The 265,257-nt window shown below is 37.1% G+C and overlaps 12 protein-coding genes and 2 long non-coding RNA genes across 23 annotated transcripts; 6 read left to right on the top strand and 8 right to left on the bottom strand.

Moving 5' to 3' along the window:
• Positions 1-23,266: 23,266 nt before the first annotated feature.
• On the bottom strand, positions 23,267-24,584 carry LOC117564336 (uncharacterized). Its single transcript, XR_007954644.1, has 3 exons — positions 24,389-24,584; positions 24,190-24,323; positions 23,267-23,935 (listed from the first exon to the last, which is right to left on the bottom strand). It is a non-coding gene; the product is annotated as an uncharacterized LOC117564336 (long non-coding RNA).
• Positions 24,585-25,437: 853 nt separating this feature from the next.
• Positions 25,438-28,142, bottom strand: LOC117565201 (cell division cycle 7-related protein kinase). The gene has a single exon (XM_034244205.2). It carries the CDS (start codon positions 27,883-27,885, stop codon positions 25,630-25,632), a length of 2,256 nt encoding a protein of 751 aa, XP_034100096.1. The 5' UTR covers positions 27,886-28,142; the 3' UTR covers positions 25,438-25,629.
• Positions 28,143-36,982: 8,840 nt separating this feature from the next.
• On the bottom strand, positions 36,983-37,967 carry LOC117564978 (transmembrane emp24 domain-containing protein 1). Its single transcript, XM_034243924.2, has one exon. The coding sequence runs from the start codon at positions 37,893-37,895 to the stop codon at positions 37,206-37,208; it is 690 nt and encodes a 229-aa protein (XP_034099815.1). The 5' UTR covers positions 37,896-37,967; the 3' UTR covers positions 36,983-37,205.
• Positions 37,968-51,779: 13,812 nt separating this feature from the next.
• On the top strand, positions 51,780-147,173 carry LOC127565277 (uncharacterized). 2 transcript variants are annotated; one of them, XR_007954646.1, is made up of 6 exons: positions 51,780-52,273; positions 56,608-57,095; positions 57,160-57,709; positions 87,595-87,691; positions 140,715-140,789; positions 146,935-147,173. It is a non-coding gene; the product is annotated as an uncharacterized LOC127565277 (long non-coding RNA). The 2 variants fall into 2 exon arrangements; XR_007954645.1 differs by having other exon boundaries at positions 51,781-52,273; positions 56,608-57,709.
• LOC117565555 (aminoacylase-1-like) lies at positions 116,600-119,358 on the bottom strand. Its single transcript, XM_034244722.2, has 7 exons — positions 119,109-119,358; positions 118,862-118,962; positions 118,459-118,803; positions 117,466-117,612; positions 117,123-117,406; positions 116,929-117,065; positions 116,600-116,863 (listed from the first exon to the last, which is right to left on the bottom strand). Exons 2-7 carry the CDS (start codon positions 118,950-118,952, stop codon positions 116,653-116,655), a joined length of 1,215 nt encoding a protein of 404 aa, XP_034100613.1. The 5' UTR covers positions 118,953-118,962; positions 119,109-119,358; the 3' UTR covers positions 116,600-116,652.
• A 28-nt stretch (positions 147,174-147,201) lies between the features above and the next one.
• Positions 147,202-207,555, top strand: LOC117565553 (uncharacterized). Of its 4 annotated transcripts, XM_034244718.2 has the most exons (10): positions 147,202-148,294; positions 155,477-156,755; positions 158,778-158,876; positions 159,138-159,264; positions 159,351-159,447; positions 168,533-168,665; positions 174,674-174,894; positions 202,695-202,956; positions 204,429-204,504; positions 206,945-207,555. In XM_034244718.2, the coding sequence occupies exons 1-10, from the start codon at positions 147,581-147,583 to the stop codon at positions 207,171-207,173; spliced, it is 3,237 nt and encodes a 1,078-aa protein (XP_034100609.1). In that variant the 5' UTR covers positions 147,202-147,580; the 3' UTR covers positions 207,174-207,555. The 4 variants fall into 4 exon arrangements, with proteins under 4 accessions (XP_034100609.1, XP_051859058.1, XP_051859057.1 ...); XM_052003098.1 differs by lacking the exons at positions 202,695-202,956; positions 204,429-204,504; positions 206,945-207,555 and adding exons at positions 176,782-176,814; positions 176,875-176,927; XM_052003097.1 differs by lacking the exons at positions 202,695-202,956; positions 204,429-204,504; positions 206,945-207,555 and adding an exon at positions 176,875-177,245.
• LOC117565556 (uncharacterized) lies at positions 149,295-150,200 on the top strand. Its single transcript, XM_034244724.2, has one exon. The coding sequence runs from the start codon at positions 149,488-149,490 to the stop codon at positions 150,040-150,042; it is 555 nt and encodes a 184-aa protein (XP_034100615.1). The 5' UTR covers positions 149,295-149,487; the 3' UTR covers positions 150,043-150,200.
• On the top strand, positions 177,929-181,963 carry LOC117565554 (receptor-type tyrosine-protein phosphatase kappa). 3 transcript variants are annotated; one of them, XM_052003101.1, is made up of 2 exons: positions 177,930-178,264; positions 178,587-181,963. In XM_052003101.1, exon 2 carries the CDS (start codon positions 178,719-178,721, stop codon positions 180,819-180,821), a length of 2,103 nt encoding a protein of 700 aa, XP_051859061.1. In that variant the 5' UTR covers positions 177,930-178,264; positions 178,587-178,718; the 3' UTR covers positions 180,822-181,963. The 3 variants fall into 3 exon arrangements, with proteins under 3 accessions (XP_034100611.2, XP_051859061.1, XP_051859060.1); XM_052003100.1 differs by having other exon boundaries at positions 178,584-181,963; XM_034244720.2 differs by having other exon boundaries at positions 177,929-181,963.
• Positions 207,556-209,456: 1,901 nt separating the features above from the next.
• Positions 209,457-211,057, top strand: LOC117565262 (2-oxoglutarate and iron-dependent oxygenase JMJD4 homolog). The gene is made up of 2 exons (XM_034244285.2): positions 209,457-210,196; positions 210,255-211,057. Exons 1-2 carry the CDS (start codon positions 209,556-209,558, stop codon positions 210,925-210,927), a joined length of 1,314 nt encoding a protein of 437 aa, XP_034100176.1. The 5' UTR covers positions 209,457-209,555; the 3' UTR covers positions 210,928-211,057.
• On the bottom strand, positions 211,014-212,236 carry LOC117565263 (uncharacterized). 2 transcript variants are annotated; one of them, XM_034244286.2, is made up of 4 exons: positions 211,973-212,236; positions 211,684-211,910; positions 211,452-211,628; positions 211,014-211,399 (listed from the first exon to the last, which is right to left on the bottom strand). In XM_034244286.2, exons 1-4 carry the CDS (start codon positions 212,177-212,179, stop codon positions 211,147-211,149), a joined length of 864 nt encoding a protein of 287 aa, XP_034100177.2. In that variant the 5' UTR covers positions 212,180-212,236; the 3' UTR covers positions 211,014-211,146. The 2 variants fall into 2 exon arrangements, with proteins under 2 accessions (XP_034100177.2, XP_051858511.1); XM_052002551.1 differs by having other exon boundaries at positions 211,046-211,399; positions 211,684-211,914; positions 211,973-212,053.
• A 1,379-nt stretch (positions 212,237-213,615) lies between these two features.
• LOC117565188 (uncharacterized) lies at positions 213,616-217,834 on the bottom strand. Of its 3 annotated transcripts, none has more exons than XM_034244191.2 (4): positions 214,781-215,078; positions 214,496-214,722; positions 214,266-214,442; positions 213,616-214,207 (listed from the first exon to the last, which is right to left on the bottom strand). In XM_034244191.2, the coding sequence occupies exons 1-4, from the start codon at positions 214,982-214,984 to the stop codon at positions 213,955-213,957; spliced, it is 861 nt and encodes a 286-aa protein (XP_034100082.1). In that variant the 5' UTR covers positions 214,985-215,078; the 3' UTR covers positions 213,616-213,954. The 3 variants fall into 3 exon arrangements, with proteins under 3 accessions (XP_034100082.1, XP_051858529.1, XP_034100081.1); XM_052002569.1 differs by lacking the exons at positions 214,266-214,442; positions 214,496-214,722; positions 214,781-215,078 and adding exons at positions 217,099-217,275; positions 217,346-217,572; positions 217,631-217,834 and having other exon boundaries at positions 213,619-214,207; XM_034244190.2 differs by lacking the exons at positions 213,616-214,207; positions 214,266-214,442; positions 214,496-214,722; positions 214,781-215,078 and adding exons at positions 216,706-217,033; positions 217,099-217,275; positions 217,346-217,572; positions 217,631-217,834.
• Positions 217,835-217,982: 148 nt separating this feature from the next.
• Positions 217,983-219,412, bottom strand: LOC117565187 (uncharacterized). The gene is made up of 3 exons (XM_052002568.1): positions 218,796-219,412; positions 218,326-218,732; positions 217,983-218,257 (listed from the first exon to the last, which is right to left on the bottom strand). The coding sequence occupies exons 1-3, from the start codon at positions 219,000-219,002 to the stop codon at positions 217,993-217,995; spliced, it is 879 nt and encodes a 292-aa protein (XP_051858528.1). The 5' UTR covers positions 219,003-219,412; the 3' UTR covers positions 217,983-217,992.
• A 292-nt stretch (positions 219,413-219,704) lies between these two features.
• LOC117564091 (MDS1 and EVI1 complex locus protein EVI1-A) lies at positions 219,705-240,852 on the bottom strand. The gene is made up of 2 exons (XM_034242728.2): positions 240,741-240,852; positions 219,705-222,039 (listed from the first exon to the last, which is right to left on the bottom strand). Exon 2 carries the CDS (start codon positions 221,828-221,830, stop codon positions 220,049-220,051), a length of 1,782 nt encoding a protein of 593 aa, XP_034098619.1. The 5' UTR covers positions 221,831-222,039; positions 240,741-240,852; the 3' UTR covers positions 219,705-220,048.
• Positions 240,853-253,148: 12,296 nt separating this feature from the next.
• Positions 253,149-253,636, top strand: LOC117564093 (uncharacterized). The gene has a single exon (XM_034242729.2). It carries the CDS (start codon positions 253,255-253,257, stop codon positions 253,555-253,557), a length of 303 nt encoding a protein of 100 aa, XP_034098620.1. The 5' UTR covers positions 253,149-253,254; the 3' UTR covers positions 253,558-253,636.
• The last annotated feature ends 11,621 nt before the right edge of the window (positions 253,637-265,257 follow it).

The following is a 265,257-nucleotide window of genomic DNA, read 5'->3' as shown; positions in this document are numbered from 1 at the left end:
ATCTAAATTGAATATTTTGTGGACATTTATATGAAATTATCTTTCATTTAACTAGAATAACAATTTATAAAAATATTAAAAACTTTCATACTTCAATTTCATTTTACTTTACATATAAAAACCCATAAATATTTGTTGGAAACTGCGTAACAAAAGTTACAATTCAATATATGAATATCGATTAAAGATATATCTGAAATAATATCAACTTTAAAGTTAAGAAAGTCGATTCCACGCGAATTCTTCGGGAGTTTTTTAGTGATGTTATCTAACAGTGAGTGACAAAAATAAAGAAACTTAAAACTAAAGTACTTAAGTGTTAATATTATAATAATATTAATTGCAAAATTTGGTAAAAAAAAAGATTAATTATTTGAAATGTGGAATGTTTGATTAAAATAGGTTTACATAAAAAAAAAGTTATATAAATAGCGAAAATATGATTTCTCCCTGCATTAATTTCATTAGTTTTTCCGTAATATTAATAAGTTCTAATTTCAATTAATTCTATTTTTTATATATGCTCATTTAATTGAAGTTTCATTAAACTTATATGGCAGAGTAATCACTAGTCGTTTTAAATTCTTGTGTTGATATGATATATTACACTATTCTGTTACAGGTCACTACTTTCTGCTGACAGAGTTCAAAATACCCTGCCATGCTTCCAAGTGGAGGCAGGGTATGCAGTGCTGAAAAATGGTGCAAGTTGCTGTCTACTTAAAAGCAGTATTGGACGCTTGACTTTTGGGCATTGTTAGCGTTGATGCGACGTGCAGCAGCAGCAGCAGCAGCAAACAAGCGTGCAACGTGCAGTGTGGAGCATGGAGAGCGTGCAACATGTTGCGGTTGGCTGGGTCCAATTGGGACTCGAGTGAGCATAAATTCAAATGTGCCGCACGCTGAGTAGAGGGACTCGCACTTATGACGTTAAGAGTGTGTGAGTAAAAGTACACACACATGTGTGTAAGTGTGTGTGTGTGAGTCATTCACATAGAGTATATCGCACAGTATTCGCAAAACTATTCGCACTCGGAGCGTGGCAACAAATTGAGATTTATGTGCGAAAGGCTAGTGCAAAAAGTTGCGCAACCTCAGCCAATTGTATGTGCCACACTCTGTGTGTGTGTGTGTGTGACGCTTGGTGACCATTGTGGTGGTGGCGGTGTGGGAATATGGTAAATGGCAAATGGGTTTTATGCGGAGCGAACTAAAAACAACAGCAACTGGCAAAGTTCACAAAGTTGTCGCCGCTGCAACATTAGCTAGCACAGTCTCCAAGTCCTGCCTTCATCGTCGTCGTTGTCGTCGTCGTCCTGCTGCGTTGCAATCTCAACTTGTGGTTTTTGGCATATGTTGCAAAACTTTCCATAGCCAAAAGGTTAAGGGCGCTGGGGATTAAGCTGTTTGTTTGTTTACTGCATGCTTCTCTTTTGCGTTTGCTTGCACTTTTTGGCAGTTAACAACTAACTTAAGTGCCTGCGAAAGATGCAAAATAAATGTTTGCGTTCAAACATTCAAAATTAAAAGCGACAGGCGAACATGTTGTCAACGTCGCGCAACATGCTTGTAATGTCAATCTTACATGTTGACAAGTTGCGAAGATGAGCAGCATGTTGTTGTGGTGAATACTTGAAGCAACATACTGCCAAGCCGATCGAACATGCTCCCAAAATGATCAACATGTTGCTGAAGAGTAGATGGGAATGGATCAACATGTTGCTGTAATGGATAAAATGTTGCAAAGTTGATCAACATGCGGACAAGTCCATCAGCATGTTGCTTATTAGTTGTTCACAATAGCAACATGCTGATGGACCGGGCAGTATGTTGATCAAGTTAGCAACATTTTATCCATGACAGCAACATGTTGATCGACATGGCAGCATGTTGATCCAAGTTATTCAGCATGTTGTAGAGATTAATATGTATACGTAAATTGTTGCTGTACTTAGTAAGCGTGGATCAACATGCTGCTAAGATCAACATGTTTCTGTTGTCAATGAGCAGAGATAAATATGTTGCCAAGATCAACATACTGCTAAGACAAACAACATGTTGCTGTACAATAAATAGGAATGGATCAACGTCCAGTCAACACGATCAAATTGCAGACAAGTTGATAATAAGATCTAGATACTATTGTGGTGAATACTTGAGTATGTAGTAAAAAAAGTATGTATCAATAAATGTATTTTCAAGTTGCTTGCCCCAAATACTGTTAAGAAGAATAACATGTTGCTATTGAACCAAACAACATGTATCTTCAAGCGGCATGGATCAACATATTGCTGATCAACTACAGCGTGCTGTTAAACTTAACAGCGTATGTTGCGCTCTCTCCCTCAGCGCTCTTGTTCCATTTCCCACTTTGTTCCTCTAAGCATTACCAATTGGTAACAGCATCTAACAGTGCGCTGTTAACGCTTTCTGCCTGCCTGCCTTGCCGTCTGCTCCATTTGTGGACTGTACCTTTTGTACCTGTTGTTCGTTTTGTTGGCTTTTTCAATGCTCGTTGCGCGCGCTTTTGACGCACACACACACACTCACACACAGACACAGACACTATGTTCATGCAGCACTGTATTCATTTGTATCTCTTGTATCTGTATCTGTATCTCTAGTTGTAGATGTATCTGTAGCTTTTGTTTTGTTTGTTTGTTTGCTGACTGCGCCGCCTCACGTTTTTCTTTCAGCTACAGTCACAGCTTCTTCTTTTGAAAAAAAGTCCAAAGCGAGCAACGGTCAATGCTTAACCAAAAAAAACAAAAAAAAAAAGACAGAAGAAAAAAAACCAAACGAAACACAAAAGTAAATAAATAAAAGAAAATGGACAAAAAGGCAACAGAAACCGAGGCAAACTGAAACGAATTCAACCAAGAGAAGCAGCAGCAACTACAGCAGCAGCATCTCTTTTTATTTATTTACTGTGTTTACTGCGTTTACTCTCCTTTTCTGCTGCTACGTGCAGCTCCCTCGGAAGCTTCCCCTGCCCCCCACACACACACACACACATAGTCAGAGTCTGGCAACGCGACGTTTGTTGGCCGTTTGTTGGCTGGCTCCACGCTAGATTAGATACAGATACACAAATTCGAATTCAATTGCTTTGCTTTGCTTGAGCTTCGATTCTTTTTCGTTTTCTCTTCGCTTGGTTCCCCAACTTCTCCCCCATCTCTGTTCTTTCTAATCGCCTCTCTTCCCTCTTGGCTAGATTTAGTTTTTATGTGCCGGAACTCGACGTTTTAACCCAAAAAAATGTGTGTGTGTTACAGTTGCGTTTTGCTTTGGCCAAAAAGGTCAAATCATTTTTATGGCCAACTTTAACTGGCATTGTCTATTTGTAGTTGAAGCTTCAGCTGTTGTTTCGTGTGTGTTTCTTGACCTGGCCCATTACCAATTTGCCAGCGGTAGCCAGCGGCTAATACGCGTTTAAGTACTGCACTAAAACAACGACGACTACATGTTGCATTATAATTATATCTAGCAACGCTTGCAACGCGACTTCAACTTACAAACGTCGAGTGGAAAAGAAGACCTGAGGCGCCCAAAAAACAAAAAATTGAAAAGAATATAAACTCTAGCATGTTGATTCAAGGCTAAGGACAGAGCCAAAGCAGGCAGCGAGTGTGTGGCATGGGTTGCAGAGTCCAGACCCCGACACAGGCTCAACTACTTAACCTTTTGGCAAGAGGCAAAGCCAGTCTAGAGAGCTTAGAGCTTGAGAGTCCCCAGATAGCCGCAGACGTCAGACGACAGACGACTGACATTAACCCGGCAACGCAAGAAGCAGCAACCAAAAGCACTCTGCAACAGTCTCTGTCTCTGTTTCTGCCTCAGTTTCCCTCCTCTCTCAACTTCGTCAACGCCCACGAGCAGCGTTTGAAGTGAAGTTTTGCCTTGGCTTCCACACAGCATGTAAAATACTTGAAAATTTAAAATGTATCATATTCCTGGCACACCTACACACACGCATACACCCACACCCACACAGGCACACACACACCCGCTTACAATTAAAGATGAAACCAAAGTGAATGCAACCCACATGCAACTTGCAACCAGTTGCAGGCAGGCAGCAGCAAGCACCGAGCACCGTGCAGCAGCAACATTTTGCGCCTCAAGGCAACGTTCTCATCTCCTGCGCTCGTTTTTATCATCATGCATTTTAATGCGCCTTTGAAATGTGAAGTGCAAGTGGAGAAGAAGTGGAAAATAACTAAAGTGTCGCCTTGCCTCTGCCTGCGTCGCTGTTGCTGTTGCTGTTGCCACAGTCTCAACATGTCTGTTGCTAATGTATGTGTGTTGAGCCCCGTTGTCTTTTGGCTTTTGTCTCTAAAATATTATAAAACATAACAATAAGTAGACGGCAAATGTGAAGTTTACTTTGCACAGTCGTCGAGTCGAGGCAGTCAGACCTTCTCCTCCCCCGTTTTTGCCTTCTGTGTTGCCAAGCTGCAAAGCCGGTTTGTGTCGTCACTAAAAAAGTCATGCTACGACTTGCTCTGGCTGCTGCTGTTGTTGCTGCTGTGAGCCATGGTCATCATGAGGAACAGGTTTCCATGCCTAAGACATCGTCTACTGTTGCAAGACGCACCCAGTTTGGCTGCAGCAGCAGCTCTCCTCTCTCCTCTTGCCTCCTTCATTTGTTTTAAGTCTTCGCTTTCAATGCTTTTGGCCTGCTTCGTTTTCTGTTTCTGTTTCTGTTTTGTCTGTCCGTTGTCCGTTTATGCTTTACTTATGCTCTTGGCCACATATTGTATGGTTTTAGCTTAACACTTTATTCTATTTGATGCTGGCTGCCCGCTGCCTCCTCTCTCCTACACCCGCATCTATGCAAGTGCGGGCAACATGTAGCGCAACATGTTGCTGGCAACATTCTTAAGCTCCTTATTATTTACTTAATTGTATTTGGCTACGGCAAAGACTTGAAATTGGAACAGCTTGCCATTGCCTGGGTTGTTGTTGTTGTGATTGCTGTTGTTGCTTTGGTTGTTGTTGTTGTTGTTGTGGCTGCTGCTGCAGTACGTGACTCAGTTTGGCTCTTGTGACTCTTGGCGTGTCTGTCAGTTGGCATAACGTTTCGTTGACAACGTCATTACTGTTCTCAATTTCACATATCGCATGGCCAACTATCACACACACACAGGCACACACACACAGGCACACCCAGGCAAACACACACTCACACACACAACACTGAGACCGCGTTGAAGGTGTGCTTTGAGCTGCCTTCAATTTTTGCAGCACAAGAAAAGCAGACAAAACGTGCCCAGCGTCATCGTTTCCTCTTTTACTTTGCTACCTTTTGCATCCTTCTGCCTCATTCTGCCTCCCCACTCTCTCTCGTTAATGTGTCGAAAATGTTACAAGCAGAAACTTGCGGCATGTAAGAAAAACCAAAGCAGCAGCAACAACGAACAACGAACAACGAGCAACGACGAGTTGCAGCTGGCAACCGCAACAGACTTTGCAGTCAGCTTTGAGCTTTACGGGCAACTTTTGATGTTCTCAAGACATAATTCTAAGAAATTTTGACACTTTTGACATTTAGTAGTTTTGTCTATGTTACACAAAACTTTACCCACTGCTGCTCCTGCTGCTGCTGATGATGATGTTCAATGTTTGCCCATTGTCTTGGCCATGGCCAACAGTCGCGTTGCACGTTTGGCTGCAAAAACCGTGGCATCAATTAAAAGTTGCCGACCTACAGGGGTCTGTGTCATGTGCAGGACTATAAATGGAAAATTGGAAAATTGAAAACTCAATGGTCAAGCGTCTACTCAATTTCCACACACAATGCTCTGAATCTCTACGACATCAACCAAATACTCCTGGGGCCAAGTTTCAAGCATAAATGTAGTTGAGTGAGAGTGTTGAAAAGTATTAAGTAAAGTCAACAAATATTTGCAGCTTTACTAAATGTGATTAAGGCCAAAAAATGACAGCTTAGTAAAATAAATTCAATATTGTGGATAACAAGCAATAAATTCCTGTAAATATTTTACAAAATTATATGAAATTATTTTGTGCAATGAATTTGTGATTTAATCATTGTTCGAACATGTATACTTTGATATTTAATCAGTTGAAAATATAATAAAACTCTATTTCTCTTCGTAATAAACATTGAAACAAAGTTGTGTGTTGGTAGGTTAAACCTAGATCAAATCAGTTAAATAATTGCAAATTATTCACTCATTTTGGTAGAGATTAAATTCCGAAAGGTATCTTGGAAAATTTGAATGTTTGTATAAAAGATGCAAACTTGTTGGTTACCTAATACGCGGCCTCAAAGAAATTTTAAATTATTCACATTTTTGTAGAGATTGTGTTAAATTCATTGACATTTGAAATTATTCTCTCATTTGAGTAGAGATTAAATTTCGCTAGGTGGAAGTATTTTGCCTTGTTTGTTTCTAATTGCAACAGCTTTAATTATCAATTAAGCAATTTTCAATTGCGTCTTGAATTACAGTTATTAATTATAAGCTTTACAGCACTTTAAGCTTTATGGAATTTGCATTCAAAGTTATGTTTTCAGATTGAATTTTGGGTTTCCTAAAATCATGAAAATAAATAAAATGTTTACCTGTTGAAGTTGCAGCTGTAATGAAAGAAAATAAAACAATTTAATTAGTAACTAATGCATTAGAATAATGAATATGCAATTAAATAACATTTCGTTATGAACATTAGCATTGTTTTTTGTTTATCAGTAAACTTGTAATTCTTGTTATAAATATATATATAACTTATTTATTCTTGAATGAAATATATGTATGTTAAATTGGGTGAGTCTTAATTAAATTTGAAATATTTAAAAGTGTTTTTAAATGTTAATAAAGATGCAGTTAGCTGACTCAACAAAGATATTTCTATTAGCTTCTTCTGCATCTCGTTGTTAAGTAAGTATAAAAATGTAAAGAAACCAGCTAAGAGCAAAAGTCTCGAGCAGAATTATCACACTCAACGCAGTCAAGTCTGGACAAGTTTAATTCAACTTCCATTAGTTTCTTGGTTGCAACTTGAAAGTGCTACTTGAATTCGAGCCAAAGTTATAGACGCGAATTTGAATTGATTTTTTCTTTTCGTTTGCCATCTTTATGCTGCTTATCGCAGCTGACGCGTCTCAAGAGCAATTAAGACGATGAAAAAAGCCATTGAGAGCAGCCGCAAAAACCATAAGCGATTGTGGTTTGACTGCTGACCCACTGATAACCAAAATTGAGTGGCTCAAGGAGCCGCGTTATTGGCCATTAGTTGGCCCATTTTTTTGTTTGGTTGGTTTGCTTACGCGCGATTTAACTAAATATCTGTTTGACGATTTACATCTGTTTCGATATGATATGTTTTGGGTGCTGAGTTGAATTCGCAATGCAGCTTAAAGATTACAAGGATGTGTGAGGAGGAGAAGTGGAGGAGAGCGAAGTGTAATAAGGACAATAACAAATGCGAGGGTTGCTCGACTTGACACATTGAAAGCTGCTGACAATAATCTATTGCAATTTATTAGATGAGCGCAACCAGCAAATGTCTTAAATGCCAAAAAGCAAAAGGGATTACATAGTGACAAACTACCAGCCACGCCTTACAATGCTCCCAACGCCCCTTTATGAGTGTGTGTGGAAAAAGTGTTGATGTATTTGGCAACTGTTGCTGATTATTTATTTGCGCTTTTAGTACTAAGCCGGAGGAGGAAAAGGAGAAGGAGAAGCAAACGCAGAGAAGGAAAGTGAAAGAAGCAATTGCTTCAGATAAAATGTTTCAATGCTGCGATTTTGAGATACGAAAAAGAGAGAGCAAACAGAGCAAAAGTTTCTATCCTTGTGCGACTTTGACAAGGGTGGACAATGGCGATTAGCGCACGGCACTAATGGGACGCCCCACACACACACACACACACCCTGACACACACACACACACACACACACACACTGAGACACCGAGCCATGTGTTTGCTGAAAGGATCTGGGCAGGACAAGTGCATGCAACCAAAGATGTGGCAGAGATTGGACATGGTTTGTGGATTGTGCTAGAGCTGGGGCAATTGCTACTGACTTGCCACTTGTCTTTATTAGTTTTCGCACTCTCTCTCTCTCTCTCTCGGCGCTGTCAGAGTCAGAGAGCTAGAGATGGGAGTGAGGGAGGGAAGTTGTTTGCTTACCCGCTTATGTTATTAGCCAATGCCATGTTTGCTTCTCTCGTCGAGTGTGAAAATTGTATTTTCTCTACTTGCTGCCAGTTGAGGCGAAAATGCTTGCCACAACTTGTTGATGATGCAACAACGTGCAATGCTGCTTATCAACTGTCACCTTTGGCTAGGCTGAGTTCAGTGAACCGACGATTATCGACGGCATAAAAGAAAATCCTAACGCGCATTTACATAAATCCATATCAAAGCCGAAAGACTGCCTGCAGTTTCTTGGGCTAAGTAGCCATAAAAATTCGACAATAGAGATACACCCAGAAATTATATCTAGAAAATCTTTAACTGCATTTCAAAAAGAAACGAACCTCACAGCGACAATGTCATTGAACACCAACTTCCAACCAAGATCTTCAGCGCATCCTCAGTCTGAGTCTCAGGTAATCAGGTAATCAAAACAAGGCGACCTCCTCCTGTCTGCATCTTGAAAAAGGTCCAAGACGCTGCCTGGAAAATGTCGTTTGTTGTCACGCTTCAAGAACTAAAATTGCTTTTTTTTCGTTTTCTCTGTTTTTGTTTTTGGTTGCAACAACGCTGCACTAACAGCAGCCGCCTTTTAGCCAGGTTATTGACTTTGATTTTGATATTGGTTTCAACAATGCCTCGACTCTCAACTATCGAGACCCTCTCGACCCGTTTTTGGTTTTGTTGTTGTTGTCGTTGACGTTGCTCTTTGTGTTGTTTAGAAAAATGTCAGAGGCATAAATTAAAATTCAATAAAAATGTCACAGCAACATTTTTCGGGTTTGCCTCTGAAGTACCAAATGACCATTTTGTTTTGGCCAAGGCAATTACTGTATTTTGATTTAAAGTGCTATCGATAAGGAGTGAGATGGAAAGAGAGCTGTAGATATACCACTGCATACAATTTATTGATATCAAGTACAAGCTGGGATTAAAATACATTTTTGTGTTTAGCAAATAAATGGTGCCAAAATGCTGTTGAAGTTATTTATATAAGAAATATATGGATTTATACCTGCTACTGATAGCATAGAAGGGTATTAGAAGGAAATGAATGTAACTGACAGAAGGAGACATCTCTGACCCTATAAAGTATATGCATAGAGTCTACATACTACGGATCTTAGTTGGTATATTTTGCACTCTGTGATATATTTTGAATGTGATACTATATTAATATAACTAAATATATTTAGCTTTTATTCAAAGTTGGTAGCGGGTATCTTACAGTCGAGCACACTCAACTGTAGGTTTGTTACTTGTTAGTTTAGAATATTCTAGAGACAAAAACACGAAACTAATAAAATCAAATTGCACTTCAATATCAACTCTTAACTCTTTAATTTTTTTTTAAATTTAAAAAGTATACTTTTAGCTATATCTAAAGCTTATTTACAAATACAATTTCTATCTGCAATTGCCATTCAAATAATTGCCGATTTAATCTCTTTTCAATGCGCTTTCGAAGCTTTAACAAATCGTTTAAGTAATTTACATTTTCATTTACAAATCCAAAGTACGTTTATTTTGTTGTTAATGTGAATGTAGCAGTAGGTGTTAGGCAAGGGATAATGCTTTCAATTAGAAAACTTTCAGCTTTGTTTTTTCCTTTTTTTTCGCATCCGATACCAAAGTGAAATTGTATTTGATGGGTTAAAGTTGTGAGAGATGCCTTGAGGGCGCCAACAAGCAGCAAGTGGACCAAAAAGATGCTGACTCATGGCTGGCCATTACCCAGACCAAGTAGATACTCAATTTACTGCACCCTCTTCTCAATTGAGCTGTAGCCCACACACACGCACACACAGACACTAGACAATTAGCCAACTTTTGCAGCCATGCATTAATTCGAAAACATCTACGACAACAACAGCAACAAGGAGCAAGAACAACAGCAATATGCGAAATGAAAATGAAAATGAAAAGTGTCCCCAACACAGCAAACATAACAATTTAAATGAGCAGCCAACTAGGTTTACTGTTTCGCCCTTCTGTCTCTTTTTTTTTTGAGAGAGAAAGAGGATAAATACGGAGTACAAGCTGGCAGCTGAAGTAACAATAAATTAATTAAAACTTTTTAGCCAATTCAATTTGTGTCGTTGTCTCCGACATTTGTTTTGCTCTTATTGTCCGTTCTTCATTTCATTTCGTTTTCGTTCACCTCCTGCTTTTTCTTCTTCACTGTTCTGTTTTGTCCCTTTCAATTATAAATGCACATAAATTGTTGCGCGCTCGAGACTGGCCCACATGACCGCGCCACGCCCACTTCCCACTGCCCACTGCAGTCGGTGGCCTCAAAAGCTCGACTTGATGACACTTGAATTTCAAATAATCCGAGCAGTTAACGTTAGCCATGGTCCAAAAATAAAAGAGAGGAAAAAAACAACAAAAGCAGTCACAACAACAACGACACGAAAAACCACACAGATTCCAAATGCAATAAAAGTTTGTCTTGCGGGCTTCGAATACCTCGCACAGAATCGAAGTTCTATGTTATGTGGATCGTCCAGATGAGTAAAGAGTGATTTTATATATCGAAAATGTATATATCGTTGGTCGTTAAAATTTAATGAATTGTGAATCTAGCGAAGCAATGTTGAAAATCCTTTTTTTCATAAATTAATATTTTAATTTTAATAAATTACTAATCTAGGAAAACAAACAATATATTAATATTTTAATTTTGAATTTTAAGCCCATATATTTTAAGACGCATTATAATTAATTAATTAATATATTACACATCAATAAAATTATTGTCAAACCTTTGAATCTATTAAAATTCTTTTGAGGATTTATTTTTCCTTTTTGGAAATTTTGATTTTTTAAAATTAAACTTTCAATAGTTAAGAATCTTTGTGAAGCATTTTAGGTATGAAATGTTGTTATCAAATTTAATAAATGGTCAATTTATTTAAACGCTTTTTGTGATTTCTTTATCTTTTTAATAAATAACGATTTTTTGAATAATACTTAGTTAGAAAGAACTCGCATTATGTATTATTAATTACACATAAAAAGCATTCTTATCAAACTTAAATTTTACCCACATCGCCTTTTATTTTTTTATATTTTTGTATTTGTTGAGTATCGAATTTTCAGTTGTTAACAATACATTAATTACGAATATTTTCTTATAAAGAAATATTACATTTTCAACACTCAACCAATTTCTCTTTAGAAGCTGCTTTGCAATAAATTTTTCTATTACATATAAAGTTATGTAAGATCTTCCAATATTCCTATTCAATACTCACAGTATTTCCAAGTCGACTCTCTTCTTTTCACGCAGTTGTTTTAGCTTGTTTAAAACTTGGATTTGTATCTAACAGATTGTCACACAGTTGCTGTCATAGAGCAAAGATTGAACAACAATTCGCATAAATAATTAAACGATGTACTTCTCTATCAGACGTATTGCATAATCAAATTTAATTCAAACCACAATTCAAATTGAATTTTTCTGAAACATTTAAATGTTATATGTCCATTGTCTTCCCATCTGTCTGTCTGGCTAACTGACTGTGAATAACCAAATTAAATTCCCAGCAGAGTAGAGTTTGGATTTGATTTCATTCAGAACCTACGAAAAAATTTGCTGCATCAGCATTGAAAAATTTAAAAGTCCCCCACCAAAAAAATAAAGAAAAACACACACAAACAAGGAAAAAGAAAAGCAAACAATCAATTATAAAACTCAGATTGTAAGAAAAACGTTAAAAAACACAAATGGGGAAGTACTAAATGTATATAGAGGTTCACACCTATAGAGTAAGAAATAAGACACAACTCATGAAAATTAATGAAATTAAGCATTTTCCAAAAGTTTTTTCCACTTTTTTTTGTTTGAACTGAACGAACATAACTGAAAAAGTGAATCAAGTGAATCGGCACTACTTGGATGTGCATTCAATTAGAAGAAATATGTGTGGACGTTGAGAAGAAGAAGAACATGTTGGCAAAATGATGTGTGGGAAAATACACAACACAGCAAGCAGACACAAATCAAAGAAAATTGTGCCACACACACACTCACACAATTCCGACTACTTATTTCCTATTGCTTTACCTATGCCACTTGTTTTCCAACTATTTTAATATGGAAATTGATATGGTTTATACGGACACGGACACGGAGACGGACAAACAAACGACGGAGAGACTCACATATGAAGCTAAAACTGAAGCTAGCTTCCTCAGCCAACGGGGCGCGCGCTTATTTATGCATGAAGATGACTTTACATTCCATTGCAAAGGCAACACTTTTACGGTTGTCAGTCCCAACCCGTCTCCGTCCCCATCCACAGACCCTTTCCTGACCGTTCCTCCTCTCGTCTATCTATCTAGTTTGTTACGGGCTGCTGGACAGCCCTTAAGAGTAAGACTTGTCGATGGGAAAAGAGAAAAACGTTAGAGGGGAAACAAGAAAGGGGACTGAGAAAATGGAAAATACCCTGTTAAATATATGTAATAATCAAAGAAACTAATATTATTAAAAAGAAAATATATTAAAAATATTTTATACTAGTTTTTATATGATATATGAATAAAATTAATACTTAATATATATATTTTCACTAAATTTAAAAAACATGAAAGGAACCTTATTCATTACTTCAAAGTTTACTCCTAAAGTTAATATTTATGAAAATAAACGTTAAATCCCAAAAAAGTAAATTCTTTAAAAAAATTGCACATGAACTAAAATTTTATTGAAATTTTGAAATATAATTACTTTAAAAATATGTATTATGAACGTTATTTTAAATAATATACAAACATACTTTAAAGTTTACTTTAAAAATAAGTATTACTAACGTTATTTTAAACAATATACAAACATACTTTAAAGATTGATCAAACAATTTGAACTAATTTGAATATTTTATGAAAATACATCACAAACTTCAAGCATATGCATTATTAAAAGTGATTGCTCATAAACTAAAATTTTATTGAAATGTGCTATACCCAATTGGCATATTTGTATTATGGGGTATATAAATATTTGACTAGCTTGTTTGTCTTTTCACTGTGTATGCATATATTTTTGTATATGTTTGTCTGTTTATATCTTTGGGAGCGTCTTGACCTTTTTGTGGTCAAAGTGCACACAAGCATGAATCCCAACTCTATCGTTTGCCTCTTTGACTTTACCTTTACCATGACTACCATGACTACTCTGACTACTCTGACTATGACTATTACTATTACTTTTACCTGTCTATGTTGTAGCTGTATCTGTTTACTCTTGCACTTGGCTCTCTGTTATAACAGGTTTCCTTCATCTTCAATTCGGGTTGCTCAATTTGTTGTGTTCTTTGCTGCATTTTCGACTCTTGTGATAGATGAGTTTAGTTTTCTTTTTCTTCTGTATTTCTTCTTTTCTTATTTTTTTGTTTATGACTGCCATAAATATTGATTAATATATAGTTTTACATTCGTTGGAATGGGAAGGGGAAAAATGCACTGGGGCAGCTGTCTGTGGCTTCATCAAAACAACTTCATTGCTGCAATTGGCTCACTGTGTGTTTCTTGAATCTAATATCCTTCGTGTCGATGCCTTAGATGTGTTGACCTTTCGACATGGGGGATGTTCCAGTATTTACCCATTTACAGGTGTTTCTACATTTCACACGCTTAAGCCAACATACACTATTGAGGGTCTTCATTTCGGCCTATTTATTGCCTTTCTTAGGACTTCCTTTTTTTGTCTGCCGATCTTACACAATGAACATTGAACTCTTCATTACACCCCGCAATGATCACCAGCACAACGAAGGGACTTCGATGTGTATTAAGCCACTTTGCGAGTTACATTTTTGAGGTTTTCATTAATAGTTTTGCGTTGGGTTTCCTAATCTTCTTCTTGAAACCTTTTTGGGTCGAACAGCGTTTGCTGTTAAGCTTCTGGCATAACTCACACTCGACATTCGAGTGCATTTTAATGTTCTTCCTTTGTTTGCTCATTAAATTTCTGAGCTGTAGTTTATTATAAGGATAGTTTCATGTCTAGGGGGGAAGGGGAGTGTGCACTCGAGCATGCACAGCACTTCAAGAGTAATTTAAAATGGTGTGTGTGTTGATGAAGTCGAATATTAAATATAGTTTACGGTTCCGTCATAAAATAAAATAATTATAATTGCTTGAAATATATGGGTGGCTTAATTGAGAACTGTCGGGAAAATATTATAAATATGTTACTCAGCGAAAAATTCATCTTTTGTGTAGAAAATTTTACAACTGTTATGAAATGCGTTAACATTTATTTTTTTTTAAATCTTGTCCAAGCTTCAGCCAGCTTCACTATTTTATTCTATGGTTGCTTAATTGAGAGTGAGAAGAGTAAAGAAAATGTTATAAATAATCAACGGACGATTCATCTTTTATGCAACCAACTTGACAAGCACAGTGTTCAATATATTATAAATATAATTAATAATATATATAAATATAAAATGCTTTAGAATTATTTATAATTTAAGTACAACTTCTAATCTGCTTTCGCAACTTATTTCATTTTCTGATAGCTAAACTATCTGTGAGAATTATGTAGAAAGAATAGACAGCAAAAAATAAATTTATATACAATTCACTTGACAAGCATGAAACTCAAATGCTTTTAAATTATTTAGAAATCATGTCCAACTTTCAGTTAGCATGATTTCCCAAACTATTTCGTTCTTTAGTAGCTTAATTGATAGTGAAAAGTGTCGAGAAAATATTATAAATAGTCGCGAGCTTAAGTATTTGCAAGAGTTATTTTAAATATAATATAAATAAAATATAATATGTAAACAAATATAAAATGTGATAAAATTATATCGATATCTATTTTAAATTTAAGTCAGGTTAACTTGTATATAAAAATTTTCAAACTATTTAATTCTCTGGTAGCTAAATTGAGATTGAGAATTGTCAAGAAAGTATTACAAATACTTGATAAACATAATATTAAACATAATATAAATTTAATATATGATGGACATATATAAAACTAAAATGATTAAATTAAATTATTAGAAACCATGTCCAAATATTAATATACTAATATATATAACTAATATAATGTTAAATATGATACAAATATATAAAATAAGATATATGTATGTATATGTATATATATTTTGAGCATTCAGTCAACCGACTTCCATGTAAATTTCTTAAATCATTTTAGTAGTACCTTAATTGAGAGAACTGCCAAGAAAATGTATAAATAGTTAGCCCTAATTTTATGCTGTCAACTTGACAAGCATAATATTAAACATGACCAATTATAAAATAGGTTCACATTATTTTACAATCATGTTCAAGTTGCAGTCAACTTGTGAGTAATAATAAATTACTCAAGCTCGTGGACAATTGGCTTGCTCCACTGTTAATTAATGGCAGACTTGCTCGCAGCTGTCTGTTCATCGATTAGCGGCATGTTCGCGACTTGATCCTTGCCACAGAGCGCGGCCCGAGGACATTTCAGTTAAACATCATTTGAATTTCAACTGCTATTTGAACTGCTAATTTCAAGCAGCAAGCATATAATTAGTCTGACTCTCTCTCTCTCTCTCTCTCTGTCTCTCTTTCTCTGTACATTATCCTCCCTGGACACGCCCCCTCGCCTAGGCCATGATAAATGAATGTGAGCGGCATTTGCCTTGTTGGCAGCTGCAATCCGGCAGCAGAGACCAAAATTCCAGAGTGCAGCCCGCTGCAACTCAATTAAATTGGACGGCATTGGCAGCGGTGTCGTAAATATCCGCTGTTGCATAATTTTCCAACCCCCCAACCTCCACCCACCCACGCACACAGTGCTGGCAGAAGTCAGGCGTTTTATAAAATATATTAAGCTTGGCATAATAATTCACGCTGGGCACAGGAGCTCGCCTCGACTCTCTCTTGGCTCTTGGACCGTTGCGAAAACTAATTAAAATGGAATGGCCACTGCCAATTAATGTGACTATAAGGTGGCAACAATATGTGGGAAAGTCCTGTGTCCTGTATGGAGGCAGAGGAAGAGGCACACACACCCACACTCACGCTGACGTCAGAGACTATGTACATGAAATGCTCATAATAAATAGTGCGACAGTCTGCCGAATATGGCTCCACTATTTGGGCTCCACTCTTGGCGATGTGTTTCACCTGAGTCCTGACTGGCTAATTTACATGTCGCCCTAATTAAAGTCCGGCCGAAAAAAGAAGCTTTATGACTTTTGTGTCGGCCACAAAAGAGGCGTTTTGGATTTCAATAGCACCATTCGGCATATTCACATCCGTTGGGCATTGCTGCTGCACTTGCCCGACTCTAATTAATTGTCTCTCGACCAGCAACCAAAAACGACACCAGCAGACAGAGATACACAGAGATAGAGAGAGAGAGAGAGAGAGAAGGCGATGTGTAGTTGAAGATAGCCAGACAAAAACACAGACACACTGACCCTAATTACGTGTAACGAGTTCATAAATGCGAACCACACGCACCTGTGGCCCACACACACCTGAGAGAGAGAGAGAGAGAGAGATGGAGAGAAGGGTGCAGCGTGTTAGCCGGGCCATAAGGAAGCACTGTACATTATGCCACTTGCGGCAAGGATGCGTCAAAGTGACAGAAATTATATTTTGGCGCCTTTGTATGGCTCACAAAAAGTGCGTGTTGTTGTTGGCTAATTAAAATTAGAAAAGCCAAAAGAATGTCAACAAGGTGTGATCGACTAAAATGATGCCATGCAAATTATAATCTTATAAAATATACTCAACAATGAGATTTATATTTTATTTCCTGTCTCGTCATAGCCAACAGCATGAATTCATATTTTACAGGGCATAAACTTGCTTTGTCATTATGTGTACGTGTGTGTGTGTGTGTATACACATACACAGTGACAGTGACGTGTCGCCAGCTATTGTGATTTAACAGACGCTCCTGCTACCTCGGGTTGTTGTCCTTTTTGGGTTTGTCCAGTTCAGTTAATTAATCTTGCTGTTTGTCCTGTTTGTCACTTGCAGCTCTGGATTACTTTTAATGTTGTTACTGCCACTGTTGTTGTCAATGTTTTGCTGCTGCTTCTGCTGCTGTTGTTGTTTTTGTTGTTGTTGCTGCTGCCACTATCTCCTGCCTCTTGTTGTTTAATAACAGCTGACGTCATACTGCTTCGCACCCAACACTGACCTCATTTCGAGTCTGTCGAATTAAGCATACAGCAACAGAGGTTTTCGCCTAAAGAACTTTGTGAACTTGCATGGCATTTAATAAGGTTGGGTTATCATCTAAATTATAGTCTAAATAATCATCCACTTAGTGTCTGATTTTCGGTAGTGAAATTTCGTTTGCATTTTGTTTACACAGAAATTCTAATAAGTTTCACTAATCAGCATTTAAGTTGAGTTGCCATTCATTAATTTAGTATAATCATTCATATTTTTACAATATAACATAAGCGCAAATCATATTATTAAATAGTTTGATAATTAATCTGAAAGCATCTTTTGCTTTTTTATATTATGTAGGGGCATTTCTTCGAATATTTTTGTGAAATAAATGTTACAATATTTAAAATTTTCAGCTAAGCTTATTATTGTACAATATTATAACAATAATTTGTAGTTATTTTTCAAGGAAACAAGTGAGAAAGCTATAGTGTGCTTGACTTTGAGATACCCTCTACTCATTTTCACTTAGACCATATTTGAAAAATATGCCATAAATATACCACAAAATGCTAAAATATACTAAAATCTATTTGTGGCTTATTGACATTATACTACATTGAAAATATACCATACAGTAGAAAATTTATCAGTTTTTCAGCTAAAATAAAAAAGACCCGATAGCATTAGACGTTTTTAACCAAACAAAAGTAAATAGTTCTTTAATAACCTTTAAAACTTTGATCTGATTGCAATGATCTGGAATCATAAATACTGTTATGTTCCAAAAATCGTGGTTCTAGCTTCAATTTATGCTTGTTATTTGATTTTTATAGGGAAGCGAAAAATAGGTACAGAATACAAATAAAAATTAAAAGTTTTACAATGTATAAAATAAAATTATGAATTCATTTTACAGCAATTTAATCTTTAAAAAAGTATTCAACAATTTTATTGTTACATTGAAAACCCATTCTCTAATCAAAACATAGAAACTTAAATAAATATCGAATATAGATTCTTCCGAATTCATTTGGCATCTATTTGAATATTTGGATAATTTACAATTAGATTGCTGTAAAAGATCTTAGTTTTAAATCTATAGATTTGTTAAAATTACCGGATAGTGTGAAAACGTTGTCATTCAAGCCAAGTAAATGTTGTTGTTCTCTGTTGCTGATGGCTTAACCGTGGCCCAGCAAGTGTTCTTGCCACTGTTGCTGCACATGCTTTTACACATCAAAGTCACAAATACAAAAAACTGAGAAAAAACTAGCGGCAAAAAATGAAAATGGCCAACGTTTCCATTTCATTGCAGCTGTTGGCAATGTTCTCGTTGTTCTTGTTCATGCTTCTGTTGTTGTTGTTATTTTTGTTGTTGTTGCTTTCAACAACAATCACCAAATCTGCCAGCGGAGCGCTTCACCACCTCCGCGCTATCGCAGCTATTGGCAGTGAGTGTGTGTGTGTGTGTGTGTGTGTGAGTGTGTGTGTGTGTGTTGCAGGTGGCAAAGCATAAAACTTCATCATTGTCGCCTTGGCTCACGTGCTCATGTGATGATGTTGCTACTGCTGACTATGATGACTACGCTGATCATCATGATGATGATGGTGATGAGGATGATGGCTATGATACCACAAAAACAGCAGCAGCAGCAGTAGCAACAAAAGCAATATATCATGAGTCCAGCTTTTAGCAAGCTTTTCATAATCAGTGATGCATTGCCAACAGCTCGCAGCTGACAATGTCGACACAACAACGACGACGATGCAGGAAAAGCGCGAAAAATGACTGCAATGTTGCCAGCATGACGTTGCTGTAGTTGTTGCTATTGTTGCTGCTGCTGCTGTTGACATAAATCCATATTTTGTACAGCAAATTTCACAATTGGCCACAACAACAGCATGAACACAAGACAAGGGACAGGCAGATAGCAGGCAGATCAGGTGGAAAGTGAGGAAATTGCTAAAAATTTCCAATTAACGTTTAAGTTCAAGAAGTGCATTGCAATGACAGGCAGCAAAACAATCCACAGCACAAATAGACAACAACAACAACAGCAGCAGCAGCAAAACACAGAGCAAGAGCTCCTAGTGTCATTGCACAAAAGTCGCATAAATCCCATTTGATGCAACAGCGCGTCACGTGAAAGATGACAAAATATTTTGCAGCCGTTTGTGCAACCAACTGTGTATGTGTGGGTGTACATGTGTGTCTGTGTGTGTGTGTGTGGATAGTAGAGTGTATGTGCTTGGTTGGTCCATCATTCTTCATTTACTGACCCGACACCAATAACGTTGTCAGCAGCTGGCGCTGGCATCAGCATCAGCAGCATCATCATCAGGTTCATCATCGTTATTATCATCGTTGTCCCCACATCATCATTATCCTACTCATCGATGAATGCTTTTGCCATCGTTGTTGCTGGTGCTCCTTTTGTTGCTCTCGCCGTGGCCAGGGTGCTGGTGATGAGCGTGCAAAGATAACCATGACGCATTAACTTGCCTTAACATGGGGCCAGGCCAACGCATGTGGATGGCAAACAAAACGCGACAGGCGGGCAAAAACAAACAGACAAACAAAACGACGGCAAAAGACACAACGCGACAGTCAGATAGATGAACAGTTAGACAGCGCAACAGACAGAGAGATGAACAGACAGACTAAGAGAGGGAAAGATAGAGTAGAGAGAGATATGAAAGCATGAGCAATGGATAAGTCAACAGTTCAGCGATGTTTTTGGGGTCAGGACATTGCACCGCATGAGCACTTTAAAAGGCTTTTGAATCACAATTGAAGTGTTGCACAACTTGCAGTTGTGGGGAACGCCAAGTCGTGTTGGATAGTTCTCTGATGACACTTTAAGCTAATCGATGACGACTTATGAGCAATCGATTGTAGTTTGAAAAGTTAAGTGGGTTAAGTTGCAGCTTGGACCTCAAGACTCTTGATTGTTGTGGAGAATAATTGAATACTAGAATACTTAAAGAATGTAGATATTTAGACTCCATTTAGGATCATCATAGATAGAAAAACTTAAATAATTATAGATGGAATAATTGATAAATTAGTGATCTATTGGAATTACATATGACATTGATGAAATTATTTAAGTTTATTGATTTTTCTCTACTTTAAAATAAAATAATTGTATAAGTTAGAATATCTAGTAAACTACATAAAAAAATCAATTAGTATTACATATTGAAACATGATGGTTTCCTTTAAAATAAAATACTTGCAAAAATAATAATATCTAATAAAATAAATTTATGATTTATTTATGTATTGAAGAATGCAAATTAAATAATAATAATAAGTTAATGTAGTATTGTTTCCTTTATAAGCTGTAGAAATACTTGAACTCGTATTTTAAGCAATTGGTACAACTTCAACTTGACTGTGCAAAACAGTTCAAAACAAGTGATAGGTTAAACTTATAGTAAGTTCTAAAAGTATTGTATAACTAAAATGAAATGAATCTTTTAATTAAAGTGCCTTTTACAATTGATGACACTTTAATTATTTCATATGAATTCGTAAACCTTTTTGACTTTAACCCGAAAGTCTTTAAAAAACAAAGTATTGCCTACATTAGAGCGCAACTCATTACTTAATTACTGCTATCTGCGAGTAAGCGTCTAACAAAACCTCAAAAAAGAGATCCGAGCAAAACCAAAACCACAAACAACAAAAAAAAAGAAAACGTAAAAATAAATGAGGTAGCCATAGACTGAGGTTACAATAAGCCGCACACACCTGTGGCCAGACTAATCTATCATGTGCCATAAAGCGGCATCCAACGGCGTCGTTGGCCATTTTGAAGCCACAGTCAGCAGCGGAAAGGCGGTAGAGATGACGGTGGCACAGTGCCTGTAGCATGAAGGATACATTTATACATATAACACGAGAGGTGGCCACAGTTTTTTGTTACTTTGCTCGGCTGCCTGATAAGCCGCATTGTGTCCGGTGAGCTGCGCACGCGGCTTTTGTGGCTGTGACGATGCCACAGTATGTGCGAGCAGTGTGTGTGTGTGTGTGTGAGAAATGTTTATGACTCCACGGGGAGCTCGAGAGTCCAGTGAGCACAGATGCTGTGAAAGAATATGAAACTGCTGCTATAAGATGGGAATGGGCAACTGAGACTAAGCCTCAAACGAACTGCTGAAAGCCTTTTGGGCGTGCACACTGTAAGCGTTTGGAAGCGTAGCGTGTGAGTGAGCTGGCGAGTGTTAAAATCCCCGCAAATGGAATTCAGGTGGCGTCTACTTTATTTACGTCACATTGCAAAGATAACATGTTGCACAATGTTAAGCGTATGTTAGACGTCATCACAAATGTTAAAAGTGAAGAGCTTTAAAAGTCTGATTCTTCATCAGCTTTAAACAGGGACTAAAATCAGAATCATTAGCATAAAATTATTATAAACTTATTGTAATTTGTATAACTTTTAGTTTTAGAAAAAATTACCAAATTATATATACAGAAGTTTTATTCAATCTCTGAATAAAAATCTATTATTAATTTGATTCAAATTATCATTTTACTGAAATAATAAATTGAAATACATCATAAAACAATGATTATGGGTTTGTACAAAAGAAGAAACGAACAAGTAAGAAAGTTACAGTCGAGTGTGCTCGACTGTGAGATACCCGCTACCCATTTTTAATAAAGGCAAAATATTGCGGTATCATTTTCAAAATATACCGAAAATACTAAAAAAAATACTAAAAATATACCAAATGGTATATTTGGTATATCGATATAGTACACCATTCAAAATATACCATAAACGGCACAATGTGCCAGATTGTCGGCCAAAGCAACTCAGACCCCTAGTAAGTAGGCGTTTTTCCCATACAAAAGTATTTCCTAAATAACTTCGACAATTTTTATCTGATCGCAACCAAATTTTCAGGAATCATAACTACTATAGTAATTATTGTATATACCAAAATTCGTAGCTCTAGCTTTAAAATTACACTTGTTATTCGATTTTTTTGATTTGCGGGGGCGGAAGTGGGCGTGGCAAAAATTTGAAACAAACTTGATCTGCGTGCAAACATAACAAATGCTGTCGAAAAAAAATTATAGCTCTATCTCTTATAGTCTCTGAGATCCAGTGTTTCATACGGACAGACGGACAGACGGACAGACACACAGACACACAGACACACAGACGGACAGACGGACATGGCTAGATCGTCTCGGCTATTGATGCTGATCAAGAATATATATACTTTATAGGGTCGGAGATGCCTCCTTCTACCTGTTACATACATTTCCTGCCGGCACAAAGTTATAATACCCTTCTACCCTATGGGTAGCGGGTATAAAAAGCTGCTTACTACCAGCAGCGAAAAGTATGCAATATTATTTAATTTCAATATTCCGATGCATCCTTAAAAGTATGCCATAGTTTTATTCGTTAATCGACAAGCAGCTTAACATAATAACATGTTAAAGTATGCAATAATTTTTAATGTGACAGACATTCGAAATTGAACTGATGTAAATATGTAAATATGATACATATGACTCATATGATATATATCTGATTCAGATGTGTTTAATAGAGCCTTGGATTCCTCTGACCCACTGCTTTCAACTATAAATCTAAAAGGACGCTAAAAAGCCTACTAAGAGATGTTGTAGCTCCTGATATTGAGCTTCCAATAATGATAATCAGATAGAATGCGGAGATAATGAATTCAAAATTTTCGGGCAGAGTTCCTTGTAGAAAGAACTTTATGAAGAATAAATTATTAACTGGGCATCAAGGTAGGGAGTTACAAAATAATTAATTAATTTTGCAGAGATCCAAATCAAATGCGAACTTGCTAAATATATATTTATTAAATAAATTTAACCCAATTTTATTAAATAGAATATTATAATTATTTATTAGTTTTGCAAAAAGAATCAAAAAACAAATAGAAATTTCCGAAACGAATTGAAGAAGACGCAAAAAAGGATGCGCATAAAAACTCGGTAAATTACAACGTTGTTAAAATTTGAGGAAGCAAAAAAAATGTTCTCGTAAAATATTCTAATAAATAATCGTTTAGCAAAACGATTCGTCGAGTTGCTGTTCGCCTTCTGCTGTTTAACAAATCTTTGATCTCTGTCACGCTGCAGTTCATACGAGTGTTTGTCCTTTAGAAGCGTTTGCGATTGCCAAGCTCCTTTCTCCTTGAGCAGTGTATCCAGCTTCCTCTGCATTGTCTGCTTGAAGGTCACCAGTTCCACCAGCGGAATCAAAGCGGAAAATAAGGCGCAAATTAAAGATTTTGTAAGCCAATATTCATCTTCTGCAGAAGCTAAATGTTGGCTTACAATATCTTTAATTTTCGCCTCATTTTCTGTTTCAAGTTCGCCCTTGCTTATTCAGCTCACCAACTTCTTTGTGGTGTTCCTCCTTCAGGTTTTCCAATTGTGCTTGAAACTCTTCCAATTTTTGCTTGCCAAGTTCTTATCTTTTCTGCGCCAATTTCAGCTTACTTTCGGCATATTTTTGTTTGTTTTTTCTGTGACTTTTCACAATATTTTCATGTTTATCCAAATCATTTCTATCCACTTTACGTCATTTTTGGCAGCAATTAGTAATAGATCGCCTGGAATATCGCCAAGATTTGTATAGTTATTTGTTGCTAAACTCGTTATGAAAGCTAAAAAGTTTTAAACAATCATTTTACGAGCTAGTAATAATGTCACTCTAAGCAACCCATATTTTACTTTCTTTAGCTCTTTCTGTCTTTCAAAAGTGTCATCGGTGCTATTAAAAATTATGTGCGAATTGACTACAACATAACTTGGAAGTGAAGAAAAAAAAATTATTTTGATTTTGTGCTTTTTTGGGTTAACGCACTTTCAAAACATCCCGCATCGTCACCGTTGACTTTGATATCGTCCTCATCTTTTATCCGACAGACAGACGGACATGGCTATATCGCCTCGGCACTGATCAAGAATATATGTATACTCTTTATAGCGTCATCTACACTATGTAGTTGATGGTGATGATGCATCAATCTATGCATACTATTTACTTTTAATTCGCTGCTTACCGTTGCTAATTTTTTAGGAACACGTTATTTTGGTTAAAATTTTAAATGTTATGCGTAATTTGTTAGTATAAAATAAATAAAAGTAAAAGCGCGTTTAAAGTGCAAAGGTAACATAAATATAATTGTAAAAAATATTAATGTTAAAATTATTCTAGCGATGTTACCGGCACAAAATATTGTTTTCGAATGAATGTGGAAAGTTTGCTTCAGCTTACTGAAAGGAGTCTCATGTTTGACACTAAATTCAAAGGTAAAATGATTGCAAGTTGAAGCTGAAATTTGTGATAGAGTAAACTGAAATTAGACTCAAGTCACTCTGATACTCTTTCATCTCTTACTCGATGCATATTTCTCTCATGTTCGATAATGTAACGGCGCCTGTAGCGGATATGATTTAAATGCGTCCTAAAAGTATCCAATTTATATTAGTAGCTAAAGTTCTTCGAATAAAGATCGTAAAAGTATGCCATTATTTTTTCTTAGTTAAAGTTCTGTAACAGAACGGTAGTGTAAATATATAAATATGATACATATGAGTATGAAGTTTGGTCTGAATGAGTTCTCCCTAAAATGTGTTTTTATGGTACTTTATTGCTGTCCAGGTTCAACTACTTAATAAATAAAAAAAAAATTGTAAATTAATCTCTAGTCAACTACATACACCACACAAAAACATTTAAAAAGTCACAACATTCCAGTGCAATAGATGAAAGACCTTTGGGTCAATATTTTGCTGGAACTGTCAACACGATTTACTTTTCGACTTGAATTTTGGCCCCAAGATTGCACACAAAATCGGCCATAGCCAAGTCGGCCAATTGTGCATTGAGTCATGCACGATGACAACAACAAATATTTGGCTGTCAATAAATGCAAAATTGATAAGAAAACGAAGAAAAATGTGAACAGCCAAGGGGATGAAAGGGGAAAAACCAATTGGGAAATTGATGTTTGTAAAATATTGTCATAAATATGATAAATCCACAATGAAATTGATTGGCTAAAGGCAAGATTAGAAGACGAGAAAATTCATGACGTCTTATTTTATGGCAAATTTTTTATCAGACAAAAGTAAACAGAAAATAATAATCGAAGGTAAAAGAACAAAGCCACCAAATACTCTATTTATATGTATGTAAATGGTATGTTGATGCAAAATTTGAAGAGTTTTGCACTTTACAATAGAATTTTTTGCATTTTTTGGTTGCACACTAGACGATAAACCAATTGTTGTACTAAACTCAAACATTTCCAGCTGTTGTTGCTGCTGCTGCTGCTGCTGCAGCTACTTGTGTTGCGGTAGTAGCTGAGGCTGTGACACCTGTGCGGCTGGCCAACTCCGACAGATTGGTTGACTTGGTGCCATTCGGATAGCAGACATATGGCGTCAATGTGCGTGATCCGGCGGATGGCAGCGAGTCCCGTGAACGCTGCTGCTGCTGTTGTTGCTGTTGCTGCTGCCTCTGCTGTTGCAGCTGATGCAATGGCACTCCGCTGGCAATGCGATGATGTTCACCGAAGAACGGATGCTTCAGGGCCTCCTCGGCTGTGATGCGTTTCTGTGGATTCACCTCGAGTAGACGACTCAACAGATCGTAGGCATGATGCGGAAACATATCCAGTTCGTTGTATGTCTCAAGCGCATGACAACTGTGCTTGCAAATGCAATTGAAAGTCGACTGTTCGCAAAGGCGACACAATTCGGTGCTGCCATCGGAGCGACGATGGCGTCGCTGCATTTCCGGTGAGAGGAAATGATTGGCATAGCGGAAGCGCATGCAAACGCGTCGCAAATCGAGGGCCGTCACCTTTTGGGTGATCAACACCAAGCGATCGAGCATAAAAGCGGTTTTGCGCACCTGCAAATCCCCGAAGAGATTCATAATCTCCGAGAGGGCGGCACAATCGTTGGGCGCCTTGAAAAATGGATGCAACGAGGACAGCATTGAGAGCATTATCACACCGGCGGCCCAAACATCAACGGCCGTCGTCTGGTATGGATAACGCAGCAGCACCTCAGGCGGTCGATAGCCTGGTGTGCCTGCCCTGGATGCATGCATCTCCTTTCTGCTGCTATTCGTCGATACCACATAGTTATTGGGATCCACATTACTGTTCATATACCGCAGTCGATTGATCAGCCGCTGCGTGTCCGCCTTCTGGGCAGCCAGCTCCCTTTTGGTGGGCTCCGTCAGCAGCAATGTGGACGCCGTCGACGTCATCGACGACTCACCGAAAGCCGCTGTGCCACCGCCTGCGGCACGTATGCGACGCTCTGCATCTGCCTCGTCCTGCAGACTGTTGCCCTCGCGTTGCATCAACTGCTGTTGCGCCGCATCCATGTCACGCATCAGCGCAGCAGCGCCACTCAAATCGGAGGCTTGTATCAGGCTGCCATCGTCGGCCAGTCGTTGAGCTAAACCAAAATCACAGAGGAGAAATTTACCAGTGCGACGATTATACAAAATATTGCTCGGCTTCACATCCCGATGAATGACTTTGAATTTGTGGACATGCTGTAGAGCAACCAGAAGATTGCGCAAATAATCCTTGATCTCGAGCAAGCTTAAATTGCGATAGATGTCGTGAAAGCGATCGTGACTCATAAACGGCATCACAAAGGCGACATTATCGTTGTAGCGTATGCAGCAATTGATGCCAATCACATTGTGATCGCCGCCCATGCGAAACATGCATTCCAATTCCCGCAGTATGCGCTCCGGATGATTGGTCGGATTGTGATGCTTGATGGCAAATCGACGACGTTGCGCCTCAGGCAGTTGACGCTCGCGTTGCAAGGTGCCCAGCAGCACGGTGCTAAAGGTGCCGCTGCCAATGCGACAATGCACATCAAAGATTTTGCTAATTTCCGGTATCGATGTCTGCAACTCTTGCAACGCCTCCGTGTTTTTGTCGTGCCCCTGCAACGCGGTCAGCTCCTTGAATTTGATCGTATTGCGTCGCGCCAGACGATTGAGTTTATCGGCTAAATCGTGATTGACACGCTGCACTTGACTCAGCAGCGGCACAATGGGCTGAGCTTGTGGTTGCTGCTGTTGTGCCTGTTGCTGCCCAGTTTGTGGCACACAATAACGATTAAAGCCAGCTACATTTGTGCTTCTGCCGCCCTCGTTGCGTTCACGCTCTCGATGTGCTCCTGGGTCCTTGAGCGTCACCTGACGCAGTCCAAAATGTTGGCTTGATTTGTTCAGACTCCGGTTATTCGTGTGACTTGTGGTGGCTCCCACAGCTGTTTCCATTCCCACTCCCACTCCAGTTGTTGCAGTTGCCACATTTGAGATCGAACCGTGCTTTAACTTGCTCTCCATTGCCACAAGCTTGGCTTGCAGTGGATTCGATAGCGATTTTGTTGACTGATTGTTATTAAAGAGATACGATGCATGTGTATGACTATGATGCTGTTGCTGTTGTTTTTGTTGGTGATGTGAATGCTGCAACTTCTTGTCCATCTTATCAAAGAAGAATTTTGTTAACATTTGCTCGTTCCATCTACAGCGTCTTGCGTCTTTTTCCCACCCCTGAGCTGAGGAGGGATTCAATTGTACTAATTTTTTGACGAGAACGGCAATAAATCGATTTTTTGTTTTTTTTTTTTTTTTTGTGGATGGGTTTAGATAAGCAACTTGGCGCTTACCACCAAAAAAAACAAAAACACGTTAATTTCGTACTGAATTTGTGTGTTCAATTTTGTGCTAGAAAATGTAGTTTTTTTTTAAATGGTCAAGGAATTGATTCAGAAAACAAATACTACACTTTAATGTTTTTGACAAGAAATACAGAGAAATACATATGAAATTTATCTAAAATCTATCGCAAAGACAAAGGTTATGCTAAATTTTTTAATCATATTTACATTTAACAATAATTTTCAGAGTTTAAAAGTCAAAAAATTACAGCTTAAATTACAACTTTCATTCTCAGTCGATCAATGCTTAAAAGTTTTGAATGTTCATTACAGGAGACTGAACTTTTATCATTTTCGATAAAAACAAAAAACGTGCTAAGATCAAGAAAAACTTCTTGGATCTAACAAAAATGATGTCAAAATTGAAACTAAAAGATAAATTCTTAAATCAAAAAACCTACAATTAAAAATTATATTGTTTTTTCTAAAACAAAAAATATGATAATTAAACATAGAAACTTAAATCTCAAGTTAAGCTCTATCGTTGCTTAACAATATGTATAAATATTGATTTTAAATTTTGGCTTTTTATTTTCATAATCTATAACTTAAAACTTAACTTCAAAAAAATTATTATAAACCATCAATAAATTAAAGCATATTCAGTCAAGGAATTAATTCCATATCTGATCAATTGATAAATTCTCAAGGGTTTTTTCCACAATTCTCTTGCCGCATATCTCAGTTGCCATAGCTCTGTTTTTCCTCGACATCTCTATGTCCGTTCTGTGTCGGTGTTCTTTATCAATATAGTCCCTGACCATTCCTCACTGTACAATATTTAAGCACTTTTACGACAACTGTTCGCATTCTGTCATTTGAGAAGAGTCCACATACAAAAAGAAAGAGAGATGGAGAGATGTGCCATCAAAATGGGCAACGATTGCGGCAGCTGATGCTAGTTTTGTGCTGTGAATGACGCCATATCGCGGCAACTTTTGCATGCAATTTACCGTTACAGAGAGTCGACACTTAAACTGTCGCCAGTTCCCTGAAAAGTTCCTCACTTCCTTTCCTCTCGTTGTTTCCCTTGGTGTCCATGTCAACATCAGATGCCAGCCCACTTGTTATTCACTTGATGCTCAAACTTTCAGAGCGGCAACAGCTGCCGTTTTGTATGCCACGCCCCCATGCATCGTCGCCGCCCTTTGCCGCCCAGGGACTATGTAGTTTCCCTTTGCCACGTTTTTTTGCCGTGTGCCGTTTATTAGTTTTCTTGATTATTTTGTTTTCTTTATTCCAGCCAAGTTTGCGCAATGAATATATTAAAATATCGTTTCAATAAAGAAACTGTTTGATAAAAGGTGACAGGGCAAAAGCCATTGGCAAGCTTATTAAATTTCTATTAATCAAAATGTCCAAAAAGCACTTTTTCCCGCACTTAATGTGAATTCAATGAAAGTTTGAAGTGCAAATTGCAAAACTGAAGGGAATTACGACTTCATTTTGTTGCCTTGTTTATGCCTTAACACTGACTTCCACCAAGTGCTCGAGAAGCTTCAGCTTCAGATTCAACTTCAGCTTCAGTTTCGACTTCAAGTCAAGTTTCTGCTTGAAAACAATTGTCGATTGCGCTTGGCTGCGTTTTCCAAAGAGACCATAGAGCACAATCCCGGCAAAGAGGAACACTTGACTGCGACTTTTGACTGCCACTTCCGAGGCGACTGCTCGACTTGGCCGCAACCCGAAAAAGGCAAACTTCATCAAAGTCTTTTGACCAAATTTCCTTGGCGTCCTCTCAGCAACTACAACAACAACAACAACGAAGTTGCGCGCGAACTAGTAAACAGAAAGTTTTTGGGCCAATTGTGAATTGGATTTGTACAACAGACACTGGGCGCTATAATAGACACGCCCTCGAAAACTGCACAAATTGAGAAACAGCAACTTAGAAATACAATTAAGCCGAAAACGAATTAGCCAAGCGCTGACCTACGAAAAACAAATGGCAAGTGTGGGCGGACTGTCTGAAAGTTGAAGTTTTCTCAAGCTGAAGTTTCGTGATTGTTTTGTGGCTTTATATATGTGGGAATATACAATTAAATGCAGTCATTAACAATTTGTGCTCTATGTTTTAATTAGTTTAAATAGACAAAAGTTTAGATAAGATAAGAGATAAGTGTGTGCAACATATTTATATAGATATAAGATATTTTTATTTTGGCAGTATTTTCGAACGCACTGAACTTTGATTTAAATAACTTAGATTTTAAAGATACAAGCTACCTACAGAATAGAAGGGTATTATAACTGTATGTCTGCGAGAAATCAATGTAACAGACTGTAGGCATAACCGACCCCATAAAATCTGTCTGTCCGTCTGAAACACTGGATCCGAGAGACTATTAGAGATAGACTATTAGAAATAGAAAAAATTGGAATACCATGCGTAATTTTGAAACTAGATTTTTGTACAAACAATAAAAGCTGCAGTATTTAAGATTCCTGTAAATTTGGTTGCGATTAGATAAATTTGTAAAATCTTTTTAAGAAATATGGGTAAAAGCGCTTAATTACTGCAAGTCTTAATTGTTTTTGCTAATAATCTGGTATATTTTACACTATATGGTACAATTTGAAAGTACTGATTTATTGTTTTTGTGAAATATTAATTTAGTATATTTTTTTAAATGATTACGCATTTATTCTTAATGGGTAGCGGGTATTTCACAGACGAGTCTTTCTTGTCTTTTGCGTTAGTTATTATATTACTTTACAGGAATGTCTAAGGACACTTATAAACACTAACATAATTTTGGTAATTTTTGTTTATTGTTATGTAACATTAGATTGACATGAAAAAGGACGAAGGCATACTTTTAGGATATACGATTTAAACTAGATGATTTATATAATAGGCAAAGTCTGTCAATAACTTGCACTATTCCTTTGTAAACTTCATTGGAAACTTGTTCCATTAATGTTTAAGTTTCTGCAAATACTTATTAATGAACATGAGTTGAAGTCAAGTTTTCATGATGATTATATTCAAAAGGTACTATCCACAATTAACTCCAATAAACACTACATACAATGCTTGTGTCTTTTCTGCATGCAGTCTTAATTTGTCGGGAAGTCCTCTTTAAAGCACAACTGAGCCACTTTTTTACTTTCTCTCCGTGGATATTTGACTGACCAAAAAAGTCGGTCAGCCTTTGTCCACCCAACATTACACTTGTCAATCACAATCTGCATTTTGTGTGGCGTTCTTTGGCAGTTTCTTCTACTTTCTCTGTTTCTTTACCTTAAGCCAACACATCCTGCGCTCAGCCATGTGTGGCTGCCACATTCGACTCGTTGCATGTTGATTGTTTTGCCATTTTGTGGTTGCCTGCGAGTAACCAAACCTGCCACGTCAGGGGTGGACAGCAAAGTCGAAGTGGGGAGATTGTGTTATTGTTGGTTGCGGTGTCCATTGCCTTGACCGCAGGCAAAACCAAAAGAGGAGAGGAGATTTGACCACGCGACGTTTACGTGCTCGGTGCATTAAAGACTCAAGGATATTTGCTAAACTGGCTCTGTGGACAATTCATGCCTTTGGCTAAGCACTTTGTAGTCAGCCCGTCCGTCAGTGTCTCATTCGCTGGGCTTCTTTTGCCGCTGTCTTTCATTTCCTGTGCACACCTTTAATTGTAGCGAGACTTTACAGCGGCTTCCAGGGATAATCTCGTACAAATCGCTCTCAAATTTGCTGCTCACACACACACACACACACACACAGACACACATTAAACAAGCCACACAAATGCGCGGCGAAAGGAAACTTTATTTTATCGCCAAACGAAGCAACTTTTAAGCGGCACAATGGCAGGACATTGGCAGCCATAAAGCACCGAGATAAACAGATTTATTGTACTTAAGTACGCACAAGGACGAAGGACAACGGACATCGCATTACACTCCCGACTGGTAGCTTTCGTGTTTATAGATTTTCGACGACACTAAGCGGCCTCAATTAGCGGCAGGATGCGGGTGTGCAACGGAAATTAGGCGAATAAAAGGCTAGACAAGGACACAGCAACGACTACGACTAAGTCTAGAATCAAGGACCCAAAAGCTGCACTAAGCCAACACAACTTTTCGGGAGACTGCACTACAAGTTGTCGCGTTCCACAGTCGTTTACTCCCTCCAGCACATTGTGGCAAGGATAACGGCGGCAGTGGCGTCGCCACTAAGACGAAATTAACCGCAAATGAAGACAACGTCGAGTTGAGTTTGAGTATTTACCTCCTTCAAATGGCACTCATCGAAGTTCCTTGACTCGCGGGACAGGTGAAAAGTTCATTTTGCCTTTTGCTCGCGCATTCGAATTGCCCCCTGGCGGGAATGCGGAGAGTACAGCAAGAAAGTCGCGACGACACTCTGTGCAAGTGGTGGCCATGGGCAACCGCAATGCGCTTAGCTTTCCACAGTTACTTGGCTTGGCTTGGTCTCCCCTTCCAAAATACCATAGTACTATAAGTATAGCTAGTGCACCCTTCGCCAATGTGGCCTTGGTTAAGCTTGTCGCTCGGTTGGTGCTTAAGCAAAGCAAGTCTTTATGGCTTTATTTGTTGTAAGCACTGTTTTGTGGCTTATTAAATTGGTATACCATCCGGTTTGATTGGATTTGCAGCTGGCATTCACTTTCTATCCTTGTTTTTCAGTTTGCTCCTCTTTTCGTTGTATTCAATTTAGCCGAGATGATTGAGATCTTAGTCAGGTCATGTTTTAATATTAAACATTTACTAAAATAGCGCATTTTTAGTTCCCTTCAAAAATAATTTATAAAAAAAAGAATAATAAAAACTTAATTAGAATTTCGATTAAAATAAAATTAAATAAAACTTAATAAAATAAAATACAATAAAATAAAATATAATAAAATATAATAAAATAAAATAAAATAAAATAATATAAAATAAAATAAAATAAAATTAAAATCAGATAAAATAAAATAAAATAAAATAAAAGAAAATAAAACTAAATGAAATAAATAAAATAAAACTAAAATATAGCATAAGTTTTCATATTCCATTTGTTTAAAAGCCTATAAACGTATTAAAAGCAAGTTAGAAGCTTACGAATATGCCAACACTATACTTTAAAAATACTAAAGTATACCATAGACTATATTTGGTATATTAATATACAATAGAGTGTAAAATATACTAGATTGTCAGTCAATGTCTCTTTGCCATAGAAAAGTATTTCTTAAATTACTTGTACAATTTTTATCTGATCGCAACCAATTTTTCAGTTACAGTTATTATAGTATTTCTCTTATCTAGCTTTAAAATTACTCTTGTTATTCAATTTTTGATGATTTACAGAGAAGTGAACCTGGCAAAAGTTTGAAACAAACATAACAAGTGTAGTCGAAAAAACATTACAACTCTATCTCTTACATATAATGTAATGTAAGAAGCATTAAAAAGGAAGAATACTTGATTTTTTTAAATTCTTTAATGCTTTATTTTTAATTCTTTAAAGAAGTTTTCGAGTACTGTTTCCAAGCCTGAAAGTATTTGTTCCAAAATTCTTAATTATCTATCTTAAACATATGTTATTTTAAGCATCGCTGCAGGGCATCGTTACTTCGACTTGTCCTGCCACTTTTTAATTATTAAAATGTGTCAATTTGTAGTAGCCAAAGCAGCGCCTCGACTGCGAGTTGTAAACGCAATATCTATCTTAACCCGCAAGTTGCCACCGCGCATAAACTTAATCTGCTGGAATTCGCAAGCACAACCTTTGAGCAACCTTTTGCAAACCATTTAATGGCCGCAACGACGACAACTTTGCCACACTTCACTGGGCAGCAGTGGCAATAACAACGACAACGACAGCAGCAATAACAACAACCATCTTACTGAAAAGTTGTCCAGCGAATCGAAGCTGCAGCAGTTGTTGTTGTTGTTGTTGTTGTTGCTGTTGCTGTTGCTGCTGTCACTGTTTGGCATTGCTTTTAAGCTTAGTTAAGAAGTACTTTGAAGCGCTTTGGCCAAAGCTGCGCTAAATGTCCTTGCAACAGGAGCCACCGCAACCGCACAGCTATGAACCAAAAATTGTTGCTTAATTACGCTTTCTCTACGTATGTACATGTGTGTGTGTGATGTTGCTGCTGTTGCAAATTGCTTATTTATTTGCATTGTTTGAATGCAAAACTTTGCGAGTCCGATTCTAATAACATAACAACTGCATAGTCCACGTTGTTTCAAGTCAGTTCTCAAGTCTGATCTCCGAGCATTTGATTGGAATTTATATTAAGCAGTTCATGCATGCAACTTGGTGTAATAAATTTGTTGCTGCTCAACAGCTTGGATTTGGCTTTTAAATACACTATTCATTTAGAGTGTAACACGTTGCACAACTTGTTGGGAAGAATATTGGAATAGATACTGGTTGGAAAAACACATTTGACAATATTTTAAGTGGCACATTATATATCTCTACAAAAAAACTATTGCCTAAATTTTGTATTTATTAAATAAACATTTTTTCTTTGAAGGAATAAATAAAATAAAAACTATTGCATAAATTTGTGCCTATTAAATAAAATATAATTAAAAACTTTTCGTTGAGGGAATTTTAGAAAATTTTAAAATAATTGTAATACATTTTTTTCCAACATAATTGAATAGATTGCATTGTAATTATTGATAACACAAATGTGTATTCAATGCTTATTGATCTATGTATTCCTACATAAAAGTGATACTACTTTCATAGACATATTTTTATCACCACAACAGCTACAACAACAACTTACAATTAACACACCTTGGAATTGAAATCAACATTTCTTCTACAAAGTGAGCTGCATCAGAAGTATTCAATTACTTTTGGCAAGAGTATCAACTTCTCGCCATCGCCCAATGCGATAGAATGCCACATTTTTGGGCGCCTGACTGACATCTTGTCGTTTGTCACTTGGAAATTCAATGAATATTTTCTGTAGCATGTGGAAAGTACAACATACAGTATACCAACAACAACAAAAATGCAAGAAAAAACGGAAAAAAGGCAAAAGAAATCGACAGAGAAATTTACAATTGGCTGCAGTGAGCGCACATGAGATTCGAATCGAAGTGAAAGTGGGAAGGGGAAAGGGGGAAAACCCGTAACTGGAAAACAAGAAAACAGTCACAGGGGAAAATGCAATGCAAAATTCATTTTTAACTCGAGTTGCAGTATATTTTTGCTTGCCAATAGCGCTGACAACCTTCCTGGAAAATGTCGAAGTTGCAAGTAGCTTCGTGTGTTGCTGTTGCAACTTTCTGTGGCCACGTCTTGCTCTTAAATTCTTAATTGCAAGTTTTGTGTGTCCTCTCTCTCTCTCTGTTGCTGAGCCTCTATTTGTGTGGAAAATCTTTACACAAATATCAATAACAATAAATTGTACATTTATTTTGAGGGCAGCAAAATGGGCGACGGCAAACAAAATAATAAATTCCTTTGGCCCAAGTGAAAAACAATTTGCCTTATAGAATATTTTTCAGTAAAGGAAACAACAATTTGTCTTGCTTAATCTCAGTTCATTAATTTAAAGTGCTACTTGTGTGTGTGTGTGTGTGCGGAGTGCAGAAAGAACTTTTTTGGGGCCAAATAATTTTCGAACAGGCTTTTGGTCAGTTGTGCTAGAGAGGAGAGAACTGCATAATACATTTATGCATTTAAAAATCACGTGCTTAACATAGAAAAAAGCTCAACAAATGAATGAATAAATCTTGAATTTCGACAAAATATTTTTGTGTGTTAATTGTAAAGCAATAGCATGTCCTTTTAATTGTCACGTACCCATCTCTAGCAGATGTTGAATGGAATCTCTCAGCCTCTCTCTCTAAGCATTGTTGGCATGTCAAAACATTTTTGGGTCTTGCGGCTTTTAGCTGTGAAGTGAACAGAGGACGAGAGCAATAAGAATCGAGAGCAAGAGGACATTGTCTTGCTACAAATTTCATTCCATTTGGCTTAGCATTTCGCAATCATTGGCGAAGGAGTCAGGCCAGGCATCTTTTTCTGCCAGGATTAGGGTCAAGTGTAGTGGCAACTTTGACCACACACTTTCGGACTCGACTCGATTTTAATAATTCATGAGACATTTCTGTGGCTGACCTTCACAATTTTCGGCTTAATTTTCATTGTTTAGCGCCCACCGCCAACCAGCTGTCAGTTGTCAGTGTAGTAGCTAAAAGTGGAGCGTAGGTGCTGCTTTTGTCAAAGACTTGACACTGATTTTATGTTGCTGCGACACAAGCTGTGTTCGTTCATCGCAAATGAACTCTGACTGATTAAGAGCAAGTAGCCAAGAGAGAATCATATATGGGCAGTTAAAATTGTTGAGCGTAAAGTTTTTAATGAGAAAAGGTCAGTTCGTTATTCATTACGTGACCAAATAAATAAATGCATAAATGCCTAAAATGGTAAATTTTCAAAAAATTATTACGAAAGTTATTTAAGAAATAATTTTATATTAATAAAGGCAGCTGTAGTCGGATCTTGGTTTATTTGGTAGACAATCTGGTATTTTTGTTTGTGGTAGTATATGGATATACTAAATTATTTTATATGGAAACAATGGCTGTTGCAGTCGGGTTGTTTTGGTATATTTTGAATGAATGAATACTAAATATATATTTTGGTATATTTTAGTATTTTCGGTATATTAATTTTACCTCTTTTAAGAATATATAATATATTTTAAATGCATTAGTACATATATATACTAAATATGAATGATTACTAATTATAGATTTTGGTATATTTTAGTATTTTCAGTATATTAATGTTGTCTCTTTTAAGAATATACAATATATGTATTTTAAATGTAATAGTATATATATGTACGCTAAATATAGCCGTTGGTATATTTTAGTGTTTTTCGGTATATTAATTTGGCCTATTTAAGGAATACTACCGCACAATTTTGCTTTTATTATAAATTCGTAGCGAGTATCTCATTTGACTGTGAGAGACTCTCGATTGCAGCTTTTTCACATGTTTATGAATTAAATTTTATTCCAAAATGTCTAGAATCTATTATCAGTCTTGATTTTTGTTTATTAAATTCTCAATGAGAAACATTCAATGTACTAATTTACATTCTTTATTATCCCATTAATATGCATTTAAATCTTTTTCCAAAACTTGTAGAATCTGCCGTCAGTATTGAAGATGCTGCGCAGCATGAACACCTGCAGCATACCAACAATAATCATGGCTATAAACTGAGCAGCAGACCAATTATTGACCAATGTGAAATTCGATTCGGCCACCTTGCGATCCTTGGCCTCCAACGTGCGAATGTAATCCTGACTCTGACGCGAACGCATCAAGTTCACCGTAATCTTAGTCACATAGTCATCAATGTGCGAATATGTGCGATCGAATTGATAGTCAGTGTTCATCTCTTTGATGGTCTTTTGACGCTCCAGTTCTTCATGATTGGCGGCCAATATCTCCAGGTTGAACACGACTATCTTTTGGTTAAACGAACTGATGGTATTGTCAAAGCACAACTTGTAAATGCCCGTCTCATTGGCCACCAGTTGATATTTGCCCTGGCCTTGTTTGTGATCCGTGATGAGGAGACGACGCAATGGATCCATTAAATTGCAATTGATGTGCGCTTCGCCTTGTCCGCCATAGATCACCTGATACTCAAGCATGATATGCTCTGTGGCAGCCACAGCCTGATGATAGCATTCCATGCGACCCGCCTCCGCAAATATGGTTAAACGATGACGCGATATTTCTGCCTGGCCACCCGCTGCCATCAGCATCAATAGCAATAGCAGCATTCCAACGATTTGGAGCATTTTGTTTGTTCAAAATTGTAAAGGGAAATCGTTTCAGTGATTGTCAATTCACACACAGAACCCCCAAGCAGTGCCTACTACATACATATCCATTTATCTATCTACCTATCTACATATGTACGGCAGCAATCGAGCGGCACACTTGATAGCCGCACAGTGGCTGCTGTCAGTTTGCGAGCCATACATTAAATACCATAATGTTGCAGCAACCCTGCTTGCAACACTGTCTGCTTGCAACGCTGCTTCCAACTAAAAGCAACTGCATCAAAAGGAATATGAATTGAGGTCGATGTGTAAATATTTGTCAACGGTAATGGAAATTTATGCTGCCGCGACTGCCACCGCTGCCGCTGTTGCTGTTGCTGCTGCCACCGCGTCTGTGGCAGCCTCATGTCTCGTGTGAGTGGGCGTGGCACGCAAAGCCAACCAGACAACCAGGCAAACGGGTGTAAGCTTTCATTTTTTAAAACTGTTGGCGACGCTGCCTGCAGTTTAGTCACAAAAAATGCACACAACGGAGTAAGCACAGTGGTTGAAGCTGGAGCAAATTACTATAGAGATTACGAAAAGAAAATTTTATAAATTTTATTTACGGTAAGAAAATTTTGCCATCAATTTCTACAATTTTTCTATTTCTTTTGTCTTAACTGTGCTTCAAAGTTCCAAAATGTACTAAAATATACCTATATTGGTATATTGAAATAGTATCACATTTAAAATATACCATAGCGTCCAAAATATACCAAATTCTGAGCCAAAACAACTAAGACCCAAATTAAGTATCAAGCTATAAAAGTATTTCTTCAAAATTTATTAAAAATTTTTAGCTAATCGCGACAAAATATTCTGGAATCAGAAATACTATAGATTTTAATGAATGAATACTTATTCAAAGTCACCAAAGACATTTGAATATAAAAATTTTAAAAGAAAATTAAGAAGAAAGAATTTTTGTTAAACTTCTGTTAACCTGTTGTTAATTTCAATAATTTTGCTATAAGCTAAGCTCAACTGTGCGCAGCGGGTACAAAAAGGAGTTGCCCAAAGAAACTTTACAAATAGACGCGTACATGCAAACACACACCTCTACACCTGCACCTCACACCCACTGACTCACACACACACACACACACATATATACACAGACGTATGCACTCACATACATTTTTATGAGCACGTGTGCAATGGTTTTTCCTGCTCCTTTTTTATAGTTTTGATTTTTTTTTGTTCGTTTGTTGGCTGCGCATAAAAATTGCAACCGCAGCGCTGCACTTCAGTTGGGTTATTTACTTAAAAAAAGAAAACAAAAAAATAATGATAAAAAAAAGAGCGTTGCCCCTTCGCCCGCTAGAAAAAAAGGGCACAAACTTGCCTTCGGCTGAAATACGCAGTCGATGCATGAAAGCTGCAAATAACAACAACAGGAAGAGGAACAGAGGGACTGTGAGGGGAGGAAATGGGAAAAAAAGTGTTTGTTGGGGTCTAGGTGGAAACTCGGTTGGCAGTTTTGCAGGTGGCAAGTTGATGTGGGGCACGCAAAGGGGCAAGCAAGCTGCTGCTGCTCCTCCTGCAACAGGAGGGCGCCAAGTTTGCCACATGCCACGCAATGTTCTAGGTGTAGACACCACCTATGCATCTGTGTGTGTGTGCGTGTGTGTGTGTTACTTTAGTTGATTGTTTGCCTGCGGCACGACAGGTGCAAGAGCAGCAACAGCAGCGGAGCGACGTTTCCCGTCTCCGGGGGAGGATAGAACGGGGCTGAGGTCTGTCAGCAAGCCAGCCAATTTATTCTTATGAAATTATGAAAATTGATTGCTGAGCTGCAAATGATTTTATTGAGAGATTATCACCCGGAAATGTATATATAATATATATTATATAGAGAGGCAGAGAGTGTGTAGCCTGTAATCGAGTTTGGGGAACGGTGGAGCGAAGCAGAGACAGAGAAAGTGATTGCGACAGGTTTGAGCGAAGTTTGAAGAGCAATCATATTTTCGTGAAGGTTGAGATTAAAGCTGACGAAAAGAAGGAGAAAAAGGACAAAATAGTTAGCAATGTCTAATATTATCTATGTTAAAGTAGATAAAGCAAAAGTAAAATACTAAAACAAAAAAATACCAAATTCATATACAGAAAAATTTTAAAATATACCAATGTCTATTTCAAAATATTTGGACTTATATAGATATACAAAAATATACGAAAAAATACTACAAATATTACCCCCTGGCATATTTGGTTGAGCTTAACAAATTTACAAACTATTAATTTGTTTCAGCACTAATTAAGCACTAACTAAAAAAAATAGTTAAAATTTCTTTTATCGCATTACCAACACAATTATATTTAAAGACGGCATTTAAATGTCTTCAAGGTGACCCCCAATAAAAACACAAAAGTAGTTAAAAAATGGAGCCAAGTATTACCATGTCGAGCGTTTGTGAAATTTCCTTTTCATAACTCAAGGTTTCCTTAGTCCTTGCCACTAAACTAGCCTTTTTGACCACGCCCACGGAGTAATGCAGCTGGCGGTGATAATTAACAACTGCATCAGGTTCACATTGTTTACTCAGCGGCAGAAACGACGCAGTGTTAATTACTCCCCGGAGGAAGAGAGAAACACAACGAAAGCATGAGAGAGAGAGTGGGAATTGTGATGCCGTGGACGTTGCCAGCTTTTGTTGGCGTGTCTGTGTCAGTTGGCGATCTGGGCTCTGCTTTGCCGTGTTGCAGCAGCGGCAGCGGCAAATGCTGCAGGTTCCTGTGCATGTTCGTGGCATGCTGACATAGTGGCTCACTTAGCTGCGAGCTGGAGACAGCGAAAATGACAAGGCGCGTGAAAGTTGCAAATTAAAGCGCCACCTGTGGACAGTTGGGCCCCCTTGTGTATATACGGGTATGCGAGTGTGTGTGAGAGTGTTTACCAGAGTGATAATAACAAAATGGCGCTTGACGCTGCCGGCAATTATGGCTGCCATCGAGAGGTTGTCACGCCCCGCCACTCGAAGGCAATGGCAAAAAACGATGAAAAAAACCAAAACAAAAAAAAAAAAGATATTTTCTTGGGCATTTAACGCCCAACAAGCATTTCACGGCAGTTACTCGTAAGTGGCATTTTAAAGCTGGCAATGGGCGATCGTTTATCACAGCATCGTTTATCGCAAGGACAACGACAAGGCAGACTACAACAAGGCTTGTAGTCCTTGGTAGTCGCAACGATGCTGCTCGTTGTTAATTTCATTACCAGGCGGACGCACTGCAAATGCTGCACAATCGTAAAAATACATTTAATTGCAGTCAGGCAGCAAATGAAATGCGTGCAAACTGGCCAAAGTCATGGACACAACACAAGAGGATAAGAGAGAAGAGCGGTAAAAAGGAGGCAGGTGCACGCAAACCATTAAAAGGCAGTGTCCATTTTAACGATCAAATTATTGCTGCAATATTATAGGGAAGAAGATGAACCAACAACATACAAGACAGAGAGAGAGAGGGAGAGAGAGAAAGAAAAGTCAGTCAGTATGTTGCTTGCACAGTTTCCCATTTTCCAGTTCCCTGTTGCCAGTTGCTGAGGTCGACCCAGAGACCGATAATGCGACATCCGCGGCGGGTGGTCAGCTTGTGTGTCCTGCCTGTATCCTGCTGCTCGAAGCCCGTTTGATGCATTAATATGGCGCCAGCTGTCGTCGCATTTACTCAGCGCTCCAGCGTAATGAGCAAGAAACGCAGCAACGGCCAAGCTGCTTTTAAAGTACAAGTAAATCTGCCTTAAACAGCATTCGCGGTTTGAGCGAAAATACAGCTTCTCGGCTCAAGCATTTATTATAATAACAATAAACGAATTCTTTTCATAGCCACAGCAAGCGAAACCATTATCAATCAATATAAAAGTCTGAAAGCGGATCTTAAAATATTTACAAATATTTATTAAATTTCAATAGCTTGTTTGTAAATTAAACTTCATAACTGAAGTACAAAGGAGCTCGCAAAGGTTCTTATTTGCCATGAATATCTGCATGCTGAATGCAGTGAATGAAACACGTTCAGATTGCTGGCAAAAAGATGCCAAGTCTGTGGCTTTCTATATGCAGCTTGCGGCTTTTCATTTTCATTCAAATATGGCTTGCTCTTTATGGTAGAGTGCTTTGAGTCGTGACTGGCTTATGATATTAATTTTGCAAAGACAGAAAAGTAAGGAGAAAAGTGACTTGCCGAGTCACTTACAAAGCTGTCGATTTAGAAAAAAAGGGGAATTATTGTAGGAAATAAGAACAGATTTTGTAAATGCTGACAAATTTTAACTTCTACTTATTAAGCTCAATTAAAGTTGACAGTAGATTATAAACACATTTCTATACACTCAATTTCTAATTTCGAATATTAGAAAAGGGCATTTTTCGTGTTGAAAAATTCTTTTTTTTACAATTCAATGCAATGAAAACTGAATACGTATACGTAATACACACACCGTACTAACACATATTTATTTCTACCTATTTAGTTCGATTGAAATTCTAGGCAGATTACGCACACATTACTATTTGTCTAGTTTAATCATTCATTTATTTCTGTACCTCAAATTCCACGCTCTAATTTCAAATATTACGTTTACGTACTAAACCTCTACTCGTAAGACATTTTCGTGGTGACAAATTCTATTCTTCAATTCAAATTAAATGCGAAATTCACACACATTAAATCATCATACATTTATTTCTCTTGCTCTCTAATTTTGAATATAACGTATACGTAATTTTCTATTTATTGAAACTAAACGCAGATTACACATACATTACTATTCATTTGGTTTAATCATTTATTTCTCCACCTTATAGTCTTCTCTCTAATTTCAAATATTACGTATACGTAATGGACGCTCAGTAGTAAGACAATTTCCGTGCTGATGCAATCGGCGTAGCAGCTTTGTGCCAAACGCTACTCATAATTAAGCTGTTACTAACTTGAAAGGTTGCCACAATCCAGCTGAAATGTGTAATCAGCTTAGCGATGTGTCAAATATTGCATGCGGCAAGGGATTATTTCTGCTTGTGTCATAGTTCATACGGTCAAAGTGAGTTTAGAGGGAGTTCATGTGTGTTGAAAACTGATATGCTAAAGAGCTACTTGTTGTTGTTGTTGGTGTCGTTGTTGGTTAGCCCTATTTCAAATAAGCAACTACTTTGAGTGAGGACAGTCAAGGCCTGGCAAATGAAAGGCCACAGGATACCAATCAAAATAATTTTGATATTTGGTTAACCGAAAACTTCTTGGCAAATGTCTTAAGCTCACTCACTGCCTAGAATTTAATGTCTGTCGTATGTTGGTTACCTTTTCTGCACCTGGCACGACAAATATTGCTCAAGTTATTTTGTTGACCTAAGAGAAAAGACATTATCATCATTACGAATGCAAGTTGTGTGTGTGTGTTTCGTACCCAAAACCGAAACCCTGTTTAATTATGTATGACAACTGGCATATAGAGACATACGACTACTGTTGGGGTAATTCGCACAAACTTTAACACTCATGCGTTTCCGTTAGGCAGCGCCCTCCGCCCTCCGCCCTTCTCTTGAGCAACATTTTCTTTTATTTTCGGTAGCATCTTAATTGCAAAATGGCACACAATGCCAGGACGCTGGACAGTGTGAACTGTGGCGGACAGGTTTCACAAGACAGCCAACAGCTGCTTTTGCTTGCTCGCCTCGTCTTCGGTCGCCATTGCGAAGCCATTAAGGCTGGTCAGGCACTCCCTTTCTCCTCCAACTCCTCCTCCTCCTACTCCACCTCCTTGTAGTGCAGAGAGTGGGGCAACAATCAAGCGAACAAATTGGGTTACTGCTCAACTGTCTGGTTAATGGCTACAATGACACAATTAATTGCATGTCGGCTGGCCAGCTGGCTCTCAAGTCAGTTCCTCCCTTTTGTACTCTGTTCACCCTCTTTTAGAGGGCGGTTGTGGCTTCTCTGGCTGCCAACTTGAATTAATTTTTTGTACAAAAATTTAATATGCTTAATATATATTAGTAATTAGAAATGCCCAGAAATTGCCGACAGCAGTCGATAAATTGTAACTCAAATACAATGAAATTGGCTCAATGGAAATATGAAATTTTGTCAAGGAGCTTATACATATAATGATGACAAATTAGTTGAATTTATTGAGCATAAATACTATAACTGTCGTTTGAAATTCAATTGAATTTATTCGATAAAACGTCTTTGTATTCAAATGTGATGAATATATTATTGGCTTTAAAGTTAAAGCTTGGCAAAATTTTGTTTATTGAATTATCTATACTACTTTGACAAAATATAATAGTTATATTTGAAAATTATTTGAGATGGTGAATTATGAATTATACTGTTAATTTTCTTTGAGTAAAGAATTCATATGATTTTCTTATAGTAATGCTATGTGAACTATTCTATTAAATTTACACATGGCAAATATTTCTAGAATTGTAATTAAACTTAAAATTGTTGTGTTAATAAATTAACATTATAATCATTTTCTTATCCCCTATTCATATCAATAGGTGGTTTATAATTGTAATACTATAGTTAGCTAAGGCAGTTGAATGGCGTCCGAATGTCCAGTCCAGCTTGGTTCTGGGTCAAAAGCATATTTCGTTGCATTGTATGAGCATTTCTGTATTGGCCATGACCATTACAATGGTTAAAGCCAGATGATGCAGAGCGTAACGCTTTAAACTACAAAAAGCTTTTTGCTATCGTTCTGTTTCTCTCTGTCTTCCCCTCTCTTTTCCCACAATCACATTGTCGTTTGGAACTTTGACTTTAGCGCAAAAGGGAACTCATAACAATGAAACTTTTGCACACTTTACAATTATGCCAGTGTGTGAGTGTGTGTGTGTGATTGTGTGTGCATAGCTATTGGTATTTCACACTCACACACGCACACACACTCACATGCTCGCCCATACTCGTATAGACCTGCAGGTTTTTTGCAAATTAACCCACATTTGCCGGTACTTTCTTCAGTTTGCCGGTTCACTGCTCTATGTAAAAGTGAAAATTTTTCATTTGCTCTAATGGAAAATGCGTTGCACATTTTCTTTGCGAAACTTTTCATGTAAAGGTCTCCACGTTTATCGTTTTGCCAGCACTTTTTTTGTTTCACAAATTGCCAAAGTTTTGTTTAGTTTTCATTGTGCTTTAATGAGATTTGCCATCTACGCCATTTCAAACTATCAATGGGAATTTTATGCTGCTGACAAGGTTCTTCGAATGAGGCTTTCACGCCACATAAGCATTTGCTTATAAATTAAGAAATGACAAATTGTTGGAAAAATTCTTAAGAGTCATGTTGTGTATGCCAAAGTGCAGGAAAGATTGTTTGAAGCTAGACAAGTGACGTATTTATTATCTTTAAGCAAAGTGCATTTCGTTGTTAGCCAATTTAATATTCGCATAAATTGTCGTATGCAAATTCACAATTTTTTTTTTTTGTAGTATTTCTTGTGCATGCAAAATGCATCAAAGTCACATTACCTGCTGTTGGCCATATTTTAACATTAATATGCGAACTGCACTGGTTCATGCAATTTGCATGTGGCCAGGCCAACAAATTGGCCCACTTCGTGAAGCGCCATGGCCAAAGCCAACGACGCTTTCGTCAATGATGTGGAGGGAAAAGGGAGGAGTAGTGAGGTTTGTTAGGCTCATTAAAATACTACCGTGCAAAAGAGTGGAAAACAAAAGCCGAGGCAGCGACGCCTTCACTTCCGCTTCCGCTTCATGCGTCGACGCTGCGTTAATGTTCCAGCTTATATACAATATACATACTATACACGTCGAAAGCCCGAAAATGGTCAGAGGCGTGGCCAAGTGGAGTGGCTGCTAATGCTGGCGTCAAAGGCAAACGCTACTTACAAATTGTGCAGCCACAACAACAAACTACGGAAGGCAAAAAAAAAAAAATTAGCTGCAACAACAACAACTTGCTGACCACAAGCAAAGCCAGTTCAGCGAAGCGGACGACTGAGCGCGCTAAGCAAATTACAATAGCAATAAAAAATTCGCGGCCATTGTGTGTGTGCGAAAAATAAACGAAGAAAATTGCGTTGAAAAAAAGCGACAGAGCTGAAGTGAAGCGAAGGGAGCGATAATGACAGAGAAATGCTTTGTCGCACTTATTAAAAATGTCTGCGAAAGTTGAAACTACTAAAATTTGTGTTCAATTTAATATAATTGGCTTTAATTAAAAGTTGTAGCAAAGTTTGTATCGCATGCATAACTTTAGTCTTCGTTGATTTTAAGAAATCTTAATAATGTGAAAAGAAAGTTGATTGAGAGTTTGAATTTTATGCTTATATGTAGTAATTTGATACAGCTCCAACATCTAGTTATTTTTGCATAGAGAGCTTCGAAAAGATTTATGCAGAATTTAAAAGAGTCTAACATTGCATAACCTTTAACATTTAAGTGGGTATTAAGGCAAAAAAAACATTACTGACTTATTATATGTAACATATAACATAAACAACTCCTTTTGATTATTTTACATTATTTTAAATATAGTTTGATCTAACTAAAATTTGTAGACAAGATTCACAAGGCTTGCATTATCCTAGTTTTTTTAATAGTTATGATTTTTATAAATCGTAATAACGTAATTATGTCATTCTATGGTATTAGTTTTAGTGAAGCATCCATAAAGCTAGAAAGTAATTTAACAATTCATTTAAAACTTTAATAATTATGAAGCTCTATTAATATTTTCATAAATAACTCAACTCGATATTAAATGTATCCTAAAAGTAACCTATCAACTCACTTAATTATTGTTAAATATTTTTGCTTTGAATATTTTGAAAATATTTCCAATTATAACTCAACACGATAGCTATTAAGTTTAAACAAACTTCTCACTGCATTTCCCATAGTGTAACTATTGCAAATAATGCCCCGGCTTAAAGTCACCCATGCTGACAATCTCAGCGTTCGCTTGCAAATCCAAGCAAGCTGTTGACAAAGTACGTATACGCAGCGTTGCGTCTTTGGTGCGCCTAATGAAACGTGTTGCCAAAGCCAAATTGTGCAGCATACTTAGCAGGCAGCTCGGGCTTTTTATGTCACTTCGGCAGCTGGGGAGCTATTTAGCGCACATTTAAGCCAAACACCCGGGACACCGAGTCACAGACAGCTCGCTACATCGTTTTGCCTCCCACGCTAAAAGGACAATGTCGAAGTCGAACTAAGATGGCAGTGTGGCAACGACGACAACGACAGCTACAACGGCAACAAGGAAACGAGGATGTAGCCCAGTGACAATAATTTAATTTAATGTGTTTGCATGCAACGATGGCAGCGACAAAAGGCAGCAAAACGATGCGACGAGCGAGGAGATGGAAGGGCAGGACACAAGCTGGCATCGAAAACTCGCGTCGTCGCGCACAAAGATAACTCACAATTTGTGGCCGTTGCGTGCGCGTTGCTTCGCATCTTGCATCTTGCAATGCAACCGACGTCAGAAATTTATGGCGCTTCCGTACGCCGTTCGTCGTTCGCTGGTAGCCACGCAAAGGGCGCGATACTCGGGGGGAATTTATGTTGAAATTATTAGTGTAAACATTTTGTATTTAATTAATATGGTGCAACCAGAGCGGCTAGCAACAACACACACAGAGAGAACGAGAGAGAGAGCAAGCGTCCGGCAACCGTGTTGACAATGCAGCCCACAAAAGTATGCAATTAAATTTTTCTGTTGCGATAGTCAATTTTTTATAGTTTACTTTGCTTTCGGGTTGCCCGCGTAATGCGATAATAATGATGTGTGTTATTTATGGCCTCGGCAGCAGCATAAATGCAATGACTGAGAAAAGCTGTGCTAAATTATGAATGGCGATGCAATTGGAGAACAATGCAAGAACATGTATTGCACAAAAGCTCACAATAAATTGTGCGAATAAAAGTATTACAAATAAAACAAATAGTTACTAGCGAGGTTATAAAATATATTTAAGTCTGTACTCTAAAAAATCCTTCAATTAATCAAAGTCGCACCTTAACAAAACTAAAAAAAATAATAATAATAAAAATGTACATACTGTGAAATGTACTGTTTAATAGAGGGTAGAGTGTTGAATTATCAGCGGGCTATCTGTAAGGCTGCAGACAAAGGAAGACTTTGATTTTCATAGTACAATAAGAGCTCAATCCAAAAGTGCAGTTAAAAAACAAATGCTACTGAACCACAGGCGATTCTATGAACAAATAACAGGACTAGTCGCATACATGAATGAAAACAGGTAATAAAGCTTCGGCAGAGTATGCTGGTCCGTGAGATACCCTAAAGGGTCATTTTCATTAAAGGCAAAACAGTTCGGTTTATTCTTAAAATGTAGAAAAATAATATACCCAAAAACATGAAAAATATAGCGCAATCTATTTTTGTTTAAAATGTTACCATAGAATACAAAATATAAGAGATTGTCAACCAAATCAACCGTTTTGAACAATAGGAAGTATTTGCCCAGAATGTTTTTCACAATAGAGTGTTGAATTGTCAGCGGGTAAGCGTATGAGAATTCAACCCGTATTGAAAAGGAGAACAACAATAAGAGCTCAATCAAAGAATTTGTCATTGGCATATTGAAATCCAACGACAGTTAAAAATCAAATCAACTGCACCACAGGCGATGCAATGGGTGAATAATAGAAGTTTTTATCTACATGAATAAATACAAGGAAGAAAGCCACAGAGTGGGCTCGTCTGTGAGATACTCGCTGTCCATTTTCTATTCGGAGTTACCAAAACAATATTCCAACTGCTGAAGCAGTTTTTTCTGTAGAAAATATTTGCACAGAATGTTTTCTACGGAAAAGTGTTAGATTGTCAGCGGGGAACTGTATGAGGCTTCAACCCGTATTGAAAAGGAAGACTTGTATCTTCATAAAACAATACGAGCTCAAAATCCAACTACAGTCAGAAAACAAATTCAAGTGCACCACAGGTGACACTACGTACTTGTAATATAAGCATTTCCATAATAAAAATAAACAAAACATGAATAAAAATTACATTCTTACGGAGTTCAGATTGCCTTTCAATAAAATTCATAAAATTTCCAATAATTTTCATTCGATTCTTATAAGGACATTATCAATGACAAGGAAAGCACTTACAGGTAAATATTGTCTTAATGGGACGACCATTTGTAGTACTTCTGATGGGTGGTACTTATGTGTATCATAAATTGTCTGCAGCATTTCTAGACATCATAATACAAAGTGTAATAAATATGCGACAAGGCGACTGCAAACAGAGACACAAAAATAGAAATCAAAATAAGCTTCAACAACAATAAAACGCAGTGCTAAACCTGCTGTTGCTGTTGTTGTTGCTGCTATTGTAAATTGAAAGTAAGGACAGGCTGAAGCTGAATCTAAAGCGGCACCAAATGCCAAGTAATGAGCGTAAAAATGACAGAGAAAATAAAACCACAGAATGCCAGTGAGAATGAGATAGCGAGAGACTAAGAGAGCGAGAGAGATGGTGGATAATGGGGATGAGAGGTGCCAGGCTGACCGTAAATCTTTTTTGTAGCGCTTTCAAGGTGAAATAACAATTTAAGTTTACGAGTACAACGGCGACCAAATTGAAGATAATAAGTAAAACAAAACAAAACAGAAAAAATAAATCAAGACTGTGGCCAGCCCACACATACACACACACACACGCACTCAGATAAAGCGTGACAGCATGACAATACACATACACATACATATAAACTCACTACGACAAAAAAGAAAGAAAAATCTATGATATATGACAGAGCTGTGCGTCAGTTGCCAGGACAACTGGAGATGTGTGTGTTCCCTTGTCTCCTTTCTCGCTCTCTTTTTTTTTGTTTTTGTTTTACTGTTCGCATTTTATTCCTCATTGCACGCAGCTCACAGGTGGGGAAGGAAGATGGCCATTATGAGTTCTTCAGCTTCATATATCATGCTTTAATAATCTGCAGAGTGTTCCACTGAATTCTCTTATGTCTCCATTTACGTGCAGTTAATACACATATGAGCACTATTTTAATTTTTTTATTTGGAATGCAACAAAAACTGTTTTGCGAATTAATTGGTGAAATTGGTGGAGAATGTTTTTGAACACACAAAGCTTTGCTTAATCATATCATAATACTTTTTTTTTAACTTAACTTTTTTTTGCAAGTGAAAAAAATGGAAAATTGTGAAGAGTAAATGCAAAAAAAAACTAAATTGAGAATTGATTGAGGAATCTTGTCGCATTTGTAGTAGAAGGCGTTTTTGGGAACGTAAAACTTTGAGCAATCATATTCCAGCATTAAATCAGATTACCATAATAAAAGTATTACATTTTCCTTGTTTTTGGTTTTTGGTAAAATTCAAACTTGTGAAAAGACAATGCAAAAATAAAACCCCAAAATAGAGCATTGTCGAATTTTGTGGAGTTTGTAGTAGAAAGCGTTTTTGGGAACACGAAATTTACGCACTCATTTCCCAGCGATTAGATCAACAATTATTTATGCAAGCTTTACATATTTTCACATTTTGTCATTGCTCATATTCTGAGAAACATTGTCACAGCTAATGAGCATTGAAATTATCCACGAAATTTATCAAAATGATACGCTACATTTCATGACAGGGTTTGAGTAGACACCTGAATATATACATATGCGAATGCGAATGTGGATGTGGATGGATTGCGAGTGGCATGTGGCATGGCAACATGTGCTGCCACTTAATGGCCACACAACACACAGTCCGAAAAGAAGCTGCCTGCCACTTTGACTGAGTGCTTGGACTCCAGCTCTACTCTTGATTCGTTTGATTCCCTTGTGCTGATAGTACGAAAGCTTTACTAGCTTTACATTCACTTTGAGTTGCCAGTTTCGTACAAATCACAATTCGATTGCCTCTACGTGTCAATCACAGGACATGGGGCTGCAGCATTTAAGCAGAGTTTCCCTGGCATTATACAATCATTTGTGATCGCCTCGCCACTCCCCTCTACTCCATCCCCATCTGAGCGGCAAACAAGGTAGTTAATGGTGCCGGAGCTCAGCACGTTGATTTTGCCATGGACTTATATCACTTTCGGCCACTGCTGTTACTGTCACATCAGTTTAATTAGCGTGGCCTGCCAGTCAGCCAAGTGGACAAATTTGGTTGCCTACCAAACGCTGACCATTTAGCTGATAAATGTAAGTCTCGCCTCCTCTCTCTGCATCTCTGTGTTGTGTGTGCATTGATTGCCATTTCTAGCTGATTGTCTGCTGCAAGGTATTTTGTGATTAGTCCTTGGCCTCAGCCATTGACAGGCGCACAAATTGCTTGCCTCATCTCTGCAAATTCGAAGTGAAGCTAAAAATACTTTCACGAGACCACCTGTTAAATAATGTGCATGAGAACTGCAAACACACACACATTCAAAGCAATACAAATGAAGCTTAAAACTGCACAGCTGTGCACAGTCACAACAAACGGGGGATTTTTTTGTGTGTGTGTGTGTTGATAAAAAAGCCTAAGCAAGCGAATAAAAATAAATCGACAAGCAGCACGCAAATTGGGCTTGCGAGAAAGCTTCGAAAGCTCGCTCTCTCAGCAGAGTGCTGAATGTGGACTGTAAGCTTTGCAAACACTCTTAAGCTCAGGATATGCTCTTTGGGAAATAAGCTTTCACTGGCCGAAAGCTCTCTCAGGGATGCTGTAATGTGCAAAAGAGACACGCAGCAGCTATCAACGGCATCGGCGTTGCTTGCATCCTTCGTGTCCTGTTTGGCCAGCTTTTGGTTCGGCAGCCGATGCCGTAAAAGCCGTAGTAGTATTATATTGTAGTAGGTTCTGTGGCCGATGATGCCGATGTATGCGCTGGCAAGGTAAACGGCGATTCAGTCAAGCTCCAGCATCCGTTCAAGCAGGGAGCACATTGCACGCGTTTCGTTCCCATCGAGAGAGAGACACACACACATATGTATACTTAGCGCGTCGACTGACTCTGTGTGTGTCTGTGTTTTCCCCTTTAATTGTACGTCTTCATACGCGCGCGTGTCTCTGTGTGTGTGTGTGTGTACGTGCGTGCGTGTGCGTGCGAAGCGTGGCGTGAGTGTTCATTGGTGTGTGTAAATTTTTGGGCAAAAGCGAAAGAAAGCAAACAGAAACACAGAGCCCCAGTGACAGGTTCAGGTTACGCGAACGCCTTGCGAACCGGTTAAACTTAAAGTTATTCCTGCAAACTCCTTTTCGAGCTGCCGTAGGACATCGCAAAACTTTACGCTTAACTCGCGTAAACAAAATTAAACGTGCAAAGAATTTCGGTCAAAGTAACGTAACGTCGAAAGAATAAAGCTTAAACTCAACACTTGCTACACAAAAATGTAAGCCTGCAGAAAAAAAAACAAACAAAAATAAATAAATCTTGAAATAAAGAACTGTAAACTCTATGAAATGAAAATGAAAATGAAAAGGAAGCCACTTCAAGTTTTTGATAAACTTGCAATTTCGTACAAAACAAATTTTTATCCAATTGCCATCAATAAATTGCCGAAAAACCATAATATTGTTTTGGGCCAGAAATATATATTGTATATTTTCGTAATAAATATTGGCAACATATCAAATGGCAAGGTTCTTTTACTTTTGGCCTACTGCGCACAGTTTGGCAAAACGAAACAAACAAAATCCAGCTAAATCCAATTCGACCAATAAATCACTTGAGCCAAACTTGTGAGCAAATTGTAAACTGTAAACTGTGAACTCAAGAGCCGAAATTGACATAGAAATGCCACCCGGCGTATGAGTAATGTTTACAAGCAAGCAGTTGCAAGGCAAATAAATGTACACAAATAGGATTATTGTACAAATAACAAGTTGAACAAAATTTTGATATCTGAAATAATAATAATAATTGATAATCACAAAACAAAAGAAAATCAAAAGAAATAATAACCAGTTATTAAACCAATATTATTTTAATTCCATTTGTGTTTGAAATTCGAAATAAACGAAAACCAAAAGAGAATGAAATACTTGTGTAAATTAAATTGAATATGCTGTTGAATGTAGGCGTTCGTATGCTTTGTATTTTGTGGCCATTAGTCTAAAATGTCGCCAGATTTTCATAAATAAATCAAATCAAATGGAAAAGCATCCTCCACTTTCCTTGTTTTCTAATCACAACACATTCACAAAGCAATCTGAGTGAAGTGATATATACAGCTGTAGTCCGGCCCACACATAAAATATCCATTGCAATAAAAAACGAAAAGTTAAATCAAAGCGTGGCCGGAATTAACTGACAGACTGAATAGTCCAACAAACTGACTGACTGACTGACTGACGACTTAGACTTCGTGGCGATGGCTACCGTTTTTCCATTGTTCAATTTGAAATTTCTGTGCTCATCAACTTAAATTGTGAAAATTAATCAAGTTGAAAAGGTTGCCCTGTGGCCATTTTTGTTAGCAATTCCGCACAAGGGCCCGACAAAACAAAACTGAAACTGAAATGTATGGAGTGTCTTTTGTTTTGCTTGGCTTGGCTGAGCCTCACTTGGCTTCGCTATGCCACGGCCCAGGTCGAGACAAGTCAACATGCAAGCCCAGAATGATGGAGTGTGGGAACCTTTCACGAGGTCCTCCTCGTGGTCCTGCCTCAAAAAAAGGAAGCCAGCAACCTTTTGCTTTGCATTCAAGCGGAAATTAAAGCGTCGTAGCACAATGAAAGAGACCAAAAGATAAAGAGAGAATGTGAGAAGACGATGTGCCTCACACACGAGGCTCCAAAAAAAAAAAAAAATTGAAATTGTGTCCTTAGGCCTGAGGTTGACAACAACAACAACTGCAAACCAAACAGAAAAAAAAGGTCATCAACAACACGTGCGATGCGTGTCCTTAAAGCGTTTTCATTGAGTTTCACTTTTTTGTTGTTAGTAAATATCTCTCTCTCTCTCTCTTAGTTTTCTTTGCAATTCCTTTGCTGCTCTTTTTTTTTTTGTTGGGTATATTCTGAGGTCAAAGGTTGAGTGACAGTTTCATGATGCCGCGAATGGAAACCCTTTTTAATTAATGCACAGTGCTCTCCACATTTCCCACCTCGCACAATCTCGCACCTCATTAAAATCTGTGTGTGTGTCGGTGTGTGTATTTCGCTTTCGAAAATGAAAACATAAAAGAGTTTATGATTTTCATAATTTCGTATTTTGACTACGACTCGACAGATTTATAATTAATTTAATTAGCACCCGTTTCGCACCGTGAGCAAAGCGCAGAGCACAGCAACGTGGGCTAATAAAATGTGTCCACATTAAACTAATTAGCCAGGCTCATAAAGCGAAACGCGGAGTCGTCCTGATTTTTCTTTGAGGTCGCAAATGATTTTATTGAAACACACTTCAGTTTGAAGCGTTTTTACCATCAAGAGCATTACAAATAAATTGAAAATAGCAATTAACCGAAAGGCAGATGCATTTCATTGATATCTTACTATCAATTTAATTATAAAAAGATAGTGAAAGTGATTGGCACACAACAATATGTAAGCTCTTTAATTGAGAGTTCTCTTAATTCGCAATTGTTAAGCTTATCTTTTGAATAAAAATTATTTTAATTATGTTAAAAATAGGAATTAAATAGGAATTGAGAACATTCAGCATAAAAACTGTTTAACAAGTTTAAATTTAATTTTGACTAATTTTATAAAAAAAATCGATAAATATACAAAACAATAAAAAAGCTTAGGCAAACTTATAAAACAAATATATTAATACATTATAAATAAATAAAAATTGGCGATACAGCATAAACCCTGTTTTAGTTTATCACAAATTTTACAAACAAAATAATTGCTTTGTAAAATAAACCAATAATAAACAATAAATATAAATTGATGAAAGCGGAACTTTTTTACTATATCAAAAGTTTTGCAAATAAATAAATTGCTTCGCAAAATTGACAATGTAAATGGATAAGATAATTTGTAACACAAATTAACTTTAATATTAAAAGTAAATGCTTTTAATATACAAGAAATTTAATGAACACATAAAAAAATTGCTAATACAAATCAACTATAATATGAAAAATAAATATAAATTGATGATACAGCATAAAAACTTTCTACTATATTCCAAATTATGCAAATAAGCACTTCGCAAAATTGACAATGAATTTATACCACAAATCAATTTATATATTAACAATAAATTCTTCTAGTATATAACAATTTTAATAAATACATAAATAAATCGTTTTGCAATATAGACAATTAAAATAAGCAAATATATAAATGTTGAGTGTAGATAATTTTAGTTGATGTTCAGTAACTCAAATGGAAATGAGTGAAAAAATGAAAAGCAACTCAAATCTTCAAGAAATTTTAATGTGCTTCACGATTATAATTTTTGTTTAACCAAAATGTTTGTAACAATTCTCTGTGCTCGATGCTCACACCACATTTGTGACAAAATTCGAGTGGAAAGTGGATAAAAACCATCAAAAGTAAATGAAGCATAAATGCCAGAAACACACCATATTCCTAGCTGGGGGTCTCTCTCTACCCCCTGAACAGAAAAGTGATTTCTATTTATTTTTTTTAACAGAAATTTTGTACATTTTTAAGGGGGAGAATTGAAGAAAATGGCCCCTGGTGTATATTGGCCATGCGGAAGTTGTGGCTAAATAGGATTTTTTTTCACGAATTAGAAACACGATGCGGCACTTGGAGAGCAAAAAAAAAATAAATAAATAAATATAATAAAAATAAGTAAAAATGGAGAAAAAAAATAACCGGAAGGAATTACATCAACCTCAGACGCGAAAAGGAAATTAAATATTTTATAGTCTGCGGCAAGCGACGAATATACAATTATAATTTCATGCAGGGGGCCTCCAAAAATTCTTCGAATGAAATCAACGGAAAAAAATGGAGAGAAATTCATACTTTTTGTTGCTCATTTTGTGATACATATATATAATGTGTATTGGTGTGTGTGCTTCTGAAAGTGCGGTGTGCTGTTAATGCTGTGGTGTTGCATTTTGGGGTATTACGAAAACAGGCTAAGAGCAAGGGCAAGGGCCACACGTTAAGAGGATCTCGCGGTTGGGTGTAGGGGAAAATAAGGAAATAAGGGGGAAAAATAAGAAATAAGAATACAAAATAAATTAAAAACAGTTACTGGAATATACACAAATACGGCAGGCATAAAAATTAAGTGAGAGCAAGCGCAAAATGCGACATGCTAAAAGCGACGAATTAAATTTAAAAGGAAATGAGATTGCCATAAGCTGATTTCCATTTGCCAGAAATGCTTCGCTTACTCGCATTTGTGGTATCTTTTCTGGTTATAGTCGCAGATGTGCATTGAAAAGAAGCTACAAAGCTTCATTTTGAACAATTTTCAAGCTGGCGAATTTAGCAAAACAACAAATTCCATTTGATCAGCGTGTGACAATATTTTGAATATACAATTCTTAATATGTAAAAATTATTTAGAGTTCCTTTCATATTTCATTGCATTCGCAATGATTCCAAATAATCGCAATAAAAGTTGGAGTAAAAAAATGTTATAAATTCACATATTGACATTTATATTGTAAATCGAATGGCGATACACAAAAAAATTCTTACTAATAAAAACTTTTTCTGCTTTTCTTTTGCTCACTTTGACACAAATACACACACACACACCTCACACACACACACACACTCGCAGGTCTACAGTAGCAAGCAGCAACAGAAAATCAACGAAATTGTCGTCACTCTAATCAAGTGGAAATTTGATTAAAGAAGAGAAAAGCGAATTTAATAAATTTGAAAAACTCAATAGCCGAAAAACGAACGGCAGGAAAGAGAGAAAGAAAAGCTGCTGCTCTACACAAAAAAACGAAAACGAAGAAGAAAAATTAAGTGCGAGTATATCAAAAGGTAACAGCAAAGGAAATCAACACGCACGCACATGAGCGAACCTGTTGTATGTTGTAGTTGCTGCTGCTTTTGCAACGAAAACGTAGCAAACATTAAAAGTCAGCGAAGTGTGAAACTCCAAAACGAGAGGAGAAAAGCGAAAAAGGTTTGCCAAAACGAATACAAAACAAGACAGAGCTGAACATAAACCAATAATAATACTCCGACGCATTATATAAAAGGAGTAACGAAGTGAATAAAATGCTTAAAACCCCGAAATAGAAACCACAAAACGAAGTAACTAAAATTACACTCTACGATTATTATTTAGTACAAAAACTAAAGCAACAACTGATTGCAGCTGACGAGAACTTGCCACACGGGGCAAGGACATTCCATACATACTTCTGGGTGCTGTGCTTGCTTCGACCAAAGCACGAAATTAAGTGCAGATTATCAGAAGATTATATTTTAATAGCATTTCAAGCTGTTGCCTTTCACGGCGAACACAATCCACAGAAGAAGGACAGCGACAGGACTTCAACACGGCAAACGGAAACGGACACCGAAAAAAAAAAATAACTGAAAGGGAGACTACAATAGCGCAACAAAAATACATTATAACCATGTGCTAGTGTCCAAGTGTGTGTGTGTGTGTGAGTGAGTTTCCACAAGTGCGGCTTATTACACAGGCCTCCGACCATTCGAGGAATTTTTTGTTGGCCAGCAACTAAAGCGAAACATAAACGCGTTTAGAAATTAAAATAAAGCAAGCAAACGTTGTGTGTGCTGTGTGTTGTGCTGTGTATCTTAGGCAAGTGTTGTAACTGTGTGTGCTTGTGTAAAAGCATAATATATAATTAAAACATTAAGCATACGTCGTGTGGCCGAAAGAGGAGAAAAGGCAACAGGTAAGTCGACCATTTTTATGATATATGCCAGTAAATAATTTAAGTGGAGCTTACTTGACCGCAACAACTATTTTTGCTTGGTTAGAATTCCTAAAATGAATAATGGAATTCTGAGAAATCGACTTAGAAATTATGTGATCTCAAAAAATATATTAGAAATTTATTTCTAAAACTTTTAATGTATAAAAAGAGTTAAAACAATTTCTGTAAATTAAGTTATATTTCTGCCCAAACTTAGTGTGCTACACATTTAACTAAGCGTTGTCCCTTAACGCTCTTGCAGCGCTTTCAAAAGTCATCACAATAAGCGCTCCGAGTGCTGACTGTTAATTAATGCCAACCGAGCATCCGCTGCAGCATATTTAAAAACGCATTAGCTTTCGGCTTTAGAGCCGCAACCAACACCAACCAAAAAGCAGAAGCCCCAAAAACCGAATCCGAGTGTCATAATTTCATCTTTTTTCACCCTGCCTCTCTCTCTTCCCTTTGTTGCTCTGTTTTTAGGGCAGCAACAACATTTGTGCAGAAGCTTAAAAACATTAGCGTAATGCATATAAAACGAAAAGGCACATAAGAATTATATCCATATATGCGAAAAGAAATGTTGTAATTACTTCAAATGCTGCAATGCTCTCTCTCTTTTTTTTTACATCATTTTTGAAAGGACTCGCATGTGTTGCTAATTTCAGTTTTTTTTTACTCTGCAGTCTTTTTTTTGCACAAACAAAGAGATGATGGCAACACTTGCTGAGACATTAAAATGAAACTTTTGTGCGTTGTGAGACTAGCAGATAGGTGCAGAATGAGAGAGAGAGAGGAGCACATCCCACCTGCATCATCAGCATCCCCAACATCCTCAGCATTCTCAACATCCTGGACATCCTTAGTGGATGTTGCTGTTGCTGTTTGTTGTTTTAATGGTATTTGCCTGCCTCTGCCTGGCTGTTGGAATCTGTCACCAAGCTACGTGACAATACATAGATGTGTGTCGGTGTATCAGTGTGTTGGTGTGTGCGTGTGTGCGTGGGTGTCCTGGTGTGTGACTGCGGTAGACCGCTACTTTGCTGGCTGACCTAAGCCAGGTTGTTCGCATCGCATCGTCGGGCCCAGTCGGGCGCAACTTGCCTGACAAAACTTTAACGCAAAAATTTCATTTAAAAGTTTTCGCTGTCGTTTCGACTCGCAACTCGGAAGTGGACCGACTTCCACACTGCACTCTCCTTCTCTTTCTCTTGGTGTCTCGGCTAGTCTAACCTGGGTCACCTTTAGACGCACGCCAGCTGCTTAAAACTTTTACCTTCCTCTTCCTCGAATAGCCATCAGTTTCTTGGGGACAACTTTCACAAATGGACATTGACGTTGTATGGCTTTGGTTATTTTATTTATTTTTTCGTTCCTTTTGTGCATCATAAACATTCACGCAATTTGAAAGATCCATGGCATCAGGCCATGGCCTGGATTCTCAGTGGCAGTCGCGACTGGAGTCTGACTTTGACTCTGACTCTGGGCACTCCATTAGCATTAGCAAGTTGTCATGGCATCAGGCTGGATTTATGCAACAATTTAATATCTTTCTTGGATTCCGTTTGTCAACAATTTCACCCAAAATTCTGACCATTTCTTTGCACAGAAGACAACAATAAGTTGGCTGGAATATTTCTAGGTTGAGTTTCGCAGTTATGCCACAGGAATTTATCGCTTTAAAGCACATTACACGCAAAGTGCAAAATAGTTTTGCTGCAAACTCATATAAGTTTATTAATATTCAACGAAACTAATTTGTTCATCTCTGAAGAACTTTGCTTGGTTAGCTTTAAAACTATTTCTAAACACTTTCAATGAAATTATTTGAAACAGAAATCGAAAATTAACGAAATTGCTAAGAAATAAATAACAACTTTTTAAAACCTTTGTTTTACTTATTTCAAATAAATATATCATGCAAATTGAGGAAATAAAACCAACAAAAATAAATCAATGTTTATTGAACTTTTGAAATACTTAGAAAACATTTCTGAACTCAAGCTATAAAAAATCAATGTTTATTGATAAGCAAACAATTTTTATTTATTTATTTTTTTTTAATTTCTCATAAGTTTTTAACGATAGCATTCTTTAAAAGAAACTTCACTTTCGTGCAAATTAAATTGGCTTTTCGTTGCACTGCAAAGAAAAAAGAAAAATTATTCTTGGAGCAAATGATGGAAATGTTTTTCATATTCCACGAATTTTCTGTTTATTTTTCTGTTTCTGTTTCGTGTTTTGCAGCTGTCGTTCTTATTCAATGCTTTTGTTATTCTTTGTAATTATTATGTTTTGAGCAATTAAAGCAATTTTAATGCATAAATTAAAAACAGGAAACCAATATTAAAATATGAGTATTTATTTAGCATGTCATTTAAACAAATAAACATTAATTTTTTTAAGAATTGCATAACGCTAAGACATTCATAGGATTCGTAATATAAATTCATTCATTTATATAATGCATTTGTCAGTTTATGTTTTTTAATATCAATTTACTAATGTTTTTTGTCAGCTAGTAAATTTATTTTAAACTTAAGCAATTTCGTTACGAAGGGAAAATAAAAACAAAGTGTAAAAAGTGAATCGCGCACAATTTGTTCATTCTTTATCGACTGGGAAACTGGGAATATGCGAGGCGTCTTCTATATAAGTGGGGACCAGCATCGAGCATCTAACATAGTATCCAGCAGGGCAGCAAATTGTAACAGGCAAACACACGCGCGCACTCCCCATGATGTTTTAAAGCACTGGAAAAAGGCATCCTCATTGGGTAGTAAACACTTATTAGATGTCACACAGCCCAGGGCGAAGCTGAAGACTCCCAAAGCAGGGCAGTTTGAAGCTCTCTCACTCTCTTTCTCTGACTGCGTCAGCAATGGAGCGTGCTGCTAAGGAGTATTCAACTAATAAAAATGTCAAAACGCATGAAGTTGATGACAAGTAACGCAGAATGACAGCAGTGCCAGAGTCGACAGGACGACAGAGGACGAAGACGAAGACGAGGACGATGATCAGGAACACGTTGCCATTGCGTAGGTTGTAGGTGTAGGTTGCTGGTTGCCCCTTAATGTGAGACACAATTTGCCACACCTGCTGTGTGAGTGCTGAAAGCTCTCACTGGCTGCTCTCTCTCTATGTGAGTTACGAGCTTACTTACGAATGTGGAAGTGCGTGTCCTGGACTGCATTTTCTTCTCCATCTTCTCTCGTTCTATCTATGATTCCCATTCCTATGACATTTCCCATTCCTTTGCACAATTTCAGCTAAACTTTCACAATTAAAACTTGGCAATTTTCCTGCGTGCGCACGCACGCACGCATCGTTTCAATTCTGTTTGTTGGATTGGATTAAGTGGATTTATCATATCAGACGACCAGCCAAAAGTTGGTCTAAAAATATATATATATATATGTGTATTAAACATATTTGCTTGGCTTTTAATTACGCCATTTTTCAGTGCGATCACGTACGTCTAACATCGTCGTGGTAAAAAAGTTTTATTCCTTTTGCTTTTGCTACGTGTCCTGCACAAAGCATTTTCAATAAACGTCCTGCTGCTGCTGTCGTCTGCCTGAGGGAATTGATAAACTTTTACACTTGGCCTTGGCCAGTCAAAGGTTAAGCCATAGACTTCTATAGCTAAAATACACACACACACACACAGACAAGCATATAATATGTATTTAAAATATTATCACATTTCACTTTACAATTTCATTTTGAAGCCGAAACACACACAAACACTTTCTACTATTGTATTTCACTTTGACATCGCCTTGGGCTAAAGTTTCCAATTCAACGCGCTGCACAAAAACAAAAATAACTTGTATAATAATAATTTACTAAATAGGTAAATGCGACAATGTGGCGACTCTTAAAGTATACTTCACAGAACAAAGAGCAAGCTTTTTCTTTGAATTAAATTGAGAAAAAATAGTTTAAAGAACTTCTCTTATTCTTAAGCACTTTCTCTAATTATAGTTAATGCTATTCAAGTATATTTAACATTATTTTGATTGTCTGATTTTGTGTAATGAATACAAATAATTATTTGGGACAATTATTCACTGGCATGCTCAGATTCTTGACATAGTTTATGCACCCTAAATTGTAACTGTTACGTGACACGTTTGCAGTATATACCAAGAAATTAAGGAAGCCTACATTCGTGCACAACAACAACTTGGTACACCCATAGATAGATACAGCATACAATCATACTCATACATACTGGCACACGTGGCGTATGAGCCATATTAAGTATACGCCTACAAGACACACGCTGTGGCACTGGTTTTCTGCCTTGTCTGCCAGCTCTGTGTCTGTTATTTAAACAAAACAATTAAAATGATTTTCCAAGCGCGTTCTCAACAACAACAAGAACACGAAGACAACAGCAAAGGCAAAGGCAGAGGCAAAAAAAAGTAAACGAGCAGAGAAGAGAAAGAGGCAACAACAGTCGTCAGCACAGCATGAGCACTTCATGTGTTGTTTTGCCCTTGTTGCTATATTGTTGTGTGTGTTGTTTATTTAGACGCAGGCATGTATACATAACATTTACAACAGCAACAGCAACAGCAAAAGCGACAGCAGCAAACTGGCTCGACAACAAAAACAACAAACAAATTGAATGAACACGCGCCCCGAAAACGTTTAATAAACACAAAAGCAGCATCAGCAACAGCAGCAACAGCAGCAGAAATGACGCCAGGCTCAACACGCCGACTCCCGACTGCCTTTGAAACTTAATGAAATGTAATGATGAGAGACGGTATAGAAACGACGAGGGGGAGAGACGGGGAGGGGACACGCATAAAAAAGGAATGAGGTTGCCGACGCCTAGCCAGCAGTCAGGCATAGACATCGCAATTTTGATGTAAAATGGAAACGAAACTAACAATGCTAAAACTACTGAGCACACAACAACAACATCAGAAATAGTTAAGGGATATTTACGAATTTTGAGAATGGAAAACGAAATGGAAGCAAACAAAACAACACACAAGAAGCATCGCTCTCTGCATGTTGTGTAATACAATAGCAAACAACTTGAGCAAATTAAAGCAAGAGCAAGAAATGTTTTGTGCTGTGGGAAAGTGTGACTTTGGAATACTCTAAGAAAGAGAATAGTTCAAGGATTACAAAAATTATTATACTTAAAAATAAAACATAACAATATGTTGTGTAAAAAATTCTTCTTTTATTTTCCATCCATAAAAGTACAAGAAAAATTTGTTTTATAAAAATAAAACAAAAAAATATGTGGTGTAAAAAATTCTTCTTTTATTTTCCATCCACAAAAAACCACAACAACATTTTATTGTATAAAGTGCATTCTTATATTATTATTATCTACAATCAGAAAGAAAATGTTTACAGAATTATAAAATTGTGACTTCGGAATACTCTAAGAAAGAGAATAGTTCAAGGATTATAATAAATTATTATACTTATAAATAAAACAAAAAAATATGTTGTGTAAAAAATTCTTCTTTTATTTTTAAAAACCACAACAAATATTTGATTTATAAAGTGTATTATTATATATATTATATTATTATCTAAGAGAGAAAGGAATTTTTAGAGAATTATAAAAGTTATATTATATATACATAAAAATAAGTCATTAGTAAATACTATTTTTAAAAAAATACATTCGTATATTATTTTGAATGTTTAATTTATTTTGTTGTTCATATTTTACTATATGTATTTATTTATTTTTGATATATAATTTATTCATTTCATTTTTCATACCTCTAAAATGCATGACATACCTTCTAAGATTTTCACTATGATCTCTAATTCGTCTATGAAAATGCCACCCCAACTAAAACCAGCAATGTTTAACCTTTAACAAGCACTCTAAAAAGACAGACTCAGACTCGGTTGCTGTCTATTCATTTTGTGGTTAAGCAATTAATCCTTTGCCGCCTCACAGCGCTCAGAATCCAAAGCACACGAAAATTTCACACACACTTATTCCATGCCAAAGGCAAAAGTTTAAATTTGGTCGCTGTTGGATGATGGCTGTGGGGGGAAATGCTGGTCTGTTGCTCTGAATGAAGTGGCATTTAGTTAAGCAATTTAATGCGTGCACAATTAAGTCAACAACAGGCAACTCTCGACTCCACCGTCTAAAACTTTTCTGCTAGTTAACTTTTTTTTTTAATTTTGCACTAATTTGCATATATAACAGTTTTTCAGTTTTTTTTTCTCTTTCTGGTTTCGTTTGTAAATATGTCTAAAATGAGTTAGAGCTTGGGTAGATTTGAGGCTAGCACAAAAAGTTGCCACAGTTAATGTCAATTGCAGCCACTCAACTGCACTTGTCCTACTTGTAATTGTTGTTCTTGTCGCTGACATCAATTGCCAGAGAGAGAAAGAGAGAGAGGGGAAAAGTTGTAAATGCTTCTCGCAGGCTTCCCATGTGTGCATCACATTAATCTGTGCGCATTTTTCCCCTTCGTACCGAAACAACAGCGAAATCATGTTAAACTCCAACATCAGCAGGAAAAAATACATCGTAATTAACGTTAAGTGCTGATTTGAGGGATCTGCGTATGCGCGATTTTTTTTTTTGCTCTTCAATACGGCAACTGCATTTGAATAGAGTTAATATTGATAGCGTATTGAGGCTTTTAGATACATTTGCCTGATGATGTCTGATAATGTATGTGTATCTTTTGCATGCGAAGTGGTTTAATGCAACGCTCTGCAATTTGTTCAAGGGCTTTTTGGATTATGCAGTAAATGAAAAAAAAAGAGAAAAAAAAAACGCAACATATTTTCCATTTATGAAATCATATTTTATGGATTTTGCTTTCCGTTTCGATTCGATTTATTTATTTGATTTAAAAAATTTGCATGTTTTTATCGCATTTGATTATTAATTCGCTGACGTTGTTTGATCTAGAAATATGGCATATTTATGTAATTTATTTGTGTCAACAATTTCTATGCAATTGTAATCCGATTTATCACAACATTTTATGCTGTTAACTGTTGCATTTGTTGCAACTATCTTTAAATTGTCGAGTGACACACATTTTGAGGTGGAATCGCGCAGTTGAACCAAAATGCTCTCTACATACATTTTACTTAAATGCCAGCCATATACAATCGTTGTTTGTCTTGCTGTCTGACAGTGCCAACCGCTCTCTCTCTTTCTCTGTCTCTCTGCACAGTGAAATTACGTGACACATTTAAAAGAAAGCAGAACTAATGTCAGACCCAGGGAATTACATGTGCGGGGGAGAGGAGGAGGGGATAAAAATGCCAGCCCAAACACTTTAGATGTCATTGTACCGCATTTAGATTGAGTTGCTCTCAGCAGCCAAAACATAACACGCAAGAGGAAACCTCGTTTCGTTTCGTTTCGTTTCGTTTTCTCCATCCTGGACCTGCTGAATCATCCACACCACTCAACCACTGTGCTTCGCTTCAATCTACACACACACACACACACACACACACACATCTTGTTCTCCTCTCTCTTGGTCATATGCTGCTTGCCTTCGCCTGAGTTGTTAGTGTCACTTAAGCTCGAGTCTTTGGCACTCACACATACAGATGGAGAAGAAGATTTCTGGCTGGGATTCCATGGCTGTGGCTCTGGCTGTGCACTTCTAAATAATTGTCTATGTAAAGTTATACAACATATGAGTATTCTCTTACCAGATTTTTACTCTCCCTCCCTCCTTAGCTGGCTGCTTGTGGCGCCTCTCATGCGTTATGCATAATTTGAGTGCCAGTCAGCGGAGAGTTCTTCAAATAAACATACATTTATGTATAAGTACAGGAGAGAGAGCCGAGCATATACAAATTTAACAGAAGGCCTCATAAAATATTTATAAGCCATGGCCAAATATTTAATTGTCAAACACTCACTTACTCACTCAGACACTCAGTCAAGCAGTCAAGCAGTCAGTCACAGACAGGTTTTATTGAAGCCATGTTTGCTGGCAAAATTCATTTGCAAATATTGATATCCAGTGACCTGTCTCTCTCTTCTCTAACATCGGTAGTCGTTATGCGTGTCAACAATATTATCAATTAAATTTATGACCAACACTAGGCATAGCCAACGATTTGTTTGCACAATTGGGGTCCACATCATCAAATGCAGTCGCTTGTTGCTGTTCATACCGATTACGTAACTGCCTCCTTCACTCACACACACGCTCGCAGTGCTGCAGAATTTTGCAAATTTAATAGTTTAATCGCTCGGAAATCAACAAGCAAATAAGCTCTTAATGCATGCACATACACACACATGCATGTTGATCTAACAAATGAAACACAAATTGTGCATTTCCGACCTGACGCTCTCCCCCGCCTTCCATCCTTCCATCCCTCTCACTTTCGGTGTTTCAGCAACTAACGCCATCATAACTGATTAGCGTTTGAAATTGTTATCAATTTGCAATTAGGCAGCGGTGCCCAGCTGCTTGTCTGTTGCACAAAAAGCTCTTGTGGTTTTGTTTTCCCGCTGCGGTTTTCACCCATTTCACAGCTCTCTCAGTTTGTTGTCATGTGACTGACAGCCAACGAGATGTTCATATCCCTTGCTTTAGTATTTTGAAATATCCACACAGAAAGAAAAAAGTGCTGAAATGAGATTAAAATCTTGAATTAAGATTATAAATGTACGGTTTACTCTTAAATCAAAATCAAACTCAAAATTCTACAACAATTCTAGAATGCCCAATCATGAAATTGAAGATTATAATCTTAAAATTGAACCAAGAAGTCAACATTTTAAATCAAACAATCTTAAATTTAGATTATTTAAAATAAAACAAAAAAAATTGTTTGCGAGTGTTTTGTTTTCATATACATCGATTTAAGGATTCCCAATCTTCTTTTCAGTGTACAATAAAACAATGTTGAATCAAGATTTTAATCTTTGAAAATCATAAAATGCCAATTTAGCATACAAATCTTGATTAAACATTTTTCAATCTATTAATCTTTTTTAAGGTTTTTTTTTTAAAGATCGAAATCAAGATTTGCAATCAACTTTTCAATCTTATTTTTTCCTGAGTGTGTTCGCATCTTTAAAATTATTTTCAAATATTTTTCACTAATGCATATCAGTTTATTAAAAAGAATGCATACCCCAATTAAAAGACATTTTGTTGATATAAGAAAAAAGTTGATAAAGCGCTTTTTCGACTCAATTCTGAGGGGCATACTTGAAAACTTATGCAATGATGCATTGCATACAAATACAATAACTGGAGAAAGATAAAAAAGCTGATAATAAAATCAGACAAATAAGCAAATCAAAATGATGCCACTGTGGCAGCAGCAGCAGCAAAAAAATGGAATAAGAATCCAAGTGAAATCAAATTGAAATTGAAACTAGACAAAGCGAAGTGCATGACAGAGAAAGCAGAAAAAACGATGGAGAAGGGGAAGGAGCAGGAGAAGAAGCAGAAGCAGAAGCAGGCACAGAAGTGCTGTTGTCATTGTAGCTGTGAGAGAAGTCAGTGTTATACAATATTATCATGCTCATATAATTTGCACACACACACATAAACAAGTAGACAGAGAGATATATTAATACTTGTATAAGCATGCGATAAAGCTCGAGTAACAAAGCTGACTGGCTGTCTCCATATCTATATACATCGAGCCAAGTCTGAGATGAGACCATGAGGATAAGGCTAACGAGTGTGAGAGTACGCTGCCGTATCAAAAGTTATTCGACATGTGCAGCTGAAGCTCAAGTTGGAGTTAGAGACGTAGCCGAAGCCGAAGGATTCAAGGATTATCAAAGTATTAGACTCGAAACTGAACTGGTTGAGATGAGATGAAGCCGTGCTAAAGGCTGAAGATGTAACCAGGATGAGTACAAGGAGTAGTTGTAGCTTTTGACTGTAACTTTGCGCCACTTTATGACGCCCGTTGTCTTTGCCAAATGCCTTGGGGGCTCATATGAGTTGGACCGAGGACCGAGGCTCGGCAAGTTGGCGCGTCATAAAAGCTCTAGGACGACTTTGCCAGCCAAAAAGGAAACGCACATGCATAACTGAAAGACAAAAGGCGCAAAAGACAAAAGATGGGCAGAAAGCAAGAAAAAAAAAGAACGCAAAAAGCGAACACAACGAAAAGAGGGGCAAAACTACAAGCCACGACACTTGAGCAATGACAACGTTTGTTGATAACAAGACTAGCAAGTAAAGACCTCTCCTCTATCTCACTCTAACTCTCTCTCTCTCTCACTTTTGCTGTCTAGCCACAGGAAGTGCTTGGGCGTGTTGCTTGATAAGGAAACTGGCGAAAAGGGCCAGCGAGTGGCCAAGAACTCGTCGCAACTCTGCGACATGTAAGAATTATTATCTGCTCGTGCACTTTCGAGTGGTCCCAAAGCGCTAGCCTGGCACTCGTTCCCAGGCACAATGAATAATGTCCTTGGTGCGCAATGCGGAAATGCAGCAGCACAAGTAGCACAAGTAGCTTCTGCAACTGCAACTCCAACGCTCTGCTGTTGCTGCCGCAGCTGCAACCAAAGGCGCAGACGTAAATAAAATAAAGCCATAAAGGAAATATGCTTTCAGTGAACGTTTCAATTGACATCAAATTTTATAACCTGTCGTTTCGCTGCTGCTACTGTTTTTTCTTTCACTCAGCTAGCAAATAAACAAACAAAAAAAATACGAGCACTAGAAAAACGAATCCTTTAAATAACATGCTCATATAAAAACAAAATTGTTGCGAGCAAAAAAAAAAAAACAAAAACGGAGTTCGAACAAAATAAAGTTTTCATCTTCGGCTTTGGCCAATTGCCAACCATTGGAGGAAGTTTTGGAATTTAGAGAGTTCTAAAAAGTTGCCATAAACGTCAGTCACGCATTGATTTCTATAAGTGCAACCATTAGAGCTGGTATTTGTAACGATATTTTGCTTGCCTTTGGACGTTTTGGTTTCAAATATGTTTTGCGTTTTGGTATTTGGTATTCGGTATTTGTTATTTGGCATTTGTTTGGCCTGTGGCCAAAAATTTTCCACCTCCACGTATACGCTGCGTATGCGTTATATATATATATATATATATGTATGTGTGTGTGTGGGTGAATCTCCAATTTCACTGACAATGCCACGTGTGCTCTTCGTTAGCCCAAAAATGGAACTTGAAACGTGCTAATTTCAATGTTACACATAATTATAATTTGATGAGTTCGCTTAATTGAATCCGAAGTTGATAAGGGCCAATGATAAAGGTCAGACACATACGAAAAGATAAAGTACACGATATAAAGTGAACTATGTCGTTTATATACATTTTAAATGCTTACACAATGTTAACAAAATAATGAAGTAAACTCGATTTCATTGAATGAAGCTAAAAGAAAAAGTAAATAGTTACAAATTATTATTAAAAAACATGAATTTCAATAATTGAGAATTTGTTTTTTTGTTAGTAAACTCTTGCGCATATTGATTGATGTTGTAAATTTCTAATTAATGTTCATGCTCAAACAAATCGATATAAATTCCGCGTAATATGAATATTTTATTTATTCGCGTATTATATTTATATTTTATCTGCATTGGCCTTTCGGCTATTTGATGTCAATTCATTAGAACTACAGTAGAACTGATGTTCTGAATGATTTCCGTAAACATTCGCAAACAAATAATGAAGCAAACGGAAAATTGGAATTCACAACAACAACAAAAAAAAAGTTTGGCGACAAAAAACTCGTAGATTATTGTTTATTTTTTTTTGCTGTCGTATTTTATGTCTCACTTTAAGCAGCAGCGGAAATAGTACAAAAAAAATACAAGAAACAAAAAATGCCAAAGGAGCAGAGCACGATTTTTTAACGTGTTAATGTCGAGGCAACTGCTAACAAGTAGACAAACAAAGCGAAAGGCAGTCGAATAGAGGAGAGAAGCAGAAACAGAAGAACAAATGATGACTGGGATTGAGAAATGAAATGAAATCAACGCCATTATTATTTTTGTGCCCCGCCCATTTGTGTTGTTGCCCGCCTCGCTTTTGCTTTCATTTTCGACAGCTTCTTCGACGCCTTTGGATTTTTGCGTTTCTCGGAAATGAAATTTAATTGCCAAAAATAAGAAGAAAAATACAAAATGAGACGGAGGCGGAGACGGAGACGGAAAACAATGACAGGCAAAGGCAACATTTAATTCATTTGCATTGCTCTCCCATGGCTGTCATCATCAAATGAATAAATAAAATGAGAATGTATATCATCTGGCAATGGTTTATGTTGGGGCGGAGGGTGCGGGAGTTGGTAATTGGACTGAGATTTCACAATGTTAAGATGCAAAGTACATGGCAAGTGCGTGGGCAGTTGAAATTGAGTTGAATTACACGTGGGTTAAGCATGCAAGAGGCATAAAAAATGCTCTCAATGAATGCGAATCAGAAAAGCAATGCTGATGAAAAAACATGTATACATATATGCATATATACATATATACATATTCATGGCAAGTCTTGAAGGCATGAAGTAACTATTTTAATTACAGCTTAAACATGTGGAAAATTGTATACATATTTTAAATTCTCACAAGCTGAATATTAAGTCGATAAAAAACATATTTATATTATCTTTATCATAAAATTGCCTCTAGCGTAGATTGACTAAAGGCGCTTATTGCAGACATCAAATTGAAAATGCTTTTGCGAACTACCTGAGGGCTTGAAGACAGACATATGTACATAATTTCATTCATTTCTCGGAAATGGAAACACAAAATTTCAGTTTATGCTTTAAGCTTTCGGTGGAAAAACGAGATGAACTCAGTGATGCGGATTTTCTTTATTTGAACTATTTTGTTATTTCTGAGCCAGGTGATTATGCTCGCTGATTATTTGCTTTGCTTCGCTTTAGCTTACCTCAAAGTATGCCACAAATGAGGCCATGCCCTCCCGCCCATTCTCTTCGCTCCTCGCTCTTCGCACGCACTGCACTGCACTCAACTTTTCACTTTCAATTTGCGTGGCTCTGTGGGTCATAAAGCCAGGCGTTTATGGCCAACACGCGTGGCTGGCGCAACCAAAACTTTCATAATTCATAAGGCTCAGCCTCGTCCTGTGACAAGAGGCGGGGAGTTGGGGGGCAGCAATACACAAAAGCAACACTTGGATTTGCAGTTGGCAAACAGAAAATTATGCTTTAATAGCTTAATAAGTGGGCCAGTGGTCGAGAGCATTCAGCATTTGAATATTGACCACAACTTGGAGGCGGGATGGGGTCTCCACAAACGGTTTGTGAAATGTGCCACATGTGTCCCTGTGTCCATCCATATGGCCATCCATTTTGCCGCAGCTTTCACTGATGGCCGACCAATGAAGCGCGCCGTTTGCGTCATCATCAACAAAATCCGGCCAGAACTCGCTTTTTATTTGACTTCACTTTTTTTATGACATTTAAGGGGCATGGAGTCATGGTGGACTGGTGGTTGCCACAGGTCAGGATGGGCGGCCAGCAGATTTATATAATAATCATAAAAGCTGAAGAACATGAGCATTGCGGAAATGCTGCGATTTATTTGTATTTGTAGAGTGTTGTTTGTGTGTGTCTGTACTCGTATTTGCTTTCATTTCTTCGCTTTGTGCTTTTATTTTTTATTTTCCGCCAATTGATTTGACTGTCGCTCGTCCGTGAGTCAATGAGGAGTAGGGGCGAGGGAGAGGGAGGGACGTGCTAGTTGATGTCTGGGAGGTATTGTTTGTTGTTGTGAGAGGATGGCGGGCATAAAACTGAAACACTCGCAGCTGCAGTGCATGACTTGCGATGCTGCGCCACATTTTATGATATTTTTTTATGACCCAAACACACACATCACACTCACACACACACACACGCACGAGATAAATGATAATGGAAGTACGCGGCAATGGAGGAGAAAGTGCTATCAAATCAGGAAATTGTTGCAATTAAAGAGCAAATAATGAGCGAACATTCAATGAATTAGCCAAGGGACTTCAACAGCAGCTGGCGCAAGTCTCTGAGCTATGAGAATCACGTAGAGCGGTCACAGATTTATGTGTAGTACATGAGAATCGCAGAGAGAGGCGTATGCATGGACTACAAAGTAGAAGAGTAGAAGAGTTAGGCTAAAAGGAAAGTGTAAGCTGCTTAAGCAATGTATTTTTTCAAATTGTATATTCTCAAGCCTGAAGCAGGCTCTGCAACAGTGTTTAGTCGTAGCTTGTTGTACATATTATTCAGATTGTGTTGAAATATCGAACAATTCGATTCTCGGAATTTTTCGGTTTAATTTTTGTCGCAAAATGTCCTCAAAGTGAGTAAAGCTCATACTTTTTCCATATAATTCTAACCATGCAGTGAAGTATTTATTTTGTTAGAGTAAAAAACTGGTTCAACGACAAACTTGAGGTAACTCGCATATCGTGTCATTACGGTAAGAATCACGTGGAGAAGACTCTCAATAAATTGAAAACCACCAAAGCGTTGATAACTTTACGTTATGGAAGACTATTTCATGGTCGTGAGAATCCTGACAAGTTTGTCGACTTTATGTGCAGATGCCTTTAATAACAAATCAAATCAAAAGTGTGACAAAATATAGATCCGGATGAGAGAGGGGAGTATAAACTATGTGTAAAATTTGTCACTTTGAACGAAGCTCATGTAAAATTTTCCTACATTAAGTGCAATTTTTAATTTGTTTTGCTCACTCTACGAATGTTTTAAAATATATTTTTTTTTGAATTGTACCTGAATTATCAAAATATAGCAACACACACATACTTATTCATGCAATATAGTTTCACTTATGGGCTTTCATATCTCAATTAATGACTTTGGCCAGGATTCTCGCTTAGCTTGCTGTCCTGGCAACGAATCAACCGCAAAAAAATGGATTAAATGAAATTTTCCGCAAAGCAACCAAGTGAAACATTTGACAGTCGAATAGGAAAAAAGTGAAACACGCGCTGGAAAATTGCCCCCAAAAAAAAAGACTATAATTTTAATGCCAGGCAGGGAAAAGACTATGATGAGTGTCACAGAAGGAAAAAACCGTCAAATTTTTTACAAAGATAATTTAATTTTTTTTTGTACTCTTAATAAAAATGATTTTGCGCTTGTGTTGCAGCGTTTTCATTGGCGTTTGCCCACGCTTCTGTGTATCTGTTGTGAAAACCCTTTGGGCTATGCTAAGTAGCACCAGTAGTAGCAGCTGCTGGGAGAGAGCTTCATGCCTCATGCCACACTGTCTCATACTGGAGAACTGTCAATTACATTTGCGGACGCCAAACGCGTCTCCACATCCACATCAGCCACCCATATCAAATTTATTTTCATGTGCATGCATGCGAAATGCTCGCCTTCTCTTCAATTTCATCTTGTTATACCCTATAATCGATGGCATATTAATGCTTACTTCTGGATGCGACATTTTCGTTTATTCTAATTGAAATTTTATATTGAAAGTAATTAGTTTTAAACATCTAACATTGGACAAATGTTGAAAAGTATATCAACAAATCTAATTTAAATTTAACTTGTTAGACGTTGTTTACTATACTTTTGTACAGGGTATTCTATAGCTGCCAGCATGTCGAATGCAATGATATTTTTTTCTTTTTCTTTTGGCAGTTGATTAACATTTAAATTTGCTTTCGGACAATTCGAGACAGGGTCGAGTGTAGCTCAGCTATTCGCTGCATTTGACAGTTGTGTATGTGCATGTATGTGTGTGTGTGTGTGTGTGTGTGTGGCTTGTGGCACCAAAAATTTTCTTCTTTTCTCTACTCGAGCGTAGAGTGTTTCGTCCTGGTTCTGGTTTCGGTTCTGAGCCTTGGGTTCAGTGTTTATGACACACAATAATCAATTGTTTCTAGCTATGTGCCTTGGCTTACTTAAATCGAGTGGCAGTTGATGTGCTTGTGTGCGTGTGTGTGTATGTAAGTGTATTTCTGCTGGAAAGTGAAGCACTTTTTGTTATTGATAGCCTGTTATTGCTGCAGAAAATTGTTTATTGTTTATTGAAATAAAATAATATAGAATCGTCTCAGCATTCCATCGATGCAATTTGCATCTGTGTTGATTGCTGAAATTAAGTGCTGCTCTCTCTCTCTCTCTCTCACTCTCAAATCACAAGCAGACTGACAAAAATTACATAGAAATGTGATATTGACTTTTCGTAAAGCTAACAAATTGATTATCATATTTATGCTATTAAAATATTTGAATTCTCAAATTGAAGTCTTTTGTAATGAAATGCGAAAAATGTAATTTGAATATTCTATTCGCTTTGCATATTTCATAACTTGAATAAGAATACGGAAATCTCTCTCTAATAACAATTTAATTTAGACTTAATTTGACGAATAAACTTTATATTATATTTCGATAGCTGCACAGCTTTTTCCTCTGCTCTGCAGTTGTTCTATAATCCCAACACCTTGTGCACTCCTAATCTGAGCTTAAGTTCTTCAGTTTCCAGTTGCGTTTGGCTATCAAGTGCAGCTCAGAAACGCAAATCGAATGCAAATTCCAGATGATATTTTAAACAAAATCGGATTTGTCTGATGGCTCTTTGGCTCTTTGGCTCGTTCGCACTAACGACATGTCAATTCAATTTGAAAATAATAAAGTAAGAAAAATATCTATTCAACGATTTGATGCTGTTCGCCTGTTGATTATGATTCTTATGATTCCATACACTTGACTCCCTCGGTTGACTCTGACTCTGACTCTGACTTTGATTATGATTACGATTATGATTATGATTATGACTTTAGCAGCGGGTACGTCGTTGCCCTGTGTCGTGTTTTGATGTCCTTACCAGACATTGAACCGCATTAAACTATGCATAAATACACATTGCGACGACGGTTGAGAGCAAAAGGCGACGACGACGACGACGTCACATATGCCGCCCCCAAAGGCACTTGAGGCGTGGCTGGGAGAAGCGAGAAGCGAGGTACATACACGATGTTGAGGGGGGGTTGGGCTTGGCAAATGCAATTTGATGCAGACATTACGACTACATGACGATTTTATCGTCGAGTGTTGTGCACACGCACATACATAAACACATCTATCTACATATGGCTTACAGCTGCCGGGACTCTTCAGACAGCCGTAGATAACACACACACACACACTAGCACACACTAACACACACTATTGCAGACATAGCATTATTGCAACTGCACTGCTTTGGTGCACTCTTCGCCCTCTGCTTCGATGATGCTCTTAAATATTTGCATAAAAAACTACGTTTGCTTATATTGTGGAATATGGTAAATGGTCTAGAAGTTTGCCTCGCTTCTGCTCAGTTCAGTTCAGCTCAGCTCAGTTGTGTGTAGTTTCTGTCGCCATTAACACTAGTAGCACTAGCAACAAAATCACCACACAACAACAACTACAAGAACAAAATCCACGCCATAATCAACACGTACTTAAGTCTGCCCCTTGGGCGGAGACAGAGAACTAGACAAGTGAAAGACAGAGAGAGGGGTAGAGGGAATAGTTTCTGCTCAACAACTCTGACAGAGATTTAAGTGAGAAGAGAGAAGCACTCAGACCAGAAGCTGCTTTGCGTGCTCAGATGCATTTAAAAAGCCAAGTTATAGATTACTCTCTAAGCAACAGATTAAAATTTCAGCTTAGTTGCAGTTTTCTGCTGCTATTTGCGCAATACTTTCACCATTTATGAGGTTTGCATTTTACAAATTGATTTTTAGTTTAGATGCGCAGACAAAGATTAGCATTTGAAATTATGTTTCAAAAGATTGAGCTGTGACTTGTTTGCTAATATAGCTTTTACTTTTTATACCCGATACCCAGTGTCTAAAGGGTATTATAACTTTGTGCAATTATCGCAAACAAAAGAAAATAGAAATATAGAAGAAATACTTTTGTATGGGCAAAAACGTCTAATTACTACAAGTCTAAGTTTCTTTGGCTAACAATCTGGTATATTATACCAAATCATATTAATGGTATGTATATTATAATAAATTTAAAAATTAAATTTTTAATGGAGTACTATAAATATATCAAATATAGCCCTTGGTATATTTGAGTATTATTGCGGTACATTAATTTGGTATAATTTTTCTTTTTAGTATAGTATATAGTGGTATATTTTAATATATCAAATACAGCACTTGGTATATTTGAATTTTTATGCGGTATGTTAATTTGGTATATTATAAAATACAGCACAGTTTTTATTTCTTTTTTGTCTACTTTGAATTAATATATCAAATATAGCACTCGGTATATTTGAGTATTAGTGCGGTATATTAATTTGGTATATTTTTTCTTTTTGTCTATGGTATATTTTGAATGGAATACTATTAATATTATATATCAAATACAGCACTTGGTATATTTGAGTTTTTATGCGGTATATTAATTTGGTATATTTTAAAATACCGCACTGTTTTTTTTTGTCTATTTTGAATGGAGTACTATTAATATAACAAATATAGCAATTGGTATATTGGAATATTATTGCTGTATATTATTTCCGTATATTCTTTCATTTTTTCTTTTTTTGTATGGTATATTTTGAATGGAATACTATTAATATATCAAATATAGCACTTGGTATATTTGAGTATTTATGCAGTATTTGGTATATTTTAAAACACCGCACTGTTTTTTTCCCTCTTGTCTATTTTAAATGAAGTACTATTAATATATCAAATATAGCACTTGGTATATTTTCACTAGTTTTCTGGTATATTAATTTGGTATATGTTAAAATGAATACCGAACTGTTTTGCTTTTATTCAAAACGTTTCTCAAAGTCAGTGGGTACACTCAATAATAATTATTTCATTTCAAATGAAATTATTGAAAATAAAATTATGTGTCAACGCATCTTCACCTGGCAAAACGTAGAGAAGAGAAGCCACAATCTATCGGCAATGCCAAAAATAAAAACCAAATGAGCTTACCGCAGTTAAATCATATACTTAAGGCTGCTCCACAAGCAATGCATAAACAGAAATAAGATACTTTTGTGAAAAACTAAGCATAAACATATATGTGGCTCTTATATCTTTTATATAGTCCATATATATGCACGTTTAAATGCGAATTCTCTCGTAGGCTTGACAGATTCAGTGTCTGGCAACGACCTTGGCCAGTATATTTCATTTTAGCTTGTCGTCGTGTGTGTGTCTCGAGGCATTTTATCATTTTGCTGTTTTGTTTCAAGTACCAGATGAGTTCGTATTTCCAGGGCTTTGGTCATTCGAATCTCTAGTTTTTCTTATTATTTTTTTGTGTTTTTTTTTTTTTTTTGGCTTTGCTGTCGACTATTTCAAGATGCAAATGTCCATTTAACTGAGATTTATGGCACATGGCCAGATTATTTATTGCAATTTATTTTATTTACACGCTATCTGCTCGTGACCACAAGCACAAAACGTCCATCCATTCGACTGGATCGGTGGCGTATGCGTGATGTTGATTTTCTATAGAGTTGTTGAACAAATGTGCGGCGTGTGGCGTGTGTGTCATGTGTGTCGCGCGGCATCGTTTACTAAGCACTGGCAAATAAATTTACACAAATTATTATGGGCCATTGGATTAAAAGCGTGCGCCTACAGCTGATAAAATGGCCCAAAAAACGTTGAGAACGAAACATTTTGTAATGGGTTTCGATTTTGTTTGCTGCCACTACTGGGATTTGTTTGTAACCTGCGGGCCAGTTTATCGTATTTATTGGCGTGTCTCTCTCTCTCTCTCTCAATATTAAACACATAAATTCTCCGCGTGAACTGCAGGTGCAGCTGCACACGCTCACATTAAAATAACAAACACGAAATAAAAAATGAAAAAGAAAAAAAACCGGGGGGAAAAAATAACAAAATCTCCCTCTGGTTGGTAAATAGCTTAATAAATATTTTGAGCTGACCAAATTGAAACACACAAAATGTACAATAAATAAATAGTCGATAACGAAAAGACTAGCAGATACTCTAAATATTTTAACATAGTATAAAAATTTACAAATTTATGTGTTTTGAGCTTGGAATTAAATTTTGTTTTGCTTTAGTTTTTTGAACTAAAAAACCTTTACATTCACCTGTTCATTTAAATTTGAATACATATTTACGAAGGGTATTAAGCTAGTTCCGTTCTACGGGTACGTTTTTTGTATAGAATACAATTATATAAGCCTCTGTGCATAATGAATGCTGTGTATATGTGCTCCGGGCTTTTCGTAGCTATGATTTTGTAATAAAAATGCATTTTTATTACGAAAATAAATTGCATTGAATGCTGTTTTTTTGTGTTTACCATTGTCGAGTTGTTTGCATAACTAGCGCCGTGGGATAGATGACGGGAGGCAAAAAAGGGGATCGACCCGAGTTGAAAAGCTTCAATGGAACAACTCCCTACTTGGTGGTCCCTTCCTTGTGGGAAGAGAGGCGAAGTGTGAAGGAAAATTCCGGTGAATTTAAAGTGCATAATTTTAGTTTAAATCTTGCATTTAAATACTCGAATTCTCTTTCAAATAATTATCTGTGGGAAAGTAAAACGTAAACATAAATATAAATTAGTTAATTAAGACTCATTGAATACGATATGTACAGAATACTATTGTGTTGGCTTTGGCTAATTACCTAATGGCTAATGCTGCGTATGCGTAATGTGAATTAATTGCACAGATAACTATGAGTTGCAGGCTGCAAATCACTCGCACATAATTATAATTACAAGTTTAACGACTTGAAGTAAATAAAGATAACACAAATTAAATTAGGTGATAGTTTTGGCTACGTTTTATGTTCGTTCTTGGCATTTAACGATGGAATTCAAGCACTGAGTCAATAAAGTTATTCCTGTCTAATTACTGAACATACATGGTTATATAATTGCTTTGCTTGTCAAGCTTGTAGACCATTTTTTATATAGTACAAATATATTCCGATAAAGAATACAGAATTGACTTACTTCAATGGAAATTGAAAACTGTGTTCAATTTGCACAAATAAATAAGCGCAATATTGCGTATACGCAATGTCACCGCAGCTTTTGGCAAAAACTGTTGCATGCTTATTGGCATCGTAAAATAAAATCCCCAACAATCGCGTCAATGCAAAATACAAAATACGAAATACAAAATGGTGGACAACAGAGCAGAAACGACAAGAACAAGAACGATAGCAACAAAAAGCACGTCAATCCTTTAAAACTTTTATTGTTCATTCGAGCATAAACAAAAACGTACCGAAATAAATAAAAATACACACACGCAAACAGACAGGACACAAACACACACGCATTGTGAGTGGAGACACACAACAACGAGGCAAAAACTAATATGCTTTAATGGCTTAGACTTTCAGCACTTTGAATGGCTGCCTCAATGCCTGGCATGTAGCCACAGGACAATGTTATCCTTTTTGCCTTGTCTGCGCAAACAAGTCAAATGGATAAAAGCCCCACACATACAGATACAGAGTACTGGCCATAACACAACCCCCTCTTCCCCTCTTCCACCCCTCGCCAGGCTGCTCCTGCTGCCTGCATATGTTTGGCTTGACTTGCGCCTGCTTAATGCCCAAAATATTGCGATGATCAATAACAATCGCTGAGCCCCATCCACCCACTTTGTATTTCCATTCTCTGTAGCAAGAATCACAGTCGCATTATGCTCGCTTCCTCTCCCCCCCGCCTCCACCATCACCACCACCATCACTCCATCTATCAGGCATGTTGTTATCATGTTTGGCGTCATTATTGTTGTAATTTATTAACGCACACAACATTTTTCGCTTACGCCTTCGTCTGTCCTCTTCTCTCGCAATGTCTGTGTGTGTGTGTGTGTGTATATGTATTTTTATCAACCACAGACTGAAAGCTGCGACAAATGCGCAGCAGATATACCCAACACACATGCACACACTCACACAGATGAGCATGGCTCAAATACATGTTCCAGTTTTGTGCGTTTGATCTTTCAATTATGGTTTATGCTTGATTTATAATTGAATGCCGAATGTGGGCAGAAGCAACACACACACACTCACACACAGACACAAAGAAATACCCCAAAATCCAAGCAAAGCGGTTTAGGAAACGAATTGTATCGGCATGCCCATAGATAGCGATGCATAGCTCGCATAAAAGAAAAAGCTTACCAAAGTGTTTGCGTTTCTTTAGCACTTTCACATTGAAAGAAAACTTTTCAGATGAACAAAAACAATAATGGATCTTATACTAATGTATATTTTGTTGAGATCAGATACAATTTGTAGGAGTAAAATACTTTTGTATGGCTAAAAACGAATACTGTAATGGGGTATTACTTGTTTTGGGTGACAATCTGGTATATTTTGTATTATTTGGTATATTTTGAATGTGTTTTCTATACCAATATAGAAAATGTAACCTTCGTTATATTAATTTGGTATATTTTAAGAATAATACCGCTCTGCTCGGCTTTTATTCAAAATGGGTAGCGGGTATCTTGTAGTCGAGTGGGCTCGAGTGTCGCTTTTTTATACCAAACATAGCCATCTGTATATTAATTTGGTATATTTTAAGAATAATACAAACACAAAAGTAGCGGATACACTAAAGCATTGCTTTCTTATACCAAATAGAACCTTTGGTATATTAATTTACTATATTTCAAGAATAATACCAAACTGTTCTGCTTTTGTTCAAAATGAGTAGCGAATATCTCGCAGTCGAGCACACTCTAGTGTAGCTTTCTTATACCAAGTAGAACCTTTGGAATATAAATTTGGTATATTTTAAGAATAATACCAAATTGTTCTGCTTTCATTCAAAATGCGTAGCTAATATGTCGCAGTCGAGCCCACTCGAGTGTAGCTTTCTTATACCAAATATTGCCATAGATATATATTTATTTGGTATTTTTTAAGATAATACAACAACAAAGGTAGCTGATATCTAATAGAACCTTTGGTATATTAATTTAGTATATTTTTAGAATATTACCAAACTGTTCTGCTTTTATTTAGAATGTGCAGCGGGAATCTCACACTCAAGTGTAGCTTTCTTATACCAAATATAGCGTTCGGTATATTAATTTGGTATATTTTTATAATAATACCGCTCTATAAAGCTTTTTTTCAACATGTGTAGCGGGTATTTCACAATCAAGCACACTCCAGTGTAGCTTTCTTACTTGTTATTAATTCTGTGAAATTTCATCATTGTCTTTGTCAATTTAAGTTTAATTGAAATATGCAAAAATCTGCTTTGTTAGCAGCCATCGCATGGTTCAATTAGCCATGCACAAAGATGCCAGAAAAGTCTTTCTCAAAAATCTCAATTCTCTTGGCGATTAATTCGGTCAGATGCTGCTTGCCGCTTGCCGCTTGTTACCTGTCAATTGCAATGTTGCCGCTTCGTTTCTTATGCCGCATACCGCATGCAGATGCTGCCACTTACGACCTCAATGGATAACTCCCAAAAAAGTGAAGTCGATGCTGCAGTATTCGCCAAAATGCAACACTTGATTGACTTTCACAGCACATTTATTTTCGGCAAACGGCAACGTTGCAGCAGCAGCAACTGCAGTAGCCAAGTTTTCAACGACTTTGCCCAAGTTTAGAATTGAAAGTAATTTCAGCTAAAAACTTTGCAGCCTCAACGCAAAGTTTAGCGCTGGCAAAAAAAAAAACAAGAAAAAGAGAAGAAATAAAAGTAAAAGCTTGTGCAGGCAACTCAGCAGCCTCACACGTGTGCGCTTAGTAATTTAGTGAGGCTTTTATCCGAGCGTCGTCTCGTTGTTTTTTTTTCTGTCTGCCTTTACTTTCGTTTTGCTATCAATAAAATGTAATTTCATGTGATTTCTCTTTTGTCTGCGCGCGTGTAAGTTTTGTGCAATTGCAAATTGATAAATAGATGGCATGCAGCTCGATGCTTGCAACACTTGTTCATTCCATTCACCTTGCCACGGCGCTAACACAATTTGTAGGCAACCACTCGATGCCTGCCACGCTTCAGATATTTGTTGTGCCACAAAAGCCGCGTGGGTCGCAACTCCCCGAAACTAACCGCACAGTCTCTCATGTCTGTAGCAATCTCATTCGGTGTATTGAGAACTCGTATTTAGGATATCTGGGCATTCATCAGCAGCAGAAGCAGCCTCAGCCTCAGTTTGAACTTTCTCAGTTTGTTTCTTTTCGCTGCAGTTGTCTTTGATTTCAGACCTCAGCTCGCTGTGGCTGTCTGACCCAATTTACGGCACTTTCAATTGGTTTACAGCACATGTGGCTTTCTACATACGCAAACGAATACGAATACGACTATATAGTATATATAGTATATGTGCGGCGCCCTCTATGGCATCGCTTTATCCTTGTCTCCTGGCCTGCGACAATTTTTTATTGCCCGCAATGTTGCTGCGGCTTTGCCAATGCTCGACTCGACCTGCGCGACCCTCCGTCAAGTTTCCCCTCGCAGATCCCTTAACCCTCTACGACGATAGCTGTAACTGCGCCTCGACAGTTGTTTTTGAAGTTTTGCATAGCCATCTTTTGGGGTTTCAGGGTTTTGTGCACTTCTCTATAACTTTGAGCACATAAATCACTAGCGCATAGTTTTCATTCGTTATCCACCCAAAAACTCACTCACTCTCTCTCTCTATGTGTGTGTGTGTGTGTGACTGCTTTCACTACAGACTGTCTTTAAATTTATTGTTGTGCTTCAAGTGTCAAGTGCAGGCATTAAAATTGCAAACAGTTTCAGTATCGCCTCACTCTCTTTACTTACTTTACTCGGCAATTATGCAGGATCATTATTAACCAAGGTGTCAGGTGAATGACCAAACAAGAGCACAGAAAAACCAAACATTTGCACAAAATGACTCTCAACTCACTCACTTGCACTCACATTTTGACAGACAGCCTTTCCATTTGCAACATGCTTTTGTCATTTGCACAAATTAATGCCCCACGGAACCAAAAGAACCTGAGTTTGAAGCAAGTGCAGGGATGATTGAAGAATGATTGACAGCAGTTGCTGCACAGTTAATTAGATAATATGCAGAAAGACATAGCAATCTAGCGTTAAATACGATTTAGCATATATGCAAACAATATTATATTTGTTTAGATAATACTTTATAAAGAAACCCGACAATAAATAAACCCAAAATTAAATATTCAACAGAAAATATTCAATTTATTTAGAAACTACTTAATTATGAATATTTATTGCTTTCTGTTTTAAATTTATAGATTTTCCTTCATCTAACCTACTGTTTTAATACTTCAAATACTAGAAAAGATAATACTATATAATTAAAATAAACTTTAATGATATTTACTTATCAGGCAAATCTTCATAGACTTTCTTTCAAATGGAATTTGTCATGTCTTATTATTTTCTTTTTTATTCAATTTAATTCGCTCATATTTTATAATTAAAACAGAAAATATTCAATTAATTAATAAAGTTATATAAATAATAGTCTATAATAAAAATCCATAGTTTTATATTTATCGTGTTCTTTAATTTTTTATAGATTTTTTTTGAACTAATCGTCTGTTCAATTTTGTGAAAATAATGCTTGGTGTTTCCATTATTTTCTTCAATTTATTTCGATAATATTTTATAATAATAACAGAAACTACTCAATTAATTCAACATTAAATTAATTTTTATATTTTTATATGAAAACTATAGATTTCTATTTTTATTTTACTTTAAATTTTCCTTTATAGTTTCTCTTGCTACTAATATAAACTAATATTTCTAATAATAATAAGAAAGTCTTTATTTTATTTCAATAATACTTTATAATGAAAACAGCTAACATTCAATGCATACAAAATTAAATTTAGGTCGATATATTATTGTCAAAATCTATATTGAAAATATTTGACTTTAATTTGTGCTGACTTCTCAGTCAATTTATCATAAAATTTCCTTCAATTAATCTTCTGTTGAAATACTTTAACTATGTGTGTGCAATATTAAATAAATGTCAATAGCAATTTAAAATAAAAATCTATAATATATCGTTTATAACTTTAAACTTTAAGGATAATTATAAAGCAAATAGTGAAAATCTATATTCTCATGTATATATATTTTAGTTTAAACTTTACACTGACTTCTCAGTCAATTCTTGATAGTTTTTCTTTCAACTAATCTACTGTTCAAATACTTGAAAATATTACAAGAAAATGCAGTGTGTTGACTTTATTTGATGCTTGTTTATTTCGGTAACGCCAATGTACAATGTCTGATAAGGAATACAATTTGTTTACCATTTGCCAAAAGCTCAGCCAACACACGCAACCAAAAACACACACATAACATACAATCTAGGACATAGAATATCCTTAGCAAATGCTCACGAATTTCTATTTGTATTGTTTTTAGCGTTTTCTCTGATTCTGAAAGCTTTAACATTTTCGTTTTCCGCTTTTGGCTCGATTTCGCTATTTTCGCTGTAGCCTTGTTTTTTGGTATATTTCTTTTGCTACTCGTTGCTTTATTTACTTTCACTATGTTTTTATAGTTTGCTCTACAGTCTTTTGGCCTGCGTGTTCATATATGGAAAAAAAGTGGCACAGTGTGTGTGTGTGTTTGTTGGGAATAGTTTTGTATCTGTGTGCGCTATTTTCATGATGCTGACATAAATCTGTGATATATTGCCTTGCAGCTGGCGGGCCGATAAATTTGTACCGAGCGTTGCCAACGCTTAGTTTTATTTAGCAAAAGGCTTTCACCTCTGCACTCAGTTCTGTTTTCTGTCGCTCTCACTCTCATTCTCTCTCTCGCTCTTTTTTGCCGTGTCGCTTTAAACTGCTGCACACAAATTCCCAGTTGGCCGCCAACAGTTGGCAGAATCAAATCAAAAACTTGTCCAACTCAACGCGACGCTGATGACAGAATGCCACGCCCCCGCCTCCCTCGTCCCGCTCTGTTCCCAGCCCAACAAAAGTCATTACATAACAAGTGTTGGCCACATTCCCAGCGGACACTTGAGCATAATTAATGCGATGCCCGCGAAATGGGCACAGCCCAGCATTAGATGTGATGGAGGTGCCCAGGCAAAGGCAAAGGCAAAGGGCAAAGGGAATCCGGAAACGGAAACGTGATGGCGCCCCTTTTGGCAAAAACTCCACAATTGTCGCTCCCAAATTAATTTGTATAATTTTACACACAAAAAAAAAGAGAGTGAGGGGCAACAAAATTTGTGCGCTCCCACGGGGAAATCCTTGCATTCAAATGAAGTTTTCAGCGCCCTCGGAAAAGTAGGCAATTATTTTGTGGCACAGCAATTGCTGTGCGCAATACGGTGGAAAGCGGCAGGTGGCAAGTGGTAAGTGGCAGGTAAAACTCTAATGAAAGCCAAGTGGTTATATATGTAAGTAGATTGCAAAAGCCAAAACCAGTTGGAGGGAGTCGTGGAAGTAAGGAGCCCAAAATAGATAGTAATTGATGAGCACATTACTCTGAAAATAGAAAGAGCAGAGCTCTAAAGATGTATCTGAGGGCAAATGAAAAGGACACACAGAATGAAGTAGTTACGCATAGTCGTAAGTCGTAAAGTAAATTCAGTAAAGACAGAATTGTTAAATGGCGTGAAAGTATTTGCAAATAGATTTATTGGACAAACTGCATTGCAAGACAGCAAACGAGGCTTTAAATTAAATTGGAATTCGAATTTTCGTGAAATATATTTTTGCCTACTGTCGTTTTTAGCATTCAGAAAAGTTTAATAAGCACCATAAATCTATGTGTACAATATTCTTATATCATAGCTTTCACCATTGTCCACTCTTGACCCACATTTTTCTCAGGTTTTTCGCATTATCAGCTTTAGCCAACCTTCAACCTAATTTCTCAGCATCTGCTCATACTGTTGCTGCAGCTTGTTTGTATTTGTTCGCAATTATTTGCCACCTTAACACCGACAAACAGAAAACCAAAAAAAAAAAGTGAAACAAAGAGAAAGGGAGAGGGAAAGCTGCAGAGAAATCGCCGGGAGGATAACACAACAACAACATTTTAAAGCTTAACAAATTTTTCACGCTCTGCTTGTAACCAAAATAATAAATAAAACTTTTTTACGCTTCTCTTCTGTTTTCGTTTTTTTTTTTTCAATTTTTGTGCCCATTTCTGTTTCTCATTTGTTATTGTTACATTTTTAGATTTTTTTCCCCTGGAAATTTGTTGCTGTTGCTTGTGTTTGTTGTGGCCAGCAAAAAGTTGAAGTTTATTTATTCTGTTGGCCACGCGAATCCAGCAAAAGCCACCTGCACTTTTTCTTTCACGTGCCAACGACCACGAGCCACACTCAACAGCAGTGGCAGTGAGCAGGACGGAGATAAATGAATAGAGAATGAGCTAGGTACAACGGAATGCCTGTGAAAGAAAGAGATAGAGATAGAGAGAGAGGGAGCGAAATGGGAGATGGGAAAATTGCCTGTAAAACGCAGAAAACTTTTCACTTTTTGGCCAGCGGCAGCTTTCTGGTGGTTTTTCTGCTCGAGCTGCAGGTATTTATATTTAAATGCTGCTTGTGGCACGCCATTGCGCCTATTGTTATGCAATGAAAGTTTTGTTTTCGCATTCTTCTGCCCCAACAGATAGACAAGAGACAGAAGTACAGACTAGCCTTCAGGCTAGCATTTCACAATCAACCTTCAAGTTTGGCATAGACAACAATCTCTACGCATTTCTCTTTTTTTGCCATCTCTCAGCAGCTGTTTCGCTGATGCGTGCGACCTTCAAAGGCAACGTTTTTATTATGTTATTGACTCCTAACCGCATTTTCACACCGCATAAATAAGAGGCTCGTCCTTGGCGACAGACAACACACAAAGAATGCAGAAGAACGAGAGCTAAAAGCCACAAGAACCACAAAGTACCAAACACAAAAAAAATGATGCTAGTTCTGTGCTGCATTTGATTGACTTTAAGATACCCAAAAAGCATCAATTTTTTGCTTGAATAACGCAAATAAAATAGTTTTGACAACTTGACAGTATTCCATGCTCCATCAGTTTTTCTCGCATAGGGTATAAAAATCGCTTATAAAATCGGTCAACCATAATTTGTTGTCGCTTCTATTTCGCTGTTTGCTTTTCCTTCATTCTTCTTAGTTTTTTTTTTTTGCTCTGTATAGTTTTGTCCTAACGCAATTTCCAATAAGCCAACATAACAAGAACCCTCTTTACACCGATTTACATAGATATATATGTACTATATATATATTGTATATTGTGTTTGTGTGTTGCCATGATATAAATATAAATTTTAATATTTTCTTGTCTGGGCAAAAAGCTTTTGCCTTTTTAGCCCTCATTGCCAATCTTCTTTTTTCTTGCATATTTATTCATTTTTTTTTTTTTTTTTTGCTGGTTGCCTTTTTTTCGTGGTTACTCGCAAAGTGAAATTTATTAGAAACGCAAAATCTGTTTGCAGATTGTGTATAAGATTTGATTATTTATGGTCAGCTGCGAGCTGTTGCGGTTGCCACGTTCAAGACACAAAAAGTATCGGAAGGCCTTAAACAAGAGTTTTTAAATTTAAGTGTATTTCTTATTATTAGTCAAGATTCGAATTTGGCAATTGATTCATGCGTTCTTCTTATTCCACATTGTTGCAAAACAAAACTTCTTGATTTTTGTGTTGTATTTAGCCCAAAGTTCAACTATCAAATTCCTGAACGTTCTGCAAACTCTGAAGCTTAGCTCAGGCTAATTAACTTAAGGCTCTTTGCACGCAACAGCTAAACAACAAAAGCAACAAACAGCAAAGCAAATAATTTGCAAACAAATTTAACTAACGCCGAAAAAAATAAAACAACAACACGTACAACAGCAACCAAAAAAAAAAAAAAAAAATTAAGACGAAACTTTTGCTCTCTGCTTTCAGTTTTTGCCTGGACTGAACTGAACCAACTTGATCTGTGAGCTGAGTTGAGCTGAAGAACTGGAGCGTGAGCGTGGCTCCCAAACTGAATACTTAACAGGTAAGTTGTGCAAATAGCCGGACTTGTAATTAGACCTAAGAGTGAAACACTTCAAAAGGCCTCTCAATTTAATAGTATTTATACACAAAAAAAAAGGTAAATAATAAATATCAAAATGTTTGTAATATTTTGTGAAAATTTAATTAAATAGCTACAACATTCAAAAATAGATCACACAAAAAAATTCTGATTTCCGTTTTACGATTCGAAGTAAAACTAACAAGTAAGAAAGATACAGTCGAGTGTGCTCGACTGTGAGATACTCGCTACTCATTTTTAATAAGAGCAAAACATGCGGGTTTGTTTTATATATACCCAATTAATATACCGCAAAAATACTAAAATATACCAAAGTCCATATTTGGTAAATCGTTTTATTTTCAATAAGAAAAAACAGGGCGGTAATATACTTAAAATAAACCAAATTAATATAGTATATTTTATAGTCATCATTATATTTTAGTATTCGGAAAATTCTAAATTATACAAAATTATATATAAAAATACTAGAAATACTAGAATGCATCAAAGGTTATTTTAGATGTACGACAAAAATACTAAAATATACCAAATGATATATTTGGTACATTTATGTAGTACTACATTCAAAATATACCAAAGAGTACTAAACATACTACATTCTCAGCCAAAGAAGCTATGTTAGAACCTATTGCAGAAGGCGATTTTTCAATAAACAACTTCTGCATTATTTATTTGATTAGATCTAAATTTCCAAATTTATAATACCCTTCTACCCTTCGATTAGCGGGTAGAAAAATTCATATAAAAAATAGCAAAGTCAACGTTTTAAGAGTTATTAAATGTTTTCAACTTTTCCTTTTTTCATAAGCACTCATTTAATAGAAATAGTTTTTTGATGAAATTTTGCAGCAATTAACATAGTTGTTTGTGGCATATAATTATATATTAGATAACGTGTTGGCTGTTTTCAACTTTCACAACACACTTTTTCTATGTTCATATCAGCTATGAACAAATTAAAGACGCACCACAGCAAAAGTGAACACATGCAACCATTTGACAGCTGTCACAACTGTTGCTCGTGTGGGCACAGCGTATATAGAGTATATATATATATGGTATATATATGTATTTATATCGTACATATATATTGCTAAAGTGGGCGGCCTTTCCAAACACAGCTCTAAAGTTTCCTGCTTCCTGCTCTCTGCACAATCCAAAAAGCAAAACAAACTACAGACCACATCGTATGGCATGCAATACAGAGGAAAGAGAAAGGGATAGAGAGAGAAAGAGAGTGAAAAAAGAAGGGAATAAGTTTGGGCCAACAACCATTAAGGGGTTAAATAGATTTTTTCATTATTTTGCTTTAGCTGGCGTCGCTGCGACAGCGCTGCGAAAAGTTTTGCGCTGAGTTTTCATTTTTATTTCGTGCGTCCGCAAATATTGACCGAATTAACAAAGCTGGGCAAAAAGTTGTACCGCAAACAATGTGAGAGAGGCAAATGTCGGCAGTCGCTAGTTGCCAGTTGCCAGTTGGCAGTTCGTATCTGCAACAACACACAACCTAGTCACGACAATTGGGCTTTAAATGGTTTACTTGGCTCTGGCTCAACAGTGTCAACACAGTGCAACAATTAAGGCACCCCATAATAACTGATTTTCTTCCAACTCACACACACACACACATTGACCAACTGCACGAGATTGCCAGCACAAAATGCCAAAATGGCCAAAAACACAAGTCGTAAGAGCGAATTATATATCGAATTTAAGATTCGATCGCAAAAGTGGTCAACAAATAAAACCGACAACACAATTTATTGAGACTGCAACGGAACAGCAGAAAATCCAGCCAAGCTGATGGGGTTAAGAACGGCGGGGGGCGAGAACGGCGGACGAGGGGCGGGAGCTTATGGCCCAAAGGGTGTATAGTTAAGTAAGTGGGTGGCAACTACAAAATGCGGCCATGTATTTGTATTTGGAAATGCCGCGCACGTTTGGCCATGCAGCTACGTGTCGGGCACAGAAACAGGATCAGCACAGCTTCAGGCCAGTCAGAGTCCAGTCGAAAGGGAGGGGAAAGAGGAAGAAGAAGTGAACTGACCAACACACTAGAAATGTTTGCAAGAGCGCAATAGCAAAAATGTTAAAAGCAAAAAGTCATGCAACTAAATCCTGTCGAAAACGTTTTAAACTACAAAAAGGATTTGTGCTAAAAAGCAGCTAAAGATGTTGCGGGCAAAACGGAGGGAAAATTGTTGGCCACTGTCTGTGGGGTAAAAAGTCAGGCGACAGCTTGTAGTTGGCTATAAAAAGAATGTATAAAAAACTATTGTCGTAAGTGAGATCGAAACGAAGTTTCAACGCGCTACAAAATAATAGAAAATAAAGTCAATTAAATGAAATTAAAATAAAAATAGAAAAATATACATAAAAAGTAAACTGAATATTATAAATTGAGAGTAGCAAAAAGAATGTAAATATTCCAAATTTAATTGCGGTCTAATTACATTCTAAATTGTAAAATATTGCTGCTGCCGAAAAGTAGGCAACACTTTTTATAACTCAAATCAAACTGAGCAGTCCAGTCGAAAAACGCTACAAAATGAAAGAAAATAAAGTCAATTATATGTAAATAAAATAAAATTAGAAAAATATAACAGAAAAAGTGAATGTACTAAATAAAAAGTAAATATTGCAAATTGTATTGCGGTCTAATTACATTCTAAATTGTAAAATATTGCTGCTGCCAAAAAGTAGGCAACACTTTGTATAACTCAAATGCAACTGAGCAGTCCAGTCGAAATACGCTACAAAACAATAGAAAATAAAGTCAATTAAATGAAAGTAAAATAAAAATAGAAAAATATACAAAAAATGTGAATTGAATATTTTATAAATAAATAAAATAAAATGTAAATATTGCAAATTGTATTGCGGTCTAATTACATTCTAAATTGTAAAATATTGCTGCTGCCGAAAAGTTGGCAACACTTTTTACAACTCAACTCCAACTATGCAAAACGTGATTTCAAAGCCTTATTCCTGCCTGTTATGACCGATGTAGGGTGCAAATTAAGTTGCACGAGTTGCGCTGCGAAGCGAAAGTATCGAAACAGGGCAAAGTCAAGAGATGCCAAGTCGCCTGGCAAATAAGAACTTATATAGCGTTGAGTCAGCATTAAGTGCAGCTCGGCATGCAACATTGCCTGCCTGCAATGTGGCATCCACACTAAAAAAAAACCCCCAAAAACTCCCTTGCACCCCTCTTGTACACCCCTTACAGCGACCTCTTAAAATCGTCCTCGCTCTCGTTCTCGTCGCTGCTGCTGCTGCTGTCAATGACTGTCAACGGCAGACAAGCAGCAAAAGCGAACCACGACATGGCATGCATGAGATTGAGAGAGAAGTACAGAGGCAGAGAGGCAGAGAGTGTGAGATGTGTGTGGAGTCGCTTGTATGGGTGACATTTCAATTTTCACACACGCCTTGCGGTTGCACAAGCATTGAAGAGTGTATCTGGATGTGTGTGTGTGTGTGTGTTACCTTGAAGGCTGCAACAACGGAAATTAAATCCCAATAAAATGCAGCACATCCCAGCAAAAAACTTTCGGTTTAATTAGATCACTCTGAAATTAATTTAAAATCGTCTCAATCCCAATTGTCATTTGCCATTTCCGTTTAAGCATTTCAACTGCCATTTAATATGCCCATTGTCATTCCCAGAGCTCTGACATTGGCCCATTGCCCATTGCTAATTAGCCACAGAAATTGTCACCGAAAATTGCAATGACAGCGAAGGGGCGTTGTCATGGTCGCTGTTGAATTAGCCACAGACTCTCGCTCTCTCTGTCTCTCTTTCTCTCACTTGCTCTAACTTGTTCGGTTCAAGGTCTACAACAACAACAAGGTCATCGCTGCTACAAGAAAATGTTGAATTTGGTTTTGCCTGCCTAATGAATACACGAACAACTGAAACGCCTCTATTCATCTTTTGCTGTTTTGCTTCCACATCTTCGGCTTGCCATTCAAAATTACATGTAAATTTCATAGGCTGCAGCATGCAGTGGCCATTAGCAATGGCACGAACGAGCAGCAGCCTGCAGCCTACAGCCTGCAACATGGGCATTTTTAATACCCTGCACATGGGTATCAAGGGCATAATAAAGTTATGCAATTGCATACATTAACCGAGAAGAAGACTCCGCCTTTATGCCTCCAGAGAAGTATCTCTAACAAATTGAGATGCAAAGAGAGCGAGCAAAAGAGATTTTGGTCGCTTTCGAGTGCATGTTTTATATACCTGGTCCCCAAAGGCAGCTAAAGGTATAATTTATGGTATCAAGTTGTATAATAATATAACAAAAACAAATAATTAAAATAGTGAACATATAATTTAAGTTATAAATATACAATTGTAAAAACAAATTAAATATAAAAAATACCAATTCATTTAGACACTTTTCGCTTTTAAAAAAGTAATTAAAATAAAATACAAAAAGAAAATTAAAGATATTGGAAATAAATTAAAATTATAAATATAACAAAAATATAAAAAATAGCAATTCATTTAATCAATTTTAGAACTAAATAAAGTGACGAAAATAATAAAAATTTTAATAATACAAATAGTAAAGCAAATAAGTATTTTCAATCACTATTTCAACAATTAAAAAATTAAAATTTTCTGAAAGTAAAAAAAATTAAAGCGAAATCACATTTTCAATTAATAATTAATCCAATTTAATATACAAATAGAAATATAATATAAAATGATACCAAGAAAGAATAAATAATATATACTAATAATTAAAATGTTATAATATTAGATTTATACAAAAGATGTTATAATATTAGAATATACAAATGATTATAATTGAAATGTTATGTACGAATAAATACCAAAAAAATGATACACAATAAGATAAAAATACTGACGACAATAACTTAAAACGTTATATATAAATACCAAATAAATTATACCAAAGAAGATTAAATATACGTGTGTCATTAACTAAAATGTTATTATTAAATACCAAAATAATTATACCAAAGAACATAAAATATATAATGGCAATAAAATAAAATGTTAGATATATACATATGTATGATATATACCAACGTCATATATAAAAACCAAAAAAATTATACAATAGATGATAAAATATACTAAGAACATTAATAAAAAGGGTATATATAAATACCAAAAGAATTATACAAAAAAGAAATACCAAAGTTCTGTATAAATACCAAAAGAAAATGTGGAATATCTACTGCCAGAAAGTGGAAGTTATTCAAATGTAAAGTCTGCACTTTCTCGTTGAATGTTATTAATGTACTCCTCATGTATATAAAGAAATCTATGCAACATAAGTATTTCTCTTATCTGCATTTATTGTCTACGAACTGTACCGGGTGCTTAACCGTTGAGTACACTCGATTTCAGACATCTGGCTTGTTTTTTTCTTGCCACTCTCGTTGACATTGTAAATAAATGGGTGTGGTAGAGAACTGTGTCAAGCTGCAAGTGCAGAACACAACGCAATACGAAATACAGCAACGACGATATGAACAACACAGGAGCAGCAACAACAACAACAGCAATCACAATGGGCAGCAGGAAATGTGCAAAAATTTGTTTAAATTTTCAGGCAGCGCCCCCTTGTGGTGCATTGTGTCCATTGTGTTCGCTTGTTGTCCTGTTTTAAATGGGTCCTTTCTCCCCATATGCCGCGTATATATATTTTAATATATTTTATTGTTTATGACATGTGGGTCAAGCAATTGCAATGCAATCGTTACTAGCGCGTAAATTGCCGGAAGGGTCGAAGGGAGAAGGGAAAACACACACACATACACCAACGAACACACATACAAACACTCAAATTGTGAAGGGAAAAATCGTGTGAATTGGTCGTGTATTGTGTTGAGATGGCGAGTACAAGTGGATGGACGGGTTTTGCTGTTGAATATTGTAGAAACTGCGAAATACGAAAACGAAAACGAAATATTTGTTGAAATTGTACAATTGGTTTTGGCTCAACAACTTTTGAATTAACTGCGCTCTCAATAAAAAATAAATGTTATTGCAGGTGACTGAATTGTTATTGGAATTTTGATCGAATTAAAGAAACATCAGAAAAAACATATGGCGTGTTAATGTATTATTATTAGAATTTAATCAACAACAATTTCACATTCAAAATAATTAGTTAATAATAAAGAATTTCAGTATATGTAAACAGTTACTAATAAAGTATTTCAGCATATATAAACAGTAATCAAAGAAAGTGAATATAAGAACATCATTTAAACTCAATAATAAAACTACATTTATTGCAAGACTAATAAAATAATATTATTGCAGATGCTAAAATTGTTAAACGAATTTTTCACGGATTAAAGAAACACCATGAAAAATATGGTAAAAACTGTCAGTAGATGTGATAGATTAATGTTAATAAATGATTTAATAAAAAATTCAAAAATATAAAAACCAAAAATTTATTAGTAGATTTCGTAATACTTTTGTCTATCAACAAAAATTGCAAAATTGTATATAAAAGCATAAAAAAGAGGACAACAAAAAAATATTTATTTTAAATGCACTCCCAATAATACAACTATGTAGTTAAAAAAATAAATATTATCACAGGTGTCGCATAGAAATCTTCAGGCTTTATTAAAAAAAAAAAACAATTCTGTCCCTAAAAGTCTCTCATATTAATTGTCGAATAAAGTAATAATCGCATTATGAGTATAAAGATTAAAGCAACTAACTAATTGAAGAGAACTCGAAATGTAGCAAAAAATACACAAAATGGACTAGAATTAAATTGCCAAAGTTTTTAGACTTTCAAGTTGTCAGGAAATCAGATAAAAGAGTTGAGCAACAGATGGCGAATTCATTTCATTCGAAGGCGATATAAGTTTCTCAGTTTATTGGATTGGCAATTTGATGGCTGATGAATCTCTCGTCATTAAAAATAAACGATGAGCAACTTTCGCAAGATTAAGCCAAGTTGAAAACCCATTTTTTAAGTGCTTTTTGCTTTCGCATGAAAAGTGAAGAGAGCGGGAAAGATATGTAGGTTGGTAAATGGAACTGCCAATAAGCCAAGTTTCTAGGCCAAGTTGCAGTTTATACTGTCTGTATGTGTGTGTGTGTGTGTGTGGCGCCACCTGGTTGCATGCCACTTATTGCCACTCCAGTTGACATGCGACACACACAGTCGGCTAATGGCGAAGAGTTCATGTCTTCATGCCCTTAACCCCGCTGCCCCCGAAAGCGAGAGCTTGGAAAAAAATAGCTGTTGCAGCTGCAGTTGCACAATTTTTATTTGCTCAAGCGAAAGTTTAACAGCACTTTTTTGGATGGTTGTTTTTATGCGCCCCCTGCAGAAAAATCTTGGCAAAGAATTCGCAAGAGTTGCATAAAAACGGGGCACAAAATGTGGCCATAAGTTGGCGTTGAGGTATGCGCCGCATGGCCAAAAATCTCAGCAGGTGCAACACACAAACACACACATATACAAACACACACATGTTGCATGTGTTGCACATTAAAGTTGCTTTGCTTGTTCTCTCTGCTAAAAATTCTGTGTATGTGTGCAATGTCAGCATGTGTGTGTGTGTGCGTTTGTCTCTATGTGTATGTGAGAATTTGCAGGCTGCTGGAACATCATAACCCTAGGTAAATGCTGAAAATTTATGCACTTGTGGGATTTTACATTGCGTTTGGCTTTTGGCCTTTGTTGGTCCCCCTTTCGGTCTCCCTCCCTCTCTATACCCTGTTCTCGACCTGATTTATGCATTCGCTTTTACTGCAATGTTTTTATTAGATTTGGGTTAAGAATAAATATGCAAATGACACAAACTGAGAGAGCTGCAACGGTGCAGCAAATGAATGTTAACACAATGCATGACAAAATGTTGATTGCGTCTCCTCCCCTTCTCCCTATTCGTCCCTCTATCAACTGGGGAGCGGACAAATGATTGCGATTGTTTTTGTCATATGATGTGATGCATTTCATATCCGCACAATGAATTGAATCAGCATATAAAACAAGCTTAGATATCAAACTGTAAAATTTATGTCACTTGAAAAAGCAAAGAGAAATATTTCGAATTTCCATCCAAACGTTACGATATTTTTAAAAGGTTCAATGACGTAAATCAAATTGAGCATATTTTTTTTAGTTTCAATTAAAATCAAGCAAATGCAACGACAACAAAATGTGGCCAACAATTCATAAGTGTTGAAATCCTTGCTGCATTTATACTAAATACGAATGCATAAGCTGGTATTATTTTCAGTATTTTATTGAGATGATCGATTGGTCACTTTGCGTCGCTTAACGGTGCTTAGAAAATTAGTTTTGTATAATAATTAATAATAATGAAGCTCACCCAATACGTTTTAAACAATTTCCGTCATTATTAAGCACTTTGCGTATTCCACACATAAAAAAAAACAAACAAAAACCATATTTGTATACAGCTAGAATCTTCACTTCAGCTTTTCCTGCATTTGGCGACGCCTCTTGTCTCTTTCTAACATATGCATTTTTTGGCGCAGCATTTTACCGCTACAATTTTGCAAATTTTATGCTGCAAATTAAAACCACCGAAAATATTGCTGATTTTCAAACATAAAACACTACCTTAACAATTGCACCTTTTATATTGCATATTATTTTCACTTAAACGCAAAAAAAAAACAACAAAAACCATAAATACACACAAAATAATTTAGCTGCAATTTTTCTGCAACGATCCTGTTGAACTCGCGACAAAAACTGACGCCTGTCGCTTTGTCCTTTTCTGTCGCTTTGTCGCTTGTTTTGTTATTGCTGCGCCTGTAGCTTAAGAGCAAATTGCTGCGCTCTGCTTGTTCGAACTTGCAAGTTTTTAAGAGAAATACTTAAGCTGTTGGCGCAACGCAAACGTCCGCGTGATTTGCTTAAGAGAAATTATTTTAATGCAGTTTGGTGCTAGATTCATTTGCTGCAGAGTTTGTGCGCTGAACATTTTTTTAAGTTTTGTATTCGATTTTTAAATTGTGATATACTAAGTAACTGAGGCCTATCGCTTTGTCCTTTTCTGTCGCTTTGTCGCTGGCTTTGTTATTGCTGCGCCTGTAGCTTAAGAGCAAATTGCTGCGCTCTGCTTGTTCGAACTTGCTAGTTTTTAAGAGAAATATTTAAGCTGTTTGCGCAATTCACATGATTGCGTGATTTGCTTAAGAGAAATTATTGCAATTTAGTTTGATGCTAGATGTGTTTACCAAATTTGTTTCATTTGCAGCAGAGTTAGTATATTTTAAGTGCGCTGTACATTTTTTTAAGTTTTGTTTATGATTTTTAAATTGTAATATACTAATTGATAAAACTGTTCATGATTAAACAGCATTACAATTAAATCTCGGTACAATGCATTTATTTGCTCAGTACAGAAGAGTGTGCCATCTTTTGGTCACTCAATTGTGTGTGTTCCTGACTCTCTTAATTGTTTACTTAAAAGCTTGAAAAAGCTGTACCTCAAAATCACAGGTGCCTATGAAATGTTTAAAGAGAGCCCATATCAATTTGCAAATGAACAAATGTTATCAGAACTTGACAAATGGACTTTGACCTTTGCAGGCTTAACAAACAGTTCAAACTGTTCGATGCTGAATGGATTCTCTTTTTCGGGACATTTTGAATTGTTGAGGTTACGTCTGTTTTGTACTTGACTCGTAAGTGGTTATCCATGTCAATGTTGACGTCGACAGCCGTGTTTTTTTTTTTTGCCGTGGTAAAGGTAAAGGGAGAGGTCAGAGGTCAGAGAGGAGTTGGCAGTTGGGAGTCAACGCGTTAGCGAATCGCGTCAACGCATGCAAAGTGGAGTCTCGTTCAAAGGTCAACACAGAGCACAAAATACATCAACAATAGCAACAACATGAAAAAAAGGTCAAGCAATTAGTGTCGATCCGTTTGGTCGTCGAGTGGAAAACCCGGCGCCTGTCAAGGGGAGACAGATAACCAGACAGCCCAGAGATAGAAGGGGTAGACAAGAGCGGGACAGACAGACTGGCAGTTGTTGATATTTACACACGCAGAGAAAAGAATGGGAAGGCAACAACAACGACAGCAACAACGACTCCAATAACAAAACAGAGACAGGACAACGCATAAGATAACAACAGTCAAGGGTAGACAGTGCAGCTTTGAGATTGATTTGGAGTCCTGAAGGACTTTTTGCGCATGCAAAACGAATTCCATGCATGCTTGCTTGAACTTTCAACCTGTCACTCAAAACAAGGGAAAAGGGAAGCTATCGGGAAGGGAAGCTTTCCGAACTGTTAACTTTTTACTGTTTAAATTAATGCTCAACAACTAATAGAGGGCTCTGTGCTGTGATGCTTGCCCGCATCAAAGCGTGTTTACGCCAACTGGCAACTGGCAACTGGCAACTGCAACACGATGATGACGCTCAGACAACCTGGTTTCATTCGTGTGGCACATGAAATTTAATTACGCATACGCCATGTTGTCGGCTGCATTAAAATAAACACAACTTTAGCGCTCGACTAATGAGTGAGCGATGAGACAGTGCCACATTTACAGATAGTCCAGCCCAACACCCAACAGCGTTACCTTTATACACACTCACACATACACAGACAGAGAGAGAGACAGAGAGAGGGAGAGAGAGAGGGAGACGCCCACATAACAACGGTGTAATGGGCGTCGCAAACTGCTTGCCACATGTTACTCCACACTCGACTGGGTTACCAGTTGACAGCTCTGCTAGGACTTTTACAAATACACAGCATATTAGCTAGGTGAAGCAACTTGCTAGACTTGAAAAGATGCTGATTTTATACTAGACTTATTTTTATTTAAAATTTGTAAATTTCTCACAATTTTGACATTATTTTCTTATAAATAAATATATTTATTTGAAATGAAAAAAGTATACCATCTTTTGGTCAGTCTTTTCTATATGTTCCTTAATCTCTTAACTGTTTACTTAAAAGCTCTATTTCAAAATCACAGGTGACTATGGAATGTTTAAAGAGAGTTAGTATCAATTTGAAAACGAAGAAATGTTATCAGAAGTTTAGCATATTAGCTAAGTTAAGCTACTTGCTAGGCTTCCAAATATGCTGATTTTATTGTAGTTTTAGAATTAAAATTTATACTGATAGATTTATCATATATCTGACAAAATTATTCTTTAATAATATTAATATAATATAATAATATTAATATATATAATATCTCTTATTATTTATTACAATTTACAATTAATTTAGACTGGTCTTTTATATTTTAAAAGTTATTTTCTATCAATAAAAATTATAAATATACATTCTTTATACCAAAGGAATTATTTTCCATATATTTTCTTATTTGATTTTAAAAAGCAATATTTTTAAAGTTCTGTACATAAATTTTATAAATATATATTCTTTATACTTAAAGAATTATTTTCCACATATTTTCTAATTTGATTTTAAAAAGCAATATTTTGGAAGTTTTTTTGCGATAATAATTGTGTATTATTTTTTTCTAATTTTTAAAAATTTTTCAAATTCCAAACTTTATTTCTAATTTGTTTTCTATCTTTTTTTCAAATTCTAAAATTTTTAAATGTAATAAATTTCTTTATGTAATTAAAGTTCTTTGCACATATTTCCAAAAGTCTTAAACTTTATTTTTAAATACTCAAAATTTGCAGAATTCTTATTAAAATGTTTGTCTTTAAATATTGTTTAATCTTTAATTCGCTAATTTAGCTTAAATACGTAGTTTATTTCTTTCTTTTTAATCAAGCTCTCGGGGTTTTATTAAAATCATTCCCCAACGCTAGATGGCGCTATCAGCAATTTGCAAATTATGCGTGTCGGTTTAATTCTAATGTAATTTCGCCTTTTTCCCCAAACTATGCTCGAATATTATTATTTTAAATGTGCAGTTTTCATTTTACTTAACATACTTAAATTTATCGCGCACTTGTCGTCGCTAGATGGCGCTGTGCCCAGAGCTTATTAGAATATCATGTTGCCTGTGCCACGCTTTTTGGAGAGTTTACAACGTTGTTTTTGCTAGCCAAATTGCTATGAACATTAAACGCAGCGCATCTCGTAGTCGAGCACCCTTGACATCCTCTTCCTCTTCCCCTTTGGCAGCCTAGCGCAGCCTCGCCCTTGTTTGCCACTCCCCCTAGTTACATATTCATTGTGCTTCACTCCTTGTCCCCTTTCTGCGTTGCCTCTTCAGTCTACACACACCGTTCCATTCCTCTTTTTCTTTTTTTTTTTTTGAGGCTACATTTTATTTTCATTTTACTTTTGGCACACGGAACTATTTTGTTGTTGTTGCTGTTGTTGCTGTTGGCTGCAGTTAATGTAATATAACCATCATCAGAGGCTCCATCTATGGCTGGCTGGCAGAACGACAGCAGGATGGCAATGAAGGCAAAAGCAGGGTTGCCTTTAATGGCATGGCGCCGTAAGATATGCTACACTTTTTATACCCGCTACCCATAGGGTAGAAGGGTATTATAACTTTGTGCCGGCAGGAAATGTATGTAACAGGTAGAAGGAGGCATCTCCGACCCTATAAAGTATATATATTCTTGATCAGCGTCAACAGCCGAGACGATATAGCCATGTCCGTCTGTCCGTCTGTGTGTCTGTCCGTCTGTCCGTCTGTGTGTCCGTCCGTCTGTCCGTATGAACACCTAGATCTCAGAGACTATAAGAGATAGAGCTATAATTTTTTTTCGACAGCATTTGTTATGTTTGCACGCAGATCAAGTTTGTTTCAAATTTTTGCCACGCCCACTTCCGCCCCCGCAAATCAAAAAAATCGAATAACAAGCGTAATTTTAAAGCTAAAGTTTCGAATTTTGGTATATATAATAACTACTATAGTAGTTATGATTCCTGAAAATTTGGTTGCGATCAGATAAAAATTGTGGAAGTTATTAAAGAAATACTTTTGTATGGGCAAACACGCCTACTTACTAGGGGTCTTAGTTGCTTTAGATGACAATCTGGTATATTGTGCCGTCTATGGTATATTTTGAATACGGTACTATGTCGATATACCAAATATACCATTCGGTATATTTTTTAGTATTTTGCAGTATATTTGGTATATTTTGAGAAAATACCGCAAAATATATTTCTTTTATTCAAAATGGGTAGCGGGTATCTCACAGTCGAGTACACTCGACTGTAGCTTTCTTACTTGTTTTTTTTGTTGAGGGCCCGTCGTGACTTGCACGAAAATGAAATGATTTGTATTCGCGAGAAAATAAATTATGTGCAAGTATTTTAAATACGAATTCTGACTCCGTTTCTTTCTTTTTTTTTGCTGTTCGTACAAAATGAGAGCGCAATTTCTCACAAGAAGAGCAAGACATTGTCTCCCGCTTTCGACATAATGAAAATGTCGAAGTGAAAGTAGTAAAATTTACATAATCTATGCGCACGAAAATAAATGAGAAAAATCACACAAAAAAAAAACACAAAACAGTTCAGTGGAAGGAAAAGCGCAGGAAAATTGTAAGACGTCAGCGAAAGAGTGTGTGTGCGAGAGGGAGAGGTAAGGAAGAAGGTAAAGCAACACTGCCAACTGAAAGATAAACATTTGATTAAGCGCATTAGACTGATACCAAGAAAAGGGAACGAAACGGATGCTTGACTATTGCAGGTAAAATACTCTTTGCTTAACTTGGCGATGGAATAACTTTTGATGGCACGCGAAAACTTTATTAAATGCTAGAAATATTAACATAGCAGGGGAAAGCGGAAAGAGCGGGGCAATAATGATGCGATATTCAAATACATTTAAATGGGGCAAGGATGAAGAGAGGTCAAACAAAGAGAAACTGGCGAGCAATTAATAACTGAGCAAACTGCAAATGTCATTTAATGCAGTAAGTCAAAGTGATAAAGAGCTTGCACTCAAAGCTTTTGCCTGCAGGCAGCTCACATTGAAAGCTCTGCCGATCAATGCACGATGCTAAGCACGTGCCTATTTATGCATGAAAGCTTCACTTATGTTATGCAGCTTTGTTATGAACTACTCTCAATAGCACTCACTTTATCGGCACGTACGCCAATTGTCAGTCTCTTTCATGGCTGTCTCTCTCTTTTCTCTTTGGCCACAATGGAGCTAGCTCAGATAAGCTCAATAAAACTGTCGCCGTGGCACTTGGCAAAAATTCATTTGCATACTTCTTTCCCCCTCTTCTCTATTGAACAAAGCATAGAAAAAATGTGCAACTTCAGCGCAAATAAAGCGTTGGACTTAGTCTTGCCTGCAATCGCTCTGTCACTGTCGCACACACTTTACTCTAAATATTCATACATATGTGCAAAGTATTCATTTATATATGTATATATGAATGAAATGCGCACACACTAGAAAGATGATAACAGAAAACTCCCCAACTTTGAAGTAGCGTTTAAATTGCTTTAACCTTTCAATAGGTTTTGCAGCGTGACATCTTTCGGCAGCAGCAGCTGGCGATTTGTTTGTTTTAAACTGCTCTGTTGTTGTTATTGTTGTTGTTGTCATTATAGTGTGCCTTGTCACACACAGCGTCTTGAGGAATATTAGCAAAAAGCTGCATTTAGTCACACAGCCATGCGAGTGTGAGTGGGATGGAGTGGCAACAACAAACAGCATTTAATATTCTCTTTCTGTAGCATTTATTTAAAATTTATGCTGATGTCTGTTCTCTCTGGACTGTGCTTGTGTGAGTGTGTGTATGCTTGTGTTTACTCCAGCTAAAATTATACATACATACAAAGATATTTACTTGGCTGCCATTTTGACGCAGTCTCTCACAATATGCTACATTTCCATAAATATTTTAGAAAATTTACATAAAATGTTGTGGAGCGCGTCTTCTCTACACTTCTGTGTATGTGTGTGTGTGTGTTGTGTGCTGCCTTCAACATGAAGAGAAAAGAATTTAATTCATGACGACAAAAGTCGATTTTCTAAATCCACAAAACATATGGTACAACAACAATTGCACCACACGAACACATGAAATGAAAATGTAATGCAAACGATGTGCGAAGCTGTACGTAAGTATGTCTGTATGTATGTTTTTGTAAGCATGTGCGCTCTCACTCTCTTTCACATTTTCTTCCTTCCCTACCTCCCACCACCTAAATTTTAATGCCTTCTCGTTCTGTGGACATTTACGCGTGGCAAAAATTGAGGCGCGTTGAGCCGCATGAAATTGCATTAAAAGCTAATGAGCTTGAAATAAAAGACAATTTGCTTTTGCTCGTGCTCTTGCTCTTGCTTTTGAATTGAATATTTTTGTCTTCATTTTTGTGGCCAAACGCAGAAGAGCATCAACCAAAGCAACCGCGAAAGTTTTTAATTTGCCGCACAAAAAAAACAAAAACAAAAAACTCCCTGCAAAGCCGTGCGCACGGGAAACAATCATCCAGATGGGGCAAAATGTTGAAACATTAAAGCTGAGTTTGCAACAAAATAAATAAGAAATATTATTAATTTCGCTCTAATGTTCACAGCAATTTTACGCTCAATTAAAAACGATGGTCATCGTGCTCTTTACAGTGGCCAATTACTAAGAGAGCGCAAAAACTGTGCACTCATCTGCTAAGCAAAGGCAATGATCAAAAAAGTTAATGCAGCGCACAAAGCGCGCTTACAATTTTCGGCATTTCTCTTTTCACTTCGCGATAGAAAAAAAAGAGAGAGCGTGCTTCTTGGCTGTCCTTGCGCTTTGCACTGTTGTGCAGTCTTCTTTAAGCAGTGCGTGCGTGTAGAAGTTCGTGTGTGATCCCAATGCAGTTAAATAAGCAAATAAACTGAGCGTGCACAGTTTTGCATTGTTCTAAGCTCATCAATCGTCTACTTTATGGCTCCGTTTTCGTAATGTAACAACAACAACTCGACTTACTCACATCGCATGCTGTTTATTTGCAAGCTGTGTGAAAAAAAGCAAAACAGCAAAAATCTCATCAAGCCTCCATTCGTGCTTCTCTGTATTGTGTATTTCTGATTGCAGTTGACGCTGCACACTGTTGCCGTCTCACTCTTGCTCTTGCAGAGAAGACGTGGGCGACTCAAATCTGGCCATAGAAAGTAATCTTAATGGGTTTTTTTTTTTCGCTTTTTGTGTAAGTGTGTGTTTGTGTATGTGAGTGTTGCTGCCAGCCCTGGCAACGGAGGCAAAAAATGGCTTGCAGCCCATGAAAATTGTAAAATGCATTCAGCGTCGGGGCCAACGCATAAATTGCGAACCCATTCCTAGGACCTTAACTCGTGTGCAGCAGCAGCAGCAGTAACAGTAGGAGAAGGAAGAGGAAGAACCAGAGCAGAGGGTAAGTTGTCTGCGGATTTGAATAGCCAATTTGTTTGGCATTGTTTGCACAGATACTTTGCCCACAGTGGGCGGAGGAGGAGGAGTAGGAGGAGGAGGAGTGAAGCATTTGCATTTCTAAGATAAAATGCAAATATTTCAATTTGTAACTTAAGCAAATTGCCTCAATGAGTGCAGCTGTCAGTCAGGAGCAGTTTCTTCTTCTTGGGCTAGCACTTTTATGGCTACGTTACGTTACGTTAAGCTAACGTTACGTGAGGCCCAGTCTAGCATATCCAACAACAACATCAACAACAACAAAATGCACATTGTGCAAAATTTACAAGCCAAAACAATATTTAAGGCTGATTGCTTCTTGTAATTGGCCGTAACATCGACTCAAATTTTGTTTTCTATCAATTTCTATTTAAGTTCATTCAAGCGGCAATTAGCAAAAACAAAAACAAAAACAAATGCAAAATTTGTTGATGTATTTTGCTGCTGTCTCCTTGACTTTTTCATCTAACCATCTAATGGAGCACTTGCAATGTATTAAAATGCATTTAGAATTTCTAATTGAGAGCTGTCGAAGCTGTCAATTCCCAGTAGTTAACAAACACATGCCACAGTGTTGGATAATACTGAAATAAATAACGTTTCCTTTAGAAAATTTTGTAAAAATGTACTCACAAATAATAAACTGCGGAATAAATCCCTTTGGAATATGCAAAAATTATCGAAATATTTTAAAATGCATTTAAAAATTGAAAGCTGTCGCATCAATTCCCAATAGTTAAGATGTCACAGTAATTCTGTAAAGTATTAAGTAAAGTAAAATCTAATCAAATAATTCAAATAACCTTTAATAATAAAAATGTGATATTTATGTTGGGGAGACTGAAATAAACATCATTTATAATAAACAGGATTTCAATAAAATAAGTTTACTTTAGAGTAGAGTTAAATTCTTGACAAAAGTCCGTCAGATTGTTTCCTAAGCAAATAAGCTGTCAAATAAATCTTGTAATCCACAAAACACAAATTAACCTCATTTACAAGTGGCATAATTATCTAAATATGGTGCACATAAACCAAGTTTCTCATTGCTACGAAAAGTTTAAATTGTATTTGTTGCATACATGTGTTTGGCTCGCACAAACTTACCGACTTTTCCAACTTGTCAATTGAAGTTTTCCTTACTCAACCATCCACGCTGAGGGCAAACTTTTCATCTCAATACACCAATGAGCGAGAGCCAATAGTCCATGTTTATTCTTATCTTCAATTGTTAACTCAATAAAATTACTTGGAACAGAAAGGAACTTGCTTTATTAGCTAGCTAAACCGAAATCCTTTTGCACATCCTTTTTGCTTGTCCTTCTTCGCTATCTACACAATTTTGTTGTCGACATCTCTCAGTTCTAATTGCAATAACAACAATTTGCAACAAGTATGTGTAAATAGCGAGCGCCATGTTAAGTATTTGTGAACAGACTTCAATGTCGACAACTGCAACAGTAGCATCGGCAAGAGTTAAAGCAACAACAACACAAACAACAACAACAACAACAGCAGCAACACATACAACAAACAACGTGAGAACAACAAGAGCCTAACCAAACAAGCGCCCAACAAGTTTTTGAACATCGTCGTCAGCGCGCCTTGTAAGCGCTATTTCAATACCCTTTCGAGAATGGAGTATATACGTTTGTAGGACATCTTGGTTGAGAATTAGTTAAAAATGAATGGCATTCATTTTGTTTGAGAAAATTTGTATTTTATTTTACCTTTTAATTGAAAGTGTGCAAATTAATTGCTTTTATCATTTTACAAAATAAAGAGAATAATCATAATAGAAATTCAAAATTTATATGACAACAGTTTTAAAGGAACACCCAACAATAAATACAAAAAAAAATTCGACTTTTGATTTAGAAATAATTTATGTGATCTATTTACCATACTTTTGTTTTATTTATAATAAATATTTAAAAAATTTTAATAAAATTAAAAATGATATATTTTTTGTAATGCAACTTTTAATATAAAGTTTGCAATTATTATTAGCATTTTATGTTTTTGGGTTATATTAAAAAATAAAGAATATGAATTCAATAATCGAGTTTTAACTCTTGTAAAAATAATAAAATGTATTCTTTTTATTTTATGAAATTGTTTTTTGGTTTTTTTTTTTAAATTTCCTCATTTTTAAAAGTATTTTTTTTTTATATTCTTTAAAGATAAACTTTAAAAGTATGGAACTATTTTTTTTAATTTGATCTATATTAAATTTCATTTAATTGTTTCACTTTATTTTATATTTATTTTGAAGTAGTTGCGAATAATTGTTTCCACTTTAAAATTTTGTTATGAATAATCAGAATCTGAGTTTTTGCCTTTATTCAGTTATTATACACATTTTCAATCTATAATATGCTTTCAATTCTATGTATTATGCTGCAATAGATTCTTTGGTAGAGTATACTTTAGTTGAGTGTATTATCTTTGAGAACTTGTAGTTTGTATTTTGTTGCTAGCACTTTCGCTGTGCGTTCTTTCTTTGCTCTTTCTCTCTCTCTCTCTCTCTTTCTCTCGCTCTTAATCCACTGTCCAACTGTCTTTGGGCCTCTGTTACTGTTGCGTCTGTCAGTCAAAATGTCATTATTGTTGTTGCAAGCTGTTGCAAGTTGTTGCCGCTGTTGCCGTTGCTTTTCCTGCTGTTGTTGCTGTTGCTGTTGATGTTGAAGCCACTGTTGGTTTTCTTGTACAAGCTCGTGTTATTTGAACAAAAACTGTGTACACACACATGGGGGAGGAGATTTCAATGGGCTCAAGCAGCCCGTGCATGTGTTTGCGGTGAAGGGTGCTGCAACGAGTGGGTGGCAAGGAGAGGAGGGGAGCGGGGGGCGAGGCAAGGTCCTGACACTCTTGTTTGCTAAACAATGCAATGTATGTCAAGGCAAAATATGTTCATTCAACTCAAAACAACGAGAGCATCAATAATGCAACACAATTCTACAGTTTTTCTTTGCGTACCCAGTGTAAATTAATGTGCGAGTGTGTGTGCGAGTGTGTGTGTGTGTATATGGAGGTCTTACACTGTTTGTTGATTACATAAATGCAATTGCAATGCACTTGCGTTGAATTGAAATCGAAATTGAAATTGCGTATGCCAAACAAATTCTTTGGCACTGCCAAACGATGGGGCTGCCAACTCGTTCAGTTTTCTGAAATTTATAACCTTCAAAGCAATTCGTAGAAAATTTATGTGTTTTCAGTAATAAGGAATAATGTACTTTCATCATTCATTATACACAGTTTTAGTAAAGTTCAAGAATAACTATATTATTATTAAGTCATTTTAAATGATTTTTATACCCGCTACCCATAGGGTAGAAGGGTATTGAAACTTTGTGCCGAGAGGAAATGTATGTAACAGGTAGAAGGAGGCATCTCCGACCCTATAAAGTATATATATTCTTGATCAGCGTCAACAGCCGAGACGATATAGCCATGTCCGTCTGTGTGTCTGTCCGTCTGTCCGTATGAACACCTAGATCTCAGAGACTATAAGAGATAGAGCTATAATTTTCGACAGCATTTGTTATGTTTGCACGCAGATCAAGTTTGTTTCAAATTTTTGCCACGCCCACTTCCGCCCCCGCAAATCAAAAAAATCGAATAACAAGTGTAAAGCTAGAGCTACGAATTTTGGTATATACAATAATTACTGTAGTAGTTATGATTCCTGAAAATTTGGCTGCGATCAGATAAAAATTGTGGAAGTTATTAAAGAAATACTTTTGTATGGGCAAAAACGCCTACTTACTAGGGGTCTGAGTCGCTTTGGCCGACAATCTGGAACATTGTGCCGTTTATGGTATATTTTGAATGGTGTACTATATCGATATACCAAACATACCATTTGGTATATTTTTAGTATTTTTTAGTATTTTCGGTATATTTTGAAAATGATACCGCAATATTTTGCCTTTATTAAAAATGGGTAGCGGGTATCTCACAGTCGAGCACACTCGACTGTAACTTTCTTACTTGTTTTAAATTGTTCTATAAATTATAGGTAATAATCAATTAAGTAATTTTTAGTGATTTTTTTTTGTTGTCCTATAAATTTGAATTTATAATACTAAAGAAATGTATTAAAAAACTTCAAATCAAATTTAATTTTATAAGCATCCATTATGAATTAGTTAATCAGAGAGTTTCCTGATTTTGGCCATAGTTAGTGTGATAAATTTGTCTATGTCAACTACAAAATAATTCTGGGAAACTTATGAGATATCTCTATCCATTATTTCCTTAATTTTTTATTGAATTATTTTATTTTTGCCTATGGCTACCGATTTTTTTTAGTTGCTGTCTTCAGTCACTTGACTTTGCACTAGGTTAAGAAATTTTTGTCAAATTAATAAGCTGATTTAAATCCAATTTCATCTTTTATTTCACATTTTAGCTCAGCTTGCTTTAATGAACTTTTCCAAATGTTTGGCTTAATTTCTTGTTAAATTTTATTTAACTGTAAGTGACTCTTACTAAAAAAACTTTGTTCGCTGCTCCTGCATTTATTTTTGTCTGGCATTACCAAATTTAAATGTCTAAAAAAATCACTAGAGGATTTCCATATTTTTAATTACTTTGTGCTTATATTTCGTACGCTTAAGTGAAAAACAAACGCACAAAAAATGCAATTGAAGTTTTGCTGCTTTTCAATGCAGACACCGTGCAAAGTAAAAATAAAAAACAAAAATGCAAACTGCATAAGAAGAGCCATTAAAAAAAGGCAGACAAGCAAATTAAAACTCCAAGCAAGAGACGAATCTGAAAGAAGGGAATACCCCTAAGAATAACAAGATGCGGAACAACAAAGCAGTCGGGGAATATAAAGAATCGTTACGGACTGTATAAAAGTTATAAACTTTGTTTAAAAAACAATTACAAGGCTGCAAAGTAACAACAACAGCAAGCGTAAAGGAAAAGCATAAAGAAAATATTAAAAATATAAAGTTTACAGTCAATAAAAGGCAGCAAAGGCAATGCAAGAAAACTCTTTGTGACAAAAGGAAAAATAATAATAAACATGGTTTGGAAAAGCCAATGAGACGGAGAGGGAAAGGAAGGGAGAGGCGTGTGTGTGTGTGTGTGTGTGTGTGTGTGTGTGTGTGTGGGAGGTAACATAGGCACTAAACGGCCACTTAAACGTTAACTTGATTTAGCACCTCGTAACGAACATGGCTAAGAAAGAACAACACAACAAGAGGGAGAACAAGAGAAATAGGATGGAGGAGCAGGACTCAGGACTCAAAGGGGGCTGCACTGAAGGCGCAACGCTATAAAAACAGATCAACAGAAAGAGAGAGAATGCAATAAAAAGCGAATATTTATACCAAAACGGAAATGAAAGAAATGAATCTGATAGCTCCTAAAAGCCAACAATGCCATAAAGTAATCCATATGGAGACAGAGAAAGATATAAAGGGAGAGAGAGAGAGAGAAGGAAAGATGCAATGGATTTGATAATTGCCAAAACATAAAGCATTGTGAAAACGCATTGTGATTGTTCTATGAGTTATATCATTTTTGATTGTCTGTTAAAATTTTTTGTAATCTCGATATCCTTAAGGTGTTTTATAATACTGATTACATAGAATATTTCAAGACGAGTCAATATATTCTATAAAGACATTCAACATATTTAAATAAATATAAATTCCATCAATCACTTACGCATAAAAACACCATGTATTTCGGATTGATTTACTCAACAATATTTATCAAATACTTGGAAATTTCTTTTGTATTTATGAAGTGATTAATATTTCGCAATGACTAATTACACTAATCTGAAGTTTGATGAGTTATGTGCCCCTTAAAGTTTATCGCTTAACTCAAGGCAAATGCAACAGAAAGCGATTAACTAGAAGAAGCAGCTACCCAAATAAAAACTAGATAAAAGGGAAGGTGCACGCAGTGTGGGAAATTCATGGCAATGGCCTGACATGCCGTAAGGGCATCTAAATTGTGGCAGGAAAGGGGCGTAGAGGGCGGCTACAAAAGAAATAATGTCCTGCGGCCGTGTTGGGAAATGAAAACTTCTTTGTAATGCAGGCAGCGCATGGTGAAAGTCTCTTTCTCTCTTTGCAACTCTTTTATACACTTTGTTTGGCGGTCTTATTATCATCAAGTTCTGTCATATAATGTTCAACTCTTTGATGAGCAGAAAGATCTCAAAATATATTTCAAAGTATTAAAGTTGAATCTAAGTTGAAGAATTAAAATGAAATGAAATTTGTGTGCACTGAATTATAAAATTTCTTTGGATTGAAATGGGAAATTTCATTTATTTTTCATTATTTTAAAGTATTAAGTATTTTTATATAAAATTTAATTTCTTTTATTCTTTGTGTAAACACACATTTATTTTTTCTCATATCACATTTATGAAAATTGTCTTTCAGCATTTTTTCTTAGTAATCAATCATTACACATTTATTTTTATTATATTACTTGCAGTTTATCAAAGGCAAGATTTATTTATATATTGCCAAGGTAATATTATCTGTCTACCAGCTTAACACATGCTCTGATTCTTATAGATTATTGTATAGAATACCCTCCTAACTCTTTTCGCACTTTCTAAAATTCGATCTATTGAAAGAAATGTACCCATTCAGTTGAGTGTATTTCATTTTCGTAAGAATCCAAAAGTTGCTGTTTCATCTACTTTTTTTTTGCGAATTGGATTGAAGGGGTTCGAGTTGGAGGGTCGACGAAAGTTACGCGAAACGCTCGCAGCTGATGATGAGTGGCGCGTCAGTCAAAAGAGGAGCCTGGGCATCAGCTTCAGACTCAGCTTGGTGGCAGCTTTAGGGACAAGTCCTGAAAGCAGTCGGCGCGTGGAACATAAAACTATATGTGAGAAAGAGAGTTTAACGTACATGAAAGTAAACGCAAAAAGTGTGCCTTCTTTTTTCTTCCGAGTTGTTTTCTGCTTCGTGTTTTTTTTTGTGCTTGCTGGCAAATTTATCGCTGGGCATAGAGGAAAACCGCAAAGGCAAAAGGCAAGGAATTCATCATCATTGCTCATCATCACATAGCTGTGGATGTGGAAGTGGATGGAGAAGTAGATGTGGCAAGCTGTCAGTGGGCGTGGCTCACATCAGCAGGCACATCGGTTCCCAGCGGTGTGATCCGCTGTTTGTTTGATGTGCCCCACAGCCAAGAGAAGACACACAGAGAAAGAAAGCCAGGAGAGATGGGGAGAAAGATGGCAAACAAACTTTCGAACGACCGCAGTCAAAATATGTCCTTTATTATATTTCCTTTACTTGGTTTTCGTTTTTTTTTTTCTGCTCTTTTTGTCTGTAGCAAAGTTAATCCTTGGGCATCAATTTCCCGAAATAATTTGAGCAACATCAAAACTTTTAATACGACCAATGATAATGGGACGCGTTCCGAGTTTGTCCAGCCAAAGAAAAAAAAACAACAAACTTTTTTTATTGCCCTCGCACCGTAATTTCTTTGTCATGAGTTATGGGGTTCAAGCAGCGTTTGTGACGACCTTTGACCCCCCTCAACCACACCTTTGCATTGCCTCCTGCTGCTCATCGTCTGTCCCTGCGGTCAGTTCTGGTCATTATGTTGTTTATTGAGTGCCACACCTGAGCTGAACGCCGCGGGTGTCCTTGCAACCAACCAGAAAAGGACTCACAACAGTTGTATGACAATAAGGGGAGGACGCGGGGATCAAACTAGCGCCCTTCTTCTTCTTGATGCATTGTGAAGCAAATTGGCGGCAGACAAAGGCTCGGCATGCTATCGCTATTCGGCCATCGCCTCTTTATATGGCAATTTCTGCCACTTTTCTCAGCTTTACCTCTGCTCTACACTCAACGGCATAATGGGGAAATTGTGAATGAGAGTGAACAATGCTTTTCACAGAGAGAGAGAGAGAACTGCTTGCAGACAAAGGCGCGTCGATGAGCAAGAAAATATGCGAATATTAACATTTAATTGCTTCAATTATGAGTCAACTCTTTAAGCGCATTTTATTTGCCCAATTTATGTTGGCTTTACTACCAGTGAAATTCAATAGAATGCATTCGAATGTTATTAAAGTGCAAAGGCCAAAACTACTTAAATTTTTAAGAAAAACAATCTATAAATTTCACTTAATTAAAACGAGTAATAATAGTTGAAAATATACAAAAATAGAAAATTCATTTCATCAATTTAGCATTTGACTCTAATTGAAAAATATCTTTTGTAATCTACCTTCTTCTGTAATTACCTTTTTCAATAATTCCGTAGTTCAATTTATTAAAAATATGTAGAAAATTGTGCAATACAATGTAAGCCATTCAAAAAGACAAAATTCATTTGACTAATTAGTAATTTAATATAAAATGCTTTGCAAATGAAAAAATGTTGTTTACAGTCGTATCTTGTTTATTTATTATTAAGCTATATTAAGTAAAATTCACAAAAAATGAAAACAGAAATGAAAATGTATTTTATAAAATATTTGCCTTTTGTTGGTTAATATTGTAACATATCTTTTTCAATGTTCTATTTATGGAATATGTTAAAATGTCAATAAATGCCATTCCAAAAAGAGAAAATGTATTTCATCAATGAGCCTTTTAATTAATTGGCTTGCAATTGAAAAGTATCCATTACACAGAATTTTTTTCAATTATTATTTGCTAAAATGTCACACGCTTTTTTAAATTTTCAACTTACATAATGGAAATATATCTACTCATTTAATAAAAAATTCAATTCAATTGCAAAATAAATATTCCAAATTTTATTTGTGCTTTAACATATACAAATAATTGTCAAAGTTTAAGGACTTCGACGCTTTATACGTCAAACAAGCTGCAGAGCTGCCAACTTGTTGCAAAAGTTATACAGGACTTATATTTCCTCAACTAATCATTTAATTAAATGCTATTTAATATATATTCCAATCTTTATTTCTTCAAATAATATTTAAACATAATTGTCAAAATAGCTGCAGAGCTGCCAACTTGTTGCAACATAGTTTTTTTTAAGGTACACAGAAAAGAAGAAAATATATTATTGAATTAAATATTGAAATTTAATTGCAAAATATATATTCCAAACTCTATTTCTTTATATAATAAATAAACATATTTGTCAAAATAAATAAGTTCAAGGACTGACTTTTAATACGCCTCACAAGCTGCAGAGCTGCCAACTTGTTGCAACAGTGTTTTCAGGTGCACAGAATAAAAGAAAATATATTATTTATTTCAAAATTGCAATTCAATTGCAAAATATATATTCCACACATTATTTCATCATATAATAAATAAACATAATTGTCAAAATAAATGATAAATACACCGCGAAGTTCAAGGTCTAACTCTTTATATGCCACACAAACTGCAGAGCTGCCAACTTGTTGCAACATTGTCGTCAAATAGCACGTTGCAAACATTACCCAAAAATTCGCAAATAAGCCGAATTGCAATTTTGGCCGTGCAAGCCGTAAAATGTAATTGATGTTCGTGTAAGCGGCCAAAAAGTACGCGAGCATTTCAAAGGTGCTGCCAACTTGCAGTTGTTGTGCAGTTCGATAAATGCAGAAACAGAAACAGATGGAGAAACAGTAATAATCGCATTTGATGCGCTGTTCAATGTCGTCGCCGTAAAATGCAAAAAAGGTAAAAGTCAGTGGAGCAAACAGAGAGCGAACGCAAACAACGCAACGTTGTGGCAGCAACGTTCGGCAATTAGGCCAGCGCACAAGGACAATGCCACACTGGCAGTGAGTGTTGCAAGGTAACAGGATGTGGCAGCATCAGTTGATGACACCACCGTGTGCACGAAATTATGCAACAAAAGTAGGAGAAGGTTGCTGCTGCTGCTGCTGTTGCTGCTGCTTTTTTGCCAATTAAACGCATTTGCTAAAAAACAAATTTGCCCCGTTGCAATGGCAATAATGTCAAAATGGCACAACGACGCCAATGATGAGGCAGACAACAATAAGCGCCCAGGCAGGATAACAACAACAGCAACTTCAGCAGCAGCAGCAGCCCGGAGGCAACAGCTGGTGGCAGGCTGAACTTGCAGCACGTTTGACTACTGCGATTGTTCAACGTCGAAACAAGTTTATCAACGTGTGAAAATTGCACAAACAACAACAGCGACAACAACAACAACAAGCAATAGCAAGAACAACAACAGCAATCAAGTAACCCGCCTCTGCGTTATGAGGGCTGCATATTCAAATGCAAATCACGTCATCAATATGCAGCTGCAACCATGCTGCAACCTGCCATCCACCCACCCACATAAAGCTGCCACAAAACTTCCAATTCATCCCGATCCGAACCGAACCGAACCGAAAAAGGCAAGCCCCACAAAACTCTCAAGTACATATTGGTCTCCGTTTCATATCGAACGTTGCGTTTTGACAAAATTATCCCATAGACAAAGTTAAATTTTGTGGCCTGGAAACTTTCTCATGAACAGATAGATCCCTTCCCTTCCCTTCCCCATAGAGATGCCTAGATACCTACCTCTATAAAATAGAATTCTGTCGAATAGCAGAACCATCAGGAGGGGGGAAGGTGGTAAATGAGGGAGAACAAGTCCTTGGATGCTGGGCAACATTTTTGTTGCCGAAACTTACACGTGTCAGTTGCCTTGTCATTATGAACTTCTAATGATGGACAGTAAAAACTTGCAGGTTTTTAATTATAATGCATCGGTGCAGCGCACAGTATTTCTAAGAATTCCACGAGGGTTGCTCGAAAGCTTTCATTTAGCTTTCAAAATATAATTTTTTGAAGTGTGATGTAATTAGTTAAATTCAGAATTTTATTGATGTATTTAAAGTATATAAAGCAATTGCAATTAATTTAGCTTAAAAGAGACTCACTACATAAAGGACATACATATATTGAACTATTGACAACTATTGAACAATAAAATAAAATATCTAAAAAAATTTAAAAAATATGAATTTCAATCATATTTTATGTAATCAATAAATCAACAAAATTATTGTAATATAAATTAAATACTCTTCATATGTAGTAAAGCTTATGTTCTATTTTAAAATAACAAAATAATTGTTTATGACATAGTAATTATTAAATTTTATTGTATACAACAAATACGATAAATCAGGGAACTGATTTAATGCATATTAAAAAGGAATAATTTGAGTGGACAAATTATAGTACAAGCAAGTGTATTATTAATAATTGATTCAATTGACTTAGACCAAATAATTTTGTTCAAAATATGGAATTATTTTTCAAATATAAAACATTGTATTTAAACATAAAAACATAGAAAAGTGATTTTATTATAAAATTGTTGAATTTAAATGTGGAAATGTTAAAATTAAATGAGTTTAATATACAATAACTATTTCAACTATTAAAAAAATGATGTAAAAATCTTTGATCATTTTGATTGTTGCTGAGGAATAGCACATCGATTGGCCCTTTTTTTGAAAACTCGATGTGGCTTAAAGCCTAACCAAGTGCTCGACACTCTTTTTTGTTGAGTGACCCTCTTTGGCCTCTTGGTCACCTCAATTAAGTTGAGGCCTTGTGTTTGTATTTTGTCAAAGGCAGCAGATGATGACGACACTTTCGGCTGCCTGGCATCGATATAAAGTTGCCTTTTTCTCCGTATTCTTTTTTTTTGGTAGTGCCCAACTATGTATCTACATCCGCAAACTCATCATTGAGACCACGCCCCCGCCTCCGCCTCCGCTCAACTCTTGCACTCTGCCAGCTTGTCATGCTGTCTGGCAACTGGCAGGAGGAAAAAATAAGTCACTCACTTAAAAGTTCAGCGGCTGCAACGTTGCAAAAGTTTGCTCACGGTCCATGTCCTTGTGCAGATGAAACTGCATGTCCTGGCTACTGGTGGACCTTCGAGCTGGTCAGTTAGTTTCAATTTTAGTTTTTAGCTTTCGAGTTTGGGTGCCTCCTTTGCCACAAAATGCTGCCTTTTTTTTTGCTGCCCTTCTATTTTATTTGGACAAACTGTACGCTGATTACATGTGACAACTTAATGAGTTTGCGGCCAAACATGGCTTGTTAAGCAAATAAATTAATTAGCGCTCTAATTGAGTTTTTTTTCCTTACCCCTCTCCTCCTATTTTCCCTGCCTTTTGCTGGGGGCGGTAATTGATGAGCACTCAAGCTGGCGGCTGGCGGGTGCTTTAAATAATTCCAAAGAATTTAACTATAATTCACATTTCAAACGAATGCAAACGTCGGAAAACAGAGTTCAGAATTCACAATTTCACAATTCATTTCAATTTGTTCGTTTGGTCGTCAGCTAATGGGAATCGAAATGAATTTTAAATTTCGAAAGCTGAATAAATAAAACGTATTTCACAACAGAATGCAATCGAGCAGTATTTTAATTTAAAACATTATTCGAAGATTATTATTTAAAGCTGTCTCTTTACTGTCATGTGAGAAAGCCGGATTTATTTAATACCCAAGCAATGCACAAAGTAAAATGCCTGTTGTAAGTCACTTGAAATGAATATACATCAAATATATTTCTTACTCATTTCATTTATTCATTTCTGTATGTTCTCAAACTTAAACTCAACCGTCTACATTAGCCAAATCGCTAATAACACGTTTATAAATTTCGATTCCTTTCAGGTAAACATTTGCATTAATGAACTCATTGTGATCGTGCAACAAGACGGGATGATGATGCAATGGAGAGAATCCATAGGCCGGAATTCCCACTCTACGCAAATAGCGACTGTCTGTGCCGCCATTGAAAATCTGCGGTTCAATTGTTAGACCTCTGCAAACATAAAAAGTTGTTTTCATTTGATTGTAATTCACAAAAATTGAGCAATGTCAACTTACAAGTCCGTTGTGGCCTTCTTGAAAGCTGCCCAGAAGGGATTAGTAGAACAACAAATGCTCGAGGGTTTCACAAATGGATGTTTCTGATCAAATTCTATTTCAATACCGCCGCCAGCCTCTGCGCACCACTTTTGAAACTAAGGTAACAATGTATTTTCATTAAATTATCATTTAAATGATTCACGGGGACTTACTTGATCCTCTTGCTTTTCCAAATCAACATCGATTGCGAGCCTTGTATCGAAGCCAGCTGTTAACATTGGTGGTATTACATTGCTCTGCACACCGCCGCCAAGTCGAGTTAAATTCACCGTCGTTACATCGCCAATTCTCAGATTTTTGTCGCTCCTCAAGCGATCCACTTGTGACTGACGTAATGCCATCATTTTGTTTATTATATATTGAATCTTTTCGCCCGCTGTGTTACCCAACAACAGCGAACCATGACCAGCTTGTCCCGAGGCCTTAAAAGTCATTCCTATTTCCAATTGAAATGATTAATAATTTCATATAAATTTGCGTTCAATTTGTACTTACGCCACACTGTGCGTTCGCCATAGTAAACTGGAATTGCTTCGCCGGTGGAAGCCATGCCCTCATCAAGTCCACAACCCACATTCAGTTTGCGAAAGTCTTCGGTATCAATAAATGGTCGCATGCCACGGCGACCTCCCATTTCCTCATCTAAATATTGAATACAATTTTAGCAAGAAATCACATGGTTTCAATGGGAATCAGCTTGAATTAATTATAAATGTGTTATAAATAACATTAATCGTATATGGGCATGTTTCTGAAAATGTCAAGAGCCACTGGAATAATATATTTAATTTGTTTTTAAGATGCCTGTATTTATACACTTGTTACAATTTTATTTCTCTCCATATGAGGGAAATACGCATTAAAATCAAAAGAAAGCTACAGTCGAGTATGCTCGACTATGGGATACATACATTTTAATTTATATAATAGCATTATTATGATTATTAGTATTAAAATATTATATATCGAAAAATTTACGTTCAATAAATTGAAAAATAAACGAAAAAAATATAGGTTGTATTCTACTAAACTTAAATTAGACCATAGGTAATAAAATATACCGATTACTACCCGACAGGTCATTAAATATACCAAATGTGTGTACTGTAAAAAGTGAAAAAATATATTAAAAGATATACGGGGTATACATACAATCTACTACATTTGAGATATAACATACCAAAGATTAAAAACCAGATACATCCGGATTTATTAATAACTTTTAAATTTTGCATAAAAACAATATTTCTGAGCATTTAGCTAACATCACTTTCCCAATACCTAGAATCCATTTAATCATTAATTATGATTAATAAGTTTCGCCTTGTGTCAAAACAAAATATTACTTTTTTGTCACTCTACATTCGACATCACAAACATGCCGACAAAACGTACACTTATTAATAACGATTAAGTTAATTGTCATTTAAAAAGCTTTAGATATCTTTATGATATCTGAAAGCTTCACTCATTTAAGTTATCACCTACCTGGCACAAAGCAGATGTGGATGGTGCGCTTGAATCTCAATCCGTTGCATTTCAATGCCCTTATAGCCGCCATATACCAAGCGCCCACACATTTCATATCCTGCGCACCGCGAGCGTAAATGTTGCCACACACATCCATATCGGCGCTAAATGGGGCACGCGTCCAGTTCTCTGGGAAAACGGGGACCACATCCATATGTGAGTTGAGGAAGATCGAAGGCAGCTCCGGCTGATCACCCTCCCAGGTGATGATCACTATGGGATTTTTGCCATCGAAGGGATGGAAGATAGAGACGGGCAACTGCAACTCCTCGGCCTGACGTTTTATAAACTCCACAGCGGGCGCTAAAGAGCAAAGAAATGGGAATATTATTATGAAAATATTATAATATTGATAGTTCACCATAGTCAGGATCTGGATGCACTGTCGGTATCCGCAGATAATCGCGTAGATATTGAATCTCTTCATTTGCACTCCACTCTTCGTAGCTCATTTTTGACGATCTGAAATGCTCAACAGCTGAAACAACACTGTTGACGATCTGTTGCTGCTTGCGACTGTCGTCGCACAGTTTGTGTTTTGTCTCTGGTTATCAAAACCAAACAGCTGAGTTTGAGTAGCTTATAAGCTACTTATGTATTTTACTTACTGATTCAAGCGATTGCGATTAATGCAATTTGTGGCGGATACAAACAATTTACTTTAATTTAGACGTTGCTCTCGCTCTCTGGTTTTCATCAAAGATTCGTTACTTAATACTCGACCCTCTGGTTAAGCTTTGTACACAAATCTGCGAACCAGTCTGAAAACTCTTACATCGCGATGTATCGTTAAACTAGTTTCTCGAGTTTCAAAAAATTTCGTAAGAAAAACAAGAAAAAAAAAAATAGAAAAAATTTTAAAACCACATTTTGTAAAATAATGTTCAACTTGTTGACTGCTCGTCACCTGACAACTAAGCCCATGATAATTTATAATCGGTTTTTGTTTTGTTGATTTTCGTCAAGCTGTGGTTGCTGATAGCTTATCTGAGAACTCGCCGCGTTGTTCATGTTGATGTTAGACCAAATGCAACACGATAAGACTGTTCTCATTACGATCCAGAGTAATGACATCAAATTAACACGCACTATCTCTTTGTTAAAGTGCCGCTGATCGACTCTCTAATACTCTGTACTTTATAGACTTTATCTTATATTATTCTATTATTCTGTGATTCTATTATTCTTTTTTTCTTTTTTTTCTATTATTATATTAGTCTATTATTCTATTATTCTATTCTTTCATTATTATATTATTGCAATATTTCATTATTATATTATTCTATTATTTTATTATTCTTTATTCTATTATTCTATTATTATATTATTATATTATTCTAATATTCTAATGTTCTATTACTCTGTTACTCTATAATTGTATTATTCTGTTATTCCATTATAATAATATTCTATTATTCTATTATGTTATTATTCTGTTATTCTATAATTTTATTATTCCATTATTCTATTTTTCTATTATTCTATTATTCTATTTCTACCATTCTATTCTGTTATTCTAGTATACTATTGTACTATTATTCTATTAATATAATAACGAACTATCCTGAACATTTCGTAAAGATTGTATCTTAAAAAATTCCAAATAAAACAATATTAAGAAAATACCTTGATTATTACAAAGTTGTCTCCACAGAGCATCTTTTAGTAGAATACTTAACTTACATGTCTCCAAGACTCGCTAATCTTATTTAGTTTATGCATACAAAGTTGAGCTGTTTTTAATGTAATACAATTTTTGTCTGATTAATTGTAGATAAAATATAATTTCATGTGTGAGCAGAAAAGAATGCTACAAATGTGCATAAAAGGCTGCTTCAAATTAAATGCAGTTCTAGGCCAAAAACTAGACACACGTCATTTGCATCAAATATTATAATTAATGTACCCCCAAAAACGGAAGTGTATGAAAAGTAATTTGCAGCCAAATCGCTTTAGCGGCAGTTCGTTGAACTGATTTACGAGATGCAAAGGGTTGGGCAAAAGGGAAAAGTTTTCAGCCAGTGCCAAGAGCAGAAAATTTATGTAGAGTTGCTGCAGTTGATGTTGTTGTAGTTGTTGTTGTAGTGGTTGTTGTGCCTGTGCACATCATTAAGCGATAATTATTTGGAGGGGCAGCGAAATAAATGCAGAAAAATATTGCCATTTGAAGAATGGAAATAAATTTCAGATTTTAACAAAATGGAAAACTTTAAGTTTTGATAAGACGCACAAAAGTTTGTACCTTTATAATTAACATGCTGATACCTTATAAACATCGTGCAGGGATTCTTTTCAATCAGGTCCAACACATTATTAGCATTTCGTAGTCAATGAAAAGCGGATAGAAGCCGCTTAAGTCTCACATGTCGCAACAAAAGGTCAAAGGCTCGGTTTTTTTTTTGTTGGTCCATTTCGATTGAACTTTCGTTTTAATACTTTGCAAATTAATTCTCTCTGGCCGATTCGGACAACATCTTAAATGCAGTGGACAACACACAAAGCCAGACAAATGTGAAACGAATCTGAAGCCAGAGGACTGACCTAAGGTATCCCACCGCAGAAGCAGAAGCAGAAGCAGAAGAAGTTGTAGTCAAGCAATTGACTTGAGGGCAACATTGACAACAAAACTGAGGAATACTGACAAAGCGACAAAGCGAGCGACCGTCTATTTATTTGACAATTTGCAAAAGGCAAGCCAAAAAGCGACTTAGAGGCAAATAAATATCTTATTTCACAAAAAATTCTAAATAAAATGAAATCATTTTCTAAAGAAAAAGGCCAGGCAAACGTTCGTTCGTTCGTTCTCGAGCCGAAAAGTAACAAAATCCCATAAACACGACATGTCACAACACACAGTTCTTCTCTACATATACATATCTCTTTTCCTCCGCGTTGTCATCTCTTTTCGTCTTGCGCCTAATTTAAGGAAAATCCAGGGGAAAAAAACACACACACAGAGAATAAAGCTGCATCAGATGAAGGCGAATGCTGGCTTTGAATTACGTCAGAAATAAAAGCAAAGAAGCATGCCGCAAAAAAAGAAAAAGAAAAACATATCCTGAAGTCGAAGAATATTTTCACATATTGAACAAATGTTGGCACTGGCTCTCTGGACCCCGAGTGGATTTCCCCAATGACTTTGTCCTTTTGCATTTGCATTTCAAATTCGATTCGATGGCTTTTTGGCCTTTTTCCGTTGGACACGAGACAGACAAGTGGACAAATGGACAGTGAGTCTACAGTTAATTGGAAAATCACAAAAGCCCAGCTAGCTAATCAGACGGCATTCCAATGCTCTTTTAACCCAACCAACCAATTTACCCAACTGTATATTCAACCAGCCCTAGTTGCTTTTTGTTCTGAGTTGTTTTAGCTACTTGACCAACATTTGCTAATTAATTGTTCTACCATATGCCGCAGACGGGGACTAAACATATGTAATTGAATTGCCGTTAATTGAAAGGCGGCCTCACCATCATCGTCATCATCATCATCATCGTCTCATAGGCATCATTATGACGTTGTTGATGATGTAGAGATTGGGACAACTTTTGTGTCGCCTGGCATAATAATTATATTTGTTATTTTGGCAACGAAGCAAAACAGAAACCACACACCACACACTTTCGCATTCGCATTCACAAAATAACCAAGACCAAGACCAACAAAAAACACAACAACATCAACGACAACGACATCGACGGCAACTTGAACAACAAATTGGCAGGAAAACAAATGCAAAGAAATGCTTTACAGCGAAGCAATTCAAAATGCTTGTAAACATCAGTTTCGAAGTCAATTCAGTGGAAATTTGATTTAATTTATTTGAAAATATAGGAATAAAATATACTTGATTAAATCTTGAATTGTTGCAGAAGAATCCATGCAAATTGTGTGTTTAATATAAATGTAAGATATTTTAGATTATTTACTCATTTTTTTTATTAAATGTATATTTATACATAATTTTGCTACAATTTATGTAATTGTTTTCTTATATATTAGTTTTCGTTTATTTGAATTTTTGAAATGTTTAGATATAACTTAAATATCTTGATTAAATATTGTTTATTTTGTTTGTTGGGCAGTATTAAGTATTTAAAGTATTAGTATTTATAAAAGTTAGGTATTTAGTATTTATAGCAATATACAACATACAACAACAATATACATATGCAATAAAATACATTTCGATATATTTCAGTGACCATGCAAGAGGTTTAAGTTTATAGTTTATTAAAAAAGTCTATGTTAAGATAAAAGTTCAAAACGAATACTATAATTTTATGGTTGTTTGTATAATATAAGCTTACAATATATAAACTTCGGTATATTTTGCTTTATCTCATAAGTTTATTTATACTAAATTTCTTTAAATAATGAATATTTATTTATTACCTTTTCAATATAAGCCCAAGTATTTTGCGAAATTAAATATTTTTGGAATGAATTGTTTATCATTAGAATATTTTATTTATTAATGCGTATTGCATTAAAATAAATTGCTTGAGCAATTTATTAATGTTCATTATTACTACCATATGTTATTCCGCAATTTGATAGATTATGAGGTCACTCGATATACAAACTTCTGCTGCCCTCTCATCTATCTTACTCAGAGTAGACTGCTTGAATAAAATACGCTTAAAATGTTCGACAATTTTGTGCCGAGTTTGGGAAAAATCCGTTGAGTGTTTTGTCATGCTTTGGCTTTGGCCTTTTGACTTCAAAATGCGGCCAACAAAATATGCAAAACGAAATTGTGATGGCGGCACACGCAGCGCATTTTTGTGGGCCAAGTTTAGACGACATTCAGCTGGTAGTAGGCTGACTGACTGACTTTGTGTGTGTGTGTGTGTGGCTTGGCGCATTTGCATAATTATAAGATAAATAACAAAAATTTACAACAATAACAAACGGAGCTAAGGCGTCGAGGAATGATGATGATGCAGCCTCCTGTGACAACTGCTCTGCCCTCCTGCTTCATCTACTTTCGACTTCTACTTCTTCTTCTCCAAGCTGGTCGAGAGTTTTTGTTTTATTTGATTTGTGAATGTAGCAAGAAAAGCAACAAGAACAACATTGTACTTTATGCAAATGAATGTGGGCGAGAGGGCGTGGCAGCGGTCGCCTTATCTCATAGTTGAAATAATAAACAATTGTGGAGCGCAGAGAGAGTGAGAGAGAGGGAAGCGAGTTGAGAGTGTGACAAGCGGATGTCGTGTGTGTGGCACACATATTTCACAAAAGTGCCAAACAGGAAACACAACACGATGACATTTTGTTAAATTTATTACAAAATGGCCGCCGCCGTGGACAACGTGGCCAATTTGTGCAATTCGTTTTTTTTTTTATTTTCTGTATGTTCTCAGCCATTTCTGCCATTCTGCTGACATCGTGGCTGTCGGCTTAAGTGCCTCCTCCTCCTCCTCCCCCAGTTCCCCAACGAAATGCAGATCCAAAGTTCGACCTCGAGAGTTGCATTAACTTTTGACACATTGATTGCCAAGTGTCTCAGCCAACTAGCGGTTACTGTTTTAACTTAATTGATAGGCTCTGTGGGGGGTTGCATTCACACAGTATTTTATTCCACTTTTTCTCTTTACTCTACTCTGATTGTCGACAATAGTAGTATAAAAATATTTAATTGCATTTATTACATTTTTGATTGGCAGTTTGGCAGCTCACATTAAATGTGCTTCTCGTGTTTCCATTTGGGCTTTATGCAATTTTAATGGCTACGTTGAAAATATTCTAGAAATTGCTGCTGTCTTCATTTTTCGGCAAATTGCGACTTTTCTTCGCCGTGTGCCATGAATTGAGGTCAGCTGTGAGCTGTGGTTTATTAATTTTTCAATGTGTTAATTAGAAGTGACAAGGTATCGAGAAAGGGTTTTAAGATAACTGAATGTGTGAGTGGGGCATATGAATGTCGAATGAATAGAACGAGCGTTGAATATTTAAACGTTTATTAAAGCAATTGCTCATTCCTCAATATTTGTATCTTAAAGACAGCAGTGAAATATTTGCCTAAAATATGACTCCTTTAATGATCAAAGTCGAGCAATGTTGCGCTATTAATTTACATGTAATCTTATTAGCAAACAGCAATTGACTGCATAATCATATCACACGCCCATCTGCTTTCGGTGGCCCGACATAAACTATGCGAACTCGAATTTCAGCACTTGTCGAGTTGTACTCATTGATTTCGGCTTGCCACGCCCATTAATTAAACACAAACAGTGGCAACAAGAAGAACAAATACACACTTTGGGCGAACAAAACGCGCAATTAAGTAGACGCCGTGTTGTCGAGTTGAGTTGAGTTGAATGTCGACAATTAAATGCCACGCCTACGAACTTTCACGAAAATAAAATTAAAAACAATAAGCGCTGTCTGAGCTCAAGAGGCGACTACAAAAATCAGCGTATTTAATTGAAACTTGCAGCAGCCGCCACAATCACCGACAGCAGCTCTTCTTTCAGCTTCATTCGAGATGTTGGGCTCATAAATAAAATATGCCAAACGGAAAAGAGAAAAGCAGAGGGAGTCAGCGAAGTTGACAGCGAATGAAACTGTGCCTTAATTCCCTTAGCGTCCTTGGCGTTCTCACTCCCTCTCTCCCTCTCTCTCGCAACTGTCGCTGTCAATCACGCCTTCTCGCTGCTGATTACACGAACGCGGCCATTTAGGGTCCAGCCTGACATATTAATGAAGTAGCCCAGGCAGCTGGTTAAATGAATGCCAAGCCAAACGAGAGAGAGAGAGAGAGCGCATTGTGATGCGGCAGCATTTTAAATCAATTCGTGAAACAATTAAAACTTGACTTTGGTGTCTGCTTTTCCCGCTGACATTGCGCATACGTCGTGTGGTTTTTGGCTGTTCTCTTCTGTGGTTGTTGTCGTTGCAAAGTTTATTTGGCCTCATTTGGATATTTTTTTTTCTTTGGCTCCCGTTTGGCACATTTGCCAAATGAGAAAAGTGACGCAAAAGTTTGTGTAAAAAAACACACATTTGAATGCACGCTTTGTGTTTTACGCCAGACTCACTCAAATGCACTCACTCAGCACTCAGGACTCAGCCGAGTCAGAGCACTCAACGCAACGCATAACGCACTCAGCGTTTTGTCTGCGGGGCAAAGTTGCCTCTAGTTATATGACTTTTGCTATCTGTCTGTCTGTCACTTTCGTGCTCTCTGTCTGCGCTTTGCATAATTAATTTTTTAATGTCAATCATATGCACTGTGTGCCGTGAAATATATGCGCACTGTTTATCCCATTTTCAATTTAAGCACATAAAACGCTTTCAGTTTTTCCTTTTGCTGACGCTGCCTCCGCCGCTGGCGTCTCTTTTGTCTCTCTTCCAGAAGAAGTTGCTAAAAACTTTTCTCATGTAATTGAATTTGTAATACACAGATTTTAATTTCGTTTCTCTTCTTTTTTTTTGGTGCCGTAATGTTGGGCGCATAATTTGCTCAAATTGTTGGATAATTGAGACAGCAGTTTGACATTGACAATGTAAACCAGTTATTATGCTCAAGGTTGAAACTTTGCCCCAATTATGATAAAAGATTGAGCTTCAGCTTGCGGTGACTGAGCAAAATTGATAGTTTAAGAAGTTTTCAGCTGCCTTTCTTGGTTTCTGATTTTAGCAGCCAAATTGAGAGTGGCATTTGAGACAAAGAATTTAAATTTATGGTAATAAATCAATTAAATTGCAAATTGATTATATTAAATTATACAATATTTACTTCAGGATTCTCCTTTTAAACTTATTTGGATTACATACTTTTAATTGCATTACTTAAAGCAGGAAACGCAAATACTAATTATAAGCTTCAACAAGTTAGAAAGCTACAGTTGAATAGGATCGACTATAAGATACCTGCTATCCCTTTTAATAAAAGCAAAACAGTGCGGACTTCTTCCTAAAATATACCAAATTAATATACCAAAAAATACTTAAAATGAAAATATGGCAAAGACCATATTTTGTTTTTTTTTTGTATGGTGTCACATTCAAAATAAATATACAATATACTATATAAATATACTGTAAAATATACCAAGACCGTAGTAAGCTAGAATTTGTACCCATTCAAAAAAATGTCTTAAATAAAAAATAATAAATAAATAAGAAATAGAATTGTATGGCAAAAACTACTTTGCAAATAAGACCCGATTAGTTGCTTTAGCTGACAATTTGGTAATGTAGTACTATGTATATCAATATACCAAATTTTGACCCAGGTATATTTTTGTATTTTTGCGGTATATTAATTTGGTATATTTGAAGAATTGAAGAATTTTACCTTGGTATTCTGAAAATCTACATTACTTTAAAGTTTATACTTTATTCGACATTTTAAATGCATCAAAAAATGCCACAATAGTTTTCCCTAATCGATTAAGCAATTGGGTATTCTGAGCTGCGTAAATTGTCGATGCCTTTTTGTGACTCTGCTCTTTGAAGTTTTTGACATTCTGTTTTGTTTTTGTCGTTGTTGTCCCTTTGATGTTTTGAGTCAACTTGCAGATCACAAGTCAAAAGAGTTGAAATGTTGTACATCTACTCTCAACAGTTTTTACACCTGGGGCTACGAATATAATATACCTTGACAAACTATACTACGAACTGTCGGCGCTTTTCTAGCAGCAGCTGCACACAAATGGCTGGAAAATTGATTACACATGACACGCCTCCCGCTACATACACACACACATACATACACACGCCCACACAACGAACACCTAGCTAGCGACAGTGCTAATGGGGAAAAGCAAAGAAAGGAAAACATCCACAACCATCACACACAGAGATGGAGCAGAAAATGTGGAAAGAAAACTTTGCACACACATACACATGAGATGAAAAATTACAACAAATATTAACAACAAGAACAAGAAGAAGAAGCAGAAGACGAACAGCAATGACAATAGCAAATAGTAATGGCATTGACAATAACAACGCTTACAATAGCTACCACTATTTGTAAGCACAAGCAACAACAGCAACAGCAACAACAACAGCAACAGCGAAGGGCAAAGATTTTGAGCTCACGAAAAATCCTTGCGAACAATGTGACAAACGATGTGTGAAGCAGTTCACTGGGATAGCTCTGGATAGCTAGCTGAAAGCGTGAAGTGCTCGCTCGCCTCGCTCTGAAGTGCTGCACAAAGGAGCCGAAGGGGAGCAGGGGCAGCAAAGTGCTGGATGAGTGCGATGCGGGAGATGGGGGAGGGAGGTAGCCAAATCTAACCATACAGTTATCACAGGACTTACAAGACAAGCAAGATACTCACACACACAGTCGCATTACGTATACGCAACGTGAAGCAACTTGGTCATTTTTCATGGCAAACGACAACGACGACGACGATGACTACAAATCGTGACAAATTCTTGATGCGGGTTAAGTTACACATTTCTTTTGCCCAATTTCCTTATTTTTCTTATTCATTTTTTTTTGCTGCGCTCTGCTTTAGTCAACTTTTTGGCATTTGGCTTAAAACACATTTTCAAATTTTTGCCGCTTGCATACGCAAATCTTTCGACCCACGCACCGATCAAAAAAGAGAGAGAGAGAGAGCTTTCTAGCCTTTTGCATTAGGTTGTCAGTTTGGCATTTGCTTATTCAATTCATCTGCCTGGAAAGCCATTAGCATTGCTCAGCCATAAAACTCCAAAAAAAAGGGATTCTCACGCTTCCAACTCCAGTCTCCACCCCTCGCATTATACTTTTGCACACGAAAAATAATAAAACAAGCAAATACCACGCAGCAGAAAGAGTGCAAAAGGAGAGGATATATTATATATATCTATACATATATTTTAAATATTTCCCATTCATTTTTTACTCCATTTCATTCTGTCATCATCATCATCATGCGCGTCGTCGTTCTCGTTGTCGTCGTCTATTTTCCCTGTGTTTTTACATCAATTTCAAATACAATATAAAAACGTTGGCACCCGCATGAAGCAAAACGCTGTTTGCTTTTAGTAATATAAATTAAATATATAGCAAGATGTCCAAGCGTACAGTAGCTACTGGCTACGAGGTCTCATAGATTTTAATTTAATAGTAAAATATATGGAAATTAACCATTTTCGGAAAGATCTTCTAAGTGTATTAAAGATGCATTTTTAATAATTTCTAATTCTATTCCTAACTATAATGTTAATCTATTTTAGAATTACAATTCTTTTTAGATTTTAGATTATAAATTTTCAAAATTTTTAGCACACATTTTTGTATTATAACTATTTTACTATTTGCATAAATATTTACTAGACTTTATAGCCGGTATTTATTTGACTTTTTACAACCTTGCAATTATTCGCCAATATTCCACTGATAAATAGCGCATTAACCGGATGTCTGAGGTCTTACTGTAGCGGTCCTTTGGCGCGTTACACCTGCACCTCCATTATCATCTGAGGCCATATTCAATGACAGCATTTTTAATGCAATTTATGGTCGTTAAGGCGACAAAATATAATAAAAATGAATAATATTCCAACTGCTGCTGTGTGTGGCAATGTACGACGCAATGCGACCAGCAAAAACCGCGTGCCAACACGAATGAGTGTGTGTGAATGTGTGTGTGTGTGTGTGCCATATGCAACACGTGACGTGAGTCCTGCCACAGAGACCACGGGTACCCAGAGCTGCGTAGCACACAGAGCAACGCAGAGTTGAGAGACGCGAGTCGCAAGCGCGAGACAAATTTATGAGTGCCACAAAATAAATCGGCGCACCAAATGTGCGAAACAATGCATAACTCAAAGGCTGACAACAAGAAGAACAACAGACAACGGGAACAGCAACAGCAACAGCCATAACAATATTATTATTATGATTTTTTATGATTGCATGCAATCTCCATTAATAGAATTCACCACAATTATGCGCTTAACTGAGACAGACCGTTGATCTATGTGAAATGTTACCAAAAATTGGTTAAACGAAAAAATCGCTATGAAGGTGACATCACAATTTCTACATTTTTTTAATGGCAGAGTCAAAACGAAATTAATTCCAATTAAAAGGGCAGATGCAATCAAATTTTTAGGATAAAGTTAGTCTTATATAAAAGCGGTCTTAAATACAGATAAGAGATTTTATTTGGTATTATCCAAAACATCATGAAATACACATAGAGTGCACCCATAAGAATATTATAATTATTTATATTATGAATATTTATGTTAATCTTTATTGATTGCTTTCCATAAGATTAAAAGCAAAATCAGCCTTTGGTATATTTTTAATATTTTTGCGAAATTTTTATTTGGTGCATTTTCTAATTAAAACTACATTGTTTTGCTTTCATTAAAAATGGGTAGCGAGTATCTTACAGTCGATGACACTCGACTGCAGCTTTCTTACTTGTTAAAAACGTGAAAAAATATTGAATACATATTTATTTTATGGCATAATTTACTTTAATAAAATGATGTGGTATTTCTAGTTGAGATACAAAATCAAAAAATTTACAATTCAATTTAAAGCACACGCTGACCACAAATCACATCAATATTGCATGTGCTTTAAAGACGCATCATATAAGCCATAAGCCAAACATTATTAACGGGATAAAAGTGAATATTATGAACACGTCAGGTAAACATTAGCCAACTTGTGTGCCAGCAAAATATCAGCACCTGCAGCAGCTCGCAGCAACAGCAGAAGCAACTGTAAACAATTCAATTAATCAAAGTAAAGCGAGATGAAGCATAATAAAAGGTATGCACCAAGTTTAGATACTCTTTAGAAATAAGTTATGCTAAAGATAAACATAAAAATAATCTAGATAATAACTGTAAAATCAGCCAGTTTTAATCTTCTCATAATAAATATCAATTTTAATCTCTTTGCAAACCAGAAAAGATATATTCAAATATTGCAATCAAGTTGCAAGCAGGAAACTGTCTATATACATTGTAAATCTCTATAGAGCAAACACTTTTCCAGCACACACACACACACACTCATTCTTCAATACAAACACAGTCACTCGCACACACACAGAGACGTTTATATGCATACTGAAACGCTCACATTTATTTCAATATACGTTTCGAACATTTCGAAGCAGTGGGGAAAAACGCTCATAAAAAATTCAAAACGCCCTAAGTACCTTGAAAGTAGCAACAACAACAACAACAACAACGGAAGTGCACACATCCAGGATAGTAAAGAGATGTGTTGGGAGGTATTGGGTTGAATCAACTGAAGCAACTTCACCAGCAGATCTTCAGCTCTCCAACACTCCAACTCCAACTCCAACCTTTAGCTTGTTGTTCAAACTGACCCGACACGCATGTTTATGCGCTTTTTACAGCTGCTCCACGCTTATCTTTTGCCCCAAAAACTTTCTACGAGTGTGTGTGTGTGTGTGTGCGCGCGTTAGAGTATGGGGTGCGTCTGTTTGAAAAAGTTTTTTAAAATAACTTTTGTGGTCATTTTGCTAAATACTTGGGGTACATCAAGCAGCTGGCAGCAGGTGAGGTGGGGCGACAGCTCGTTAAAGGCTGTCCAAAATTTATGGGTCAGCTTAGCGTCGCCTATCAGGGGCACCATCATAGCCGTGAAGCGGGGGCAGGATGAAGCTAACGCAGCCATCACGAAACTGTAAAGCGGTCACAACTTGTTTTTAGCTTTTTTTGAATACCGAGTGAATTCAGAGCAGATAGGGTATACTAACCTATTTATGTAATAATTATATTTAAAATAAAATATAAAATAAATGATAATAAAGTAAGAAAGCTAAGCTGTGCATCCATTTTCACTAACACCAATACAATGCAATAACGGTAATAAAAATATACCAAATTAAGATACCGAGAAAATACTAAAATACACTGAACCTCATATTTGGTATTTCTACGTACCACTGCATTCAAAATATATCATATTATATATTGTATAATATACGGAAATTCATATTTGGTATATCGACATACTGGTGAATTAAAAATATACCATATATTGCATAATATACCGAAATACATATTTGGTATATCGATATACTAGTGCATTCAAAAAATACCATATTTGGTATATTGGCATACTGTCGCATTCAAAATATACCATTTATTACAAAATATATCAGATTGTCAACCAAAGCAATTAGCGCCCCACAGCTGAATTCACACCTTGCTATATAAACTTATTATTATGATGTCAATATTCTTCCAATTTGTCTTTCACAATTGAGAATTTTACATAAATAGTAATGCAAAAAGTATTTTTATAGCAATCTGCTTTCATATTGTTGCAGTCTCGTCGGCTCAACCTAAAAAGTATACCAGGTATTTTCTTGTCACGCACTCCACCATTAGTTCACCTGCCTTGTTTGCTTTTCGTCATTGTTGCTGCTATTTTTAAGCTTGAACTGCTTTCGGCTCCATGAACGCGTGAAAATTTTGGCGTATCGAGCTTACTTGCTTTTTGGGTCGCGGCCTTTTTTTTTCAAAAGTTATTTATGTCCTGATGGCCACGCTGTTGTCGCTGATGAATCGAGGCGTGAATTTAAAATAACCAATAGCTAATAATATCAAGCTAGAAATTTAAACTGTGAAACAAGAGAAAAAACAATAGAACAAAAAAAATCACAACCGAAAAAAGGTAAACTACAAATGTTGCGAGCTTAACCTCAAATCAAAGCAATCATCAATCATATTTTTTGGGTCACAAATCTTGCTGGAGGCACTTTGCAAAGCCAAAAAGTAAATGTTGCCAGCATAAACTATTTAAACAATGTCAGGGGTGATGCGCAGCTGTTTCAAAGTTTAGTTGAATGTTAATATAAATACACCATTTAAAGAGAAAACTTATATAACTAGTCAAAAATTAATTTCTTGATAGGTCTGCCCCAAAAGTATATTGTTGCTACTTTTTAGTGCTAAATAAGCACATGTCATAATGAAAACTCAAATGTGTGCCCACTTCGAAAGAAGAAAACTCAAAACTCGAAAGAATCTGCTATATATAGAGATTGAATGGCGTTCCAGTAAATGAAATGGCGGCCACAGGAAACGGAAATTTCATTGCAGAGAGCAGCAGAGTTGTCCATAAAACTCGCAACGCGCTAAGAAATTGGCCATTGGCAATCAAAAAAAAAGTTAGTGAGAAATGTTCGGCCATTCCCCTCGCCGCCCTTTCCACTCCACTTCGCCTCACTTTATAACGCACCACCTGCCAAAAGATAAAACGCACTTTACAGTGAGAGGCAGACGGCACTCAGAATGAGACGAGAAAATTCACATGCGATGTTTTTCTTTTATTATATTTGAACTTTAACACAGCTACAATATAAATTAAAATGGCGGGCACTTTGCCAAGTACAGAAAAGGAGAAAGAGAGATAGATATAGATAGAGAGAGAAAGACAGAGCACAAATGTGAGTGTACTACCAATTCCCTTTGCCTCCCTCTCAACCACTTCTACGCTCTCTTGTTCTTTGTCTGTCTCAGTGTCTTGCACTTAGCCCTCTGGCAGCTGTCATATGAAATTTTTGGTAGTGTATACATATATATATATATATGTTACACACACAGTCACACTTTCATATATACAGTTGGGCCTACGACTGCGTTGTCAGTCGTCGAGGCGCGCAGGATGTAGAAACAGATTCGACTCTTAATAATTTCCGCACTCGAGTTGATCGAAATCATAAAATTTTATGAGCATGCCAAGAGCGCGTAAGTGCCAACTGTGCGACTGTATTGGTATATGTGTGTGTGTGTATGTTGTGCCAAAATGGCTGCCAGACAGACACAATGAGCCAAACGCAAGCAAAAGGCAACAATGCGACAGACAAATGGACAGACAGAGAGACAGACACATCAGTCCAGGATTCGTTCGCTCTCCGCAAAAAGTAAAAACCTTTTTTAAAGCCGCAGGGCAAGTGAGCATAAAGTTTGCCTTTTTTACTTCTGTCCCCGCTCTTTCTGCCACTTTTCTGAAATGAATGATAGATACAGAGTGAGAAAGACTGTAAGTGAGTGAATGGAAGAGATAGCTGAAAGAGAGTGTATATGAATAATGGAACTTGTTTCATATCAGCAGCCAAAACTAAAGTTGACTTTTTTCCTGGCGTTGATTGAACGCTTTCCCATGCACTGTAAGACAAAGAGCCAAATGTGTGGATACAGCCATCATCACATCAAAGGTAGAGATTCTTTCCACTCACTGTAATTTAACTAGACGTTTGTGTTACGCTTCGTATTTAATATCTACCTCGATCTGCAATTCAGAATTTCGTTATAATTCGCTAGCCGTTTGTTGGCTTTTCATTTTGATTTGCCTTCTATACTTTTCGTTTCTCTTGTCCCTCGTTTCGTTCCGTTTCGTTTTTGTTTGCCAAACCATAAAGTCATTCAATCTCATTTCATGCAATTTCTACGCTTTCATTTTTCATCATTTTATTCCTCAAACTTTTCTTTTCTCTCTCATTTTTTTTTCTACAATTTGCCATTGCCTCAATTTATGCGCTGCCAGCACTGACATGACCCACTGATATAATTTTCGCACCATCGCGCTGCTCGAACAATGCACTTGGGAAATTAATTTCCAGTCCTGCACGTTGAGAAAGTAGCAAGCATTTATTTTTACTTTTTTTTTGTTGCGTATACGGAACCCATCAGATTGCGTGCTGGTTGTTCATTAGATTCGAAGCTAATTGCAGGCTGATAATCGAATAGAATTGTATAATTTAATTGCTTGAAATCCATTTAAACATTATTTCTAAACATGAAAAAGAATTGTAGTTATAAATAAGATCTCATATATCATCTTTTGCTCAATTGATTTAAACGCCAACTTCTATTATTTTCTTTTATCGGATGTTATATCATAATTTCACTTGGCTCAGATTGTGTTGCAGTGTGCCAGAAATGCCAAGAAGAAGGGAAGGAAAAGAGAGTAATAAGAAAAGCGAAGGACTAGCTAAAAGCGAGGGCAAAAAAAGAAAAATTGGCACGCATTAAGTGGTTAAGCAAATAAAACAATTTAATTGGTATTCTTATGAGAGGCATTGCTCATACGCCGCGTTGCCCATCTATGGCCTCTCAATTAGCCGAGCAGCAAAAGCCTTTGAGCTCTGCAAAACTCTCTGCCACACTAATTGCGAGTGTGTTGTTGGCCATGCAACAGTCGTTGCTGCAGCCAAAGAACTTGAGCTTTGTTAGAAACATCTGCGTCTCTCGCTCTCCATCTTGGCTTCGCTTGTGGTCTTGGGTTCGAGTTGAGCTGAGTTCAGTTGAGTTGAGTCGAAAAGGCTACAAGTTTTTGCCATTTTCTTGCATGTATTGCGCCCCAAGGCGACATGCTAGCTTGTCTGCATGTTAACAGCCCGCGCGACTTCGAGCAAATAAATCTAAAGGCAAAGGAGCAACAGACAAAGCAGCGGCAAAACAACATAAAAAAAAAATAGCAGAATAGAAAACAAAAGCCTGCACCGTTATGTTTATTATGCCAAGCATGCGAGTTAATTCCTGGCATTGTTTTAACTCCCCCATTCCTGCCGGTGACAGGCAACAGTAAAGAGAAGTAAAAGGGCTACCTTCCCCCCTATTCTCCTTTCTTCTTTCCCGTAACTCTCTCTCTTTGTATTATCTTTCATCTCCTCAACTCATTATTTTTATGTTAGTCGCGTGCAACACAAGAAAGAACGTTAATATAGATATTGAGCGAGGGAACTACATACATATATATGAGGAGGAACCGATTGAACAAATTTGTATAGATAAAGTTCATAGCTAAAGGATTATATGGCGTTGCAGATAAGTAGCTAACCAGGTTAAATGTGAGCTTTACGTGTGGAAGCAAAAAGGAGCATGACAAGCCAAACAGCAATCTCCCTGCTAGACTGTTGTTTAAATTGGTATCAGCGTGATATTATTATATTACATTTATATTTAAAGCTGTAAAAATGCAATACACAAAATGCAGGGTCTAAAAAATTGAAGATAAATCTTTTAAAATAAATTTCGGTTTATGGAATTTAGAAAAAGTTTACGGATATGATTTTAACTTTAAGAGGTTAAAGTCATCTAAAATAAATAAAATAGTATTTTCAATTACTTTTCTGTTTATAATCTTATCAATGGGTGTAATACTATTGGTTGTTTATAAATATATTTGATTTCTCCATTCAATGTCTTTATACTTTTTTTAATATATGATCTTCAATCCTTGCTTATCAATTTCGAAATGGATAAGAAATAAATAATCTTTGATAAATCCTTGCTTTGAATTGTAAAGGAAATAAATAATGTTATGCCTTATCAAGCTGCAGTAAAGACATTCAATTTAATCAAATTCTGATTATCTAAATGTATGTTGTGCTTTATAAATATTTAATATCGAAATTCAATAGCTTAATCATTTCTGTTGCATATTTGATTCATAAATTGACTGCCCTAAAAATCATTCGAGCAAAAGGTTCAATGAATTGGCATCACAATAAATGTGCGATGGGCAAAGCAATGCGAACTGTAATGGCATTTTAATCATCGCATGGTTAAGGGAACTTCTTCAAAGTTTTTGGTAAACATTTGCACAGTAATAACCACAAATCACTTGTCTGGGCGTGAAACTTAACATGAATTGCCAGCTAGTAGATGTTTGGTTAGCATTGCTCTAAAGTACTGAGCGGGTGGAAGAGAGATAGAGTGGGAAAGAGAGAGAGCATTAAATGCTAACGGGAACATCATTAACCCCAACATCAAGAACTGGAAAACCTTCGAAGAAGAGGTAGAAAACCCGAGAACGAAGGAATCTCATTAGTTGTATGGCCAAAGTCGACTTATCGACACGACGTCCTAGAACCAAAAATTCAGGCCAACTGATACATTTAATTTTATTTATAACGCACGCATGGTCTCGACACCCACCAACAACAACAAGATTGGAGACTGGCAACTTGAAGTCTATGCCACAATCAAGCGTAATACGAGCATAAATATTAATGCACTGCCGCCTTTTGAGGCAGCAGAAGGCAGCAACAAGGACAGCGAACGACGCACCTGAGCGCAAACTTATTGGCTTATTAAAGTCTAATGCCGTTTTTTGTCTCCTTTGTGGCTGCGTGTGGGCGATGGGCGATGGTGTAGGCGTTCGGTGTAATAATGGACTCCCCGCTGCCCTAATTGTCTCACCATCTCACCTTATCGAGTGGCAAGGTGATAGACAGAGTCACCAAGTTCAATGTTGCATATTAATGTTACTTACTACAACAGACAATATTGAACTACATACCTTTTGCCCTCATTCCATAGTCTCTGCATTCGTGATGCGAGATATCTGTTTTTGTGGCCATTTAATATCAATGTGGATTATTACATGACGCTCGGAAATATCGAAGTTTGTGCTCGGCAAATGGTCAAACTGCTTAAGCCTGGGCCAATATGGGGCATTAAGTGAGCTTTGATGAATGCTCATGAATAAGCAAGCGTGGCAACTTGCTCAACTTGCGACTGCTTGTATACCCTGTACATGAAGTTGAGGAATTAATGGATAGCATGCTAGCTAACTTCAACAATAAACATTAAATTCGACTTCAATTATTGTAATTGATTAGCAATATTAGATGACTTGATTCGAGTTCATTAAATTTATTCAGAAAGATTCAAAAACTATTCAAATTAATCACTTTCAAAACAGCTAAAATATATTGCAATCTTTTTTATAAAGTGTTTTTTGTGCATCAACAAATATACAAATGTAACTATATATTTAATTTTATTAAATCACCAGAGTATCAAAATATATTTAGATATCGCTTGAATGTTTTATTAACAATCCGTCCTAAGATAGTCAAAAAATGATGGAGGAAATTACTTTGGATTATGAATTGATGTTAATACTTTCGCTTATATTTTTGCTTTAAAGATTGCCCTCAAATTTCATTCTTTTCAATCCAATAACTATAGAGTAACACCTCGTCGTGTGGGCTCAATCGCAACTTAGCCCAACAGTTATTGCTATTCTCTTTTATGAAGCTGAAAAATCAAGTCGATAACATTGTAGACCTCATGAACGATACGCCAAGCACGCACCGAAAGAAAACAGAAAAAAAATAAAAATAAAAATGTACGTAGGAAGAACGAAGAAGACAAGGCAAAAGTTTTCAACTCAATTTTCTCGGGCATTTTGCTTAGCAATTTTTCTTTTTGGTTTGCATCTTTTAAATATTTATGCTATTATGATGTGCCTCAATTTATGAATTTGCCAAAGTATTTAGTCAATAGCTTAAAAAACAAAAAGTTGGCAATTTTTCGGCCAGAACTCTTACTGCCATCTGCCTCTGCCCAATGTCTCCTCATGGAGATGGAGATGGTGCTGCTGCATATTTTATGCTCTCATCTTTCCAGGAACAGCAGAAGCAGCTCTGCGAGGAGTTTTGTTGGGCCTCTCTCTTATCGATGTAAGGCATGGTCATATTTATGGGTATGAGTATGAGGAGGTCTTGAATTTATGTTAAAAGTTTTTGCTTAATGTGCACAACTGCAGGGTAGTGAGATCTTAATGGAAACAATTTTAGCCAAAGCACTTGAATTTTGTGGCGAAAACTTTTAGTCGGCACTGTGTTGTTTGCCAAAAGTTATATTATTAATATCGAAAAATGATATTCGACTTTTAAACACACACATTGTTCAAGTAATTTCATTTAATAGTCATGCAAATAACTATATTGACTTTGCTTTAACCAGATGCATCGAAGATTAAATTTGATTTCAATTAATTGAATTAAATTTATGTTGATTTGATTCCCTGCTATTTGCACAGTCATGCTGTGATTTTAGTTTTTTTTTTTTTGCTTTTCCGTTTACGTGTCTAGCATAAAAACTCCATTAAAGTTAAACAAATAAAATTTATGACTTTTCAGCACAAACATTAAATAGGGGAGCAAAAAACAAAAAAAAAAATACGACAAGCGTCAACAATTGTAATTTGCGTATATTAAAGAATCATTAAATTATATTATATTATATTATATATGCGTGTATGTTGAACAGTTTTATGCCAAAATGTATGTAGGAAATCAAACAAAAATTTTCGCAGGCACTGTGTAAAAATAAAATTCGAAGCCAACTCAAAGGGAGCTTCAATTAAATTAATGATGGCTTTGATGTTGACATAAGCAAACGCAAACAAATGCGTTTGGCTGCGCCAAAACCAAAAAAGGAAAAAAAAACAACCGAAAACGACATGAGAAGCAAAACCAACAGAAAACCGACAAAAAATAATACGAAAAGCAAATGTGGAAAATGTGTGTCTAAAGTGGAAATTTGAAGCAAACGTTGAGCTCCCATTTGGGCTGCACAAATTCCATTACACAAAATGCCGCGAGGCTGCGACCATTCTGACCCGAAATTATTTAGACGGCACACCAAAAAGTCGACAAACACATAGACACAAACACACACAAGCACACACACCCACGCACATATTACGTATACGTATTATTTTATTTTTTGGTGTCCTGCAGCAAATGCACTGACGCCAGTCCATTGTTTTAATGCCCAGCTGTTGGTATTTTTTTTTTTTTTTGTGTTAGCCTACTCTATACCCTATGACAAATTAGTTGGAGGAAATTTGTTGTTAAGTTTTGTATATTTTACATTTATTATTATGAAGTAGCTTGCTTTGGCTAAAATTTCGCAATGCTTTGCGCTCTATGGTATATTTTGAATATAATACTTTATAAATGTACCAAATATGGTATATTTGATGTATATGGTATATTTGAAGTATTTTGTGGTATATTTATTTTGTATATTTTAATTGATTCATTTTGCATATAATAATTGTTATGGCTAACAATCTGGAAGATTTTGTACTCTATGGTATATTTTGTACGTACTACCATATAAATATACCGAATATCCCATATTTTAGTATTATTGCAGTATATTAATTTGATATATACTAATGTATCGGCTTTAGAGCTAAATAAATTTAAAATATTTTTATTTCTTCCTCTATGACAATGAATTTCAAACTAATTTTGTTAGATTTTCATTAGAGTTTGGGAACTTCATTCAAGAATAATAAAATAATTGATAAATACAAAAATGTAAAAAAGTTGTTCGCTTTGTTTTATGTATAACACATATGTATCTATGAACTTTATGCTCTTGAATTCGATAACCTACCGTTAGGCTTTGTTAATTGCTTTGAATCATATTGTTATCATAATTTTTATAGTTTACTACAGGGTAAATGTGCTTCTGGCACTCGCTAATTGAGCGAATTGTACTTTGTTTTATTATTGCTGCTGCTGATGCTGCTGTGGCATCGTTGCCCTGACTCGAGTCTACTCTTCGACTCGAGAAGCAGCAATTTCCGCTCCAAATACTCGGCACACTGAGTGTGCTCAACGCTGGCAACGCTTGCGATGCCGAGGGAAATTATTAAAAGCGAAAACGGGCGCGCTATTATTTTTGACACTGATAAATTTACAGCACACTGAGACCTTGGAGTTTGTAACCTCCGGTACACTCGACACTACATTCTACATTCTAGCACATGCATCTGTTTTTCTCTAACTGTGCCAACTGGGCCTCGGCCACGCCCTTCCCCCCACTCGCAATGCTGTGGGCGGTATGGCACATGGCCATGCTTACGGGAAAGTAATATAAATCGGACCCCAGGGATAAATAAGTTTGTGTTAGTTATGACAATTGTGGATGGACTTACATACAAGCTCTAGAACTCTAGAAATGCATTCAATGTAAAAGTTCTCATATATCGTTTATACATATATCTGTGTAGTTGCTGTGCTTAATTATGCAAAATATTTTTATATGAATGGCAAATGGTAATGGCAGCTTTATGAATTGTTAAGCTGCCTGCTGAGCACATTAGAAGTTAAATAAATATTTCGTTTGCTAAATGCAGAATAAACTGAGATTATGCAGTTTATGGTTTACTTATTCGGACTTGAGTTCTTTGTTGGTGAATTGCGATTGTTGGACATATTTTAGGAAAATAGATTGTCATTTAAGTAAATCTTTATATTGCGGTCAATGTATGAAGGTACTGAACAATATTTTCCGCAATGTGAAATTCACTTCCAGACAAAAATATTTATATAGTTTAACCACAGCACTTGCAAAAGCCAAAGTGCATGGAAACCCCCCATAAAAGCTAAAGTTCCTTCAAAAAATATATATTCTCTTTTGTCTTTTTTCACTTGCAGCTCGTGCATTTGGCTACTTTCTTGAACGGCGAAGGTTGTTAGACAAACGAAGACAGGTGGCACGGAAGCGACAAGGTACGTAAATAAGTCAAAATGCAGTTGAAATGCGTGAGCCATAAATAAAAGAACAACAATGTCTAAAAGGCAAGCTAAGCTGCTTGGCCCGAAGCTGAAGCCAAAGCCAAAAGGCAATGGACAAAAGCCAAAAGACGAAGACAACAACAAAGTCAACCAAAAAAAAATAGTAGAAATATATTAAGTGCTAAAGTTTTGGTGCTGCCTGTCAAAAAGGACAACGACAACGACGGCATAAAAACGACAGCTAGAGAAACTCGCTGCAGTAGAAAAGGGCGACCGAAAAAAAATGAAAAAAAACTTATACGCAGAGCGGCTGGCATTGTTAGTGAAGTGAATGCCACGCCCATGGAGAAAGATAGAGAATAACGCCCACGCCTCATAGAGTAATATATAAAAGCGTATCCATGTTAAATTCTTAGCGCAACGTCGCGCATTGTTTGACTTGAACTATGCGCAAGTTATTTCTTTATTTAAAGTCACGAGCGCCATTGTTAACTTGTTTTTTGACCCACTCACCCACACACACACACACACTCACACATATACATACGCACAATTTTCATGCGGGCGGTTTTTGTGCAAATTGTTGGCCAAAGTCAAAGCAGGAAACCCTTTTTTGGACGACATGCTTAAGCTCAAGCTTTATGAGGCTACTAAAGCCAAGTGAGGAAGCGGCGCGGAGGCAATGGAATGGTTGCAACAACGATGGCGACGTTGGCAATATATTAGAGTGTGTGTCCTGGCTGGTGTTAAGTCAGCTAAAAGCCTTTTGCTCCTCCCCCCCGCCGAACCACTTGAATTCGCTAGCTGGGCGCAACTTTTTAGAAACGGATGCAAGCTGAATTACCAGCTACTAAAACAGAGAACGATGAAAAGCGAAAAAAAAGAATGTGTGCAAATGGGAGGAATGAGAAAGGCAATGAGATAGACAGAGGAGAGGGGGCACTTCCCGTACACATAGATGACTATTTTTGTGGTGCCCTGAGACTTCCAGCACTTGTCGTGGCTAAGTTGAAAAGGGGAGAGCGGACACAAAGCGTGGCAAAAGTTTTATGCGCGACACCAAAAGTGCAGTCAACGCACTTGAAGTCCACAGAAATATGACTTGCGAATGGTTTTGGGATTGAAATTGCAATTGGTCTGCGTTCCATGGCACAAATCCATGCCACAGTGTTTAGTTTAAGCAGTTGGCGGGTGGCGAACAAAAAAAAAAAACAAAAAAATAAAATAATTCGAGCCAGCTGACGCACTTGGCTGGGAGTAGAAAAGTCGTAAAAATAGTTTTGATTCAATTGAAATTTTGTAGAAATTTAAATATGCCAGCAATAAAATGAAATTTATGAGAGAAATTTGTTGAGTAATATTAAAATTTAAAAGCATATTTTGAAGCATGGGAAATTAAAAGAGAAAAATTTATGATTGAAGTCAGGCAATCTGGTATATTTTGACCTATACCATAAAGGTAAAAATATACCAGATTTCGAATTCAGTGCTTCATCAACATGGTCATTGGTATAATTTTAGTATTTATGTGGTATATAGTTTGGTATATTTTAAGACTAATACCGCACTATTTAGCTTATACTTAAAATAGCTAGCGAGTATGTCATAGTCGAGTACACTCGACTTTCCTACTTGTTTAAATATGCTAGGAAAGAATTTAAATTTACTAGACAAATTGCTAGAATTAGTTTGGAATTTTAAAACATATTTCAATATATAAGAAATATAAATCATGTTTATATTGTCGTTCAAAAAGTAGAACACAAAATTTAAAATATAAATGACAGTTAGGAAACACTCGAAAAACTTGTCATTAAATGAATAACTTTTGGTTTATTGTTAGCTGCAAATGTCATTAAGCCGCACCACACGATTTTAATTATATAATTGCCAGCATGACTTTTGATTTGCACATAACATATGATCACATTAAATGGCAATCATATAATTTACTGGTCAAATGCAAGAGTATTTTTTTGCATTGCCGTATTTATATTGTTAATAATTTATGTTTTTTCCTCCGTTGCCTGATTTTTGGTTTGCTTATTTGTTGTTGCATATTTCTTACATTTATTTCGCATATTTTTATTTGTTTAACATATTTGCAGCGCGCTTTTATTCGCTTTGCCAATGATTTATTGCGCAAATTTCATTAATTTGCTGTGCTGTCATAAAACGACATTGGCAACAAAAAAACAACCAAAAGAAGAAACGTTGCAACAGAGTCAGAAAAAAAAAAACGTAGAATGAAATAAAATAAATTTGATTGGCGCGTGTGTGCGTGCGCCGCATTGGTGTTAAACAAATTTTATAGCCCACCTATGGGGCGTACTTACATACGAATATACACAGGAATATAACCGAATATACGACTCAACGAATGTATTTATGACCCGCCGCTAGAAAACTCATTATACCACCGCTGCTGCTTGTTGGAATTTTAAAATATATGTATTTAGGCGTGTGCTTGTTTCGGTTTGTTACAATGTCAAAGAGCATGTTCTTCGGCTACGTGTCAAAAATTAAAAGTGAAGAGAGTTGCAAGTGAAAGCGGCGAATAGCCAATCCCATAGATTGTGTTTAATTTATTAGCAAGTGAAAATCGCGTACAACTTATTACACATACGCAGCGTTGGCCCACATAAGTCTGCTATAGGAAATTTACTTTTTTCTAATTTGCGCCTTGCGTGACTCTCTCCTTCTCTCAGTCTTTCTCTCTCTCTCTGTCTCTCTTTGGCTGCTTGCGAAAGCAGAGTATTTTCCATTAAGTCTGCAGCTGCTTTCGTCATAATTCATGGCACTCGCTGGGACACACACACACTTGCTCACAGTTAGAGAGCCACAGATTGGGGGCATGTTAATTTGTAGGCCGCTGCAGGCGGAAGTCCTTTTGGGTCTTTAAACGCAAATGAAAGGCGAACCGAAGCTTTTACTGCCGCCATGAGCTCATGTATCATTTGAGTGTGTATATGTACATATCTCTTCTTCTTTCCTTTTTCTTTCTATGTGTGTCTGCCATGTTTGTTCGCTCTTTCTCTCACTTTCTCTCTCTCTGTCTCTGTGTGCGTGTTGCTCTAAATTAGATTTTCATTTGCGTGGGCGCTCTGTGTGTGCTGCTGATGTCGTTGTCCTTTCGTTCTACCAACAGCATCCTTTTTGTTATTGGGCCAACTTTAAGCACTGTCACTACTTAGACTTTATGACCTGACACATAAAACCCTTTTTGAACCTGACCCGCACATACTCGCCAGCAAAATCAATGCTAAAATTAATTAATCCAAATTAGAGCACAGCTGCCATAAACTTCATATATGGCCATACTATAAACTTCTTTAGTTGAATTCCTTACGTTCTTTGTGATGGTTTGAACTAGATTTTGAAGAAAACAAATGTTATATATTCTACTGCGGTATTTTATATATACTAAATAAAACATTTTAGTTGCATTTCTTCAGTCTTTTAGCATTCTTTTCTTTGCAACGTTTTGAACTGGATTTTCAAAAATATATACATACATATGTATATATTTTGTAAGGTATATGGTAATATATTATTATTATCATATATTCTAAATACATATGTTTTGGTTGAGTTCCTGAAGCTCCATTAGTATTTTTCTCTTCGATGTTAAGAACTACATTTTGAAGATGATGGTGTTACAATAACTGAATTTTGAAGCACAAATAATGTGGTTATTATATATACCATATTAAATGTTGAAGGAGAAATACAATAATATGGTGTATTATATATACTAAACTTTGAAGGAAAAATAATATGATATATTACACATACTACATTTTCATGGATGTAAATTTATAATATATCATAAGGTATTTTATAAATTTTTATTCCTTACTGATAACTTTCTAACAAACCACCTTGCAAATAGAATCCTCAGTATTTAATAATAAATTTAAAGAAAAACTTTAAGAGGTTGCTGTAATTGTTCCATTACATTTCTAAAAAGAGTAAACTATCCAGTTTACGCTAATAATTTTAGTTATTCTGTTTCCTTTGTTGGGTGTTAAACTGTCTTTTATACATTTTTCTTGTCGAAATTTAAACATTAATTTCCTTGAAAATATTAATATTATTATTGTGTGGCACGCGTGTGTCAAAGCCAAGCTAAGTGAGACATCTCCAAGTCTCGGCCTTGGCCTGTCAATGACTGTCAATTGACATTTTTTCTTTTTTTATTGATTGCAGACGCTTGTATTGGTTTTGTTAACCTCGCAGCAACAACAGCCGGGTATAATCAAGTTGTGTGGCAAGTGGAGGCAATTTCAAGGCAATAAAATAGGGGGAAAATACTTTGGCCAAGGCTTCGAATTTATTACATCATTCGATGTGATAGTAAGAGTCAAGTATATGTATATGATTTGACAATTGAAGAGTCAATTGAGTGCGAACCAAGGGTAACTTTTAGTCGACTCTCTCTCTCCCTCCTATCCCGATTTCTATTACGTTATTTTCTATTTCTTTTTTTAATTTTCCAATCGTACATTGGAGAATGGCAGCTGCCTTGGCAGTTACCTTTTATTGATTGACAGACAAATTCATTTGAATTCATCTGAAATTGTTGGAATTTATGTGAATTTGTGCGAATTTGTTAAGGCCATTTTTCTATGATTTCAAAGCATCGAATCTGAGTCGAAGCAAGCAAAACAATTTCGCCTAAACGATGGCAACTTTTTAATAAGCAAACCAAATAGCAAAATGCCAACAGCAACAAATACGAAATTCATATAATTGAACAGCTGCCTAGGCTAAAAAGTTTTGTAAATAGGAATTTTAAGGTATTTGCTTAAAGCTGCCAAAGCCGACAACACGAAATTGGGAAGAACAGTAACGATAACAACAACAACTTGCGACTGCTGTCAACTTTGGCAAGCTCCACAAAGTATGCAACATAATAATAACGTTAAAAGATAATGAGTATGGCAACAACAATAGCAAATTTGTCGCATTGCGAGTATTTTGTGTGTAGGAGACGACGGCAGGCGGAAAGACAGGAGGCGTGGCAGACGCTATCAATGGCACACGCCCCATGGCCAACAACGCCAACAACAAGTTTAAGAAGCGAGCAACACGCCGAGTAACAAATAGGCAACTTGAGCAAACTTTCAAGAGTCAAAACATTTGCCACTCCCCATGCGCCTCTTCCCCCAACCCCACTCCAAAGACACATTAAGTATATCATATGTGCGATTCTCTCTGTGTCTGTATGTGTGTGTGTACTTTGTGATATTTATCGTTTCTTAAGTATTTTTAAGAAGTTTGCCACGGCAACTTTTGCTTTCGCCCCGGCGACAACAAACATTTTGTCCTGGGCATTTTTCGAGTGGCACTTCAAGTTGTCAGACTCTTGTCTCTTCTCAGCTGCCTGTCTCCCTGCCTGCTGCTGGGAGCAAAGATTCCTTCCCCAGCAACTTCCGACATCCGTTACTGGGCCGAGACAAGTGCAGGGCATGTTGTCCCTGCCAAGGACATTCTTCTCAAGAACTTTTCAAGGCCCTAATCAACTTTGGATATAGCTTAATGAGCGCATGTAATGAGTTAATTCATTTGGTCTGCTGCTAAACGCTTTAAATAGTTGATAAACTTCAGCTGAAAAATGCGCAAAACATCTCTGTAAATTCTCGAAGTAAATAAAAGAGTCAGTAGCACAGATAATGTTCAATTGATTTTAATATATATAATTGCTAACAAAGCTAAATAATTATACAAAAATCATTGTTTTTATTAAAAACCTTTCTGCTGAATATTTATTGTAATTTCAAAAACGAATATTAATTTTCATTGACATCAAATAAATACTTTCCTTCCTTGCAGTCAATTTTAAATGATTTATAGCAGTTAAGAAATTAAGCATTGCAAGAGAAAGTTGAGAATTGAATTTGCTGCACATTAACAGATTAGAAGAAATCCAAAACCAATTAGGCTATGTACATCACACACAAATACACACTCTTATACTCTTGAGTGGAAGATTTTGCACACTTGTATACTTATCGTGTTTGTACGGCCATAAAGCACACAATGAAAATCCAAAAAGAACACACACACACACTTACACACACATTTTTGGCACTCACTTCTAACGCATTCACAATCTCTCTTTTTCGTCTCTTTGCAGTTATTAGGACAAAAGCAGCAACCAAACGAGAAAAGCCGACTCTATTAACAGAGCAAAGAGGCAACACCAAAAACAACACGAAAACAAAAAAAGCAAAGAGGAATAGGGAAATGCTAAAGCGAGTAACTCAAGTGGGAGGCAAATCGAATCGTTAAGCGGCTGCCAATGAGACGGCAGCAAGGAGCTGTAACTGGCACTTGACTGGGCCACAACAAACACACACAGATCCACACACAACTCACAACATCGAAACAGTTGGGCAAGGCAGGAGAAAAGCGGATTGCGAATTTGTGATATTGACACAAGGAAATCGTTAGCCGGCTTAGCCTTTAGCTGGCAACCGAAGGCGACGAGGCGCATTTAAAATTAAAAATAAAATATATATATATACTAGTATACTAGATCAATCTAGAGGACAAAGTGTTATGCTAATGCCAACGACAGCGACAGCACCATGAATATTACATGAGCCGGGCAGCTAAGCCAGCCAAAGTGATGACAATAAGCACCAAGATGACGCCAGTCATTGACTAAAACCTCATCAAAAACAAAAGAAAGCAAAGGAGAAATACAAAACGAGCAGCTGCTGCAACACTTTGAAGCCGACAGTCAAGAGTCGAGATTGAGTGTCGTGCATTCCATCAAGATGACGGAACTGCGTCGTACAAATGGCCACGATGCCTCCTCAGCACCTCGACTGCATAAACAGCACTCACTGCGCGATCGTCCATCGTCGACGCATCCATTGTTGCTGCACTCGCTGGCGGATCATGGTTGCAACTTGAGCAGCGGTGGCAACAGCGCTGCCAGCACCAGCAGCAGCACAGCGACAGCGACGACAGCTCTAGGATTGGGATTGAATTCAACTGGTGGCGGGCGATTGAATAGCGTTGAGTTTGATGAGCATGACATTTATTATGTGTCGCCATCGAAGCGAAAAGCTGGCGTTGCACCTGTGGCCACCGCATTGCGTCCGGCTGCTGCCTACGATGGCAACATTAACAGCAGCAGCGGCGGCAACAACAACAATCACAATGTGGTCACATTTTCGGATTATGTGAGCGAACGCGGTGTCTCCAATAGCTGTTCGACAGCCTCGTTTGCCACATCGCATCGCGGCTCCTTGAAGCGTGCCAAGGGACGCAGCAATCAATCGCTGTGCAGCTGCGATGCCGGCGACGAGGCGCAACTGCAACCGGATGCGGCACGGCCGCTGTACGAGTACAGTTTGGAGCGGCGACGCAAGACGCACACCTACACGTGTGAGCAGAATGCACAGATACTCATGAGACTGGAGCGCGAACGTAATCGTAAATTATCGCTGACTTCGCTGGGTGGCAGCATTGGAGTTGAGATGCAGGTGAGTTTGCGACTTGTGGGGCAAACATACAAAAGCGTATGTTTATATAATTGGAATCATGAGCGGCATTCATGAGTTGCAATCGTAACCCTCCCCCTCCCCTTAGTTTACTCTTTCTGTGTGTGTGTGTGTGTTGGGCACGTGCCACGCATTGCGAACTATGCGAAGGAGAAGAAGGCAGGTTCAGCCAACGTTTGTTTTGGCCTGTTGCAGGCAAATTTGATAGGCAAACAATTCGCGGCACGTAGCGCGACGGACGGCAACAACAAGCAAAAAGCTTTGACTGACGCCACGACTTGTGGCACATGGCACCTGAAATTTGCTGTCTGGCTGTTTATTCAAGTTGCTTTTGTTACCCAGGCATGCTTGCCACATTCTTGCAAATATTCATTGACAGTTAACACAAGGTTTTCTTTTTCTTTTTTTTTTGCAAGTTTATGTGTAAAAAAATTAAATGCAAAATAATGAAAACACTGCTGGGTCTGGAATTTCGAGTTTATGGTCTGTGAAAGCGATTAGCTTCAGTTGAGACAAAAATCTAATTATAGCAGAAGCACAAAGTGTCGTTGGATATGTTTATTACTTTAATTAGTTTTGCTCTAGGCTGCCTTTGACCTTTAACCATGCCGAGGAAAGCAAAGAAAAATAATTAGAACAATTTTATACTATAAACACATTAAAGAAACAATTTGGACGGTAAAATTTGGGGCATAACATAACAAGATGAAATGAATAGATAATATAAAAAAGAAAGTATCAAAGTTCAACTTAATATTGTGTAATATTGTGTAATTTATTGCCAAATATAAAAGTTAAAAAAAAATCAAACGCGAAAAAGAATTTATGTAAAATTGTTATGTAAAAAATTTATGTAAAATCAATTAATTTAAAATGAAAAATTTAAAACACAACAACTTTACCCTTCGTCGTGTTGGTATTGATAGAGAATAACCTGTTGAATCACAGTAACCTCTGTACTAGATTTACATTTGTTGATTTACTTGAGTTCTCGTTGTCGAACAACACAACTTCATTCTCCCGTAGTCAGGAGTGTAAACAACTACACATTTTTAAATGCAAATACTATTGTTATTTACATATTGTGAAAAGGCAAACAACAATAAATAACACAAGAGTTTTTCGTTGATGTTAATTTGATACAAAACAAAGAATAAAAAAAATTAAAATACAAAATGGATTCGGGCAACATAAGCAAAGCAGTTTCGACGGCCACGATTTCATCGGGTTCGATGATACGCGGTCGCAAGCTGAAAAACAAACGTCAATTGCCAACCTTTGATCTATCGCTGGCCCAGAAGGTGGACATTAAGAAGGCCTTCGATCTGTTCGATACGGAATGCACTGGTTTCATTGAAGTGAAAGAGCTAAGGGTGGCAATACGTGCGTTGGGCTTTGAGCCGGATAAGGAGGAGATTAAAAATATGATGGATGAGATCGATAAGGATAAGACGGGACGCATTGCGTTCAATGACTTCTTGACCTTGATGCGCTTAAAGATGGCTGCCAAGGATAGCAAACAGGACCTCATGAAAGCGTTCTCATTCTTTGATGACGATCATTCTGGTAAAATTTCATTCGACAATTTAAAGCGTGTCTCTATCGAATTGGGTGAGAACCTGACCGATGAAGAGCTGCAGGAAATGATCGATGAGGCCGATCTGGATGGCGATGGTGAAGTGGGACGTGATGAGTTCCTAACGGTCTTGAGGAAAACCAACTTGATCTAAAAGAAACAACATCGACAATGACGACTGGATAGGCAGGGCTTAATTTAGTTCCCCCCTCATTTCATTTCAGGTAGAAAACGGCTTACAAACACCATCAAATAATTTTTGAAGAAGTTTGGATATGCTTCGGTTAAATAAAGCATTTCAAAATGCAACAAAAAAAAAACAAACAAATTTGATTTATTTTAACCTTGAAAAGCGACCTGAATATTGATGACTTTAAAATATATAGCGAGCGAGCAGCAAGAGAGCTGGCTTTGAGCTGACATTTGTCATTTGTCACAATTAGCACGCAGCTCGAAGCGGAACTTCAATTACGAGCAAATGGCCCTGCGCCACCTCCATGTTCACATTATCTCGTATCTCTCTGGCCTTCTTTTTTTGCTCTTTCTCTCTGCTGTCATGCATAACAAATCTCTTTGACACATTTGATGTATGCGTTTGCGCTCCAAGGGCTCTGTGTGTGGACTGCTGCTGCTGCTACTGTGTGTGTGTGTGTGCAACAACAGCAGCTGCTCCAGTTTCGAGTTGTTGCAACTGTGACTGCAATTTGGTTGCATGCGTGGGCGCTTTTGCAAACGGATGTTGCCTACGCTGTCTCTCTCTCTCTGTCTGGCAAATATACTCGTTATTTAGTAGCATCGTTTAGCTTTTTATTTACGCCATGCATTGCATTTAGCGCCATTTAGTTGTTTCAAGCTGACTGCAAGACTGACTACACACTCACTAGGCTTTAAATTCATCAACTGTTTCGTTTGCAAAACGCCAGGCCACGTGACGTATGTGCAATTTATGTGACAGCTCAGTCGACTAACGCTGAATGAAGAGACAGCAGCAACTGCATGCAAATCTTCTGCACCAACAATGTTTTCAGCCCATGCATAAGAGATCATGCCATTAAAGTTCATTTTATTTTATACACCAAAAATATACCAAAATAGATTTTATTAAATATTAAAACAGAACAATCAAGTAAAGTATTTCAAACTTTCACACATTTGTTTGAGGGCATTAAGTTGGCACATAACATTTCAAACTTCATTCACAAGTTGACCCACATGTTGTATGCGTAACTTTTGTAGTTTTTAACACTCAATTAAATTTTTTATTGCCTACTTATGAGTAGGCCCTAAACAAAGTTTCTCTGTGAAATAATTACAACTTCAGTCCACACCAAATGACCATTGATAAAGTCGTAAAGCTAAAAAAGGCTCCAGGATAATTACGACTCTGGCCGAGATAGTAGTAATAAACAACAGTAACAAACAAAAGGAAATAAGGGCAAATTAAATAAAATAAAATAAGAGTGCAAAACAAACTTAAGGCATTTATAAAAGTTTTGGCTTATTGCTTTTGGTAAATCGATTAAAGGCAATACTGATGATGCGCAAAGGGAGCGACTTCAAGTGAAACATATAACCAACACTCAATTTTACGAACATTTAACTAAATACCCAAGCAGTGCAGCCTGTACAGTTAAATACAAAAAACGAAAAAAAAATGAAGTGAGTGAGTGGAACTCTGCATGGAAGTTGAAGCGAAAGACGAGCGTAAAAAAGTTTTGCGCAAACTACAAAACTGCCATAACTCAACATTACACGCACAAACACACACACACACACATATATATATACAAGCACTCACACATTCACATGGAGCAAAGCATATTCGAAACGCTGAGCTGCAAAAATATCGTTAACTGTTGCAAGAAAGTTAAAAAAAAAAAGCGAACGGGAGATGAATCCTTACGCGCAGAGTGAGTGAGAGAGAGAGAGAAACACTTATATAAATTATGGTAAAAGATTGCACAAAATTGCAGCAAAGTAGACGAAAAATTATTATAAAATGTGCATTATGAAATTTAAGACGGGAGACAAAGACGCGCATAATTCAAAACGAACGAAAAATGCATGCAAAAAGAAAAAGCTGCAAAATTCGAGAGCTAAAAGTCACGAGAGATTTGCAAAACAACACACAGAAAAAAAAAAACAGAATGAATAAAGGAAATAAATATGCTTGCTATATGATACTTGCATATAAGGGTTTCTGCCAAACAATATATCAAGCAATTTAATGCTCAAAACGCAGCACACACTGTGGTTAGCCACGTCCTGCGGTTGTTCCCCGCTCCCCTCCTCAGCACTCCTTTTTCGTCTACCCGCCATTAGTCGCCCCGCAGCTCATAAACATGGCGTCCAATTTGTGGCATAAACGCCAAATAAGCATACTCTATACACATATACACAGACATCGGTTATGCAGCATACTGTTGCACTATACGTTGTTGCATACTTTGGGGCGCAGTTAACTAACAGCTCAGGGGAGTTATGCATATGCATATGCAAGAATGCTTACTACTTAAAGCATGCAAAACGAGCAACGTGAGAAAGACTCAGATATCCCCAATCAGAGTGACAGAGACAGCAACACATAGAGTGGAGATGGCAGAAGAGTTCAAAGTGCATATGCAAGCATATTTATGATGTCTGGGACCTTTTGCTGTCTGCCTTTAATTAGTGAAAACTTGCAAAACTTCCCGTCGCCGTTATCAGGGGAGCTGCGGAGTCAGAGACAGAGACGGAGACAGAGAGAAACTGATTAACAGCAGCAAGCACTGAGAAGATAAGGAAAGAAGGCAGGAAAGAAAAAGTGGAACAAAATAAATTACGCTTGCTATGATATTGCAACTATGCGATGCTTGAACTTCTTTTGTTTTTGCTGCACACAATATTTCGAGAAACATAAATTCGTTAACTGAAATTATGTCATAATCTGCTACTAGTTAGGAATTACAAATTATTAAGGAAATATGATAAATAATATATATTATATTATTTTGGAAAAATTGTTTCGTATTTCGTGAACTTTTCTGTAATATAAGTGTTTTAACTGGCTAATTCCATAAACCTTAAAAACAAAATTCTGAAGCATTATATGTTAAGACAATATAAATTTGCTTATTAGGAAATATGAAGAGTATTTTAAATTAGAAAGATCGGGAAGTTAAGCCTTATTTACTTAAACAGTTTAAATAAATGAAAAATTATGGATATACAATCTTAAGTGGAGAAAAATTTATGAAGAAATTAAATATTCCTCAGTATTAAATTTAATAAAAATTTTGAATACTCTTTAATATTATTCATCAAATTTTATTATGAGGAATCTGGTTTTTCTAAAGTATTTATTTTATTACGTAATTTATGAGATATTTGTTTTATTATTATTATTTTTTCTTGATTTACTTTTCTATCTATCATCTCAACTCATACTAAGAATATTCCTTATTGCATAAATATTTCATAGTATTACAATTCTGTTTTGTTTTACTATTTATTTTATTATATGATTTATGATTTATTTTTGTTATTTTCCTACTTTTTCCTTACTTACTTTTGCTGTCAAGCATCTGAAATCGCTTACAATCCTTTTAATGCTCGTAGTAAGCACAATGTATAGAAAATTGCAATTTCTGATAGTCTGCTTATTTGCAACTATTAAGCTAATAGTCCTTAAGTAGTAAGTTAAATGCACATTGAAAAAAAAGCGGTGCGATTTAATTGCCCAGCTGGTAGTAAAGAGGGACTGACTGGCCTTATTAAATCAGCGTGGAAACCGAATTGGCCAGGCTGTTAAGAGGCAACGAGAAAAAAAAAAATGAAAAGTTGCGGTTGGGCGAGCAGACGGCACCGCAAAATATTTGCATAAATTATTTAAGTTTAGCCCGTGACAGGCGAAGAAAATTACCATGACCGTGTAATGAAAATATGAAAATTTTCAATTTCCACTTAACATAACGCGAACGCGAGCCTGTCTTGGACATTTTACGGGGAGTCCTGGAACAAGGCTAAGTAAATAATAAAAATAATCAGCAATGGCACGAACAAGACAGGCGACAACAATAACAAGCTATGCATAAGGGAATCGAAGGTGTGGCCGTAAAGTTGAGAGCGAGATGAGGAGAAAGACAGAGAGAGAAAGCGACAGAGAGGGACAACATAAAGCAATCAAAATTCAAAGGAAATTTTTATTAATGTCAATGCGTTTCGTTTTCGGCCAGACGCATAAAAATAAAAAGCAAATCAATGCAAATGTATTTCCCGTAACTGAATTCAATTTCAAATCCCCCAGGCGGCCGTCGGTCAATTGTCGGTGTATGTGTGTGTGTGTGTGTGTGTGAGTGTTTTTGCCGATGAGCTTGATGAAGTTTATGATGATGCCATGACGGTAATGATGATGGCCATGACGATGACGATGATTATTACGTTGCCTGACCGTAGCAAATTCAATTAGGATGCCGACAACGCACTGCGCACTTAGATGGCTAACTGGGAACCGGACTGGCAGCAAAACCGGACAAGTCCGACATCGGACATCGGACAACCGGGAGTAACTTTCAACTGCTTTTCTGGCCAAGGGATAAACCTTTTTCTTTGCCCTTTTCGCACGTCTTTTATGCTCTTCTCGTTCGCTCTATCTGTGTGTGTGTTTTCTGCAAGTGTATGTGTGTGTGTGTGTTTGTTTGTGTATGTGTGTGGTTGTGTGTTCTTAGTGTCTATGGCATAATTAAATTTCGTGTTGCCGAGGGCCAGCTAAAAACGCATGTGTTGCTCCAAATCTTTTCATATACAATTTCGCCAATTTGCAAATGTATAGCATACTTTTTGGGGACCGAAAGCGGAGTGTGGTCAAAATAGATTGAATATTATTCAAAGGAAAATTGTGAAATGTACACAAATTTAATAGAGCAGTATTTAATAAGCTGGGGAAACGAAAGCGAGGAGAATGAACTCGGAGTTGACGACTCCGAGATGGGAATATAAATGAATTGCGATACCAACAAAGTGAAAAAATATTTATTTATTTTATTTTACAAAACCAAGTCTTTAAAATCGATATGGAATCGCAATTTAACTATAAAGTGGGATATAAATAAACAGATTCAAAAATATTATAGAAAAGCTGAAAATATTTCAATAAATGTATAACGACATATTTGTCTGTCAAAATGGCAATATTACACTTATTAAAATTTTGCATTTTTTTGGGTAGCCTAGTAAAAAGTATCTTATGCATTGAGCTTTCGCCACCCATATATTTTATTTATTATATTTATTTGAGAGTTCAGAGTTGGTAAAATATATATTTGTATAAGCAAAAATGAAGAGTGAAATCTGCACAAATATTAAAAGTAATGAAAGATTTAAAGAACTTATTTCTACTTAAATTACTGATCATTTAATGTTCTGACACAATGCAAAATACTTTAAGCTGTGCCTTTGGGGCAGCATCTTGTGTCTTGTTTGGGCCACCGGAAGTTGCCCATGTCGATTGATATATTCTTCTGCCTCCGGTTTGAGTGCAACAGCTGCAGGCTTATCAATTTGTTTTCTGTCGTGTTCTTATGCCGCTTCTTCTTCAACTTCACTTGCAGAGCGATACGCCCAGCTTGTCGGATGTGGATGTCATACCGCCAGTGCCGCCTCCGCCAACCCTCAAGCGCAACGGCAGCGTGCGCAGCTTGCGACTGCTGCAGCAGCTGCAACAACAGCAACAGCAGCAGCAACAACAACAACAACAGCAACTGCACACTGGCAGCCAGAAGGGCAACAATAACAGCATGGCATTGGGCATGGCGCAGCTGTGCAGCAGCGATTTGCTTGAGGATTGCACCAAATCGGCGCTGGATGAATGCGCTGCAACATTGCTGAAGTGCACGACGAATAGCAACGGCAGCAGCAGCATAAATGCCAAGCCCGATGTCTGCCAGCCCACGGGCCACGCCCACAGTAAGCCACAGTATAAGCATAAAGCATCCCCGCCCTTTGCCGCACACGAGGAGGATAACATCTTTACGCCACACTCACAGAAATCGGATCCCAGTTTGTGCTTTGTCCCATCAACAGCGGCAGCAACCGTTGTTGGTGCTGCAACTGCAACTGGAACGGGAACGGGATCGGGAACGGGAGTGGCAACTGTTGCTGCTTCGAGCAAATATAACACCATCGGGCCGAGCAGCGATTATGCACGTCATCTGGCCCACTACAGTCGCTACCTGCAGAAGCAGCATCAGCAGCAGCAATTGGCTCACTTTCAGCAGCAGCGTTGCCGCTGCTTCTCCCAATCGCTGCTCAATTTTCCCAGCAACAATCAGCAACAGTCGCTGCAGCAGCAGCCGATGCAACAGCAGCAGCATGTGCAACTGCAGCAACATGACTCGAAGCATAGCCTTGGCGTGTTGCAACAACTGGGACAACCGGCGCACATCTTTCATACGAACAGCATGGACTGGACACTGCCAATGAATAGTCGCAGTTTTGGCAATTTGGTTGATATTGATGGCAGCGTTAACGGTTGCCGTGTGCCATATCAGAAAATGCAGCAATCATCGGCGCTGGCCTCCTCCAGTTTCACCATGAATTCCTTCGACAGTGCCCATAGCAGCGGCATGCTTGGCAAAGAGCGCGAGTCGCAAACATTACCAACCTCCCAATCGCAACTGCATTCACATTCGCATCCACATTCGCATCATTATCATGCGCACGATGTGGCACATTCTCTCCTGCATCATGCCACTGTTGGGCCAGGCGGCGCCATTCCGGCCACACCGCAAAAACATCATCAGCTGCACTCGAGCGTCACGAGCATCATGCCATGGAAGCATCGACAGTGTCCTAGTCGCGGCTCATCCAGTTCGGGCACAAATTCATTCCGTAAGTTCACAAGGGCTGCAAAATGCTGCCAAGGAATACTTTGTAAATAACTTTTTTGTTTACCAGATGAAATATTTAAGATATTTTACATATATATACTATTTTAATAACATTTCTTCATTATTTTGAGTATACAACAATATTATTATTTGCATAGTTTTTCAATAAGTATATTTCTTTTATTTATTTGTATACATTTTTTGTAGTTTTTCTGAATACACTTTATTGACTCTTTAGTCTGTTAGTATTAGAATGCCTTTATTATTGATTTTTGATACATACAAGTATTAATAACTACAGTATACTGAAAATTTAGTTGCAACCAGATTAAAATTGTAGAAGTCATTTAAGAATTTTTTTGTATTATTTATCTGTCAATTTTGTATATTTTGTACTCTATGGAATATTTTTAATGATGTACTTTATTAATATACCAAATATGACCAAATTAAAAAAATTAAAATTAAATTAATTAAAATTTACCATTTGATAAACAGAATATTTAATAACCAAATACTGCTTTATTTTATGCATAAAACATTGCTTCTAGAACAAAAGTGAAAATTTATAGTTTTTAAAGACAGAATAATAATTCCAATTCAAAGTAAGCAATGAGGTAGCCAAGTTTAAGTGCAACTTCAATCAAACCGAGTTCAGTAAGTGCGTCGAGTTTTCTCATTTCCCTGACAATCATGTAGTCTAGTCAAATTGCAGTTGCTGCAATTTTAGTAAATCTGATTGGCAATCTATGTCCCTGCAGACGACTATTAATCACAAGGGGTCAAGCGGACAGTGCAATCAGGAAGAGTTGCCATGACTTTCGACAGGAGTGCAACCCTGGTTCTCTCAGCACACCTGAAGAGGACAGATGGAGAGGAGAGGAGAAGAGGGAGACGAATAATCCCCCTGAGCGCAATTCTATTTAGTCGTTAGCCGTTTGATTGCACTCCGTGTACGACGCGTAACTTTTGGCCGCTTAATGTTAAACGTTGCCAATGCCCGTCAGACTTCAACGTGCTCATCACGTACATCAGCGAGAGCCATGTGGCATGAATAGACAGCGGGAGTGGTAGCTGAGGGAGATGTGGCAACAGTAACTGCAACTGCAGTTCGTTAGCAGCCCCTCCAAAAACTGCGTGGCGTCGCGCATCGAGCGTTGGCATCACGGACGTTGTCCTGTCATGTTAAATTTATGCAAATCGCTGACGCTCAGCTCAACTCGGTGGTTTAGTGTAGTTACAGCCAACATTTGGTTGCCAGCAGCGTTGCACATGCTTTCCATTTGCCAACTTGCTTAACGGTAATTCACTTTTAGCTCAAAGGAGAGCGAGAGAGAGTGAGAGGCGAAATAGATAGTCGTAGACGAAGAGAGAAAGAGGAGAACGGGTTGAAGTCGAGTGTTGAGCTCTGTAATCAGATGGATTACGTTACTTCTTGTGCTGTGCAAAATAGCCAGCTAGTTTTTCGCCTCACTTGACTTATTTACTTACGAATCGAAACGGTTAAGTTGCACAATCAAATTTGGCTATGCAATTAGAATTGATATCGAGCTACGAACTACGAAGCGTGCAAATAAAATGTCCAATAATGAGATTTGCAATTTCCACTCGAAACACACTCAAACACACATTTCATTCGTATGCTTTTGTTAAGTACTTAAAACGAAGCAAGCAAAATTCAATTTGAAGCGTTTAACTAACCATATTCCCTTTATTATTCGCATTTCGTTTCATACTCATGCTGATGTTGATGCTGTTGCTGATGCTGATGTTGTTGCTGTAATCAATGCCACTGTCACGGCAATTTGCACACACACAAAATGCAACACACACATACAAAACAACCGACAACCCAACAATGTTTTTGCCTCCTGCCGCCTTTGCTGCCTGCACAACAAACGACTTGGCATTGAACTGCCAATAAAAACAACAACAACAACGATAACAACAACAACTACAATTCTTGGCCCTGGACAACGTGAATGCTGTTGCTGCTCATGGCGTATATGTAACCTGTGCTCAGGCTTCGATGCAGCCAAGCATTGGCTGGCAGTCAGCTCAATACTCTTGATAATTGGCGCTGCCAGTGTTGCTGTGCCCCTGGCGCTACGTGTTGCAGCAAGTGAGTAGTCGTAGTCGCAGTCGTAGTTGTAGTCGGTGTAGTACTATTTAGCAGTCGTTGTATTTGCACTGGCTTCCAAGCAGTTAGAGCCATGCCTATGGACAATAAATCAATTACCATAACGCATACGACACGTAGCCAAAGCTCGAATTGTCTCTCGTGTGTGCATCGTGTCATTGTGTCGTGTTAATGCACCTAAGTTAGTTAGTAGCTGCTGTTAACTCACTTTTATGACCCTCTCCTTCTCTTCCTCTGTGTCAGGTGCACCATTTGAGGAGCGTCTACGCGTTGCCGTACAACTGTTGGATCAAGTGCCTTTAATCGATGGGCATAACGACTTACCTTGGAATATACGCAAGTTCCTGCACAACAAACTCAACGACTTCAAGTGAGTAGCAAATAGCAAATACAATTAATATTTTCTTCAATATAAACTTTTCATTTTCATGCTCCGTGTTTTGCCTGGCAACGCAGCTTTGATGAGGATTTGCGCAACGTGGCGCCCTGGGCACGCAGCCAATGGAGTCACACGGATCTAACGCGACTGAAGAAGGGACGCATATCAGCGCAGGTGAGTGCTGCTCTCCCATAATTACTTTATTTTCCACGTTAATTGGCAGACAACTAGTACTAAAATTCATCTCAAAAATGTGGAAATCTTCAGCCATAAATTTCTTAAGTTCTGTATTGTCTGATGCTTCATTATATTATTAAACAATAGAAAGTGTATACAGCTTTCGTATTGACCTGCTTTCATCTGCTGTTGCTGTTGCTTCTCCTGCTGCTTAGCTCGTTGTCTGGGCAACCTTTATGCTGCTTTGCTTTTTGCTCATCTCTCAGCCAACTGCTGCTGGTCAGCTTCAGGTTCTCTAAAACGCTAAAAAAAAAAAGGAAAAATTAATTATGGCCCTCTTATGAAGACCTACGTTGACCTGGCAAGCTCCTGCTATTTTTTTTCTCTCTTTTTTTTGCGTCCTGCTGCTGCTACTTTGGGTGCTACGACTACTGATGCGTTAATTATTTTTGCCATGCAACACCCTCATGGAAGCTCTTTGGAACGTCTCTGCTAATTGGTCATCATTGATTCTTTTAGCTCGATTTTAGCAGCATTTCTTGCATCGTCTTCATCTCCTCCGTCTTCTAGCTTTTTAATGGCTTATTAGGTACTTGATATTAATGCCATAAGCGCAGCTCCCTCTTAGTCTTAAGTGCCTTAATGTAAGCCTAATTTGGACTCAAACGCTTTGTCGTATAAGAACTTTAAGAAATGTTTTTGTGCAGCTTATTTAATTTGCCTCCAGTTTGAACTACTTGCCATCTTAGTTCGCCTTTGCCTTTGGCATATTTACGGCCTTAGAAGAAGTTTGCTTATTGCTTATACTTGACATCAATTAACACCTTTTCGCAATACTTTACACTGAAATATGTGTGTGCATTTTGAAAATGCAAAGCGTAACCTGAAGCTGCTGCCGACGCCGTTGGCAACATTTGCCGGCATCGTCAATAAGTTCAATTAGCCAAGCCTGCTTCTCATTCCTTTCCTTCCGCTGCATAGTAAGTTCTGGCGCCACTCATCGAACATGAAAATCTAGAAGTTTTCATTCCAACAACTTGCAAGGAACACACGATGCAGTGCGGCATCGAAAGCAGTTAACTAAAACAAGTTGCGGTTGCCGGCGGCGTGGCACGAGTCGGAAAGTGTTAAGTTTTAATAAGCATCGACTTTGGGCGCCATAAAAGCCACTGAACGACCCAAACAGAGAGCGAGAGAGAGAGAGAGAGAGTGACTGCTCAAAGTCACGCCATTTGCCAGCGTAATTAAATTGAGTGCAGCATAATTATACCCTGCCTATGTGAATGAAGGGAATAAGAACTACAACCTTTTTGCTCAAGAAATATACAAAGGCCTTGATTTAATATGAAAATGAGGAACATAAACTTTTAGAATAATATTTTATAAAATTTGCTATGAAGATAAAAGTAACATCAGAAGTATTAAAATATTCATATAATATGAGACTATAAGGAATATTAACATATAAAATAGTTTGAGTAAGGTAGCAAATTTTTTTTGTATTGTGGTCAACTGTCTTATTCTACAATTATCAATTCTGTAAAGTTTAAAACATAAATTAATATTAAATTAAATTAGCAGCTATCTAGTGTTTCAATTCATGAAAGAATGTTAAATTTTAACATCATAAATATATAAAAACATCAGAAGAAAGGAATTGCAAATATAATACAAAATATGTACTACAGTTGGAAAATGTTTAAACTATGTCAATAAATATTGATTTGCGGAATTAAGTACTGCTACTTAATTTTTTGTTTAATTTTTTTATTCAGTATTTGGTTATATTTTAGTATAGTTTACAACTCAAATTTCTAATAAATTTGTAATTCACGGAGTTTTCTAACAAATTCTTAATACATCCAACTGTCATATTCTCAAGTTATCATCCAATTAAAGTCTAGAACGCGCCTTTATTTAAAGGATATCTCTGCGCTCTCAATTACGCACTTCAAAACACTTTCTGACTTATGCCAAGTTTGTGGCCTTTCACGTTTATTGCCGCTCTTCAAGTTTTGCAATATGGCACCGCAAACTGCAATTACCTGTTAACTGTTAACGGTGCGACAAGCAAAAAAAAAAAACATTTGCAACTGCAACTGCAGCTGCACAAAAAAAGAACCGTTTTCAACATCAAATTTATGGCAAACGAGAACACGAAATCGCGTGAACGAATGCTAAAATTGCAACAGTTCGTATGGGGCATGCTTCATGTGGCATGTGCCAGGAGCAAGCGCGTGTGAAAATGCATTGGAAAAGCTAATTTTCATTATGGTTAAAGCCTCTCCTCAAAATGGCTACACAGCAAAGAAGTCAGCCGCGTCTTTCGCGTTACTTTGTGGGCCAACGAAACTCGCTTCCTTTTTTTTATTATTCTTTTGCATTTTGCTTTGTTTTTTGGCTGCGGTGCAACGTGAAAAATCGACATTGTGGTTCGGAAAATGAATGGAACGTGGCGAGTGTGGGTGAAATTGCTGGCATTGCAGTATTGCCTGAACCCAATTTGATATATTGAAGTGGTTTTTGGCTAAAACTGTTTATTTCAGCTTGATTTATGAACTTTCCACGCGTTTCGCTTGCACTTTTCATTCACCACGAAAATAACTAGGTGCGTTCCTTAAGTTTCGCAATTAGGCAAACAGTTTTAAAGGCTTTGGATGTGACCTATAAATTATCTCATGTGAATTATAAAAATTACATAAATCTAATAAAATCAACTCAATTCAAAATAATATAAGTTACTCCTAAAATTTATTTATAATCTTATGATAATCTTAGCTCAAGATTTTCAAATTTTTTTTAATGTTATCAGAAATTTTTCAATTTTTGCTATATTAATTTCGTAAGAATTTGTTTTAAGAATAATAATATTTTTAGTATTATTTGGTATATTAATTCATTTTGAACCCATTTTATTTAAAATGGACAGCTGGTAACATTTGAGCACTCTCTTCTGTAGCTTGTTGTATTTTATGTTTAAAAACAAAAAAAATATATAATAGGATTTTCAAGTGCACTTTTTTTCTACCATTTTATAAATAATGGTGTGCAATGTGTGCCTGCTTTGCATAGTTGAGCATTCTCTACATTCATTGTTTGTAATTTGCATTTGCCACTCAGAATTCCTGAGCACGCAACGTTTGTGCAAAAGTTTGAAACGCTTTTTGCTAACTGCAACATTTCACACTTAATTCGTGACGAAAAACTAAACTCAATAACAGTTGAGAGCAAGAAGTAAAACAGTAAAACAGCACACAAAAAAAAAAAAATACAAATACAATGGCAACTCTGGCAAACTAACTAACTGGATGACAACATGTTTCAACAATTGTTGCCCAAAATGCCAAACGTGCAGCGACTGCGTGTTGTCAACACCAAGAAAGAGGAAACAGTGGGATAAAAGAAACATAGCTTAGCCAAAAATGAAAAAGAAAAGGCGAATGTTTAATAGACAAGCAGAAAATCACGTTTAGGCCATAAAGTACTCAAAAGCGTAAAGCACGGCAACAGTTGCAGTCTTTTTAGCGCCCAAGCAGCAGTATCAGGCAAGAAGCAGCCGGAAATCTGGGGATCAGCTGTAGCTGCTGCGCCTAAGGAGTTGCTTACAGAAAAAAAGCAATGGCAAAAAGTGGTTAAATTTTTGGTCAACATTGTTGTTGTTGTTGTTGGCGCAGGTAACAAAACAGTAGGTAACAACAATGTGCAGACGAAAAGTTGGCTTCAAACTGGATGGCGTTGGCTGTTCCCATTGCCAGGACATGAACACGAACGCAGACACAGACACAGACACGGACACGGAAACGTCATGTTACGGTTGTCCGCCAGCATGGCTGGCTGCATTCTGGTTGCTGCTCGCTTGGCTCCAGCCTAATAGAAAGCACACATTGGGAGTGCAAGAGAATGAGGAGCGGAGGCGAAGACGGATGTGGCCGCAACGAACTGCGCTGCCTGATGCCAGCCTGGCCGCCATTTCGTGTTGTTATCTGCAGCACGGACACGGAGCCCACATTGCATGTAGCGAAGGGATTTCTAAAGTGGTTGCTGTTATTCTCATTGTTGTTGTTGTTGTTGTTGTTGCTGGTTGGGCAATTGGACTGCGCTTATCTTGTTGGCTTGAAAATTTATATTTACTTTTAAAAAGTATTTAGTGTTGTTGGTTAGACAACAACGGAAGCACAGACAAGCAAAAGATACACACAGCACATTTCACATTTTAACATAGTTGCTCTTTCGACACTGCCAAATGATTATGGCTAGACTGCTGTCGGAAATTATTGCATTAAGCAGCATAAAGTGACTGTATTAAATTATGCTGCTTATGCTTGCAAATGAAATGCATGCACATAACTCAATAATTCCAAAAATATTGCAAATCAATTATCTATGATAGATATGAGAGATAAGCTCATTTTGTGTAAATTTCAATTTGATAAAGTAAAATTCAGTTTGAACTCTTCTATCACTGTAATGCAGAAGCAGAGATATAAATATAGCAAAGTATGAATAGCAAAAATGAAATGCACTTTCAAGAGCACTTTTGTCTGACCAAACGGAGAATTAGAAATACATTCAATTGCAAAAACTATTGATTACGAGTGCGCTGTTGCAAATTAAACCAATTAAGCAAACAAAGCCAATCAAATGAAGCACAAATAATTTGATTTATTCAACTATTGAACTCATAAAATCGAATTTAAAGTGAAATAACAATAATTTTAGTATTTCGAGAACATTTGTTATAAATCTTTTTGTCATGCTGTTTGCCATTTTGACCGCAAACAACAGCTGCGTTTATGTCCGTGTGTGTCTCAGCATTTAATAAATGTCAGCGTCAACATGCTTGCCACAACCACAAGGATACACACACACATACACACACCCCTAAACACGCTCACGTGCAACCCATTCACAACAAATCACGCGCACACAACAACATTTTGTTCAAGCATTCACAATTAACTTGAAGCCAAAATGTTGTCCTTGGGGAGCAACGTTGTCCTCGTTGTCGTTGTCGTTGTGTTTCCTTTTCTTTGTTGTTGCTGTTGTTGTTGTTGTGCTCGGTGCTGGAGCCAAACAACTTTAAATATTAATATGCTTGGAGCCAACAAAGCTGATGATGATGACAATAATGGTGTACTCCATGAGGATGCTGCTGATAGGACAAAAGCAGAAGCAGAAGCAGCAGCAAAGCCACCGCAGCCAACAAGGACACCAATAATGGGACAGCAGCGTTGCCATTGAGACGTTCACGACACTTTCGCCGCTGCTGCTGTTTCTGCTGCTGCTGTTGCAGGTGGGCGTCTAATGGCAAAGTGCCATGCTTAAGCACACTTCAAACGCTCGCAAAAGCAAATATACAAAACATTCTAGCACACACACACACACACAATGACACAGGTAGAAAACAAAGGTGGGCAACAGGTGGAGACTTTGCCTTGCATAAGCAAAATATTTTGCAAATGGAAGCGAATGGCAGCAAATTGCTGCCAGCTGTCGCCGTAGAACAATGCCAGACTCTCTCTCTCGCTTGCTGAGCTAAACATTGCGCATACGCCGCGTTACCTGTTGCCGCCTGCGGTTTCAATCAAGCAACGAAATCCTCACACCGCCGTCCGCCGTCCGCATACCTCAAACCGCTCAACTCTTGCTCACCGCTTTTTAATGCCTACGAAAATGTTTTAAGCGGATTTGCGGGCAGAGCAAAAAATTAAACAACAAATCTGAAGGCAGCAGCAGCAGCAGCCTCATAAAAAAAGGGACAGAAAAAAGAAGAGAGTGCAAAACCGAAAAAAAAGAAACGTAAAGTGCGCGTCATAATGACGCAGACAAAAGCGACCAAATTGTAAAGAGTAAACTCAGTCGCTATCTCTAAACTTCATCTCTGTCTCTGAGTTCTCAGCTTTGTCCCAGTTTTCAAACTCTTTTGCAATCCCTGTCATTGTATATATGTGTATGTGTGTTCGTGCCTTTTCAATTGTTATTTGTCTGTCTTAAAGTGCAAGTGTCGGCATTTTGCTTATCTGCATCGCAATGTTAATACAAAATCCCAAAGAAAAACATTTACTTCAAATTGCTTTCGCTTCGCAAAAAGTCTCCTTTGAGGTTGTCCCAGTCCCAATCGATATTATGACTCAATGAATTGGGTCAGAAGTCATCGAGATGTAGTTTGCCAAAACTTTAAAGAGTTTTTCTAACACACAAAGCAATTAGTGACTATTCATTTACCTACAGAGAGCAATTATAATAGAGCAATAATCTTATTAATCTTCATAATTTGAATGTATCTCAAGAGCAATAAAATTTCGAAATTAATAATAATATTGAAACATGATTCAAACAAGAATTTCTCTTCTGTGAAACCTGATGCCTCCATTTAAACATTTTCCTTCAACAATTGCATAATTGCGGAAGCATTAAAACAGAAAATTCTATTCTCAATTATAACTTGAATTAGTTTTCGTTTTCAATATGCTCTTTGCAAATAATATTCTCGTGAAGAAGCCTTAAATAAAAGGTGTGTATTAAAAGCAAATGTTTTTATGCTGTTCAGCTCGTATAACTCTCTCAACAATATTTAAATCCAGCTGAAAACAGTTTTCAGAATTTCTTCAGGTTCCTTTTTGGTTAATTGCACATTTAGCTAGCTAATGTTTATGTAAAAACACTGCCCAAAATTCGTTCCTCTAGCTCTTCCCCTCTGTATACACACATAAACAGACACTTCTTCAGCCGTAAAATGAATCCAAGCCATTAGATCACGTTATATCATTAGGGAAAAATAAAAGCACGTACGTGTCTCCATCGAACAGGAAGCATTCAAAGTGCCAAAAACGACAAAAAACAATTCTAAACACACACACACACAACAACAGCAAAAACAAGAGCAACTGAAAACGACAAGAACAAAAAAGAGCAATTAAAAAGTTTTGGCTTTTTGCTTGACTCACAACAAACAGGAGGAAGAACCCCCAAACTAGGACCAAAACAGCAAATGCAATAAATAATTTTTAATATAAATTCGTGAGCAGGCTGGACGAGTGCCAGCATAACACAGAGAGGAGAGAAAGAGAGAGAGAGGGACGCAGCTGAGAGAGATGATGTTGAGACAGAAACATCGAGCGGAGAGTTCGCCAAGCACGTAGACCCCAAAAAGTATTCCAAGGCAGTAAATTAAAAGCAAAATACTAAAAATGTTCATTTGCCAGTTGCCATAAGCATCATTATCATCACCAGCATTATCATCATCGTGTTCAGGATAATCATGATGATAAAGTGCATACATTGAAGCGACGTAACTCATATAGAACATTTTACGTTAGCTCAGGTTAGAAGTACAACTTTTCAATAAGCGAGTCGAGTCGAGTCGAGTGCTGTGGTCAAAAAACAATTTAGCACAAGTTGACAGAGAGAGAGAGAGAGAGAGGCGAAGACAAGTGGCAGCAGCATATTCTGTATATGTGAGGCAAGAGTTGCCTGGTTAGCTATACAATTGAATTTGTATGCCTAGGTCAAGCCAGCGCTTCAAATTTGCGTAATTTTAATTGTTCAACTAGTAAATTTGCACTGTTTCACCCAGCACACATTCTGCAGTGACTGTCCTCCCACCTCCCCCTTTTTGGCACTCTTCAACCTGCCCTGTCGGCAACAAAAATAATGGCACAACTGCAAATTCCATTTGTGCAGAGCGCAAAAGTTTATCCACCTGGCCTGAACGATTGGACGACTCCCACATGTTTTACTATAGAGCTGCTGCAGGTGGCCATTGTTGATTTTTAGTTTGGTTTTTATATTCCCCTTGCCGATTGGATATGTGTAATGCTTCAGACAAATCATAACGAATATCCAGAACGTCCGAGCATTGCTGTAGAATTTATCTAACAGATAAGAGGGCGTTTTTGTTAAAGAACTTAAAGCTTAGTTGTACTTTAAGCAATTTCATTTTAATGCGTTATTTTTAAAAACTTCTAAAAGCAATTTTATTGAAATTAAACTTTCATTTTACGATGATATAATAATGCTAATTTATACCTAAATAACTTGTATTTTAATATTTTATTTTGAAATACTTCTACATCTGCAATGGTAATCGTACTTTATTTTAATTTAATATTTATTTCTCATTAGTTTAGTACTATATACATTTTTAATTATATTTTTAAATAATTTTCAGTGTCACTTAAATAACATCTTTTAATAGGAAACATCAATTACACTGTTTTTTATACAGTCTATAAAATTGGTTATTTTTGACACTATTTTATAGAATAGTATGTTACAATTAAATATATTTTTTAGATTGTTCTTTACTTAAGACAATTTCTAAGTTAAGTTTAAATTATTTTTAATATTTTAGTATTCCATTTTCATGCTCTATAATCTTGTTATAAATTTATTGATGAAAATGTTTAAGATATTATATTAATTGAAAGTCTCTCTAAACATAGTTGAAAAACAAACAAGAAAGTTAGAGTAATATACAAGGTATCTAAAAGCGTCACAATCCCAATCCAAAAAATTGTTCCACATACTGTGTAGCCCACTTTTTCCTGTGGCAATTCTGGTTATTTTGGAGCTCAATTTCGGAATCCATGCGGCACGGAATAGTGTCGAGTTTATCGGAGACAAAAGTGCATGAACATTTTGCTCAATTCGGGTTAATTGTATGGCCATTGGCGAGGTATGCAGTTGAGGTGAGCTTAAGAGGAGAGATGCCCCGTAGAATGTTCATTACCATTGCACACACAGACGAGCATTTACATAAGGAATTTGTGAAAATTGTGTTGGCTAGCCATTGTTACAGTCACATGTCATTAGGAGTCGAGTGTGTGTGGCACCCTCAACTAAGGCGAAAGTAATGAAGAGCTGCAATAAACGATAACTGCGGCAATAATATCTGTGTGCATTTCGATTGTAACAGAAAGTGAAAAGTATGTTCATGGTTGTGTTCACATTTTTGGGGGGCATCATTTAATGGTGTGTAAACGAAGTAATTGCACCTTTATGTTTGCATAAACGAGCATTTTAACTGCGCACACAATAATAATCGAATTAATATTGTTTCCATTTCCTTTCTCATTTGCAGTTCTGGGCCGCTTATGTGCCCTGTGAGGCGCAGCATCGCGATGCGGTGCAGCTGACGCTGGAACAGATTGATGTGATTAAAAGACTTACCGATCGATATTCACCGCAGCTAACCACCTGCACATCAGCGCAGGGTAAGTACCAGAAAATAACAAGAATACCGAAAAATATTACACATACGCCGCATAAGCCAGACATACCAGCAAAGTTTTTGGAAGCCGCGCTAAATCAACAAGAGGAATGCGCCCAAAACTCGCCAGAAAACCCACGCATTCAATTTGCTGCTATGCCGGAAACTTTTCGCGAGTTCTTCAAAAGTATCTTGGCTGGCACAAAAAGCGCAAATAAAACAAAATTTAGAAAACCCAAAAAAAAAAAACAAAAAATATGAAAGTATGAGCAATAATAACAAGTAGTGGGAGTCTAAAGAGCGGCAGCAGTTTCAGTTGTTGTAGTCCCAATCGCAATAGCAGTCGCAATCGCAGTTGCATTTGCAGTGCTCAGACCTGGCAGCACTTGAAGCAACTGCTTACCGCGTGCCATATTTTTGCGCCATTTCCTTTGATATTCTGCACTCACCTAGTTACCAGCAGGTGGCAGCTGCAACGTTCTGCAACTGCCACAAGAGGTCGCAACTGATGTTGTTGCCAGCGCTAAGCTACAAGCTGCAAGCTTTGACTTATGTTCAAGTCCGCTTTCCTCGCTTCCCTTGCAGTCCCCCTCTTCCCTAGAGAACAGTTGAGTTTCCTTCGCAGTCTTGCTCTTATTGTTGCTCTTCGTTTTCCGTTTTGCATTTTGATTTGCTGCCGAGACTAGAGACTAGCGACTTGGCAATCTTGTTGTAGCAAATTTTCGTTGCTTCACCCGCCGCGAAAAAGGAAAAGCCAACAAGATGAGAAATCGACAAACAAGAAATCACTTCCGGCATTTTGCGTTGAAACATTTATACAGCCGTAAATGGAGATGTCAATAAATCATATGGCTATAAAAATCATATACAGGATACACAACTTTTTGCACCCAAAAACTAAAAAAAATGCAGAAGGAAATGCAGCAACAGCAATTTGTGATAAGAGCCACATATGTTTATCTACAATAAGAAGTGTAGAAAGCACACATTCTCAGTACATGCTGTTGACTGTTTTGACTTTTGACTAAAGGTTGTTGATACATAGCAACAACCGCAAAAAAAAATGGGTAAATTCAGCAATTTTTCCAGCTGCCAGAGAATCAAACAGAATGCGAACAATTTGCGTAGAAAGAAAACGCAAAAAAAAAACGGAAACCTTTTAAGCAAATAGACAATTTTTAATTGCTTAACTCATGTACCGAACTCTCACCCAAAGTAGAATGGAGAGGAAGAAAATTTTAAGTGTAAACTGAAAACCTATTCTGAAAAAAAATGCTACATCGTAAGCCTGAGGTGTTCATTAAAGTGTGCTCAGTTTGATAGACAGATGGTATCAACTTGTTGTTGTTGTTGTTGATGCAATTGGCCGACGCTAGCCCAATTTTATTACTGGTAAATTGAAGCACAAAATCAAGTATAAAACAACTGAAATTTTTCCTAGTGGAACTAATATTTCAACTTGATTAAACTGAAGCAAGAATATTGTCTATTTTGATGATGAATTTAACACTCAGTAAATTGGGCAGAAAAGTTGAAAATGTAAAACTTTGTTCAATATTTGTGGTCTTTGCTTTTTACTTATGTGATGAATGATGTTAAAGTATTAATATTGATAATATTTAATGAACATTCAGCTGGCTTTGCAAATTCATTTTGGTTTTTTTTAATGTAGATTCTAGTTTTTCTTTACACAACCAAATGAATAATTTGATATTTGCTTTGGCTTTAATAAACCCAACTACAATCCGTTGTATAAGCATCCTTTGAGACACCATAAACATGGCCAAATCAAAGATGCAAGCACGAATTGAAACTCCCAAACTGACTCACTTGGCCGGCAAACTAAATCACCCCGTTTCGTTTTGTGCTCCCCGTTTTGGCACGTGAAATTTTGCAGCTGCTGTTGCATAAAATAAAAACCAACATTTTATTTGAAGTACAGCAAATAAATTCGGTTGGTTGAAATTGTAGTTGAACTCCACATGTCGTGTAAATAAAATGCGAATGCAAGTGACCATTGAACGAGTGCAGCTAGGCGTAGCCACGCCCCTCCTCTTACCCTGTCCATTGCTATTCCCATTCCATCCGACCAGATGTTGAGCGCTGCCAAAGTGATTGTAAAAATGCAAAGCTAACGAACCGAAACACAACGCGACGACTGACGTCCCACGTCCTGCCTGCCAGTCTGTCTGTCCGTCTCTCTGTCTCTCTGTCCGCCTGTCTGCCTGTCGGCCTGTCAGTCACCAGGTCCCTGGGCTGTTAGCCCGACCTCGCTTAGAGCTCCTTCAAAAATCCAGGCTGCTTAGTTACAGCCCGACAGGATGCACAAATGAGCATTGCATGACATTCGCGTTGCATAAACACAATAAATAGAACAGGACAGCCAGACAGAGAGAGGGAGAGAGAGTGAGAGAGGGAATGAAGGAAAGCAGAGAAAAAACTGAAACCTGGATTTAACCAGAAGTATATTTTCTTTTGTGCCAATTCTGTCACTTGCCTGCATTCTGCTACTTTGCATTTCTCTTCAGCTCCCACTGTTGTTATTCGATGTGTCGATGTGCGAATGCTTTCCATTCGCAATTTTCAATTTCCACCTTTCGTCGAAATGTGTAAACTTCAATTTACACTGAGATGCCAAGCGTGAGAGAAGAAGATCTCTGTGCAGCAAAATTGCATTCTGCTTAGAAAGATTTCTTATGCCCTTACACTGGGCATAATGGCAGTTGCTATGAAGTTTACACTCTTTAACTTGAAAATATGCAAATATTTAAATTGCATAAATAAATCATACAATCGTTATGCAATAAAATACTAAAATTGTAGGAATTAAAGTCAAGTTTTGTTTGCTTCTCAGACACATAAATATAAATAAAAATAATTTATATTTTCTTTCGTATGCAGCAATTAAATAATCTAAGCTTTTTCTTCTTCGTAGAAATATCTTTTACTTTCAACAAAAGTGCATAAGCTATACAATAAGTGCCATTTGAATCACTTTTGGTGTATCAACTGAATATCTGCAAAGTGTATTTCAGTAGCGATCCATAAAAGCTGACTATCCTCTTATGCCCAACTGCGATTACAACTACATTTGGTTTATTGCGTCAAGTGGCTTTTGGTTTGGGGATTTCACATTTTGAAATGTGTTGGAGCATTCGTTTCTCTATTGCCTCAAATCGCATCCAATACATGGGCCATATATTATACATTACGTTTGGGCCATGGTCGTCGCCATCGTCGACCCACAGTCACAGACAATTACATGCCGGACCAAGGATTCTCCTTCTTCTTCTTCGAGAGAGAAAGAGAAAGAATCAACGGGGCACAAAAATTGAGCTTCAGCTCACGTGACACATTTTAGTGCCTTTACCTGTTCTCGTTCGACTGTCACAACAATGGCAATAGCAATGGCAATGGCAATGGCAACTGCAGTAAAGGTCCTGCCAGAATATTTGTTTATTTGCCTCATATTTTAGGGTTTTACGGCAACGACGACATCGAGCAGGTTTTGTGGCAGGTATTTGCCTTTCCTTTGCCTTTGCCTTGCCACAACAATGGCAGCAGCAGCCAGAAGGAGTCTGCAACACAGCAGCAGCAGCAGCTACTTCTGGGCATCCTCAGCTGGCAGTTCCTACAAGTGCGCCCTTTTGATTTTACGCAGCTTATTTACTTATTGCCTGAAAACTTGCAAGCATAGTCCCTGTGCTCCAGTGTGTCCTGCTCCTGGAGTCCTTTGCCCCTCGCGTCTTCATTGCCAACGTTTCCTTTGTGGCAATTTATTGACTCGTTTTCTCTCTCTTGTGTGTGCGTGTGACATTTGAAATGTTATTACAATGCTTGATTTGAATGCAGCGACAAATTATTGAATCGTTTCTATTCCAGCAAAAGGTTATTTTACTACACCACAATTCAAGAGGCACATTAATCAGAATTCAAATCGCCACACACACACATAGAGCATTCATTGTTGTATGTGGTAGGTAAAACCCGATTGTATTTCGCTTTACATAACTTTACAGAAGCAGAGACTAGCCACAGCCGCATTTCCTCAGAGTATTTCCATTTTGCCATTATTAGATGCAGCTGCCATAAATTTAGCAAATCTGCAATTGAAGTTCACATGATTGCACTTCCAGCTAGATCTGCATGAGTTACGCTCTAATTATGCTATTAACTACACTCCAGACTGAGCAGCACAATTAATCCTGCATAGTCTGCAATTTCAGCACAGTGCAGTCATTGTAATTATATATAGCATATGTATGATTATATTCATTTATGCATATTTAGTAATGCAAACATACTTTGAAATGGACATAATGTTTGTTGTGATCAATTTAAGAGATTTGCCTAGACGTCACTGCGATTTTAAGGTTGCAGACTCTAAAATTGAAAATAAGGTAGGAAATAACGTAAAACTAATATATTATATACATACATATGTATATTATGTTGCCCTCCCTAAACAGCAAGAAGGCTACAGTCAAGTGTGCTCGACTGTGCGACACACATTGTGATTAAAAGCAAAACAGTGCGGCATTCATTTTAAAATATACTAAATAAATATATCTCAAAAATACTGAAATAGTACTACATTCAAAATATACAAAAGAGTGAAAAATATACCAGATTATCAACTGAAATCAGTTGCTTACAGATAAAGACAAGTAAGAAATTTACAGTACATTATGCAAAGCCAAACAGTGCGGTATTCATATACCGAATTATTATATCTCAAGTATACTAAAAAAAGCCGAATGCTTAATTTGCTATATTTATATTCAAATATACCATATAGTGCAATATATACCAAATTGTCAGAGCAACTAAGACCAAGTCACCAAGACGGACATGGTTATTAACGCTGATCAATAATATACTTATGTATACACTTAAGAGAGTCGGATGCACAGAGATGCACATAACAATAAGCAATTAGACATGAATTTATCTAGTAATAAATAAAAAGATTCAATCATCGATCGAAATAATATAAAGAAGATAACTAAAATCAAAGATAACTAAAATCAAAAAAAGTTAAGAAAACAACTTATAAATAAATTCAGAATAACTAAATGATATTTGAAGCTTGTTTATTGATTTATTCCTTTCATTTATACATATATGTGAATTTTCTACATTATAACGAAAACTTAATAAGTTGTTTTTCTAACTTTAAATACTCTCTAAACAAAGCAGTAACAATAAAAGTGTGAAAACACTACGGACTTGAAATATTTATTTTGTCAATCGGACAAGTTGACATGCAATTACAGAACTTTCGACGCCCAACAAATGCTTGATAAGAACTGCAGCTGCAAAACTTTAGAAAATGAGAGCTAAAAGCCACCTGGACTAGGACGTTGGCTTTGTAAATGGAACGTGCTTGACAGCGAGTGCAAAACAATTAATTCGTACATTTGTTGAAGAAATCATTTAAATTGTGTAGGAAGAAATATTTAATGACTCGCTTTCCCCGTTCTCTATCGCTGGTTGAGGAATGTCATTGGAAAGTTTGCTCAACCAGGCGAACTGCAGAAACAAAAACTCAACTTGTATAACAACTTTATGCAAACATTGCTCAACTTGCTGGCTAAAAACAAAACAGCAGCAGCAAAAAAACAAAAAAAAAAAAGTAAGAAAAGAATATGGAGAAAAACAATGAACAATAAGCAAGTATTTTGACAAGTGCTTGGCAAGAGAACAAAATAGAATATCACGAAAGAGATCAAAGCTGCTGGCCAAGACAAGCGTAAATATTGCATAACACAGCACAGCACAAATGCCATGTTAGGGATAAACTGACAGATAGACAGACCGACAGTCAGACGGAGACCACAATGAACAGAGAGCTCAACGGGGCAGCAAAGCAAATGACAGACCAGAACAACAATTGTTACTTATGCTTTAGTTGGCAAAAACAATGTCTTGTGCGAAAAGCAGACAAGTTTAAACTCAAAATTCAACTAATTCAACTTACGCTCTCAACTCTTCTCTCTCTCTGCCTTTTAGAAATCATCGATGCACACAAGAACCAACAACTCTGCTCGCTAACTGGCGTCGAAGGCGGCCATTCATTGGGTGGCTCGTTGGCTGTGCTTCGCACTCTGTATGCAATTGGGGTCCGTTATATGACACTCACGTCCACATGCCACACACCGTGGGCCGACTCAAGTTCAGCGGATGCGCCGACCTTCAACATGAAGCATGGCGGACTCACCATATTTGGCAAGGTAAGTGCTACGTTTACCTTTACCATCGCCTTTGCTTGCTTAGCTCCCTTCACAGCCGATTTAATGCTAATTAGTCGAACGGTTATCCGACCTTAGCTTAGTTCAAGCTTAAATTTCGCGTGGTGTGAGATGCGTAGTTGTTCGCCTCACAAGTTCTCTCTCTCTCTCTGCAACCTGCGGTCAACCACAGTCAACGCTTTGTTGGCTTAGCCATAAATGTGTGTGTGTGTGAGTGCGTTGGGGTGTGGGTGTCTGTGTGTGTTGCTGTATTGTATGACGGGTAGTTTTCAGAGTCCGGGCCATATTTAAGTGCTTGAGCTGCGTGCCCGGCGCCATTTCAGACAGCGCCATCGCCATGGAGGCACTTTGTGTGCCTCTAATGGGTCAACAGCTCTCTCAAATTAGGTGGGTACAGCAATTTACAAGAGCCACGCGGCTTTACGCCAGATTATCGTCTGGCTGGAAGGTACGCAAATATCTTAAATTAACTGCCACACCCAGTCCAGAATTTCGGCAGACCATTTTGGGTTGCTAGGTGACCAATATGATGGTGGATTTTCTACTAAGTACTTAATATTGATTAAATAGCCTACTTACAAAATATCAAAGCATCTTTGAATGGCTCTTTAGAGCATATTACACAGACTCGCTAATATAATGCCTTTACACATTATTAAAAAGAAGAGATATTTACTCTGCTTAACATTGACATTACTTGTTATATTTGTTTTACATTTTAAATTTAATAAAAATGCAAATGATGTTGATCTTTTGGCAATTAAGGTGGACTACTCAAATAAGTTGAACATAGTCCACTACTTTGTGTATTAATGAGTATTTACTTTAAACGAATTCTCAAAAATAAATTGACATTACAGTCACAGTAAAGTATATACTATAACAATACTGTTACAATTATACAACAAAAAAGTATATATTCCATTTGTATTATACTTAGTTTTCAAAAATAACATAGCATTTAAGATTAACTATGCAGAAATATTTCTTAGATCAAAAGAGACAGTAAATTTTAATAATATTCTCATTGAACTAAATTGCAATGCATTATTTACTTAATTAAATTCAGAACAATACATTTGGAACAACATTTTAATGCCGCAATTTATTTTTGAAAACAATATTCCACCTTTATTGTCTATAATAAAAAAACCCGCAATGAATTTCAATCATTTTATAATTGAGCCAAATTGCATTAAGATTGCACATAAGAAATAAGTAAACAATGGCTGTTTTATAAATATTTAAGTTAGAAAAAAGAATCGTTGCTCGTGAGTCATTCGCGCAATGTGTGTCGAATGCGACCCACTGTGCATATAGACAAAACATTTGTTTACATTTAAGAATTCTTTGACATACGTTCGTGTAATTATTTCGAAATTCGAAATTACCTCGAGAGCGCCAGCCAAAGCCAAAGCCAACAGCCGCCAACCACTTTAGCAGCAACAGCAGCATCATAATGATTATCAAATAAATGATCAAACATCATTACGATCGCAACACATGTCGAATACTATTGTTGTTGTTGCTGTTGTTTTTCTAGTTGTTGTTTATTGTTCATGGCATGCCTCGAGGGGTCGCGTCGCGCTTCCTCTTTGGCGATGGGCTCTTGCCAAATGCTATTTTAGAGGAGGTGCACACGGAAATGAAATGTGTGTAAATGTGAAAATGTGAAAATGTGAGAAAACCCACAAGAACAAAACAAATACTATGCAAACAAAACACATTAATACAGCAGCTAGCCATAACAGGAAATGTACAAATTTACTGCACAATCATTCGGTCAATATCAAACTCTTGTCATATAAATCATAATTTCATTTTTTGTTTATGCCAATTAAATATGGAAATTAAAATGCCAAACATCAGAAAATAACAGAAAATATGGACAACGAAAAATAAGTAAATCAAGAAAATCAACGTCACTTCCTCATTTAAATAACGGAATTTTCAATTACACAGCCCAAAACAATAGGCGAAAACAAAATACGTAATGAAAAGTGAAAATCACGCAATACGCAGGCGCCAAGAGAAGAAATGCTGTGAGCAAGAGAGCGAGAGCGAGAGCGAAATATTTAGGAGAGTTGGTTTAAGGCGAAATCATGTGGTAAATGGAAATTTTCGCTGTAACGAAAATGAGCGTGCAATGGGAAAATCGAAATTTTCATTCATACTATAAGGTGAATTGCACAGTGTGCGAAAAAATTTATGATGGAAAGCAAGCTAATAAATTAAATGATAAGCACCCCCATATGTATATTTAAAAATTATAAACAATGCTAACATATAGTTCTTATACAACACGCTGCGCTACAAATATAGACGAAAATATGAGAAAGCTGAAATGGATAAACCCAAAAAAAAATATATAAACATTATTTTCAAATATTTTCTCAAATATATATTATTATTGAAACAAAAGTAAAAAACAATAGATGCTAAAATGCTAATTGCTATATTACACTGACGCAAATAACGTATACGACATGTGAAAAGTGACAGGTGATTTATTGGTTTCTAAAATAAATCATGAAATTTAAGTAGGTAGAGCAAATATTATTTCAATTATGAAAGCAGAGTTTAAAATAATTAAATTGTATAAATTATTATTAAATTAGTTAAAGTTATGATGTTTTGAATTGTATTCAAATTTTTAACTACTCAAAATATTTTTAAAATTTTGTAAGAATTTTTTAGAAAGATTTCTTCATTGCATATTGTAATTTCCACTGACTTGAACAAGTGTAATAAATTGAAATATTGCTTCATTATATAATATCCTACGTGCTTATTCATATTGCACTCTTTTCAAATGCATTTCATGCCACTGTTTAGTGTTAACGTTCCGTTCCACCCGCATCGCTAAAAATACCCGTCACGCACCCACGAAGCGCCAGTCACATGGGCCATGGTGAAAATGTTGCCAGGCACTGTGCTCTCGCTCTTGGTGTCTCTCTCAATCTCCAGTTCTCTCGCTCTCGGTGTTGGTCGGTTCTGTGTGTAGAGGTGAAAGCGCAAAACATCGCCCAATGTTCGGACAGTCGCAATCGAAATTCGCCCCAACGAGGCAGTCAGCTGCAAATGGTAGAGACAAAAGGAAAACACACGCCAGTCAGCCAGCAGTCGTGTAGTGAAGTGAAGAAAAGCGATACACGAAAGGCACACAGCAAATAGAGAATCCGAACAACAACAACAGCAACAACAAAACATATAGCGAATCGACCAACAAAATAGAGGAAAAAAAAAAAAGAAAATATACACGACACATGAAAATTAGCCAAGACAAAAACAGAAAAGTTCGTGTGCATTATATATTTATAACGAATTCCGTTTAGCGCGTCGCATACAAAAGGTGAACAAAATACACAGAATTAAATTACTAACAAGAATAACAAAAAGCAAAGCAACAACAACAACAGCAATAACAACAAACAGCACAAAACCATATGCAATGCAAAAAAAAGAAAAATACTAATCCCAGAGCAAAATGCTGAGCCAAGTGAACAAATACTAATCGGTTACTTCCTCCTCCTACTATACTATATACATATATACGCAACGCACGAAACAACGCACACCTCACGCACACTCTCGCACAAACACACACACACACACACATTCCATACACACACTCCCTCACTCCTCCCCTGTGATTGATGATGACAACACAGCAGCAACTTGCGGCAGCAGCAGCGTCGACTGAGTCGGCGGCAGCGGCAGCAGCAGCAGCAGCGACGACGACAGAGGCAGAGACCGAGGCAGAGGCAGTGGCAGTGGCAGAGAACGGCAACAGCAACAGCAACAACATGACAGCAGCCACAACAACAGCTGGCAATGGCAGTGCGAGTGGCGGTGGCGGTGGCGGTGGCGGTGGCGGTGGCGGCGGTGGTGCCACAAAGCAGGGCAACAAACACAGGTCGAGGTCATCTGCACGCTACGATGACGTGGAGCGACAACAGCGAAAAAGTCGCGCCATCGTCTCCATACCGAACACCATCAAGCTGAGCATGCTCAACAGCGGTCTGCTCTCCTTTGAACGGATCAAACTCGAGGCGAGGGACGAGAACAATTCCCTCTCGAAGACCATACCCAATGGACCCATCGATGTGCGGCATTTTCTAAAGCTATGCGATCTGCGACGCAAATTCCCGGTGCTCTACAAGCTGGAGTTTCAAACGGCAGCCAAGGTGGAGACAAACACTTGTCGGCATGCGATGAAGAAGAACAATCAGGAGAAGAATCAGAATCCCAAGTGCATTCCATATGATTACAATCGTGTTGTCCTACAGAAGCTAACGGGTGTCGCCGACTCCGACTATGTGAATGCCTCCTACGTGGACAGTCTGCTCAAACCCAATGCATACATTGTGACCCAAGGTCCCGTCGAGGAGACTGTCAACGCCTATTGGCGCATGGTGTGGCAGGAGAACATCAGTGCCATTGTGATGCTAACGAAGACCTTTGATTTCGCCAAAGTGATGTGTGTACAGTACTGGCCACCCAACATGGAGGTGCATGAGACCTATGGCGACATACACATTAATATTGTGCGGGAAGAGCAGTTGGCCAACTTTCACATACGCACCTTTCGGCTGTACAAGAAGGGCGAACAGGGCGAAGTGACCGATGAACGTTTGATCCTGCAGTTTCACTACACCGAATGGTATTCTCATTCGTGTCCCTTTTCGAATGCGCTGCTCGAGTTTCGGCGTCGCGTCCGTCTGGTTGTGGGCAACATTATCAAGGACGAGGATGATGTGGATATGCGTGGCCCGATTCTAGTGCATTGCAGTGATGGTGGCGGTCGTTCCGGTGTCTACATGTCCATCGATGCCAACTTGGAGCTGGCCGAGGAGGAGGAATCCTTCAACGTTTTCGGCTACCTCAAGAAGTTGCGGCAATCGCGCAAAGGACTCGTCGAGAATGTGGATCAATACAAGTTCATTTACGACACACTCGAGGAGCACATCATATGCGGCAAGACCTGGTTTCCCGTCTCCGAACTCTCCGATCGCCTCAAGGCGAAGGCGCGTCGCAATTCGGGCACCAAGATGAACGAATACCAAGCCGAATACGATCAGATCTGCAAGCAGACGCCGCGTTTCACCATCGGCGATTGTGCGGGCGGACATCGAGCCGATAATCGCGAAAAGAATCGCGATGTCCTCTGCGTGCCGCCCGACAATTTCCGACCGTATCTGACCAGTTTCCAGGGCAACGCCTTCACCGACTACATCAATTCGGTGTTTGTCGATGGCTATACGAAGCCACGCGAATACATCGTCACCGAGTGGCCCATGAAGCATACGCTCGGTGAATTCTGGTCCCTGGTCTATGATCACGAATGCTCCGCCGTTGTCGTGTTGTGTCAGCCCCCGTCGCAGTCGCAGCAGTATCCATCGTTCTGGCCGAACAAGTCGAAAATGGAGAAATATGGTCCCGTGTTTAGTGTACACTATGTGATGTCCAAGAGCTATACGAACATCAAGCAATGGGAATTCAAGATCAATAAGAAGATCGTCTCGCTAACGGAAATGATGGCGGGCGTCAAGGCACCGACACGAACGGTGCAGCTCTTTCAGCTGACATGCTGGCCGATGGGGCATAAGGTGCCAAGCTCAACCAATTCGCTGGTGTATCTAATGAATATGGTCGAGATCTGGCGCAACAAGGTCGACTATGGACCCGTCTGTGTTGTCTCGCCCGATGGTCGCAGTCGTGCCGGCGTTTATTGTGCGGCAAACGCGTGCATCGAGCAGGTCATACAGCACGGCGAAGTCGATGTCTTTCAGGCGGTCAAGACCGTCCGGCGACACCGTCCACAGCTCGTCGAGAATATGACCGAGTACAAGTACTGCTACGATCTCGTGCTCCACTACGTTCTCCACTTTCTCAACAAAAAGGATTGAGCAGGATTGATTGTTTGATTTTTGATTTTGATTTGTTGTTTTTGCAGTCGAAATGCAGTCCATTGAGGAAATTCCCATTTCCCATTTCGACGACTGCTTTATGGTTAACAAACATTTTAGTATGTCCAAGTGGTCCACTTTTGATGCCTATACATCTATGGAACTGTAGAGCTGAGAGGGCTGAGAAGAAGGGCTTGGCACACACACACACAGGCACAGCCTTAAAGCAATAATACTGAGTATTTTTGTTGTGCACAAACACACACACACAAACACACACACAATTTGTGGAAATGCAATTTCCGAAACCGATTTTTGTAGATCCAACAATTGGAGTTGGATCATAGAGATTTTTAGATATATACTATAGATGTATGATTATTGATCTGTAACTGAATCTGAACTGTACTATGTGCCATGTCGAATGCCCTAATTGTTGTTGTTATTATATACTTATTATATATACATATGAAACTCTTAACTTTTAAAACTACGAATGAAGAAACAAAAAACTGTATGATTATGTTTACGATATAAATATATATATATATGATATACTTATGTGTACGTTAACTCTTAAAAACTTGCTACCTTATACAAAAATTGTTGATATATATCTAACTATTACTATATGATAATATTACTATATATATGACAAAAACAAAAAATGGAAATATATTTATTATGAATGTTATGTTTCTGTATAATGAAAAAAAAGTCGTCGACCACTTTAAAAAACGCTGTTGATAATTGTATTTTTTATTCATGTTACTTAGACCAAAGACCGAAACAAACCAAACTCGATACGAACTATTTGTTTTTTTTATAAACAATTTATACACACACACACACACACACACTCATCACACACACACTTCTGTATCTGTTATACATAAGTATAAAATTGTATATTTTCGCATTTCTGCATATTTGTCTAACAATTCAAGTGCATATAATACAAACACACACTGACACACTCATACAACAATATCTATATTTATATACATACATATATATTCTTGTAAATGTATTGAATTTATTTTTTTAAATGTGAATAAATCTGCATATGAATTTTGGATCGATTCCGTACGATACATTGGAGTAGGTTACAAAACGAAAACCAAACAAAAACTAAAGAAAAAAAAAAACAAAACCGAAAAACTAATTGATTTGTGTTTTATTTGTCAACAGACTCTTGGGAAGGGTTTAAATTTAGCAAATTCCTAAAGAAACTGAATGATTTATGATGCGAAGCAAAGCAAGCGAAAAGTTAATTGGATCGAAGACGAAACAAAACATTTGAGAATGTATCTAGTTTTCTTACTTTTCTATAAGTCAGAAAACTATTAATTCTTTAAGCACTCAGTATAATTTTTCTATTCGTTTCTAAACTTGATTCTAAACAAATTTAAATTTAAAAATGAAATGACTGCAAACAGTGGACTATATTTACATTGTATGTAAATACTGTGTGCACACTTTTTACTTCCGGCAACTGCATTTTGACTGCATTCACACAGAGATTTCCCCGAAGTCATGCCATAATCATTTTGTGTATTTATACGAAAGTCGTATATCCCCATGCGAATTACTTACAATGCCATAGCACAGATCCATTTGGCAGGCCGCCTTTACACATCTTTTGATCTTGCATTCCGCAGGCTGAGTCATGAAGCCACCGCCAACAACAACAACGGAGACAGATAAAAAGAAAAACACAAAAAATCAATCAAAATATTTTTTGCGCATTAATGGAAAATATATATTTTGCGATGGGCAAATTGAAAAGCGTACGTACATAGCGTTAAGTAAAGCCACATGAGATGATGATAAACAAAACAAGATGCTTCCCACAAATAATCGCGATTCGATAAAAACCTTGACCAGATTACAGTTTAATGCGTACAAATCAAACAGAGGCCTCCATTTATGTATATAGAGATATCGCTTGGCAATAAAGTGATGGATGCGTCCATCGAATGTGGGGGAGAGTGTGAAATGGAAATGGGGGAAAAGTGAAAAGAGGTAGAGTTGGGGATGGGGGTGCACTAAAGGTGTGGCCGCTATAAAATCGATAAATGACAGCACAGCTCTTTGGCTTTGGCTTTAGCGAGCAATAAAAGCCAACAACAATAATAACAACGGCCAGAGCAATAATAGTAAAACTTGAGCGCTCGCCATGACATCAGCAAAACTACGCGAAAAACAAATCGAAAAGTGCAGAAGAGAACAACTAAATGATACCCTAAGAATACATTTTCAGTTCACTAAATAATACAGTATAATTTCGGTTAGTTTAAACTCCATCAAGTATACGCAGTGTTCATCATATCCAAACTAAATTGAATAGAGGATGGAAATTTGGCAAAATTGGGTAAAATTGGGTAAAAACTGGTTAAACTGATTTAAGGCAGCTGAGAAAGTTTCGCATATTTTGATTATTTCCTATATTGTTGTTGTTTTTTCTGTTTTCGTGTTTTGTTTTGATTTTGCGCTTAGCTCATGTGGCGAGTAAAAATTGCCATTGTGTTTTTGTTGCCAAGCGGCATGCTTAAATTTTTAGCCAAATGCAAAACGAACAAATAGAGCAATACGTTTTGCTTTCCCCTTCTCCTTCCGCCCGCCGTGTCTTTCGACATTTTTTTTGGAAAATTTATTTATGAGCTATTAATACAAAACATGCGCGTGGCAAATTAATTCCTATGGCCATAAGAGGCGGTAAAATATGAGAAGTATTATGGCAAATTGAACAGTGGGAGGGAGACTGGGGATACAAATTAGTCACTGTTTGGTTTTTAGGCGCTCTTTTTAGTTTAAGTTAATTAAAAAGTCAGTGGCAATTAATTTTGGGGGGGGCATATGAAAATTGATGGCATTGTAAGCTCAACATGGTCATAAAACTAAATCACATATTTTTAATTGCCCATTGCCGAAGTAAGTGTGCGTGTATGTGTGTGTGTATGCGTGTGATTTATCTATATGTGTGTGCTTTGGTTTATGTTGTGTCCATGTTTACCTAAACATAATATTTTGCAAATTTGACAAATGCATTGAATAAATCATTTAATTAATTTAGATTACATGCAAAATTGAAAAACGATGGTAAAAGTTTAAAATATCATAAAACAAGTAAGAAAAGTACAGTGAAGTGTGCTCGACTGTGAGATACCTGGCACCCAATTTGGAATAAAAGCACAACAGTGCGGTATTAATTTTAAAATATATCAAATCAATATACCACAAAAATATGTCTAAGGATTAATTTGATATATTGATATAGTACATTAAAAATATACCATATTGTCAGCAAAGGCAACTAAGACTAGTAGTTTTATTATTATTGTTGTCTCTATTTCTTATGGTGTTCATACAGACAGTCGAATAAGGCTAAATTGCCTTGGGTGTTGACGTTAATCAAGAAAAAATGTAGTTTATAGGGTCAGAGATTCCTTCTTTTGGCTTTTACAAACATACATTTCCTAAGCGCACAAAGTTATAATACCCTTCTACCCCAAGGGGTGGCGGGTATAAAAAACATATTGGCGAGTAGATTTTTATAAATTCAGATACAAATTGTTAAGCTCTACTTATTTATGGTTATAAATACGGGTATAGTTGAAAATGTTAAAGAATAGTTAACAAAAATGTGTTGAAAAACTGTTTTATACTTTTTTAAATTAGTTGTTTAAAATCTAAGCCTAGCCTTTACATTGTGGCTTCAATATATAAACCTTTTCTGTTTAGAAAAAACACAGTCTGGCAAAGCTTAGTTAGCTAGCCATGAACGGTGTGTAATCTTACACCAATTACACACTGTTTACACATTTTCCCCCAGGAATTTTCAACTGAAGTCTCGCATTGTGCAAACACAGTGAGAATCAGAGAGAGAGAGAGAGAGAGAGAGAGAGGGGATTGAAAGAGAAGGAGCTAAACTATACGTACTTATTGTTCATTTCCCCAATGTGGCAGGAGGCATTTCCCATGACTATTGCATACACAATTTCATACACCCTCATATACACAATTGCCCTGCACCCTTCGCATTCCTTTTGGCCTGCCATTCACATTGCATTATTAGCCTTTGTTTGAGGCACTTTGTTGCATGGCCGCCGGCTGCGTTGTTTGGCTAATTCAATTATGCAACGTCTACGTGAGTTTAGCGAGTGTGTTATGAGAGGCTGCACAAGTGAGTGTGTGTATTTGTGTGTGTGTGTGTGTGTGAGTGCAATTGAAGCCTGGCATGCACACGTCTATTACACACCTTTATGCACACACTTCAGTCACGCATTTAGCCTGACCTGACCTCTGCCTCACACTCCACCTTGTCCACTATGTCACGATGTCATTAACATTAACAGGCAGCCGACGAATTATGCACAATAATAATTATAATAATGTGGAATGTGAATGAGAATGAGATGGCGAATGTGGAGGAAATGTATAAACATTATGACATTTATTTACGCCAGCGACAACAAGCCAAAGCAAGCTAAGGGGCACATAATGGAAAAAAAGAGTTCAAAACACACACGTGTCACAGTTTCCATGTTTCACGTGCTTGGGATGAAAACGAGTGGCACTAATTTGATATGACATGAAATTAAATTTAAATAATTAAACAAATGCCTTTTGTGCGGCGCAGCGCGCAATCGCTGCTTCAGATTCTGTTGCCTGTTGCCTTCAGGGGCATAGCATACTTTTGAGCGCCCACACATTTTAATTAAGTATTTATTTACCAGACTGGCTGAGAGCTACACGCAAAGTCAAAGCCGGGCCAAGTGCACGAGATTCGCGTTGCGCAGCACACAGAAACCCAAAGAAAAAACAAAATCCTGAGTCATAGATCAAAGGTGCGATTTCGCCTTATGATACTCATTTGTGCTGCGTGGGCAGAAATTGGATCAAAGCATTAAAATACAAATTAAAAACCAGAGATATGCAAAACACATACCAACCTTGAAAATAAAAAAGGTCAGTTTACGCCTTTAAGTTGCAAATAAAAAATGGAGAGAGTTGCGGTATTTTCTTAATACATTATTATTAGATTATATTCTTAGGTAAACAAGAAAAAAAACAACAGCAGAGTGTGCTCAACTGTGAAGCAAAACAGTGCCGAATATCACAAAAATACTACAAATATAGCGAATGTTATATTGATATATTGATAAAGTACTATATTGAAAATATACCATAGAGGTGAAAATATACCAGACTGTCAGCCAAAACAACTAAGACCCGATTGCTTAAGCTGTAATGAGTCATTCACAAGTATTTCTGATGGCACAAAGTCATTATACCCTTCTACCCTGGTAGCGGATATATAAAAATAGAATAACTTATTGTTTCTAATAACAGTTAATCAATGCTCTTTCTTTCAACACTTAATAATTGATGCCTTAACTACAAAACTAACTTGTTATTGTTATTCCACATTTCTGCCTGGTTTAATAAGTAATTATGGTACACACTGGAAGTTATTCAATTTTCTATTGCATACATTTGGGCGCTTGTTAAATTTCAATCGAAACAAATATTTACGCAGTGAGCATATGTTCAAGTTTAATTAGTTTGACAAATGCCTGTCGAAGTATGCTCAATGGCAGCATGCAGAGTGCAAGACTGAAAAATTCGAATCAAAACCAATATATAACTGAGAGGAAGAGAGAGAGAGAGAGAGAGAGAGACGAGCAAGAGTCTAGGATAGAGAGAGAGTCAAGGCGGAGTAGAGGCAAGGACAATAGTAAATGCCAAGCGAGACTATAGATTTAATTAATGTTAACACGACGACTTTGACATGCACACAATACAAATAGCACACACACACACACACACACAGTGCACTTGGCACTGCTGATGACTGACAAATTGAAACGAGCGGCCGTTTGACTAAGTGACTAAGTGACTGACTTTCCTCATGCGGTTCCAACCATACAACCAGAATGTATTGTGTGTGTCTGTGTGGGTCTTCTATGTGTGCTATTTGACGCGCATTGTCTTTGCTTTCTATATGTGTATGTGTGCGTATGTGTGGGTGTACGTCATGTCGAGGCTGCACAGCTGCCATTTGGTTTGCTGGCTCTCAAGTTGACTGCCTTGGTTTATTGTAAACATGTGTGCTAACAACTTCAGACTGTCCGTTTCTCCAATTGAGCTCTACTTTCCACATGCAAGACAATAAAACACGCTCTCAACTCACACACAAGAGCACGAAGACAGTCTTATATTTGTATATAACATATTATATTTCCAAGTGCATTCACATTAAAGTGTTAATTTAGTGAATATTTCACATCAAATTACTCATTAAAAGCAAATTATAATATGAATATGCAATTAATTTAGCTACTCAAATCTACATTTAATAAGGAAATTGTTAATTGTTTAATTACTAGTGAATAAGAGATTTGTTTCTTATTTAACTGTCGAAGTATTTCTTGTTTTACACATCACTTAGTTAATTAAATCGCGTGCTAGATCAAAGCTTTTGCTTTTAAAAAGAGGTTGTCAAAGTGTCTCAGATAACATACATGTTATTTGCGTTGAACTTTTAACTCCACACATGTTTTTATACCACATTTCAGTCAATCTAATTAACGCTACTGATGCAACCGAGCAAGTTTTATGTAAAGCAATTCCAACTAATAAGTTTTAATCATTTTCATATGAAAGCCACACAAATGCATTTTTTTCACAGTTTCATTTAAACAACTAACAGCAAAAAGAAAAAAGAAGTCACTCTATGCACAATTTCATGGAACTAATTTAAAACGAAATGCATGAAAAAGCAGTTGTTGTTGTTGCTGCGAGTTATAATGAGCTATACACAAATAAACAGCTCGACAAATTTTATAGAGCCTTTTACACTACGCTACAAAATTGTGAGATATGAGCGCGGTCTGCCTGTGTGTGTGTGTATGTATGTGTGTGTGTTCATATTGTTGCCTTGTTCATTATGTATTTAATTATGCTTTTGTGCATTTTACAACATACACATACACATACACACACACACATACGTTGTACATATAGACAAGCTAAGCCACGTAAAGTTTTATGCAGCTAGTGAAAAAGTTTTGACAATGCCACGCCTCTTGCCCTTGCCCACGACCCGCTTTCCCTGCGTCACTTCCATGGTTAAATGTCATTAACAATTTTTGTGAGCTCCGCTGCTTCAACAGCTCTGGCAACTTGAAACTTTATGCGTTTTATAACAAAATTATAGTTTAATATTTAATTAAATATTTTTCAGCTTAGCAGCGCTTATGTGGCTACCCCTTCACCTCTCCCCCTCTCTCCCCCTTTCGTTCTCTAGGCCAGCTGACAAGAGCAGAGCAAAAAACAAAAGGTTTATAATTTAATTATGCGCTGCTGGCTACAGCTGCAATTTTTGAAGCCGCCATGTTTTGTGGTGCACGTGCATCTGTCTATGTGAGTGTGTGTGTGTGTGTGCGTGTGGTGCGTGGTGCTGCAATTGCATTACATAATTAGTTGGCAGTTTTTAGTGTTGTTGTTGTTGTTGTTATTGCCGCAGCTGGCGCTTTGTCAGTAGCGTATGCCATTAGCCAAATCAATAAATATTTGATTATAATTGTTGATTTACAATTATTTGTCCAAATATCCTGCATAAATTAAACATATGACAGCAACAAACCGAATGCACCCAGGTAATAAAATCAGATTTCAATAATTTATAGACTCCTCTGCACTACTTCACTAAAAGGCCAGAATATTAAATTGCATTTTACACATTTGTGTATAGTCTTCTTCTCTCTATTGTCTTGACCGAATTGATTGATTGCTCTCAATTATTCTTACACTCAACTTGTACACAGCTGAATATTGAAGTGGAATATTGCGATTAATTATTAGCCAAATGCAGTGTATTAAATTATCAATTCTATTTGATTTCATATCCATAAATTTTCATTATAAAATTTATCGCTACTTTTGAAATTGCAACTATTCGCCATATTTTGCTCAACTATGGTATATTGTTCATTAATTTTAGTCACCGCACACAGCAAACCACAAAAATCCATATTTGATATCAAACTTATTAAATTTCCTCTCACAAATTATATTGTTAATGGTCTCGTCCTTGACCAAACAAACCGAACTGTGCAATTAGAAACATTCACAACACTCCAGAGCATAAATTGACCACACACAGAAATCACTCCCTCTCCCTCCTCTCTCTGCCCCCTCCACTTCATGTGTCTCGATTGGTTAGAGGAATATGAGAGACTCTTGTAATGTTGCCAAATACACTTCATTAAATATCGAATATACAAATAACCATTTACCAGAAATAATTTAATAGCATTTATGCATATTATTTGACAATAGAAACTCATTCCCCTTCCCCCGCTGCCCTTGTCTCTACCATGTTTCAACTGCTGATACCTCTTCAGCATAATTGATAAGCCTCATGACAATGGTAATATAATTATGCAGTGGAAATGATGGCACTGAAGAGACTGTTTGGGCAACTTTAGCATATTGCAAAATACAATAATGTTCAATTAAAATCCAGAGTGCTTTGATATGTGATACAAAAGGTAGCAATAACAACAACAGCAATAACAGCCACAGCAATATCAACTGTGGCAATTTAAGACTCATGCCTCGACAGCTACGAAAGCAAAGTAAATTTAATTAAGTGGGTGATTCAGGTGTTGCCATTTCCCACTCATGTAATATACAATGTACGACTCTGATTACCATGATTGATAGTGCAGCCTGACAGCAGGCTCTGACTAATGTACACGAGAGAAGTCGTCGCAATACACACACACACACACAACACACAACTTACATATAATTCCAGCTTCCACTTCTTTAGAAAGTTGTGAATCGAGTGACAAGCTGCAAGATTGATATGCGAAAGCTTTGCTCTCAATCACAGTTTGTTCTACAACTGTTGGCAACATTTTAAATGCCACCGAATTAAACTTGAATCAATCAAAGCAATGAAAATGTAAATCTTAAAAAGAATATTTTCATTTTTATATTTATACCTTGAATAATTGAATTAAACTTGAATCAATCGGAACAATACAAATGCAATAGTTGAAAAGAAACAAAATATTTAAAATATTTTTGATATCCACTTTGAAATGTTTGTTACCTTTTGTGGCAGGCATTTTTACAAATATTTTAATCGATGCAAAGAATTAGAAACTAAGCGAGCAACAATTTCATTTAATTGCAACAAATGCGAGTAACTTTCGCCATCTTTTTGTAAAAGACTTCGAAATTCCTTTCAGGTGAAATACTCAGCAAAATAAGCAAATATTTATTTGCAATTTAAATGCATAGCTGAGTGTGAGCATTACGGTCATCTATGGGAATTACAAAATGATTACGTTTTTGTTATGTAAATTCCCAAAAAATGTCAGCATTTAAACGTCGATCGGTGCAAATTGATGCCCACCTGTTATACGCCCCATTTTGTTGCATGTTTATGTGTCTGTATGTATGTGTGCGGCACACATAAACGCCTCTGCATATTCTGCATACACAATTAAATCGAGACAAAAGTGCAGCAAAAATCGAAAATGCACACGACAGAGAAAAGAGAAGACGTGGAGTAGGAGGGAAAATGGTAAACGCATTTAATTGAAAATATTTGCAAGTTTGACACTGCAATTGACCGCAATGCAACAGCAACTGCAACTGCAACTGAAACGAGCTGCAAGCATTCAAGATAACCAATTCAAAATACAAAATAAAAACGAAATAAACATGTGCGGTATTATGGACTATGTTATATCCTAAGAAAATCACTACAAATTCTCGCCAAGCAAAATGCAATTCTATTTCAAAAATAAATCGTTATTTGATTGTACATATCTTATTTAATTAATTTTGATTATATTATTATATTTCTTTAATACAATTTCTTTCCTTTTTTCATTACCCGTTGAAACTTCGATAAAATATTATAGGTAAAACCAAAAAGTGCAACAGAGTAAAAGTTTCTGTAGCACAAATTGCTGTATAACAAAATTTGTGTGCCGTTTATTGATTGGGCATTTGAATATTTTATTGCATTTTCTGTCCAACACATTTGCCATGACGGCAAGTGCCAAAAACAGGAAAACATCCAGACATCCAGGCAGGCTGACATCTTGTGCACCTGGTCAGCAGCTTGGGGAATTTTTAAGCAATAATTTGTCAGGCAGTTGTATAGTTTAATTAAAATTCCTATTCAGTCAGCTGCAGTTGAAATGCAGTTGAATACATCAACCCGTAAAATTGTCTTGTGACCAACACATTTTTCGCATTTCATTTGAGTATATTTTTATACTCATTTAGCACATTGTGGGTCATAGTTTTCTCCCCCCAAACTGTAATCAAATGCGGTGCGCAAATTTCGCACGATGGAAATTTCGCTTGATTGTGGCTTCATTGTGTGTTGAATGTTCAGTGTGAAAAGTTTTGATCGCAATTAAATCAGTTTGCGCAAAAAAACAGTTAAAAACCACGTCATTTCGTATGCATGTATACAATATTTTGTGAGCATTACGTATACGTCATGTGTGTAGTCTGCAATTCTCGGTACTAAAATTGTAGCATACTTTGCGTATACTTAATATCATGTACGAGTAGAGTTGATGTCATTGCTGGGCTCACCCAATTCATTTGCCAAACTTTGCACAATGTTTGCTCAAGTGTGTCAGAATTTTTTGGTTCATTTCGGAAAATTAAATTTCATCCATTTTCAAATTACGCATGCACACATAGCCTGCAAGTGAGAAATCGTTTTACCTGTGTGCTAGTAATTGGATAAATTTCTGGCATGCTTAAAGCTGGGCAATAAGAGATTGCTTTAAGAAATTCATTCGTGACTATGAGTTTGTCGTAGGCTGACTCCATTGTGGCCTGGCAATTAATTAATGCTCATCAGACAGTGTGTGAGAGATGCGGGAGTAAGAAAGCGCATTAAATTTGATAAGCATTTAAGCATGTTACTCGGCACTTCCGTTGGGAGATAAAGAGAGTCCAAGGCACCGCATAGCAGAGCACACATGAGTGCGAGTGCGAGTGTATATGAGCGACAGTGAACTAATGCAGAGGCTGCAATGATTTATTATTAGGTAGCTAAATTATTCACGCGTTCGTCGTTGGCGCAAATAAAGATTAATGACGGCATTTCAGAATTTTGCACGCCCAGCGACGCCTGTCAGCCTGTCTGTTTAACTGTCGCTCCGCTGCTCTACACACACCCACACCCACACCCACACCCACACACCTTCCCTCCTTTTTGTGGTGTGGTTTTCAGAACGCGTTCCAGTGCCTCTTTTGTGCAGATTTCCGCACCCAAATCGTTGCATGCCACCATTCTGTCCAGCTAAAATCCAAAAACCACACAACATGCGCCGCATCCGCACTCACTCACACCATGTCACTCACACTCACACACACACAGACATGCCTTTGGCATCGCAATTCAGTTGTGCGTAAAATTTATGCATATGTATGTAGACGCGTGTTGTTTTACTTCCTCCTTTTTTCTCTCTATTTTGCAACTAGACTCGCTCGCCTTATACTGTGAAGCATGATATGTAAATTGTGTACAGTGCCCACTGTGGCAGCCTAACCTTTGATGACAAGAATAAAAATACACACAACACTCATTAGAGGGGCGACATTAAAGGGCAACAGGTTCTGCTAACCACGAACGAGTTGATTGTATTTCATCTTTAAAGTGCGCAGTTGATTTTTCACTGTTTCGCTGACAACTTGAAGCTGTGCTCTTCAGCAGCAACCGCTATATTTGTATTGGCATACAAGCCTATTCCATTTGGCTTTCTATTTATATAAAGCCTTGTCTCGTACTCGAATATCTGACAAGCTAAATGTGTGGCTGCCCCGACTGACTAACTGAGGCGAACCCAAAGAATACCTGGGATTTAAATGCTATTTACACAGCTTTCGGCTGTCCAACAAACACGCGCCACACTCTCTAAGCCAACGCAGCAGCCACAACAGCTGCCTAGCTACGTTGCTGGGTGGCCAAATCCCCCACAGCCTCTAAACTCGCTGTCTTCTTCGACTATAGCAACACACACACAAGCACACACATAACGACCCCAAAGCGACAACTCCTACCCAAACAACAGAAGCAGCAGCTAATGCCCAACTAGTGTTGACCTTTTTGCCATTGTCTGAGCACGTATGAAAGGGCTAAAAATGTGACACTACGCTCGCTCTCTTTTCTCCATTTGTGCCCAAAAGCTGGCCGACATTCAACTGGAAATGTTGTGCACCTGTCGTCAGACATGGCAGAACTGAGATTGAAGCTCAGCCTGACTTTGACTCTGCCTCCGACTGTCGACTGGGGACTGGGATTGAAGCTGGCACTGAGTGGAAAAGAATGAGACAGCGACAGCAGCAACAGCAACAACAGCAACAACAGCAACAGAGACTGAGCCATCGACTGCGGCTCAGGGAGAGGTTATTATCTTGACACATGTGTAACGGCTTTTGTATTTGCCATTTGAAACATACAACACACAGAGCAACACAACAAAAGTCTACAACTGTGTGCGTGTGTGTAACAACAATGAGAGCAAAGCGGCTTGTTGTTTATTCGCTGTGTGCTACTAATGCATGTTGAGTCAAGCTTAAGACACAATTCGAGTCGTTTATGCCATGAATTTTTGTTTGATGTTTGCCCAAGCAGCACTTCAACTCGTTCGCATTTACTCATCTGGCAAAATAGAATATCCGTCTAAGCGTCTTCTTTCTTTTACCAACTCTTGCTCTGACTTCAATGAAAGGAATCACAAACAAAAGTTTGTGGTGAAACATTAACAAATACATCGATTAAGCGACTAGTCCAAATAGTTATTTCTTTAAAGAATTATTGCTGAATTTATGATACTAAATCAGAGAAAAGAATATTATTAAAATAATCGTGAAACTGAAAAGATTTGTATCTGCTCAACCTCAATCACGGCTCCTTATATAAAATCAATTCATCACGATCAAGCGGTTAGCTCACATATTTATTTCTTTAAAGTATTATTGTTGAATTTTATAATGAAAATAATTTTAATAAAATGATTCGAATCAATCTGTATTCTTTCACTAAAATCATTTAAAAGAACTTTATTGTTTAGTCTAGAATATTATTGAAATAATGTTCACATTGAGTAGAATAGCTTTTATAGACAGCTGAAACTAAGCAGATTTCTATACTCAATTTCAATTTCAATTCTTACTTTACAAAATCCCTACTTCCATTTCACCAAGAGGAAATCTCATCGATGGTCAACAACCAAGATGAAACCATAGAGATTTGTATTTAATCTTTTGATGCTCAATACTCTATGACTTGAAAATCCCACTGCGAACTCTTTCGCCCGTTCGTCTTTAATCTAATGCAGCGAACTTACCATTTCGTCCGCTGGGAGTAGCGAAAATTGATGAAATTGATTTCCACATTGGTAATTTTGTAACGTGTGTGTGGCACAAAGTTTTGCAGCTGGCTAACAGCTAACATACCTGCCACACACACATACTAGTCTGACAATTGCAGCTGTCTGACCTCCCACTAAATATTTGGCCATCCATCTTTGGCCGTAGTCGTAGACGAAGTCGAGGCAAGGCACACGTACTTACTGTAGCTGTCTTTCTGCCACTCTGCCTCCGCCTGTGGCACATTGTTGTTGCTGTCCCTGCGGGCGCAGACGTCGCCATCAACACGAGGCAGCCATTTTGCAGTCTCAGTCCCAGTCTCAGAGAGAGATTTTCATTTTTTCACAGCACGTTATTTTGCTTTTTTTTTGCCACGGTTCTTGCAACAAATTGTATGACCTGGCAAACGCTGCCGTGTGCTGAGAGCTGAGACCTGAGAGCTGGAGGAGTCGCAGGCAGAGGCGTGGCGTCATGCACACTAACGACAGTTTATAAAATATTCAGCTTGGCTGCTTACGAGGGCTTCAGCGACAGCGACAGCTACAGCTTTGGCTTCAGCTTTGGCCTCCTGCTCAGGTTGTCTGACTGTTTTGTTGGCTTGTCTGCCTTTCGTGCCTGTCGCTCGCTAAAAGTTTTTAATGAATTTTTTAGCAAGCTAATCGAAGTCACTTCCAGTTGAAAAATGCATTAACTAACGGCGAGCTACACGCGGCGTATGCGCAATGTGGCCACCAGCTGCCAGTTCCTTATCATTTGGCGGAAAGAGAAATATATTGCGTTGTACTTATTTCACTCCTATTTACGATTGATATTTCACTTTGCATGGCCTATCGGACAAATCATGACGGAAATTTAATTTCCTTAAAAAATATTGCACATCCTCGAATTCCGTTGGCTTTCATAGAACTGAACGCGTGTCACGTAAAACGTGACAGCACGCCCGACATGCATAAAATGTGCTGCGATTTATATTTTATTGAAATTGATATTGAATGCAATCGATGCTGTTGAACGTGGCACAAAGACAGTAAAGTTATTTTTGATATGCTAGTTATTATTATTATTATTGGTTTTTTATTAAAATAATGAATACAATGAGCCAGAGCGTCTTACAAGCTAAAAAGAATTAGCAGCACTTATTGCCAATTTTTAATAATAAAGGAACTTTAAGCTGATCTTCTTATTTGTTTGTAATATGTAAAGTATTCTCTCTAATTCTTCTATAACTTAACAATTGAACACCAATTCGTTGTTAAAGCATTCTTGCTTACTTTTCTTAAGACCCACTTGTGCCTTGTGGCAGCTTGTTAACAAAGTGAATTAATTTTTGGCCACCTTGTCCAGCCAGTTTGTTGTACTACGAAGTGTCAACTGTCGTTTACTTATGGCAAACAGGCAACGGCAAACAGGAAGTTGGACGCCCGCTCTTAGAGGTGTGTGGCCAATGACTGTCAAGTGACAGTTTGTGTTGCTGGAGCCGAGAAACATGTGACGGTTCGCTGGATTTGCGCGCGTGTCACACACGGCGTATGCATAATTTAGTACGAAATTGTTTGAAGGCACTTGAATAATGAAGCAAGCGATTATTGACTAAAGCAACGTTGAACCTTTAATTTTGGCCAAAGCAATTTCTGGCAACAAGTTCTTTGCATATAAGTGTAATTAAGTTTCTTTGGGGGAAACGCGTGAAAGCAGCTAAAATAGCTGAAATATTTTTCCAATTAATTTCACCTGGGCTAGAAGCAATTTATAGCAACATTTGTGCAGAGCAGCAACGGAGTGCACATATTTTGCTTGGGTTACTTTTGCTTTGCTTTGCTTTGGCGTTTTTGCCGCGCTTTACTTTGCTCTCGAGTTGGCTCTTATATCTTATTTCAAGCAATTGCAGCTGCAGTTACAGCTGCAGCAACTCCTTGCCAAATGCCCTGGGTTGTAATTTCAGTTGCAGTTTTCTCTGCTATTTGATTGTTGCTCCACCACTTTCCTCTGTCTCACGCCTTGCCCTCGGTGGGTCTTTCTTCCGTTCATCCGTTCCGACAACTAAGAGCTTCAATTATAGACTCTGACAGACATGAGGCACGGAAGGGGAAGAGGAACGGGAAAGGGAATGGGCAACATTTTTGTGCTATTTCAAGCGCGCAATGCGTTTTCAGCTTGGCAAGTTGCAACTTGTAAGTTGCAACAACGTCTTACAGCAAACAGCAAACGTATCTGCTCTGCGAGTGTGTAATTGTGAGTGTTTGAGTACCAACTATGAGTGGCAAACATGGGTGTGCGTGTTTGTGAATTCCTTATACCAAGCACTTCCACTTGTTGTTGTGTGTGTGTACCCTGCAATTGAGCTTAGGTAAATAGTCAGTTGCAGTTGACTGCAACGTCGTCGTCTGATTGCTAATCAATGCCAGCGGGCATCACTTGTTAGCTGCAACTGATAGATGGATGAATAGATGGATAATTGCCACTGAAATCGCAAACTTATTTATTTAGCGCCACAGAGAAAAAATAAAGCTCAATCCGCAATGCAATTGGTTTTTCTCTATCAATAATCAAAATGAATTTCATCAATTTATGAGCACTTTTTGAGTGAAAACTTTAACTAATAATCGATTTACTGAATGTCAGCTAAGCAAAATCCATTAAAATTATTTGATTTACTAAGCGAATTTAACGAAGAAAACCATTTTCGAAATTAGCCTCACTTCGAATGAACTTTTTCTCTAATTGTTTACACATTTTGCTGAGCTGAAGCTATTGAAGCCAACTCAAATTGAATCCTTTTGTTAAGTGAAAGGGCATTGATTAGACATTGCAGACACCAAATTCAAATCACACAAATTACATTGGATCTATTTGTGTTTATGAAATGCGTAAATGTGCCTAATGCATTTGGACTGCAACTGAAAGGCTGAAGCTGAAGCTGAGACTGAGCTAAGCTAATGGCAGGACATTCAGCAGAAGCAGCTGGAAAAGCAGACACGAATGTGAATGGGAAGAATGGAAAAGCGGGCCACCGCAAGGAAGGAAGAATGGAAAAGCGGGCCACCGCAAGGTTGTCGATTGTCGGTTGTCGGTCTGTTTAAATATTTGAAAATCCATTAAGCATATTGACAATGCCGATGTGAATGTGTGTTTGTGTTTGTGTGCGTGTCTGGTGCACACTTTGCCCTCGGCTCCGGCTCTGATTCTGACTTGGAGTCTGCCTTAGTCTCTCAGCAGCCGCCTTAGCTTCGTTGCGAATTTGAATATGGGGTCGCTTTGGGTTTCTTTTCCTTCTCCAGTTGCCTCTGAATGGATCATTAGTGCAGCTAATGGCGCAGTCAATAAATGACGGCTCACGACCACAACGACGTCGGCGACCACGCCCACTATTTGAATTTGAATATGAATCGCGTGGGAGCAGCAGCTGAATAGCATGACACAAAAGTCAGCATTGGAGTCGAGAGTGCCAAGAGTGCCAGCCACACAAACTGAAGAGCCACCAACATTTCCGGGGCAGCAGTCGGAAAGGGCGGCGCCAAGGCAAGACATAAAACGGATTTATTAGGTCATTGCTGGAGGCGAATCCGCATATTGGTCTTGTATATCCTCAGTGTATGCTTGGATGCTGCGTAAGCACTTGATAGATAACAAAACTCGCTCCCTCGCTACCTCCATCGCTCCATATCGCTCTCATTATTCTTAATATTTTTTTTTTTTTTTTTGCACAAAATGCTAAACCAACTTGCTGACAATGAAATTGTTATTTGTGAAATTGAAAACTAAGGCGACAGCAGAACGCAGACCGCAGATTAAATGAATATTGAACTGCTTAAATATTTCTGAAATTAAATTTGAAAAGTAAGAAAACTACAGTCGAGTGTGCTCGACTTTAAAAAACTTTCTACTCATTTTAAATACCGAAGGCTATATTTGGTATATTGATATAGTATTACATTCAAAACATATACCATATACACAAAATATACTAGATTGAATTGTTGTATATACCACAAAAATACTATAATATACCGAAGGCTATATTTGGTATATTGATTAATATTAAATCATTCAAAACATATGTATACCATAGACAAAAAATATACTAGATTTAATTGTTGTATATACCGCAAAAAATACTATAATATACCGAAGGCTATATTTGGTATATTGATTAATATTATATCATTAAAATTATGTATATACCATAGACACAAAATATACCATATTGGATTGTTTGCCAAATCAACTAACTTGACAAGCACAAAGTTATAGTACTCTTTAACCCTATGGGTAGATGGTATACAAATTTCATAAATTGGTGTTTTGTATTCAAAATTATCACAGCTGCCCAAAAACTTTCCAGTTTATTTGCACAACTTTACAAAGCGTTATTTTCCTTGTGTGGTCGCATATGTTCTTTTTACTTTATTTTTGTCTTCATTAGAAACAGCTGAAATAATATCGTGTGTGTTTATTATATTGGGAATTTATAATAAACATGTGGCCAAATTGGTTTTGCGTTTGCACTCCAATTAACTAAAATATATGCCATAGAAAACATACGTATTGCCAATAAATAGAAACTTATGTCAGCCTTTTATGAACTGATATTTCCATTGAATATTTGAATGCAATTTGAAAAGCTTTTTGCAGATATTAGTGCTGCTTCGCTTGTGCCTGTCAGAGCTTGCAACTTTTTCACTTTTTCACTTTACCAATTTGCCACAATTTTTCCCGTCCTGTTTCCCTCCTTCATCCCTCACACACACACACAAATATATATGTACATATATACGTTTAACGCATATTGTCGCGAAATTGTAAAATGCAGTCGGGCATTTATAAGTAAATAAAATATAAATAAATGTATATGCAATTTATTTTATTTCAATTTAAAGTTTTTAATGAGTTTTTGTTAATGCCATCACGTGTATAAGTTTCGCATGCATTTCCCAAGCCCTTCCACCAACTTTTCCCCCTCCTCTCTCGCAGTTCCCTCTGTGTTTGTGGCAACTCGTTTGATGCTATGTGGAACTTGGCATTTGTTTTGCTTTTGGCAATTTATTTGTGTTGCACACAATTTTTGCGCAGATTTAAACAAAAATTGTAAATTAATTTTGGCACAAAACTAAATTCAATTGACAAATAGAAGGACGCGAGGGGATTTATTGTTATTGGCTGCGATTATGTTTGCAACGAATCTGTGCCCGGAAAATAAATGTGCATTTGCAATGTGCCACTAATTGGATATTACACAAATATCGAAGCATTCTTTTTCGCTCTATCACCAAAAATTTGAATTTAATTACGGCTATAAAATAAAATTGCAATCGTGGCTAATCTACACAAAATCATGCGATGCCTTCAAAAATTAATAACAATTTTGTAGTCTGTGCGAAAGTCACCCGCAGAGAGCGAAGTGGGAAGGTGAAGCCATTGAAATGGCTAACAAAGGACGTCAAAGCAGCCATAAATGGACAACGGCTGCAGCAACAGTAGGAGAAGCAAATGAAAGGTTGGTCGGTTGGCTAGAATGGACAACGTCCACTCTTTGTGTGGCCATGACAGCATTATATTGTCCGCTCGCTGGTCCGCTGGACTGAATTTGATGGCAACACCACCCGCTGACAGTCATATCGATACAAAACGTTTCATATTCCCTATTCTCTGAGAGACAGAGCAGACAGCCTGACATTAATGAGCATTGCGGAAAGTTGTTCCTCAATTTGCTCGTCACTCGTCACAGAGAGATCTCAGTGATTCACATTGTGCTGCCATTCATAGCGCATTATTTGTGCCTTGCGGCAATTTAAATGCTTCCATTCTCTCCGCATCTATCTGGCTTAATAACCTTGCAACGAGTGCTTTACAGCTACTTATATAGATAAATCACAGTTATCGACGAGTATATCGGACAAGCCATTGCGAATGGTTCAATTAGGTTCACTTTTGAGCTGATTGTAATACATTTTTATTGATGCAGTATACGCCCCGTTGCACCGTTGCAATAGCACCAATTAAATGTGCAATTATTTGTGGAAGAAATAAATAAATAAACATACAAAATTAAATACAATATATGTATGTACATGTGCATGCTGAATGGCAATTGCATTGTATTGATTGCAGTCATTGTTGTTAAATTAAATGTATATTATGCTGCGAGGCGTGAAATTAATTGCACATTCGGCATATTTAATATCATAAATATAAATAACGTTTGGCAAATTATTTGGCCATAGCAATTAATCACCAAATAATTTGGTAATTTTAATTTACTGTTTTCGAGTAATGTAAATAGTTCATTGCACACACACACACACACTCTGACAGTTGCATAAGCCGTTCTGTGTGTGTTCACCGTTAATTAAGATTTAATGCCCGTCGAACTTGCTCTCAACCACGCCCCGGCTCTTAAGCCAAACTACTCTCCTCCCACATGACAATTTGTATATATGTGAATGTGAGTACGTAATTAGGCGACAATAAGCATTTAATACACATTTTGTGGAACACACACAGAGAATGAACCACATTCGCATGATTCCAATTAGTTTTGGTTCTGTTTACGCTCGGCTTTAATGCCACGCCCGTTAAGTGCACAGGCAACGCATCGACACCGAAATCGACATCAGCATCAGCATTGGCAACAGCATCATGGCAATTGAGCATTTCGGCCAATTGCAATTTGTTAGCTAATTTAAGGCCAACAACCGCCTCGTTGTCTGTCCCAAATAAACACACTCGACACTCTGTCTCCACTTAAATATATCGCCCTAGCTATTGACTCTACTACCAACATACAAATATATATATATATATTTGTGTATATACATGTTTACTATGTTGTGTCGTCTATATGGCGCAAACTGCAATTAAAAATTATCTCCGAAATGGCATCGCCCATAAAATACACTGACAAATCCAATTGACAACTCTGCTACAGTTAAATTCCTCTCTCTATATGATAGTATGAAATACACAACACGAATGCCAATTGTGTTATCATTCGGGCAGACCACAAAAAATGTTGGTTAACCTTTTGTAAAAGAATTCGCAAAAATTGTGAAAAATGTGTAAAGCCAGTTAAATAAATAAATTGGGTGTGTGTCAAGTTTAAAACTACGTGAAATTCTTTTGCCGCTCACAATTAATTAATTGAGCTTTTAAATTGTGAAAACTGCTTTCAAGTTGTGCAATTCATTATCAGATTTCATAAAATAACCAAGATTAAATTTTAAGGTTGAAATTTGAAATGTAAACTTTATAAATCACAATTGATTCTTCAAAGCATCAAATTTAATATATGAACAAAATTAAATGTCAATGTTGAAAGTCAAAAATTAGCTTTTAAATTCTGCAAATCAGATTTCATAAAATAACCAATATTGAATTTCAATGTTGAAATTTCAATGTAAACTATATAAATTTCAATTGATTCTTGAAAACATCAGATTTCACAATATGAACAAAATTAAATGTCAATGTTGAAATTAAAGATCAAAATTCAATTGCAATTGTAAAATTTGAATGTAAACTAAATTACAACTTTTCGAACTAATATTAAAAGGTAATTTTTATCAATATGCTCATTTTATACATATCATAATCAGCATAAAAAAACTTGACCGTATTTAGTATTTAATATTCTTCACAATATTTAAATTCATTATATATATTTAAATCAAAATCGAGTACGAATGTATTTATATTTATATAACGGATATTAACAATCAAATATTAATAATTTAACCACCTATTTAACACAATTTAAATACACCAACTATGTCTTGAGGCTTATTTCCATTATTGTTTACTGAATCGAATTTGCAGACTTGACTTGCAATCAGCTACAATATTATACCTTAAGCAGACAGGCTGTTCCTGGGATTAAGACCAAAAGCCACACGAATTCCATTACATCGAATAGATATATTCAAGTGTATTCTAGGTTGTGTATTGAGCAGCTCATCGGCTTGGCTTGAATTAATCTCTCGCAGTGTAATTAATTTGCTCATAATTTGTGCCACGAAATGTAACTCCACAAACTTGCATCAGATTAGTAATTACGTAGGCTGTGCCCACGCACACACACAAGCACACACAACTACAGACGCAACCATAAATCCGCGCATAAATACAAATTACAGCGAGACAAAGAGAGTTAAGGAAACATACTCACATATATAGTATATCCTTTGAAAGCAATATCAATTTACTTAGCGACATCGTGACAGTCAAAGGTTAAATAAAAGTACATGCATAATGAAACTGTATTTGGATGTCCTTTTTGGCTCTTTTCACGCAATGTCCGCTCATTACTTATGTTTTATGACATGGGCGGCTTAGTTTATGGCATTGGCATTTTGATGCGAAAGCCATTTAAGACCCCCCCTCCCCAGCCACACATTTCTAATCACTGTGACTAACGAACTTTCTTTCCCTCTACTCTTTTTTTGTGCGTTGCAGACAATCATACGCGAGATGAATCGACTGGGCATGATGGTGGATTTGTCACACGTCTCCAAAGGAACGATGCGCGATGCTCTGGAGGTGAGCGAGGCACCCGTCATATTCTCCCACTCATCCGCCTACGAGCTGTGCAACACGAGTCGCAATGTCCAGGACGACATCCTGCAAGCGTTGGCTAAAAATGGCGGACTCGTCATGGTCAACTTTTACTCCAAGTTCTTGTCGTGCAGCGACAACTCAACTGTACAGGATGCAGTCGGTAAGTAATCATGTTTTGATTATTTCTTGAAGTCCAAACATTAATTAGCATTTTGAAAAATTATTAGAGGGGATGAAAAATGTTTCAATAAATCAATAAATTCCATAGTTTTTAGTGCAAAATTCATTTGTGTTCAAAAGCGAATCGAGTGAAAAGCTTTTTGCATTCGTTCGTCACATCGAAATCAATCAACGCCACTGATTTGCTGCGGTCTTTGTGGCACCAACGAAACACCACATTTCCATCACTGACTAACTGAGTGACTGACTAACTGAGTGACTGACTGACTGGCTGGCCATTGTTTCAGCTAGTTCATTATTGCCTCTCAGCTGGTTCTGCCGGCTTTTCTTTTCCTCCCAATGCTTTTGACATGCCATCAAAATGACGGACGTAATCACTTCCTGTTTCGCTGGTTTTCACACAATTCTCTTTCTTATACCCTAGCTTAAGGGTATTAGAAGTTTTCTAGCAAAATGTGTGGCACGAAAATAAGTTTGTAAGATAGTCTTGAAAGAAATAACTAAAGTGTTATAATTTAAAATAAATACCTAGTAATTGAAAAATATAGACTGTTCATTAAAACTTATTAAGATTAAAATTTGAAATTAAGTTATTGCCGAAAGTAATAATCGTCGGAGAAATAATGCTCAGTACTCTAATATTTTATTTTAGAATATTCCCTTCAACAAAGTTTACGATAAAATAAATTCAAAATTTCGTTATTGTGTCAGCAAATTTTGAACAATAGTTAATGATTATTTTAAACTACTTTAATGATTAAACTAATTTGATGATTTAGAAGACATGCGAGTATTTTTATAATCTTTATATCTTTAACTTTCTTTATGTTTTAAATTATATTCTAATAAAACTAAACTAAGGCCGCTAGCCTTATATTTATTTATCAATTATTGTGTTGCATTTTAAGGGAAATAATCAGAAAATAAAATAAACACATTTTAAGTGAACTAATCAGAAAATAAAATAAATAAGTTATGTGTCATTTAAGAACATTTCTATGAACACTGTTTTCTTAATTTATGCATATTTTTAATAAATAAATGAAATGCTCTTTTTATAATGTTATTAGTATTGCTGATGGAAGCTAGAGTATTGAAGTAAAGACCTAATAGAGTAGCTATTTTATCTACATTTTTTTGGAGCATTTGTCTAATGCCACGTGATTTGACGTTTACTCTCTTTCTTTCTCTGATCTCTTTTCATGCTATTGTCTCTGCCTGGACACATTTCAAATTTGCGAAAATTTTAATACCGTCGACTTATGACGACGATGATGATGATGATGGCAACAACAACAACTCAAACCACATTGCGCTCACTTAACAATGGCTTTTAATGAACTTGACAACAACAACAACGATGATGGCGAATTCTACCATTCGATATGCTGCTGACCAACAACAAATGCAAACGACACATATACACGGACACACACACACATGCATCTACAGCGCATATTAATCACATTAAGCGAGTCGCTGGCATCGATCACGTTGGCCTCGGCGCCGGCTACGACGGCATTAATTAGTAAGTAAAAGTCATTTATTTCACTTAAATGCGCATTTTCCTCGGCCACAAGGGCTCAACGGTTTACAGCCTCCTCCCACTTCGAGACAGCCACTGCCACGCCCATTCCAGTCCACTCCACTCCCTCAGATGTCTCTCTCTCTGTCTCTGCCTCTGCCCAGGTGGTTTTTAAGTTATTAATTGATTCTATTTAAGTACTGCAGCTTAACATTGGCATATTGCGGGAGGCGATTCATATTGCGGCTCGTTACGGCCATTGATTCGCGAAAGGAAAGGGATGAGAAAGGGGGAGAAGAAAGGAGGAAAGCAACTAGGGGGCGGACATCATCATTATGCTGTCATGTGCCCAAGGCTGATGAGTTTTCTAGCTGTGAAATTTTGGTGCTCAAAGTTCGCTAGTTGTCGTCACAATCTCAAGACCATTTTTAAACAATATTAATTAATTATTAAATCGCCAATAGTGACAGGAACGTTTTTAATTAAATAACTGAAGTAAAGGTTACAAGATTTTAAAGTTTGTGGAACATCTGCTTATTCTCAACATATATTTTCAGCACTTCACATTATTCAAGTGCATTGCTTCGATTTTCGTTTCATTGGTTATCATTTAGAAGGTCGAAGATAAACAAACAAACTGACAGGCTCGAAACTACAGTTAGGGCAAAGTTCAGTTCGATGTTCGAGTGCATAATTTAAACAGTATGCGACAGAGATAGAGAGAGAAAGAGAGAGAGAGAGAGAGCTGAGTTCAGTTGTCTGTTTTCGTCCTTTAGCCCGTTTGTTGTGTGTTTTTCAATTAAATATTTTTACTACATACCGCATTTATGCATGTAGCATGCCGCACTTTGTGTTGTTATTGTCACTACAACTCGTCGTACACATGCATATGAGCATTTTCAACAGCAATTTTCATGTAAATCAATTTCCCAACGAAACGAACTTCATTTTATTCGTTTCGCAACGCGCTGTGCAGCTACAGCTACAATAAAAAAAAAAAGGAAAAACAACATCCACACACATACATCTAACCGAAATTGAGCTTATGAATATTTATAGGCCACTTTTCCAGCACACACACACACACACAACACACACACACTCACACCTAGAGACCTGGTGACACGACACGACACAATAAATAATCTAAAATTCTATGAAATTACAAAATTCCAAATGGTGTTTTTCCGCATCTCTCGCTCTGCTCAATTTTCGACATTGACTGACATTCAGTACGTTAAACAAGCGACAATTGCAATTCCAGCTGCCGTTGTTATTGTTGTTATTATCGTTGCACCAGCTGCAATTGTTGTTGCTAAAGTTGCAGTTGCCTCCTGCCACATGAATTTAATTCATGCCTCACCACAGAAGTATGCTCATTTATCCAATATAAACATTTAACTATGTACTTCCATACATTTTTGTTAGTCTCACATACAATTTAAACAATTTATTTGGCTTGCAGCGTATTTCATGTTTAACACGCAAAAGTCAAAACAATTCAAATCGTTTTGTTAATTTACCTTTAATGTGTGATTATTTGTTTTGAAACTGCGGAATGTTGAAAATGCTAAATGCAAAATGAATTTAAAGTGCCTGCCGCAGCCACAAATGATTAATATTAATTTGCGCAAAACAATGTCGAAATGCCATTTAGCAAATACTGAAATATGTATGCAAAGCCGCAAAAGGAATCCCAACTAATATAATAACATCAACAACTACAACAACAAAAGCACAAGAATGACCAGAAATTACAAAGGAAAGGCAAATGACATGAATTGTTTTTGTTATGGCTTTTTCAAGCATACTTCAAATATATTTGATACCAATAAAATGCCCATAAACAGGGTGTCACAAAAGCAAAAAGGAAATTAAGTACCAATTGCTCAATTAATGAAAAACTACTTTAACGTTCAGCAATAAACACTTGACAAACAAAACTATTATTCAACTTTCAGACTTACATAGTAAAAAAGGAAAAAAACACCCTGTAATTGGCAATTTTCGTACATGTATTATGTAATATTTCCATGTCATTTAAAAGCTAAACGCTGTAGCACACATAAAAGTAAATTATTATTTATTTGTACTTCCTTTCAAACGGGGCCTGAAATATTAATTTATTATTTATTTGCCTTTTGTTTTGCCTGTTGTTTATTTATTTTGTGGTTGTGACTTACATAAATTCTCTCTGCTTTATTATCCATACAAAGCACATATCACATTTCACATTTCATATTTCGTCTTCGCATTTGCCTTTTTCGGTTTTCCTTTTTAAATTGCGACAATCGTATTTGCTGGTGCATAAAGTCCGATTAGTTTAGGATTTATTTTATGAAAGCTCTTTTGACTATGTGAATATTACGTATACGAAACTCAATTATATCGTTATGAAATGAAATTATAATTATAACTAATATTTTGTATTCACCACTTACAGTACACCCAAAGGTCTAGAGGATGTTTCATCGTATCCAACGCTGTTCGCCGAACTTTTGGGAGGCGGTTGGACCATCGATGAGCTGACCAAATTGGCAGGAGGCAACTTTCTGCGTGTCATGCAGCAGGTGGAGAAGCTGCGGGATGATAAGAAGGCTGCCGGAATCAAACCCTATGAAGATCATCCCAACTTTCGCACTGACGATCCATATAATTGTACTTCCAGCTAATTAAATCTAAGCGCTATCTTTAGAGAGGTTGTTTAATAGGCCAACCTGGCTGAAAATGCAACGAAAACATTTTGGTGCATATAAAAACAAAAGAAGAACAAAACAAAGAACAGTAATTGAAAGTAAATTAATGAATGAATATATGATATTTAAATTAATTACATTCTAGTTAAATAAGTGGCCTAGCTATGGTTTGTATAAGCTTTAAGTATATATAATAGTACTAATATAAAGTCTACTACCTAAGTCTTTGGCTAAATTCCTTCTCGGTTCTATGGACAATTTTGCGAATTTTGTTTTGGTTTTTATGACAATCTACAGACTGCCAAGAAATGCACCCACTTACCGCAAATTTATAAATTTATAAAGCAATTATTTCAAATTCCAACGGTTTTCTCTCCTACCTATTCTACAATTAAACTCCCATATAAAAATTCTGACTTCAAACTGGACCAACACAGAAATAGAAGAGTACACGACTAAAGGAGCAGAAGATGATGCAAAAAACAAATAAACAAACTTGTATTTACAATTTCCGTTTTCCAATGTGAATTAATTTCATTGTTTTTTATATGAAAACTACATATCAATCAAGCATGTAATAAAAAATATATAAAAAAAAAATAAATCATTTTCGTAGATTAATGTTTAAATGCAAATAATATTTGAAAAGTGGGAAAGCATACACTTAAATTAAATAATCTACTATAAATTATAAAGTAAATATACATATATATAAATATTTAGAAAATTATTGGGCATTGATTCAATGTTAATTAAACAATTAGTTCAATTTTTCTAAGCAGTTTGCGAGCAGTTGTGTATTATGAAATGCACAAATACTGAGGGAAAAGTAAATAGCGTAACAGACACTAAATTAGTTGGTAAGCAAAGTGGGCGTGGCACAAGCTTCAAGTGCATGCCACCTACTATATATACCTAGTATAGAGCTGTACATAGGTTGGGTTGGACAATTTCTATAGCATAAGTATGTCAAATATGCGTATTCTCTACATATATATAAATTTACTGTTAGACAAACAACACAAACAATTTCTCCCTGCATTTCCGTAGCCTACGCCCCTTTCTATACAAAAATATGGAAAAACAATAATTAAAAAAAGCCACTCTGTCAGTATCTCTGTACCTTCTAAACCTAAAAAAAAAGAAAAAGTGAAAAACATCTAGTCAAATGTGCGTAGTCTTAAGTAAATAAATTCAATAATTGTACATTTTCTACGCAAATGAAAAACAAAACACTATTGTTACAATTTTTTTATGACGTATTTTATACGAGTTTTTGTATGTGTACATAGCGTTTTTACCTATACCGTTTTGCTATAATTTATAAACCTATAGTTTTCTAGCAAAAATTAAATATATGTATGAATATTACAATTATAATTACATTGTACTTAAATATAATATTAGTAAGTTGTTAGACAAGCGTTAGTTCTTAGGCTAAACGCTTGCCTCGAAGGCGAGCCATAAAATATCTGTAAAGTTTATACATGCATATAGTACATACATACATACAAAACATATATAGGAACTTGATTCAAATTACACATACACCAACAACTCACAAAGCAAATTGTATAATGAAATTTAAATTTAAATTTTCAACCATACTGTGTCATACGTTGTTGTGTACGTTAAACACACACACATGAAATGCGCATATGTATGTAAATCCAAATTGTAGTTAAATCTTGAAAATGGTAAAATGTTTAGCGAATAAATTCCAATAAAATGACAAACAGATTGCAGTATAATAAAATTCACAAAATGACTTTCATTTCAACGTTTACCACAAAAAGATAGAGTATAAGCTCTGAATTGGATAAGTGACTGTTAATTTTGTAGTGTCTTTTAGTCGGTACTTATTTCTTAAATTTTGTACTGAAAAATTTATAAGTTCAGTACAGTATAATTTACGATTGCATATTATAAGATAAGTATAAGACAATTCTGTTACTTTCAGTTTGCTGTTACGCGCCATTCAGCGAACATTCTGTCCGCTGTTAACGCTCGACTTTCGTGCTCCACGTCGTAACAGAATTGCTCCTCAATGACATATTGAAGCGCAGCTATTGCGAGATAGTGACTGTGACGTCACAGTTGACTGAAATAAATATAATTTAATACATAAAAACAAATATTATTTTTATAAAATGCAAAACTACTAATTAACTTCCAATTTTTCGAATTATACATTTACTTTTTATTAAATTCCCTTAGATATAAATATAAATGCCAACGAGAGAGTTTGACAGAACGATTGCGAGAGCGAAAAGTGCCGAAATCGATGTGACGTGACCTCGTATTATTGTCCCTTCAAAGTCACACTTTTGTTTACATTTTTTTTTTTGTTTTTCTGGCATGGAGTCAGATAAAGCGGCGCCACAAATATTGGCGCTGCAACCACAAACTAATCCTCAACTGCTACCGCATCAAGATAACATTATCCAACGATGCGCCGCCAAGGAGCTGAGCTACAACGATTTCTACTGGCGTTTCATGCACGCCAACTGGCCGGTGATTATAACAGATGTCTCCAATGCCTGGGAATGTCGCAACTGGGCGAAATGCGACAGCGATAACAATACGACTAAACTGGACAACGAAAATGCCAACAATAACAACAACAACAACAACAATGCTAACGAAACTGGCCAAGAACAACACATTAATTTCGACTACCTCAGGAGCCGCATCGGCAACTTTGCTGTGCCTGTTGCCAACTGCAATGCAACATATTTCGATAGCCATGCCAAACTGGAACTGAAGTTCCATGACTACCTGGAGCGATGGCAACGTAACGCAACTGATCAAAGGGAGACCAACTGCAATGTGGCCAAGGACAACCTCTACCTCAAGGACTGGCATCTGGCTGCCCAGATGCCCACGTATGAGTTCTATCAAGTGCCCAAGTATTTTGTCTCCGATTGGCTGAACGAACAGCTGATTGCCGAGCAGCGGGATGATTATCGCTTTGTCTACATGGGACCCAAAGGATCCTGGTGAGTAGCTTACCGTGTATGAGTTGCTTATTGATAATTACATTGTTTGCGTTTGCAGGACTTCTTTTCATGCGGATGTATTTGGCTCGTTCAGCTGGTCCACCAATATTGTGGGCCACAAAAAGTGGCTAATAATGGCACCCGGCGAGGAACGCAAGTTGGCCGATCGACTGGGAAATCTGCCATTTAGCATTGATGAAAACCAACTGGATGAGCATCAAGTGCATTATTTTACCATCAATCAGAAGGCCAATGAGGCGGTGTTTGTGCCCAGCGGCTGGTATCATCAGGTGTGGAATGTAAGCGATACCATCTCAGTGAATCACAACTGGTTCAATGCCTGCAACGTGGCCACTGTGTGGCGCAATCTGCTGAGCAACTGGAAGGCGGTGCGCAACGAGATCGCCGATTGCCAGCAGATGGACAACTTTGAGGCCCATTGCCAAACGATGTTGCGAGCCAGTTTTGGCATCAACTACCTCGATTTTGTAGAACTTTTGGAATTCATTGCCACCCGCCGATTAGCAGCAGCTGCCCTCAAGGACCAACAAACAACAACGACCGCAACCAGCTTATTACTTTTCAATAGATATCAAATGAATGATCATCATCTGCAAACCGATCTCGAGTGCATTCGACAGTTGCTCATCGACATGCTGCAGGAGCCGAGTGTCCTTGAATGTCCTGCCCAACTGCACGAGCGTTGCGAACACCTCAAGCAGCAATTGTAGCTGCAATCCTAGTCACATAGCATACTATAGATATACATATATATGCAAGAATTGGCATATTTTTATACCAAAGTTGTATTCATATACAATATACAATAGTTGTAGAATTTTACTATGTACAGACAACAATGCATAGACATTTGTTACATGTGTATGCATTTATTTACTAACAACATAATGTAATGTATACATAGTTAAAACGGTAAGTTGTAACTTTGATTACTCCCCTTCGGGCCAGGTAAATTCTCCGTTGAGAGGTCGAGTTCGCAGCCAATGACATTGATCGATTACCTTGAAGCCGAGCTTATCGAACATCACCCTCGATGGTGTATTCTGTGGATTGACCAGCGCCATCACATCCTGTCCCAGGCAGCCTATGCGACGTGCTATCTCCTTGGTGACCAGGCTGCCAAATCCTCGTCTCTGATGCGAACTTCTCACCTGCAGTGCACCCAAATAACCTCCTTGCAGTCTGCATGGATTAGAATTGTTATATATGAAACTGCCTAAGTGAAGCTACTCACCTGATGCACCAGGCCACCAGTTGCATGGAATCTGCCGCATAGAGTCCAACACTTGGACACAACTTAATCTGTCGTTGCACAAAGTACAAGGAACCCTCGTGATGATTTGGCCATTCCTCGTTAACCAATTCCGCATCACTTTCCCTCAACGTATCCAGATAAAAGCCAGGTGGTGCTCTATGTAGATAAGATAATTTTATGAAATGCGAAGCACTTCTTAAATGGAACTTACTCAACACATAACTGACGCGCCTCCTCTGCTGGCATATAATGCAGATTTGTTAAATCTTTGTACAATAACTGAAGCTCTTTCTCCTCGACCACGCTCTCCAGCGCCGCAATGTGTCGAGCTGGTATCGAACTACATTTGAGGCCAGTTGTCCAATCGAGCAAGGTTAAAGCTGCCTCGACAAGCCCAAGCGAGTTATTCAGGCAGCCCACAAACAGCTGATAACGATCCTAACTTAACAATTAGATATTTATTTGTGTGTATTAGTTTATTTATATTTGTGTTTGCTAACCACAATCACAAAGAGAGCTTCGTCTTTGGCTCTCTGATCGCTCAGTGTGTAGGCTTTTAAGTTTTTGATCTGCGGATCTTTCTTCAGAAATCCAATAAAGTTATCAAGGCAATAGAACTCTGGACAATATTTAGGCCAATTTTGTCTATAACACTTTTGAAATTCCTGCATACTTTCGAGACTAATCGGTTCCAGTTGCTGCGACATGTTGCTAAGCGATCTATCAACTTGGCCCCTCACGAACAACTTATCAACTGAGTTGTATATTCGCAAGTTGTGCTGTATATTTCTCATTAAATGCTGACTAATCTGAGAGATAGAGAAGGAAACTTCTTAGACAATGTTACACTAGCAAAACACCCTATAAAGTATAAAGTATAAACAGATTTCTGAATTAGTATTAATATGAACATAATTTAGCATTGAAATTTATGCTAATTAATTTATAGTAATAATACAAAAATAGTCTCAGAGGAGGTTTCAGTGCCAATAGTCGATTAATTCAAATCTTTTCTTTACGAAGCCGTCACTCCCGCCTCATTCGCAGTGTAGGGTATCAGGTTTAGAAAGTCAGAGAGCGAGAGAAAGACTAATTCTATCAGTCGATTGCTCTCACATTACACTCTGCTTCTCGGTAGTCAACATGCATAGAAGACTTTTTACGAGATTGGCATTAATCAATCTATCTTATCATGCTCTATACCAATTCATTAATTATTAATTAATATTTATAGAAATAATACAAGAAATCTGTCAGTTTTTTTCATTTGGAGGTCATCAAAGACTTGTTGTAGGCAGAAAATATCTCATAGCCTGCGCATATCCTGTCTGATCCTTGAGAGTCTTGAGACAAAAATAGGTCGTGGTAAGATTAAACATTCTGCCAAAGGACACTCAAATTGTTCTTGTAGTTTACCTGTTATCTCTCTTGAGCCGTGGATCAAAAAATTACAAGTGCTTGATTTTTAGATGACCCCATATTTTTTAAATGCAAAAAAATTGGTCCTGCCGATCCTAGCAATACATGTCCGTTGAACATGTAACTGGAAATGATAAGATATAGCTTGTTTTTAAAAAAAGGACATTAGTTTTCAGACCATAAGTAGGCCAAATCTCTAAGGATATCGCAAGAACCTACTTTTTGTGCTCAGGATAACCAATATTTTCGATTGGCATTCAAGGAATTCACGGACATTGTCAAAAATTTCGGATGAAATTTTTTCAAGGGGTAGGTATAGAAAAATTGGCAAAAAATTCGAAAATCAGCCTTATCTCGGCCATTTGATGGACGATCGTAATGTCCTTTGGCTCAAGGGTAGCTTTTAGCAATACAAACTGATTGGCATACCAAGAAGGACGAATGTCCTGCAAACAGCCAAGTTACAAGGACTTTTTTGTTTTCAGAAAATAGCGTATTTCTCGGACGTATCCTTTCTGATCCTTGCGTGTCCTGTGTCAAACCAAAGTTATTGATTAGCTTTATCATCCTACCAAACGACATTCCAATCGTCCTTGTGGTTCTCGAGATATCCTGAAATGTTCAACATTTCACCTTTTCACTTGAACCGCGGACCAAAAAATTACAAGTGTTGTTTCTTAGATGACCCCATACTTTTTTAATGGCAATCGATAGCTAATCAACATAGGAGTTTATTGCGCATAGTGTCCTTGAAATCAGTCAGGATATACGGAAGTTATATCCTTTTTTCATTTCAAATAATATAGCAACTTGTTTAAAATGGCAGTGCATACTTTTAGGAGGCACATATTAAACTATTCGACAAAAATAGTTTAGTATATAATGAGATTTATTGCATACTTTTAGGAGGCCAATTTTAAACAGAAGATGCAAATTAGTTTGGTTCTTATTGGAAATATGAAGGTGACAAATATGGAAATGCATACTTTTAGGATGACATAATAGTAATAATCATAAATATTGACTTTTTGACAGAACATCTTGTTTTTGAGCAGGAACAACATTACTGGCCATTTGGCCACGTAAATTTGCCATTTTCAGGTGCAGTGAAACGCCAATAGCATTGATCACTCACACGGAATCCCAATTTATTGAATATGCTAATAGAGATAATATTCTCTGGATGTATCTCAGCGCCAACATCGTCACCCAAAGCACCGATCTCTCGAGATAAAGCCGCAACGACGATAGTACCAAATCCACGCCTTTTGTACGCGTTATCAACTTGCAAGCCGCCTAACAAACCATCCATTGTTCTTAGCCAAAATATATATCCATTAATTAGTTTATATTGCATTTAATCTGAGTACTTACCTGACGCACCAGGCAACCAGCTTGTTAGATTGCATATCGTATAATCCCATGCTGGGGCATAGACGAATCTGCCGTTGAAAAAAGTACAAGGTACCAGTATCACTGTAGGTCCACATTTTGTCTATTAACTGGGCATCTGCTTCAACCAAAGGCCTCAGCTGGAATCCTTCTGGGCAGCTATAGAGTTTACACAATAAATATGAAATATTAATTATGATTAAAAAACCTACTCTACCCTCAGTTGCATGGCTTCTTGTGCTGGTAGAGTGTATAGATTGGCGTCATATTCTAAGGTGATCGTCAATTGCTTGGCTTCTACAACCTTCAAGATGGTGGCTAGGTATCGTGCTGCAAATGTGGTGCATTGAAAGCCCCGTGACCAGTCCAGTAGGTGCAAAGCGTGCTCCAACAAGTCAAACGTGTCGCCCAGACAGCCGACAAAGAGTTGGTAGCGATCCTAATAAAAATTGTTTATTTTTTGAATATCCGTAAATAAATAAACACTAAAAACCTACCACAAGTAAAAAGAGTCCAAGCTCGTGGGCATGTGAATCTGCCAAAGTGTAGGCATTGAGATGCTTCAGTCCTGGTTCAGTCTTGATAAACTTAATGACGGTGCTAAGAACATAATATTCCTTAAAATATTTGGGCCACTCTCGTCTATAGAGTGCCTGTAGTTCTGGCAGATCGTGGATGCTAATCGGTTGAAGCTGCGCCATTTGTAGACTTGTTCAAGACACTCCCTACCACAATTTAATCAACTTGTGCAATTTGTCTGAGCTTATATAGCGACGCCTTGCAATGATAATAGTGCAATCTCCATAGTGGATTTTGGAATATTTTGTATTTACATTAGAGTGAGAGAGTGCTCAGAGATTAGATGGCCAATTAATAGGGCTTTCCTTCTTGGGCAAGCACATGCTCCAGCAGTAGTGCTCTCCCTCTACGAGTGTAAAGCCCAGTCTATCAGTCTATTCAGTCTATCTAGCTCATTGGCAATCCGTCTGGCGATGGCTGCTGCCACGACAAGGCCAAGTTCTAAGTACTAAGTAATAAGTTTATGGTATAAAAATAATTCTAAATTAATATCAATATGAACATATAACTTGGCATTGAAATAATATTAATAGAAAAATAGTCTTTAGGTAGGTTTCAGGGCCAATAATCGATTAATTCAGATTTCCGTGCACTATTAATCTTTACTCTAAGAAGTCGTCGTTCCCACCTCATTCACAGTGTAGGGTACACATTATAGAAAGTCAGAGAGAGCATGAGAAAGCTCTCACAGTGCACTCTCGATAGCCAACGTGCTTTGAAGTGTTTTGAAGAGAGGTTGATATTAATCTATTCATCTTATCATGCTATTGTTTATTGTGCCTATATGGACGTAGCAACGACTATTTAATTTTTGGAAATAGTAAAAGAAATCCGACATGTTTCTGCCATTTGAAGAAAGTGAAGTTACAACGTTTTTTTTTTTGGAAACAGAAAATCGCTAAAAACTTGTGCATGTCCTGTCTGATCCTTGTCACTTCTAAGCCAAATAATAAGTGGTGGTGAGAGATAACATCCTGCCATGGACTATTTTGTTTTAGGCAAATCAAAAGAGTTGATCCCAGCGATCCTAGAAATATACTTCCTTTGAAAATGTCAGCGGATATAATCAAGATATAGCTAGTTAAAAAAAAAATCATTAGTTTTAAGGCCATAACTCGGCCAAATCCGGAAGGACCTAGCAAGGACCTACTTTTTTGTGATCAGGATAACTATTACTATCGATTGGCATTCAAGGAATTCACGGACATTGTCAAAAATTTTGGTCGAAATTTTTTCAAGGGGTAGGTATACAAAAAATGGCAAAAAAATCTAAAATCATCCGTATCTCGAACATTTCAAGGACGATCGTAATGTCCTTTGGCACAAGGATAGCTTTTAACAATATAAAATGAGTGACATACTAACAAGGACGAATGTCCTGCAAACAGCCAAGTTACAAGGACTTTTTTGTTTTCAGAAAATAGCGTATTTCTCGGCCGCATCCTGTCTTATCCTTGCGAGTCCTGTGTCAAATTGAAGTTATTGATTCGCTCTATCATCCTACCAAAGGACATTCCAATCGTCCTTGTGGTTCTCGAGATATCCTGAAATTTTCAATATTTCACCTTTTCACTTGAGCCGTGGACCAAAAAATTTCAAGTGTTGGTTTCTTAGATGACCCCATACTTTTTTGATGCCAATCGATAGCTAATCAGCTTAGGAGTTTATTGCGCATAGAGTCCTTGAAATCCGTCAGGATATACGGAAGTTATCTCCTTTTTTCTTTTCAACAATATAGCAACTTGTTTAAAATGCCAGTGCATACTTTTAGGAGGCACATATTAAAGTATTGGACAAAAATAGGTGCCTATCTGCTGAGTACTTAAAGAGATTTATTGCATACTTTTAGGATGACAATAGTAATGATAATAGGTATTGACTTTTAGTCAGGACATCTTGCTTTTTATCACAAACAACATTACTGTCCAAGAGGCCACGTAAATTTGCCATTTTCAGGTGCAGTGTAACGCCAATAGCATTGATCACTCACACGGAATCCTAATTTATTGAATATGCTACTGGAGGGTATATTTTCCGGATGTACCTCAGCGCCAACATCCTCACCCAAAGCACCGATCTCTCGAGATAAAGCCGCAACGACGATAGTACCAAATCCACGCCTTTTGTACGCGTTATCAACTTGCAAGGCGGCCAACAAACCGTCCATTGTTCTAAGCCAAAATATTTATTTATTAATTAGTTTAGTTTCAGATTAAATGCAAATCTGAGTGCTTACCTGACGCACCAGGCAACCAGCTTGTTAGATTGCATATCGTATAATCCCATGCTGGGGCACAGACGAATCTGCCGTTGAATAAAGTACAAAGAACCCGTATCACTGTAGGGCCACATTTTGTCTATTAACTGGGCATCTGCTTCAACTAAGGGCTTCAGTTGGAATCCTTCTGGGCACCTGTTGAATTTACACATTAAATATAAAATAATAAAATAAATAATAATATAAAGATGACTAAAAAACCTACTCCACCCTCAGTTGCATGGCTTCTTGTGCTGGTAGAGTGTATAGATTGGCGTCATATTCAAAGGTGATCTTCAATTGCTTGGCTTCTATAACCTTCGAGATGGTGGCTAGGTATCGTGTTGCAAATGTGGTGCATTGAAAGCCCCGTGACCAGTCCAGTAGGTGCAAAGCGTGCTCCAACAAGTCAAACGTGTCGCCCAGACAGCCGACAAAGAGTTGATAGCGATCCTAATAAAAATTGTTTATTTTTTTAATATCCGTAAATAAATAAACACTAAAAACCTACCACAAGTAAAAAGAGTCCAAGCTCGTGGGCATGTGAATCTGCCAAAGTGTAGGCATTGAGATGCTTCAGTCCTGGTTCAGTCTTGATAAACTTAATGACGGTGCTAAGAACATAATATTCCTTGAAATATTTGGGCCACTCTCGTCTATAGAGTGCCTGTAGTTCTGGCAGATCGTGGATGCTAATCGGCTGAAGCTGCGCCATTAGTAGACTTGTTCAAGACACTCCCTACCACAATTTAATCAACTTGTGCAATTTGTCTGAGTTTATATAGCGGCGACTTGCAATGATAATAGTGCAATCTCCATAGTGGATTTTGGAATATTTTGTATTTACATTAGCTTTCTCTAGTCGCTGTGTGTTTAGAGATTAGATGGCCAATTAATAGGGCTTTCCTTCTCGGGCAAGCACATGCTCCAGCAGTAGTGTTCTCCCTCTACGAGTGTAAAGCCCAGTCTATCAAAAACTTTACAAGCGGCTATATTATTCATATTCACTAAGGCAGTGACATCGTGATTTAGCTCATTGGCAATCCGTCTGGCGATGGCTGCTGCCACAACAAGACCAAGTCCGCGACGCTGGTGAGTCTGAAGGACTTCAAGGGCGCCCAGGAAACCGCTCTGCAGTCTGGCAAACAAAGTAAGAAAATTGATGTTATTAGCTGATAACAAATTAACATATTACAGTTCGTCTACCTTAAGCACCAGGCACATAGTTCTCCCGTCGAGCGCTCATAGAGCCCCACATTCGTATTGTTCTCGATCAGTAGCTGGATAAGCTTCAAGGAACCAGAGTGACGTGCCGACCAGAGATCATTGATAAGCTCAGCATGCTCGAGTCGTACACTATCCAAGTAGTATTCAGGCGGACAGGTGACCTGCAATTCCTTAGCCTGGTTGCAGGACAAGCTGTACATGATCGTGTTCATCTCACGATCCAAACAGAGTTGGCGCTTAGCTACCAGTTGCTTGTAGATGGCATGGTGAGATTCATGAATCGCACTAACTTTATAGGCCTTTGTCCAGTCTAATAGTTGTAGTGCTGTTTGCAATTCCATTGTCTTCTGTCTACTCAGATTGCAAAAGAACAGCTGATAGCGGTGCTACGAATACAAATAGTTTAAGTACTTGATCACTTATCTATTTTAGACATTACGAGTGCTAACCACCAAGATGAAAAGGCCATCCGTACGCCAGTCTCCGTTTAGTGTGTAGAACTTTAGATTCTTTAACGCAGGATCCTTGGCCAACCAGCGTAGATAGTTGTCCAGCCAAAAGTAGCCAACGCAATGTTTAGGCCAATCCTTCAGATACAAAGCTTGCAATTTCATCAGCTCTGCTACGTCAGATATTGTTGTCAGCTGTGTTGCCATGATGATTATATGTATGAATGAATTTTACTTCTTATCAGACAGGCGTCGAAATTCGAATGCCGGTCAGATGACAATACTAAATTTGAGATTGTCGCGCACCCCGGCAGTACACTTATCTTTTATAAACAAAGCCACAAAGTCAGCTGTGTTTAACAGCGCGCTGTTTATAACATAAATGTTACCTGTTTAGTATTCGAAGCTTTTGAACATCAGTCTCACTGCTTGCTTTAATTTGGAGACCGAATTTAAATTCTTTTACTATTTTCGCAACCATAACTATGCCGTACAAGTAGATCGATCACGTGTTGCAGCCAATTAATAGACGCACTTCAATATAAACTATTTATCACTACATTTATACTTTTAAATGAAATGAGCCAATTATTTTCCTAGAAAATAAGCTTTTCTTCTAAATGCCCACACGCGGTGTGACCTTAAGCATAATATATAAAATATACCCCTGGATACACTTCACATAGATTTTTGGTATATTTCCAAAGAGCGACATTTTGAACAACTGGTTATTGGCAATTAATTTGCGTCTTGCGCATTTTTGCGCAAAATGAAGTTGGCTGCGCAACTTTGCGCTCAAATGAAAAAATTTGTATGCTAGATGGCGCTAGCACGAATTTCCCTACTCACACAAAAATAAATGTATTTCCCAGGTGTTTTTTTTTAGTAAATTTCAAAAAACTTGTAACTTTTTATTAAACAGTGGACGCTTGTTGTCGTTTTGTCGCTTTGTATATATACAAAAAATACCAATGCTTAAATTAATACGCACATAAAATGATATACAGTTGCCAATCTTCTGTTTTGTACAATTCGATTTACACATTAACATTTAACATACAAATTACAAATTACAAAATACAAAATATATATTTACAGCTAGACAAAAATATAATATATAAGGTCTGCAAATAGTTTGTGTTGTTGCCGTTGCTCTTTCTCTCTCTCTATCTCTCTTTCTCTCGGTTGTACCATACGAGTATAGGAAATGTTTTTCATTCAGGGTCAGGATTGGGTTTTAAGGTTGTTGTCCATTAGGATTCCTGTTTCGGTGTAGGCGTTTCTCTTCTTGTCGATGGTAGCGTCGCAATGGATTCCTTGGAATCCTTCTCCTCCTGCTCTAGTTCCTCCTCCTCATCTTCCTCGGGTGCCTCCTGCTTCAACTGAATGGACGGCAGCTCATCGCCGCTGTCGTCGCCCGTCTTGCCACGCTCCGCCTGCAGTCGACGCAGCTCCTGTGCCAGCGTCTCCGATGATTCCGATTGCGTGGGCGTGTGCGAGGATGTGGGCGTGTGCGAGGCGGAGCAACTGGACGATGCGGAGCTTCGCGATGTTGCCAATGGCAGTGACTGTTGCTGATGCTGTTGCTGCTGCAGCTGTTGTTGTTGTTGCTGCTGCTGTTGTTGTTGCTGCTGCTGCTGTTGCTGCTGCTGCTGCTGTTGCGTCACCTTGCCCATGAAGGTGCGTATCTCCTCGAAGTAGGACTCCTCGCTGGGATTCTCGCAGAAGCGTCGTATGCAATGCATTCGCTCACTGACGCCACTCAAGGCGCTCAGCGATACCGCATCCGATTCATGCTTCTTCAGATGCCGATCGAGATTCGTCTGCTGGCCAAAGCAGCGTTCACAGATCTCGCACTTGAAGGGTCGCTCCTTGTTGTGGATGTTGCGCACATGACGCTGCAGATTCGAGGAGATGCTAAAGGAACGTTCGCAGTACTTGCACTTGTAAGGTTGCTCCCCGGTGTGCGTGCGCAGATGTCGCGTGAGATTCGCGGAACGCGGAAACACTTTCCCACAAAACTTGCAGGTGTAGCGATCCTTGTTACGTTGCTGTTGCGTTGGCAGCGTCGCCGCTCCCGCTCCCGCTGACTGCGTCTGCGATTGGGATTGTGCTTGTGCTTGTGCCTGCTGACGCTGCTTTGCCTTGCGCGAATGCTGACGGGATTGGAATTCCTGCAGCTGTGGATGCGGCGTGGGCGTGGGCACAACTGTCGCTGGCGTTGGCAGTTCTAATTTAAGATGTTGCTGCTGCTGTGACTGCTGCTCCAGTTGCTCGTTGGGTGGCCAGCTGAGGTCGCTCTTCTTGAGCGGATGCCGAAAGGCAAAGTCTGGAGTTGCGGCGCCAGCTTGTGACGGTGTTGGTGGCGCAAACACGTTGCGATATTGCAGTGGCAACGTCTTTGTCATCGCCTCGAGCAGCGTCGAGTGCACGCCGGGCACAACGGCTGGCGTTGGTGGCGCTGGCGGCGTTGCCACGCCCTCTCGCAGTGCCCGCAGCATCTTGCGGCTCATATCGAAGCCAAGATCCGCCAGCGAGGCGGCAATGTGATTATTGTTCATCTCCTTCTCCTTGCGTTGGGCGGCCAACTCGTTGGCAAACATGATGAGATTGCTATTCTCATCCTCCAGCGGCTGTGGCGACTGTCGCTCCATCTCCATCTCCAGCTCCATCTCCATCTCCACCTCCAACTTGCCAGGCTGACGTCGCTTGTGCGCCAATCGCAGATCCAATGGCTGATCGTAGCTGCTGCGTCGCTTCGCCTTGTTGCCATGATGTTGCTGCTGCTGTTGATGATGATGTTGCTGCTGCTGGTGTTGCTGATGATGTGGATGCTGATGATGATGATGATGATGCTGGTGTCGCGCTGTTGTCGTCGTCATGCTGCTGGTGGCTGTGGCCGCCGTCGTTGAGGCGGACAGATCATAAGGTACATGTGATATATACGATGTGGGTATTAATCCTAAGGCAGGGTAAACACAGCCCTGTTTTGGGCTAGGAAGCATCTTTCTTGGTGAGTGGTCTTTCTCTCTCATAACTGTTAGCTGCACTGCTTTCTCCTCTCAGTTGCTCAGTTGCGGTTGCTATCGTTGCTCTGGTTGCTTTTGTTGCTATGGTTGCTGCTGCTCAATTGTTGTCTTCTTATTAATGATACTTCTTTTTCGCTGTGCTCTTTAATGCTAGACTTTGTTTCTATTGCAGTTGCCTTGGCGTTTTCAAATTGTTGTACGCAGGAGTTACATACCTAAAAAAGGGATAAAGAAAAAACCTATTAGTGAAATTAAAGTACAGTTTTAAAATACTTCACTTAGTAATAATAGCTAAACATTTATTATAATATGTACCAATACATAATGTTAAAGAAAACAATCTAAATATCCCAATTTCATTTGTCAGTTTATCTGAAAACTAATATTTTAAAAAGACAATTTTAACAAATATTAAAATTTGTGTTAGTTTTATTTTCATTCAATTTCAAATTTCAAAATTTACATATTAATGGCTTACAAATATTTCTACAAACAACTTTCAAAATTGAGATAAAGTGAACTACAAGCTTTTAAAAATATTCATCAATTCTTAAAAATGACATAAAAATCGCATAAGAAATGCAATGGATATTTTATTAGTCAATTACCAAGCTTAAATTCCCTCTCTCTGTTGAATTCCCTTACTATCAAGTATACATCCCGTTGGCCAATCGAATATCAACAATCCGCCGCGTAAACACTCTGAGTACAACATACAGGGTGACTGACAGTTGAACAATTCGTTGTTGGGAACAACCTCCCTGACAAAAAGTGATCTAAATTCTGTCTCATTGTGATGTCGATCTATAGTTTCAGGTGCGTCACAACTTCATTCTCACAGCTGTGCTAGTTCTTATTTGTTGTATTCGTTTGTCAATTGGCTTCGCTTCATTTGTTATGTTGTTTGTGTTCTTGTTCTTGTTCTTGTACTTGCTATTATTGCCTTTGATGGCTGCATAGCTCAGAGGGTAATTCCCATCGACGTCATGTATTGCCTTTTGGCAAACTAAGAAGAGTGAGAGCCGAAATTTTGAATTGTTTAGAACAGCAACTGGCGGCTGGCTGGCAAAAGTGAAATAAAAACTTAATTGCCTTGCTTAAATAGAACTTTTAACTTATTTTGGTTTTGGTTTTCAGTTATTTAGTGTGCGGTGTTGTTATTGTTTCTTTTTTTTGGCGCAATGCCAAAAGCCTCGACGAGCGAGCGTTAGAAAAGTTTAAACAATTGTTCTATTGTATTGTGTGCTTTAGGACGGAAAAGCCGAAGACGACAACGAGAATAATGTTAACGGTATCTGGAGTGACGATTATGTAAGACAAACAGACAAAAAACGACTCTGACAAACATCTAAGTACACACAAATACAACAGTGGAGGGGGTAGGGAGGGGGCGGTGCCCTCATGGAGGTCGTCACTTAGAGGTGCGTGCAAGGCAATTGCGTAGGTTGTCAGCTGCCACACAGTTTGCCAGTTGCCAGTTGCCAGTTGCCAGTTGTCGGTTGCCAGTTGTCTGTTGTCAGTTGACTTTGTGCGCTGCTTTGGCTGCTTTTTGGCCTCTTGGCAGATGGCACGCAAGTCATGTGAACGAAGCCAACAGCAATGACAACAACAAGCACAACTAACAAAGCCACTAACAGTCAGCAGATTCAGCTAACAACTGCCAACTTGCAACTGCAACAAGTGGGCGATCTATGATGCTGCTGTTGCTGCGGCAGTTGCAACTCGAGTTGCTGTTACTGCTATCTAGAACAGAATTTTCCGTGGGTTTGCTGCAGCATTTAGCGACTGTTGCATACAACAAATTGCCTTTTGTTACTCTTGTTGTTGTTGCTGGCCTAAAAGTTAATTAGCCGCATTTGCTGCTTTGATTTACTGCTTTCAGCCAAGTGTATGACTTGAATTATTTCCACCAAAAAAAAAAAACGAAAACGAAAATAATAGAAATATTTGGAGCTTGAGAACTTTTGCGTTGGCTGTTGTTGCCTTCTCTGATGATGACATAAGCGTTTCAAGATCGTATCAGTTTCGATATTAATGAGATACTAGCAGCTGCTAAACTACACAAAAAACAACAACTAAGCATTGCAATTGCAATTCAATCGCGATCGTTTTACTCTGACTAATCGATACGATTATTGGGATGATCTTGAGTGCAAATAGTTTAAAGTCTGTGTGTGCATCTTGCATGCAATTCACTTGTTTTACAATCGATTTGTTTCTACTGTTCAACTCGCTGTGCACATTTTTAATTAAGTTATTTCCACCGCTAGGGCATAGATTATTTTCAGACTGGGATTTATCTACGCTAATTGCGCTGGCAATTTCTCCCTCAAATAGACTTGATTACTAGGAAAAAGTTTAAGTGATTTTTTTTATTAGGAATACTGAGAGTAAAAAATCGAAAAGGCGAGATGAGCATTTATAGTATTATAGTGAAATATTTTCATTCTATAAAACACTTTACAAATGTTATAAAGAGTAAAGCTGCACAACTTTCTATGATGCCTAAAAAAGTGAGAAAGTTAAATTCTAATGCTAACTTTTAAAAGAGAAAAAGGAAAAGCTATATAGAGAAAAACGAAATTTATAAAACAAATTATTATATTTTTAAGAACTTGTGAAGTTCTGAAAAGTTCACAAATATATATTTATATTTAATTTTAATTTTTAATTTTAAGATTTATTTCAATTTTTGGGTTATTTCATAAAATCATATTTTATTTATTTTGCATTTGAAAGTTGTCTACGTAAATGCTCTTTTTATACCCGTTATCTATAAGGTAACTGTGGTACAATATTGATATACCAAACATAGCTTTCGGTATATTTTAATATTTTGTGTGGTATATTTTTGGTATATTTATAGAATACGGTTTTAATGAATATGGTTCTTCTTATTTATTCTTTTAAAATATTTAGCACTTCAATTTGCACCTAATGATTGTCAGAGAACTTTATTAGCAATTTTAAGCCATCTGCTGATTGCTTAATAAACTTCAATAGATCCGCTCATCTCTGCAATAAAATGCAGACGGTTTAATGACATGCCTTTTAAGAGTCCAGCTAAGTTAGCTGGCAAAAAAAAGGCATCAATGCAGATCTGTTGCTAATTTTGCCCCCCTCACAAAATTTCACAAGCGTGGTGTGGAAAAGTGTACAGAAAATGCAGTTGCGAATCCATGTGTTTATAATTTGTGGCTAACGGTGCAAAAGTGGTTGACAATTATGGCCAACACTGGCCACTGCATCATCATTAAAAAAAAACGGATGCCTAAAGAAGAAGATGATGGAGGCAAGAGCAAAAATGAAAATGAAAAAAAAGAAGAAAAAAAAAAACAAAACCAATTAAAGAGTAACAAAGTTTAAGCGGACCGACAGCGACGACAACGAGAGCAATGAAGCAAACAGTTCAAAAAACGGACAGTGAAGGTACAACAACAACAGCAAGAGTAGAAAAAACAACAACAACAAGAGCAACAACAACAACGTCGCATGTTGCAAAGAAAAGTGAAATCAAAGTTGTAAAACCGCGAAAAACGCAGTCAGGCAGACAAACAGACAACGAGACACATAACAGCAACAACCACAGCAACAGCAACAGCAACTCAAGCGCTCCAGATTGGAAAATGTCCAGTGGAAGATGTCGACAGCAAATGCCGCAAATGTTGCTATCTTAGGAGCTGCAAAGATGGAGTCGAGAGAGGAGGCTGAGGCTGAGGCTGCTGCTAAGCCTGCATAATCAGCCAGAGCCAAAGAGCAGCCTCCAACGAACAAAAGCTGTTGACAATACTTGGCTTGAGATTAACTTGGTCATGGCTCAAAATGGATCACACCGCCGAGCCCATCATCAAAGCCGGCTAAAGTTGCCCCCAGCTAAACAACAACGTCATTAGTTTACCCTCTAATAAAGCCATGACAATGGGGTATGCTCATCGTTTGCCTCTTTTTGGTAATCAATTACAAACGCTTTGCAGAGCATCTGCTAGTCGAGCATTGCTTGAGTTGGGGAAGAGCACTCTTACTTGTTATTAGCCACTGCAGCTGCATAATTATAACGCCAACAGCATAATCATCGTCATCATCATCATCATCATCATCGTTGTCATCCGCATAATCAGCGAGTGGCTTCAACTTCAGCTACAGCTTCAGCTTCGGTTACGGTTACGGTTACGGTTGTGGTCCGAGTGTCGCACGAGGAGCATAATCAACCGCAACCAGCAACTAGCAACCAACAACTAGCAACCAGCAACCAGCTCTGACTAACTGTTAAGATAAAGCGCAAATCGAGTGACGACGACATCTAAACTAAAGCAAACGTTCGCACAATGAAAAACGAGAGTACAATTCCAAAGCGCAGCCGCCGCATCGCATCGCATCGCGCATTGAAATGGAAAATTAAACCTTGTTACATCAGTGGCAAAGCAAAATGCAACAACAACAACAACAACAGCAACAATTGACAAGCGAAATGCGGCGACAAAGTTTGTTGGCAGGATCAACACACACACACACAAATACACACACACACACACACACACTCCACACACGCATCTCAAACTCAACACGCAGACGGCGCTCATTCACTCTCTCAACTCTAACGAGGCAACCTGATACCAAAAAAATACGATAAAACAACAACAAATGAACACGCAAAGACGCACACTCAAAGACACACACTCAAACACACACACTCAAACACTCATTCACACTCATTCACATTGATTTAAGCTCGCTTGAAGTCAAGCGCAAAGTTGAGGCAGGTAATGAAAATAGTCGTAAGTAGAATTTCAAATGTTCACACACAAAATCATTCATACGTAATTTGCGACAATTAGAAAAAACAATTCGGCAAAGAACTGGAAAATAATTACCTAATAACTAAATTAAGAAAACCATCAACAAACTAATAATATAATAACAAAAACTTAACTTTTTCGAACTTCGATTCTTATTCTAGTTTGCAAAAGCATAAAATAATAGCAATTTAAATTTTATTGAGACCGGAATCTTACTTCCGATTATTACTAAAAGTCAAGGTTTATAGGCAATAACATAAATATAGTTTTTTTAAAACAAATTCAAACAATCAGACAAGTGTTTTATACCATAGTCAAATGAACACATACTTATGTTACATTTTCTGACTATTTTAATAGTTTTTAAGTGCTTGCTTAAAGTGAAATCTGAGAAGTAATCACAATGTTATTAGCTTTGATTGCTCATGCTCATTTTTAAATGTTGACAGTTGATGTGTTTAGGTGATGTAAGCTCTAGAAATTCGATACCTAAGCCACATTTATTACCTCATTTGACTAAGAACCATTTAAAAATGACATGAACAAATTAGTAATCGAAAACAGCAATCATATTCAGATATTTTTTTTAGATCACTTTCTGTTAATTGTTGGCTGTAAATAAGAAATTTTTGTTATGCACATTGCTTATAACTTTGTGATTAAAACAAATAAATTGATTTAACAAATTTGTTTTGGTCAAACGATAAAAATGCCTTTTTTTGCGAGTCATAATTAATTTGAGCAAGTTTCACCTTTAGGTGTGCCTACTCAACTGTGAATGATCACAAAAATATGGTTGCAGATTAAAAGTTGTTGAAAAAAGCAGCGGCAGTAAATGCAACACATCAACAGCAGCAGCGACGACACCGACAACAGCAACTGCAACTGCAATAGAGTACAATGTTGCTAGTTGGATGCGTTTGGCTGTTGCTCTTGGTGATGATGATGATGATGATGCTGTTGATGATGCTGCGGCGCAATCTGTACCACTTTTTCCTCCGCTGGACACAACAAGTGTAGCAGCAGCAGCAGCAGTCGAAGCAGCAATGTGCAATTGCAACAAGACAACGACAACAACAACTGTTGTTGCTGTTGCTGTTGCAGTTACAGTTGCAACACACTCTGAATGCAAGCAAACACATCTCCAAATCACGTCTTTGCAGCGTTGTCGTCTGCGTTACATATCTCGTTGTCTAGATTGGCTGCCCGACTGCCTGCCTAGCTGCCTAGTTGCCTAGCTGCCTGACAACGTATCTACGTATCTTTTGCCATAGCAATAGCTAAAGCTATAGCTACAACTGCAGCGCATGGCGATGGCCTGGACGGTCGTCAGTGAAATAAAAAGTGAGAGTGACATCGGAAATTGTTTCAATTTTCCCAAAAACGAAACCAACACAAGTTGCCGCATTTGTGTGGCAGCCAGCCTCCTTCGGTCGCCGTTTGCAATTTTCAGTTTCAGTTTCAGTTTCAGTTGAAGCTGAAGTCTCAGCATCAGTTTAACTCTTCGCGTTCGGTCTTCGGTCGTTGGTCGCTAAATGAATGAATGTCGAAAACTGTATCGGCAACAATTTTTCTACAGACTCCTCAGCTGCGGCAAGTGCTTTCCCAAGTGTTGCAAGTATTGCTGTATTTGCTATAGCTGTTGCTGTTGCCGTTGCTGTTGCTGCATCCTGTTGTTTGTTATAGTTTTCGACGTTTTATTTCTTACTTTAGGCTTTTATATAACTAGCACACATGCAGACGACCAGTCCAGGCAACAACACAACAGCCACAGGCTGTTGCAAGTTACCTGCTTGGCAAATGCTTAAATAATTGAAATTTTTCACCACATTTCAAAGGTGCAAAATTGGTTTAGTTTAGTTCGCTGCCCACAGGTTCTCTCTTTCTCTTTCTCTCTCTGTCTCTCTCTCTCTCTCTTTCTAGTATTTGTTAAGCAATGCTTGTGGCGCATTTTTCTATGCAGCCGCTATTTAAAGCACTCATTTGTTAATGACAATCCGGCCAAAGACTCGAGTGCATTTTTGGCCACAACTGATGCACATGCAATTTATTGGGCTACAAGAGTCTGCCAGAGTTTGCAACTCCAGCAGCAGCTGCACTTTTTTTTGACAGCCTTCCTAATGCCAAAACTATAACATATACGATCCGTCTGGTCTGGTCTGGTCTGGCCAACTTTAACTGGACTTGTGGGCGGTTTAGCTGCCAGTCATCCATTTGGAGTCAGCCATTTGGCCAACTACAACTAACCAAACCATTTGAGCCAAGCAACTAAAGCAGCCTAAAACTCAAACTCAAAACTCCAACTCGAACTCGTATACTCGATTTATAGTCGACTTTATGTGCTATTACATCTCCATTATATTTATTATACGCCATCACGATGCTTGTAAATGCTTTGAGTCTAACAAGGCTTTTAATAAAATAAATTAGCTGCTCTATATACCACAAAATATATATTCAAAACTATATATTCGCATTTCCCCCCAAGGTTATTTGCCTTAATTAAACTCGAGTCCAATACGAAGCCAATAAATGTTTTGCAAGTTTTACAATTTCGACTAGACATTTAATGGATTTCTTTTAGAGACAGTGCAAGTAATTCTTATGTGGTGCATTAAAGAGCTAAATAATCGAATTAAATATATTCATAACGTCAAGCAAATTGTTATTAAGCCTATTATAAGAGAGCATAATCACAAGTTTTGTTTTAAACATTGTGGAATAGAGATTATATACATATAAGGAAGAACATTATACTAATATATATATTTTGTATATTTTGTACTTTATGGTGTATTTTGAAACTATTACAATATCAATATACCATATATATCGATATATTTGTGTTTTTGGTATATTTGTAGAATATGGTTTTATTGAAAATTGCTAGCTGGTGTCTCATATATATCATTTATAAGAAATATAAAACATATTTTTCTTCCTTCCTTATGAAAAACTTTGAGTGCTTTTATCAAAAGTTAAAATAATCATAATTTTTAAGAAATAAAAAATATGTAAAAAACATTTTTAGTAGGTTCATATTCGAATAATACCAATATACCACAAAAATGCTAAAAATATACCAAAATATACCGATATACTATATTCGGTATATTGATATATTGATCGATTCTACATTTAAAATATACCAGATTGTCAACCAAAGAATTTAAGACCCGACTGTAGTCGTCGTTTTTAGTCATACAAAAGTAAATAACTTCAACAATTTTTTCTGATGGCAACCCAATTAAAATGTTAAGTCAATATTAATAGGTAGTGCACAATCAATAAGATATAGATATGTTTATATCTTGTGGTTCTGCATCAATTTTATTTACCTATTTTTATATTTCTATTTTATTTGTGTACCCAACTGATCAACAATAAATACAAGTGTTTAACTCACATAATATTACGTATACGCACACCAAACGTACTGCTGTCAGTTAAGCGAAAGGATTTTCTTTTCATTTGGACTTTTCTTTTCTGAAGAAGCAAAGAATTGTTGCGCTCAGTTTCAAATGACAGATCATTTATTTAACTGGACACGCGAATAAATGGCATGAGGATCCGTGTGGCACCCACTTGTGGCTGGTGAATGTATTCGAAGCGAAATTTGAAAGTATTTACGAGTCCACTCGTCAAGAGCAACATCAGTAACAACAGTAACAACAACAACAGCAGCGAACTTAACCTGAACTTTATTCATATAGTTAATTGAGCAAACACTTTAAAAGTGCCCCAAAAATAATTGTGAATTTCACGACTTCATCCAAGCAGCAGCCGCAAGTCGGCAAAAAAGCTGCTCCATTTGATTGCCTAAACGTTTCAACAGCTCAGCATTTTTGATGCAATTAATTAAATTTTTATTTCTTCATTGAGCCTCGTGTGTGTGTGTGTGTGTGTTTATGTGTGTGTGGAAGCAGCTCATTTGATTTCGATTTATTACCACACAATTTAGGTGAGCTCGGAGTTCAGCTTTGAGGCGAGTGATACAATTATTTCAATAGCCAACTCACTTGTCGGGGAGCCAGTTAAGCTTGTTCTAGCTGAAAGCGATAGCCCGACAGCCTCCCCTTCTTTCCTTCCCCCCACAGCTCCCTCATCTATGCCTTGCTGGCCAGTTTTGTCGCCAGCTTTAATAACGAAATAGAAGCAGAGCGCACAAAAAAAAAGCAGCAGCAGAAAAGAAAAAAAAAAACAGCGAAATAAATAAAATTGAAAAGAAACCGTATCAACATTCACATCATAAGTAAACCAGTTTGCACCTGAGAGAGGAAGAAGAAAGTTGTCTTGGCCATTTTGGTGGTACACTCGGCAAAACTTTATAACTGCATCGGGTGCATACCTCTCTGCCTACATATGAATCTGAATCCCCCCTAAAAACTCAACCTGCACCTATGTATCTAACTAGCTGGCTGCGGGCGTCGAACAATGGCCAAAAAGCTAACTGTAACATGCCAGGCTTTTCCAAGGCTTTTCTTTTTATCTTATGTGTTCATTTTTGTTGTTTTTTGTGTGCTGCTCTCTGTGGTCATAAGCATAAAATATTGCGCACATCCCGAGCGACAAAAAAAAAACGACAATCGTATGATACAAACAACAACAGCAACAACAACAAACGTCGCATGTCCGAGTGCCTGCCTCTCGCTGCAGGCCTAATTATATTGCAGCACGGGGGCAGGCAATTGTGACCCCCTCATCCGTCATCCCCTTCACTCCCCAGCCTGCCATGGCTGCTACATACTCCCCCAACAACATCAACCTATCATTGCCTGACACATGCTGCAGCAACAAGCGCAACTAGGCAGCATTCAACAGGCAGCAGGCAACAGGCAGCAGGCAACAAGCAACTTGCAACAGTAGTAGACACTCTGCTACCGTTCGGGCCACGTGCGCTGCCAACGTCAGCCAATGGACAATGGAAGCGCGACAATAACAAACTTGCTGCAGTGACAGACGCAATGATACCCTGTTCAAGTTGAACATTATTATTATTTAAAAGGTTAGTTATAATTAAAATTAATGCTAACACTATTGGTAAAGCAATGACAGCAAAGGCATTCAGCTTAAGGTTGAACATTACAATCAATTGAAATGCAGAAAATGCTTGATAAATTCAGGCAAATAAAATTAGTATAATTTTTGGATATTATCAGAATCTACATAACTGGCATTTAATAAATACAAACTTATTTAGATTCAACTATGACAATTCAATATTGTTGGTAAGAATCAATGTACGAAAAAAACTAAAGAGATTCTTAATTTCTGCTCAAGTTAATAATCAATTGTAATACAGTAAATGATTGCTAAATTGTGGATTGTTTAGTCAAAGAAACTTACTATAATTTTTGAATTTCAAAAGAATTACCTAAAATGTAACATTAAAATATATATATATATTAAATTTAACCATCCATGAGCAATCTTCTATACCTATCTAACGTAGTTGTTAAGAACCAATAGACAAAAAAAATTATTTAAGATTCTAAGGCTTCTAGAAATCGGCGGTTATTTTGAAGCAACAAGATTCCAAAATGGAGATATTTATAGAAACTTACAAAGAAAGTAAAAGGGTAATGATTTTTATGAAAACTTTTGCTGCAAACAGGAAATCTCAATTAAACCACACTCACAAGAAATTACAATTGGGATGAGTTTTCTAATTTAAAGTAGAAATACAAGTGTGCCCCATGTTATGAATAAGGTTCTTTAAAGCATACATTCATATAGGGTAAAAAAGTAAAATAAAAACCATTGATCTTTATAGAAATTTATAACATAAATATAAAATATTCCTTATAATTAATAAAGATCGGAAAACATCTTTTAGAAAAATACATAGAAAATAAAAATACAATATTTGTGTAATAATAAATGACGACCTATAAAGAATATATAATATTCATAAAGGCTCGCAAGGAAAAGAAAAACGTATGATTTTTATAGAAACTTATTTCTTATAATTAATAAGGTTTGAAAAAGGAAATATTTCTATAAACTTCCAAAAATAATTATACATGATTTTTAAAAAAAATTTAAATTGAAGTTTCAAAAAGAATATATTATGTTAAAAGAATGTAATATCTTTTAACCTATAGGCATTCAATGGAATTCAAAATATTCAAATTATGAAATTTTGCATTAATGAGTACAAGGGGAATCTAAATGGTATTTCTAATTGTATCAATACGAATATACCCCCGCTGGAAGAGTACTTTCAACATTACAACGTATACTAAAGATGGCAAACAATCAATGAGCGAATTCCATTTGTAGCTGCCGCTTGGCATAAAGTGAAAGTGCTCCAGTTGCTGCATCCGCGGATGTTGTTGCCAGCAGAAATGGCCAAGTGCTTTGACTCCTCCTCACAGTGGTTGTTACCCCAAAGCACCCATGCAGCGATCAGTGATCAACTCTATTATGGTATATATATATAGTATATACAGTGGCAGCCCATCCCGATCCCATTCGATCCGATGCGATGCGATTCGAAGGCAGCGCTGCGCACTTGCTGACAAGTTGTTAGTGTCGCACCCTCTTGGCTCTTGAATGCCAAGCGAGGCAACTGCCACGCCCCGCGCCCGCCCGCCTTTCTCACGTTTGGACGAGGCTGAAACTGAGTCTGACTCTGAGGCTGAGGCTGTTGCCATGTTTATGTGCACATTGCAGAATAATTGGCCCCGACTGGGAGCTCAATTAGCGCTGCCTGGGCAATTACATTTGACGGCTTTGCACACATGTTTTCAGTTTTCTGTTTTCAGTTTTACTGTTTTGCTGTTTGATGTATTTACTGTTTGCCTGCCAGTGTTGGTAAATTGCCCAAAAGCATTAGCCACATTCGTCGCATTTGCCATAAATGGCTTTTCCTTCCGGTCACCCCATGTAAAATTGTCAGCACCTCGCCACGATCGCTTAATCCTCAATCCGCAATCCGCTTTGTCGATTCTCTTTTACTCTTCAATTGATTGGGACATTTTAATTGCATACATTCGGGCATCACCTCCAAAGGCTATAGCTACAGTGTATTACTCATTTTCGTATACGATCTTGTTCATTTTGCCATCATAATTAACTTTGTTTTCACAGTTATTCTTTTATTAGTTTTGCTGTGAGGCACAGTGAAATGTTCACTACAAATATTTTATGTTTAGAGTTTCCAGAGGTAAAGTTAAAGTAATAAATGTTTAAGATGTAAAGGGGTACATAATATAATTTAGTAATATTTCTTTTAGTTTTTTCACCCTTGAGTAAATAAACCGCTTTACTGAAAGCACCCTTGAATCCTTGTATAATCTAATATTTATTTTTAACAATAAATATTTTTATTGAATTAATTTACATTGTTAAATTATTTTTGCATTTCCCATTTATTTCCTACTTCAAGCTTAGAGTTCCATCTATTACAATGCTTGTCACTTGAATAGGACTCCCTGAAAGCTATCTTTATAACTTCTCATATTTATTCTTGATTAGCGTCAACAGCCGAGATGACCTAGCCATGTCTGTCTGTCTGTCTGTCTGTCTGTCTGTCTGTCTGTCCGTCTGTCCGTATGAGACGCTGGATCTCAGAGACTATAAGAGATAGAGCAATACATTTTTTTCGACAGCATTTGTTATGTTTGCACGCAGATCAAGTTTTATTTCAAATTTTGTTACACCCACTTTCGCCTCCGCAAATCAACAAAAATCGAATAGCAAGCGCAATTTTGAAGATGAGACTCTCATATATTATAGTATATTTTTGGTTTATTCTAAGAATAATATCGCAATATTTTGCTTTTATTCAAAATGGGTAGCGGGTAGATTTCTTACTTGTTTTTAATTAAGAACTTTAGAATTAAGTAAGTAACTTTTGAAATATCTTTAAAGTCAATAAGCAATTGATTATTTTAGCTAGCCATCTCCGCTGATATAATATTTTACTCGTGTTTGCCATTCAATAAATATTCTTGAACTTCCGTTCTTTCATTTCATTCTCAATTCTAGTTACAAATTGCCTCTTTTAACATATATATCGACAAAGAGTAACCTAGTTAACCATTTCTCAGCTTGGCTTGCATAACTCCGACGCTGAAGTTCCATATTTTACAGCTAGTCGTGGTTAACGACTGGCCAAATGAGCCAGTGTCATGTGAAGCTACCATTTTGGCCGCACACACAACCCACATAATACCCATACCCATATCCATATAATGTGGGCAAATTCTTCAAAATTGCCCACAAACTAGCCCACTTAGGGAGTCCGACAAAGAGACGAGACAAAGGCAAAGGCAAAGGCATAAATTGCCAGCTACTCCAAGTATCTCTCTCTCTCTGTCTCTATCTCACGCTCTTTGTCTCTCTGGCAATGGTCATATATCATGCGGCAAAGCAGGCAGCAGGCAGCAGACAATATGCCATGCTAAATGCGATACAATTAGAGGAGAGACCCCACATTATGGTATCAAAAATGCGAAAAAATCTACACACACATGGATGGATGATGGGGGAGGTGGTGGGAGAGAAGCGTGTTGGAAGTTCAGATTCAATGCGATGATTACATATTACTTGACTTGACTTGTTGTTGTTGACTGGCTTTGTTGTTGCCTGCAGAGTTTTATGGTCCAAGGTTAAATGCTTTGACTTGAAAATGGGAAGCGGCAAAAAAAAAACGAGTAACTTTTGCGACTTTTGTTGTCGCTTGAATATTTCGTCCATTGTGAGGCGCAAAGCTTGCGGCACAACTTCATTTGATTTGCAGTGAATATTAAAGCAATTTGTGGGATTATTTCCTATTGTAATCAACTCTCGGACTCGTATGCGACTATGTCTATGTCTGTTTACTCATCAGTGCTATTGCTGTTGCTGTGACGGAGTTGTTGTCTTTCGGCCAACTCATTTTCAAGTACAAATCTCAAGCAACAACGACCAACGACAACGATGACGTCTCGTCTCGTCTCGTCTCTTTACTTACGGTCTTCGTCTCTCTATTTTATTTTGTTATTTCTGTCGCCCTTTGGAAAAATGACGTTTATTTATTTATGTGTAGTTAGCGTGAAAATTGCTCCAGTTTTTTTTTTTTTTTTTTGATCTCCTCTAGACTCTGATTTTTTTTCAAAGCCGATCGATGATGAGGCGTATTTATTATTCAATCTGGGGGACATAGAACATTTTTTTCATTTTATTTCATTTTTTTTTTGCCTAGACCGGCTTTAGTTGTTGTTATTGTGTTGCTTTTTACACCTTTTTAATTGTGTGCACACACTCACACACACGCACACACACACACACATAATTAATTAAAGCTCTCTCATTGCATTCAAGGTTATCAAAGGCCTGAGGCGCTCTTTTTGTATTGTTGTTGAGAGATGTTGCTGTTGTTGCTATTGTTGTTGTTGTTGTTGTCGCTGTTTAGTTGGTTAATTTACAGCTTAAAATTAGTGTAGTTTACTTTCAAAACACTTTACTTTTGCTTTCAAAATACGCGTACGTTGGCTTCATTGTTATTCTTTTTTTTATTGTTATTGTTGCTCTTGTTGCTGTTGCTGTTGTTGCTATAAATGGGTGGGGCAATCATTAGGTCCAGTTTTTTTTTTAAGTAGATTCGCTCTTTTAACTTTAATTGTTAATTGATGATGGTTCAAATAGAAAACGCGACTGCAGAATCTCAGCAATTTGCTAATGATTGTGTTAAACGCATAAACAAAAAACAAGAAAAAAATACAACAAAAAGAGGAAATAATTATGGCAATAACGATGCTCGTAATGAGGTGTGTCAGCTCGTCTTGAATTTAGATTGGATGAGTATGCAAATTGTTGTTTATTATAGACTGCAGTCAAAGTGCTGCGAATCGTTTGCAGAATATATCAGAGAAATCCACAGAAATTGCATTAAAAATAGTTCGAAATGAATATCAATTAAAAGTCCATTCTTTCGAAATCATCTGCTTATATCATCGGATAGTTAAGCATTTAAAAAATCATAAATTACTTGGCAGACAACTCAGCTTGTTAGCTTAATTACTTAATTCATAATTAACAAAATAATTGAGTAGAAAAACTTATTAAATGGAATTTGATTCGCATTATCTGCGTAACATCCGCATTAGCTGCAAAATTTGATGAAGCATTCAACTCGGTCTGAATTCGTTTAGATCAAATGATAAAAAGAAGCTCCCTCAGTGTCTTAGATATAATTAACTGCAAATTAAAGAACATACTTGATACTTGAGTATCTCAAATTTTTAAATGATAAAAAGATTGTCGGCAATAATTAAAAGAAGATCTCTAACAATTTATAAAATAAATGTATATGTGAAGCAGTCAAAAAGAAATAACAATTAATCTCAGCGGTTGAAAATGTGTCGTATGTATTTCATCTGAATAGATGAAGTATTGCTTTTGGATTAGAATAAAGTGCATTTGCAATCGGGATTGCTGACAGCATTTATTTGCATTGCATTTTTGCTGTGTTTTCCCAACGCTCCTGTATGAATAAATAATAATAACGACAAATGCATTCTCCGTAGAGACAATCAATCAATCGCAAGAGAGCAAGAGAGGAAGTTGTAGTTGTTGCATTGTGTTTAATGGAGGATGCTCATCATTATCGATCGACAACACTCTCTATTTATCTAAATAGAACGTCGTAACATTTACGTAGAGAGAAGATTGCTAGCAAAGTATCTGCGTTGTGTATCTGTCGCTCCAATTAAAATACAACTCATCTCCTGTGCTGCATTGCAAATGATCTTACATAAGGCCAAAGCGGGGGCACCTACAAACGTATATACATATATATATCGTATTCGATCGATCGGGATAGCTCTATATTGCAAAGCGAATGCTTTTCATTTAATCGATTTGCGTATTTCGAGCAGCGGTAATTGCAGGCAACTCAGCAAACTCGGGCAACTTTCATTACGAGGCCATTTCGTCTACGTCTAGAGTTCCTCTCTGGCCACTCCCCAACAGCAACAGTTGCAGCTTCAATCTCTCAGCTGAATGTGGATTAAGTGTATGCCAAGGCATTAAGGCATTCGCTGTAGTTGTTGTTGTTATTATTTTTGTTGCTGCTGCCGCTGTCTGTTGATTTTGCAGTTGCGCTGCGTAGCCTAAAGTGATTTGTTTTTTAGATTTTCAAAGTGATTGCGGTTATCGAGAGAGTCGCAGTCGCCGTTGAAGTCATCGTCATTGCTCTGCTTACAACATCAAACAAAAACAACAACGACATCGACAACTACAACAATAATAATAATACAATGAAGTTGAAATTGAAATCGAGAGAAGCGCGAAGAGAAGAAGAAGAAGAAAAAAATCAGCGCACATTCCAGCACACAAAATGTGTAACGCAATCAAATCCATCGCTTCCGGTTTAAAGGCGCAATTAACTGCCTTGGATTACGTACAGCAACAGCAGCAACAACAGCAACAGCAGCAACAGTGGGCACATCTTAACATCATCTCAATGCCTCTCACCTTGCAGCAGCCGTTTCCCCTCTGCTTCTTTCCTCTCCCTCTCTTGTGGACCACTTCGCACTCAAAAGCCTTTTTAGACTGCCGCCACAACTGAATCTATCTATCTCCCTCTCTCTCTCTCTGTCTATCTCTCTCTATACCACTATATGACAGTCATCAATTCGCAGATTATCTACAACATTTCACTTACTTTTCCAAGACTTCAAACTCTTCGTAATTGGCATTTTGGATGTTGTAAACAAATTTTGTTCGATAGTTAACATGATGAAATGTCATAATTTCGATGCGTGTGATTTTTCCCAAAAGCAAGAAAAAAAAACAACGGTTAGAAAGTTGCTCGATTTTCACAAAGCACAGAGCCATTTAATAAATCACCTTAAAACTTTTGAATGTTTCACGGCAAATGTGCAAAAGCCTTAAACTGCGCAATTTAAAAGGATTTCTTTCTTCGCATTTTTGCGCATTGTAATAAAGTTTGAAGCTTAGTTGTAAAATTGAGAATCGCAGAGAGAGGCGGGATACTTTATAGGTTACAGATTTCACTTGCAAAAGGATTTCAATATTATTTATGATCAAAATGGAAAATATCAAAAAAAGAGAACAATAATTATAAGACTTTAATTGATGGAAAATACATGAATCAATAATTGATATGATCACTTTTATTTTTTCTACATTCTATATTATATTTTATAGCTAATTTGTATTCTTGTATTTCCAATTGTTCTATATGAAAGGAAGACAATCAGCTGTGAATTGAAAGTATCTTCCAGCGGAGGAAGCGCACATTCTAAAATGTATTAAACTGTTTATATGCAGCTAATTAATTTCTTAATGATGCTTTAGCATCCCAGCTTCTACCATGTCGATCCATTCATTTAGCGGAACCTGTCTGGGTGAGCCACTCACTCACTCGTTCATTCACTCACTCACTCACTCACTAACCTCCAAGATCATAAAATTAATGATCTGTTTTTATTTTGGCGCTTCTTCTACGCCCATCTGCCACTTGAGATTGCCACTGCCACCGCATGACCAAGACCAAGACAAATCAAGACAATTCCGAGACAACCATCAACTTCTATTTAAAATTAAATTAACCTGCTTAATTTGCCCCCACCCCTTTACCATCCCATCACACCCCACCCCACCTCTTGTTTCCCTACTTCCAACCCATTCCATTCGAAGAGACGCGCCCAAAACATTCACTCGACACAAATGAAAATCGAAAGGCGCTACTAATCGCTTCAATGCCTACAAAAGTGAGTAAATCTACAGCCGAGTAAATCTAAAGCAGCTCACAGTTGTATCTGCATCTGCTGGATACATATGCTTATTGTATCTAAGCTGTGGCACGTTCGAAAATTTCGTGCATTTAACGCATAAATGAACTCTTTGGTTACGGCTCGTTTTTTTTTCATTTTTCTGCCTTCTTTCGGATTGAATTCGAATTGGAAGGCAAAGCTGATGTTGTTGCCACTGCCACAGCCAACTGCCACTGCCCATTGTCGACCCTTTCACCCTTCACCGTGAAGGCTGCTGTGATGGCCAGCTGGCTGCCAAATTTAGCAAATTCGATTTGATTTTGATCGCTCAATTAGCGTAAAAGTAACATGTCAAACCTATTAATCACTTTCGAAAATAAAACAAAAATCCGTCAAATCAATGGGCCATAAAAAACAAAAAAACATTGTGAGGAAAAACGAAAGAAAAAATACATTTCAGAAGCGCGGCTTAACAATTCAAGAAAAGGTAATAACAAAGGTAATAAACATATTTTAAAATGCTGCGCTTTTTAAATACTCTACAAACTTTAAAGTGGGCAATATAAGTGATTGATCAAGGCATTTATAAAAGTTTAAAAGAATTATGAATTTATACTTTAATATGTTTAACCATTTGAAATGTGAAGGATATAATATCTTTAACTGTTTGAAATGTGAAATATATTAATTGCAAATTAAATACTTAATTTCTCGAATCTCTTAATATTCTTATTAATTACTTCTCTCTCAACTTGGCCATATTTATTTATAGTCACAAGTACCTGCAGTTGTCTAATGTTTTGCCCTTTATTAAAGTGGGTAAAGGGTTCGAAGAGGAATTGGCAAACAAAACAAAAACAAAACCATAAAAAAAAATGTTTGCTCGTGCCGTTGGCAAAAAGTGCGTGAATTTAGGCGTAACCCAAAAAATTATATAATTTATTATTTCTTTTGATTGGCAAAAATTAAAAAGTAACTTTAGCATTAGATGTATATTTGTGTTTGTAATTGTATCTCCATCGCCGTTCGTTCGTTCAACAACTCAATTCGAGCGCTGTGTTTTTTCTTCTATTTTTTTATTTTTTGCAACGAAAACGCTGCGTCATTACTCGAACTTCAATTTCATTCATTCATCAATTACAATACACAAAAGTCGAACGAATGAACGAACGCGCGATGAAGCCTTGAATCTTGAATCTTGCAGATACATTTTGTCTATCTACATATGTAACTGTATCTGCGAGTGAATATGTATGTGTCTGTGTGTGTGTGATGTGGTATAAAATGCTTGTGGATGACATTAAGTTTAATATTTGTCGAGATCCTGTGATTGCGCTTATTAAATGTGAGCTTAAGTACGCGTATCTTTGAGATACTTTGCTAGCTACTTACATGCTTGTTGCTGTTGTTTGTGCTCGTTGCTTCGGCATCAATTTGTTAGCCTCTTCTAGTTTAATTGTAAAACGTTGTCTTGTTGCCGCTGCTGTAGTCGATGTTGCTGTTGTGTCTGTTGCTGCTGTTGCTGCTGCTATAAAATCCGCACGGATATCCGTTGGCCGGCAGGAAGAAATCAACATTTGAACACCGTTGGCTATTGCAGCGTTTTACGGATGTTGATAACTTGCATTGGCATTGGCTAAAGCTGAGCGCAGTTGATCTTGTTAATGTTGTTGTTGTTGTGGTTGTTGCTGTTGTTCCCGATGTTGTTGTTGCTGTTGTCATTCTGCCACAACAAGTTGCCAAGCCGACGGCGCGTGTGAAATTTTCTTTTGCAACTATTTTTTTGTGTGTGTTATTTTTTTTAAGGATTATTTTGCAACGGTTTTTCAATTTCGATTTGGTTTTCAATTGAGATTGATGAATAGAGAGCTTAGATAATTGAACACGACGAATCAGTATCAACTTTTTTTTTAATTAATGTAATAACGGTAGATCGATTTTAAACGTATAGCACAGTGTAATGCATTTCGATAAGATTATAATACAAAATGATATAATTTAATTTGATTATTTTCGTTTTCTTTCGTTTTTACGATTATATTTAAGTGTGTTCCAATTTATTTATAATAGTTAGGAGCTGTTGTTGTTGTTGTTGTTGTTTGATAGTAGGATTGTAGCAGTATCTATATAAAGTATAGGAGCTAGAGTTATGAACAGTTATTTATAGAGTGCACTTAGATAGTCAGTAGTTTTATTAGGATCGTTTTAGTTTTATATTTAACATTTATTGATTATAGTTATTTTTTTTACACTTTGTACAATCTGTGGACTTTCTTTGTGGCTGATTTATGGGATTTAGTTATTCATACTAATTAACTGTAATTGTCGTATTATTCTGGTTAGACGCGTTGACACCAATCCCGAGCTGAGAACTTCCCAGTTGCGTTTAATCGGTTTATACAACGATCTATGCAATTATAGTATGCGATCAGTGTGTGTGTGTGTGTGTGGATATGGAAATGGTGCATTTCTTGGCCATTATATTTTATAATTTCATTATGGATTGTCTGATTAATGCCTGCCCATAATCATCATCAGCCTGTGCACATGTGGCTCAAGTTGTTGTTATTATTATTATTATTTGTTGTTGTTGTTGTTGCTTTTACACAGCTTAACTCACTTTGCATTTGCGGCTGTCACAATTTGCATTAATTGCATTTAAGTATGCAGTTATCATTGATTTAGCACCGATATTATATATATAGTTCGGATATAGTATCTCTTACAGCTACTGGGAGCGTCTGAAACTTGTAAAACTTTTATCGATAAAGATTTATGAGGACACGAGGATAGGAAATTGTTGTATTAAATGTTTGCTGGAACTTTGCATTCATGTTGAATAAGAAAGTTTCATTTGGTTTTATTTTTAATGTTTAATTTTAGTAATTTATTGATTATCATTGTGAGGAAATGTTTAAAATTGCACATCTTCAAATAAGTTTATTCGTTAAAGATTTCAATTGATGTGTTAAAGAAGTATTTTTGTGCAGCACTTGGGAATTATAATCCTTTTTGAGGAGGCTTCACTCTGGATGAGTTTTACCGTTACGTATTACGCGCGCGTTCATCGATCGCGTAAGAGATTGCGTTACGTTACGTTGCGATACGACGTAATGACGATGGGCTGCTTTGCAGTTAGTAGTACTGTGGTGGCTCTTTTTTTGTGTGTGGCAGAGAGCTGGTGGTGGCGACCGACAAGCGACAACACGACCAATAGCTTTGAGACCGTCTCACGGACTGATGATAGGCGGCCAGCGAGCAGCTTCACAGTCAGCGTCAGAGGCAACGCCAGCGCCACAGCCAGAGCCACAGTCAGAGCTTCACAGTCAGAGTCAGAGTCAGAGCTAGAGCTAGAGATAGAGCCACAGTGCAAAGCGTTTTCGATTTCCTAATAATAAACGCAAAATAGTTATACGGGGCCGCAGCGACGTCTTCTGTCTATGTATGGGTGCTCTGAATGAATACACAACGAGTCCGCAAGACGAGCGCAGACGATGAGATCCACACACAGAGTTACATCGGACATCGGAGATCGTACGAAGCACGAAGCGAAGCTAAAGCAGAGCTCACAAGAGCAGAGCAGAGCTACGGCAGCGCAACGCAGAGCTGAGCGCAGAAGCAGCGACGCCGAACAGAGCCGAGCCGAGCCAAGTCGAGCGCATTTTGAGGAAGTCTAGAGACGATGCAATAAATCGAAGCTAATACACTTCTTTCTTAATGTAGAGCACACACCACACACACACACAGCTCGTGCGATCCACAACTCACACACACACACAGACACACAGAGCAATTGCTGCCTAGACAAGTTTAGCGGCAGCGACGTCGCGTCGTTGGCAGACAAACAGAAAACGGTAAATGAGGCAGCCGCTGCTGCGACGCGTGCATCCTGCACACACAGCTGCGACTCTTTTTTACTCAATGAAAATTGCAGTCGACAGCGCAGTCGACGCTGAACAGCATTCCAATTGCATCCGAAACTGGGTGGAGATCTTCCGCCCCAGCACGACGACGACGAGCACGACGCGAGCGCGCTTCGTAAATGCCGAACATAGACAAAGCACGAACAACCAGTCAGCCGAAGCTTTATCGTTCCACATGCGTTCCACACACAGTACGAACAAAACAAAAATGAAGAAAAATAAAAGTGAGCGTGGTTTCAGTCTTGACTCTGGTCGAGTGCGGGCAACAGTCGCTGTCGCAGTCGCCGCGTGCAGTCCGCAGCGGCAACAACAACAACACAGCGTTAGAGTAATAGCAATAGCAATAGCTATTGACCATGTCCGATAGAGCGAACGAGCAAGAAGAAGAGCAAGTCCAGGGCAGCTGGAGCTCGTAATTAAGCGGCAGCTTAAGATAAGTCTTAACTGACTGACATGGAGAATGGAAAGTTCAACAAAGTCTTTCACTCAGTTGCTGCTGTGGCTGATGGCTGCTGCTGCTGATGGCGATTAACATACGACACACATGCGGCAGCAAATGGGAGAAGGGTTTGGTAGGCTGTCCTACTTCTGCAATAGCCATAGCTCTATAGCTATACATACATAGTATAGTATAGTGTGGCATGTCCCTGTCCATGTTCAAGTCCATGTCATGTGCCTTCTTTTCAAAGCACTTCATGTCTGTTCGCTTGTGGCATGCCACATCTTCAACTTTGTCTTCTTCTGCTGCTGCTGCTGCACGAAATCGATCAAATCAAAAATGACTTTGTGAAGTGACTAACTGCCTAACTGCCAGCTGCCTGCTGCCTGCCGCCAGCTGCCAGCCTGCTAGCCTGCTAGCCTTGCAGCCTGTGTGTTGCATGCAACCACAGTATGCTGTCTAACAGTAGCTAACAGCGCTCGCCTCTCAGATTTTGGTCGCTTGCGCTGTTTAGATTTTTGAATGAGTTGAAGTCCAAGTCCATGGCTGAGGCTGAGGTTGCAACTGAGGCTGAGGCCGTTTGCAAGCACAACACTTCAAAATGAAAGCACATTCCCTTGTAGAAATTGTACCGTTAAGCGAGTAACTATGGCTAACAACTGCTATAGCTACCTGCTGCCAGATCGTTTGTCCGTTTTTTATGGCCAAGCAAACCAAAACTGAAAGAGACTGAGGGACAGCGAGACCTCTACTCGCATCATCGTCCTCCTCATCACCAGTGACAGCAGTCATCATCATGATGATCGCGGTGCAACATCGTCATCATCATCAGCAGCAGCAACAGCAGCAGCAACAGCAGCGTGCAACATCATCCAACATCATCCGACACTTGGCAGCTTATGGCATAGATTTGCAAATCGCGGTTCCTCTATTATTGTAGCTGTTTGTTGTGGTTGTTAGTGTTGCCACAACAGCAACTGTTGCTGCTGCTGCTGCTGTTGTTATTGTTGCTGATGATCTCTTGCAGCTTGGCCGCGTGCCATGCCGTCCTCTTATTTATTTGAGTCAATGAGTTCACAACTATTTTGATTTTCCTCTTTCTCTCTTTCACTCAGCTGCTGCTCTCTTTCACTCTTCGGTTAATAGCTTTTAGTTTTTTTTTTCTGTTTTTTTCTGTTTTTGGTGTGCTGCCTCCTTGAAATGAGATTTTGAGGCTGAGGCTGAGGCAAGGAAGCCTCTTGTTGCACTCTTGCACTGATTGATGGTCTGATATTGTCTTAAGTGGCAAGATGCTGATATGTGGCTATGACTTTTCCCTTGCCTCGTGGCATCGCAAACAGTTTTTACTGCACACAACTTTTAATGAGTTTGCAACTCACTGCAACACAAGCCATAATTAATTTTTGCAGCAATACCACAATCAACAGAACTAGCCAAAAAAATACCAAACTCAACTGCTTTCTTATGGCATTGGCATTAAAAAACAATTTTCCTTAATTTCGACCATAAACGCAAACCTTGTTAAATATTTTGCCTGAACTTGTCGAGTCATAAATAAGTTATTTAAAGTATTTTGAGAAAGATGATTTACGCAACAAATTAGTAATAACTACTTAAGCAATACTTTGAGACTCTTTTTTAAGGAATATAAATATAATATAAATAATATAATATATATATATATAATATAAATGAATAACTTTAAATTGTGCAATAAATAGGTGGTAACTGGTAAATATAGTTGTTAAGATATATTTCTTATTTTTTAATAGGTAAAACTTTAGTTGGCGTAAATAGTTGAGATATATTATAATCTTTTTACTTAATTCGCTTTAATTTATTTTTTTAAATTAAGTCCAAAGCGGATCTCTCTATTCAATATAAAAAAAATTTTAAAATGAATTTCCTTTAAAAAAATTTATTAAAAAAATCGAAATTTACTGACAATAGTTGTATGGTCGAAATTAAGGAAAATTGTTTTTTAAATTGCATGCATTCTAAAAATATAGAAGTTTATTTTAAATCTAAATATTGAAGAATATATGATAATGTTTTCCCAATTTTCGTATTTTATTATCATATTATTAAGATAACTATATTCTATAAATGAAATGTAATAAAAACTTGAGTTAAATGTTATTTTGTAATTTATAGAAATTCCTTCAAACTATGTTCCTCTGATCTATTTATAATCATAGGTAGGGCAATCACGCAGAGTAGCAAAAGATTTCTATAGCATATATAAGGTAATTGTCAGACATCCCATTGAACTGACAATAATGATCTATTTAATGACAGCTCAGTGGTTAAAGTGAGTTGCCAATTTTCACGCCATCCTTTCGAATCACGCTATAGACATTCATTGTGTATACAACAGACAATACTATATAGTATATATATGTATATTCAGACGCTCAAGATCGAGGTCATGTCAATATAAATCATGTGTGGAGATATGCGAATGATAAAAATTTCCTGAATGCAATAAAAAATCGCTTAAATATGGGATTGTTAAACTACGAGTAACGAGTGGCGAATGAAGTGAATAAAAACTACAAAAAAAAAAACTGAAAAAAACATAGAAATTAGCATAAAAACGCGACTTGCAAATCCCATTCAAATACTTATAGTATTATGTACAATGTGTAGTATGCATAATTGATATGTTCAATATAATTAGCTATACAAACTAACTAACAAACAATAACAACAAGTTGAACAGCTTCAAAATCGTTTAGTTTATGTCTGAAGCCTTTTACTAAACGAGCCGCAGCAACAACAGAAACAACAACATGCAAATAAACAATTTCGATAAATTTATGCACAACAAAACTAACAACAACAACTCGACATTAGCAATGGCCGGCAACAACAACAACAACAACAACTATGACAACGTTTAGGAGCCTTAACACCTCTGTCACTTTGTGCTCCCCCCTCCGCTCAACGGCAGCTGCTGCACATAATTGGCTCAAAATAAAAAATATAAAAAGAGAAGCTGAAAAAAAAGACAGCAACAAAATACATAATAAAAAGCTCGTAAAGTTTTTGTTGGGTTTTGTGTGTGCGCGCAGAAGACCCGCCCGCCAGCAGTTGTTGTTGTAGTTGTTGCTGTTGTTGTTGATGTTGTTGTTGGTGCTTGTTATTTAAACGTTTTCAAATCGCACAGCGAATGAAAACGAAAGAAAAAATGAAATACATCGAAAGTGAGCATATGTACAAGTATGCGATATACATACAAACACACTCACACACACTATACATACATACATACATAGCTAACTTACGCGATGTTGTCGACGTATCAGCGACGCGCGCTTCGATTACTTTGCATGGGGCCGGCAAAGCTCGCAGTTCGAGAGAACCGAGCCACTCGGCTCTGACAGTGTCTCTCGGCTCTGTCTGTCTGTCTTTCGTTTTTGTCTGTGTGACAGCCGAGGGGAAGATATACACCGACAGTGAGAGCAAGAGCGAGAGAGAGCATGCATAGTGTGTGTCGGAGGGCAGAGGGAGTGAAAGAGTTTTAGTTGGGGTCGCTGTTTCGAATATTTCTGCCGAATGAGAGGGCAAGAGTGTGAGAGTGCGAATGTGTGTGCGAGTGCGATATGCCCACTGCTCACCACTGTTAAGTGTCCACTGTATCTAGCATCGCAAACATCATCATATGCCAAGCATTGCGACGTTGTCGTCTTAGTTACAATCGCTCAAAGTCTGGCCCCCCAAGCTATATAGTACTATATATGTACATACTTACATGTAGCAAAGCATTTTTTTGATTTAAATAAACGAAGCGTGGCGTAATATGCAATTTATGGAGTTCTGGAATACTCTTACACTACAGGCAATATTGGTATCTGAATAAAAAAGTACATAGTAAAAAAAAAGATAAATGAAATATATTCATAATTCTTATGCTAACTATTTACATCAAGAAATTCCTTATGTGAATATCATTGCCATCTTTAAATATGGTATAACACACATTTTAGCCAAAATTTTTATTATAATGGAATAATATTGTGAAATATTGGAATATAATATCAATTATTTTATATACATTATTATATTTAATTAAATTCTAAACTTAAAATCTGAAATAAAAGATTGTGTTTTGACTCAACATTTATCAATAATTATATTGAATTAAATACTAAACTTAAAATCAGAAATAAAAGGTGGTGCTTTCAATCCAAGATTTTTTAATAAATATAAATATTTTATATTCAATTTAGTTTTAATTATGAAATTTTAAAAATATTTTTTTCTGAAGAAGTAAAAAAATTGACTTGTACTAGCTCAAAAACAAACTTTTTGTATTAAAAATAAATTTTTTTTTTGGTAACTTAAAAAAAAAAACATAAAAAATGTATTGAAAAATAATGAAGTTAATTAAAAAAGTGAGTGAACTAATACCAATTTGAAATTGAAATGACATCATTGATTATTTTTTGAAAGATCATTTGTACAGAGTATTTAAAATTCGCTGCCGCGCAGATTCTTTAATCGTGAAGCTTAAGTTCGAGTATTGTTATTGTTTTACTGGTGAGCTTTATTGTTTATTACAGCATGTACACTAAGTACACCCGTTGCCCATATAGCTATGTTTGTATCTCTATCTGTATCTGTATCTGCATCTCTCGCTCTCTTATGTAGAGCGCTAAACATTCTACAATTGGCTCATTTAGCGGCCGTCGCGACGACTGCGTAGCACAACGCTCTGACGAACACACACACACACACACACACATAGACACACACACACACACACATCACTGACTATCGTGTTGTCGTCGTTCGTTTCTAATTATACGATAGGTGCGCTACGAGCCATGAAACGTGCGGGGTCTGACCTTCTCTCCAACGTTTAGAGGAGCTGCCCAACGTTGCCTCTGATTCGGCATCTATATATACTATATGTTATGTCTGTCTGTATGTTTGCCTGCAACTGCAACAGTGTTGCCTTTGTTAATGCCTCGGGGGCATGGCGTCTGAAAATAGTTGGTGTGCTTTTTTTCAATATTCCGCTAGGGGATTATTAAATATTAGTTGGTTCAAAAAAAAAGAAGGCTTCTGTGACGGCAGCTGTTATTAACCTCAAGTACAGAGGCGATTTAATTATTGCATTTAGCTGCCTGCAAATGGCGTAAACGGAATTCTAAATGTTGGTCACACAATTTCCTTGAGCTGCGATAGTACTCAACCATATATCTGATCCGGGGCGTGTTCCAACACTTGTCTATGATGGATTTGTCATAGAGGTCACTCACTCAGTAGCTCAGTCAGTCAGTCAATCGCGTCTTTGCCAATAGCAATAACATCTCTGACATAAGCATGTGCAATTCTATTCTAATTGATTGTGATTAAGTGCAGAAAACAATCTATTAACTGCTACTTAATTATGTGGTACGAACCAATAGCTTTAGTCATTACTCTGACTTCAAGTGGGTTGAGCAAATAGTCATTGGCGACATTGCTGATGATTGATGTAATGCTCTTAGCATTAGTATTTTAGTCATTTAAATAAAATATATTTTAAGTGTCTACAACTTACTCTGGATTGAGAATGTTTCCTCTTCCTATTCGAGTTAAAAATAATCTTATGACAAGAATAACCAATTTAAAATTGTTGTAAAATTTGGATTCTAAATTTTAGTATTTTAGTCATTTTAATAAAATACATTTAAGTATCTACAGCTGGATAGAGAATGTTTTTATTTTAGTCATTTAAATAAAATATATTTTAAGTGTCTGCAACTTATTCTGGATTGAGAATGTTTCCTCTTCCTATTATAAAAATGATCTTATGGCAAGAATCTAATCTAGAATTGTTGTAAAATTTGTGTTTAGATTTTGGATTCTAAATTCTAGTATTTTAGTCATTTTAATAAAGTACATTTAAGTGTAATAAAATATATTTTAAGTGTCTACCACTTATTCTGGTTTGAATATGTTTCCTCTTCCTATTCGAGTTAAAAATAATCTTATGGCAAGAATATCCAATCTAGAATTGCTTCAGAGTTGTTGTTTAGATTTTTGATTCTAAATTTGAGGAAAATTGTAAAAGCTTGTTAAGAAATACTTTTGTATTGCAAATTACGTCTACTGCAATCGAGTCTTAGCTGCTTTTGCAATCAATCTGGTATATTTTGTGCTCTATGGTATATTTATAATGTAATACTACATCTATATACTAAATATATACTTTAGTATATTTCAGTATTATTTCGGTATATTTTAAGTATAGTTGTAAAATATGGTAGTATTAAATCTATATACCAAATATAACCATTGATATATTTTTCTGGTATATTTTTAGTAAATTTGTAGAATATATTTTTATTGAAATGACTGTAAGAATTATTGTATAACTTTGTTCTATATATAAAAATCTCTTTTCGGGGATCAATATCGACATCACTTTATCATAAATCAAACATTTTTCTAAACAATTTTGTAGATAGATTCTTTTTGCAATAACTAGTTAGTTCTAATCTCTATTTTTGTTTATTATAAATTTTGGAAAGTTTCTCAGTTAAGAAGATTCTATAGCTGCCTCTTACCAGATCCCTTATATCTTTCATTTAAGCACCATTTACTATAGTTGAAACTCTTACAATGAGCTTATCTCAAGCTCTGTAAGTCCATCAGGTTGTTTCATCTGCCTACTCGATTGAAAATGATTTCTATTTGTTTTCTTTTTTTTTTGGTTGTCTGATTTGTGAGTGAAGTAACCAAAACAAGTACGCGTAATCTGATATATTTATTTTTGTCGAACATCGTTGGCATTAAGCTCTGGCAACATTTCCGCATTTGAAATGATTTTTAATTATTATTTTTGTTGTGGGACGCCTACACATCAATGGATGCTCTCTCGTCGTTTGCTGGATGCTCGATGTGAGCTCAAATGTCAGGCTTAAGACGAGACGAGTTCAATTTCCGAGCGCACAAGAAAAGCCCACTACAAACGAAAAAAAAAATAGCAAACAGCCTTATCAAGTGGATTTGGATTTGTGTGTAGTTCAAGTACTCTGTGTGTGTGTGTGTGTGTGTGCATCTTTATGTGGGTGCCTAAGCTCCATTGATGACACGTCATTTCTGGCATAGACATCTTCGTCAAAAAAGTGTTAAGTCGAGTGAGAAACTAAAACCAAAAATAAAAAAACAGGTCTGGAGAGCCAACAAAAAAAGTGTCAATAAAATGTCATGGAAAGCCACTTAGTTGTAAAGTGTGTGTGTGTGTGTGTGTGTGTGTGTGTGTGTGTTGAAGTGAAGCCAAAGCTGGAGACGAGGAGGCCTCACCCAGGGCACTTTAAACTTTGTGCCACATCCGTTGTGCCAGGTGGGGCTTTTGCTTGGGTGGTGTTGGTGGTACAACCCACCAAACATTTGTCAATTTTTATCGTCTACGCTTTAGTTTTTTTCGTTTTTTGGTATTTGCGGTTCTCCAAGTCTTTTTTTTTCTGCACAATTATTATTGCTTTGATTTAAATCAGTCTACTGACCCAAAAGTTCAGCTACGGAAATTGCAAATTTAATAATTGACTAGACGCCAAAAAGCCAGAGTCGGAGTCGCAGTCGAAGTCGAAGTTGGAGGCAGCTGCGGAGCTCCAAAGTAAACCAAACCAAAGCAAACCAGGGGGCTTATTAATGCGATAACCTTGGCTGATTTAATTTCTTGTTCGCGAGCTGTGATTACCAGCAAACGACAACAACAGCAGCCGTAACAATAACAATAAAGTATAAAACACAGCAGCAGCAGCAACAACAACAACAACAACGGCATGAAAATCAAAAACTTGCACAATTTCGACACTAAACGACGATCTTTGGTATCTTGTTATTGTTGTTTCTTTGTAGTTCAAAGCCCAAGTTGGACTCTTAGTTAGTTAGTCGCATATTTAATTAAGAGATTGAGCCCCAAATAGTGTTGAACAATGGTACACGTTGTTGGCAGCACGAGCTCTGCCTTTTTGCCTCTCTTTACACTGCAAAAAAAAAAACAAGTCATTGCTGCGTTATTCCGGCTCTTTTTGCACCTCAGCAAATTGCAATTTCGTTGGATTTGTTGCAATCATTATCAACGAAAAGTGAACATTATCTTCAATGGGTTTTTCTATGAATTTATCTTGCTGCTTGATCCAATCCATTACCTCATTTAGCTGCCAAGTGTTTCCCTCCATGATGCCATGTGCAGCATCTCCTTTTTCGCCAATTATTATATAGCCATCAATCGAATTGCTTCTACAATAATCTTGCAGAATTTCGTATAAATAATCGTTCTCAATATTTTTCAAATTAAATTCAATTTTGAAGACGGTTTTCGAGTTAATAACGAGCTTTCTGCGCGACAAACACTTTTCGCAGTTGCACAATAATATTGGATTCTCTGTTGATTGATTTTCCGCATTTTCTTTGGGTATGTTAAAACATGCTTGTTTCCTTTCAAGTCCTTGCTTTGAGAGATTTGCTTCTTCTGGTGAATGCAACACGTTTAAATGTCGAAAGGAATGCATTGGACTTGGACTATCCATTGTATAAAGTCTTCAAAGATTTATTCAAATAAAAATGTATTTTTTTCTGAGAACTGTTGACGTATTATTCAGCAATATGTTTTGTTGGTTATGAAATGACAATTATTTCAATTGAAACATAAACACAATTAATCAGACATTAAAATTAGGAAAAGCTACAATTTTCTATTAAAAAATAATTTATTTAATTAAACATTAGAAGAAAAGGGTTTCCCCTAGAAAAAAATAATTTAATATTTAAAACCATAAAAAAAATGTAAATTAGAAAAAAAATTCAACAAAAATAAAAAAATAAATAAAAAATTTAATTTTGAAATGTAATATTGATATATTAATACGAATGCTTAAGCATATTTAAAAAAATACTTAATAACTTAATTGTAGAAAATTAATTTTTGCTATAAAATTCGATGTCAATATTTTTATTGTACATAGAATTAACTTATTATCTTTAGATAGATAGATTGAAAAAAAATAAAGAATAAAAAAAAAAATATTTTTTTTTACCTACAGACAGACAACATTAAACTATTAAAAACATTGAAGCATTATTAAAAATTCTTAAAACTAATTTAACTAAAATGAGATTTTTAAAAATGTTATTCCTAAAAATTGGTTATAGATTCTCTAACTTTTGATACAAAATTCTATATGAATATTTTTATTATATTATATGCAGAGAGAAAACATTAAACTATAACAAATATTTAAGCATTCAAAAACAAAAAATACTTTACCCTAAATTAACAATAATTTAATTGTTCTAAACGTTTTAAATTAAATTTCTGAAAATAAATTATAGAAACTGATTTTTGCTATATTCATTTTAAAATCAAATATTTGTACTCAAAAAATTAGAATTAATAACGAAATATGAATTGTATGAATTGTACTTTTAAACAGCTTCATTTGCATTGTAACTCAAGCATAAATTCCAGTCTAGTAGTCTAACCATTTGGTTAGATTATTGCTCTATTCACTTTAAAGGAAATCATCATAAGAACACTACAAATATGTCGAATAAAAACTACGAGATAAGCACACCGATTGCGATTTACCGCTTGTCCTACGTGTTGCAAGTGGCAGACGACAAGAACTTGCTGCCACGTGCTGCCCAAAAGGCGAAAGAAGTGAACGTATGTGGCTATATGATGTATACGCACAGTGGACACGCTGTCAGTGGTGAACTGGAGGGAACTCGGGATGATCTGCAGCAGATGCTGTACTGGCTTCAACTGGAGGGCGGGGAAAAGCCACGCCTTGGTCGTTATCAGCAGCAGCTGAAGGCCAAGTATGATGATTTCTTTTGCTGTTAAACAACTGTTCTGAGTTGCTTCTGCTGCGGCTGCTGTTGAGAGTTTTGCTTGATTAAAATTGTAGCTATAACCACGAAAATTTGTTTCGAGTGCATTTGCAATAACTCTGCCATAAACAATAACAATCAGCCAGAGAGTGCAACACAACAATATTGAACAATGGATCACTGACGATCCAAGCAAACGACTCCAACTTCAAACTCTGCCTGACTTTTTCAAAGTCAAAATCGCGATTGTATCATCAGTTGCAGTTGCTGTCGGTGTTGTTGTTGGGGGGTTGAATGACTGTGATTTTTGTTGGCCAAAGTTGGCAGATAAAATGGTCGCAACAAACAATGAGCTGAAGCTTTGGCCTACTGAGCCACGGCAGCGGCAGCCGCATCGAGACAATCGAATCAATTCATTTTTCTAGGGCGTACTATGCCACTTGAACGTTGAACTGCAGACGCCCCAATGCTGACTACTGTGAAGGCCCCCAGATCGCAACTCCCCAAACGTTCCATTGTTATGGTTAACGGCAACAGCCAACTGCAACTGCAACTGCAACAGCAGCAACAGCAGCAACGACAGAGCAATCGCTGCTGCAAGTTGGTCTTGATCGTGCCATAGCACTAGTCATTTTAATTTTTCGCTATTTTAGTCGAAGTTTGCAGCTCTTTTGATGGCGCTACTTGCTGCATTTCGCAACACTGGTTTGTGTCTTGCCTGCCACACCGTTTGTGTGTTGTGTTGTGTGCCCCCGCCATAACTCATGCTGTGTGCAGCTGGAGATTTATGTGCTTTGTTCAAAATGGGAGCAAAAAGCTGCAACAACAAAATGTTCTTGCCAAGACTGGATGTCAACAGGATTAGGTCGTAACATTTTTTTTTTTTTGTTGTTGTTGTCGTTTTAGCAGGCCATGGCAATTCAATTAGACCTAAATGCTGTCAACAAGCAGGCACTAATAACCAACAATGCAATGGAGTGAGAGAGATTGCCAAGTGTCGTCAGTGTCTGCCTTGTGTATCTCTCTCTCTCTCTTTCTTGATCTCAGTCTCTGTCTCTGTCTGCGTCTGTTGCATAATACATATTTTATGCATGCAGAGCGCTCTGGCAATATTGCAACATGCTCGCCATGCTCTGTTGTTGTTGATGATGATGCATAGCCTCCAGAATTGCAAAGTCGCAACATCGTCGTCGTCGCCCCTCCCTGAAACTGAAACTGAAGCTGAAACGACAGCCAGACCAAGTCAGACCCGACCAGGCCAACACCGCACTCGTAGAGTCAGAGTCAGAGTCAGAGTTGCAGAGTTGCGAATCGACCCGGCCAGACTAAAGCGCGACAGTCCTGCGCCAAAAAGCATCCAGCTGTGAGCCGGCGTCGCCTGCCCTCCCTCTGTCTTTGTCCCTCTCCTGCCGTAAGTGTGTCGAATATTCAAGTGAAAATTTCCCGCATAGATCTCAAGTCAGTCACTCAGTCAAGGCGCAAAAAAAAACACACACAAAAAAATCGCGAGTGCGGCGCTTGTCTTTGGCCACAGTGTGGAGCACAACCCAAGCCAATATCATAGCCACAGCAACCTCTGCCTCTGTCTCTGCCTCTGCTTCTGCTTCTAGCCAAACTCTCAGCTGTATCTGTTGTTGTTGTTGCAGCGTATGCACATGGATTTTATAGGTGGGTAGCTCGCCTGCCTGCCTGCCTAACTGCCTAACTGCCTTTCGACTGGTATTCCACTCGCATTTGATTAGAGACTTGGGCGCTGAGCCAAACTTGTCGTTACAGTTGTTCTTATTGTCGTCGTTGTTGTTGTTGCTGTTATTCTCTTTAAGTCGAACAATTACATTTTAAGCGTAACACAACCTTGGATACCGTTAGATTTTTGCAGTCGTTGGGCGTGTGTTACGTCTAGTGCATAACACAGCAAACATATTTCGCATGAGAATGTGAATATGGATAGAAATATGTACAAATTTATTAGACTTTATATCGTGACAAATAATACAATGATATAGCAGCGTGTTTAATTCAATTGTTGATATTAAATAATTACATTAAAGGACTGTTCATAAAATTTAAGAAGTCATATCAATAAAATTAAGCAAGAAAGTGACACTAACTTAAATTTGACCATATGAACCCTTAGATCTAAGAGACTATAAGAGATAGATATATAATATGGTATATTTGGCACTCTGTGGTATATTTTGAATGTGCCACTATATTAATATATCCAATGTTATTTTTCGTATATTTTAAAATAAATACTGTACTGTTTGATTTTATTCACAACGGGTTACACGTATTTCACAGTCGAGCACACTCGCCTGTAGTTTTCTCACTTGTAATATAAGGTTGATATGGTATATAAAAAACCTCAGTCTTAAAATATGAATAGATAAATACAAAAGTATAATTTCATTCTTCTTATCATTAGTATATAAATGATGCAAAAACCAACATAAAATCAGATTTAATTAAACAGTTTAAAGAAGAAAAGAACGGATTTCTTTTGACTTAAATTAATATAAATAAAACAACAAATGGCATGCATAAGATTCGTATTATAAGAGTAACATTCCTGATATAAGCAGACCTGTAAAAATTGCTCATCTTAGATCTTAAAATTCACATTAATGTTTAAAATTTACAACTAAACCAAAATGTGGAGTTTCATAAATCACGAATCTTAACTTTAAACTGAAGATAATAAAGTTTTCTACATTTATAAAGTTACATTAGTCGCATTCTAGAGACTAACGTAAATGTTCATTGGGTTGGATGGCAAGCACACCGCTGGGCTAAACACGATTCAGCAATCTGGAAAACGTCTCGTTGACTTCGACGTCTCTTTGGCAAGAGTCTCAACAGCAACAGCAACAGAAACAGAAACAGATCGCCAGCTCTCAGCTTGGGCCACAAAACAGACCCGACCAGACCACAGTCTTCTATCCCCTGCCCAATCCCCTTCTCCTCCTTAGCCTGCCACACAATTCCGAGCTGACTGTCAGACGGGGCCAGCTAAAAGCGAATCGACCACACCCGCACACTTCATTATTTTTATGTCGCCTGTGGTGGTACGATTTAAACGACAACGACGACGGCTCTGGAGACTGTTTTGAGACCGTTGAGACTGGGTTACAGATACAGAGTTGAAGCTAAAGCTAAAGCTGAAGCTGTGGCACGACATTCGGCGTCTGCGCTGCGCTGTGTTGAAGAGAACCCCAAAAGCAAACTCAAGAAATTAGACGCATTCGACGTTTTGGAGCGAGCGACAAGTCAAAGAGTAGCGCCTTAAAAATGCCCCAAAATGCCCGATTCCGATCCCCAGACACAGACCCAGACCCGGACCCAGACCCAGGCACGGGGCTTCAACGTTTGCTGCGACGCTAGTCAGGGTCTGTTTGGGCATGGGCACATCTCATGTTGATGTTACAATTGCTGGTTGTGCTGCTTGTAACTTCTTTTCAGTTGGGTTGGGGATCGGGATCGGGATCGTGCGCCAGCCTCAAATGTGCCTGGTGGGGCTTGGAAATTTGTTTGGAGCAGCTGCAACGCCAAAGCAAAAACAACAACAATTATCTACAATTACAACAACGGCAGTCGGCGAAAAAGTCGTTACTGTGTTGCTGTCCAAAGATTGCTTGTTGTTGTTGCTTACTGTACGCCTTCTAATGCGATCGCTGACTCTTTGGTCTTGGTATTGGTCTAAGGCAGACTTCAATGCAATTTATCTTGATGTTTAAATCAATAATACGCGAGTAACGTCATCAAAGCAAACTTCGCTATTTTAACTGCAAATACATGTAGAAGTATATTTAATAGTTGCTCTCGCTCTTGCTGTTGCTGTTGCTGTTGTGTCTCGATTATTATTGAAATTTGCAATATGCAGCAGCCGCTTGCAGAGTTTATTAAGGCACGAACAGAGCTCAGAGCATTTGACGACAACAGCGACGGCGGTGGCTTCATAATTATTGCTATGGGCTTTGATCTGGTTTCGTTCTCGCAGCTTGAGATACATTTGTATCTGTGAGTTTGGCATGCGCTTCGCTGGCGTCTGCGCCTCAGTTTCAGTCACAGCCTCAGCCTCTGTCTGAGGGTTCGGCTCTGCCTCGGCTCCGATTCTATTGTGTTCAGCGTGTGGCCTGAAGAGTTGCTGCTGTCGCTGCTCTTGTCGCTGCTGCTGCCGGGTTTCTCTATTTAGCAGTGGGCGGAATTGTTTCGTAATTGTAAAATATGTTGTCATGCTGTAAGTTATGATCGTTGCTCATTTAAAGGCAGCAAATGCGGTATAGTTTTCGATTTGCTGCACTTATTAGCAGCTATAAATGTGGCTAATTGTCATTGCCAAATGGCTTAAGAAGTCTGCGTATTTTGTAGACTTTATTTTTGCAAAACTATACAAAATTGTAGACTTACTTTGCGCAATAAAAAAGAAGTTCATTAACTATTGGAACTACATTTGCTTATTGGAGACTTCTTGCAAAATGACTACAAAATTGGAGAGTTGCGACAGGCACTTAAGAATAAAGCCTCCAACTGGCTTCAGTTGTTGCAGAGCTTCTGGTGTAATTAAGTTCAAGTTTTTCGCAACTCTACAAAATTGGAGACTTGAAATAAGTATTTACAATGCTGCTATTAAAAAAAGTTTATTAAGTATCAGAACAGATTTTGTTTATTGTACACTTTTTTTGCAAAGAAGTTCATTAACTATTAGAAATTCATTTGCTTATTGGAGACTTCTTGCATAAGTCTACAAAATTGGAGAGTTGCGACAGACACTTAAGAATAAAGCGCTAAAGTGACTTCAGTTTTTGCAGAGCTCCTAGTGTAATTAATTTCTGGTTTTTAACAACTCTACACATTTGGAGACTTGAAATAAGAATTTCCAATGCTGCTAAAAAACAAGAAGTTCATTAACTATCAGAACCGATTTTGTTTATTGCACACTTTTTTTTGCAAAAAGTCTACAAAATTGGAGAGTTGGTGTAGGCATTTAAAAGCAAACCCTAAAAAGACTATAACTATTGCAGGGCTAGTTGGGCAATTATGCTTAAGTCTTTGACAACTCTACAAATTTGGAGGGTTGAAATAATGCTGCTAAAAAAGAAGTTCATTAACTATCAGAACCGATTTTGTTTATTGCACACTTTTCTTGCAAAAAGTCTACAAAAGTTGGTATTTGCATTTAAAAGCAAACGCTAAAAAGACTATAACTATTGCAGGGCTAGTTGGGCAATTATGCTTAAGTCTTTGACAACTCTACAAATTTGGAGTTTTGCTCAAATAATTATTTACAATGCTGCCTAGTAATGATGTGTTAGTTGAGGCCATTAAACGTATCCTATTTAGACAGTTTTATAATTTAAGCAAGCATAAAAAGCCGATGGTGCTGCATTAACATTTAATTAGCATTTGAAACGATTTAGACGTGCGGCCGGCTCTAAACCTAATCACTTTTGGCAGCTGGTGAAGATTTTTGAAAGTCTCCAATTTTGTAGAGTTCATAAAAATTGCTATATTTGTGCGCATTGGCACTAATAGTGTTATTGCCTTGCCATCATTAGTACAACGAGATAGAGTGTTGTGGTTGCCTTGCTGCTGTTGCTGTTGCTGCTGCTGTGCCACAGTGCGTATGAGTGCTCTGGCTGCTGCTGCTGCTGCTGTTTGCTGGCTCGTTGCGCATACGCCACGTTGCGCACGCCACACGCCGGCCATCAGCGCTCGCTGCTCGTATTTCGGGCCATAAAAACAGCAACAACGATAGCAACAAATGACAACGACGACGACGACGATGCAGAGTTTGCCGAATGGCAAACTGGCAACTGGCAACAGCAAGACACACACACATACACACACACATGCGCACAATCACATCGACACTGGCACGTTTTAGTGCCCATTAACGAGCAATTGCAATTTAAACTGGATCGCTCAGTTAGCAATTTGGAGCGTTGCTTTTATGCAACAGCATCGTCGTCGTCGTCGTCGTTGATGTTGTTGCAGTTGTGGTATTTTGGACAAATGTAGATTTTTTTTGCTGCTGCCTGCTGATGTTGTTGCTGTTGTGCTTTGTAAGTTCGAAGAGACAACACAACGATGGCGAGTTGAGTTGAGTGGCCTGTGGGCCACCACCAAGCAGATTCGACGTCCGCCCCGACAACGCCACGTACGCGCCAAGGCGTGCATGGATCGAAGTGACTCTCGTTTGTGGTTGCTGTTGCTGTTGTTGTTGTTGCCGGTTGTTGGCGGTTACAATGCATTTCATCAGGCAGGCAGCTGCTGCCTGGCTGCCTGGCACTCTTGATTTTGTGCCTCTTAGATTATACGTTACGTTTGCTGCGTTCGCGCTGGACCAACAGCTAAGATACATAGATACCAGATACTTTTGCTATATGTGTATGTGTGTGTGTGTGTGTGTGTTGTATATTTCTTTGGCTAATAGCAAAATGTTGGCTATATGGCCCTGCTTCGTTAGATATAGATAGCGTTCGATTTGCAGCTCAGCCGGCTGCAGTTGTTGTTGATGTTGCTGTGGCTGCTGCTGCAGTTGTTGCTGTGGCTGTTGCTGTTGCTGGCATGCCTTCCTTGGCAGATAATCAGGCAGGCAGGCAGGCAGGCAGGCACAGTTGGTGCTAGCTTGGCCGGATGGCAGCAGTTTTGCTGCTGCTGCTGCTGCTGCGCCTAATGCAAAAATTCGATCAGCTGCATTTTCAGATCTCGACCCATATTTTGCTATATATTTCTGCTGCTGCCGCTGTTGTTGTTGCTGCTGCTGCTTAAACTGGTTTCGATTTGCATACACGTTGGACGCAGGAGTGCGATGCGATGAGTGTGCTTAGTCATATTGGGCGGCCATTAGAATGCCGCCGCTGCTGCAGTTGCAGTTGCAAGTTACAACAAAATAGCAGTAAAAGAATATCCATTGGTCCCCACCTAAACTAGTTTTCTTAGATATATATGTATATATAAATAGATTTTGTTGTTGTATTTTTGTAGAGCACAGCGCAGTCTTTAGCTTGGCACATTCGTTTCGTGTGTTGCCACCGCGATGCTGTTGTTGTTGTTGCATGTTGCAATCGATTGCGAAACGAAATGTGCGACCCACTGCGACTAATCTTCACTGCAGCAGCAGCAGCAACAGTTGCTACAAGAGTGTGCGCTGGGCAGGCACCATCAAAGACCACAGCCTTTAAAACTCTCGTGCTGCCGATCGTGTTGTTGTCGTTGCTGCTGCTGTTGCTGTGGTTGCTGCTGTTGGTGTTGTTGTGGTTGGCATTGTTTCCTTGCTTGTTTGTAATTAAGCATACGTCGTGTGGCACATGGGATGCCAGGCATCGCCTCGTCGTATCCAACAGATACTTTCACAATTTGCTGCCTGCAGTTGGTCAGCAGCCACAGCAACAGCAACTGCAGCAACAACAACAAGAACAACACTCGTTGCCATTGTCGACAACTTCAAATTGTAACACACTCAAATTCTAAGGTGTGCCGAGACGGCCATTTAGATTGTGGAACAAGCATTATCTGTCCCGTCGCTTTCCCCTTCGCACACCCCTCCCCCTCTCTCTACTCTGTACAGCAGCAGTAGCTAAGAGCTAAGAGAGCGAGGTGTCCGACAGGGAAGGCCAAGAATTTGTCGGCTAATAGAGAATGGCGAGCGCACTTAATGATGCCAACTTGTGTCGCCCCGATGTATAAATAACAAACGAAAACAGCAAGTGAGCACGCTACATACGACAATGAACGACACGCAGATACCCTATACAAAACAATCACGAAATAAAATTAATGATGTCAACTCTTAAATGTTGCTAATTTCCCATAAAGAGCTTCAACTGACAAACACAACAACAATACAAAGAGTACTCGACAACAGTAATCAACAACTAAAGTGGAGAGCAGACACCTCAACAACAGCAACAGCAACATCAACAATCAGCAATCAATTGCTTTAATACCAGTTATCAAAGTAGTCAGCTCTGTTTTGTTGCCCTAAAAGTCTTAACTGCACTTTAATTGGCCAGAAAGTGAGAGTAATCAGTTGATTTATTGCCAATAACTTAATATTATTATTATGATGTTGGGATTGCCGCTCTGATTAGTTAATAACTTATACTATAAATACAACTCAGCATTTAACACTCGCTCATAATAAGACAAGTTTTATTGCATTTCATATGCACGCTAAGAAGCTCAAGAATTCATTATCTTATCTTTTTGAAAAGAAACCAGTACGCAACTCTGCGCTCATTAAGGTTGCTGAACAACGAGATACCACGCATTATATTATAGAGTAATAAGGAAAATGTTATTTGTTAACAATTAGGACTTTAACTTGTTGTAGAGAAGGAATTATTATATGCATATCTTCTGAGGAAAAGTTTAAATAACATTGAAATTACATAAAGAGAAAACATTTAGATTGAAAAGTAAATTGCAAATATTGATTTAAGATTTTTCTTTTTTAAGAATTGATTATCTTATCTTTCTGAAAAGAAACCTGTAGGCAACTGCGCTCATTAAGGTTGCTGAACAACGACGCATATCACAAGCATTTTATAATAAAGTTATTTGTTAACAATTAGGACATTAACTTGTTGTAGAAAACAATTAATTATATGCATATCTTCTGCGGAAAGGTTTAATTAACATTAAAATTACATAAAGAGACAATAATCTAGATTGAAAAGTAAATTGCAAATCTTGATTTAAGATTTTTCTTTAAAAAAAAGAACTTGAACTAAGTTTTTAAGTTAAGTTAACACTTAGTTACCCTAAGGTTTACATCAATATTTACTTCAACTAGATTTCTTTTGGGCATATTAATATTATTCTTATGAACCAATAAAAATAGATAAACATTGTTCATTGTTCAGTTACATAAAAATTTATATAATAAAAGTCTGAAAATATTTTAATATTTTTATCGTGAATAAATTTAAATATGTATTAAGAATTACAAATGTTATAAACAGTATAACACCTACAAAAACTTCTTCAAAAATATAAAACGTTGGAACCCTTGATATGTTTATGTAATTTTAAAGACAATATCACTAAAATTTATGTTACATAAACGAGAAGAAATTGAAGTTGGCATCTTTTATACATAGATTGACTTTTAATTGATCTCCTCGTATGCTCTTCTTTTAATATATCTGAAGTCAAGCAACAACCAATATTTTTAGATATAAAAAGTGTCACCTTAAACAAAAAATAAACAACAATCGATATGTTTATATAATTTTTTAATTAATTTTAATTGATTTCAAGTCTTCTTAAGCAACAACTAATATATTTAGGTATAAAATGTGTCACCTTAAACAAAAGACAAAAAATAATTGATATGCTTATATAATTTCATATCTAAGTTGAAACTGAACTTTATATATTTTATAGACTCGCACTGAATTGCCAAACTATCGGCATTCCTGCTCTAACTTCTATTTAATCTGATTCACTCAAAGCTAACATGACATAAGATCACAGTCGAATACTCCTACATATAGTAGTTACGTCTAACGAACAATAATATATCATCACGTAACTCTAAAGAAACTGTTCGAGTAGAGAGGCTGTAAAATGAAGTGAGCAAAAAAGAGGAATACTCGCATAATAAAATAAATGTTGTTAAGTTATAATTTACACGCAATGCATAAATCGATCGCAGAGCTGCAATGATGTTGTTCCTCTAACGTCAGCAGCAGCAACAACAGCAACAACAACAACAGCAGCAACAACTAAACTTCAAGTCAAAACTCAACTGCAATTGAGCTGAACTGAATCCGCGCCAAACTGCGGCAAATCGAGGCGTATAAACAAGCCATAAGCATTTTTATGATCGCTTCTCAATTAAACAAGCCTAGCACTTGTTGTTGTCGATGTTGCTGTTGTTGTTGTCGATGTTGTTGCTGTTATTGTTGGCAGACTGTCGCAGACAGCATCCATGAATATTAGTATATATATATATGTATATATAGACCTGTAACTGTCTGGTCTGGTCTGTACGTCTCCACACCTTCCATCTCCTTCGCACTCGCACTCTTTGCATGTTGCTATCTCCCTCTGTCGCCGTCGCGTTATCGCTGCCAATCGAATGCTGCGTTTGACGCAATTAAATTGTCACTTTTCGTTTTGTTGAGGCGATATTTAAGTGCACTGGTTTTACTTGAACCGCCTTATAGCAGTTGTTGCCGTTGTTGTTGTTGCCTCTTGTTGTTGTTGCTGCTGCGAGACATCGTCTATAGTGTTGCCGTTGTAGACAATCGAGCGTATGATCTGTCTCCACACACACAATCACACACACACACACATGAACAGTGAGACACAAAATAACACTTCTAGATGAAGAATTGAAGACTGATTTAGGCTAGATATATCTAAAATATTTACAAGTGCTGGAATTCGAATTAAACAAGCAATAAATTTATTTGATAATAACAAATCTGTAATATTCTTTTGAAATTATTAATGCTTAAACATCACTTATTTTAAATGCATTTATCTCAAGTATTATATTTCATTTAGTTACCTCAAAAGTAAATTAAGAACATGATTTTACAAAATTAAATTTTTTTATATTTTTTGTGAAGATGTTTCATTATAAATTTTCAATTTATTTTGGTTTTTGTGCTTTTGTACAATATTTTTATATTATATTATATTAAATTACGTTGTTTTTTTTTTTAAATTGATAAGAACAAATTTGTTGTAATTTTTTTAAAATTATTAATGACAAAATTTTATTATCAATTTTGAATTTATTTTGGTATTATTTTGTTATAGTATTATATATTATATTATTATTATAAGAAAAATTTTGTTAACATTTTTTTGCTTAATCATGACTAATTTTAAATGCATTCATCTCAAGTATTATATATGATATTACAGCCTCAAAAGATCAAGACTTTGATTACAAAAATTCAAAATAATTTATGTTTTTTAATGACAAAACTTCATTATTAATTTTTATTTTATTTTGGTTTTTTTTTTATTTTTGTATTTCTAATCTTATATTTACACTATATTATGATACTGAATACCATATTTTTATATTTAAATTATTATTTTTCCATTCTTTGTTTGTTCCGCATTACAAATTATGAAATAAAATTCTCACTATCGTGTTCTTACTGTACTTTAAGCAACACCCAATTTGTCGCCTTCCTCAATTCTTATCGTCACTTTGTATGCACGTACAATAATTTCACATTGGCAAATTCGAACTAATTAGTTAATTGCCTTACACACACACACACTCCAAATCACACACACACACATATTATTCGAACAGACACTCGTTGAATATATATTTTATTTTTATGTTAGCAACGCGTGTTCTCCATTTGCTGGCAATAAAAATAAAAAATACAAATTTGTGCAATCTTATGGCCAATATCTCAAATCTTGACCATTTCGAGTTCGATTTTGTTAGTTAAATTACTGCAATTGGACAAATTAGAGCACATTCAATTATAGAATCCTTTTTTAATTATTTAAGCTGGCATTTAAAATTTAAATGGTAAGGTTCAATGAATAAAAAAACGATATAAGAAAGGTTAAATACATGTATAATTATAGTTTAAAATGTAATAATAGATTGCTAGTTAATTAAGAACTTATTATCTAGAAAGTTGAAGATTTCTCTGCATTCAAATAATAAAAAAGCGAATGTAAATGACGTTTGCTTAAAGTATTCAATTTAATTAAATATTAC

This window comes from Drosophila albomicans, chromosome 2L, assembly GCF_009650485.2.
Source record: "Drosophila albomicans strain 15112-1751.03 chromosome 2L, ASM965048v2, whole genome shotgun sequence".
Taxonomy (NCBI): domain Eukaryota; kingdom Metazoa; phylum Arthropoda; class Insecta; order Diptera; family Drosophilidae; genus Drosophila; species Drosophila albomicans.
The sequence above is the reverse complement of the archived record's forward strand: the minus strand, read 5'-3'. Positions and strand labels throughout refer to the sequence as shown.

Coding starts and splice junctions, on each gene's coding strand:
- LOC117565554 (XM_034244720.2), top strand. CDS start 178,569: ATGATGACAACACAGCAGCAACTTGCGGCAGCAGCAGCGTCGACTGAG.
- LOC117565187 (XM_052002568.1), bottom strand. CDS start 219,002: ATGGCAACACAGCTGACAACAATATCTGACGTAGCAGAGCTGATGAAA. Junction 218,733..218,795: donor ATGGCCTTTTCATCTTGGTG/GTTAGCACTCGT, acceptor TTGTATTCGTAG/CACCGCTATCAGCTGTTCTT. Junction 218,258..218,325: donor CTATGTGCCTGGTGCTTAAG/GTAGACGAACTG, acceptor TTTGTTTGCCAG/ACTGCAGAGCGGTTTCCTGG.
- LOC117564978 (XM_034243924.2), bottom strand. CDS start 37,895: ATGCTCCAAATCGTTGGAATGCTGCTATTGCTATTGATGCTGATGGCA.
- LOC117565201 (XM_034244205.2), bottom strand. CDS start 27,885: ATGTTAACAAAATTCTTCTTTGATAAGATGGACAAGAAGTTGCAGCAT.
- LOC117565555 (XM_034244722.2), bottom strand. CDS start 118,952: ATGAGCTACGAAGAGTGGAGTGCAAATGAAGAGATTCAATATCTACGC. Junction 118,804..118,861: donor GCATCCAGATCCTGACTATG/GTGAACTATCAA, acceptor TTTGCTCTTTAG/CGCCCGCTGTGGAGTTTATA. Junction 117,066..117,122: donor TGGAAAAGCAAGAGGATCAA/GTAAGTCCCCGT, acceptor TTGTTACCTTAG/TTTCAAAAGTGGTGCGCAGA.
- LOC117565188 (XM_052002569.1), bottom strand. CDS start 217,834: ATGGCGCAGCTTCAGCCGATTAGCATCCACGATCTGCCAGAACTACAG. Junction 217,276..217,345: donor GCCATGCAACTGAGGGTGGA/GTAGGTTTTTTA, acceptor TAAATTCAACAG/GTGCCCAGAAGGATTCCAAC. Junction 214,208..217,098: donor CTGGTTGCCTGGTGCGTCAG/GTAAGCACTCAG, acceptor ATTTTGGCTAAG/AACAATGGATGGTTTGTTAG.
- LOC117564093 (XM_034242729.2), top strand. CDS start 253,255: ATGTCGAATAAAAACTACGAGATAAGCACACCGATTGCGATTTACCGC.
- LOC117564091 (XM_034242728.2), bottom strand. CDS start 221,830: ATGAGAGAGAAAGACCACTCACCAAGAAAGATGCTTCCTAGCCCAAAA.
- LOC117565262 (XM_034244285.2), top strand. CDS start 209,556: ATGGAGTCAGATAAAGCGGCGCCACAAATATTGGCGCTGCAACCACAA. Junction 210,197..210,254: donor ATGGGACCCAAAGGATCCTG/GTGAGTAGCTTA, acceptor TTGCGTTTGCAG/GACTTCTTTTCATGCGGATG.
- LOC117565263 (XM_034244286.2), bottom strand. CDS start 212,179: ATGTCGCAGCAACTGGAACCGATTAGTCTCGAAAGTATGCAGGAATTT. Junction 211,911..211,972: donor AAGCTCTCTTTGTGATTGTG/GTTAGCAAACAC, acceptor TTGTTAAGTTAG/GATCGTTATCAGCTGTTTGT. Junction 211,400..211,451: donor CTGGTGGCCTGGTGCATCAG/GTGAGTAGCTTC, acceptor TAATCCATGCAG/ACTGCAAGGAGGTTATTTGG.
- LOC117565556 (XM_034244724.2), top strand. CDS start 149,488: ATGGATTCGGGCAACATAAGCAAAGCAGTTTCGACGGCCACGATTTCA.
- LOC117565553 (XM_034244718.2), top strand. CDS start 147,581: ATGACGGAACTGCGTCGTACAAATGGCCACGATGCCTCCTCAGCACCT. Junction 158,877..159,137: donor GGCGCTACGTGTTGCAGCAA/GTGAGTAGTCGT, acceptor CCTCTGTGTCAG/GTGCACCATTTGAGGAGCGT. Junction 174,895..202,694: donor GACTCACCATATTTGGCAAG/GTAAGTGCTACG, acceptor TGTGCGTTGCAG/ACAATCATACGCGAGATGAA.